Raw genomic sequence first — 288,358 nt, 5'->3', positions numbered from 1 at the left:
GGCAGGTTGGAAAAGCGGTGTTGAGCCCGCCAACAGCAATGGAAGCTGTTCCTGTCATATAATGCGGCACTTAGTGCCAAGGAACTTTAATAGACGGGTTTCACGCCATATCAAAGAACAAAGAACAAAGAAAAGTACTGCACAGGAACAGGCCCTTCGACCTGCCAAGCCTGTGCCTACCATGCTGCCCGTCTAAACTGAAATCTTCTGCACTTCCTGGGTCCGTATCCCTCTATTCCCATCCTATTCCTGTATTTGTCAAGATGCCCCTTAAATGTCACTATCGTCCCTACTTACACCACCTCCTCCGGCAGCGAGTTCCAGGCACCCACTACCCTCTGTGTAAAAAACTTGCCTCGTACATCGCCTCTAAACCTTGCCCCTCGCACCTTGAACCTATGCCCCCTAGTAATTGACCCCGCTACCCTGGGAAAAAGCATCTGACTATCCACTCTGTCTATGCCCCTCATAATTTTGTAGACCTCTATCAGGTCGCCCCTCAACCTCCGTTCGCACCAGAGAACAAACCGAGTTTATTCAACCGCTCCTCATAGCTAATGCCCTCCATACCAGGCAACATCCTGGTAAATCTCTTCTGCACCCTCTAAAGCCTCCACATCCTTCTGGTAGTGTGGCGACCAGAATTGAACACTATACGCCAAGTGTTCTATACAGTTGCCACATGACATGCCAATTCTTATACTCAATGCCCCAGCCAATGAAGGCAAACATGCCGTATGCCTTCTTGACTACCTTATCCACCTGTGTTGCCCCTTTCAGTGACCTGTGGACCTGTACACCTAGATCTCTCTGACTGTCAATACTCTTGAGGGTTCTACCATTCACTGTATATTCCCTACCTGCATTAGACCTTCCAAAATGCATTACCTCACATTTTTCCGGATTAAACTCCATCTGCCATCTCTCCGCCCAAGTCTCCAAACAATCTAAATCCTGCTGTATCCCCTGACAGTCCTCATCGCTATCTGCAATTCCACCAACCTTTGTGTCATCTGCAAACTTACTAATCAGACCACCCAGAAGAAACCCGCGCAGGCACGAGGAGAAAGTGTAAACTCCACAGTCACCCGAGGCTGGAATTGAACCTGGGTCCCTGGAACTGTGAGGCAGCAGTGCAAACCACTATGCTACTATGCCGCCCCACATCACTCATTCCAGTCATTGTCCATGTGTGCTCTCTGCACATTTGAGCTGCGGATGCCCCCCCCACCCACCCCCCCCCCCACCCCCCGCACACCACCACCACCACCACCCCACCCCCACCACCCCCAATCCCATTTACATCAGTCTCTGGTGACACTGAGCCTCAAGGGTACCGCTCACAAAGGATGTTGTAAGATCAGGAGTGCTGAAACTTTCTCACTGTGTCGCCATGCTGTGACCCCAGTCATTGGGAGCAAGCGAGCTGCCATCAGGCAGGCCGAAGTCAGACATTCACAGAATCTCTGTGAGGATCTGTGCGCTGTCCCTACTGCAAGTCATCATCATCTTGCAATACAGGGACTGTGGAAAACCACGGTGTAACCATGGCAGGAACCTTATCACAGAGAGTGTGTGCTGCCACTGTGTCACCATGACAGGAACCTTATCACAGAGAGTGTGAGCTGCCACTGTGTCACCATGACAGGAACCTTATCACAGAGAGTGTGTGCTGCCACTGTGTCACCATGACAGGAACCTTATCACAGAGAGTGTGAGCTGCCACTGTGTCACCATGACAGGAACCTTATCACAGAGAGTGTGTGCTGCCACTGTGCCACCATGACAGGAACCTTATCACAGAGAGTGTGAGCTGCCACTGTGTCACCATGACAGGAGCCTTATCACAGAGAGTGTGAGCTGCCACTGTGTCACCATGACAGGAGCCTTATCCTTATCACAGAGAGTGTGTGCTGCCACTGTGTCACCATGACAGGAGCCTTATCACAGAGAGTGTGCGCTGCCACTGTGTCACCATGACAGGAGCCTTATCCTTATCACAGAGAGTGTGTGCTGCCACTGTGTCACCATGACAGGAGCCTTATCACAGAGAGTGTGCGCTGCCACTGTGTCACCATGACAGGAGCCTTATCCTTATCACAGAGAGTGTGTGCTGCCACTGTGTCACCATGACAGGAGCCTTATCACAGAGAGTGTGAGCTGCCACTGTGTCACCATGACAGGAGCCTTATCACAGAGAGTGTGAGCTGCCACTGTGTCACCATGACAGGAGCCTTATCACAGAGAGTGTGAGCTGCCACTGTGTCACCATGACAGGAGCCTTATCCTTATCACAGAGAGTGTGCGCTGCCACTGTGTCACCATGACAGGAGCCTTATCACAGAGAGTGTGAGCTGCCACTGTGTCACCATGACAGGAGCCTTATCACAGAGAGTGTGAGCTGCCACTGTGTCACCATGACAGGAGCCTTATCCTTATCACAGAGAGTGTGAGCTGCCACTGTGTCACCATGACAGGATCCTTATCACAGAGAGTGTGTGCTGCTGCTGTGTCACCATGACAGGAACCTTATCACAGAGAGTGTGTGCTGCCACTGTGTCACCATGACAGGAGCCTTATCACAGAGAGTGTGAGCTGCCACTGTGTCACCATGACAGGATCCTTATCACAGAGAGTGTGTGCTGCCACTGTGTCACCATGACAGGATCCTTATCACAGAGAGTGTGTGCTGCCACTGTGTCACCATGACAGGAGCCTTATCACAGAGAGTGTGAGCTGCCACTGTGTCACCATGACAGGAACCTTATCACAGAGAGTGTGAGCTGCCACTGTGTCACTATGACAGGAGCCTTATCACAGAGAGTGTGCGCTGCCACTGTGTCACCATGACAGGAGCCTTATCCTTATCACAGAGAGTGTGAGCTGCCACTGTGTCACCATGACAGGAACCTTATTCTTATCACAGAGAGTGTGCGCTGCCACTGTGTCACCATGACAGGAACCTTATCACAGAGAGTGTGAGCTGCCACTGTGTCACCATGACAGGAACCTTATCCTTATCACAGAGAGTGTGAGCTGCCACTGTGCCACCATGACAGGAACCTTATCACAGAGAGTGTGAGCTGCCACTGTGTCACCATGACAGGAGCCTTATCACAGAGAGTGTGAGCTGCCACTGTGTCACCATGACAGGAACCTTATCACAGAGAGTGTGTGCTGCCACTGTGTCACCATGACAGGAGCCTTATCACAGAGAGTGTGCGCTGCCACTGTGTCACCATGACAGGAGCCTTATCACAGAGAGTGTGAGCTGCCACTGTGTCACCATGACAGGAGCCTTATCCTTATCACAGAGAGTGTGAGCTGCCACTGTGTCACCATGACAGGAGCCTTATCACAGAGAGTGTGAGCTGCCACTGTGTCACCATGACAGGAGCCTTATCACAGAGAGTGTGAGCTGCCACTGTGTCACCATGACAGGAGCCTTATCCTTATCACAGAGAGTGTGCGCTGCCACTGTGTCACCATGACAGGAGCCTTATCACAGAGAGTGTGAGCTGCCACTGTGTCACCATGACAGGAGCCTTATCACAGAGAGTGTGAGCTGCCACTGTGCCACCATGACAGGAGCCTTATCACAGAGAGTGTGCGCTGCCACTGTGTCACCATGACAGGAGCCTTATCACAGAGAGTGTGAGCTGCCACTGTGTCACCATGACAGGAGCCTTATCCTTATCACAGAGAGTGTGAGCTGCCACTGTGTCACCATGACAGGAGCCTTATCCTTATCACAGAGAGTGTGTGCTGCCACTGTGTCACCATGACAGGAGCCTTATCACAGAGAGTGTGAGCTGCCACTGTGTCACCATGACAGGAGCCTTATCACAGAGAGTGTGAGCTGCCACTGTGTCACCATGACAGGATCCTTATCACAGAGAGTGTGAGCTGCCACTGTGTCACCATGACAGGAGCCTTATCACAGAGAGTGTGAGCTGCCACTGTGTCACCATGACAGGAGCCTTATCACAGAGAGTGTGAGCTGCCACTGTGTCACCATGACAGGAGCCTTATCACAGAGAGTGTGTGCTGCCACTGTGTCACCATGACAGGAGCCTTATCACAGAGAGTGTGAGCTGCCACTGTGTCACCATGACAGGAACCTTATCACAGAGAGTGTGAGCTGCCACTGTGTCACTATGACAGGAGCCTTATCACAGAGAGTGTGCGCTGCCACTGTGTCACCATGACAGGAACCTTATCACAGAGAGTGTGAGCTGCCACTGTGTCACCATGACAGGAACCTTATCCTTATCACAGAGAGTGTGTGCTGCCACTGTGTCACCATGACAGGAGCCTTATCCTTATCACAGAGAGTGTGCGCTGCCACTGTGTCACCATGACAGGAACCTTATCACAGAGAGTGTGAGCTGCCACTGTGTCACCATGACAGGAACCTTATCCTTATCACAGAGAGTGTGCGCTGCCACTGTGTCACCATGACAGGAACCTTATCACAGAGAGTGTGAGCTGCCACTGTGTCACCATGACAGGAGCCTTATCACAGAGAGTGTGAGCTGCCACTGTGTCACCATGACAGGAGCCTTATCCTTATCACAGAGAGTGTGTGCTGCCACTGTGTCACCATGACAGGAACCTTATCCTTATCACAGAGAGTGTGAGCTGCCACTGTGTCACCATGACAGGAGCCTTATCACAGAGAGTGTGTGCTGCTGCTGTGTCACCATGACAGGAACCTTATCACAGAGAGTGTGTGCTGCCACTGTGTCACCATGACAGGAGCCTTATCACAGAGAGTGTGAGCTGCCACTGTGTCACCATGACAGGAGCCTTATCACAGAGAGTGTGCGCTGCCACTGTGTCACCATGACAGGAACCTTATCCTTATCACAGAGAGTGTGAGCTGCCACTGTGTCACCATGACAGGAGCCTTATCACAGAGAGTGTGAGCTGCCACTGTGTCACCATGACAGGATCCTTATCACAGAGAGTGTGTGCTGCCACTGTGTCACCATGACAGGAACCTTATCACAGAGAGTGTGAGCTGCCACTGTGTCACTATGACAGGAGCCTTATCACAGAGAGTGTGCGCTGCCACTGTGTCACCATGACAGGAACCTTATCACAGAGAGTGTGAGCTGCCACTGTGTCACCATGACAGGAACCTTATCACAGAGAGTGTGAGCTGCCACTGTGTCACCATGACAGGAGCCTTATCCTTATCACAGAGAGTGTGAGCTGCCACTGTGTCACCATGACAGGAACCTTATCCTTATCACAGAGAGTGTGCGCTGCCACTGTGTCACCATGACAGGAACCTTATCCTTATCACAGAGAGTGTGCGCTGCCACTGTGTCACCATGACAGGAGCCTTATCCTTATCACAGAGAGTGTGAGCTGCCACTGTGTCACCATGACAGGAACCTTATCCTTATCACAGAGAGTGTGAGCTGCCACTGTGTCACCATGACAGGAACCTTATCACAGAGAGTGTGCGCTGCCACTGTGTCACCATGACAGGAACCTTATCACAGAGAGTGTGAGCTGCCACTGTGTCACCATGACAGGAGCCTTATCACAGAGAGTGTGTGCTGCTGCTGTGTCACCATGACAGGAACCTTATCACAGAGAGTGTGTGCTGCCACTGTGTCACCATGACAGGAGCCTTATCACAGAGAGTGTGAGCTGCCACTGTGTCACCATGACAGGAGCCTTATCACAGAGAGTGTGCGCTGCCACTGTGTCACCATGACAGGAACCTTATCCTTATCACAGAGAGTGTGAGCTGCCACTGTGTCACCATGACAGGAGCCTTATCACAGAGAGTGTGTGCTGCCACTGTGTCACCATGACAGGATCCTTATCACAGAGAGTGTGAGCTGCCACTGTGTCACCATGACAGGATCCTTATCACAGAGAGTGTGTGCTGCCACTGTGTCACCATGACAGGAACCTTATCACAGAGAGTGTGTGCTGCCACTGTGTCACCATGACAGGAACCTTATCACAGAGAGTGTGTGCTGCCACTGTGTCACCATGACAGGAGCCTTATCACAGAGAGTGTGAGCTGCCACTGTGTCACCATGACAGGAACCTTATCACAGAGAGTGTGAGCTGCCACTGTGTCACCATGACAGGAACCTTATCACAGAGAGTGTGTGCTGCCACTGTGTCACCATGACAGGAGCCTTATCCTTATCACAGAGAGTGTGTGCTGCCACTGTGTCACCATGACAGGAGCCTTATCACAGAGAGTGTGAGCTGCCACTGTGTCACCATGACAGGAACCTTATCACAGAGAGTGTGAGCTGCCACTGTGTCACCATGACAGGAACCTTATCACAGAGAGTGTGTGCTGCCACTGTGTCACCATGACAGGAACCTTATCACAGAGAGTGTGTGCTGCCATCAGTCAGGAGGGAGAGCAATGCTCTCAGAAGCCATGTGAAGATAATGGGATATCCTCACCGGATCTCCTCATCACCCTCCATGAATCTAATGACAATGACTGCAGCCTGAGCTTCTCTGCCTCATCTGGACATTTACATTGCCTCATGGCTGATACCCGCCCCCTCGCCGATGTCTTCGGCCTCATCCCCTCAACGTCGTTCCCTTCAACGTCCTCCTCATCGGAGGAAATGTGTCACTCCTCTATCTTCTCCTCAGGCAGTTCCTTCCTTCCTCCTTGAAGCACCAGGTTGTGTAGGACACAGCAAGCGACCACAATGCATGTCACCCTCCATGGTGACCCTCCACCAGAGTGTCCCAGGCACTGGAACCTCATCTTCAGCATCCCAATAGTCTGCTCCACCAAAGTGCGAGTTTCAGCATGAGCCTCATTGTTACCTTGTCTCAGCTGCACTCTGTGATCTTCGCATGGGCTTCATCAGCCATCTTCTCAGTGGGTAACCCTTGTCCCCAAGGAGCCAACCCTGTAGCCTCCCTGGACCCTGAAAATGTCAGGGATCTGAGAATAACTCTGATTGCAGGCTCCCTGGGAATTGAGCACATATCTGGAGGATGCCTTTGGTGTGGCCTCAGACCAGCTGAACATTCAGAAAGTGGAATGCCTTGCGACTCACATGGTTCACTGTTTAATGGCCCGGAGATCTGAGAGCCACCTGAGTGCAGTCAATGAAACCTGCACCCGTGGAAAGCCAGAGATTTGCTCGTGGAATATCTCTAACGTCTTTATGTTTCACCGATGCACAGTCCAGGTCTCACTGCAGAACAGGAGTGTGTGGAGGAACTGTTCTGTACACTAGAGCCTGTTGACTTGCAGAAGTCATTGTTGTCAAACACTTGCTGCTGTAGTCTGTAGAAGGCTGACCTGGGACAATGGATCTGGTGTTGGATCTCCTTGTCAGAGTTGGCCTTTTGAGAGAGGTGGATGCCAATGTATGGGAAGTGCTCAATGTATTCCAGAGCTTACAGCAGTGTTGGGCTACCTAGGCTAGTGAGTGGGCCGCATGAGTTGCCCTCTTTCATCTCAGTGCGGCGCAAGGTTGAAATTATGTTTGTTCACTAATTATGACCCCATGAATAAGATTAAATACATTTAATACATGCTGAATATTTCATATCGAGTTATAGCAAATTCTTGATTATTTATATATTATAGAACTTCCATCAAATTCAAATGGTAAAAGAAAATTAAGTATTTACAGTTTGGACACAGAGGGAGCACACGGCTCTCACAGTCAATGTTGTGTGTAATCAGCATGACCCTCACTTCACTTGCCCTTGCTTTACATACGTATCACTTCAATCATTCTGGTAGGAAAAAAACTACAGGGAAGGAAATCAGCGGAATGTGGAAACCCTGCACATGGGCAACGGTCAACAAAGTGTCTCGTGGGCCGCACTCAGAACCCAGACGAGCCGCAAGTGGCCCCCGGGCCGGAGGTTGTCCACCACTGGTTGTCAGTATTCCAGAGTAAACAGTTCATAGCGGTGGACTAACTTAGAGATTGTGGAAGGTGGTCAGGATAGAGAAATTATAAATTTGAGTTCAAAACGGTATGAACTAGCCAATATAATGAACAGATCCGTATCTGTACATTAATTATCTTAGAGAGCACCATGGAGGTCATAATCCTAAATAAATATGGACACATATATCAGTAGCGGAGTTAGTGTTAGCCAATTTATCTAAAAGGGAGCCTTTTGTATAGAACAGAAGCTTCTGTGTTGGGGATGGTTATATCTTTAGTCAAAACCTCCACTGCTGCAGCTGCTGGGTTCAGATGGGGGGTAGAAGCACGACAGGTTTGTGTTATCAATCGCGACTGGTTCATCAATTTAAGCAACAATTTAGTCAAATGAAACAGGCACATGAACAAAAATCAATATAAATTAGCACACAACAAATAATGCATAACTCCTTCACTGGACTATATTGGCAACATTTAACCATTAAATTAGATTTCCACTTCCTACATAGTGAAACAAAGCCATACAGTCTCTGATATTGAGCATGCTTTCTCTTAGTGAGGTCAACCTGAAGATTGCATGGGTAAAGACTGAAGTTAACTCCCCTACTGAAGTAACAATACTTTGAAGTTTTTTTTGGAATACAGGATCACCAAGGATAAGATGTACTCCTTGTTTTGCCTGTGCTCCAGGCTTTACTGGAGTACCTAAACCAAGGCAAGGTCACTTAATTAATATATACCCCAATACCAGTATGTGTACACTTTGGCCACTGGATAGGAGGAGGGAACCAAGCATTTTTGCTTTGACACGTCACATGGACACCAGCAACCTGAAGCCTTTCCCTTTGGCCGATCAAGTTTATGGGGAATCCAAGCCAGGATCCAGGCTTGAACCCCTAGGAGGGTGCCACTTCTATTCCAAAACTGACCTGGACATTAGGTTCTGAGTAGAATGGAGACAAGAGCTTTGGAAATTCCATCAAGGGAGACCCTTCCTCGGGCCTCACCGCCTCCATTTTGACGGGTCATGTATGAGAAGGCAGGAGCCATATTATAAGCAGAGACTGTTTTCTGGCCATGTCATTAGGCCAGATTTGTTTTTTTAGCATCAACTCATCAAGTTAAGAACTAAAAGTTGATCCATTCTCCTAACATGTATTCTTCTGCATTTGTACACTTGGCAATTCAGAAAACAAATCACCCCAAAAAAATGTTTTGGACTTGTTAAAGATCAGTCATATGAAGCAGTTCTGGCACAATTTCAGAAGAGTGGATACAAAGAGAACTTGTTCTCTGAACAAAGAGACACATTCTCTTAGCGTCACTGCAGAACCGGTAGAAATGAAAGATAAAGAGATCCCAACATTAGTGCCATGTACGTCCTTTCATGAAGCCACTGGGAGATCATTGCATTCTCAGGCTGTGCCTGCAGATACTTCTGTAGTGCTATTTGACAACTTTGAACTGCAGCTAACAGTAGTGTTACTTGACTGCTCTTATGCTTCTCAACACATGTCATTATTAGAAGCCATCTATTCACAAAGTCCACAAATTCTCTGAAGGCACAACAGGCCATCTTTGAATTACATCTCTAACTATTCTCATGATATGGATTTATATATGGATGTATTTGGTTTCTGAACCCAAAGTAGCTATAGAGACATGTTCCTGCTGATCTGTCTATGCTCTTCATTACTGTGGTTGCTTGTATTTCTGCTCAATCTCACACTGCAGTTGATTTTATCCATCCTTTTCTCTACTATGGCTATTGAGCCAAGTCCTTTCCCAACATGGTCCACGTATTGAGGCATCTGTGCCCCTGAACTCTGACCCACTTTCCCTACCCCCCATAGAACAAGAAGCCAGATGATTTTCACATGTGACTCTGCAGGCCTGCAACAGAGGAGGAGCTAGATGCTGCGACTCACTAGTAACGTTTAGATAGGACCAGAATCTGAACATGCTGACTGTGGCTATGGACACACCACCAACTTGGCGTCCATTTTAAAGCAACGTTGAAAATCTCCCTTATTATCCAGATCTTCATGTCCCGCGTACATTTGTGAACGACATTAATCTTTCTCTCCTTAGTTCGAACCTAAGCTGCTTCAACTAATGCCCACATTTTAGAATTTCTAAACACACATGAGGAATCTTAGGAAATCCTAAAAACCCCAAATTGCATTCAAACCAGTATTGATATGACAGAACAGTGCGGTGTAGAGGGAGGCCATTTGGTCCATGAAGTCTGCACCAGCTCTTTTGCACAGTGCTCCTGAACAGATTGAAAGCAGAAATAGACAGTACTCTTCGCAAAGCACAGGCAGGTTTCTGGGGTGGCAGATCATTGGGCAAGCAGATCTTTATGCTCAGGAATATCATGGGACAGAGTTGAGTATCAGAAGCCAATTGTTATCAGCTTCTTTGATTCCAAGAAGGCTTCCATTAGCATCCATCAGCAGTCATTCTGGTGCATGGCTAGGTAGTATGGCATTCTGGGCTTGTATATTAACATGTGACTCCAGCTGCTGCGTCAAGACCAGCATGCACACCACAGACTCCTTCAACATCTTCAAAGGAGTAAGGACAGGCTGCAGACTTTATCATCCCATGGCAACACCACCTATTGATGGCCTGGATTTTGCAGCTCACAAGAATCAGCACCAGTCTTTCAGCAGCTCCTTATGGCCTGGACACCCACCCCTCCCCAGATTCTGCCTGACTTGCTGAGCTTTATCAATATTTTCTGTTTTTATTGCCTTTATAAGATCCTGGCATCAATTTGAGAGACAGCATCATCAACGAAGCATCACCATTATAGGACTGCTCAGAATTTCCTGCAGGGCATCATGACAGAGATTACTAAGACTGGCGGGACATATTTTTCCTACCAGACTATCCAGAGCATTAGTAGAATGGACAACATTAGATGTACAATTATGGCAGGGCCAGCCAAAGGAAAACTGGCAAAATACATTTAAGAACAACCTTCAGAGGCAGCACAGTGGCGCAGTGGTTAGCACTGCTGCCTCATGACGGCGAGGACCCGGATTTGATCCTGGCCCCGGATCACTGTCGGTGTGGAGTTTTCACATTCTACCCGTGTCTGTGTGGGTCCCACCCCCACAACCCAAAAAGATGTGCCGGGTGGGTGAATTAGCCACGCGAAATTTCTCCTTAATTGGAAAATAAAAGAATTGAGTACTCTAAATTTATTTATAAAATTTAAAAAAAGAAAGAAGAACCTTCAAGAGCGCTTAACCATGTGGACAGAAGCGAAATAAATTGCAATGGACTGGGGCAGATGGCTGAGTCTTTCTGCTACTGTCTGGCATAGGACTGGAGGAAAGGTCTCTAATCATTCTTCCTCCTGAACTATATCACCTCATGCTTTCTGGCATTGAATTTAAAATACCATGGGTTGGATTCTCCGTCGGCCAACGCTGGAAGTAGGAAATGCGATTGGGCGGAGTCTGGCGTGTGAGACAGAAATCATGGCCGGAGCGATGGGCAGATTCTCTCTTATTGGAGATGGTTATTGCCTGGCACTTGTGTGGCACAAATGTAGCTTGTCGCTTGTCAGCCCAAAACTCAAAATTGTCCAGGTCTTGCTGCATTTGGACATGAACTGCTTCATTATCTGAGGAATCATGAATGGCGCTGAACATTGGGCACATCACCAACAATCTGAACATATCAGGAATCTGTCCTGATCCACCCACATCGATGCTACCACCATGAAAGCACAACAGCGCCTATACTTCCTCAGGAAACTAAGGAAATTCGGCATGCCCACACTGACTCTTACCAACTTTTACAGGTGCACCATAGAAAGCATCCTATCTGGCTGCATCACAGCCTGGTATGGCAATTGCTCGGCCCAAGACCGTAAGAAACTACAGAGAGTCGTGAAAACAGCCCTGTCCATCACCACCTCCCATCCATTGACTCTGGGAAAGCGGGCAGTATTATCAAAGACCCCTCACACGCAGCTTACTCACTCTTCCAACTTCTTCCATTAGGGAGGAGATACAAAAGTCTGAGAACATGCACAAACAGATTCAAAAACAGATTCTTCCTGCTGTTACCAGACTCCTGAATGACCCTCTTAAGAACTGATCTGATCTCTTCAGACATCTTCTCTACTGAGTAGTACTGCACTCCGTATGCATGTGTCTATGTATTTACATTGTGTATTTATGTATGTCCTATGTTTTTCTTTCATGTATGGAATGGTCTGTCTGGACTGTATGCAGAACAATACATTCCAGGACAATAAAAAAAAACATTGTGCAATCATCTGCCAACATCCCCCCCCTTCTGACCTCATGGAAGGAAAGTCAATAATGAAGCAGCTGAAGATGTTTGGGCCCAGGCCACTATCCTGAGAAACTCCTGCAGTGATGTCTTGGAGTTCAGATGATTAACCTCCAAGCACCACAATCATCCTTATTTGTGGTAGGTATAACTCCAGATTGCCGGGTAGATGCAGCAGGGTAGCATGGTGGTTAGCATAAATGCTTCACAGCTCCAGGGTCCCAGGTTCGATTCCCTGCTGGGTCACTGTCTGTGTGGAGTCTGCACGTCCTCCCCCTGTGTGCGTGGGTTTCCTCCGGGTGCTCCGGTTTCCTCCCACAGTCCAAAGATGTGCAGGTTAGGTGGATTGGCCATGCTAAATTGCCCGTAGTGTCCTAATAAAAGTAAGGTTAAAGGGGGGGGGGGGGTTGTCGGGTTACGGGTATAGGGTAGATACGTGGGTTTGAGTAGGGTGATCATGGCTCGGCACAACATTGAGGGCCGAAGGGCCTGTTCTGTGCTGTACTGTTCTATGTCTATGTCTAGATGCCAGTGTCGTTGGAACAGCTTGGCTAGGGGTGCGGCAAGTTCTGGAGCACAAATCGTCAGTACTATTGCTGGAATATTGTCAGGGCCCATAGCTTTTGCAGTATCCAGTGCCTTCAGCCATTTCTTGATATCATGTGGAGTGAATCAAATTGGCAGAAGACCGACATCTGTGATGCTGGGGACCTCCAGAAGAGGCTGAGGTGGATCATCCATTCGGCACCTTTAGCTGAAGATTGTTGCGAATGCTTCAGCCTTATCTTTGTCTATCACTTGTTGCTTATGCTTTGTGGCACACAAGTAGGCCTGTGTTGTAGCCTCACCAAGTTGACACCTCTTTAGGTATGGCTGATGTTGCTCCTGGCATGCCCCCTGCACCCTTCACCGATCTTGTGTTGATCCATGGCTTGGTACTAATGGTAGAGAGGGGGATATGCCGGGCCATGAGGTTACAGATTATGGTTGTAAGATTATAAGATCTTGCACAATGACTCCATGAGATGGAGCCTCCAAAGAGTCAGATTTGTAAGCGTAGATTTCAATTCATGGATGGATTTGGCTCTATGGACAGCTGGGCGGAGAATGTCTCTGGCAGTATCCACCCTGCCCTTCTGCCTGTCAGTACAGCCCTGACCCTTGTTACCTATTGCAGCAAGGGTCCTTCTCTCTGCCAGCTGCATGTCACCCAGACCATGGGCAGCTGAGGGCTACAGAGGAATGGTTCAGTCATAATAAGCTGGAAGCAACCAAATTACAGACATTTAGCATGTTCCAATAAAAGACAGAAAGTTCCAGTGGCAATACTGAAATTTATCTTTGACAATCCAATCTGTCTGGTACATTGAAATGAGCTGATGCGCCCACGCTGGCTTACAGCCCAAAGCACTGAGTCATCCATTTCAATATCTCATGCTCTTCTCCTCATTGGGCATCTATTCATTCTCTCCACTACCTTACAACACCACACTAGCTGTGATTAATGCCATGTGGGCTGGAAGGCAAGTATGACCAAATGAGTGTATTCATCTTGCATTGATAATTAACGGTTCAGAAAAACTATATGGTAGGGTCAGTGCATTGGTGCATATTAATTTAGTTTGCTCCCTGAAGGAATTCGGGAGCATGGGCAAAAATGTGTTGATGCACTAAATTATTATACATAACATTCACTGAGTATTAGCTTTAGCACAAAGAGAAATTCCCCCGCTAGTCACTAAACTGGGTTTTCATCAAGACTAAGGGAGAGGTTTGCTGTAATTAAATATCAGCAATAAGGGTTTGTAAAATTAGGTCCCACTGACTCCGTAGATTCTGAAACAAGTCTCCATAATCGAAACAATATTTTTCCACGAAATTTGGATATAAGGGAATGGTCCACTACCTGAAAACATGAGACAAGAAAGAGACCTCAGTTCATGACAACTGACTCAGAAACAACTTTGATCTGAACCAGATTTTTTTAAATCAGGTATTTAAACAATAAACAGGTTGAATAAAACTATCCATATTCAGAACAGTTACTTTCAGTCTGATAACAGGTTTTAAACAGGATTTATGTATATTTTTTAAATAAATGGAAAGCAAGTGGTTGGATTGAACCAGCCATTTGAATTTTATTACACTGCGGGGCATTAAATAATTTTTCATGTGAACATTCGATAGGTTTTTAATTGATGTCACAGTTATAATAATTATTTTCTATTATTTCAATGATATTTATCATAAAGGGGATTGCTGCTAGCAAAGCAGTAAACATAAAGTATATGCTTTTTGGTAATCTGTCACTATAGCCATAGCTAAAATATGTATGTTGTGGAAAGGGTTTACTTTCACCTTCCTGGATAGAATGAAAATATATGTGACTCTACTTGCAGCTTATAAGTCTATATGTAGTCCTACCCACCATGTCAGCTTGATATAAGTCAGGCTCAATCTTTTCAGTGAGATTATTTTAAAGTTGTTGTAAAATCATGCTTTATATCAAAAAATGATATTTTAATTAGCTGGCCTGAAGTCCCAAATTGTAAGTTTTAAAAAGACGAAAGCCACATTGGGATCGCAGTCAAAGCTGCATGTACATTTACACTATGTTTACCTTCTGCATTCCAATACCAATGAAACAGATTGTCTGCAAAACCATACCAAGAACAATTGGGTTGGAGGAGTACGAGTGGAGGCCATCTCCTATCCCATTAGCAAAGCATCAAGTCAACCATCTAGGTACTCAATCTGCTGGAGGCAAATAATTAGACAATCACTTGGATTCTGGGACCCTAGATAAGAGAGGAATAATCAGCCATAATCTGATCAAGTTATAACTGAAATACAAAAACCACAACCACATTTTGGTCACTGAGGGAGAGCGTCATGTGATAGGCCAACCTTTGTAGTGTTTAATCAACTGTTTCTTTTCTGCAGAAGAGGACAATCAAACAAGACACTGAAGGAGCAAATCCCTGAGTGGGTTCTCTCCCTCTCTCCCTCCATCCAACATTCAAGTTTCAAACCCTATCTGCTGCTTTTTGACTCCCCATGTGCCACTAACAGATTTTTAAAGAAAAACTCAACCACTTCCCCAGCTTCTATCTTTAGAAGAACTGATAAACTGTCTGTCTACATCTTTGAACTGCCTCAAAGCGTATCCCAGAACCACCACCGAACTAAAGCCTAAACAAGTCACCAACCTTCAAGAATCATATTACCCCTTAAATTTCTTCAAACTTTAAGTTGCTTAATCTATACTCGCACGCTGCAATTTATTTATTCGTGTTAAATTTGAGTGTGTTTGTGTGAAAATTGGAGCATTGTTATATTTCTTAGAATGTGTTAAGCAGAATAGAAACTATCCTCTTTTCCTTTATAAAACATCAATAATATCTGTTTGATCTTGTCTTTTATGGTCACAGGTAAGCGCTCACGGAATTAACAAAATAACCATTTTGTAAACACTTGTTACGGTAAAACGAGGAGTGGCAAAAGAGGGGAGCCATTGAACACCTCGTCATCTGGTCATAACAAAGTGCATAATCTTCTGGCAGATTCCTCTGAGGGCTCTGAGTTTGGAAAGGGGAAGATAATGAGAAAGTAGGAGGAGATCCCTACCTGGAGCAGAGATGAAGAGGGTGCAAAGCTGGTGTAGGCAGGCAAAGGTCAGGCTGCCCTTGATCATCCTCAGCCTTCTGAGTAACTTTGTTTCAGAAAATCCTATTGAGGGTGGGGAGGGTGGGGGGGGGGGGGGGGGGGGGGGTGGGGGGGGGGGATGGTGGGGGGAAAGGTTTAGTTTGCAGGGCATGGTGAGGCCATTATTTCTTTCTGTAACACCTAATGGAAGTTCCTAGCCCCATAAATCAAAGCTTTCTAATTACCTGATGGAATTTTAGCCCTGTTTCTATGTAATCGGTAAGCCACAGTGTCTTCCTGCTCAGCTCCAAATGAAAATTCCACTTAATGCCTTTTGGTGTAATAGAGCCCCAAACTGTATAAACATTTGAGACTCCACTGTTAAACAGAACAGGGGCAGGATTCTCCAACCCCCTGCCGGGTCGGAGAATCGCCGGGGGCCGGCGTGAATCCCGCCCCCGCTGTCTCCCGAAGTCTCCAGCACCGGAGACTTGGCAGGGGCGGGAATCACGCCACGCCGGTCAGTGGGCCCCCCACCTCCCTTACCAGTAGGACTGGCAGCGCGGGCGGGCTCCGGGGTCCTGGGGGGGGCGCGGGGTGATCTGGCCTTGGTGGGTGCCCCCACAGTGGCCTGATCCGTGATCGGGGCCCACCAATCCGCAGGCGGGCCTGTGACGTGGGGGCACTCTTTTTCTTCTGCGTCGGCCATAGCCTCCGTGATGGCTGACGCGGAAGTGACCCCCAACCCTGCACATGCGTGGGGATGACGTCAGCAGCCGCTGACGCTCCCGCGCATGCTCGGACCTCCGCCGGCCAGCAACGTCCCTTCGGCCCTGGCTGGCGTGGCGCCAAAGGCCTTCCACGCCAGCCGGCGGGACGGGAACCACTCCGGCGCGGGCCTAGCCCCTCAAGGTGAGGGATTAGCCCCTAAAGGCCGCACCTTTGGGGCGGCCCGACGCCGGAGTGGTTCATGCCATTCCATCCCGCCGGGACCCCCTGCCCCACCAGGTAGGGGAGAATCCAGCCCCAGGTTCGAATTGGAAATGTTTGGGAGACAAAATGGCAGGAGAGGCAGGGGCCGAGTGGAATTGTTGCTGGACTAGTAATCCAGAGACCAAGAAAATGGGGCGCGATTCTCCCAAAACGGGAGAAATCGTAAAGCTGGCGTCAAACCCGGGCGGGTTTGACGCCAGCGCGCCCCTTCCCGACCGGGAACCGATTCTGGTCCCCGGTCGGGGCTAGCAGCCCGACGCCGTAGGCTCTGGCATGGCGGGCTTAACGAATATCGTTAAGCCCGCTTGCCGGAGTTAGCGCCGGCTGACGCGTCATATGACGTCAGCCGCGCATGCGCGGATTGGAAGACTCCAACCCGCGCATGCGCGGATGACGTCATCGCGTATTTGCGCGAAACCCGCGCATGCGCGGGCCGGGTTGCCCCTCAGCCGCCCCGCGAATGGATACTGCGGGGCGGCGGAAGGAGAAAGAGTGCGCAGGCATCGGTGGGCACTGATCGCGGGCCCATGGCACCCTTGGCACGGCCGTGGTACTGCCGTGCCAATCGGTGCCATGGTTATGAAAAGCGAGTTTGTGACGCCGTTTTTACGAACGGCCAGACCTCGTAAAAACGGCGTAAAGGGCTGGGACTTCGGCCCATCGAACAGCTGTGAATCGCTGCCGGCCGTAAAAAAAACGGCGGCAGCGATTCGTGTCGGGAGTTGGGCGGGGGGGGGGGGGGGGGGGGGAGAATAGCGGGAGGGCGGGAAAATGTCGGGAAGGCCCTCCCGCTATTCTCTGACCCGTCGTGGGGGTCGGAGAATTTCGCCCAGGATCTTTGGTCTGGGTTCAAATCCCACCACTGCAGGTGGTGGAATATAAATTCAATAAAAATCTGGAATTAAAAGTCTAATGATGATCATGAAACCATTGTCTCATTGTGGGCTCCAGACCCACAGCAATGTGGTTGACTCTGAAATATCCTAGCAGGCCACTCAGTTGTATTCAACCGCTACTAAAACACAAAAAAGGGATGAAACCGGACGGACCACCCGGCATCGACCCGGGCACTGGAAACAACAACAGCAAGCACAGCCCTGTCAACTCTGCAAAGTCCTCCTTACTAATATCTGGGGGCTTGTGCCAAAGTTGGAAGAGTTTTCTCACAGATGAGTCAAGCAACGGCCTGACCATACCTTACACACAATGTCCCAGACACCACTAGCACCATTCCTGGGTCTGTCTTGTCTCACCAGAAGGAAAGACCCAGCAAACGTGGCAGCAGAATGGTATGCAGTCGGAAGGGTGTTGCCCTGGGAATCGTCAACATTGACTCTGGATCCTATGGCTTCAGGTTAAACATGGGCAACCCCCTGCTGATTGCCACGTACCAGCCACCATCAGCTGATGAATCAATACTTCTCCATGTTGAACACCACTTGGAGGAAGCACTGAGGGTGGAAAGGATGCAGAATACGCTCTGGGTGCAGGGACATCAATGTCCATCACCAAAAGCTGCTCGGCAGTACCACCACAGACCGAGCTGGCTGGGTCCTAAAGGACATAACTGCTAGACTGGGACTGCAGCAGGTACTGAGGGAATCAACAAGATGGAAAACATACTTAGCCTCATCCTCACTAACCCGCCTGCTGCGGTTGCATCTGTCAATGACAGTATCGGTACAAGTGACCACCACAAAGTCCTTGTGGAGACAAAGTTCCATCTTCAAATTGAGGATACCCTCTTACGTGTTGTGTAGCACTACCACCGTGCTAAATAGGATAGATTTCAATAGATCTAGCAACTCAAGACTGGACATCCATGAGGCACTCTGGACAATCAGCAACAGCAGAATTGTATTTAACCACAATCTACAACCTCATGGCCCGGCATATCTCCCATTCTACCATTACCACCAAGCCAGGGGATCAACCCTGGTTCAATGAAGAGTGGAGGAGAACATGCCAGGAGCAACTTCAAATGAGGTGTCAACCTGGTGAAGCTGCAGCACAGGACTCTGTGTGTGCCAAACAGCATAAACAGCAAGTAATAGACAGAGCTAAGAGATCCCACAACACATCAGATCTAAGCTCTGCAGCCCTGCCACATCCAGCTGTGAATGATGGTGGACAATTAAACAACTCACTGGAGGAGGAGGCTCCTAAATATCCTCATCCTCAATAAAGGAGGAGCCTGCACATATGTACAAAAGACAAGCTGAGGCAGTCACAATAATCTTCAGCCAGGCGTGCCGAGTGGATGATCCATCTTGGTCTCCTCCAGGAGGTCCCCAGCATTACACATGTCTGTCTTCAGCCAATACGATTCACTCCACATGATGTCAAGAAACAGCTGAAGACACTGGATACTGAAAAGGCTATGGGCCCTGGCAATATCCCGGCAACAGTACTGAAGACTTGTGCTCCAGAGCGTACCTCACCCTTAGCCAAGCTGTTCCAGTACAGCTACGACACTGGTATCTACCCGGCAATGTGGAACATTGCCAAGGTGTGTCCTGCACACAAGAAACAGGATAAATCAACCCAGCCAATTACCGCCCTATCAGTCTACACTCCATCATCAGCAAAGTGATGGAAGGAGCATTTGACCAAGTGTGGCATCAAGGAGCCCGAAAAAAACTGCAGTCATTAGGAACCAGGAGGGAAACTCTCCGCTGATTGGAGTCACACCTGCACAAAGGAAGATGGCTGTGGGCATTGGAGGTCAATCATCGCAGCTCCAGGGCATCACAGCAGAAGTTCCTTCAGATAGTGTCCTAGGCCCAACCAGCTGCTTCATCAATGACCTCCCTTCCATCATGAGGTCAGAAGTGGAGATGTTTGCAATGACTGACCAATGTTCAGCACCATTTGCGACTCCTCAGATAATAAAGCAGTCCATGTTCAAATGCAGAAAGACCTGGACAATATCCAGGCTTGGGCTGACAAGTGGCAAGTTATGTTCATGCCGTAGAAGTGCCAGGAAAAGACCATCTCCTAAAAGTGAGGATCTAACCATTACCCCTTGCCATTAAATGGCATTACCATTGCTGAATCCCCCACAATCAACATCCTGGGAGTTGCCATTGATCAGAAACGGAACTGGACTTGCCATATTAATACTGTGGCTACCAGGGCAGGTCAAAGGCTAGGAATCTTGTGGTAGGTAACTCACCTCCTGACCGCCCCCCCCCCCCCCCCCCCCCCCCCCCCCAAAGCCTGCCAACCATCTACAAGGCAAAAGTCAGGAGTATAATGGAATACTCTTCACTTGCCTGGATGAACGAGGCTCCAACAACATTCAAGAAGCTCAACGCTATCCAGGACAAAGCAGCCCGTTTGATTACTCCCCCTTGGCAAACATTCAAACCCGCCACCACCAACAAAGAGTGGCAGCCATGTGTACCATCTACAAGATGCACTGCAGGAACTCACCAAGGTTCCTTAGATAGCACCTTCCAAACCACGACCACTACCATCTAGGACAAAAGCAGCAGATACCTGGGAGACCCACCATCTGGAGGTTCTGCTCAAAGTCACTCACCACCCTGACTTAGAAATATATTGCCTGTCACTGTCACTGGGGCAACATCCTGGAACTCCCTCACTAACAGCATAGTGGATGTACCTACACCTGATGGACTTCAAGAAGGCAGCTCACCACCACCTTCTGAAGGGATGGTCAATAAATGTTGGCCTAACCAGCGACGCCCAGATCTCGTAAATGTATTTTTAAAAACATTTTAAAATCCGAGCAATTAAGTGGCTCACTTGTTTTTAACTGTTCATCCACCAGGTTTCCGTCAGTGCCCCCAACAGCAGACTCACAGCCCATCACCATATCAAACACCAAAGAATGTATACAAGAGCAGAATTCTGCGGCTGCTGAAAATCTGAAACTAAACCAGGAAGTGCTGGAAAACACAGCAGGTCGGGCAGCATTGGAACAGAAGCAAACATTTCGAATCCAAAGTGGAGTCATATTAGACTTGAAACATTGACTCTCTTTCTCACTCCATAGAGGGTGCCAGTCCTGCTGAGATTTTCCAGTACTTCTTGTTATTATTTCTGATATAAATATGGTTTAGTTATGGCAAAAACCTCTGACTTGCTGGCTGAAACTTCTAAAATAATTCCTTTAATCCATAAAATATGGGACGAAACGCTGCCCTAACAGCATTAACTTTTGTAAAGAGTGCTACTGTAATAACATCCATTCTATTTGTGGAAGCTACTTGTTCCTATTAAGTGAGCACAATCTAAATTCTTTCAATGCCACTGAGGATACACGGTTACTTGTTCACACACCTTCACTTATTGTTCGTTATTTGTTCATTGAGCAGCTGCTTATCATCTGAAGAAAAAATGTGTCTTTGTTTGAAATTTTGTTTAGCTTCACCCTCCTAAAACATTCATTTAAATGGTATATTGTCTTATGAGCAAATAGAAATTTATAACAGTACTCATCTGTCTTTGGCACCATTGATATTCATTCTTGTTTACAAAGTAATTTAGCTGTGAAATTAATTTATCGGAGAGTTTGGAGGTTTTTAACTCAATTTACATAGTGTCATCGCAAGAACCTCCCATGAGACAGGACTGCAAGGCATCAGTCAGGCAGCTCAGTAGATGCAGGTGGATGTACAGATAATGCTTATGAGGCTGAGATGCACTGAAGGTGCCTGTAAGCTTTTTATTAATGATTTATGTGTAATTCTTTCCTCCTGTGAAGGTGGTGAAGAAGCTCCATTCATCTTTATATTTATTCCTCACGCTTTCCCTGAGTCTTTCTTTATTCCCTTTTCATTTACTCTTTTTATAATAGTGTGGCATTGGAATATTGTTAATGGCAAAATTAAATAATGCTCTCTCATGGATGAAATAGATATTCCTGATCAGTTAGGTTTGGTGTAATGAGATAAAATGTCCTCCAGCAAACACGGCCACAAGAGATTTTACTGTGCTCCACTTTTTGGCTATTTTTGGTACTGAGCAAGTGCCACATCAGGACTCCTTTATAAAAGGTTGATGAAAACTGGACAGCTGAGAAGATCAACTATTTGGCTATTAGAGTTCGCTTCACTATTTTCATCCAGTTTACAATGGTTTTCAATCAGCTGATCGCTTGCATATGTGTGGTTGTCAACCAGTTGAGCAATTGAGGTGGCAACTAGACGTGTGTGCTAATGAAGAGGTAAACACCCAAAGTGTCGATAATGTGTCCTTTTTTTGCTGACACTGACTGTCCTGGGCATATTTTCAGCATTTCTTTAGAAGTTGAACCATTCCTTGCATGCATTTGACTTAGTTTTCCACAAGTTAAATAAAACCAGGTGCTGCAAAGTGCTCTTTCTCAGATGGAAGCTGAGGTCAAATGGTCCTGCGGTGGGGCAGAGCGGGGAGAGGTTGGGTGAGGGGGCGGAGCTGGGGGGGGGGGGCACTCTTCACTCTGTCAGTCACAAATAAATCTATGTACAATACCAGTCTACCCTCACAAAAAGGTCAAATTGCAAGCAGAAGAGCAATGAAAATAAATATTAAACTTCTTGAAAAGCATTATTGCAAGATATCCTGCGATCATCATTAAATCAGTAAATCCTGTCCTCGTTCCCCAACAAATGAGTGAAAATAGAATATATGTTTATACATGTAAAAATAACAGTGCTGATTTTAATTGGGAGCTAGAATTGAGTAGGTGGGGCTGTTGCTGAACCATACCCTTGACCTGGCACCTAAGCACCTTGGCATCTGATTGTAGCCTTAATCCCACATTCCTGCCGACCCCTGATAATCTTTCACCCCTTTGTTAATCAAGAATATACCTAGCTCTGCCTTCAAAATATTCAAAGATTGTGCTTCCACTGGCTTCTCCGGAGATAGGTTCCATAGACTCCCGACCCCCTGAACAAAAAACTTCCTGTCATCACCGTCTTAAATGAGCAACCCATTATTTTTAAACAGTGACTTCTAGCTCTAGATTCTCCCACAAGAGGAAACACCCTCTCCACATCCACCTTGTCAATACCCATCAGGATCTTAAAGGTTTCAATCAAGTCACTTCTTACTTTTCTAAACTCCGGAAGATACAAAGCAAGCCTGCCAAACCATAAGGCAACCCATTAATTCCTGGTACGAGTCTACTAAACCTTTTCTGAACTGCTTTGAATGCTTTGAAGGGCAACACGGTAGCACAATCAGGGAGAAAAAGCAAACTCGACACAGTCACACGAGGCTGGAATTGAGCCCAGGACCCTGGCGCTGTGAGACAGCAGTGCTAATCACTGTGCCACCGTGCTGCCAATACTCATTGGAATTTAGAAGGATGCGGGGGGGGCGGGATCTTATAGAAACCTATACAATTATGAAGGGAATAGATAGGATAGAAGCAGGGAGGTTGTTTCCACTGGTGGTGAAACTAGAACTAGGGGCATAGCCTCAAACTAAGGGGAAGCAGGTTTCGGACTGAGTTGAGGAGGAACTTCTTCACCCAAAGGGTCGCCACCTCGACCATACAGCAATTTTCTGCTGGAGTGGACAACCCCCCGGATGGGAAGCCTGCTTGTACCCGAATAGAAACCCTTAAGTGGCCAATTCTTGGCCAATTAAATGGTGTTTCCATCCATCCTCAATTTTTAGGCAGGCAGGTGGGTTAAATTTGCATGGCGAAGGCCAAAATCAACAGAATTAGATCTCTGGAAGCAACTTGGGGGGGTGGGGGGGAGACACCTTTTGATGAGGGGCCCCCTCCCGTTAAGGTCTCATGGCCGCCAGATCTCTCTCCCAACTCTACCCTCTCCCCTGAGACGGCAATTGTACTCTTTGTGCTACCAGGCCTTCCCTACCCTTCCTGCTTTGGAAGCCCTTGAACTTACCTGCGTCTCCAGGGCCAAGACTTAATCTCAGGCATCCTTCCTCATTTCTCTTTATGTCCACTCCAGCAATATTGCTGCAGGGAGTGGAGAGCTGCCGGCCAACTCTAACACAATGCCACTCTCCAAATGAGGGTGGAATGCACTTAATACTCACTTGAGCGTGAAATGGCTGCAGGGCACACGGTCTTTGCAGGGACCCCGCCACCTGAAACATTAAGGTCTGGAACTTACCTTTTTAGACATTTTCCAGCCCCATATTTTTATTCTACTGTCAGTAACTGGTGGATTCAATGATCCAGCCTCCATTGATCTCTGCGTAAAGAATTCAAAAGATTAATGACCCTCTGAGAGAAGAAATTCCCTCTCACCTTCATCTTAAATGGGAGACCCCTTATTTTTAAACTTTGCTCCCAAGTTTTAGATTCTCTCACAAAGATTTATCTTTTTAAATTTACAGTACCCAATTATTTTTTTTCTCAATTAAGAGGCAATTTAGCGTGGCCAATCCACCTAACCTGCACATCTTTGGGTTGTGGGGACAAAACCCACACAGACACGGGGAGAATGTGCAAACTCCACATGGACAATGGCCCAGAGCCGGGATTCGAATCTGGGTCCTCAGCGCCAAAGTCCCAGTGCTAACCACTGCGCCACCGCGCTGCCCCCTCTCACAAAGATAAACATCCTTGAAGTATCTATTCTGGCAAGCCCTGCCAAAATCTGATGCTTTGTTACAATCCCCAAAGATAACCTTTAGAAAGATATTCAAATTTCGAGTGATCAACTGGAAGGATCACATGATAATATTTCAAGTTTTAAGACTTTTACAGTAACAAACGAAGAGCAACATTGACTAAACACTATTCAGTAGGCAACGTATACTCAAAACTGAAGAATAGCTTACTCATTTCACTTGTAAAACATCCAAAAAATTCCCCTCCATAATTATACGTTATTTTGTCTCTCAAGTAAACATTCATTCTCTAGGACCCAGTCCAAAGTTAGGCTGGACTCCAAATGGATGGCTTCCTTTTTCCTTTTCCAACCAGACAATTTCTAATCTTCAAACTGACTTTCATGGTCAGGATTATCCTGAAGATTCCTCCCTCTAGACAAAGCTAGGTGAATCTTCCAACAACGAATGTTCACCACAACCAATTCCTAGGATAGAGGGATTGTCCTATGAGGAAAGATGAAATAGATTGGAACTTTACTGTCTGGAGTTTAGAAAAATGAGAGGTAATGTCATTCAAACATACATAATTATTGCAGGACTCAACAGGATAGATGCAGGAAAGATGTTTCCCCTGACTGGGTGCTCTAGAACCAGGGACACAGTCTCAGAATAAGAGGCAGCCTATTTAAGACTGAGGTGAATAGGAATTTCTTAATTTAGGGGTGGTGAATATTTGGAATTCTTTGCCCCAGAGTGCTGTGGAGGCTAAGTTGTTGAGTATGTTCAAGATGAGATTGATGATATTAAAAATGTCAAGGGATATGGGGATAGTGCAGGAAAATGGTATTGAAGTAGAACATCAGCCATAATCTCATTGAATGGTGGAGCAGGCTCAAAAGTCTGAATGCCTATTCTTGTGTTCTTATGGGCGCGATTCTCCCAAAACAAGAGAAATCGTAAAGCTGGCGTAAAACCCGGGCGGGTTTTACGGCAGCGAGCCCCTTCCCGACCGGGGACCGATTCTGGTCCCCGGTCGGGGCTAGCAGCCCGACGCCGTAGGCTCCGGCAAGACGGGCTTAACGAAAATCGTTAAGCCCGCTTGCCGGAGTTAGCGCCGGCTGACGCGTCATATGACGTCAGCCGCGCATGCGCAGTTTGGAAGACTCCAACCCGCGCATGCGCGGGTGACGTCATCGCGTTTTTGCGCGAAACCCGCGCATGCGCGGGCCGGGTTGCCCCTCAGCCGCCCCGCGAATGGATACTGCGGGGCGGCGGAAGGACAAGTAGTGCGCGGGCAGCGGGCCCGCTGCCCGCGATCGGTGGACACCGATCGCGGGCCCATGGCACCCTTGGCCGGCCGTGCCAATCGGTCCCATGGTTATTAATAGCGAGTTAGTCACGCCGTTTTTACGAACGGCAAGACCAGGTGTGTTTGCCGTTCGTAAAAACGGCGTAAAGGGCTGGGACTTCGGCCCATCTAACAGCTGAGAATCGCTGCCGGCCGTTAAAAAAACGGCGGCAGCGATTCGGGTCGGGACTTCGGCGGGGGGGGGGGAGAATAGCGGGAGGGCGGCAAAAATGTCGGGAAGGCCCTCCCGCTATTCTCCCACCTGTCATGGGGGGCCGAGAATTTCGCCCTATGTTTTTATTTAAATCCTTGTGAGCTAAACCCCCTCAATCCAAGTGCAAGCACTCACAATTTATACGGTGAAGAAAGTGATACCCGTCTCTAATGTCTTTACTCTTTCGGATTCTTACAGACTGGCCTGCCCATAGATTCAGCAATATTTTAAGAAAAACACTGTAACTCAATACTGCAATGACTTGTTATGGTCTGCAAGCCCATCTCTAAGGCAGTGTGAATTATATGGGCTTTGTATCCAGGTAGAAATGTTGATTAACCATCCTCTGAACCCCCAAGTCTATTCTACTTTGGAATTAAATAGATAGTTTAAAGTATACCTGTTTACAAAACCTGTCATTCCTACCACCTCCCTGTGAGACTAACTAACAGTCTATCCACCACCAATACAACTGCTTTGGTCATTGTGCCTCAGTGTGCAAATCTTGCACCTCCTTCCCAGGAAACAGCCTGGACGCCTCTCTTACAACCCAGTCACGCAAGCTTGTTATTGAGCAGAATTCAGAACAGGTCACATGATTAACTTCATTACTCCTTTTTACCTTGAATTAAAACATAGCAATATTTCAAACTTTATTATTGTAACAGTATCTATAAGGTCTCTGTTCATTCTACTAAACCCCAATAAGAACACGCTCAACCTGCTCAAGCCTTCTAATAGTGTCACAGATAGAACAGCAGTTTATTCTTTTCCTTAAAAGAATTTCAGTAGCAAACACTTGGAATAAATAAAGAATCATAGAATTTACAGTGCAGACGGAGGCCATTCATCCCTTCAAGTCTGCACCATCCCTTGGAAAGAGCACCCTACTTAAGCCCACGCCTCCACCCTATCTCCGTAACCCAATAACCCCATCTAACCTTTTTGGACACTAAGGGCAATTTAGCATGGCCAATCCACGTAACCTGCACATCTTTGGACTGTGGGAGGAAACCAGAACACCCGGAGGAAACCCACGCAGACACAGGGAGAAAATGCAAACTCCACACAGTCACCTGAGGCCAGAATTGAACCCGAGTCCCTGGAGCTGTGAGACAGCAGTGCTAACCACTGTGCCACTATGCTGCCCCAAAAGATTTTGTCACCTTTCAAAACACAATATGGAAAAATTTGCAAAACCTTCAATGCGTTATTGTTTATTTGTAATGCTTTTAGGTGAAATTACGAAACAAAATGAGCAGAACCATCAGATATTTCCCAGTTCACATTACAAGTTTGATTCCCGGCTTAGGTCTGTGCGGAGTCTGCACATTCTCCCTATGTCAGTGTGGGGTCCCTCTGGGAGCTTCAGTTTACTCTCACAGTCCATAGATGTGCAGATTGGGTGGATTGGCCATGATAAATTTCCCCCTTAGTGTCGGAAAAGGATAGGTGGGGTTACTGGGTTATGGAGATAGGGTGGAGGTGTGGACTTAAGTAGGGTGCCCTTTCCAAGGGCCGGTGCAGACCCGATGGGCCGAATGGCCTCCTTCTGCCCTATGATTCGATGATTCTATGAGGCCTGGACCCCTATCTCTCAGACGGATGTAAACAATCCCACAGCACTATTTGAAGTGTGGGGCGCTAATATTCTGGCCAACATTTATCCCTCAACTAATATGAGTAAAACACATTATCTGGTTCTTATCCCTTTGCCCTTGGGATCCTTTATCCACAAATTGGCTGCTGGGTTCTCTGCATTACAATGGTGAGTATAATGCCAAATAACTTATTCAGCTTTAAAACACTATTGGGACATTTGGAGATCATGTAAGGTACTATAATACATATTCCTTCTTTTTTCACTCCTGGACCAAACCGTGCTCGGATACTATAAGTCTTTTTTTATATATAGAATTGCAAGTGGATTCCTCCAATAGTGGAAGCATTAAGAGAAGGGTTCTAGAGCATCACCATTTCAAATGTTACCACCTCCCATTCCCAGAATCAGTCCCTTGAGATCAGCATCTCTTATTAGTTGATTAATGATATGTTATTCCTGCAGTGAAAGCTATTGTAAACAAGTTGAGTAGCTTAATAAGTGATCCCTCAGAATTATCTTTTAATTACTAAATTCAATCATTCATGTTTACAGCGTGTCCGCCATCACATGCACTGACTGAGAAGTACTGCACCAAAGTCAGTAAAAGTATGACCCACTGTGCCACAATGTTTCCCCAACAGCACTTCTGATGAGGTGGTCTCGCTTCACCATGGCCCATGGTGTATCAATACTTATATTGTTGTACCAAGGTATGCCCTAATAACTGGCCTTTTCTTACTTACTCTTCCATGTGACACGGTGTCACCATCCCTAATTGCCTTTGAAGTGAGGGGTTTGCTCAGTGATTTGAGAGGGGCAATTCAGAGTCAGCCACGTTGCTGTGGGTCTGGAGTCACGTGTGGGCCAGACCCAGGTAAGGATGGCAGATTTCCTTTCCCTAAAGGACATTAGCGAACCAGATGTTTTTTTACCTCAATCAGTGACAGTTTCACGGTCACCATTACTGAGACAAGCTTTTCAAGTCCAAGTTTTTTTAAAAATCAGTTGAATTTAAATTCCACCAGCTGCCATGGTGGGATTTGAACCCCAGACCATTAGCCTGGCCACTCATGCACCAAAGGCAGTAAAAGCATAACCCACTGTGCCACAGTGTTTCCCCAACAGCACTTCTGATGAGTTGGTCACCACATCACCATCTCAGTTATTCAATAAAACCTGGAACACAAAATGTGAAAAAAATCAGAAGTAGTTTATTTCCATTTATGTTAAAAATGAAAGTTAGTAGAATGAAAGTGGAGGAGTCTTCAGGAGTACCCTAAGATTCCATTCCTCCCTCTCTTCTGTTCTTTATTTACATGCTTGCCCCATGGACTACATCGGCCATACGCACGTGGTCAAATTCTATAACCAGGTATAGTGGCGTGGGGGTTATTTTATGAGTCTAATAATCCATACAACATTGAATTCAAATCCTCATCATGGCAGCTTGAGAATCTGAATAATTGTTTATTTAAAATGACTGAGACAGTCCCCATCATTTATACTGAGCGTGTTGGTGTCAATGCGATTTACCCACTGCAAGTGTTGTCTGTTTTTAACCACTGTTACCTTCAATGCACTGCAAACATGCAATATATGAGGGGGGAGAAAATTAATGCAAGGATGTTAAAATTGTTGTCGGGGTTGAGAACCAAATTTAAATTCCGGGGGGGGAAAACAAAAGCTGTATTTGCTCAAACTATCAAAACAAGTTCAGAAAAGAGAGGGTTAAAAAAAAAATCACTGGCATTTCTAATGAGCTCCATGAAAGAGCAGCTCTTTGCCTGTTTGAAATTCACAAAGTCTCCACCAGCCTGTATACAGCATCCATGCTTGATAGCCAAGGAATATGTTCCCAGATGCTCCTCTGTTTATTGTTGACTCCGTGTAATTTGTTTGCCCTAATTTGTCTCCGTGTATCAAGGGAGTTCCCTTTTTAATTTTGCCTTCACTGTGTACCGCTCTTTGTGGAGCAGCGGGTTGTTAAGCTGTGAGAACCACAAGCGAAAGAAGAAGGGAGGAAAAAAAGGTGATGCAGATTGTTTTAAGCCTCTGCTGCCCCATGGGCCCAAAGGCCTTGCTTGAAGCCTGCACCTGCTCCTCCTCCTGAGACCTGGGGCTCCTGATCTTTATGCCATGCCCTTCAGCTGCCCGATTCTGATTATCCTAAATCAAACAGCGTTTTCTACATTCACGCCTCCAGCACTTGGCATGAAATTAATAAGTCTCGCTGATACATTTCAGTGGAAGTGTGGCTCTTTCACACAGCAGTGGTAGATTAAAAATGTTGGCATCAGTAACACTCGCTGCATCCAGGCACTCACTGTGACAAAGATGAGAGACATTTTAGTTTAGCACAATAATACTATTAACTCTTAAATATCTAGATATCAGGTCAGCTCAAAATTAAATCAGGAGGTCAAAAGCAACATTATGATTGCTATCCGTGTATATAATAGACTGGTATCATAATCCACTTCTATTCATTAGTTGCAACTCTTATTGCTCTCCTCTCTCCCCTTATCTATTATTTCATTTTCCCCACTTTAGATCTACATTACCGCGCCCCCCCTCCCCTCCCCCCACTTTAGAGAGGTAACCTGATCCTTAAACTCTTAATGGGCGACTAGGAAAATCCACAAAAACAGTAAATTGAACAGTCCTGGCTTTAGGTGGGCTATTCAGAAATGTTTAAGAAGTAAAACAATCAAGGGGAAATTTTAACTTGCACCGCCCAGCAGAACCAGATAGAAGAGAAGTTAAAATCAACAGTCCAGTTGCTGCTCGATTTTACCCTGTGGCTATTTCAGCCCCATTGTTTTCTGAGGCGCCTGACAAGGAGGGCTCGATATCAATCTGCGGGAGCATGTGGGTTTGAGTGTTGGTAGGGGTGATTGTAACCGACCAACTTGACAAGATGTCAGAAAGCCAGCTCCAACGCGGCCGTCTGCTTTTGTCTTGAGCACATTAGGCTGCACGTATGGCAACCCATTGAGAGAAACAGGTTGTCAATTTCCATATGTTAATCGCTCAATTGGAGCAACATTGGCACACTGTTGTCAATTTAATGGCAGGTCCATTGCTTTTCTGAAATCCACCAGTGAAATCAAAGCAATTGAAGAGGTTAAATTAAGAAATAGCCCAGTAAATACTCCGAATTAACGGTCATTTTCATACCTGCTCATTGTGGTAAACACCACTGGTAACACACTACGCGTATTACGGTACTGCCATTGTACTACAGGTAACACAGTAAATCCCAGCCTGCTGGCTCCTGCTTCCATTCTGGTTCCAGCTGCAGGAGGCTCAACATCCTGTGCAATAAAGCCTCAACAGTTTCACCATTTTCGTCTCGTGGTCATTGATGGTACATCAATTTATTGCACAAGATTTTTAAAGATGAAAGCCTTAACCAAGCTTGATCGCCCGGAGCTGAACCCTCACGCAGCTGATGCCACAGCCACCTTCGAGCACTGGCTAGCCTGCTTTGAAAGATACCTCGGAGCATCCACAGAAGCCCTCTCAGACCCACAGAAGCTCCAGATCCTCTACTCAAGGGTGAGCCCACAGGTTTTCCCCCTCAGTCGGGACGCGTCCACCTACACGGAAGCGATGGCGTTTCTAAAACGACTGTACATCAGGGGTGGAATTCGCTAACCCCCCGCAGGGTCGGGGAAATGCCCGGGGCCTTCGTAAATCCCGCCGCGCCGTGGCCGGAATTCTCCGCCACCAGGGAATCGGCGGGGGCGGGAATCGCGCCCTGCCGGTCAGCGGGCCCCCCACGGCGATTCTCCGGCCTGCGATGGGCTGAAGTCCCGCCACTGTCAGGCCTGTCCCGCTGACGTGGTTTAAACCACCTCTGTGCCGGCGGGAGCAGGCAGCGGGAGCAGGCCCCGGGGTCCTGGGAGGGGGGGGGGGGGCGCAGGGCGATCGGCCCACGGTGGCCTGGCCCACGATCGGGGCCCACCGATCGGTGGGCGGGCCTGTGCCGTGGTGGCACTCTTTTTTTTATGCCGCCGCCACGGCCTCCACCATGGCGGAGGCGGAAGAGACCCCCTCCACTGCGCATGCGCCGGTGGTGACGTCAGCAGCCGCTGATGCTCCTGCTCATGCGCGGACTCACACCGACCAGCGAAGGCCTGTCAGCCAGCCCCGACGCCGATCGGCGTGGCGCCAAATGCCGTTGGCGCCAGTCGGCGGAGCTGGAACCACTCCGGCACGGGCCTAGCCCCTGAAGGTGTGGAGAATTCCGCACCTTTGGGGAGGCCCGACGCCGGAGTGGTTGGCGCCACTCTGCTATGCCAGGACCCCCCACCCCGCCGGGTAGGGGAGAATTTCGCCCCAGGACTGTGAATCAAGCGTTCGCCAGCCACCTCCTGGCCACGAGACGGCAACTCCCGGGGGAGGCTCAGGACGATTTCTTGCGTGCTTTGCGGACACTGGGTAGGAACTGTAATTGCCAGGCAGTGTCGGCAGTCCAGTACACAGAACTGCTAATCACAGGCTCCTATGTTACGGGAATTCACCTGAGGAAGGAGCAGTGCTCCGAATGCTAGTCAAACAATCTCTGTGTCTACCTATCAAGCCTCTCCAAAATTCTGTAAGTTTCAGCTCGCATTCTTCTAAACTCCAGAGAATGTAAGCCCAATTTATTTAGTCTCTCACTTTAGGACAACCCCCCTCATCTCATTCACAAAACATATTTTGTGAATCTTCGATGTACCACCTCCAATGCAAGTATATCGGGGGATATTCTCTGAGCCATGACGCCCCGACGCTGGCGCACGATTCTCCGTGGTATGGAAAATCGGAGCCAGTTGTGCCGGCGCGTTTGGCGCAGCGCCGGCCAGATAGGCGGATACGACAGAGTTCCGCCTGCGCCGTTCACCCCTGGTCGCTGCCAGCGGGATCTCTGTGCGAACAGTCGGGGGGCGGCCTGTGTGGGGGGGCGGAGGGGGCTCTGTCCGGGGTGGGGGGGGGCCTCCGATGGGGTCTGGCCCGCAATCGGGGCCCACCGATCGGCGGGCCGGCCTCTCTCCCCCGGACCTACTTTCCTGCGCATCCGGCCCCTGAACACTGGGCCAGCGTGCAGAAGAAGTCCCCCGCGCATGCGCAGGTTGGCGCAGCGCCCATTTAGCGGCGTGAACCGCTCCAGCGCCAGCGTTCACGACAGCACAAACACTTGGGCTTCAATTGGGAGAATCGCCCCCATCCTTTCTCAAAAACTACACACACTGTTCCAGATATGGGCCAGGATTCTCCCCTACCCGACGGGGGTGGGGGTCCCGGCGGGACGGAGTGGGTCAACCACTCCGGCGTCAGGCCTCCTAGAACCCGCCCAGCAATCAGGGCACCCACCCCTTTATTGGAAGAAATCTATATCGATGATCAAGATACGGTCCAATTAATTGGGGCCAAGTTCAAGGCCCGCCCAAAAGCGCGCGAAGCCCCCTTTGGGTATAAGAAGAAGCCCCCAAGAGAGAATCGCTCTCTTGGCCTTGGCTCCCAGCGAGGAGAGACCTGCCTAGCAGCTGCACCAGAACAAGTAAGTCCAAAGTCAACGCACGCTACGAGACGGACGCTCTTATCTGCTATTCCATACCAACTCAACCCCAACAGCCTCAGAACCAGACAACGGCCATTGTTCCTCTGACTGAGTGGGCACCCGAAGCTAAGTATAGGCTTTAGTAGTAGTGATAGTTTAGTTGGTAGAGTTTGTGCATGAGTATATTTGACTGTGTGTGTAAATAAATGAGCATTCATTTTGAACTTACTAACCGGTGTATCGAGTCTTTGATCAGTATTCGGTTTTGAACCTTGTGGCGGTATCGAAAGATACCTGGTGACTCTTGAGCAAACGTACTTAGACACCTTGGTGTCCCTCGTGGATTTGTTTGCGCACTAAGCTCTGCAGACTGTGAGGAATAACGATACGATCTGGCTTGAGGAGGTTCCCCTCGACGACTGTCAGGTCGTCCTTGACATTAAAGAACTTAGGGCATTGCCCTTACTGCCAACCATTTGCAAGGTGATGCATTACATGCTGCAGAAGAGGGTCCTTGGCAGTCTCTTCTAGAATGTTGATCACTCTTTCATCTGAGGCTGGGAGGTTGCTGGCACACAGCTGCACCTGTGCCTCAATTTGGTGAATGTAGTCTACCTGTTCACAGGGTGAGGTGATGGAGCGACAGGGCATCTGCAATTATTAGCTCCTTGGCTGGTGTGTATACCAACTCAAAATCGTACCTGCGGAATCGAAGGAGAATGCGCTGAAGCCTGGGCATCATGTCATTCAAGTCCTTATGAATGATATGGACCTAGGGTCTGTGGTCAGTCTCCACTGTGAAGGTTGGTAGACCGCAGACGTAGTCGTGGAACTTTACAATGCCGGTTAGGAGGCCCAGGCACTCTTTTTCTATCTGAGCATACCTCTGTTCAGTAGGAGTCATGGCCCTTGACGGATAAGCCACCGGAGCCCAGGACGAGGAGTCATCCTTCTGGAGGAGCACTGCACTGATGCCGTCCTGTGGTGAGCTTCGCCTTTAACTCGAGCCACTCTGCTTGATGTGTGGGTAGCCACTGGAAGGCCGTTGACTTCTTCACCAGATGCCTGAGAGCCATGGTGTGTGATGCGAGGTTGGGAATTAACTTTCCCAAGTAGTTTACAATACCGAGGAAGCGTAGTACCGCCTTTTTGTCTTCCGGTGTCTTCATGGCGTTAATGGCCTTGACCCTGCTGGGATATCTGGTCGCCCAAGAACTTGATGGTTGACATGCTAAAGGAGCACTTGGCCTTGTTCAACTTGAGGCCGTTTGCATGGATACGTCGAAAGACTTGTTTGAGACGAGATATGTTTTCCTTGGGGATCGTGGACCATATGATTACATCATCTACGTAGACATGCCACCCTCAATGCCCTCCATCATCTGCTCCATGACCCTGTGGAAGATTTCAGAGGCTGGAACAATACCGAACTGCATACGGTTATAATAGTACCTTCCGAAAAGTGTATTAAACGTGCAGAGCTTCCTGCTGGACTCGTCCAGTTGACTCTGCCAGAAACCACACAATGCATCTAACTTTGTGAAGAATTTGGCGTGTGCCATCTCACTGGTTAGTTCCTCCCGCTTTGGGATCAGGTAGTGTTCCCGCATTATGTTCCGGTTAAGATCTTTGGTATCTATGAATATGTGCAGTTCTCCAGAGGGCTTCTTCACACAGACCATCGAGCTGACCCAGTCAGTCGGTTCCGTCACTTTGGAGATTATGCCCTGGCCTTGGAGTTCCTGCAGCTGTGCCTTTAAACGTTCCTTCAGAGGAGCCGGCACCCGGCATGGTGCATGGATTACAGGTTTGGCATCAGGCCTGAGTAAGATCTTGTAGCAGTATGGCAGAGTGCCCATTCCATCAAACACATTCGGGTTTTGCGCCAGGATGTCATCAATGTCAGCCTGAAGATCCACATTGGCAAAGGACATGGCATGTACTCGCTGCACGAGATTGAGTAGCCTGCATGCATGGGCACCAAGCAGGGATGCCTTGTCAGGCTTGACGATTTCGAATCGCAGTGTGGCATTGATGGTCTTGTTGGAGACATGCAGGTGACAAGATCCTAATGCAGTTATGGCATTGCCATTATAATCAAGGAGCTGGCAGGCCAGAGGAAGAATTTTGGGTTGCTTTTTAGTGCGGTCAAAATCTGCTTGCGATATGAGATTGGCAGAAGCACCAGTGTCCAGCTTGAACTGGATGTTGCATTGGTTAACGTGTATGACAGCATGCCATTCGTCCGCAGAATCCACATTGAGGATAGATAGGCATCTTGCTGAATTTGAGGAGGCATACTCACATGTAGTTATGATGCCCTCACGATAGGGGTGAACTCCAGGCAGTCATCCTCTGGATCCGTATTGCTACCAGGATCAGAATCCAGTAAACCTTGTTGTACACATCGAACGTGTTTGCGTTGGAATTGGGATCGCTGGCCTTTGACCGGTGGTGCAGACCTGCACAAGGCTGCATAATGTCCAGGCTTCCCCCAATTTAAACATCGCCTGCCTCTTGCAGGGCATTGCCGCTTTAAGTGGACGGTGCCGCAGTTCGGGCATGTCATGACGTTGACGTTGTTATGTTCAGTGTGTCGTCGCACATGTGCAGTGCGGTCAACCGACGTTTGCACCTGCGCAGTTTGGTCTTCGGCCGCTTCGTTCTCCCGTTCGTGGTGCACATGCGTGGGACCCCCGGAAAAGCGTGCAAAATGGCCGCCTTCATCGATACTGAGGCGCCTCATCCAGGCGATGGCCTGTACACTCTCTACCTTGTGGGAGGCAAGTTGTTCATGTTCATCCGATTTAAGACGGGAGTACCAACTTCTAGCCTGTTCATGCACTTTACACATCTGATTGCGACTGGCAGGGTCATGTTTTTAATTTTAAGGAGCTGCTCCCGCAAAGCATCGGAGTGGGCCCCAAACACGATCTGATCCCTGATGATGGAATCAGCGGTGTCACCATAGTTGCAGGACTGCGCTAATATACGGAAATGAGTTATAAAGGGCTGGAAAGGTTCTTCCTTACCCTGAAGGCGTTGCTGGAAGACATAGCGCTCAAAGCTCTCGTTCGTTTCGACTTCACAGTGACTGTCAAATTTAGCTAAAACCGTCTTGAATTTGGTCTCGTTCTCGCCGTCAGCAAAAGTGAGCGAATTGAAAATTTGGATGGATTGGTCCCCCGCAGTTGATAGGAGCTGCGCGATTTTTCTGACATCGGACGCATCCTCGAGGCTCGAGGCCTCAATGTAGCGACTGAATTTCTGCTTGAAGACCCGCCAGTTGGCGCCGAGATTGCCAGATATCCGTAGCAATGGAGGAGCCTGGATCCTCTCCATTCCACTGGAAGGCACCTACTGGTCGTCACCGAATCACTCAAGGTAAATCACTTAGATAAAGTAGACTACTGTACCATGTTGTGTTATTCACCCTGGGGTAACACGGACTGTTGTACTGGAAAGTAGACACCAAACTTAGACGTTGGTTCAATACGATTTATTGAACTTCTGTAACAGTGCACACAGCTTGCTGTGGGTTGACACTCTACTACTCTAAATGTGATAATTGTAACTAACTAGACCAGACTAGCTCTGAGCCATGTGTAGAAGGTGCTAACTGATATATACACCCTGACTGTCACTACAGTTGTCACCAGTGGACAGAGGCGGAGTGCTGATGCCTCGTGTGTTTTATAGTGGGAAACCTACTTCTAGTGTCCTGTCTGGTGATTGGTTGTGTTCTGTCCTGTGTGTTGATTGGCTGTACTGGGTGTCTCTCGCTGCCTGTCTGTATCTCATTATGTGCATGAGTGCATATCATGACAACTATATTCTGCAGATAGTGGCATGTATCTGCTGCTTCCTCGCAGAAGACCTGCTGAGGACTGACCTAGTGGCTATGCACTGCCAGTAGCTGTCAAAGTCACCACCCCCATCTTTGCTTCAGGATCCTTCCAGGGCTCTGTCAAGCCATATGTTGGTTCTCCCAATCAGCCGCCTGAAGAGACATGAAACAGCTGACGCATGGATTGCTTGCCAGGGCTGGGAATTATGGCAATTTTGCCACTGATGATACCAGTCAGAATGACCAGGCCTTGCCTTTGTCACTCCAAATGGCTTCTCGCAGGCTTCATCGAGTGCATAGATGGAATAAACTGGGCACTCCCAGACCGATTTGAATAAACTCTTCAATATCTACCGGTCAGGATCATCATCTCAAATTACACAACAGCGAGGCTTGGACCTTCAGGAGGAACAAGGATAGGAGGCCAGAGCCTATTCAGATGATTCATAGTAGGAGGAGGAAGAAAAAAAGAGAAGAGTATTGAGGGAATGTACCCCCAGATGCTCATGTTGCCACCCTTACCAATGCAAAGTTCACCCATGCTACAGAAGTGAACCCATGTCACCACTCTTCCCCACTATGGCAATGGCACATCGCTGTTCTGCATCTTACTGATCATTTTTTCAACATCAATCCATTGGTCCGCATCATTTCATGTCTTCAAATTCTTCACCTAACAAGTTAGAAATGCATTTAAGAATGGCATTAGAGAAATGTGGCAAATAATTAGAAGAATTGAAAGTGGTTTGAGTAGAGTCAATAGTTCCATGACACGTTTTGCCATCATTCCTCTAATAGGCGAGCCATACATCACTGTTATCACACTGCTGGAAAATACTTTGCTGTAGATCATTGCAGCTCTCCATGTAAGGCCATGTCAAAGGAAGCTGCCATCCTATTAAATGTGGCAGGTATATGGTGGCATCCAGAATCTGCACAGTGGTGTTGAAGGCAGGAATGGATTAATTTGCTTTGAAGGTCTATAGTCTTCAGGGGCACAATAGCACAGTGGTTAGCCAGTGCTACCTCCTTCTTGAGTCTGCTAGCTTTCTCCCTTTGGGTTTTGGACATGTCGGAGGGTCTGGTAAAGAAAGGTGAGATGGTGAGAGTGATTTGAGTGTGCTGGACTGGTGTTTTAATATGGCGCTGGGACTTTCAAACTCGTCAGCTGAGGGCGGGTGGAGGAAACAGCTGCCAGCCCCCCAGGATATTCAGAGGGGAACTTTCACCTGTGCATAATCAATGACGTTCCAAGTGCTGAATCAGGTGCAAGATCCCATTATTCCGGCCAGCAGAACAGGCACTGTCACAGACACCCGCCACTGCACTTAGTATCAAAATGGGAGAATTCCACCCAAATTCTTCACACATGCAGCACAAGTCTATGGCCATTGCAGGTGATGATTCCTGAGTAGAGCTCAGTCCTTCTGAGGATTCAAAGATGTAAAGGGTTCAGGACTCATAGGGACCATTCACCAGCTCAGGCTGGTAGGGCAAATAGCTGGGTCTTCATTTGGTGACTCACACTTCCCAGGTGGACATGAGTAGAAAGTGGAGACAGGGGATAGCAGTGTAGAGTCAGGCAATATTAAATTCACTGACTGGCCTTCAAAGTAGGCCACCATGATTGCAGAGTCATTGGAGGACCATTTGGATAGAGTCATATAACTATATAAGAACATAAGAACATAAGAACATAAGAACTAGGAGCAGGAGTAGGCCATCTGGCCCCTCGAGCCTGCTCCGCCATTCAATTAGATCATGGCTGATCTTTTGTGGACTCAGCTCCACTTTCCGGCCCGAACACCATAACCCTTAATCCCTTTATTCTTCAAAAAACTATCTATCTTTACCTTAAAAACATGTAATGAAGGAGCCTCAACTGCTTCACTGGGCAAGGAATTCCATAGATTCACAACCCTTTGGGTGAAGAAGTTCCTCCTAAACTCAGTCCTAAATCTACTCCTCTCTCTCCTCCTCCTCCCCCCCCCCCCCCCAAATGCCGGTCTGTCTCTCTCCTCCTCCCCCCCCCAAAATGCCGGTCTGTCTCTCTCCTCCTCCCCCCCCCCAAAAACGCCGGGTCTGTCTCTCTCCTCCTCATCCCCCCCCCCCCCCAAATGCTGGTATGTCTCTCTCCTCCCCCCCCCCCAAACGCCGGGTCAGTCTCTCTCCTCCTCCCCCCCCCCAAACGCCGGGTCAGTCTCTCTCCTCCCCCCCCCCCCCAAACGCCGTGTCCGTCTCTCTCCTCCCCCCCCCCAAACGCCGGGTCAGTCTCTCTCCTCCTCCCCCCCCCCCCAAACGCCGGGTCAGTCTCTCTCCTCCTCCCCCCCCCCAAACGCCGGGTCAGTCTCTCTCCTCCCCCCCTCCCAAACGCCGGGTCAGTCTCTCTCCTCCCCCCCCCAAACGCCGGGTCAGTCTCTCTCCTCCTCCCCCCCAAAAACGCCGGGTCTGTCTCTCTCCTCCTCCCCCCCCCCCCCCCCCAAACGCCGGATCTCACCACTTCCGCAGCTGGTGAAACTGACGCGTATCGCGTCAGTCCGCTGCTGGCCCCTCCGGGAACGGAGAATAGCCGCCTAAAAGAAGGCCCCCACGCCGGAGTCATCCACACCAATTATGCTCGCCGGAAATCGGCGTTACGACGGTCTGCGGAGAATTTCGCCCAGTGACCCAAGCAGGAATCAAACCCGGTCCCTGGTGGGGAGATCCACAGAAGAGCAGTGGGGGGGGGGGGGGGGGGGGGGGGGGGGTTGTTCAAAGAGGAAATGGGGAGGGTACAGGCCCAACATGTTCCCTTTAGGATAATAGGAAGGAGTAACAAGCCCAGAGAACCATGGATGACCAGGGTACAATGAGAAGGAAGAGAGAGGCTTTTAATAAGTTCAAAGGGAGCAAATCAACAGAGGCATGAGTGGAGTACAGTAAGTGCAGGATGGAGCTTAAGAAAGCAATTAGGAGAGCAAAGAGGGATGAGAAATCTCTAGCTGGTAAAAGTAGGGAAAATTCCAAGATATTCCATAAGTATATCAATGGGAAGAGGATAACTAGGGAAAAAGTAAAGACCACTTGCGACCAAGGAGGGAATCTGTGGGTGGAGCCAGAAGACATTGGTCGGGTGTTAAATGAATATTTTACATCTGTCTTCACCCAAGAGAATGAGGAGGCAGATATGGAACTTGGGGAGAGAGACTGTGAGGAGGTTATTGAGCAAATTGTCATTGGGAGGGACACGATATTGGAGGTGCTGACAGGCTTAAAAGTGGAGAAATATCCAGGTCCGGACGAAGTCTGTCCCAGGTTGTTGTGGGAGGCGAGGGAAGAGATTGCAGGAGCGTTGATTCAAATTTTTTATTCTTCTCTGGCCACGGGTGGTGGGGTGGGGGGGGGGGGGGGGGGAGTGCCAGAGGACTGGAGAACCACAAATGTTGTCCCACTATTTAAGAAAGGCTATAGGGGGCAGCACGGTGGCGCAGTGGTTAGAACTGCTGCCTCACGGCGGCGAGGTCCAAAGTTCGGTCGCGGCTCTGGGTCACTGTCCGTGTGGAGTTTGCACATTCTCCCCGTGTTTGCGTGGGTTTCACCCCCACAACACAAAGATGTGCAGGGTAGGTGGATTGGCCACGCTAAATTTCCCCTTAATTGGAAAAAAATTATTGGACACTCTAAAAAAAATGTTTTTAAATGATTTTAAAAAAAAGAAAGGCTGTAGGGATAAGTCAGGGAACTACTAACCAGCGAGTCTCACATCAGTGGTGGGGGAACTAATGGGGAAAATTCTGAAGGAGAGAATCTATCTCCACTTGGAGAGGCAAGGTTTGATCAGGAATAGTCAACATGGCTTTGTCAGAGGGAGCTTATGCCTGACAAATTTGCTTGAATATTTGGAGGTGGTGACCAGGTGTGTTAATGGGGGTAGTGCAGTTGATGTAGTTTACATGGATTTCAGCAAATAATTTTACAAGTTCCCAAATGGGAGACTTATAAAGAAGACAAATGCACAATGGATACAGAGGAACTTGATGAAGTGGATTCAAAACTGGCTGAGCTGTAGGAAACAGAGGGTAATGACAGACAGCTGCTTTTGTGACTGGAAGCCAGTGGCCAGTGGGGTACCGCAGGGGTCTGTGCTGGGTCCCTGACTATTCATCATTTATATGAATTACTTAGTTGACTATGTGGGTGGGTGGGATCAGTAAGTTTGCGGATGACACAAAGATATGCCAGGTGGTTAACCTTGAGGCTGAGAGTCTTGGATTACAGGAAGATATAGACGGGATGATCAAATGGGCAGAAAAGTGGCAGATGGAATTTAATCCTGAAAAGTGTAAGGTGTGACACTTTGGAAGGGACAACTTGACAAGGAAATATTTAATGAATGGACCAGACTGGGAAGTCCGGAAGAATAAAGAGACGTTGGCGTTTTTGTAAATAGATCTCTGAAGGCAGAGGGCAGGTTAAAAGGGTGGTGAAAAAGGCATGCCGGGCACTTTCCTTTATCAATCAAGGCATAGATTACAAAAGCAAGGAAGTCATGTTGGAGTTATATGGAACGTTGGTGAGACCACAGCTGGAGTACTACGTGCAGTTCTGGTCACCACTTTATGGGAAGGATGCGATTGCACTGCACAGGATGTTGCCTGGGATGGAACATTTAAGTTATGAAGAGAGGTTGGATGGGCTTGGGTTGTTGTTGCTGGAGCAGAGAAGACTGAGGGGTGACCTGATCAAGGTGTATAAAATTATGAGGGGCCGAGGCAGATTGGATAGGAAACAACTGTTCGCCTTAGTTCAAAGTTCAAAGGACACAAGTTCAAAGTTAGGGGCGGTAGTTTCAGGGGGGATTTGAGGAAAAACCTTTTTACCCAAAGGGTGGTGATGGTCTGGATCGCACTGCCTGGGAGGGTAGTAGAGGCAGGTTGCCTCACATCCTTTAAAAAGTACCTGGAGAGACTTCCGGTGGCGGCCATGGAGGAGTAGGTCGCACATTTGATAGCTCCTGCCTATGACGAACGTTTGGACCTTTTTCTCCCGTTTTTGTCCGGATGTTATGGGATAAATCGGTGAAGAGTGAGACAGTGAGGAGAAACCCCCTCCAGTGTATGGAGAATTGGACCAGAAGTGGCCGTGTAAGAAGACAAAGTTCTACAAGAATGACGCGAGCAGAGCTGGCAATGCGGAAAAGCATGGCGGAGAAGTAGGGCCGCGGGGAGATGGTACAGTGATTGACGGAGCAGCTGGTGAAGGTTTTTGAAGATTGCTTCTCCAAGCTGTCATGTGAGAGTACCTTTAGAAATGGGTGTTTAAGAAATGTATCTTTAAGAAATGGAGCTGCTCATGTTACTGGAGTGATGTCAGAGTGTGGGTGGAGCTGAGCTCTACTTCTCCTTTTTAGTTTCAGTTTGAGAAAAAGCTTGGGTGTGTCTGAAGTTTAAACAAAGAGCTGTACTGCTGTTCTCTGCCATCCAAAGACTATCTATGGATCATTTCATGAACCCACAATTGTAAAAGGTCTCATTATTGAATGTAAACCTAATGTGCTCCTGTTTGAAGACTTGTTAGTCTTTTGGATGTTAAAAGGACAGCTTACAGGGTTACTTAGTGTTGTATTCTTTGGGGGGTGTATTTGATTTACTGGTTGCTAAGATGTTCACTGTTTGTTTTAGAAAGGTTAACTTGAGTTCATAGAATAAACATTGTTTTGCTTTAAAAAAAAGATCCTTTCCATTTCTGAAGTACCACACTTGTAGAGTGAGCCATGTGCTTCCCAGACCACAATCTATTAAAGGTTGTGGGTCAGGTGAACTCCATGATACACTTTGGGATTCTCTAAACCCTGACCCATAACAAAGCTTAAGAAGGACACGCTGGACCCGATCAAGGCTTCGATTGATCAGGTTGTGCAGAATCAAGAAATCCACGGACGTGCGATCCAGGAGGTGGAGAAAAGGGTATCTGAGCACGAGGAATACCTAACCGTGCTGGAGACCAAGGTGGAGATGATGAATGGCTGCCATAAAAGAATGCAGGAGAAGCTGGAGGACTTGGAGAACAGGTCCAGGAGGCAGAACCTGAGAATCGTCGGCCTCCCTGAGGGCAATGAGGGATCGGATGTGAGGGTCTATGTGACGAACATGCTGGGAAAGTTGATGGGGGCTGAGGCTTTCCCTTGGCCCCTGGAAGTGGATAGAGTGCACAGAGCCCTCAAGTAGAAGCCCTGAGTGAACGAGCCGCCGAGGGCGGTACGTATGCACCACGTTCTGGAACACGTTCTGCGTTCTGCAGTGGGCCAAGAAAGAACGGAGCAGCAGGTGGGAGAATTGCGAGCTGCACATTTATCAACATCTGGGCCCGGATTTAGCCAAGAGACGAGCTGGGTTTAATCGGGCAAAATCGGCCCTCTTTAAGAAGGGGGTGAAATTTGGGATGTTGCACCCAGCGCGTCTGTGGGTCACATATGAGGACCGGGAATTTTACTTCGAAACACCAGACAATGCAGTGACTTTCATCAGGGAAAAAGGACTGGATATGAACTAAAGATACTGAATCCTTGGGGAGAGTATTGCAATAGCGATTTGTTGACAATCACTTTTGTGCTGGTTTGAATAAATAGTGCAATAAGGGGCTGTTTCGATGGCTAAAGTTAACTTTGTCTTACTGGGAGCTGGGTGGAGGCGGGGGGGGGGGGGGGGGGGGATTTGTGGTTGTTTTTTCTGTGGCTGTTTTTTCACTGTTTTCTCTGATGTTTCTTTACTGGGGAATGTGATGCTTTGAATCCCAGACTAAGATCCCAGACTTAGAGTCACATAACTTGATCATGGGAGAAGATTTTAACACAGAAATTGGACCAGTCCAAGTGGGAGGAGAGGTGAGAGAACAATGGGGAGACAGCCTGTTTGGTGCCATGGGTGGGAGCTATTAGGTCAGCTGACTCACAGAAGCACAGTGTGGGGGGGGGGGCGAGCAGGTGATAAGCTTGAGTTTGATATGGGGGTTGGGTTTCTGGTGCTGTTACCAGGGGGGAGGGAGGGGGGAAGGAGTTGCTATGCTAACAGGGGAGGAACTATTACCAGGAGACAAATGGGAGGTCGGGGACGGAGAATATATGCTCCGAATTGAGACGATGTGGAATTTATGAGGCGGGTGATAGGTAAGACTTAGAGACACAGTCATTGATCCGGAATTAGACCGGTCAAAATCCAGGACAGGGAGGGTGCCAGCCACGGCAAAGGAATTCAAGGGGTTTATGGAACAGATGGGGGGAGTAGACTCATGGAGGTATGCACAGCCAAGGGCGAAGGAGTTTTCTTTTTTCTCACATGTCCACAAGGTATATTCTCGGATTCACTTTTGTTCTGAATAGGGCTCGAATACCGAATATCGAATAGGGGGTGGTGGATACTGAGCTACTGAGTACTCGGCAATCACAGTGTCGGATCATGCCCCACATTGGGTGGATCTACGGGTTAGTTTGGAGAGAGGACAACGCCCGTTATGGAGGCTGGATGTGGAGTTGTTAGCAGACAAAATGGTCTGTGGGCGGATGAACAAGTCCATCCAGAACTACCTGGAGACAAATGAACCGGGGAGGTCTCTGCAGCAACAGTCTGGGAAGCTTTGAAGGCAGTGGTCAGAGAGGAATTAATCTTGATACGGGCCCACAGAGAAAAGGTGGAACGGGCTGAGAGGGATAGGTTAGTTGAGGAGATACTCCAGGCGGGCAGGAGATATTCGGAGGCCCCGAACGCGGGGCTACTGAGGGAGTGCCTGAGGTTACATGTGGAGTTTTGGCTGTTGACGACAGGGAAGGCGGTGGAACAGCTGAGAAAAGCAAGGGGGGCGATCTATGAGTTTGGGGAAAAGGCAAGCAGAATGTTAGCGCACCAGCTCAGAAAAAGGGAGGCTGCCAGGAAGATAGGGAGAGTAAAGAGTAGGGATCACGGTCCTGGACCCAGTAGGGATGAATGAGGTGTTTAAGGACTTTTCCAGCAAATTACATGAGTCGGAATCCCCGGCTGGGGTGGAGGGGACGAGGCAGTTTTTGGATCAGTTGAGGTTTCCGAGGGTGCAGGAGGACCTGGTGGAGGGGCTGGAAGTCCCAATTGAAATTGAGGAAATAATCAAGGGGCTGGAGAGCATTCAGTCGAGCAAGGCCCGGGGGCCGGAAGGCTACCCGGTGGAATTCTATAAGACGTTTTCGGAGATATTGAGCCCACTGCTGGTGAGGACATTTAATGAAACAAGAGAGAAGGGAGTCCTCCCCCAACAATGTCGCAGGCCTCGATTTCATTGATCCTGAAACGGGAGAAGGATCCGAGGCAATGCTGGTCATACAGGCCAATTTCTCTACTGAATGTGGACGCCAAGCTGCTGGGAATCCAGGTGGCTCGGGAATGGAAGGCACTAAACAAGTTAAAACTATCCCGGCTCGTAGAACAAATGAAAGAGGACTTTAAGAGATGGGACATGCTCCCGCTATCATTGGCGGGGAGGGTACAGACCGTGAAAATGACCATGTTTATTTTGCTGTTATTATTATAAAAATTTCAAATACCCTAATAAAAATATTTTTAAAAATAAAATAAAAAGTACCTGGATGAGCACTTGGCACTTCTTAACATTTGAGGCTATGGGCCAGGTGCTGGCAAATGAGGTTAGGATTGACAGGTCAGGTGCTCTTCTTGTGGCAGTGCAGACTCGATGGGCTGAAGGGTCTTTTCTGCACTGTATTTTTCTGCGATTCTGCGATATATTAGCTGCCCTCGAATCTGCAGAATCTGTTCTAAAGTCCATAGAATCTTGGAAGATCACAACCAATGTATCCATTCTTTCTCGGGCCACTTCCTTCAGTACTCTGGGGTGTAGATTATCAGGCTCTGGGGATTTGTCCTGGATGGCGTCGAGCTTCTGCAGTGTTGTTGGAGTTGCACTCATCCAAGCCAGTGGAGAGCATTTCATCACATTCCTGACTTGTGTCTTGTAGATTGTGGACAGGCTTTGGAGAGTCAGGAGGTGAGTCACTCACCACAGGATTCCTAACCTCTGACCTGATATGCAGACAAGCAGATAATGATATACAGACAGGCACAGACAGGCAGCTAATGAACACAGAGAACAGGACATGACCAATGAGCAGGCAGGACACACAGGGGTGGTATCTCACTATAAAAGGCACGAGGCACTCACACTCCACCTCTTTCCTTGATGAACATCTACAGAGTGAGTCAGGGTGTATGGACAGTATCACACCTCCAGCACGTGGCTAAGAGCTAGTCTGGTTCAGTCAGATAGAGTAACCACACTTTGGTTAGCAGAGAGTCGAACTCATAGAGAACTGTGCTAACTGTGCTACTGGTTCAATAAATCAGATTGAACTAACTTCAAGGTCTGGAGCATATTTTGGTTAAAGCTGCATCCAGTTGCAGCCTGTGTTATCCCAGAGTACATAACACATCATGACCCACACTTGTATAATCGCTGGTCCAGTTGAGTTTCCAGTCAATAGTAACCCCCATTTGCACATTGCAATGGAGGGCAAGTTTCTGGCCTCCCCACGGTGTGTTATTCAGTGGTGGGAGGCAGCCTGCTGTGGGCCGGCAGTGGGATCCTCTGGTCGGCGGGAATTGTCAGAAGATCGTGCCCATAGTGTCAGTTACAACACGCAACATAATTTGCTCGTTAAGGCTGGAAGGTTAAACTGCACTGTATTTTTGAAATAAATGTTAGGGTCAGTTACATGTCAGAATATAGATTACAATCCGGCTTTTGTTTGATTGACAATAGGAATTTGTCGACATTGTGGAGCAGTGTATTCTTGGAGACAGCAACCTGAAGCTGTACACTTTTAGATTGCTGTTCCTCAGTTGAGTGGAGGAACTAATATATTGGAACCTGTAAGTTATTTGAATCATGCAGAACATTGTTCAAAGTGTTTAAACATGTCTATATGTTACATGTACCTAGCTAGGAGCTTCACTTTACTTGTATTAGGAGTCTGCAAAAATCACTCAATCCCAGACCTTAACCAGATCTGAAGAGAAATCAGTGAGAAATCCCTCTAGTGGCTGGACTGATGTCTGACAGGAAACCAATCATTAAAACCCCAGGACAACACTGGAGGAGTTTCCTGAAACAACCTCGTCAGCCCAATCATCCACAGCTGCTTTATCTGTGCCTTTCCCTCCGTCGAAAGGTTATAAATGGGCTGCTCTCTGATATTCTTCCAGTATTTAATCCTACACAAGATTCCTTTTACAACAGAATAACCATTCACAAAACAGCGAACTATTGCAGATGCTAGAAATTTTAAATAAAAACAGAAGATGCTGGAAATACTCAACAGCAGAGAACAGTGTAATTTTCCAACCCACTCTGAACTATCATCTTTGGTCTCCCACACTTTAATTTCCAATGATGCTCACCATAAACTCAATGAACAGCCCCTCATTTTTCCATTCGGCATTTCCCAGCTTCTCACACTGAGTTCAATAATTTCATATCTGTGGTGAACATATTGTATTAACCATTCACCATGAATGTCACTGTATCACGCTGTTGCCCATGTGGGCTCCACCTATGGACCATTGTACGATATTACATGGAATGTATCAGGTTGGTGCCCTTGTGGGCTCCTCCCCTGGCTCCTCCCCTTGAGGGGAGGTATAAAGAGCAGTAGCCCTGTAGGCAGCTCTCAGTAGCAGAGCAGTCGCAGGCAGGCGCTGGTCTAGTCGATTAAAGCCACAGTTTACATCTACTCTGTTTCGCGTGAATTCATGGCCGCATCAATTTAATCGACTGCAACACCACAATGGAATCGGCCCTCAAACCTGACTGACTGGAACTCAACCTACAAGCCGCGAAGGCGAAAGGGATTTTTTTAGCACTGGCTCCGCTGTTTCGAGGCCTACCTCGCCGCCTCCTCCTCGCCTCCATCTCCGACGATCAGAAGCTGAGCCTCCTCCACATCCCGGGTGAGCCATCGAATCGCTGTACAACTCGAAGAAGCCTCCACTTACGCAGACGCCCTCACGATACTGAACCACCTATACGTAAGGCCAGTGAACGAGGTGTACGCGCGGCATCTCCTCAGTACTCGCCGCCAACGCTCTGGGGAATCGCTGGAGGAGTACCCACGCTACCTCAAAGTCCTTGCGCGAAGTTGCAACTACCAGGCCGTTACGGCCACTCAACATATGGACTTCGCAGTCCGGGACGCCTACGTGGCTGGAGTCAGGTTCAACTCTGTGAGACAGCGCCTATTCGAGAAAGGTGCCCTTGACCTGGAAGAGACGGTAAAGCTAGCCTCCTCCCTAGAAACAGCGTTCCAAAGCCTCAACGCGTTGCCGTCCGATCACGTGACCCTCGTTGACCCCCGACCATACAGTACCCCAGGCCTGTGCCGCATGGCTGCCTGCCCAACACGGGGGGCTACCCTGCCATTTCTGCGGCCAGCATCAGCATCCCAGGCAGCCCTGCCCGGCTCGGAACGCGAATTGCAGCGACTGCGGTAAAAAGGGACATTTCGCTAAAGTTTGCCTGGCCAGGTCCAAATCCTCAAAATCACAGGCCCGACTCTCAGACTCACAGGCCCGCAGACCCCGCAATGTGCCTGCCGGCTCCGCCCTCCCCCCTCCGCCCCACCCCGGACACGTTATCGGCCTCGTGTTGTCTGTGGGGGCAGTCATGTTCAAGCCCACACAACATGTGCGACTCATGGGGGACGCCATCTTGGACCCATCTTCCTCGCCGCCCGACACGTGCAAACCGATGGAGGCCGCCATCTTAGCCGCCACCTGCAGCTCCGCCTGACACGTGCGACTGCGGGGGCAGCCATCTTGGGACCACCCCAGCACCTTCGACCACACCGGCTACCCGCAACTCAGCGTGGTCACCCTTGACCAGTCGCGAACCAAACACCTCCGGAGCTCCATGATGACTGTCTGGGTCAATGGACACAAAACACCTTGCCTGTTCGACTCCGGGAGCACGGAGAGCATCATTCATCCAGACATGGTAAGGCACTGCTCACTCCAAATCTTCCCGGCGCACCAAACCATCTCCCTCGCTTCTGGGTCGCACTCAGTGCAGATCCGGGGGTGCACTACCGCAACCCTAGCAATACAGGGCGCCGATTTTAAGTTATATGTACTCCCCGACTTCTGCGCTCCTCTCCTGTTGGGACTGGACTTCCCGTGTAACCTCAGGAGCCTAACTCTGAAGTTCGGCGGCCCCTACCCCCACTCACCGTATGTAGCCTCGCGACCCTGAAGGTCAACCCTCCCCCGCTCTTCGCAAATCTCACCGCCAGTCGCCACCAGAAGCAGGCGGTACAGCATCCAGGACAGGACTTTCATCCGGTCCAAGGTCCAGGGGCTCTTGCAGGAGGGGATCGTCGAGGCCAGCAATAGCCCCTGGAGAGCTCAGGTGGTGGTCGTCAGGACCGGGGAAAAGACCCGGATGGTTGTAGACTACAGCCAGACCATAAACCGGTACACGCACCTCGATGCGTACCCCCTTCCCCGGATTGTAGACATGGGAAACCAGATCGCACACTACCGGGTGTTCTCCACAGTGGATCTGAAGTCTGCATACCACCAGCTCCCAATCCGCCCGGAGGACCACCACTGCACGGCCTTTGAGGCAGACGGCCGCCTCTTCCATTTCCTCCGGGCCCCCTTTGGTGTCACAAACGGGGTCCCTGTCTTCCAAAGAACAATGGATCGAATGGTGGACCAGTACGGGCTGCGGGCCACATTTTCGTACTTGGACAATGTCACCATCTGTGGCCACGACCAGCAGGACCACGATGCCAACCTCCACCGATTTCTCCAAACCGCCCAGAAACTCATTCTCACCTACAATAAGGAGAAATGCGTTTTCCGCACTACCAGACTAGCCATCCTCGGCTATGTCGTGGAAAACGGAGTCCTGGGCCCTGACCCGGACCACATGCCCTCTTACCCTCATTGCCCCAGGGCCCTCAAGAGGTGCCTGGGATTCTTCTCCTATTACGCCCAGTGGGTTCCCCAGTATGCGGACAAAGCCCGCCCACTATTTAAGACCACACTCTTCCCACTGTCAGCAGAAGCCCGCCAGGCCTTCAACTGCATCAAGGAGGACATCGCCAAAGCCGCCATGCGGGCGGTGGATGAATCTGTCCGCTTTCAGGTGGAGAGCGACGCCTCAGAGGTCGCTTTCGCTGCCACTCTGAATCAGGCAGGGAGACCAGTAGCTTTCTTCTCCTGAACCCTCTCCGCTTCGGAACTTCGACACTCCTCAGTCGAAAAAGAAGCTCAAGCCATTGTGGAAGCCATATGGCACTGGAGGCACTACCTCGCAGGTAGGAGGTTCACCCTCATCACCAACCAGAGATCGGTTGCCTTCATGTTCGACAACTCGCAAAGGGGCAAAATAAAAAACGAAAAAATCTTGAGGTGGTGGATCGAACTCTCCACCTATAACTACGATATCATATATCGACCTAGGAAGCTCAACGAGCCCCCAGATGCCCTGTCCTGCGGCACATGCGCCAGCGCGCAAGACAACCGCCTAAAGGCTATCCACAATGACCTCTGCCACCCGGGGGTCACCCGGCTCGCCCACTACGTGCCGAAAATCTGCCTTTCTCCACCGAGGAGGTAAAAGCCATCACCAAGGATTGCCCGATCTGCGCGGAGTGCAAACCGCACTTCTATAGACCAGACAGGGCCCACCTGGTAAAGGCATCCCGGCCCTTTGAACGCCTAATCATCGATTTCAAAGGGCCCCTCCCCTCGACCAATCGAAATGTGTACTTGCTCAACGTAATAGACAAATTCTCCCACTTCCCCTTTGCCATCCCGTGCCCCGATATGACCTCCCACACAGTTATCAGAGCCCTGCACAGTGTTTTCACCCTGTTCAGTTTCCCCAGCTACGTACACAGCGACAGGGGTTCGTCCTTCATGAGCGACGAGCTCCGTCAGTACCTGCTCGACAAGGGCATCGCTTCGAGCAGGACTACCAGCTATAACCCCAGGGGGAACGGGAAGGTGGAGAGGGAGAACGCGACAGTCTGGAAGACCGTCCTACCGACCCTCCGGTCCAGGAATCTCCCGACCTCCCACTGGCAGGAGGTCCTCCCTGACGCGCTCCAGGCAATTAGGTCCCTCCTGTGCACTGCCACCAACCAGACCCCTCACGAACGACTATTTGTTTTCCCTAGGGGCACTACCACGGGGGCTTTGCTCCCATCTTGGTTGAGGACACCGGGCCCAGTTCTCCTCTGGAAGCACGTCCGGACACACAAAACAGACCCACTAGTAGAGAGAGTACTACTGCTACACTCAAATCCACACTACGCCTTTATTGAACACCCCGACGACCGTCAGGACACCGTTTCCCTCCGGAACCTGGCGCCTGCAGGATCTACCACTACCACCACCACCGCCGAGGTACCACTCACACTACACCCCACCCAACCCCCCACGCCCTGCGCCCCCATGCCTATAGGTTTCCTGCGCTCCTCTTCGCCCATCGCACCGGTCAGGAACGGAGCTCGGACCGAAACACCCCTACAGTCCACCCTCATATCCACACCGACCGTCACCACCCAGCCACCCGAAGAGGCTGCAACCCCGGTGCTTCGCCAATCCCAAAGGACGACTCGGCTACCGGACCGGCTCAACCTGTAGACCCGTCACCCCTGCCGGACTTGATTTGTTTTACAGGGGGTGAATGTCGTGAATGTACTTCATGTAATTCACACTGTATAGTATTGTGTCCCTGTGGGCTCTGTCTGTGAGCCGTTGCGCAGCTCTGCCCACAGGGGGAGATGAGGAGCTTGTACAGGGCTACACCCTCGGCTCCGCCCATGGCTCCACCCATGGCCTCTCCCACTACCGGAAGTATAAAGTGCTGCAGTCTTGTGAGCCTGCCCTCAGTTCTTCTGGTTGCAGGCAGGCTCAGTTGTAAGTCTATTAAAACCACAGTTTACTTCCTATCGTAGTATCGTGCCTCACTATCGTGCCTTGAGTGAATGGATGGTCATGTCAACATGGCAATAAAGCCTTGATTACATCCAACTCTCGTCTTTGCGTAATTGATAGTGCACCAATTTATTACACTGAGTTTCAGAGATGGACCTCCGCATCAAGCCAGATCGCCTGCAGTTGCATCCTCAAGTAGACAACGGCAAAAAGGATTTTGAACATTGGCTAGCCTGTTTCGAAGCTTACATCGGGTCTGCGCCAGACACAATTCCAGAAGCACAGAAGCTCCAGATCCTTTACACGTGGCTGAGCTCCAATGTCTTTCCACTTATCCAGGGTGCGCCGACCTATGCAGAGGCTTCTGAAGGAAAACTACGCTCATCGGACTAACAATCTACGCCAGACAACTCCTCTCCATGCGGCGCCAACTTCCTGGTGAGTCACTGGAAGATTTCTGGCGCGCCCTTCTCACCCTAGTTAGAGACTGTGACTGCCAGGCTGTTTCGGCCATGGAACATTCGAATTTGCTGATGCGAGACGCATTTGTTACGGGCATAGGGTCTGACTACGTCCGCTAGTGCCTCATAGAAGGGGCCATGCTCGACCTCGCGGCAACCAAAAAACTAGCGCTCTCACTTACGGTCACATCATGCATCATTCAGGCCTATGCCCCCGACTGCGCGGCCCACCCCTCCTGTGCAGCCCGACGGCTGCCCCGTTGTGGACCCCATCAGTGACCGCCCTCAGCCAACCCCACACCTGTGCCGCGCCAGGGGTCCCAAATGCTACTTTTGTGGGCAGACAGAACACCCCCGACAGCGCTGCCCGGTGCGGAGTGCCCTCTGCAAAGCCTGTGGCATCTTGCTCGACTCGCAACATGTGCGGCCCGTGGGCTTCGCCATCTTGTTCCTCCCAGGACCAACGGGCGCCGCCATCTTGCCTACCACAGGACACGTGCAGCCCCAGGGCACCGCCATCGTGCCTCCCCCATGACACGTGCGACTCGTGGGCGCCGCCAACCTGCCCGACTCAGGACCCCTGCCCGTCAGGCACCTCATCAGGCCGTTCATCGCCTGCAACCACCGACGACCAGCCGCGTCTCGCCTCAGTCACAATTGACCAGCCTCACCCACACAACCTCGTGACCGCTTCAACTGAAGTGAAGGTCAATGAACATGAGGTCTCCTGCCTGCTGGACTCCGGGAGCACTGAGGGCTTCATTCACCCTGGTACGGGAAGGCACTGCTCCCTCGCAGTACACCATGCCAACCAGAGAATCTCCCTGGCCTCCGGATCCCACTCCGTGGCGATCAGGGGGGACTGCATCGCCACTCTCACTGTCCAGGGTGTGGAGTTCAGTGGCTTTCGCCTCTACGTCCTCTCCAACCTCTGCGCTGGCTTGCGACTCGGCCTGAACTTCCAGTGCAAACTCCAGAGCCTCACCCTGAAATTCGGCGGGCCCCTACCACAGCTTACCGTGTGCAGCCTCGCAACCCTTAAGGTCGACCCACCTTCCCTTTTTGCAAACCTAACCCCGGATTGCAAACCCGTCGCCACCAGGAGCAGACGGTACAGCGCCCAGGGCAGGACCTTCATCAGGTCTGAGGTCCAGCGGCTGCTACGGGAAGGTATCATCGAGGCCAGCAACAGCCCCTGGAGAGCCCAAGTCGTAGTGGTAAAAACTGGGGAGAAAAACAGGATGGTCGTTGACTACAGTCAGACCATCAACCGGTACACACAGCTCGATGCGTACCCACTCCCACGCATATCTGATATGGTCAATCAGATTGCACAGTACCGGGTCTTCTCGACAGTGGACCTGAAATCTGCCTACCACCAGCTCCCCATCCGTAAGGCGGACCGTCCATGCACTGCGTTCGAAGCAGAAAGCCGCCTTTACCACTTCCTTAGGGTTCCCTTCAGCGTCACCAACGGGGTCTCGGTCTTCCAAAGGGAGATTGACCGAATGGTTGACCGGTATGGACTGTGGGCCATCTTCCCGCACCTGGACAATGTCACCATCTGCGGCCACGATCAGCAGGACCATGACGCCAACCGTGCCAAATTTCTCCACACCGCCACTCTCCTCAACCTCACGTATAACAAGGAGAAGTGCGTGTTCAGCACTAATCGCTTAGCCATCCTCGGCTATGTGTTCCAGAACGGAGTTCTGGGGCCTAACCCCGATCGCATGCGCCTCCTCATGGAACTCCCCCTCCCCACTGTCTCAAGGCCCTCAAACGATGCCTGGGATTCTTTTCGTATTACGCCCAGTGGGTCCCAAACTATGCGGACAAGGCCTGCCCACTCATCCAATCCACCGTTTTCCCACTGACGGTTGAGGCTCACCAGGCCTTCAACCGTATCAAGGCCGACAACGCTAAGGCCACAATGCACGCGGTCGACGAGACGTTACCATTCCAAATGGAGAGCGATGCATCAGACGTCGCTCTGGCCGCCACCCTCAACCAGGCAGGCAGGCCCGTGACATTCTTTTCCCGCACCCTCCATGCCTCTGAAATTCAGCACTCCACCGTCGGAAAAGAGGCCCAAGCCATCGTAGAAGCTGTGCGACATTGGAGGCATTACCTGGCCGACAGGAGATTCACTCTCCTCACTGACCAATGGTCAGTTGCCTTCATGTTTAATAACACACAGCGGGGCAAGATCAAAAATGATAACATCTTGATATGGAGGATCGAGCTCTCCACCTACAACTACGAGATTTTGTATTGCCCCGGTAAGCTCAACGAGCCCCCCCCCCCCCCGATGCCCTATCCCGAGGTACATGTGCCAGCGCAAAAGTGGACCGACTCCGGACCCTGCACGACAACCTCTGTCACCCAGGAGTCACCCATTTTTACAATTTCATCAAGGCCCGCAATCTGCCCTACTCCACCGAGGAAGTCAGGGCTATCACCAGAGACTGCCAGGTCTGCACGGAGTGTAAACCGCACTTCTACCGGCCAGACCGTGCGCGCCTGGTGAAGGCCTCCCGCCTCTTTGAACGCCTCAGCGTGGACTTCAAAGGGCCCCTCCCCTCCACCAACTGCAACACGTACTTTCTCAGTGTGGTCGACGAATATTCCCGATTCTCTTTTGCCGCCCCATGCCCCGACATGACGTCTGTCACCATCATCAAAATCCTCAACACCATCTTCGCTCTGTTTGGTTCCCCCGCCTACGTCCACAGCGACCGGGGATCCTCATTCATGAGCAATGAGCTGCGCCAGCCCCAGGGGAAACGGGCAGGTAGAGCGGGAGAATGAGACGATCTGGTGGGCCGTCCAGCTGGCCCTACGATCTAGAAATCTCCTGGCCTCCCGCTGGCAGGAGGTCCTCCCCGACGCACTCCACTCCATTCGGTCGCTCCTGTGCACCTTGACTAATGAAACCCCCATGAACGTCTCTTTGCCTTCCCCAGGAAGTCCACCTTTGGGGTTTCGCTCCCAACATGGCTGGCAGCTCCAGGGCCCGTTCTCCTCCGTAAACACGTTCGACTCCACAAGGCAGACCCGTTGGTTGAGAGGGTACAGCTACTTCACACCAACCTGCAGTACGCTTACGTAGCGTACCCCGACGGCCGCCAAGACACAGTCTCACTCAGGGACCTGGCGCCAGCTGGTTCCCCACAGCACCCCCCGACCCGGCGCCACCCTCCCTTTCCCCGGCGCACCCCACCGCAGCCCCCACTCCAGGACACTCCGTCCTCCCCTTGCCCACACCCGGGGATGAAGAGGATTTCGACAAGCTCCCAGAGTCACCGAAGACCAAACCGCTGCCGGAGTCGCCACCAGCACCACAGCGCGCTCTATGACAGATTAAGGCACCGGACCGCCTGAATTGGTAATATTATCTGTACTTTTAAAACACAATTTCCTGTATATAGTTCTCCAGCACCCCCGCCGGACTCATTTTGTCAAGGGGTTAAATGTGGTAGTCACCACTGATGTATATATTGCATATAGAGGATGTTGATATAGGTGCTGTACAGTAAGGTTCCTGTACTGCTCCCCGTACAGCAGCCATTTCATCAGCAGCTGTAGGAGGCCACACATCTCAGTGTGATAAAGCCTCGATTACATCCTACTCTCGTCTTTGCGTACTTGATAGTACATCACAAGACACATTCATATTGGCACACTCGGTGATCCTCGACATGTTTGAGGGCTGGCTGCTTGGCGACAAGGGTTACTCGCTGGCTGATGATGCCTATCCAGAGGCCACTGACCGACGCGGAGACCCGACATAATGATGCCCATACAGCAACCAGTACAAGGCAAGGAGGGTCGCCCGCATCGTGATGGTCTGCTGCGTCCTCCACAATATAGCCCAGGAGGAGAATGAGGAGGAAGAGCAGGCCTCATCTGGCGAGGAGGATGCGGGGGGAGGGGGGACAATGAGCAGGACATGGGGCCCGGGCAGGCAGCACAATTCCATCGCCAGGGCCAGTGCGCACGGGACGCCCTCATCGCCTAACGTTTCACCGACTGGGGGGTTGCTGGCCAGAGGCACGGACACCACCATCACAGACCCACACTCCCTCACCTCCCACACCACCAAACCGCCCTAAGGCACACCCCCTCCATGATACATACCTGTGGCGCAACCAGCTGGGGCCACTGGATTGGCATTGACAGCGAGTCTAGATCATGGGATGGAGAATGATGACAGCGCGCTCTGCGATGAGTTCCAAGCTCCACATCTTTAGACAATGTCTGGCTCATGCCCATAGTAGCACCTTCCACCTGGGCCATTCCTGCATGTGAGGTGGCCATTCCATCACACGGTCCAATCAAATTCCTGGGGTGCGGGTGCTGGGGTCTGTCGGGACAGTGCGGGGAGGGAGGGAGGGTGGGGAGCACTGGTCCCCCGCCCCCCCACTCCCCCTGGCCAGCACTGACTGGTCCACCCACCCCCCAACCCATCAGACAGAGCACCGAGGTGGGTTTCAAATGTGTTAACAGGTGTTTATTGTGGAGAAATATACACTGTCTGTGCCCTCGCCCCTATAATGCAACTGTGTCCTGCACCCATGCCAACTTAACTGGTGCCTAACTTTCTTTCCTTACAAGCCCAACACTACACCTAGGTGGTTCCCCAGACTATACAGCAGCATTGGAGGTGGCCTGATGTGACTCCTGCCCTGCGATAAGGATCCCTGTTGGCGCTCGTCTCCTGGGGTGACACTGCCTGGATGGGCCTGGCCGCTGCTTGGGTGTCCCGCGTAGCCTGGTGCCGCCCTATGCTGCCCGCTGACCACAAGATGCACCAGATATTGGAGGAGGGGTGCCGGACGTGCTGCGCTGTTCCGGCACCACCTCTGCAAGTGTCAACGGCACGGGCCCCAGCACCTCCTCCTCCCTCGAGGTGCCCGATGGGCCCTGGGCCATTCCATTGGGTGGGGGCTGTGAGGTCCCCTGAGGCCCCCACACCATCTGGTGTTGTCAGTCCTGGAGGCCCGCTCTGGTCTTGACCAGGGTCTGCACATTCGGGGGCCATGGAGCACAGGGAATGGACCATCTCCATCTGGAACTGTGCCACCACCCTGAGGGTCTGTGCCACATCAGCCAGTGACTGGGCCACGTCCTTCTGGGTGCCTGGGTGTAGGCGACATCCCTCTGGGACTGGGCCACCCCGTACAGTGCTTGGCCACGCCGGCCAGCGCCTGGACAATGCCCCCGACGTTCTCAGCCATGCCCTGCTGTGACTGGGCCACGCTGAGTAGCGTCGCTGCAATGTCTCGGTGACTGCCTGTGAGAGGGCAGCCCTGTCCTGGGCCTCGGTCCCTGCCTGCACAGAATTCCCCAGTCCTTGCACACTCTGACCCATATCCAACACCGTCACCCCCATTACCTCTACCGCAGATGCCACCCATGCGGTGTTGGCCTGGGTGGCACGCATGACCGGCACGGCCTCCTGCTGCTGCTCCTATATCCACTTGCTGTACCAGATGTGATGTGTGGTGCGAACTAGATAGTGTCCCACTATGAAGTGGGTGAGGGGCGTGGGTCGAGGGTGGTGAAGGGAGTGAAAGGTGGGGGGGTGAGGGGGATGAGGGGGGTGCCCATTCATATGTCATGGGGATCCGCAACTAAGCAGGGTCTCACTTGCTCTCCTGAAGTCGGTGATCTCCCTTTCCTCCGAGCCGCCGACCATTTCCAATGCCTTCTGCTCGGGCACAGTGAGGGGCTGCAGGTTTGGTGGGCCCCCTCCGGTCTTCTCCCGCTCCCGGCGGTTGTGCACAGCTTTCTCCTTGCCGGAGTGAAGGGGAAACACAAACAGCGAAATGACGCAAGCAGCCCAGGGGTTGGGTAGATGATGGCATCAGTGGCCAGGGCACCCAGCCATTGCAGCTGGCATGGGTGCTGGCATGTGGGGCAGGGTGGGGGTTTGGCCATCCCCCGGGGTGTGGTCCGGGTTACGTGTGTGTGTGGAGGAGGGGGTTTGATGCCAGGGCCACAGTGCTGCCTACTCACCCTGGCCGGCTTGAAGAGGTTGTGTAGTTTCTTCCAGCATTATTGGCCAGTCTGGACGGCTTTGCCCATGGCGCTGGACGCATCTGCCACCTGCGACCAGGCACTGCGAATGGCGGCGCCTGGTGGCCTTCCTCCTGGCCGGGGTGTAGGTCATCCTTTTCTCCTCCATAGTGTCCAGGAGGGAGTTCAGCTCAGCGTCCCTGAACCGTGACGCTACTCTCCTTCCAGTCACCTTGATGACTAGGGTGGTGTGTGTGGATGAATAGATTGTTTAAGTGCGGCTGTGGCGTGTGAGCCTCATGTGCGCCAATCACTGGTAAATCCGGGGCCATTTCGCATGGAACAGGTTGCATTCCACGTGACGGTGGTGCTAGCCCATTTAGAGTTGCAGCTGTTGCACCGTTTTCCCTGTCATAAAACACCACTGTTTCCACACTGGCGTCAGCAGTTAGTCTCAAAATCGGAGAATCCAGCCCATTATTTATTTGTTCCTATCTTATCTCTATTTTATCATAGAATTTACAGTGCAGAAGGAGGCCATTCGGCCTATCGAGTCTGCACCGGCTCTTGGAAAGAGCACCCTACCCAAGGTCAACACCTCCACCCTATCCCCACAACCCAGTAACCCCATCCAACACTAAGGGCAATTTTGGACACTAAGGGCAATTTGGCATGGCCAATCCACCTGACCTGCACTTCTTTGGACTGTGGGAGGAAACCGGAGAACCCGGAGGAAACCCACGCACACACGGGGAGGATGTGCAGACTCCGCACTGACAGTGACCCAAGCCGGAATCGAACCAGGGTCCCTGGAGCTGTGAAGCCATTGTGCTATCCACAATGCTACCGTGCTGCCCCCTTTTTTTTTTACAGCCTTACATCACCATCGCTTTGTCATTTAATCTATCCCGCCTTCCACCTTATCAAAGACCTTTCCTATTATTCTTCCCCACTCTCCTTTTCTGACCTTTATACCTGCTTAAAGCCTGTCATATCCCCAGTTCTGATGAAAGGTCATCGACTTGAAACTTTAATTCTGTTTCTCTTTCCACAGATGCTGAGGATTCCCAACATTTTCTGCTTTCATCAATGAAATATCCATGCCAGCCTTCGACAGGGCCTGGCCAACATCCAGACATGGGGTGACAAAAAACAGGTAACATTCAAGTCACAAAAGCCCCAGGTAATAATCATTTCCAACAGAAAAAAATAACTGGCTCTCCCTGGCCTTCATCATCATTGTGTCCATCCACCAGCAACATCTTGGGAGTGGCCATGAAGGTTGGAGTAACCAGGAGAGCATCAGGACAGTTCAGTCGAGGGATCAACGGCATAATTGAGGGAGACAGCAACAGATGAGCTCAACCAAAGACAGAGTAGTGGATCTTAAAGAGGTGGAGGCAGCCAATTTATCTTGTTGGTAGAGAGGGTGTGGGGTTGTGAGTTCAGTTCAGGTTCCAAGGGGACAAAACTGTTGTAACTGGCATGGTCCAGCTTCAGACAGGGAGAGGGACGGAATTGATGGCGAGGGAATGTGCTGGGAACGTAAGATAAAGGCTTTGGTCCTTCCAATATTTAGTTGAAGGAAAGTTTGGCTCACCCAGTACTGGGAGTCAAACAAGTGGTGGAGGGTTGCAGAGAAGTGGTGGTGTGGTATCACTGAGGGTTGTCACAGTACATGTGGAATTAGACACTGTGGCCAGGATCTGCCAAGACGACCTGAATCTCGAACATTAGTCAGAGAACAGGCAGGGAACCCCCATCAGTTCTGTGCGGGGAGTGGGGGGCAGGGGTCCATTGGAATGAAATACCCAGCCTTCCCCATGATTGAGGTTCCCAACAGCAGAGGTCCCACCTGCTGAGAGCTCCCAACCAGGATTATTATGGGATCCCAGACAAAAGGTGAGTAAAGGCGGGATTGGGGATCACGGGGTGGGGGCCATGGCAGAGGGTTGCGATGGTACATGGCTCAGAGTGACTGATAGAAAAGGTCTTTCTTTTGGGAGGCCTGTCAAAGACAAGGTGTGCAGGGCCATTTTCCGAGGGTATGGGAAACCCATGTGACCCCCATTTGAGCCACCATCAAATTGCAGTGGGCTCATGGATAATCGGTGTCAATTGGCTCACTCGTGAGCTTAAATGACATCTCGCCAAGAGTGGCCAGGAATCCTGCGTCAGCCCCGTCCTTCCTCCGATTTAATCAGGGAATGTTTCCCACTGCTGGCAGACTGATGCAGGGCCTTTCCCATGATTAAGTGGGCCTGGCCACAATGTTTCTCACCACAACGGGCTGCATTAAATCTCACCCTGTATCTTTGGATGATGTCAGCCAGGGGCAGCTTGTTGAAGAGAAATTGGAGATAGAATCATAGAATTTACAGTGCAGGAGGCCTTTCAGCCCTGGCCCTTGGAAAGAGCACCCCACTTAAGCCCACGCCTCTACCCTATCCCCGTAACCCAGTAACCCCGCCTAACCTTTTTTTGGACACTCACGGTAATTTAGCGTAGCCAATCCACCTAACCTGCACGTTTTTGGACTGTGGATGAACCCAGAGCACCCGAAGAAACCCACGCACACACGGAGAGAGAGTGCAGACTCCGCACAGACAGTGACCCAAAACCAGGAATCGAACCTGGGACCCTGGAGCAGTGAAGCACAGTGATAACCACTGTGCTACTGTGCCACCAAATAAAGGTCACTGGTAGATTACAGAACAATGTAACAAAGTCTGGAAGAGGATCCATTGCAGGTGATGGTCCGGCTATGGTTAAATAAGGATAGAACTAGGTGAGGGCAGTCCTACTCAGCCGAGCAGCATAAGAGAATTGATGGAGGAGGATTGTGTTATCAACAGCGCTAACGTTAAAAGTACACCTATTTTGAAATTCATTTTATGGAAAAATAAAGCAAAATGTTCTTGAAACATGGCACAGGTTCTCCTTTAAGCCATCATAGCCAATTAGTCTCCACCATTTAAAATGGGTGCTCACTCAAGAGCTGTTAAGTAACGTCTAATTGCATTAAAGTGCATCAAAACTCAAGGTACAAAATGGATGCAGAATCACTCTAGGGTATGACAACTTGGTGATCTTGGTCATTTGTACACACTGCATAGTTGCATTTGATTGATTGATTGATTGATTGATTGATTGATTGATTGATTGATTGTCTCATGTACCAAAGTGCAGTGAAATGTATGTTTCTGCGGCCAAGGGAGCATACATAGGAAGTACAAAAAGAATAATCGTCAAAAGTACATTGACAAATAGTGATTGGTTACCGTGAGGAACAAGGGCCAAACAAAGCAAATACATGAGCAAGAGTAGCATAGGGTGTCATGAATAGTGTTCTTACAGGGAACAGATCAGTCTGAGGGGGAGTGGTTGAGGAGTTTAGTAGCTGTGGGGAAGAAGCTGTTCCTACGTCTGGCTGTCGGGTCTTGAGACTTCTGTATCTTCTACCTGATGGAAGGGTCTGGAAGCAGCAAAGCCCGGGTGTGAGGGGTCTCTGACAATGCATTTCCAGTAATAACCATCCCGTTATAAATAAGTGAACATGTTTAAAACTATTTCACATCATCAGTCTACCACAAATTAATTTTTTATTTGCAATGCAGTGCTGTTGAGTATTTGCTTTTTAACGCTCAGTGCTACAGAGAAGGTGCGGATATGGGCTGAGATTTAAAAATACGTTAATTTGAGGTGCCCAGAGCATGAACAAATTAAGAAGAGGCTGTGGTCTTTCCATGCTGGAGGAATGTAAAGCAACTAAGACATTAATGCACTGCCGGTCCTAACAGTTCTTCATAGGTAGCAGTGAATGAGGCTGGAGACCTCTCCCCCTTAATCTTAGGGTAACAAATGAATAAAAGTGAAACACAGAACAAATTTTGCCGAAAAAAGTGCCCAATAAGGAACAGTTTTACAACATCATGTTTAAATAGCTCCTTTGCCACATTAAAACATCCCAATGCACTTCAAAGGAGAACTTTAAAATAAAATGACATTCAACCGCATAAAGACACATTAGGTCATATGACCAAAAACTTGGTCAAAGAGGTAGGTTTTTACGGTGTCTTAAAGAAGGAAAGTGAGGTGGAGAGATGTAAGGAGGGAAACCTTAGAATCCCGACAACTGAAAGTACAGATGGAGCAGTTAAAATTGGGGTGCTCAATCGGCCCGATTTAGAGAAACACCGATATCTTGGAGGGTTGTGTGACAGGAGGAGGTTACAGAGATGAGAATTTTAAAATCAAGACGTGGTTTGACCCAAAGGCAATATAGGTCAGTGAGCACAGAGGTGATAGGCCGGGGAATAAGGCTAAGTAGAATGTGGGAAACCAGGCAGGAGCACATTAGAAAAGTCTAGAGGTAATGAAAGTATGAAAGAGCATTTCAACAGCAGTTGAGGTTAAACAAAGTTGAAACTGCACAATGTTGTGGAGGTGGATATAGGCCGCCTTAGTGATGGTGCAAATAAGAGGTCAAACACACAACCCGAGGTCAAATGTGACACCACGGTTGTGAACAGATTAGCTTAATCTCATATTGTTTACAGGGAGAGGAATGGAAGGGGATCAAAAATTATGGATTCAGTTTTTAATCAGAAGAAATTTCCATTTCTGCATTATGGATGTTGGATAAGCAGTCCAATCGTTTAACAGCAGTGGAGCACTCAAGAGTTGGTGAGGTAGACCTGGGAGTCATAATATACACCAGTATATCATGGTGCAGACACACACACTGATGGACACACACAGGGACCAATCAACATGTACAAACACCGCAGCCAATCACCAGTTAGAATACACACACTATAAAGGCAGAGGGCACCATGCTTCCCACTCATTCTGGGTGCTGCCTCTCAGTGTAACAAGAACTCATCCAGCCCAGCACAGACTCACACCACGTGCTGAATCAACTGGTTCGGACAAGGCTTAGGTGTCTAGTTTAAGTTAGCATCATTTAGACCCACAGTCATCGTGTGTCAGTTAGTTAGAAGTAGTTAATAAAATTGAGTTGAACCTTCATCAGTGTTGGAAGTGTCTGTTCATCTCTCAAGTCTACACGAGCCAACACTTCATGGTACCAGAAGTTGAGGGATGCTAGCACTTCTGAGACCTACCTTTCAGTGATCTGCCTTCCACCAGTCTCGCGCCATCCTACAGAATGGACTCCGTTTGCCAGCCGCCGCCTCTCCGCATTGCCGGGTATCTGGGCTCGAACTGGAAACTTTTCAAACAGCGCTTCCAGCTGGACCTCGAAGCCAGGGACCTGGAAGCTGCCTCAGACACACGTGAGATTGCTCTCTTCCTCGTCACAGCCGGGGACCACGCTCTACACATTTTCAACTCGCTCACCTTCGATGAGGGGGAAGACAAATCGAAGTTCAAGACCGTAATTCTAAAGTTCGACAGCCACTGCGTGGTCGAGGTCAACGAGAGCATTGAGAGATACATGTTTCAGCAGCGAATTCAGGGTAAGGACGAGCCTTTCCAGTCCTTTATTACCCACCTCTGCGTCCTTGCACAGTCCTGCAACTACGGGTCCATCTCTGATTCCATGCTCTGTGACCAGATTGTTTTGGTGTTCAATCTGAGCCCCTGCGCCAGCAGCTACTAAAAGTAAAGCAGCTCACACTTTCCACAGCCATTGAGACCTGTGTACTTCATGAACATGCCTCCATGCGCTACTCCTACATCCAGGCCGCTGAAACGGCGCGGCAAGCCCCTTACGAGGTGTGGTGAATCATAATAGCATAATTCACACTGTTATCACACATGTTGTACCATGCCTCTGTAAGCTCGGCACACGAGCAGTTGCGCGGCTCTGCCCCTAGGGGGAGGTGTACTGGGAATGTACGGAAGTTTGTACTGGGCTCCACCCTTGGCTCCGCCCATGACTCCTCCCCCCACTGGTTGTATAAAGCTTGGCAGTCGGAGCCTGCCTGCCAGTTCATCTAGAGTTCGTCTCGTCACAGGCAGGCTCTGTTGTAAGACGATTAAAACCACTGTTCACTTCTAACCACGTGTCGCGTGAATTGATGGTCTCATCACGAGGCAGAACGGGTCCAAATTATTAAATCTTTTCAGGCTCCGGATCTGAACTATGGCGGCCATTTCGCGTCCTTTTCGCAGATTCCCGCGCTTACACGCAGCGAGCGTGCTGACATCACGGACCGCTTTGCGCAGGTGCGCACCACGCTCGATCGCCCCACGCATGCGCGGTGGCACGACGAACATTACGACGCTCTGGCGTGCGGCAACTGCGGCTCCGCCCACTTAAAGCGGCAATGTCCCGTGAAGTCCCGACGCTGCCTGCAGTGTGGCAAACGAGGCCACTACGTTACAATGTGCAGATCTTCCCTGCCTGCTGTTTTTAGGAGGTCCACCCAAAAACACAGAGGCGTCAGGGCTATCCAGCCTGCCATCAATTAACCTACTCCAGACCTTGCTTCCGACTGTGCCTGCGATGACCCACAGGTCCCGTTCCAAATCGGCGTCGTTACCACGAACAGGATGTCCCCCAACCGTGGCACTGAACCCGTCCACGTCCACAGAGCCGACCAGGATGATGAGTGGTGTGCCACCCTTACGGTCAATCGGTCCCCTGTCAGGTTCCGCCTGGATACTGGCGCTACTGCCAATCTCATTGCGTCGTCTGATTTTCGCAAGCCCTGCGTACAGCCTGCTGTCCTGCCATCCGCGTGTAAATTGCTGGACTACAATGGCAATGCCATCGCTGCAGCAGGTCCTGCCGCCTTGAGGTGACACGTCGTGCTCACAGCCATTCTCCCGTTTGAGATTGTTGCTGCCTCAAAAGCCTCCTTGCTTGGTGCGCAGGCGTGCAAGCTGCTCCACTTAGTGCAGAGAGTACACTCTCTCTCTTCAAGCGATGTGTCTGCATCCTCTGACAGAGACTTCAGGGTGCAACTCGACTCCATCATTCAGCAATACCATGATGTTTTCGAAGGCATGGGTACGCTCCCGTACATGTACAAAATCTTACTCAATCCCAACACCACACCTGTCATTCATGCACCTCGCAGTCCCAGCCACCCCGCAGGAACACATTGCCCGCCTTAAGCGCGTTTTCAGGCGCATCCACAAACACGGCCTCCGCCTCAATAGAGCCAAATGTTCCTTCGGACAGTCGAGTATCAAGTTTCTGGGGGATCACATCTCCCGCCAGGGGGTGCGCCCAGACGAGGACAAGATTGCAGCAATCACATCCATGAAGACGCCTGAGGACAAGAAAACGGTCCTCCGGTTCCTCGGTATGGTGAATTTCCTCAGGAAGTTCATCCCGAATCTCACCTCACACACCGTGGCCCTCAGAGACCTGATCCGCAAAACCACAGATTTCTGATGGCTCCCTGCTCATGAGCGTAAATGGCAGGAGCTGAAGGCCAAGCTTTCCACGGCCCGATGTTGGCCTTTTTCGACCCGACCAAAGAGACTAAAATCTCTACCGATGCCAGTCAGTCGGGGATTGGTGCCGTGCTCCTGCAACGAGACGAGGCCTCGTCATGGGCCCCCGTTGCGTATGCGTCACGGGCGATGACCCCCACAGAGCAGCGCTATGCACAAATTGAGAAAGAGTGTCTCGGCCTTCTCACTGGAGTCGTGAAGTTCCACGACTACGTCTATGACTTCCGCAGTTCACGGTTGAAACCGACCACCACCCGCTTGTAAATATTATCAAAAAGGACTTAAATGACATGACGCCTCACCTCCAGTGTATCCTACTCAAGCTGCGCAGGTACGACTTTCAACTGATCTATACCCCTGGCAAGGACCTTGCCATTGCCGATGCCCTCTCAAGGTCGATCACAACTCCGTGTGATCACGACAGCTTCATTTGCCAACTAGATGCTCAAGTTCAGCTTGCAGCCTCCCATTTGCCAGCTTCGGATGCACGACTGATGCAAATTCGCCGTGAGACAGCGGCTGATCCACTTCTGCAGCGGGTAATGCGTCTAATGTCAGAAGGGTGGCTCAAGGACCAATGCCTGCAATTTTACAACGTCCGTGATGACCTGGCGGTTGTCGACAGGGTGCTCCTGAAATTGGATCGCATCATCATTCCACAAAGCATGCGCCAGCTAGTGTTGGAGCAACTCCATGAAGGCCATTTAGGAATCGAGAAATGCCACCGCAAGGCCAGAGAAGCCGTCTACTGGCCAGGCATCAATGATGATATCACCAATGTGGTGCTCAACTGCTCTACCTGCCAACGTTTTCAGCCCGCCCAACCACGGGAGACCCTGATGTCCCATGAGCTCGTCACATCGCCTTGGACCAAAGTGGGCAGCGACTTGTTCCATGCATTAGGCAGGGACGACGTCATCATCATCGACTACTTCTCCAGTTACCCGGAGGTCATCAGGCTGCACGATCTCACATCCTCGGCTGTGATCAGGGTGTGTAAGGAGACATTTGCCCGGCAAGGCAATCCGCTGACGGTCATGTCAGACAATGGCCCGTTTCGCGAGCCAGGAATTGGCCGGCTTCGCCTGACACTATAACTTCAAGCACGTTACGTCCAGTCCCCTATACCCCCAATCCAATGGGAAGGCGGAAAAGGGGGTCCCCATCGTTAAGCGGCTCCTCAGCAAGGCCGCCGACGCCGGCTCAGATTTCCACCTTGCTCTGCTAGCCTATCGCTCCGCCCCGCTCTCCACCAGCTTGTCGCCTGCTCAGCTACTAATGAACCGCACCCTCAGAACGACGGTGCCATCGATTCTCACTCCCAACCTCGATTATGGCCCCGTGCTCCACCTTATGTGCATGTTTCAACTGCAGCAGAAAACGTCCTAGGACTCACGGGCTGCTGACCTTCCCGACATTCATCCACGCGACAAGGTTCGCATCCACCTCCCAGATGGCGGCTGGCCTGCACCTGCTGTCATCCTAAGGCAGGTGGCCCCCCGCTCCTTCCTGGTCTGCTTACCGGATGGATCTATTCAGCACCGCAACAGGCATGCTCTTCGCCTGGTTCCAGGGTCGTCACGGGAGCCTCCGACCAGCTCTTCCATTGATCCCGCCGTGGACTGTGTGGCACTTCCGGTCACTCTGCCTGCCCCTGATGGTGCTGCAGCCCTCCCGGCTCCTGATGCGCCAGCCATTGCCCAACTTTCATCAGTGTTGGAAGTGTCTGTTAATCTCTCAAGTCTACACTAGCCAACACTTCACTGGGTACCATCATGTGCATGTGAAAACTATTACAGAGCTTTCATATGAACTCAAAGTTAAGGATTTGGTAGGCAAGAGTGATCATAATATAATAAAATTTCATATTCAGTTTAGGTGAGAAACCTAGGTCTGAAACTAATGTCTGAAACTTAAATAAAGGCAATTGCAAAGGTCTGAGGACAAAGTTGGCTATGGTGGAGTGGGAAAATAAGTTTAAAATTATGGTAGCAGTAAAAAGCCCCCGGCGTTTAAGGAGAAATGTCAACCCTCCCCCCAAAAAAATATATATTTCATTGATAAAGAAAGACTCTACTAGAAGAATGGTTAACCAAGGAAGTTAAGAAATGCATCAAATTAAAAGATGAGGCATACGATGCTGTGAGAAATAGTGGCAGGGCAGAAGATTGAAAAAATTTTAGTAACCACAAAAGGAAGACTTAAAAATATATAGAGAGAAATTAGAATATGAGAGTGAACTAGCAAGAAATATAAAAACAGATACGAAGAGCTTCTACAAGTATATTGTTATGTATAATAATCACTTATCATCACAAGTAAGCTTCAATGAAGTTACTGTGAAAAGCCCCTAGTCGCCACATTCCGGCGCCTGTTCAGAGACCCCCATCAAAGAACCCATCAGAGACCCCCAATAGAGACCCCCAACAGAGACCCCCATCAGAGACCCCTGACTGAAAGCTAAAGAGCAGTCCAGGCAGTAGAGTGAAAAATCACTGCATTCTCACTTACCCTACTCCAACATCTGCTGCCTCAGCCAAATGTGTTTAAAGCAGCAACTATTACAAGAGTCATGGGCTTCCTTGAAAGCCAAGTTGACTTCAAAGGGCTTCAAATCTCCAGATAGCCTTTGAAATGCAAATCTTCCATTCAATTTCAACTGCCGTACATTACATTAGTCAGTGATTGACAGATTTATTACTCCAGAGACAGGTGCTTGGTGGATTGTTGATCTATCTTTCCCTTCACACTTGAATGCATCTCAAGTACGCTTTGATGTTAACAATGTTTATAAACACTTTTGCTATGACTGACAGTTCCTCACCACATTAAAAGCAGTTAAGTGCTTTCTGCTGTTGGTGGTGTAGCCATGCTGGCCACGCAAAATGGACACTGAGCCAAAGTAAAATGGAAGACAGAAGGAAAAGCCTGTTTAGTGAGTGCAGACAGTCTGCTCTCAACTAATTAGCATTTTGCAAGCAGCAAACCAGTTTCTGGCCAGGTGCAAGATCTCCAAGCCAAAGGTGTTAATGGCAAAGCGCTTAGCATTCTGATGAGGCAGCCCAGATCCAGGCACGAACAATGGCAACATTTCCATCTCAATGTAACACTTAATTGGTTGCGCAGACAGGATGGCACCAAAGTAACGAATATCGAAACCACCCCCCAACACCGAGGAAGGCCCTCGCATTGGAGGATTTCGAAGGTAACCGTTTGGAAACGCTCCAATCGGTACCGAAAGGTAGAGCCCGCCCAGAAGGGGGCAAGGACATTAGAGAGGGGTATAAAGGCAAATTCCCCACATAGCCTGTCTGTTAAACCCGTGCTCCGGCTCTGACTGACATCTTGCATCCTGACTCCAGCCGTTGAGCACCAGCCGCCGAAACCGTAAGTTCAACGCTCGCTACGCGATCCAAGCCCACTAGACCCCCAGTACCAGAACGCTTGCTGAAGGCTGCAGCACAAGACCAGGACGAAGGCCTCGTTCTCTGACCTTGCCTGTTCCTGTTAGATAAGTATTCTGATCACTTAAGTTTGGTTATAGCTTAGTCTCTTAGTGTGTGCATGAGTATTTATTATAACTGTATAATAAATATTGATCGTTTGAACCTTACTAATCGGTGTATCGTCTTTATTACTTTGAACTTGACCTTGGAATACTTGTGACGGTGTCTATACGGCACCTGGCGACTCCAGAGCTGAATAAATACATAGAACAGAGCCTAGTAGTGTTAAGCACACGTCGAATACGGAGGCGTGTTAATACACTCCAATAAACGCGTTTTACAACCACAGTAAAATGTGCAACAGTGGTGTCTATAAATGAAAATGAAATAATGGGGGTCTCCTCAAATGGGGACCAGATGGAATGGGACTTGTGGGGGTCTCCCAGGGGATCAGAGGCCTCCAGGTCTACTGAGCAGTCATATCAGTATATTTATAATGATAAACATGAAATAGACCAATGGGTAATTGATGATATTGATGACACCATTACTCTTAAACATCAAGATGGGATAAAAGTGATCAAATGTGTCCAGATCTTGCTGTCAAAGTAATGGTGAGGTTAATGGGATCACTGTATTAATGTGCTGATGGTACAGCAAATTCAGGTGAAAGGCAGATATGCGATTTAACTCAGATATACAAAGGGTGTACAGGGTATGTCTCTCAACAACAATGGCATATCACTGATTTTCTCACCATTGAAAAGAATAGAATGTTATGAATTTGCTATATTTGCAAAGTAGATTCAAACTAAAATTGCCACAGGAAGTTAAGTCTTGTCTTTTGACACTGTTAAAGATTACCAACCAACCGCTGGCACTGAAAATGAACTATTGCAAATGTGGAGTTTCATCCCTTTAAGTATTAAAGTTGGACATTTTAAAAATTTTCAGATTTTCTTTACTTTTCCATTGTCCTTTTTTCTTTCTCTATCTCCTACTCCCGTCCCCCAGCCGCATGTTTCTTAGCGGTGCGCCGTTCACTGGCAGCGGGATTCTCTCTTCCTCCCGCTGGTCAATTGGATTTCCCGTTGAAACCACCCCACAGCAGAAACCAACAGGCGGGGGGGGGGGGGGGGGGGGGGGGGGGGGGGGTGGGGGGGGGGGGGGGGGGGGGGTGCTGCCAACAGCTGGCGAACTCCAGCCGCTATGTCTCTTTCTGCAGGTGATTTAACACTGAGTTCACTTACTTTAACTTCCTTCTGAGTCCTTATGTTATTAATTTCACAATCCTTCAATCAAATTGGTCCAGGGGATACATTGGTGGTTATGCTTTTCATTCAGACCGCTTGCTGGATGTTTCGGATCCACTGGAGAATATGGGAAGGATTATGGGCCTGTTGGGGAGGTTTGGAGGGTTCTCGGAGTACAAACTGGACATAGGAAAAGCGAGATATTCCCGGTGAATGAGCTGGCACAGCGGGCTAATTTAGGGGGGATGCCATTTATGGTAGCGAGGGATAGGTTTAGGTATTTGGGGATTCAGGTCTTGAGGGAATGGACGGGCCGCCACTAGTGGAACTTAACGAAGCTGGTGGAGGAGGCTAGGGAGGATCTTAGGAGGTGGGATACACGCCACTTAATGTTGGCATGGAGGGTTCAAGTGGTGAAAATTAATATTCAGCCGAGGTTCTTGTTTATCTTTCAAGCTCTCCCGATCTTTATACCAAAGGCTTTTTTTCAGAAAGTGGACACAATCATTTCTGACTTTGTATGGGCGGGGAAGGTGCCGAGGGTGGGGAGGACCCTGCTACAGACGTAGAGGCAGCAGGAGTGTTGGCGTTGCCAAACTTGCTTCACTATTATTGGGCGGTGAATTTGGACAAGGTGCGGCAGTACTAGAAAGGAGAAGCGGTAGAGTGGGTTAGGATGGAGAAGGAATCTTGTGAGGGGTCTAGTTTGAGGGCTATGGAGACGGCAGCTTTGCCAATGTCTCCGTGTAGGTATTCAGAGAGCCAGTGGTGCAGTCCATGGTGAAGATATGGATTCAATTGAGGAGGCATTTTAGGGTGGAAGGGATGTCGCTGCTAACATTATTATCATAGAATTTACAGTGCAGAAGGAGGTCATTCGTCCCGAGTCTGCACCGGCTCTTGGAAAGAGCACCCTACCCAAGGTTAACACCTCCACGCTATCCCCATAACCCAGTAACACCACCCAATACTAAGGGCAATTTTGGACACTAAGGACAATTTATCATGGCCAATCCACCTAACCTGCACATCTTTGGATTATGGGAGGAAACCGGAGCATCCGGAAACCCACGCACACACGGGGAGGATGTGCAGACTCCGCACAGTGACCCAAGCCAGAATCAAACCTGGGACCCTGGAGCTGTGAAGCGATTGTGCTAACCACTATGTTACCGCGCTGCCCACGGATTTGATTATTGTGCAAAATTAAAGCACATGGCATTGGGGGAAGTTATTGAGGTGGATAGAAAACTGGTTAGCAGAGAGGAAACAAAGGGTAAGAATTAATGGGTCCTTTTCAAATTGGCAGGCAGTAACTAGTGGGACCCAGCTATTCACAATATATATTAATATATTGGATGAGGGAACAAAATGTAACATCTCAAAGTTAGCAGATGATACCAAGTTGGGTGGGAGGGTGAACTGTGATGAGGATGCAGGGATCCTACAGCATGATCTGGACAGGATGGGCGAGTGAACAAATCAATGGCAGATGCAGTATAATTTGGTTAAGTGTACACTTTGGAAGTAAAAACAGGAAGGCAGATTACTACCTGAATGGTTGTAAATTGGGAGAGGGGAGTGTGCAGCGGGACCTGGGTATCCTTGTGCACCAGTCGCTGAAGGTAAGTCTGTAGGTGCAGCAGGCGGTAAAGAAGGCTAATGGTATGTTGGCCTTCATTGCGAGAGGTTTTGAGTATAGGGATGTGTTGCTGCAATTATACAGGGACTTGGGGAGGTCACACCTAGAATATTGTGTGCAGTTTTGGTCTCCTTTTCTGAGGAAGGATATTCTTTCTCTCGAGGGAGTGCTGCGAAGGTTTACCAGACTGATTCCAGGGATGGCGGGACTGTCACATGAGGAGAGATTGACTAGGTTGGGATTGTTCTCGCTGGACTTCAGAAGAATGAGGGGGGATCTGACAGAGTCTTACGAAATTCTAACAGGACTAGACAGGGTAGATGCAGGGAAGATGTTACCAATGATGATGTGTCCAGAACCAGGGTCACAGTCTGAGGATTCAGGGTTTACCATTTCAGACAAAGATGAGGAGCCATTTCTTATCCTAAAGAGTGGTGGACCTGTGGAATTCATTACCACAGTTAGTAGTTGATGCTAAAACATTGAATATATTCAAGAAGCGGTTGGATATAGCACTTGGAGAGAATGGGATCAAAGGCTATGGGGAGAAAGCAGGATTATTATATTGTGTTGGATGATCACTATGATCGTGATGAATGGCGGAGCATGCTCGAAGGGCCAAAAGGCCTCCTCCTGCTCCTATCTTCTATGTATCTATGTAATCATGGGCTTGAGGCGGGGGTGATGGATAGTGTATACAGGAGGTGGAGGGATGTGGGGCTGGGCAAGGTGAGGGATCTATCAATGGAGGAAGGGTTTGCCAGTCTGGCAGAGCTCAGGGAGTGGGTAGAGCTGCCGAGCGAGAGTGAGTTCAGGTATCTGCAAGTTAGGGACTTTGCGTGAAATGTCTTGAGGGGGTTCCCTAGGTTGCCAGGAAACACCATGCTGGAGTGACTGCTGCTTCCGGATGTGGAAGGGGAGGGAAGAATTGGGATATATATAAGTGGCTGGGGGAGCAGGGAGGGGAGCGGGTGGTGAAGATCGAGGAGAAATGGAAAGCAGAGTTGGGAGGGGCGATCAATTGGGGAATATGGAGTGAGGCACTGCAAAGAGTCAATGGGACCTCCTCTTGTGCAAGGATGAGTCTGATACAGTTTAAGGTGGTGCACAGGGTGCATATGACTTGGACAAGAATGAGTGGGTTCTTTCAGGGGGTAGCAGATGAGTGTGAGAGGTGTGGGCGGGGGTCAGCGCTCACATGCACATGTTTTGGGGTTGCGCAAAATTGGGAAGATTCTGGGCGGGAGGGTTCGCGGTCTTAGCCAGGATAGTGGAGGACGAGGACCCATTGGTGGCGATATTTGGGGTTTCAGAGAAGTCGGAGCTATTGGAGAGGAGGAAGGCCGATGTCGTGGCCTTCGCCCCTCTGATTGCACAGTGGCGAATTTTGCTGGAGTGGTGGTCGGCATCGCCGCCGGGCGTAGCGGCTTGGTTGTATGACCTGTCCGACTTTCTGCGATTGGAGAAGATCAAGTATCCGTTAAGGGGCTCTGCAGGGGGGTTTGAGGAAAGGTGGGGGATGTTTGTGACCGTGTTTGAGGGGCTGTTCGTCGCCGGGGGTGGGAGGCGGTGCTGAGGGTGAAAAAGGGGAAAAATCTGTACAAACTGTATAGTTGATTGTTGGGAAGTATGTTTCCCGGGGTGTTTATTCGCTACAACCTGTTTTGATACATGTTTGTAATAAAATACATTTTTTTAAAAATGCATTCCACTAAGTTCCCAAATGCTGCTTTTCTGATGTTACCAGCTGACATGCTCTGCAACTTAGCAGACGGAAAGTTTTTTTAAAAATGGAACCCTGCCATTAGATGTCCTGGGCATTGTTGATTCAGACACTATTTTATGAAGCTTAATTAGCCAAATGATATCAAGCACCATCTGACTGGTACTGCAAATATCATGATGAATATTTTAAACAGCCCAGGTATTCAGATGCTATAGAAATTATTTCATTTTTCAAACACTGTTCAGATGTAAATATATTTGTAATAAGTTGCTGTAGTAACACTTCTCCTACCTTTTGAGAAGTCGACTATTTGAGGTATCATACTTGGCCCCATGAGCAACACTGTTGTGTTTGAGCTGCTGCTGTGTTTGAGGTACAGACGATAGAATGAACAATCCCCAACCAATAATTAATGAGACAATGGGCAAATTACTCTTTCTCCTTTCCCCCGTCAAGACACAATAGCCTAGATAATTGCTGTAAGTAATATTAGTGGATGGATATTTAATGTATTTGCCATTCTTTTGCCTGCTATTTCAGTAAAATCATTGCCTGTTTAAAATAAATGGGTAATGTCCACAATAAAAACAGAGGCAGGAATGTCTCCAAGCAACAGTGTACTTTGCTCCCAGGCCTTGGTGATACCACCGCAAAGTTCACAAGAGTGTTACGGGTTAATCTGGCTCCTCCATCACTAACTGTGTTGGTTCAATTAAAATGTTGTGCCACACGAACCACTGTATTTCTTTTCACTTTAGGGCACAGAACAGATTATAAAATCCATGTTATATAGACAGACAGCTTGTATTTGGGATGAGATGTTAAATTGAGGTCATGTCTGCCCTCTCAGATAGACATTCAAGATTTAATGGCACCTTTCGAAGATGAGTAGAGGAGATTCCTCCAGTGTCTCGACCAAAATGTGTTCCTCAGAAACATATTTTCAAAATACTGCGGATGCTGGAATCTGAAACAAGAACAGAGGATGCTGGAAAACCCAGCAGGTTTGGCAGAATCTGTCGGGATATAAAACAGAATTTATCTTTTGAGTCCATTTGACTCTTCACCAGAGCCAGTCATTTATCTCATTGCTGTTTATGGGCCGTGTCCAAATTGGCTACCACATTTCTCTACATTATGGGTGTGATCGAACGGCCACTCTGCGCCCGAAAAGCACCCCGCAGCAACGTGGTCAATAAAAGCCGGGAGACCACGCACCCGGCTCGCAACGTCTAGCGAGATCTAACGTGATGTAAATCCCGCCCATTGTGGTCGGGATCACTTTTTGACACCTCTGCTGATTAGAGCGAGTCGCAATCTAACATTAGTCTCCTGAGGTATCCGAGGCTTTGGTATCCATCCCTTGTCTCGGAGACCTCAGGCAAGCGCCGCTCAGCACTGGTCCCCATTTGTGGGATGGAAGGCACTTATGGAGGTCTCCCAAGGGATTGGAGACCCCAGGTGCATGCCCTGTGGGTCGGGTGCCACCTGGGTGACAGCCTGGCATTGCCAATGTGCCCAGGTGCCAGTGCCATCTGGAAGGGGCACTGATGGAGTTCCAGGTTGGCACTTCAAAGGTGCCAACCTGGCATTTTTTGTGTGCTGGCGATTGAACCATGGGTGCCCTGTGTGCATGTTGGGGATGATGCGGGGCATGGGGGGTGGTGAGAACCCTCCCATAGTGCGTTAGTAGATTGGGGAGGTTAGGTGTCGCATTTGGTGCTTAGGAGATCGGCACGCCATTTAAAAATGGCGTCTCAATCTCTCACTGCACTGAGGATTTACGGCGATCGGAGCTCCTCGGTGTAGAAAATGAGGCTATGCTGCCTTGGCCGTGCATTCCCTGCTGAGGCGCCTTATTTAATGCGACTGGCTTTGTATAGCCATGTGTTTCTCAGCGCTGCGAGCTCCGGCAGACACGCAGCTAAATGCACTCGCTATGGAACTTTGTTCCCATTTACTTGAATCGTGCTCTATCACGGAGTGACTACATTTTAAAAGTACTTCATTTGCTGTAAAAGGTCCTATAGGATACCTTGACGGGATGAAGGGAACTGCATGAATGCATCTTTTTTCTTCCATCCAGCTCAATTTGCCGTGAATATTTTCTCATCTATGGAAGAAAGAATGGGCCATTGTCATAACACCTACGAGGACCACGGTGAAACCATTGTCGATCTCCCTGTGGGACCCGTGGAGCTTCCCAGGTAGGGGGCAGAGGACACCCAGCTGGAGCTCCTTAAAGACTACACATGAAAGCCGGCCCAAGCAGGGCCAGCAGTTGTTGGTTGTCCCAACAGGGACTGGATTGGAAGAAAGTTACTGCTGTTGGAGTATTCCACATAGTTCAATAAATCCTTGTCCTGCTACTGCTGGCTTCCTCAAGTTGCTGAAGCCATTTACAGCAGAGCTATCAGTAGTCAGGAAATATTAATTGCTCCCAAATTTTTGACTAATTATGTGGAAAAACGGCAGTGTTTCCAAGGACTGCACCATAGAAATAATACAAAACAAGGAGGAGCAAACGGACTAAGAGTGTATGTTACAGAGAACATTGTTAAAAGTTACTTTCCAATTCACACAATGGCAGATTCTATGAATGCAACACAGTTTAATATATAAAATCCCAGAAAACTCCTACATAATCTTATTCAATGCATATATAATTGAACCTAGTAGATAAGTGTGTAGTTCATTTAAGTACGCCACTGCTCTCCCATGCACACTTTAAAAAAGTATCTAATTGAATTGGCATTTATACACCATGTTCAAATGAAAGTGATCCACTTTCAACTTTAACTACAGCATAAATCTTTGTGTGATACAGTACATGACAGTCATCCAAGTGCCCTGCAATGAAGGCCTTATTTATACTATGACAGATCTTGATTTCCAAACATATTATAGCATGTTTAGATGTATGTGGTTTTGGATTATTTAAAATTAATGATGGGAAGTAGCATGTTCTTGCGACATAGTTATAAAGAATTACAATGTTGAAACCAGATGCTGTGACATTAGGCACACATGGCTACATATTGTACAGCGACTATTATGGCTGAATGTGTTTTTCTATTAGCTCCACTTAAGTAGATACCTCAGTTAATTACTATACATTTGACAAAAGTTACTTTCTTGGAGATTTTCTGCGATGGCAACTGGTGATATTATCACATTGGTCCGAATAACAGTACCTGAACTGAGTGATTCCTAGTGATCTCCAGACTAATTGTGTACGGTGCAAAATATACAATAATGTATTTTACTTTAACTCAAATTTGTTTTCAGCATGTTCATTTGCCCTGCTCGTTATCTGTGTACTCTTCCATGTCCACATCTGAATCGAAGAGTGAATGGCCAGTGTAATCAGTATCTGGAGTCTGGGAATAGGAAACACTGTTCTCAGTTACTTCTTCATCAAAAGTTTCTGTGCGAGAGTACAAGCTGAAGTCTTGTAGTGGTGTGGGAGTCAAACTGTCTTCACTGGACTCATCTTCATTGTCGTATGAAGCATCATCACTCTCTTCAATCCATTCAGGCCAGAACCTCCTCTTAATCCTTTCACAATACATGGCAAGATTAATCAGCTCATCTGGGGGAAAAAAAGACAGAAAGTATGTGCACACAATTATGTCACATCTCTGAGCATTTTGGCCTTCAGAATAACATCTCAAAAGATACTCAGTATTAGGTTCTCTAGAATAATTTGATCTCCAAGTGTGGAAAGAGTACAATATGACTTGGGCTAAATCAATGGTTATATTTGCATGAAGTCAATCTATTTGAATCTTATCACCCAGATAGATTATGTTAATGTATACAGTGAATATCCCTGTTAGCTCCCAACATTTCTCCAGATTAGAAGTAATGATTGTTTTCAGAAATTCTCAAAATAACGAGCCCACACAATGTCAGAAATCTCTCATATTAATATATGCTAAAAATCATATATAGTCATTTGTTCTCAGAATTTGCTGATCAATTGAAAGACAAAAACAACCATTTTGCGTCAACAAATCTGGAAAATGACACCTTCCTTATCAGATCGCCTTCATTCTTGAGAATACATTTCACCTACTTTGGGAATAACCTTGGGAGAGTCCATTTTAGACTCTACCTCATTTCCAAGGAATGAAAACTGGGCAGGTTTTACAATGGGTACAATCCATTCCGTAAGATTAAAAATTAACCCCTCTATATGAGTAGATCATATCTTGGTTTGTTCCTTGAAAAACCATGGACCAGTTAAGTGGTGTCAACGGAATACCAGCAATATCTCAATGGATCCTGAGCACATAGCAAGGAAGCTGACCTCAAGCCTCTCCACTGCTGCTTTTATTGGGTCAATGGCCTTTGCCAAGTCTTCAGAGGTTTCCATTCTCAGCTTCTGAAATTGAGTGTTTAAAAAGTCCACTAATTATGCCGTACACCACTGGGCTGGGGCCACAGACTCCGGACCCAATGCCACCCCGCCTTCAACCGCGCTCTCCAGAGCCTCGCAGTCTGTCTCGTGCCACTTTATTGCCCCCAGTTAATCTTCGTTGGATGCATACCGAACCGCTCAGGCAGTTTGCCGACACCTTCGCTGATTGGAATCCGGATTTTGGGATTGCATTTGAAAGCCCGGACTTGACTCTTAGGTAAAAACAAAATTTCCCTGTGTAGGGGCCACCAAGTCCACGGGCGACTAGCCACAACCGGATATTTCTTTTTATTTCTGTTTCGTAAAATAAATAAGAGGGAACAAAAATCCTCAGATTGCGGACAGTATTTTCATTCATCACAGTTATATCCTTTCTGTGTGGGTCTCTCCTGCTGCATCCTTCTGCAGGGTTTAAAGAACCATCTCAAAAATGAACAAAACAACATTAATCATATGCTTTAAAAATTAAATAATTTATAAAACCCATCAAATAAAAATATCTGCACACCTTATGCTATAATGTGGTTCTTATTTGTTTGACACTGTTTGAATCAAATTTAATTATTTGTTATATAGTATGTACAATTTCATCACAGTCAGTCAGTTTGTAAGAGGGGACCCATAATTCCGAACACTCCTCGAAGCTCTGGAGCAACTACAAAGCTGTTTTGACAAGAAATAGCAGCCACAGCCATATTGAGAATTTCACAATACTGGCTGCTGTGACTTAACATTGCCACTGGAGGTCGCTGTGTTTTTTTTTTCAAAATACCAAAGGTTTAATTTTAAACATTAATAGTCCTGGCCCAGAATTTCTCTAAAGCTTAAGCTGCAGCAATGGCCCAAGTCAATGTAAAAGTTTGAAGCAAGTGATTTATGTCCACTTTCATGTTATGTCAGAATTTCCTTGATCTCTTGCACAACTCCATAGAATCTCTGTAGAAATCTTCTACAGACGAATTTCACAGTTCTGTTTCCTGTGCGAAAGCAAATTTCCTGAATTTACACTAGTGCTGAACTGTCTTTAAATTTACACCAATTACGTTAGGCCCAAAATCATATTTCAGCTGCTCCTGGTGATTTTTTTTTGGAATTTCTGTTTCCACCTCACTGAGACCCACCATGTGCTTCTGTGTCTTTCGATGCATCTCTATGTTGCCCGAATGATTTAATTCAAAATTTTTAAATTATACAAATTAATATTTTTAAACCACCTGTTCCCAATGTGCATAAACGGTGATTCGCAGGCTTCAATCTTTTAACGTCACGCATAAAGAGTGAGTGAAAGCAGCAAATTGAATATTAACTTGATAATTTCTTACCTCTGATCAGCCTTTCCGGCCTGGTTCCTGGCAGCGTCCACATCGCCTGAGCCAATTGCCCAAATACAGCAGCATCCACTGTTGAAGGCCTTGGGCCCATGATGTACTTCTTATCACCTAAAACGACCAGATCAATATAAATACATTTGTTTTTTTCCCCATTTCTTCTTCATTATTACCCCCATCACCCCAACCATGCCTTGCCCCCAAACCTTAAACGACTGTTTTGTTCGGAGGAATGAAAGGGACATCTTCACATTCTATTGCCAACAATGTTCTTCAGCCAGGGATTGCAAAGTGTGTAAAACCTGTGCAGATGGACAGAGTAGGCAGGAGTAAACTGTTTCTATTCATGAAAGGATCGAGAACGAGATAGCACAGGTTTTAAAATAATTGGCAAAAGAAGCAAAAGCGTTGTGAGGAAAAATCCATTTACACAGCGAATAGTTCAGGTTTGGAATGTGCTCCGTGAGCTTGTGGTGGAGGCAGGTTCAATCGAGGCCTCAATCAAAGAGTGAATAAGGTGATCCTTTGAAAAACAATCTGCAGGGTTTAGAATGCAGGTGAATGTCACTATGTAAAATGCTCATTCGGAGAGCCAGTTCAGATGCAATGGCCGCAATTCTCCAGCCACGTGGCTGCACATTTGTCTGATTAATAAGGCCTAAATTATCAAATGGTACTGTACATAAGCTTAGTGATGAGAAGTCTTAATTTGCATACTGTATTATTGGGATGATTTGTGAATTTTGGGGTATGGTGTTAAGAAAGTCTAAAACTTGGCTTCCCTTTTAAGTACCAAATGCTTTGATGCAGCTTTAAGAAAGAACGCGGGGATCCTTTGGGAGTGAACTGTAGTTATCGCCAAGACACAGTTGGGCCTTTGGGCTCCAGCAAGTCTGATCAACAGTAAAGAGAAGCCAAAGCTACTATGCAGATTGGCCAGGAAGGTAGCCTGAGAATTAAAATGTTCCTGGGCCTGTGCTCAAAGATACAAGATACGGGGTGCAATTCAACTCAATGGCAACAAAGTCCCATAGCGAGCTTGTTTAGCCATGGCAATACACTACTCATGTTAAATAAGGAGCCTCAGTGAAGAAAGTATGGCCAAGGCCACACATAGCCCCGTTTTCACCCCAGCCTGATTGCCAGCACACATAAAATGCAAGCTTGTCACCTTGGCAGTGCCAATATGGCACCCTGGCAATGCCCCTGCCAGTTGGGAATGCCACCTGGGCACCCTGGCACTGCCCAGGTATCACCCTGACCAAAGGGCATGCAGCTGGGATCCTCCGATCCCCTGGGAGACCCCAAGAGTGCCGTTCCCTCTGGTGCCCGTTTGTGAGGACCAGTGCTGGGCGACACTGCCGAGGTCCCTGAGGCAAAGGAAGATCCCACGCCTCAGGTACCTCTAGAAACTGCATATTACAGTGAGACTAGCTGACTCGCTCTAATATGCAGATGTGTCAAAAAGCGATCCTAACCACAATGAGCGGGATTTACATCGCAACGTCACATGAGATCACATTAGATCTCGTGAGCGTTGTGAGTCCGGTAGCACAGTTGTTAGCACTGTTGCTTCACAGCTCCAGGGTCCTGGGTTTGATTCCCGGCTTGGGTCACTGTCTGTGCGGAGTCTTCACGTTCTCCCCGTGTCTGCGTGGGTTTCCTCCAGGTGCTCCGGTTTCCTCCCACAGCCCATAAAGATGTGCAGGTTAGGTGGATTGGCCATGCTAAATTGCTCTTAATGTCCAAAATGGTTAGACTGGGTTACAAGGTTAGAACTGGCCTTGGGCTTAAAATGTTTTTGAGGATCTTCAGGTAGAGATACAAATTAAGGTTAAATTGTTGCGGGGTCTCTAGACGCGTTCTTCTCATTGGACAAGAGTTGTCAATATTGGGTTAAAAGTCATAAGTTGTGTCGAATCAGGTGCACATACATGGGTTAAATGTTGCAAAACTACCTAGGGTATAAAAACCAGGGTATAAAAACAGATCACTGAGATCTTTGTCACAGGACTCTTACAGGACATTTGTTAGGGGAACGAGTTGCTCAGAAGTTAACATTTGTGTAGGACATTGCCAGTCAATGGATATTTGTCACAGGCTGAGGAGTTGCCTTAAAAAAACAAGTATTAACCTTAGTTAGTGATTAAATTAACTCTCAAAACATTGAGGATTGCTGTAAGAATCCAATGGGCACAGTCGGACATTCTGCCGCGACCCTCAGGCAAGGCTGTCACCAGCTGCGTGACACCTTGGACACCTTCACTAATGGTGCCAACTTCATGCACCAGGCTCTCCACTGCGGTCGCCACCACAGCGATGTTGGCCTTGGTGCCACTCATTGCCACCGCCATGTCCTGCGCCCATCGCTTCTGGGACTCCTCCAATTGGCTATGGATGTGATGCTGACATCCCCCATCGAATGTCCCGACTGCTCCGTATCTTCTCCATCAGATCCGGGTAACTTTGTCCAGAGGCTCATCATCAGGCAGGGACCCAGCTGGGTCCAGGGATCCAGTAGACCTCCGCCTACTGTCTCACCTGGGGCGGTTCCTGCCTCCACCAGATGTACATCAGCAGCAGTGTGGTGCCCAGCAGACTGTGCGCCAGAAGCCTGACCGCTAACATTTCCCACCGAGGTGTGTGTGTGTATCTGCGCTGGTGGAGGGTGGGGATGATAGTTGTGCCGTGACTATAACAGTTGCATCCTCGGAGCTCTCCTCCGAGGTGTTCTCCTCGGAGTCAGGGGAGGGGGCCGCCCGGATGGGCCAGCGCCGTCGCCTGGAGGACCTGCCGGAGAATGGACATATGGCCAGGGGAGGGATGGATCAGTCAGTAAGGCAATCACGACTCACGTTTGATAGGTCCTCCAGGTGGAGGAGCCTGATAGTCCCTTACCTCTGCGGCGTCTGCCAACCTCCGCGTGGGTGACCCACCTGACCTTGACCACACCAGTCACCTCCAGCGCCCGCTCCTCGAAGGAGGTGAGGATTCTGAAGTCTGGCACCCACCACCAGTGTGGGCCCTATACCGATGATTATAGGAGTGCTTTTCCTGAGGGGACACAGATAGGGCATCGTTAGCCACACGTGTGGTTCACAGTTATGGGGGAGGGGGGGATGAAGGGAGGGTTGTGGTGGAGGGAGAATTGAAGGGGTGGGTGGAGGGAGTGCTGAATGGGGAGGGGGATAGAGGGAGGGTTTGGGGTTGCCTGGGGGTTGCTCCCTTGGGGGGGGGGGGAACATTGGTGTCTACTCACTAGCTGCCCGGTGTACGTCGTTGACCTTCTTCTTGCACTGCTCCTGGTCACACTGCCTGAGCTGACTGCTGTCACCACCTCATCCCAGGCAGCACGGGCTGCCTGTGGTTCACCCTCCGGGACACTCGGGGGAACAGGACATCCCTGCTGGCCTCCACCACGTCCAGGAGACTCCCCAGGTCAGCATCCCTGAATCTTGGGGCCGGTCTCCTCAGCGCCATTGTCGCTGGGGTTGGCTGAGCCAGTGCCGCCTAAGTGCTGCTCAGACATGTTAGCGGCGGGCTGGCGAGCGCGGTCACCGCGAATCAGCTGGCAAGCCGGCATTCGGGGCGGGAATTTCCTTACACCAAGGTTTAGTATAGAGATCTCTGCAGGTTACTGCAAATGCGGCAGAACGGTGAAGGAAGGGACAATCTTCGAGGAACAAAATGAACAGTTTCTTTTGAGTTTGCAGACCTTGAGTTGGTACCTGATCACTAGCCTTCTCTAGAGAATGAGACAAGGAAAGCAGAAGTTTAAATAATTTTGATGCGATAGCAATTTGGAAACTTAGACATTTGAGTCTCTCATTGGGCTAAACCTGACTAAGGTGTGTGAATCTACATGGCTAATAGGAGCTGTAGTGGTTGTAATGGGAGCAGTGATAGCTGATATTCTAAAGAGTTATAGAGTTAGAAGAATAGTAGAGCAGGCTTGGAGGCAGTCCATGATTTAATAATGGAACGTTTAAGGATGGGGAGTAGAGTGCCCTTAGAGGAAGCGATAAAGATCATTCAGCAATGAGTGGTCGAAAGAAAGATGAGAGCAGGCAAGGCTTCAAGGTTGATTATGTGCTCTTTATTGTGCAGAAAGGGATAAAATGCACAATAAATGGATGGAGACGAGGCATGAAAATCTAACAAAACAGATACAGAATTAAATAGTGCAATTATTAGTGGTGTTACAGCATCAAAACTTGATGATTTTACAAGCAGGGAATGTTATGCAATAGTTGCAGGGGGTAAAGCAATCGTTGAAACCGTGTCACGTGGAAAACACGACTCTGACAGGAGTTGGAGGATGAATGCGGGCCACTCTTGAAACCGACTGAGTGTTCTGAGAGGGAGACAGATCATAGTCCGTGTAGAGATTGAGTAATTGAAAAAGAAGCTGGGAGACAGCAGGCAGTAGTTTCAACAGTGACAGCTAGGTCCCAGGATTCTGTTGATGAGACAAGTCATTTGCCACAGATCAGCCATGATCTCATTTAATAGTAGAGCAGGCTCAAGGGGCTGAATGGCCTACTCCTGTTCCTATGTTCCATGTTCCTATGAAGATTAGAGTTCTGCTCCTTCAATGGCTTTGGCTCCAGTAGAAGTAATACGGACATAACATGAGGTCAATCTTCATGGAGGAATAGTTGGGTACAGGACTTTGAACAGTTTGACAGCAAATGCATTGCAGGCTTGTGTTCAGGAGCTAAGGACTATAAAGTCAGGGACTTATAAAGTACTGATATTACAGTCTGGGACAACCAGAATTAGAGGAAAAGGATTGTGGAAATAATTCTTGCAGCTTGTGATTCCGGATTTAAGATAGCAATTATATCACAGAACAACAAATGAAATATTAGATCCAGTTCTTAAAGGGCTCGAAAATGGATATTAATGAAAAGGTGAGGTCACGTGAGGAACACCTGGGAGCATTTTTCCAGCAGTTATAATGATTCTATGTTTTATTTCAAGGACAGCCTCTTCCCACACCACCAGTAGGGTTTGACCAGGTCCGATCTGGGCAGCATGAGCTACACCAACTCCATGGGTTAGAATTGAGAACCAAGTTGAGAGAGCTTGAGGTGTGGCAACGGACAATATGCAGGTTAAAGAAATGATCTCTATTGTGGAAGGACCAAGAAAAGTCCCAGTAAAGTTTGGATACCGTGCATTAGCTGCAGGAGAGCAGAACACATCATGAGGCGGGAAATCATGGGATACTTAACAATATGGGGAACCATATATAATAAATAATACATATGTTGGGGACTGCTAAAATAGCCGATAATTGCAGTTTGTTATTGAGAAGTATGCGACATGACCAGATGAAGGAAGGGAAACTTAGAAGGGAAATGAATTGAGGAGCTGAGATGTAGAACAAAGATGGCTATATGTTGGATCAGGTAGCTAGCCGAATGAATTTGACAAGAAATTTATGTTTTGAACAAATGTGAGCTAAGTTGCCTCCCTGACATAGCCGAGAGTCGATCTCCCATGCATGCATACTGGTAAAAAACCTGGCCTGACTTACTTACAGCTAAGTGTTGAGTGTCTTTAATTTGATACTCTGCAGCACACAGCAAGGGAGTATGGAGGGGTTATCAGGCAAGAATGATTGCATAAGGGGAGATTACCTCCGGGTCCTCCTCCACACCCTTCCCAGTCAGTGTACAGCGCTGAAGGCAAAGGCACTATTTAGCCAATGAAATTGTTGATTTAAATGGAAGCTTGAGAACCTGCTAATAATAGTAATAATAATCTTTATTCGTGTTACAAGTAGGCTTACATTAACACTGCAATGAGGTTATTGTGACCCCGAGTCGCCACCTGTTTGGGTACACGGAGGGAGAATTCAGAATGTCCAATCACCTAACAAGCATATCTTTCGGAACTTGTGAGAGAAAACCCATGCAGACACGGGAAGAACGTGCAGACTCCGCCGGGAATCGAACCCAGGTCCCTGGCGCTGTGAAGCAACAGTGCTAACCACTGTGCTACTGTGCCGCCCAATAGTAGTCATGGCAAACCAGACACAAGTGGGTGAAACACACAGTATGTGCAGTAACCACACAGTCCTCAATGTACTCACAAGATTAGAAGTGAGCTGCGTTTGGCTCGAAATGAGGTTCCAACGTCATTTGAATAGGTGACCAGAGATTTTGACCAAATTACGAGACAGTCAAAAACAAATTATGCTTGTTGGTACCAGCTGGTGCGCCATGCTCTAAACAGCTACAGGGGATGGCCAAAATCTCAAATTGTCATGGTAGTCAGATTAAATTAAATAGCTTTCATCATGATGATGGAGAAAAAAACCCCACAGAATTACATCCGAAATATTGAACTTTAAAAAAGACTGAGTTTTATATTTTAAAATTGACACAAGCCCCAATGATGGCTGAAAAAGTACAACCAGCTACTGACAGAAATTTATTCATTTTTTAAAAATAAATTTAGATTTACCCAATTATTTTTTTCAATTAAGGAGCAATTTAGCGTGACCAATCCACCTACCCTGCACATCTTTGGGTTGTGGGGGTGAAACCTACACAGACACGGGGAAACTCCAAGGGCTGGGATTCGAACCCGGATCCTCAGAGCCATAGACAGCAGTGCTGATCACTGTGCCACGTGCTGCCCAGACACTGACAGAAATGTCTGGAGGGTGTTTCGCCCAGCCAGAGAAAGGATTGCAGCTGGAAAGAATACTGAAATTTCTCTACAAAACCACAGAACACTGGAATCGAAGAACAAACTATTTGCCTACAGAAGTCACTCTACTGAAATCAAATCATAACATCTGCATGCTTCATCATCTACTCCTCGCATGTCAAGGACTGTTCCGTACACCGTTTTATTAATATTTACTTACAATCGGAATTAATTCTCACTTGTAATCTGTATGAATGTATATGCATGTGTTTTAACATTTTTCTCCTTTTCTTTTTAGTAGTTAATACATTTACTCTATCCTTAACTCAAGAAAGCCTGGCTAAATTGACAGTTAAGTGAAAAAGATGTGAGCACGTATAAAGGAAACACTTCAATCCTGAAAATGCAAGGGATCCTAGAAACTATTAATCACCAGTATTTATGAATGCTAGTAATGGAAAAGAAACACTGGCCAGTGATATATTAAAATTATATCAAACTATTATTGATTATAACCAAGACAACAATTGGATAGGTACCAGTGAACTGGTTGAGATTTCTAGCGTTCATTTTCTCTTTGCAATTTGAAAGGCTTCAGCTAAGATGCTTCATGGCATTTGGATAACCGAGTCCAAGAGATAATTGGAGAAAATTTGTTAGTTTTTGCTAGAAGTAAGCACGATTGTGAGAAATTGTAGGGTAAAGAAATAATTAACGGACCTTGTCATTTTTTTCCTCAAACCCATACCCGATTCCCAGGGAAAGCATTCATTTTTTGGAAAAGGTAGGAGTTATCCCTTAAGCTCGGTGTGGTAAGTAAAGCAAGGAACTTTTGCGACCAATTTCCAATTTGGTCCGGGAAAGCTGGACAATTCTTGGATTCAAAACAGAAAATGATGGAAAAACTCAGCAGGTCTGGCAGCATCTGTGGAGAGACTCAGAGTTAATGTTTCAAGTCCATATGACTCCTCTTCAGAGACAATTCTTGAAGATTGATGGTTGACCACAGAAGGTTAAATAAGGTGGTGTCTAAATGCACACCTGCTGTTAGAGAAGCGCCCATATTAGCAATAGCTAAAGCATTTTCTATCTACACTGGTTATTCTGAGGCATACTAGGAGCAAAAAGGGATCAGTAAAAGTTGGCATTCACGTTTGAGGGCCAGAGTTTCACTTGAACGGTGAACCTACTGTCAGAGGAGAATGGCAGAAATCCTGACAGCCTTTTCGCAACCAAAGTATTTGTTGCAGTTAGTGAACTTCTTAAATTATTGATCAAGTTATTATCTTTATTATTGAAGGAGGGTTTAAAAGTCAACCTCAAGGAGTATCAATACCGTCACATGGTCTGAGTCCAGACAGTCACAAAATGGTAGAAGTCATTCATCAGTTGCAATTGGCAACATCCAAGTCTGCACTAGGTTTGTTTTGGGAATTTGTGAGTTACCAGTGCAGCTTTCTTCCAGGTTTTGCAAGCATGGTCATACTCCTCTCAGGACCTCTTAAAAGCAAAGAAGACCAGGTATTGTCTTTAAGGAGAGCAGAGCGCTCTAATGCGGTGGAGAAGTTAAAAGTAGCTGTTATGCCGGCTTAGTAGCATCATATCCAAAGCAGCCATTTCATTTGAAAGCAGCTTTCTGTTCAGTGCCCTGCTGATGTTAAATGAGAGGATATTCAAAAACCCAGAAGGGTAACGGAACATCGGTTCTTAGTGGTGTGTTTTTTCAATTTGGTATACTGTCAGAAAAGATAGATGAATCAGGGAGGAATAGTCCAGTTGTTTTGTGATCAATTAAAAAAAGAAAATTGATTAACTTAAAAGAAAAACACATAACAAGAAGGACTATAATCCACTACAACCGAGCATTTAACTATACTGAAGGATATATATACACACATTATTACATTAAATTACCCCTTTGTTCCCAACGATCTACGATTCCTGAACTCTGAGATGCCTCTTGTCCCTAAACCACATCCAAACTCCAGGAGCTAAATCCAGCAGATAATGACCACGCACAGGTTATTTGGCCACATTTGGGAAAACCACCTTCAGTTTCAGTCATAATCTTCTTGGTTCGAGTTTTGGTATTTAACTGACTGCCCTTTTAGCAATAAAGTGTTTTCAGGGATGACTGTTTTCTGAAGCTTGGTGTGTCTGTGATGTAATCTGCCTCTACTGTGTCCCTTTCTCTAATTATTATGCTATGGATATATCATTCTTTCCCTTTGATGTTATGTTCCCTGTGGACCCAGCGTTTAGCATATAAGTGCCAATTCTCTTACCCCGCACTTTGAGTTACCTTTTTTATACCCCATTGTTTCCCCCTAATCACATAGGTAAACACTTGCTTTTCTCGTTGGTATTTAAGCGATTCACATATCGAAACACCCCTTCGGACAGCTGCCCTTATCAATTTCCCCCTTCTTTTTATCCCAGTTTCAATTTTAATCTTAATTTTCAGCCAATTCTTAGCACCTTTCCTCTTTTTTCAAATGAAATATCATAATTTTAAAGACAATTACATTTCTCTACCATTTCTTATCAGTTCTACGTTATCTGACATTACAAAGAATTTAAAACATATATTAACATAAAATATACCCCAAAATATTAACACAAGGTTCCCAATAGTATCTTTTCCACTCATGACAAGACATCAGCAATGATGTTTCCTCTCCCAGCCATGTGAATGATTTTCAAATTAAACAGTTGTAGTAACAAACTCCATCTAAACAACCTGGTGTTCTGATTTCAAAGTCTCTCCAGAAACTCTAGGGGATTATGGTCTGTATAAATGATTGTTTCTACTGAATTACTGGCAACATAAATCTCAAAATGTTGTAATTCCAATGAAGTGAAAGTGTATTTTTCAATTGTAGGATACTTGTTGATAAGGATTTAACTTCCTTGAGAAATATCCCACAGGCTTCTCAATTCCTGTAACTTCATAGCCCCCATACCAATGTCACGAGCATGCACAGCCAGTTTAAACTGTTTGGTGCAGCTTACACTGGCGCTGTTGTCAACACAGTTTTGAAATGTTGGATTGCAGTTTGACAGTCCTCCATCCAGTTACATTTTTTGTTCTTCTTTGACAAGATTCCTCATGGCAGACTGGTACAAAAGGTAAAGTCACATGGGATTAGGGGTGAGCTGGCAAGATGGATATAGAACTGGCTAGGTCATAGAAGACAGAGGGTTGACTTGATATAGGAAATAACACCAACACTTTCTCCCCTTCCAAGAAACTATAACTCTGTGCTCTCCTATCAGCCATTGCTTTCATTCCCTGCTGTGCTATTGTTAAATGCCTCCTTGGCACCTCCCATTCAGTCTTTCTCTGAAACTCAATTCGTAGTCCAAAAGTGTAGTCTTTGATTTCTTACTCAATAACTTTTCTTGGATTAATTTCAGTGGTCCTCTAACTTCATGTCCATAAACCAATTCAAATCTAAATCTTGCAGAATCTTTTAGCAAATAGCAAATTTGAAAATTTGCTAACAGCAAATAATAAAAATGAAATTGTCCCAGTGATGAGGGTAATCTTGACTGTACACTTACGATTGTTTTCAAAGTTTTTGCCACCTCTCAAATGCTCCCTGTGACTCTGGCTGATACACCAATGATTTATACTGTTTTATTTCCAAGCTATTCATGACTTCTTTAAATAATCCTGACATGAAATTTGATCTTTGATTCAATGACATCTCTTTCGGTAAGCCACATCTAGTTGGTTAATTCTTCTACCACTCTCTTAGATGTGATGTTTCTTAATGGTTTGGCTTCAAGAATTCTAGTGAATATATCCATAATAGTTAACCAAGATTGATTTTGTTATGATCCGAGTTGATGTTATAATTGGACGGGAAGACCCCAGAATGGAACCCTTGCTTAAAAGTCTGTAACTTTTTTAACAGGAAGAATAACATTTATTAAACATGGAAAAAATGGATAATAATACAATACTCCTTTACTCTCCCTGAGTTTAACAAATACACACAGCTTTAAAGATTAACATGAATTACACAGTACATCTTAAGCTATAATGGTCTCATTAACACAAAATGTTGCTTTTAAACACACAAGATGACTGAGATCAAATACACTCACTCTGCTCAAACTCAAGTTACTATCTGCGGATTTCTCCTCAGAAACCCTCAAATGATGATCATATGAGAGTCCCAGCAATAGTACTGAATACTTGTGTTCCAGAACTTGCTGCACCTCTAGCCAAGCTGTTCCAGTACAGCTACAACACTGGCATCTATCCGGCAATGTGGAAAACTGTCCAGGTGTGTCCTGTAGACAGGAAACAGGACAAATCCAACACAGGCAATTACCATCCCATCAGTCTACTCTCCATCATCAGCAATAGCCTGCTCACGGACGCTCAGTTTTATGTTCCGTCAGGGTCACTCAGATCCAGAACTTATTACAGCCTTGGTTCAAACATGGTCAAAAGAACTGAATATCAGAGGTGAGAGTGACTGCCCTTGACATCAAGGCAGCTTTTGACTGAGTATGGCATCAAGGAGCCCTAGCTAAACTGGAGTCGATGGGAATCAGGGAATGGGAAACTCTCCGCTGGTTGGAATCATACCTGGCACAAAAGAAGATGGTTGTGGTGGTTGGAGGTCAATAATCTCAGCTCCAGGATATCACTGCAGGAGTTCCTCAGGATAGTGTCCTAGCCCAACAATCTTCAGCTGCTTCATCAATGACCTGCCTTCCATCAAAAGGTCAGAAGTGGGGATGGTTGTGGATGATTGCACAATGTTCAACACAATTCGCGACTCCTCAAATAATGAAGCAGCCCATGCCCAAATGCAATAAGACCTGGACAATGTCCAGGCTTGGGCTGACAAGTGACAAGTTACATTTGCACCACACAAGTGCTAGACAATGACCATCTCATAAAATAGAAGATCTAACCATTGTCTCTTAACATTCAATGGCATTACCATCGCTGCATCCCTCACAATCAACATCATGCGGGTTACCATTGTTCCGAAACTGAACTGGGCTAGCCATATTAATATTGTGGCTACCAGGGCAGGATAAAGACTAGGAATGCTATGGCAAGTAATTCACCTCCTGACCCCCCAAAGCCTGTCCACCATTTACAAGGCCCAAGTCAGAAGTGTTATGGAATATTCCCCACTTACCTGGATGAGTGCAGCTCCAACAACACTCAAGGAGCGCGATACCATCCAAGACAAAACAAGTTGCTTGACTGCTCCTCCTTCCACAAACATTCAAACCCTCCACCACTGAAGAACACGGTAGCACTGTGGTTAGCAGTTGCTTCACAGCGTCAGGGACCCGGGTACAATTCCCGGCTTGAGTCACTGTCTGTGTGGAGTCTGCATGTTCTTGTGTCTGTGTGGGTTTCCTCCGGGTGCTCTGGTTTCCTCCCACAAGTCCCGAAATACGTGCTTGTTCAGTGAATTGGACATTCTCAATTCTCCCTCAGTGTACCCGAACAGGCGGCGGAATGTGGCGACACAGTAACTTCATTGCAGTGTGACATCTTGTGACACGAATAAAGATTATAATTATGAACAGTGGCAGCCATGTATACCATCTACAAGAAGCACTGCAGCAACTCACCAAGGTGCCTCAGAAAGCACCTTCCAAACCCACAACCACTACCATCTAGAAGGACAAGAGCATCAGATAACAGAATCTCACCACCTGGAGATTCCCCTCAAAGTCACTCACCACCGTGGCTTGGAAATATATCCCTGCTCCTTCACTGTCACTGGGCAAAACCCTGGAATTCCCTCCCTAAGAGCACAGTGGGTGTACCTACACCTCAAGAAGGTAACTCACCACTACCATCTGAAGGGCAGCTAAGGATGGGTAATAAATGCTGGCCTAACCACCGATGCTCATGAACCGTAAATTAATTAATTTTTTTTGAAGTTTCCAAACTCCACTGCGAAAGCTCACTTTAAAATCTCTCATAAAAATGCTTTCGGTTAGCGGTTTACATTCTGAAATCCAGACCAGGCTTTCCAAATGACACTTTTAAACAAAGCTTCTACTCCACTTTTAGCCATGAACCCAGTCCAGGAATTTGCACCAACCACTTTAAGATTTCTTCGTCTTGACTGCTGTGCAAACTTTTCACAATTAATTTAACTCTCGATTTTCAGACTAAATTAAAATAGCTTCAGATGTTTGATTTACCTTTGAAGGCTGCTGTCCCACTTTAAATCTGGTTACTGCAATTGTCTCTTCTTGCTTTACTCTTCCATGAATTCTTCTGAACAATATCTTGGTCTCTGTTCACTTAACTCCAGACTTCTTGGACACCTCTCTTCATTTCACTAGTTTTCTTAACTAGCTGCTCTTAGGAATGCTGTGCTTGTTTCCTTAACCATTACTCCATTGTATGGCTTTTCTTACAGAAAAGCTAAGAGAGATGTTCTTTCTCTAGCTTTCTAAACCAATTGTTTCTAGCAACAATCTACCTATCTTCAACTGTAATCAAATTAACTGAACTAAAACCTAAAAGATTCTCTACCTAACAAGGCCCCAGTTGTTCAGCAACACCCATACGCTTATGCCTTCTACTTTTTCTTCAAGTCACAGTCCTCTTTAAACACAATAGAAACATAGTTGGAGCTTAACCAACCCCCACACAAACACCTTTGTCCATCATGAATCTAACTACAGGTTTTACCCTTCCATGTACAGAAACATTACATTACACCCACTTAAAACTATACCTTGTTTCTAATGTTTACCAATACAAATATAAATCCCTTAAAACTACCTTTGCTTTCCTAACAATTTCACTTTGTGGTTTCAACAGTGGTCCAACACAGTTGACTAAAATATTGATAGGGACAGGAATGGTTGTTGAAGGTGCCGGGGTTTAGATATTTCAGTAAGCTCAGGGAAGGTGGTAAAAGAGGGGGAGGGGTGGCATTGTTAGTCAAGGACAGTATTACGGTGGCAGAAAGGACATTTGATGAAGACTCGTCTACTGAGGTAGTATGGGCTGAGATTAGAAACAGGAAAGGAGAGGTCACCCTTTTAGGGATTTTCTATAGGCCTCTGAAAAGTTCCAGAGATGTAGAGGAAAGGATTGCAAAGATGATTCTGGATAGGAGCAAAAGTAACAGGGTAGTTGTTATGGGGGACTTTAACTTTCCAAATATTGATTGGAAACGCTATAGTTCGAGTACTTTAGATGGATCCGTTTTTGTCCAATGTGCGCAGGAGGGTTTCCTGATGCAGTATGTAGATAGGCCAATGTGAGGCGAGGCCATATTGGATTTGGTACTGGGTAATGAACTAGGACAGGTGTTAGATTTGGAGGTAGGTGAGCACTTTGGTAATAGTGACCACAATTCAATTACGTTTACTTTAGTGATGGAAACGGATAGGTATATACCGCAGGGCAAGAGTTATATCTGGGGGAAAGGCAATTATGATGCGATGAGGTAAGACTTAGGATGCATCGGATGGGGAGGGATATTGCAGGGGATGGGCACAATGGAAATGTGGAGCTTGTTCAAGGAACAGCTACTGCGTGGCCTTGATACGTATGTACCTGTTGGGCAGAGAGGAAGTGGTCGAGTGAGGGAACCGTGGTTACTAAAGTAATTGAAACACTTGTCAAGAGGAAGAAGGAGGCTTATGATAAGACATGAAGGTTCAGTTAGGGCGCTCGAGAGTTACAAGTTAGCTAGGAAGGACCTAAAGAGAGAGCTAAGAAGAGCCAGGAGGGGACATGAGAAAGAAGAGCCAGGAGGGGACATGAGAAGTCTTTGGCAGGTAGGATCAAGGATAACCCTAAAGCTTTCTATAGATATGTCAGGAATAAAAGAATGACTAGGGTAAGAGTGGGTCCAGTCAAGGACAGTAGTGGGAAGTTGTGCGTGGAGTCCGAGGAGATAGGAGAGTGGCTAAATGAATATTTTTTGTCAGTATTCATGCAGGAAAAAGACAAATTTGTCGAGGAGAATACTGAGATACAGGCTACTGGACTAGAAGGGCTTGAGATTCATAAGGCGGATGTGTTAGCAATTCTGGAAAGAGTGAAAATAGATAAGTCCCCTGGGCCGGATGGGATTTATCCTAGGATTCTCTGGGAAGCTAGGGAGGAGATTGTTGAGCCATTGACTTTGATCTTTAAGTCATCTTTGTCTACAGGAATAGTGCCAGAGGACTGGAAGATAGAAAATGTTGTCCCGTTGTTCAAGAAGGGGAGTAGAGACAACCCCGGTAACTATAGACCAGTGAGCCTTACTTCTGTTGTGGGCAAAGTCTTGGAAAGGTTTACAAGAGATGGGATGTATAATCATCTGGAAAGGAATTATTTGATTAGAGATAGTCAACATGGTTTTGTGAAGGGTAGGTCGTGCCTCACAAACCTTATTGAGTTCTTTGAGAAGGTGACCAAACAGGTGGATGAGGGTAAAGCAGTTGATGTGGTGTATATGGATTTCAGTAAAGCGTTTGATAAGGTTCCCCACGGTAGGCTATTGCAGAAAATACGGAGGCATGGGATTCAGGGTGATTTAGCAGTTTGGATCAGAAATTGGCTAGCTGGAAGAAGACAAAGGGTGGTGGTTGATGGGAAATGTTCAGACTGGAGTCCAGTTACTAGTGGTGTACCGCAAGGATCTGTTTTGGGGCCACTGCTGTTTGTCATTTTTATAAATGACCTGGAGGAGAGCGTAGAAGGATGGATGAGTAAATTTGCAGATGACACTAACGTTCATGAATGGTTATTGCTGTTTGTTCACCACTAGCCACAAAGTCCACCCCCACTGCAGGAAATGTGTGATCCGGACTATCATAGAAACATGCAGACTCTCAGAGTTCACAGCTTTATATAACAAGGGAACAGAGCCACTCATAACCAGAATTCACAACCTCCGATTAATATAGAATGCAGATTTTAGAGTTAAAAGACACAAACCAAGAAACATAAACAAACAGCAGTTAGATTGCAGATTGCCAGGAATTATAAGTACAAATCATTGAACTTGAAGAGTGCAAGGGATGATTACACACAACAATGCTCCCAGAGAGGGTCACAGCTCGCCATTGGAAACCTGAGTTCAAATGGTACACTACTAAAAGTCTAAAAGAGGGTGAGGGGGCGATTTTGAGCTCTCTCTCTTTGTCCGTGAGAAACTCTGCGCAGGTGAAAAATCTCGAGAAAATCAAAAAACATGATTTACTCCAGTGTAATTGGACTTTGAAATTCCACCCCCCTCCCATCCAGTCTCCAGTGGAGCAGTGAGAATCTACGGGAACCTGATTTGAATACATTACCATGTAATTAGTGAGCACTGTCTCCAGAACTTCCCCGCCCCCCCCCCCCCCCTCACGGAATTGTTACCCGTCATGACAGCAACGTCATTTACAGCAGGTCTGGCCGGTTGTCAGGCAGTTGAGGGGATCTCTCTGGAGATGCACAGATAAGTATGGCCCCCAGGGTGTAGAGGACCATGCCTGAGCAGTGCCCTGGTGCTGCTCATGGCAGTGTCAACCTGTGCCAGGGGCATTGTCAAGGCAGGGTCCTAGTGGGAGCCCCATGGGGGGGTGGGGAGGAATCTGCCATGATTACTGTCTGCGGGGAGAGCCCCAAGACCTCCGAGATGTGCCCTGGGTTCCGTAGCTGCAGCGCTGTTTGGGGTGCCCTTTACAAGGATGTCCCGACCTGTTTGAAGCTGGTTAACTGCGTTAACTACGCCCACTCACTTTCTTTTCTAAGAGGCTCAAGATTCCATGAGAAATCCTGATGACTCCGTTGGTGGGATTCACTCCGTTTTTCTCGCCGGAACTGGCACTGTGCTATTTATTGATAAGATTCCGCCCAAAGATTAAAGACGAAGATCATGAAAGAACACAAAGGTGAATGGAGATGTTGTACACCAAGAAATAGTTACTGGTTACAAGCAAACACACATGCAAGAGCATTTCTTTTCATGCAGACTAATAAACACTGGAGGTGGAGGTTGTGTGCAAGTCAGAGCTGTTCCTGTGAAATATATGGCACTTCACAGCAAAAAAATGTTTCATCTCACCCAAAATCACTGAAAGTGATCGCATATCCTTTTCCATTAAGGTATATATTTCCTCCTTTGAGAAGCGGCCGATGCCTTGACCATACATTTCCCGTTTAACAATTCCTCTTGTTAGATGGCACAGTATCCATTTGAGGAAACCACTGAATGGGCCTGAGACAGACAATATTTTCCGGGTCTCATGGAGGTTGTCAATCCACTGACAGTATACTATGGCCCTGTAATATCAAAAGAACAACGGTGTAACATTCATAAATAGCATTTTAGATTTGCCTTTAATGCATGGATGCAAACAACATTTACACAGAAGCAAAGGTGAATACATCTCTTGTTCTATATTCACTTTAATTGGGAGTAGGAAATGACAAAACTGGAATATCGGTGGAGGTGGGATGGTCAGTCAGAAATATTTTTTGGCACATAGCAGTTTTATCAAGCGCTTACTCCAAATTGTGCTCGGTGAGTTTTAAAAGATATACATAGTCAAAGAGTCACAACAAAAGTTGCTATCATCTATGCACTCTCTTATAAAGAAATATTTAATTTTGAAAGCCATTACAGGGTTCTGATAACATTTATATCGTTGAAATTTTACAACAGGCAATCTTTGAGTAAAATTCCCAAGATAAATCTTGTACAATTGAAATGATAAAATGACAAAATCTCTCTCCAGCTTCATATTAACTCATTGAAGTCTTTTTAGCATCATCTCAGAATGGCAGAAGATAAGGAGCAAAAGAAACAATTGTTGCATGAAATTTCGCAGCTAACTGCCAAGTCTGCCCGAAGACCGTGTGTCCGTTCTGCTTTTAGTAAAGCTTTGAGATGGAGCAATAAAATGCTAGCGGTGATAGGAAAATAAATGCTGAGCTGCAACTAATATCAACGGTGACAAGATTAAAATTAACCAAGCCATTTTCAGTCCTGGTATTTAAAACATGTGACTGGCTTTAATTGATACAATTTCAAAAGGAATCAGTTGATTACATCAAATTGTTTGTTTCCATACTCACAGTACTTCTTGCTTATGTGATTATCAGTTGCTTTTCTAACAATCATTTGATTTTAAAGGTTGATGCAATACTTTTCGATATCACGAAAGGGTGCAATTTGAAAATATGCAATATATAACATTGCAAAATGCTGGAAAATCTCAGCAGGTCTGGTAGCATCCGTAGGGAGAGAAAAGAGCTAACGTTTCGAGTCCGATGACTCTTTGTCAAAGCATCCGCAGTAATTTACTTTTATTATGGAGGAATACCTTACCGGTCGAAGTTAATCAGTGTTGAAGAGTAACGTCTCGAGCTGTTTGTGAAAATAGTGAAAATGGAGGAAAAAGGTGTCTTTGGATTCCTCCATTCTTGTCGCAAAGCAAATATGGATTGAAACTTTGTCTTATGATATGAATATCACATGTCTTAATATATTCATAGGAACATAGGAACAAAAGGCCATTCAACCCAATGAGCCTTGGCTTGATTACCCCCATTAGAACCATTCCTCCCCACCCAGCTAAACTACGTTGATGTAAAGTTCTTGAATCCACTATTTTAACAAAGTCCATGTAAGATTTTAAACCACAGATAAAATTTAAGGAATGGGTGAAGAAACAGTTTGTAAAAAACATGGTTTACTCAGTGTTAACCTTTAACTAAAAGTAGGTAATAGAATTCAAAATGTTCACATTTTTTACACAGTTCTGATGAGAAAACTAAGGGCGTGATCTAACGGCCATGTCGCACCTGACTCAGGATGCAGCGAGGCCTGTAAATCGATGCTCATTACATAGAATTTTCAGTGCAGAAGAAGGCCATTCGGCCCATCGAGTCTGCACCGGCTCCTGGAAAGAGCACCCTACCCAAGGTTAACACCTCCACCCTATTCCCATAACCCAGTAACCCCACCCAACACTAAGGGCAATTTTGGACACTAAGGGCAATTTATCATGGCCAATCCACCTAACCTGCACATCTTTGGACTGTGGGAGGAAACCGGAGCACCCAGAGGAAACCCATGCACACACGGGGAGGATGTGCAGACTCTGCACAGACAGTGACCCAAGCCGGAATCGGACCTGGGACCCTGGAGCTGTGAAGCGATTGTGCTATCCACAATGCTACCGTGCTGCCCTCACAAGATCTTGTTAGATCTCACGTGGCGTTGCAAACTGGATCTCGCCCTCAGAGTTGCATATTTAAGTGTGCAGTTAAGACTCAACGTGCAGGACCTAACAGCCTCACCTCTGAGACCAAGAGCAGGCACCATTCAGTGCTGGTTTTCACAAACGTGGACCGGCCATACTGACACTTAGGGGGTAGAGGGAGGTGTTCTCAGGCGACTGGGGACCCCCGGTTGGTTGGGCTCTGTGCATGGTGGTACCCTGGCACTCCCAATGCCATCCAGGCACTGTGACACTGCCAGACTGGCAGAGGTACTGCCAGGGTGCTATGCTGGCAGTGTCAAGGTGCCCAGGTGGCACCTTGCCCGTGCCGGCTATCAGGCCGGGGGTGCCCTGGCCTTATGAGGTGGGGTGCGGAGGGCTCGAGGACCCTGTAGTTGGTAAGTTGGGGTGTTGGGGGAGTCAGGAGGCTCCTGTGGGTGGTCCAAAGATCGGGTTGCCATTTTTAAATGGCGCCTCAATCTCTTCCTGCACTGGCCAGGTGAGCTGGTCAGTGCAGGAAATGAGCCTAAGTGCGGCCTCGATGGTGCATTCCATGCCAAGGCCCAAAAATGAAGCAGAGTCCTGTTTAATAGTGGGGTCTTTCTCCCCGCTGCAGGACATGCCCAGAACGGGACACTGTTTCATTTCCATTAAATCATGCCCTAAATCATTTTCCTGAAGTGTCAATTGTGTTTCTGGAAGTGTTTCATATTCTCAAACTTTGAGCAGGTAGTGTCGAACGGTATCTTATTTTAAAATGACTACTTTGCATTTTTGTTGGCCAACCTGTTGTCAACCTTGTCATCTTAATCTAACAGTGATATAAAGGCAACAATAAAATGCCAGTCAATGATGACACTAATGGTGCTCCTGACTGTCAGTGATTGACTGATTTTAAGATGAAGCTGACAACCAGATGGAGCAGAAAAGATTTTGAAATGATCACTGATTGAGTTGTGCTGTCTCATATATTTTATGTGGTAACTAATGGATTGTTTTATGCTCTTGAGTTTATACCCTCTGAAAGTTCTGATATACTCATCTGTCAGCAAATTCACAACTTTAGTAGTAACACCACTGATGCAGTATCTTTCCATTACTTCAGCCAAAATTTTGTTTGTTTTTTTATAAAAAGTACAGTTCAGAGGAAATTTATTCCAAATTCAGAGCTAACACAAATTATTCATTTTGCTTATGATCCTATTCCAAAACTGTTTGACATTTTGGTGTCTAATGCCTCGTTCACAGCTTAATAGTCAGGTTGATGATGGTTTAGCAATTGATACATCAATCTCCGAAGCCACATCTCTGTAACAGTTCAGGTGCTTTGTAACATCTTCAGAGACACAAATGTATCTAATCATGAACCTCACAGAGCATGGCAGCCATATACAAATAGTTCACAGAGCCAGAAATAACATTAGTCCCATAGTCAAATGTATGAAGAAACAAATAGACAAGTTATTCCTTTTTCATAATGTGCCATCAGAGATTGCCAGCATGTTAAATGTCTAAGAACAATTTATAAACTAAAAATTAAATGCTAAATTCTCCACAGCACCAAGTTTCGTTCATAAGCCTCCTCTCACATTGGTTCAACAAAAAGGGCCAAACAGATTCTTCCTTCATTTGAATGTGGTAAAAGTGGATAAAAGCCATGGATTCCCAGGATTCCTGCTGGCCCCCTTGAAGATGGAGAATCACCCCGGACTTTCTAGGAAAATGTCCCGAGTGATTCCCGCCCGTTTTCCGGCGGGCGTGGGGACTTAATCCCCAGAGGGAGAATCCTGCCCCATGTGTAATGTTCCAAAATATATGCATAATGCACATAGCTAAATCTAAGGAGAAGAAGGAGCGCCAAAGGTTGATAGAAGAGGTTTTGGAGCTGGATGGGAGGTATGCGAGAGACCCGGATCCGGGGCTCCTGGAAAAGTGGAAGAAGTTACAGGCAAGGTTCAACCGACTGCCCATGGGGAAAATGGTGTCAGTTGAAAGGGCAATGGGGGCTGACTACGAAGGCAGGGCGTATGTTGGCAGGTCAGCTTCATAGGCAGGCTGCGGAGAGGGGGATATAGTTCGGGATAAGTCAGTTAAGTTGGCTCGGGAACAGATTAACAAGGTGTTTGAGGAGTTTTATCGGGATTTGTGTAAGTTGGAGCCACCAGAGGATGAGCGGTAGATGAGGAAGTTCCTGGGGGTTTACAGTACCCGAGGTTGGGTGAGGTGGAGAGGGCAGGGCTGGAAGAGCCGATGGCTGAGGAGGAGGTGAAGGTGGCAATGGGGAGGATGCAGGTGGGGAAGGTGGTGGGGCCAGATGAGTTTTCAGTCGAATTTTATAAAAGATTTAAGGAAAGGCTGGTGCTGTTGATGGTGGGGATGTTCGAGGATGCGATGGATAGGGGAGGTCTTGCTCAAAAAGATGGTGCAGGCCTCCATCTCGTTGCTGCTTAAGAAGGATAAGCACCTGGTGGAGTGTGGGTCATACAGGCCCATATCTCTGCTGAATATGGCACCAAGATGTTGACAAAGGTGTTGGTGCTAAGGTTTCGGGTAGGCCTACCGTGGGTGATTGGGGAGGATCAAACGGTGTTCATTAAGGGCAGATAGCTGTCATTGAATGCGTGGCAGCTGTTTAATGTGGTGCTTTCTCCAGCAGAGGGAAGGGAGACAGAGGTGGTGGTGGTTGGATGCGGAGAAGGCATTCGATCGGGTGGAGTGGAGTTATTTGATGGTTTATGAGAAATTTGGGATTGGGCCGAAGTTTATGGCATGGTTGCAGTTACTGTATAAGGACCGATGGCAAGTGTGCGCACAAATAATATGAATTCAGGGTATTTCGCATTGCACCAGGGAACGAGGCAGGGGTACAATATGTCCCCCATTCTCTTTGCATTGGCTATAGAGCCCTTGGCAATTGTGCCGAGGAGCTCGGGGTTGTGAAAGGAGATAGTGAGGGAGAGGGGGTGGAGCATATGGTGTCCTTCTATGCGGATGACTTGCTGTTACATATTTCGGAGCTGGAATCTCCGGCAGGGGACATAATGGGCTTGCTTCAGAGGTTTGGGACATTCTCTGGGTATAAGTTGAATTCGGAGAAAAGTGATATTTTGTGGTTTTCTCTCCAGGGGCGGAATCTGGAGGTGCCGGGGGGGGGGGGGGGGGGGGGGGGGGGTGAGGCGAGGGCTGCCATTCCATCTGGCAGCATCTCACTTTGGGTATCTAGGGGTGCAGGTATCCTGGGATTGGGAAGAGCTTCGGAAGTTCAATTTCAGTAGCTTGGTTGGGAGCGTAAAGGCTGATTTGTTCAGGTGGGACAATCTTCCTTTGTCGTTGGCGGGACGGGTACAGGCAGTAAAGAGGAATGTTTTACCGAGATTCTTGTTTTTATTTCAGTGCCTGCCGGTCTTTTTGTCAAAGGAAATTTTTAAGGGAAAGGATAGGCTGATCTCTTTGTTTATCTGGGTGGGGAAGGTGACCAAGATAGGGAAGGTGATATTGCAGAGCGGTTGGTAGATTGAGGTAGGGGGGTGAAAGGGGCAGGGACTTGGCCGCCTGAATTTGATTATTATTGGGCGGCGAATGCAGAGTAGGCGGTGGGGTCTTTGTGGGTGAGGATGGAGGCGGGTTCACGTAGGGGTCGGGGTTGCGGGTGCCGGCAATAGTGTCGCTCCCAATGGCCCCAGGAAAGTATTCAGTGAATCTGGTAATAGTGGCTACACTGAAGATTTGGTGGCAGTTTTGGCAGCATTTTAGGTTGGGAATGGGGTCAGGACAGGGGGAATGTCGATCAGGGGAATTTACTGGTTTGAGCCGGGGAGGATGGATTTGAGTTTCCGGGAATTGGAAGAGAAGGGGATTAGGAAAATGAAGGATCTGTTTTTCGGAGGGGGGTTTGCGAGCTTGGAGGAGCTGAGTGAAAAGTTTAGGTTAGTGCAGGCAAGATTTTCCGGTGCGTGCAGGTGTGGGACTTTGTGAAGAAGGTCTTCCCAATCTTCCCAATAGCGCCTGCCTCCTCGCTATTCGAGGTGGTGCTGTCAGCGGGGAAGTTGGAGAGGGGGGTTGTCTCTGCGATCGACGGGAAGGTTTTGGAGGATAAGGGGATTAGGGCGAAGTGGAAGAAGAGCTGGGGGTGGCATTGAAGGAGGGATTATGATGTGATGTGCTATGGAGGGTGAATGCCTCGGCTTTGTGTTCAAGGCTGCAGCTGATACAGTTGAAGTCGGTGCACAGGCACACCTGACAAAGTCTAGGGTGAGCTGGCTGTTCGAGGGGGTGAAGGATGTCTATGAGCAATGTGGGAGGGGCCCTGTGAACCATGTTCATATGTTTTGGGCCTGCCCAAAGTCGGAAAGGTTTCGGAGAACGGTTTTCAGCACCATTTCAGAGGTTCTGCATGTTATTGTGGAGCTCGGTCCCCTAGAAGCCATATTTGGGATGTTAGGCCGGACAGAGTTGCAGGCAGGGCGAGTGGGGGGGGGGGGGGGGGGGGGGGGGCGCATTAGCCTGCACCTCGCTGATTGCCCACAGGCGGGTCTTGTTGGGGTGGAGGTCAGCTGCTCCATCCTGTACCTCGGCGTCGCAGGGGGACCTGCTGGAGTTTTTTGGCCCTGGAGAATGTGAAATTTGCTCTAAGGACGGGCGGGCAGGGCGTGGTGGTGAATGATGATTTCTACAATATTTAGGATTTGTTCAATTTGCATTTTGGAGAGTTAGTTGCCGTTGACTGCTGAGGGCGGGGTAGGGGGGAGGGAGGGAGGGGGAGGTACGGGTGGGTAGGGGGGTTAATGTGTTGGATGGGTTTCGTGTTGATTGTAAACTGTAAATATTGTGACATTTTGGAATAAAAATACGTTTTTTAAAAACTTCTGTTACCCACCCCCAACCTGGTCAAGAACAAAAACACCCCTGCTACCTCCCTCAGCAACGGAATGTCCCTGGCCCCACCCCCATCCCACCCAGAAGCTGAAGCCTTGCCCTGCCCCCGCCCACTCAACACAACTCTTGAATCCCCAAAATTTTCACTCTGGGGTCGCCCAATGTCTGATGCATTAAAACGGGGCGTGGAGTGAGATGGGGAGAGTGTCAATAAATTGGGAGCAGGGAGTGGGAAGAGGAAAGCACTAGAATAACCTGGGGGAGGGAATAAAATGAGGATGTGCCAAAATAAACTGAGGTGGGAAGTGGGAAAAGAGAATGCTGAAGTTAAATTAGGGAGCACAAGGAAGAGGAGCATGCTCAAATCAAATATAGGTGGGGGAAGAGGATACTGAATGTACAGTGACTTCATTTGAACAGCTTTTTATGCTTATTGAAAAAATATATCCGGGACAAGCTGCTCAAGAAAACAACTGGCAAGTCAAAAGCAGTGATTAATTTAGCAAGAATGGGCCCTTTTCCATGGGCTGGCATAAGGCCCATAAGTACCTAGTGGGCCCCACATTTGTCAGGTTATTGTCACCATGGTGTGCAAAATGGGAAAAAGGTTGATTTTGTTGCGCGATTATTTTTCATCATGAGAAACACAAAAACCCCGAATGAAAGCAAGTCATGACTCTCTTAAAAAAAAAGTTAAATCAGAGCAAACATGTCAAACAATTTCAGTGTAATTATTCTTCACTGATCCACATTAGTTATGCTTTGAAGTAGTTCATCCTGAATTGACCCATATTCACAATGCTTTGGTGCTGTTCATCCAGAGTGACCCACATTAGCTGTATATTAATGTCACTCATTCCGTACTGACCCACATTCATGACACTTGGAGGTCAGATTGAAAGAACTGAACTTTTTCAGAAAGAGAGCAGGAATGATAAATGACCATTTAGCCCTTTTACTCATTCAGGTACATAATGAAGATCCAATGCACCACTTTAATTTCCGCAGCATGCATCTATCCCTGTAAGCGAGGAACTTGCCCAGTTTTTGAAAAGTCAAAACAATTGATGCTGAGGTCTAAATCCTGAAAAGGATTTGAATGCTGGATAATTCGAACCGCGCTTTTTACAAGGATCTCTAACCAAAATCCCGTGATGATACTGAAGATTCCACCAATCTCCATCTGCGCCTCAATCTGCCTTGAGGTCCTAACTAATTTAGTGGATTTTTTGAGGCCATTACCAGTGCAGTAGATAACGGGGAGACAATGGATGTGGTATATCTGGATTTCCAGAAAGCCTTTGACAAGTTGCCACACAAAAGGTTGCTGCATAAGATAAAGATGCATGGCATTAAGGGTAAAGTAGTAGCATGGATAGAGGATTGGTTAATTAATAGAAAGCAAAGAGTGGGGATTAATGGGTGTTTCTCTGGTTGGCAATCAGTAGCTAGTGGTGTCCCCGAGGGATCCGTGTTGGGCCCCACAATTGTTCACAATTTACATAGATGATTTGGAGTTGGGGACCAAGGGCAATGTGTCCAAGTTTGCGGATGACACTAAGATGAGTGGTAAAGCGAAAATTGCAGAGGATACTGGAAGTCTGCAGAGGGATTTGGATAGGTTAAGTGAATGGGCTAGGGTCTGGCAGATGGAATACAATGTTGACAAATGTGAGGTTATCCATTTTGGTAGGAATAACAGCAAATGGGATTATTATTTAAATGATAAAATATTAAAGCATGCTGCTGTGCAGAGAGACCTGGGTGTGCTCGTGCATGAGTCGCAAAAAGTTGGTTTACAGGTGCAACAGGTGATTAAGAAGGCAAATGGAATTTTGTCCTTCATTGCTAGAGGGATGGAGTTTAAGACTAGGGAGGTTATGCTGCAATTGTATAAGGTGTTAGGGAGGCCACACCTTGAGTATTGTGTTCAGTTTTGGTCTCCTTACTTGAGAAAGGACGTACTGGCACTGAAGGGTGTGCAGAGGAGATTCACGAGGTTAATCCCAGAGCTGAAGGGGTTGGATTACGAGGAGAGGTTGAGTAGACTGGGACTGTACTCGTTGGAATTCAGAAGGATGAGGGGGGATCTTATAGAAACATATAAAATTAAGAAGGGAATAGATAGGATAGATGCGGGCAGGTTGTTTCCACTGGCGGGTGAAAGCAGAACTAGGGGGCACAGCCTCAAAATAAGGGGAAGTAGATTTAGGACTGAGTTTAGAAGGAACTTCTTCACTCAGAGGGTTGTGAATCTATGGAATTCCTTGCCCAGTGAAGCAGTAGAGGCTCCTTCATTAAATGTTTTTAAGATAAAGTTAGATAGTTTTTTGATGAATAAAGGGATTAAGGGTTATGGTGTTCGGGCCGGAAAGTGGAGCTGAGTCCACAAAAGATCAGCCATGATCTTATTGAATGGTCGGGCAGGCTCGAGGGGCCAGATGGCCTATTCCTGCCCATAGTTCTTATGTTCTTATTCCCTTCAGATTCCAAATGGTCATCTTCTGTTTCCCTGGTGAAATAGCTATTATCATGACCTCAAATTTGCTGCTTGTAATCGCAAATGTATACACCTCACGATTGGCCCTTATCATCATACCCTTTCTTTAACGCAATTCACGGACTATCTTGTTGGAGAGTTGAGGAATCTCTCAGCTCTTCAGCACCATAAACCTTTTTAAAAAAATAATCTTTATTGTCACAAGTAGGCTTACATTAACACCGCAATGAAGTTACTGTGAAATTACTCCCCCACCTGCTTCCTTTACCCTTTCCTCACATTCGAAATAATCTTTCTTGATTAATTCAGCTCTTGAAGAATTTTGCCAAAAGTAAAGGGAGTTATAAACAGTGCCAATCAGCCCTCATTTCAGCTAGTTGTGTTCAGGGAAGAGGCTACAATCCTTCAGATTCAGAAAAGAACTTAGAACAGACATTTGGTGCAGGAGGAAGGACTTTACACCATCTCTCCTGCCATGCATTCATCTGGACTAACCTCCTATTTCTATGTGCACTAACATGCGGCATCAGAAATATCCAGAGATTACTACCTTTTGGATCCTGTTTTTTAACTACCTCCTAACTCACAACATAAATGAAAGGAAGAAACTTAGATTTCTGGAACATTGGGACCGTTTTTGGAGATGGTGGTGTAGCCATCTCAGATGGCCACCTGCAAAGGACCATGGGAATTATGGCCAACCCAGAACTCAGACAGATTCAGAGCTTGTGTGTGTATTTGCAACCTGGATAGCTAGTCGCGATCAAAACCCCCGTTCGTTTCATTCTAATGGCCCATTTCCCCAGAACAAAAGAACTGTACTCAGGTAACCGATACAGATACAGACTAATTGGCACCACTCCCTTTACTCAGGGAGCCCAAACAGCCAAGGTCAATGACCGCTAAGGACACGCCCAGCCATCAAGGCACCCGCCCCTTTATTGGCCAAAATCGAAGGCAGTGATAGAAGCCTGTTGAATTATTGGGTCCAAGTTAAGGAGCGCCCCAAAGAGCGCAAAATCCCAGAGGGATAAGAAGAGACACAGCCACGTGCTCGGTCTCTCTTGGATCTGGCCTATGCCAACCCAAGTGCAGCATAACGACCAGACAGACAAGTTCAAGACCAATGATCGATACCAGATGGATGAGCCCAGCAGAAACAGAGCCACTTCTTCCACCCAACCACGCAAGATCCAGACAAAGGCCTTGTCCATCTGCATAGAGCCAGTTGCCCTGAAGTTAAGTATAGGTTATTGTAGTTGTTAGGTGTAGTTTAACTTGTCGTGTTTTGTGTTGCATGTCGAAGTAATGCTTGTGTGTAAATAAACCATCTTTGAACTTGAACTGACTAACTGGCTGTGTGGTCCTTTGATCGATATCCGGTAAAGCCTTGTGATGGTATCATTTGATACCTGGTGACTCTAATGAGCATCATTATTAATTGGCAACATTATTGGTGACTCTGGTGGCGATTGGCAACAATGGGACCTGTATAAGGCGGATGAGTTGCACCTGAACTGAACCAAAATGGGGCCAATGTCCTTGCAGAGTGGTTTACGAGTGCTGCTTAAATTAACTTGGCAGGAGCTTGGGATCCTGAGAGAAGCAGGGATAGATGCAAAGCCAAAATTTAAAAAAACATCAAGTAAGTCAGGAAGGCATAGGATTTCTGGACCAGTTTAGTCACAAGGGAGATGGCAAGATTGGATGGTATTTATTTTAGTGCTGGAAGTCTGACGAATGAGGAAGATGAGTTGAGGGCACAAATTAAAGCATGGGGGTATGATGGTTTTGCTGTCACTGAGACATAGTTGGAAGAGGGTCATGTTTGGCAGCTCAATAGTCCAGGAGATAGGATCCCACTCCTGACATTGAGTGGGGCGGCACGGTAGCACAGTGGGTAGCACTATTGCTTCACAGCCCCAGGGACCGCGCTTTGATTCCCGGCTTGGGTCACTGTCTGTGCGGAGTTTGCATGTTCTCCCTGTGCCTGCGTCAGTTTCCTCCAGGTGCTCCGGTTTACTCCTACAAGTACCGAAAGATGTGCTTGTTAGGTGAATTGGACATTCTGAATTCTCTCTCAGTGCACCCGAATCGGCGCCGTAGTGTGGCGACTGGGGGATTTCCACAGTAACTTCATTGCAATGTTAATGTAAGCCTACTTGTGACACCAATAAAAATTATTATTATTGTTATCTTCATCGAGACAGGAAACGAGGTAAAAGAGGAGGGGGTGTGGCATTTTTGATCAAAGAATCAATTACAGCAGTAAAGAAGGACAACATCTCAGAAGGCTCTTCAAATGAAGCCAAATAGGGAGAACATAAAAGCCAAAAAGGAGCAATCACATTGCTGGGAGTATTCTATAGACCCCCTAACAGTCCTAGAGAAATAGAAGAGCAGATCCGGAGGCAAATTTCAGAGAAGTGTAAAAGTAATAAGCTGGTGATGGTGGAGGATTTCAAGTTCCCCAACATCAACTGGGTAGTGATAATGTGAAAGGTTTAGAGGGAGCGGAACTCTTAAATATGCATCCAGGAGATCTTTTTAAGCCAGTACGTAAAATGTCCTACAAAAGAGGAGGTGGTCATGGACTTAATTTTAGATAGCAAAGCGGGACAATTTGTTGAAGTATCAGCAGGGGAGCATTTTGCAGCTAGCGATCATAACTCCATTAGATTCACAATTGTTATGGAAAAGACAAGGGTGGGCCTGAGATCAAAGTTCTAAACTGGGGATGGCCGATTTTAATAAGATCAGATTTGATTTGTCCAGAGATGACTGGGAACAGATACTTTTAAGTATATCTGTGACAGAACAGTGGGACGCATTGAAGAAGGAAATAGGGAGAGTACAGGGCCAACATGTTCCAATCAAGAAACAGAGTGGGTCCAACAAATCCAGTGAACCCTGGATATCGAGGGATATACAGCTTTGGATAAGTAGAAAAAGGAGAGTTTATGACAGATATCGAGGGCTCAAAACAGCACGTCCGAGAGGTGTATAGAATGTGCAAGAGGGAACTTAAAAAAGGAAATTAGTTGAACAGAAAGGGGTCATGAAAGGATACTGTAAGGTAAAATAAAGGAAAATCCTAACTTATTTTACAAATACATTAAGGGGAAAAGGATAATTGGGAAAGACTAGGGTCCATTAAGGACCACAGTGGTAATTTGTGCGTGGAGCTGGAGGATATAGGTAGGGTTCTAAATGAATACTTCGAGTCAGTGTTCACTTGTGAGAGGGACGGAGTGGGTATGGCAATCAAGGACTATGATAAAGTTAAAGAAATTGACACAGACAGAAAGGAGGTTCTGAGTAGTCTGTCATGCTTAAAAGTAGATAAATTTGCAGGGGCAGATGAAATGTATCCCGGGCTGTTGAGTGAGGCACGGGACGAAATAGCAGAGGCGCTGACAAGTTTCAATTCCTCTCTGATCACAAGAAAGGTTCTGGAGGGTTGGACGATAGCCAATATGGCACCATTATTCAAGAAGGGAGGAAGGCATAAACCAAGAAATTATAGGCCAGGCAGTCTAAACTCAGTGGTGGGGAAACAATTATGAGGAACAGGATTAATCTGCATTTGGAGAGGCAAAGATTAATCGAGAACAGTCAGCATGGTTTTGGTAAGGCGAGGTCATGTCTGACCAACTTGATTGAATTTTTCGAAGAGGTGACCAGGTGTGTGGATGTGGGAAATGCATTTGATGTAGTCCACTTGGACTTCAGCAAGGCCCTTGATAAGGTCCCATATAGGGGACTGACAGCAAAGGTATCCAAGGAAATTTAGCAAATTGGATCCAGAATTGGCTGTGTGGCAGAAAGCAGACGGTGATTGTCAAGGGGTGTTTTTCTGACTTGAAGACCTGTGTCCAGTGTTGGGGCCCTTGCTGTGTGCGGTTATACAAAGAACAAAGAAAAGTACAGCACAGGAACAGGCCCTTCGGCCCTCCAAGCCCGTGACGACCATGCTGCCCGTCTAAACTAAAATCTTCTACACTTCCAGGGTCCGTATCCCTCTATCCCCATCCTATTCATGTATTTGTCAAGCTGCCCCTTAAATGTCACTATCGTCCCTGCTTCCACCACCCCCTCTGGCAGCGAGTTCCAGGCACCCACTATCCTCTGTGTAAAGAACTTGCCTCATACATCTCCTCTAAACCTTGCCCCTCGCACCTTAAACCTAAGCCCCCTAATAATTGACCCCTCTACCCTGGGGAAAAGCCTCTGACTATCCATTCTGTCTATGCCTCTCATAATTTTGTAGACCTCTATCAGGTCGCTCCTCAACCTCCGTCGTTCCAGTGAGAACAAACCAAGTTTATTCAACCACTCCCCATAGCTAATGCCCTCCATACCAGGCAACATCCTGGTAAATCTCTTCTGCACCCTCTCTAAAGCCTCCACATCCTTCTGGTGGTATGGCGACCAGAATTGAAACTTTACTCCAAGCGTGGCCTAACTAAGGTTCTATACAGCTGCAACATAACTTGCCAATTCTTATACTCAATGCCCCGGCCAATGAAGGCAAGCATGCCGCATGACTTCTTGACTACCTTCTCCACCTGTGTTGCCCCTTTCAGTGACGTGTAGACCTGTACACCTAGATCTCTCTGACTTTCAACACTTTTGAGGGTTCTACCATTCACTGTATATTCCCTACCTGCATTGGACCTTCCAAAATGCATTACCTCACATTTATCCGGATTAAACTCCATCTGCCATCTCTCCGCCCAAGTCTCCAAATGATCTAAATCCTGCTGTATCCTCTGACAGTCCTCATCACGATCCGCAATTCCACCTACCTTTGTGTCGTCTGCAAACTTACTAATGAGATCAGTTACATTTTCCTCCAAATCATTTATATATACTACGAACAGCAAAGGTCCCAGCACTGATCCCTGCCGAACACCACTAGTCACAGCCCTCCAATCAGAAAAGCACCCTTCCATTGCTACTCTCTGCCTTCTATGACCTAGCCAATTCTGTATCCACCTTGCCAGCTCACCCTTGATCCCGTGTGACTTCACCTTTTGTACCAGTCTACCATGAGGGACCTTGTCAAAGGCCTTACTGAAGTCCATATAGACAACATCCACTGTCCTACCTGCATTAATCATGTTTGTCAACTCTTTGAAAAACTCTATCAAGTTAGTGAGACACGACCTTCACAAAACCATGCTGCCTCTCACTAATATGTCCATTTGCTTCCAAATGGGAGTAGATCCTGTCTCAAAGAATTTGCTCCAGTAATTTCCCTACCACTGGCGTAAGGCTCACCGGCCTGTAGTTCCCTGGATTATCCTTGCTACCCTTCTTAAACAAAGGAACAACATTGGCTATCCTCTCGTCCTCTGGGACATCACCTGAAGACAGTAAGGATCCAAAGATTTCTGTCAAGGCCTCAGCAATTTCCTCTCTAGCCTCCTTCAATATTCTGGGGTAGATCCCATCCGGCCCTGGGGACCTATCTACCTTAATATTTTTCAAGACGCCCAATACCTCATCTTTTCTGATTTCAATGTGACCCAGGCTATCTACACACCCTTCTCTAGACTCAACATTCACCAATACCTTCTCTTTGGTGAATACTGATGCAAAGTATTCATTTAGTACCTCACCCATTTCCTCTGGCTCCACACATAGATTCCCTTGCCTATCCTTCAGTGGGCCAACCCTTTCCCTGGCTACCCTCTTGCTTTTTATGTACGTGTAAAAAGTCTTGGGATTTTCCTTAACCCTATTTGCATGACTTTTCATGACCTCTTCTAGCCCTCCTGACTCCTTGCTTAAGTTCCTTCCTACTTTCCTTATATTCCACACAGGCTCCATCAGTTCCCAGCCTTCTCGCCCTGACAAATGCCTTCTTTTTCTTTTTGACGAGGCCTCCAATATCTCTCGTTCATGGTTCCCGAAATTTGCCGTATTTATTCTTCTTCCGCGCAGGAACATGCCGGTCCTGAATTCCTTTCAACTGACATTTGAAAGCCTGCCACATGTCACATGTTGATTTACCCTCAAACATCCGCCCCCAATCTAGGTTCTTCAGTTCCCGCCTAATATTGTTATAATTAGCCTTCCCCCAATTTAGCACATTCACCCTGGGACCACTCTTATCCTTGTCTGCCAGCACTTTAAAACTTACTGAATTGTGGTCACTGTTCCCGAAATGTTCCCCTACTGAAATTTCTACCACCTGGCCGGGCTCATTCCCCAATACCAGGTCCAGTACAGCCCCTTCCCTAGTTGGACTGTCTAGATATTGTTTTAAGAAGCCCTCCTGGATGCTCCTTGCAAACTCTGCCCCGTCCAGGCCCCCAGCACTAAGTGAATCCCAGTCAATATGGAATACAATGTTGACAAACGTGAGGTTATCCATTTTGGGAGGAATAACAGCAAACGGGATTATTATTTAAACAATAAAATATTAAAGCATGCTGCTGTGCAGAGGGACCTGGGTGTGCTAGTGCATGAGTCACAGAAAGTTGGTTTACAGGTGCAACAGGTGATTAAGAAGGCAAATGGAATGTTGTCCTTCATTGCTAGAGGGATGGAGTTTAAGACTAGGGAGGTTATGTTGCAATTGTATAAGGTGTTAGTGGGGCCACACCTGGAGTATTGTGTTCAGTTTTGGTCTCCTTACTTGAGAAAGGACATACTGGCACTGGAGGGTGTGCAGAGGAGATTCACTAGGTTAATCCCAGAGCTGAAGGGGTTGGATTACGAGGAGAGGTTGAGTAGACTGGGACTGTACTCGTTGGAATTTAGAAGGATGAGGGGGGGATCTTATAGAAACATATAAAATTATGAAGGGAATAGATAGGATAGATGCGGGCAGGTTGTTTCCACTGGCGGGTGAAAGCAGAACTAGGGGGCATAGCCTCAAAATAAGGGGAAGTAGATTTAGGACTGAGTTTAGGAGGAACTTCTTCACCCAAAGGGTTGTGAATCTATAGAATTCCTTGACCAGTGAAGCAGTTGAGGCTCCTTCATTAAATGTTTTTAAGATAAAGATAGATCGTTTTTTGAAGGATAAAGGGATTAAGAGTTATGGTGTTCGGGCCGGAAAGTGGAGCTGAGTCCACAAAAGATCAGCCATGATCTCATTGAATGGTAGAGCAGGCTTGAGGGGCCAGATGGCCTACTCCTGCTCCTAGTTCTTATGTTCTTATGTTCTTATTAATATTGGGGAAGTTGAAGTCTCCCATTTCAACAACCCTGTTGTTATGTAAATGATTTAGACATAAATTAGGAGGTTTGATCAATAATTTTGTGGTCGATAGAAAAATTAGTGGGTTGGTTTTTAAAAAAATATTTTTATTATGTCATTTGTATAAACATTAAACCACAAACTAACACAAGAGTAAGAACAAAAAGACACCTCATAATAAATAAATAACTACCTGAACGCCCCAACCTCCCTGCCATTCCCCTCCTCCTGTCCTGCCTTCCCCATTTTAGTCCTTTATCACCCCCCTTCACAACCCCGCCCCTCACCACAGCTGATGCCTCAATACTCCTTGAAAAAGTTGATAAACAGCCTCCACCTCCGAGCAAACCCATCAACTGACCCTCTTAAGACAAACTTAATTTTCTCCAACCTTAAGAACTGCGCCAGGTCACTCATCCAAACTCCTAGTTTCAGTGGCTCTGAGTCCCTCCACTGCAACAAAATCCGTCTCCAGGCTTTCAGGGTGCAAAGGCCAAAACTTCGGCCTCTCTCGACCCTTGGACTCCCAGGTCTTCCGACACGCCAAATATCGGCTCTTCTGGACTCGGGGCCACCTTCACCTTCAGCACTTCAGACATTACGTCCACGACCCCTGCCAGAACCCCTTCAGTTTTGGACATGCTCACAACATGTGAACATGGTTTGTGGGCCTCCCTGCGCACCACCCACATCTGTCCTCCACCCCTCAAAGAACGTGCTCAATGAGGCCACCGTCATATGCGCCCTATGTACTACCTTAAACTGGATAAGCCTTACACACTAGTATGCATTCACCCTCCTCAGAGCCTCCACCCATAACCCAGCCTCCATTCCTACCCACCCCAAATTCCTCCTCCCACTTTCGCTTGACGTCTTCTATTGGGGCTCCCTCCCAGTCCATTAACTCCTTGTAAATCTCGAACGCCTTAAAGCTCACCCACCCGTCCTTCGATACCACCTTATACTGATCCCAGGGGGGGCAGATCGGGAAAGGATGGCACCTGCTTCCTCACATAGTCCTGTACCTGTCAGTATCGGAACCTGTCCTCATTGGGCAGCTCAGATTCCTCCACCAACTCCTCTGAACTCGAAAAGCTGGCCTTACAAACAGGTCCCCAACCGCTTGATCCGTGCCCGTCGTCACCCCAAAACCCCACATCCAACCCCCCCCACCCCAGGAGCAAATAATAAACCTATGAGTACTGCAAATTACTGAAGTGCCCACACTGAGGCACTTTTCAATCTCAAATACTGCTGCCACTGTCCCCACACCCACAGGGCCGCCACCACCACTGAACTTGTGAAGTACTTGGCTGGCGAGAACGGCAGAGGTGCCGTCAACAATGCCCCCAAACTCGCACCCCTGCAAGAGGCCGCCTCCATCTGCCCCCATATGGATCCCTCCCCCACTGCCCACATCCTGACCATAGCAATATTCGCTGCCGCATAATAGTTCCTTATATTTGGCAAGGCCAGCCTGTCACCCCCGCGCCCTCACTCTAACAGCACTTTCTTTACCCGCGGGGATTTACCCGCCCGCACAAACCCCAAGATTAAAGCAGTAACTTTCAGTTTACACTGTCTGCACCCGCCCCGCCAGCGATAAACGGCAGCTTGCCCATACTCCTCTCCTATCCCCTGGCTTCGATCGGGAAGACCTCACACTTCTGTCATTGTGAGTTACCCAGAGGCGATTAAACCCAGCTCTCCTCTTCGCCATTTTCGCGCCCAGATCCCGGTACACCCGGAGCTCATTACTTTCACAGGCGCACCTCCTCGTCTGCCTTGCCCACCGCAATATCGTCTCCTTGTCGAGGAAGGTCCCTTGCAGCTGCACCACCATCACCCTCAGCAGCTCGTTCGCCTGCGGCTTCCAGATCAATGCGCTATGTGTCTGGTCGACCTCCAGAGGCCGGTCGAAGGCCCCTTCCCCTCTCAACTTCTCAGCATCTTGGCTTTATATGAGCCAGCTTCCGTTCCCTCAATGCCCTCCAGCATCCCCACAATTCTTAAGTTTTATCTCCGGGAATGGTTCTCCAGATCCTCCACCTTCTCCTTTAGAGACTTCTGAGTCTCCTGCATCATTCTTATCTCAGCCGCCAATGAGGTAAGTTGCTCCTCGTGCTCCCTCACCAACTTCCGCACTTTCCAAATGACCTGGCCCTGGGACTCCAGCCTCTGCTCCACCCAATCGATCCCCACTTTTAATGGTTCCACCGCTTTGGCTCGGTCCTCTTGGGCTTCCGTCCTCTGCTGGTTGAACCTCTCATTTAAGAAGTCTACCAGCTGCTCGGTTGACCACTGGGTAGGCAGGGATGACCCTTTACTCTCCGCCACCTTCACCTGTGGTGCATGAAGCAGTTCTTGCTCCAACAGCTCCCTTCTTCCCGACCCACCTCTGATCCATGGATCCATCTACCAGCACCACCAGTGGAGTTTAACTTCCCTCGAAACACCTCTACACCTCTTTCCAGCAAGTCATCCACTAAGCAAATGGGGAAAAGTACAAAACAAAATGCCACAAGCGGGAGCTACCAAATGTGCGACCACTCACACCATGGCGCCACCGGAAGTCTGGTGTGTTGGTTAATGGTGAGGGGTATAGCCTTAGTTTACAGGAGGATATAGACGGGTTTGTCAGATGAGCTGATCAGTGGCAAATGGAATTCAATCCAGATAAGTGTGAGGTGATGCACTTGGGTAGAACAAACAAGGCAAGGGAATACATGATAAACCGTAGTATCCTGGAAAGCACCAAGGATCAGAGGTACCTGGTGTGCATGCACACTGGTCCCTGCAGGGCAGGAAGATACAATGGTTAAGAAGGCATTTGGTATACTTGCCTTTATTAGCCGAGGCACAGAGTTTAAGAGCAGGGAGGTTATACTGGAACTGTATAAAAGGTTGGTTAGGCCACAGCTAAAGTATTTGTGCAGTTCTGGAATCTACATTATAGGATGTGATAGCACTGGAAAGGATGCAGAGCAGATTTATCAGGATGATGCCTGAGCTGGAGAGTTTTAGCTAAGAAGAGAGACTGGATAGACTGGGGCTGTTTTTCTTGGAGCAGACAAGACTGAGGGGGGACATGATTGAGATGTATAAAATTATGAGGGGCATGGATAGAGTGGACAAGAAAAAACGTTTCAACTCGGTGGAGGGATCGATGACCAGGGGGCAGAGATTTAAGGTAAGAGGTTCAGAGGGGATGAGAGGGTAAAGCTTTTCACCCAAAGGGTGGTGGATATCTGGAACTCATTGCCTGAAAGGGTGGTGAAGGCAAAGACCCTCATAACATTTAAGAAGTATTTAGATGTACACTTGCGATGCCAAGGCGACCAGGTTCTGGGCCAAGTGCTGGAAAATGGGATTAGAATGTTGGCACAAAGGTGGTTGTTTTTGACCAGCGCAGACTCAATGGACTGAAAGGCCTTTTCTGTGCTGTAGACCTCTATGACTATATTGTAATTTTTTTTAAAGAATGTTTTTTTAAAGAGTGTTTCCCAAAGTACATTTCCATATGGATAATAAAGTGAAATTGAATTGAACTGAAATTAATTAAAGACTTCTTGCTCAAAACTGAGCCTATACACTATACTTCCTGCCAGACATAGCTGAAATTATGATAGATAATAGCTTCAGAGATGTGGTCACACCCAAGGTACAGGGAGGTAGATGTGTGACCGCCAGATGGGGTAGGCAGACAGTGCAGGGGTCCCCCATGGCTGTCCCCCTAACAAGTCTGCCATTTTGGATAGTGATGAGGGGGAAAAGTCCATCAAGTGACAGCAGCAGCAGTGGCCAGAGCGAAGGCACCACGGCTAGCCCTGCTGCACAGAACAGGTTACAAAGCATAGAAAAGCACTAGTGGTAGGGGATTCAGTAGTTAGTGGCACAGATAGGCGCTTCTGTGGCGGCAGAAAGGACTCCAGGATGGTAGTTTGCCTCTCTAGTGCCAGGGTCCTCAATGTCTCTGAGCGGGTACAAGGCATCCTAAAACCCTAAAACGGGAGGGAAATCAGATTGAGGTCATTGTCCACATTGGAACGAATGACATAGGTAGAAAGAATAGCGAGGACCTGCAGCGGCAATTTAGGGAGCTAGGTAGAAGATTAAAAAGCAGGACCTCTAGGGTAGTAATCTCAGGATTACTCCCCGTGCCATGTGCTAGCGAGGCTGACACAGGGATATAATGAACAGGTGGCTAAAGAACTGGTGCAGGAGGTCGATCTCAGTGGGACTGGAGGTCCCTGTGCTTCAATACACGGAGTACAACAGTTAAGACAGATGAATTTAAAACATTGATTCATGTGCGGAGCTTGGATGTGGTTGCTGTAAGAGACTTGGTTAAAAAAGGAACAGGACTGACATCTAAATATTCCATTATATAGGTATTTTAGGCGAGACACAACAAATTCCTCACCAACCAGACCCTAGCTCTAAGGATTAGGCTAGACAGGGAGGAAGGTAAAAGGTGGGAGGAGTTGCAATACTGGTTTGGGAACATATTACAGCTGTACATAGGGTGGACACCATGGAAATGTCAAGTAATGAGGCAATGTGGGTAGAGCTCAGAAACAGGAAGGGGACAGTCACTATGATGATGTACAACAGGCCTCCCAACAACCCACGGGAAGTTGAAGAACATATATGTAAGCAGATTCTTCATAGATGTAAACATAATAGAGTTGTTGTAGTGGAAGACTTTAATTTTCCTCATATTGACCTGAATTCCCTTAGGGCTAGGGGTCTGGATGGTGAGGAATCTGTTAAGTGTGTCCAAGAAGGTGCTTTGGAACAATATGTGGATAGTCCGACTGGAGATGGGGCTATATTGGACCCAGTACTAGGGAACGAGCCCGGCCAGGTCATCAACGTTGTAGTGGGAGAACATGTGCCGAACAGTGACCACAATTCCGTAAGTTTTAGGATAATCATGGAAAAGGACAAGTTTTGTCCTAGGATTAAGGTGCTAATTGGGGGAAGGGTAACTACAACCAGTGTAGGCAGGATTTGGAGGCTGTTGTTTGGGAGAGGCTGGTTGATGATAAATCCACATTTGGCATGTGGGAGTCTTTTAAGGAGCAGTTTATGGGAGTGCAAGACACGCATGTGTGGTGAAAAAGGAAGAACAGGAAAGGCAGGATTCAGGAACCATGGATGACCAGGGAAATTGAGAATCTTGTCAAAAAGAAAAAAGATGCATATGTGAGGTACAGGCAACTAAAAACAGACAAGGCACCTGAGGAACACAAGGAAAGTAGAAAAGAGCTCAAGCAGGGAGTTAGGAGGGCAAAAGGGGGTCACAAAATGTCCTTAGCAGACAGGATTAAGGAGAATCCCAAGGCATTTTATACGTATATTGGGAACAAGAGGGTAACTAGAGAAAGAGTTGGCCCACTCAAGGACAAAGGAGGGAACTGATGCATAGAACCAGAGGAAGTAGGTGAAAAATGAAATGAAATGAAAATCGCTTATTGTCACGAGTAGGCTTCAATGAAGTTACTGTGAAAAGCCCCTAGTCGCCACATTCCGGCGCCTGTCCGGGGAGGCTGGTACGGGAATCGAACCGTTCTGCTGGCCTGCTTGGTCTGCTTTAAAAGCCAGCGATTTAGCCTGGTGAGCTAAACCAGCCCCTAGGTGAGGACCTTGATGAGTATTTTGCATCAGTATTCACAAAGGAGAGGGACACGTTGATTGGTGGTGTCTCAGAGGGATGTGTAAACATTTTAGAACAGGTCGTTATTACGAGGGAGGAAGTGTTAGGTGCGTTAAAAAGCATTAAGGTAGATAAATGCACAAGGCCAGATGGCATCTATCCCAGATTACTGAGGGAGACAAGAGATGAAATCGCTGGGCCACTGACAGAAATCTTTGTGTCCTGGTTGGCCACAGATGAGATCCCAGAGGATTGGAGGATAGCCAATGTTGTACCGTTATTTAAGAAGGGTTGCAAGGATAATTCGGGTAATTATAGGCCAGTGAGCTTGACGTCAGTGATAGGGAAATTGTTGGAAACGATTCTCAGAGATAGGGGGGGCGATTCTCCAAGCCCCACGCCAGGCAGGAGAATCGGAGCAGCCGCGCCACGATGCCCCGATGCCGGCGCGCGATTCTCCACGTTGCGGAGAATCGGTGCTATTTGTGCCGGCGTATTTGGCGCGGCGCTAGCCGCGGGCCGCTGGAATCGGTGGGGCCGCCGATTCTCCAGCCCGGATGGGCCGAGCGGCCACTCCGACACGACAGAGTCACGCCGGCGCCGTTCACCCCTGGTCGCTGCCGGCGGGAACTCTGCAGGAACGCTCGGGGGGGGGGGGGGGGGGGCGGCCTGTGGGGGTTGGGGGGGGGGGGCCTCCGAAGGGGTCTCGCCTGCGATTGGGGCCCACCGATCGGCAGGCCGACCTCTCCCCCCCGGGCCTACTTTGGGTCGGGGCCGGCGCGCGTAAGAAGTTCCCCGCGCATGCGCAGGATGGCGTGGCCCAACTGCACATGCGCAGGATTGAACTGGCCCAACTGCACATGCGCGGGTTAGCGCGGCAAGGCTGGAGCGGCATGCCCGGGCCATGTTCACGCCATCGTGAAACGCGACGGCGTTCACGACGGCGCGAACACTTGGCCGCCATATCGGAAAATCGCCCCCAGGATCTATGCACATTTGGAAGTGAATGGTCTTATTAGTGACAGATAGCATGGTTTAGTGTGAGAGAGGTCATGTCTCACTAATTTGATTGAATTGTTTGAAGAGGTGACAAAAATGATTGATGAGGGAAGGGCTGTGGATGTTGTCTACATGAACTTTAGTAAAGCATTTGATAAGGTCCCTCATGGCACGCTGGTGCAAAGGTTTAGATCATATGGGGTCAGGGATGAACTAGCTGGATGGATCCAGAACTGATTTGGCCATAGAAGTCAGAGGGTAGCAGTGGAAGGGTGTTTTTCCGAATGGAGGTCTGTAACTGGTGGTGTTCCGCAGGGATCAGTATTGGGACCTCTGCTGTTTGTAATATATATAAATGACTTGGAAGAAACCGTAGCGGGTCTGATTAGCAAATTTGTGGATGATACTACGATTGCAGAAGTTGCGGATAGTGATGAAGATCATAGAACATACAGTGCAGAAGAACACCATTCGGCCCATCGAATCTGCACCGTTCCACTTAAGCCCTCACTTCCATCCTATCCACATTACCCAATAACCTCTCCTAACCTTTTTTGGGTCACTAAGGGCAATTTAGCATGGCCAATCCACCTAACCTGCACGTCTTTGGACTGTGGGATGAAACTGGAGCACCCGGAGGAAACCCACGCAGACACAGGGAGAACGTGCAGACTCCACACAGTGACCTAGCGGGGAATCGAACCTGGGACCCTGGTGTTGTGAAGCTACAGTGCTATCCACCTGTGCTACCGTGCTGCCCTTGTCAGAGAATACAACAGGATATAGACAGGCTGCAAAATTAACAGAAATGGCAGATGGAATTTAACCCGGAAAAATGCGAGGTGATGCATTTTGGTAGATCCAATTCAGGTGGGAGCTACAAAATAAATGGCAGAACCATCAGGAGCATTGACACACAGAGAGATCTGGGTGTGCAGGTCCACAGATCCTTAAAAGTGGAAGCACAGGTGGAAATGGTGGTAAAGAAAGCATATGGCATGCTTGTCGTCATTGAACGAGGTATCGAGTATAAAAGCTTGAAACCTATGTTACAATTATATAGAACGTTGGATAGGCCACATTGGAATACTGTGTCCAATGCTGGTCACCGCACTAGCAGAATGACATGGAGGCTTTGGAGAGAGGACAGAAAAGGTTTACCAGGATGTTGCCTGGTATGGAGGGTATTAGCTATGAGGAGAGATTGAATAAACTGGGATTGTTCTCCCTGGAGAGACGGAGACTGAGGGGCGATCTGATAGAAGTTTATAAAATTATTAGAGGCATAGATGGGACGAACATTTGGAGGCTTTTTCCCAGGGCGGAATTGACAATTACAAGGGGGCACAAGTTCAAGGTGAGGGGGGTAAAGGTTCAGTGAAGATGTGCGGGGGTAGTTTTTTATACAAAGGGTGGTGGTGGCCTGGAATGCACTGCCAATTGAGGTGGTTGAGGCAGAGACATTAGTGACCTTTAAGATCTAACTTATAGGCACATGAACAGATGGAGTATAGAAGGATACAGGCCGTTGGTCCAGGTAGGACACGTGATCGGCGTAGGTTTGGAGGGCCGAAGGGCTGTATTGTTCTTTGTTCTTTATATCCATTTCAATTTCCTGCCCCTTCCTTCCCCTAAACTGACCCTCCAATCCAGCTTTATCCATAGTTCCTATCCCGATCTCCACCTTCATCATAGTCAAACTCATATTGTCCATGAATTATTGACCTTCCTTATCATTATGTTCTTGCAGTCCCATCTTCCAACCCTCAACCTTTGGTCACAGCAGTTCTTCCCATATTGTAATTTGTGTGTGCTCAAATTTACAGTTTGTACTGATGGGGCTGAGAGCTAAAAGTAATGGCTTGAGACAGCTCCTCACTAGCAGCCTGGTCTCTTAAAATTGAGCCTAAAATAGACAGACAGCCATTTATTTTCACACATTGAGGTAAGCTTACATTTAGAGCAAAACCAACAAAGAAGAAGTTTGATAGACAACAAAGAAAAGTACAGCACAGGAACAGGCCCTTCGGCCCTTCAAGCCTGCGCCAACCACGCTGCCCGCCTAAACTAAAACCTTCTATACTTCCGGGGTCCGTATCCCTCAGTTCCCATCCTATTCATGTATTTGTCAAGATGCCCCTTAAACACCACTGCAGATATTTCATTACTTTGGCGAGAGAAGATTTAAGAAAGGCTTGCCAGGGAGATCAACAGGCTTCAGATGATTCTACAGATGTGTTGGCACAGCTATTGTCCAATGATTCATGTTGATGTAGGAGACAGCTTTGTCAGTCACAGTGAGTCACGGGGACAGTTAGTGCCAAGATTACCATTGTTGTGTCTTGGGGTTCCCAGAAGTACAAATTGATCACACTTTTAGACAGGAATGCTGGAGGTGACATCAAATGTATTTCACAGATCTCACCATGTGCTAATGGGTGATATGTGGTCAGCTTGGTGCACAGATTGTCGTGCAGTAGTAGAACGATCTGACAGCTGATATGTACAACTGATAGGGCAGCACGGTAGCACGGTGGTTAGCGTCAATGCTTCACAGCTCCAGGGTCCCAGGTTCAGTTCCTGGCTGGGTCACTGTCTGTGCGGAGTCTGCACATCCTCCCCGTGTGTGCGTGGGTTTCCTCCGGGTGCTCCGGTTTCCTCCCACAGTCCAAAGATGTGCGGGTTAGGTGGATTGGTCATGCTAAATTGCCCGTAGTGTCCTAAAAAGTAAGGTTAAGGGGGGGGGGGTTGTTGGGTTACGGGTATAGGGTGGATACGTGGGTTTGAGTAGGGTGATCATTGCTCGGCACAACATCGAGGGCCGAAGGGCCTGTTCTGTGCTGTACTGTTCTATATTCTATATACATGCACATGACAATATAGTTGCTAATTCTTCCCGAATAATGTAAAAATGTAAAATCCCTCTCTTTAAAAAATATAGTGTCTCTGTATATCGATATAACTGCACCAATGGTTAACTTCCTTACATATTGGGCCGTAACCTCCTCGGAGTGGCTTCAGTGGTGGGGCAGATTGCCACTCTGTACTGACTTCAATTCCAAAGCGCCTGCCTTGTCCAACCATCCTGACTCAGGCCAGGTGAGACTCAGGCAGCGGAGCAGGTGAGTTTAAAGGTCCCAGTGATAGGAAGAAGGTAAGTTTCTAAGCTAAGTGAATGGCATTGTGGGGTTCGGACATCAGGGGTTGGGGTTTTTGGATATCGGGGATGGAGGGAGTTGAAGTCAAGCGGGGCATGGGATGGTCGGGCACCAAATGGGCTTGCACCCAGTCGGATCTACATTACCTGTAGACACCATTCTTTCAATCTCTGTGGATGCCTAGCCAGTATACAGTTGATCTGGCTCTGAGCTTACATCTCTCCAATCCCATGTGATTATCCTAGGTCTGGCTAGCTGAACACCATCTTCCACTGAGATATCATCTCTGATGACAGAGTACAGCCGAATAGCCCCTTGTCAGGCCATCGCTGGATCACTTGCTGAGAGAGCATCTGTAACTCCCTCACCTTAGCTGGTCTCATCTCCTCAATTTGACTCTATTTCTGTGGTGTTACATTCACGAGATGATAGATCTTTATACCAAGATCTTTTATCTTTTGTTTCTCATGTGGTGACAACTGAGATAGGATATCGGCCAGCACCTTTTCTCTGCCTTGCTCGTATTTCAGTGAAATTATAACCCCGAATCCTCAACAGTAACCTCTGTAGCTCTGAAGCCGATGCTCCAGACAGAATTTTCTCGTAGATCTGCTCCAGCAATCAATGATCACTCTCCACTATGCATTTTCTTCCATAACGATATGTAAGGAATTTCTCACATCCATACAGGGGTGCCAAAAGCTCTTTTTCACTATTGGCATGTATGGTCTCAGCTGATGTTAGAATTTAGAATGCTATTAGTTTTTTTGTAGAAACTTCAACTTGTCAAGCAACATGTTCTTTCTGTTGTAATATGACAGATTTGCCTCCTTAAAAATTACTTCATTGAGTTTGTTCAAACTCTTCTCGTGTGACTCTGACCACTGGTACTCAACATCATCACTCACTAGCTCTCATGGGTTTGCTGTGTTCTGACGTGATGTACGAACGGGCTCCTATTGGAGCAAGCCAATGAAATCTCTCAACTCTTTCTTGCCTCTTGGTGCTTCCATCCCAGGGATAGCTGCAACTTTTTCAGGACTCAACTTGACTCCCATCAGGTCTGTACACCTTTCCAAAGAACTAACATCTCCTTCACTATGCATTTATCTGCGCAATGGAAGTCCCGTCTTAGAGGTCTGTCAGCCAATTTGTCCAAGCAGATGCTGCCGTGGCCAGTGGGGTTTAGGCCGGGGAGTGGGGGGTAGGGGGAGGTGCTGGAGTTCGCAGGTCCTGGAGAGGAGGGCATCCCAAATCTGAAGGGGCACCCTCCACCCACTTCAGCGCCCCTACCCTCAATTCCCACCCGAGATAGAGATTCATTCACTTTCCAGTTTCCCACCTGCCATAAAGTGAGTGTTTTAATGGGGGAAAGAGCAGGTTTCCCACCCAAGGCCTTGCCTGCCCCACTATGAAATTACATCTGGGTAAGGCTGGCAGGATCCAGGAGGGTGGGGGGGCGGGTGGCGAGTGTGTAATTCTGGCCCAGCTCCTGGTTGTCTCATTGGCTCCATGTAGGTAGATCATAGTTATCTATCATGGATCTGAATATCACCAGTTTTGTCAACAGCTCCTTTGCATTCTCTGAATGTCTTGTCTTGTCTACTTTCTACTGGCTCACTTTAAAACTAAAAGGTAGATGCAGAAGTTGGGGGCGTGATTCTCTGAGCCTCCGTGCTGAAATCGCGCAGTCAATGTTGGGGACCATTGACAGAGTCCCCCCCTGCGATTCATCGAAGAAAACTGGCCGAGTTCCCAACGGCGTGGTTCTAACCATGTTTTGCCTGTTGGGAACAGTCGGTGGCGGCTGCGGACTCTGCCCGCGGTCTCCCTGGTTGAGGTGGGTGGTATCCTTCACCGGGGGGGGGAGGCTCAGAAACAGCCAGGCCAGCGATCGGGGGCCACCGATCCACGGATGTGCGTGATCTCAGGGGGCCTATATTGGCGGAGCTGCTCCACGTTCTGAGTCGGCCATGTCACGCGGGGCGGCCGCTGCTGTGCCCATGCGCGGACTCCCGACCGGATGTGCAGGGCCTCGTATTGGCAGGCAAAGCTGCGTGGAGTACTCCTGGACCCTGCTAGCCCTCTTCATGGAAATCCAGAGTGTAACGCCAGTGTTTTGACGCTGGAGTGGGGACATAGCCCCATTATTGGAGAATCCCGCCCCAGATTTCTCATCAACCTTCACATTGAAGCATCCATTTCTAGCATCAAGCTCGCTGGAAACCTTTGGCACTACATTGCGCTGGCTCTCCTTTTGATTTCATCAACCAGTTCTTGACCTCCTCCCCTGATACAGGCTTTCTAAAAGGTTTAAAATGCTGTGAGGATTTTCTGAACATTGAACAAAATGTTTTTTTTCTCCCCTATATTTGTTCATTTAACTTTTAAGTATACAATTAAGCAAGGCACAAATAAATGATCAAAATTAGTCGTACCCAGTAAGGTCAGCTCCCCACTCCAGTTGAGCACGTGCAATTGTGCAGACAGCAATCCCAGGGCCATTTTCCACAAGATCCCAGAGTTAGCATACAGCCAATCTTAATTTTCTGGAAAAATAGAAAAGCTCCTCTTTGCAAACTAATTAAAATTGAGTTGCATTAGTGTTGCCCTCAATTATTGCATTCAGTCAGCTGAACACACAATGTGCAAAGCTCGATCATCTGCCTGGCATTATGGGCATGAATCATCTGATAATTCAGTGCTGATGGCCAATAGTGCAAAGTTAGGTCCAAACTGCAATAGCACTCTGGAGTGGACACTGATTTGATCTTTCCAGTTCTTACCCTCAACACAATAAATAGAAAAGCACTTGTTTTTTAAAGTACTAGAAAAGAAGTATTTTCTGTGTTCAAAAAGCTTTTCCCAACTTACCAATAGAAATGTTCTTCCATCATTTTTGTAATGGCTCTTGCGACAGCTCTTTCACCAGAATCCAGGTGTTTGTTTAGGTTAACACCCAGTTTATCTTGAAGGAATTCAATAATGAATTCAGTGCCTGCTACCTTCTGATGATTATATTCAATCCATGGCATCTTTCCTTGGGGGGAGAGTTTGCCGTCAAAATAATTCTAAAAGAAGAGCAGATAAGCATTTTAGGAACAACGTGAGTAACTGCTGCACACAAATGTCTTTTTATCGGTCTTTCTGATAAGAGGGAAACCTATTTTTACCCTTCTGGAAGACAGTTTCCTGATTTACCAGTGAAATAAGTTCACTATTGTCTACATAGGTTTAAACAGGTCCATAACGGTGTTTGAAAAAAATCAATATTAAACTGGCCTTCTGAGAGGGCAGCAGAATCGCTGGTAACATTTACACAGGACAGGGAAGAGTAGAAGTTTACTCTGCAGGAATAATGGTCTAAAATTGCATTGGCAGCAGCTTCTGTCTTATTGTCTGGAATCCACCTAGCTGATTTTCCATTTTACGCTATTGGTGCGTGCCAACAAAATGAAAGTGGAAATCAATCCTCTGTACCTTAATATCCCGTGCTTTATCTTGAATGCTTGATGTCAAAATGAGCTCCAAAAGTGCAACGTGTTCATATTTGCCAGCACCAACATCTTCACCATCATTAGTGTAACAACAAAACCTGACTCTTGATCAAACGTAATTCTACCCCAGTCAGTCCTGTCTATAGGTCAGCTGTAGTTAGTCAATCACACCTTTCAGTTTATTATGTGTTGCCACCAATAATACTGTGTACCATTTATTAATTGGCATGTGTGCTCTGCCTGAAGGCTCATTGTCTGCTGATGCTTCATCCTGAGCTATTTTCTTGACAATTGTTGTCAAGGGTGGTTTATTTTTTTCCTTCCACACTCAGGGGCAGGAGACAAGTCTACATCAGCTGTAATGGGAATTGAACCTGCAAATTAGGTGTGATTCTCTGGAAAGACTTCTAAGTCTTGTAGCGGAAATTTCCTCAAGCTTCCCGCCGTTTGACCCAGCGATGGCGGCAACGCTATTCAACATTAATTGGTCCACTTAATGAGGCCTCTTGGGCTTCTCACCGCAAAGGAAGGCTCGCCAGCCTATTTGCTGGCATCACGCTCGCCAGCCCCCTGCTAACAAGGTCGAGCAGCACTTAAGCAGCACTTCCTCATCCAACCCCACTCAGCTCATGACAATGGAGCCGAGGGGACCAGCCCTAAGATTCGGGGATGCTGACCTGGGGAGGCTGCTGGACATGGTGGAGGCTATCCCCTGACGGTCCCAGAGGGTTAGCCAGTGCTGCCTGGGACGAGGTGGCGTCGGCTGTTAGCACCGGGAGGGTGACCAGGAGGACTTGCCTCCAGTGTAGGAAGAAGGTCAATGACCTAAACCGGGCAGCACGAGTGAATAGACACCATAGCCGCCCTCCCCAACCCAAGACCCAAGACATCTCCCCCCAACCCCCCACCCCCACAGGAGTGTCTACATGTTGACCCCCCACTCCCCCTTCAACCCCCAGCTCTTCCTCCATCCCTCCCCTTTTAACTCCCCCAACACCACCTTCACCCCCCCCCCCCCCCCCCCCCACCACTGTGAACCACGTGTGTGGATAATGATGCCGTCTCTGTGTCTCCTCAGGAAGAGCTCTCCTACAGACGTCAGGAGAGGGCCCAGACTGACGGTGGTGTGCCGGACATAAGAATCCTCACCACCTTCGAGGAGCGGGCCCTGGAAGTGACTGGGGGGCTGAGGACAGATGTGGAGGCTGGCAGACGCCCCAGAGTGAGGAACCATCGTGCTCCAACCAGAGGACCTGCCAAACGTGAGCTTTACTGACTGACCCATCCCTCCCACTGACCACATGTTCATTCTACCACAGGTTGTCCAGCTGAAGGCACCTGCCCATCCCGGGCGGCGCCCTCTTCAGCCTCCCAGGAGACCACCCTGGAGGAGAGCTCCGAGCTCCAAGGATGCCACCGTTATAGTCGCGGCACAGCTGTCATCCCCACCCTCCACCAGCACAGATACACACACCTCGGTGGGAAATGTTAGTGGTCAGGTTTCTGGGGCATAATCTGGTAAGCACCACACTGCTGATGATGTACATCAGGTGGAGGCAGGAACCCCCAGGCGATACAGTAGTCAGAGGACTGCTTATTCCCAAGACCCAGCTGGGTCCCAGCCTGATGCTGAGCCTGTGAAACAGGGTTACCTGGAGCTGAGGGAGATCTGCAGGTCCATAGGTGCTTGGAGGAGTCTCAGAGGGTACGGGCGCAGGAGATGTCACCGGCCATGCATGGCACCGAGGCCAACAGAGGCCAACATTCCTCGGCCGCAGGAAAATACTTTTCACTGTACTTCGGTACATGTGACAATAAATCAAATCAAATCAAATACGGCTGGGTTGGCAACTGCAGTGGAGAACCTAGTCCACGATGTTGGCACCATTAGTGAAGGTGGCCTAGACGTCGCGCAGTTGATGACGACCATGTTGAGGGTCTCGACAGAATGTCCGCCTCACTGGGGATGTGACCCAGTACCAGGCTGATCTTGATGAGGTTCTGAGGAACATGTCTTACTCTCAGATGGGCATGTCCGAGGCACTGCGGAACTTGTCCTGGTCGCAGGTGGGCATTGCCGATGCACTGCAGAGCATGGCCCAGTCATTGAGGTGCATCGCTGAGGACATCGACACAAGGACCGGCAGAGCCAGATGATGCAGGGGCAGCCGGGGCTTGAACCAGCTGCCCCTCCATCCCAAGGTGAACCCCAGGGCCCTATGGGCACTGGTAGGTGGAGAGGGCACTGAGTGCCAACCTGGACCCATCCCATGGAGTGGCGATACTGGCCATAGGCTCCTGCAAGTTCCACCCCTCTGTTGGGGCCGCGTCTCGCAGCCAGCAGCCGGGACAGAGCATCACGACTGTACATGTGTCACCAATAAGTGAGCCGGGGCCCTTCGGCCTCAGCACCCCTAGGGGACACCGACCAGTAGCATTGAAGGCCACGGGACAGCAGCTGGCTACCTCCACCTCAGATGTGCATCCTGGTAGAGTTAGTAGGGCAAAGCACATTAAGGATCATTGAGGGCACCAGGGGAGGGGAGGAGGGGGTGGAGGAGTAGGTAAGGTGTGAGGGGGTTGGGGGTGGGGGAGGGGGCAGCACTATCGTGAGCACAACCTGTATGATGGTTCTGTAACTTTCTTCAGCAATGTGGGCTGACATCCAAACCCTTGGCCCATCTCTCCAGGCATCACCCATTCCCCATGGCACTCACCCAACCTCAGGCCGTGGACATGCCCCCACAGCCTGGGTGTTCGGACGTTGGTTGCTGCATGTATGGTGTTGTCTCCCGCAGTGTTCAAGTGGTGTCCAGGCATAATAGTCTGATTAGGATGCTAGGCAATGACTCACACATGCTACATGGCCCACCCACCCACGGGAATCCACTTGGGTTGTGTGAAATGCTCACTTCAAGATGATTTCTTGAGGTATGGTTTTGTCAATTGTACTAATGCAAATAAGGATGCAAAGACCATGTGCATTATGTGCAGGGACGTACTAGCAAATGAGAGAAGTTTCAGATTTTGAAAGAGAAGTTGTGGCTGAAAGATTCCTTTGAGGTTGATACCCCAGAGTCAGTTACGAACTTATAGCTGAGTCCAAATGAAAAGACTACGCTGCTGTACCTTGCATGTAACAGCACATTAAAAACACGCCAAAGGTCCATGTGGCTGTCAGCATTTTGGAGTTGCATCTCCCAGGAGTTTCCAGTGCCGAGGAAAACAAGCATTTTGGGCGGGATTCTCCGACCCCCCGCCAGGTCAGAGAATCGTCGGAAGGGGACGGCGTGAATCCCACCCCGCTGCTCTGACGCCGGCTGCCGATTTCTCCGGTGCTGGTTTTCGGGCGGGGGCGGGAATCGCACTGCGCCGGTCGAGGGCCGTTGACAGCAGATCCCCGGCAAATCTCTGGGTCACGATGGGCCGAGCAGCTGCGCATTCCTGGCCAGTCCCGCCGGCGTGAAATGGACATGGTCCATCCCGGCGGGACTGGCTTGGAGGGCGGTTAGCAGAGTCCTCAGGGGGGCGAGGGGGGGATTTGGGTGGCCTGGCCTGCGATTGGGGCCCACCGATCTGCAGGCAGGCCTGTGCCATGGGGGCCACTCTTTCCCTCCCCACCGGCTCTGTAAGGCTCCGCCATGGCTGACGTAGAGAAGCATGCACAGGAAACACGGCAACGGTTCTGCGCATGCGCCAGAACATGCTGGCAATCCTGCGCATGCGCCGGCCGGCGGAGGCCCTTCGGCGCCTGCTGGCGCGGCGCCAGCCCCTCCAGCGCCGGTCTAGCCCCCGGAAGTGCGGAGGATTGTGCAACTTCCAGGCGGCCAAACGCCAGAGTGGTTCACGGCGCTCTTGGCACCGGTGCGAGCCGCCCCGCCGATTGTGGGAGAATCCCACCCTTTGTTGCTATTGCCTTTCACGGTGACTTACATATGCGGAGTTGAATTTTACGTTCTCACAAAGATGAAAATGGCACAAAGGAACTGGCTGGAGTCTGCACCTGATATGTGCATTGTCCTCTCCTTCTGTGAATCTGATTGGAGTGAGAGCCAAGCAGGCTCCCCTTTCGCATGAAAGGTAAGTGAACATGGGGCGAAATTCTCCGCAGACCGACGTGACGTCCATTTCCGGCGGGCAAAAGCGGTGCGGATGACTCCGGCATCAGGGCCTTCTTTTAGGCCGTTAATCTCCGTTCCCGAAAGGGCCAGCAGCGGACTGACGCGATACGCGTCAGTATCACCCGCTACGGAAGTGGCGAGTCCCGGCGTTTGTGTGGTGGGGAGAGAGAGACCCGGCGTTTGGGGGGGGAGGGAGAGAGACCCGGCGTTTGGGGGGGGGGAGGGGGAGAGAGAGAGAGACCCGGTGTTTGGGGGGGGGGAGAGAGAGAGAGACCCGGCATTTGGGGGGGGAGGGAGAGAGAGAGAGACCCGGCGTTTGGGGGGGGGGGGGGGGGAGAGAGAGAGAGAGAGACCTGGCGTTTGGGGGGGGGGGGGGAGGGGGAGAGGGAGGAGAGAGAGAGAGAGAGAGAGAGACCCGGCGTTTGGGGGGGGGAGGGAGAGCGAGAGAGAGAGAGACCTGGCGTTTGGGGGGGGGGGGGGGGGGGGGGGGGGGGGGGGGGGGGAATGAGAGGGAGAGAGAGAGAGAGAGAGAGACCCGGGGATTTGGGGGGGGGGGGAGGGAGAGAGAGAGACGACCCGTGCAGTTTGGGGGGGGGAGGGAGAGAGGAGAGACCGGCGTCTTGGGGGGGGGGGTGGGAGGGAGGAGAGGAGAGAGAAGAGAGAACCCGGCGTTTGGGGGTGGGGGCGAAGGGATGAGAGAGACCCGGGCGGTTTTTGGGTGGGGGGGGGAGAGCGAGACCTGGCGTTTTGGGCGGGGGGGGGAGGGAGAGAGAGAGAGACCCTCGGCGTTTGGGGGGGGGAGGGGAGAGAGAGAGACCCGGCGTTTGGCGGGGGGAGGGTGGAGAGAGAGACCCGGCGTTTTGGGGGGGGGGGGGGGGGGAGGGAGAGAGAGAGAGACCCGGCACTTTGGGGGGGAGGGAGAGAGAGGAGACCCGGCGTTTGGGGTGGTGGGGGGGGGCGGGATGAGAGAGAAGAGAGAGAGAGAGAGCGAGCCCCGGCGTTTGGGGGGGGGGAGAGGGAGAGCGAGGCCCCGGCGTTTTGGGGGGGGAGGGAGAGAGAGAGACCCGGCGTTTGGGGGGGGGGGGGGAGGGAGAGAGAGAGAGACCCGGCATTTGGGGGGGGAGGGAGAGAGAGAGACCCGGCGTTTGGGGGGGGGGGGAGGGAGAGAGAGAGAGAGAGAGAGAGACCCGGCGTTTGGGGGGGGAGGGAGAGAGAGAGAGAGAGAGAGAGACCCGGCGTTTGGGGGGGGGGGGGGGGGGGAGGGAGAGAGAGAGAGAGAGAGACCCGGCGTTTGGGGGGGAGGTTGCGGCGTTGTGAGGAGAGGAGAGAGAGGGGGGGTTGCGGCGTTGAGTTGAGAGGAGAAAAGAGAGGGAGGGAGGGGGGGTTGCGGCGTTGAGTTGAGAGGAGAGGAGAGAGAGGGGGGTTGCGGCGTTGAGTTGAGAGGAGAGGAGAGGGGGGGTTGAGGCGTTTGAGTTAAGAGGAGAGGAGAGAGGGGGGTGGTACCTGCGTTGAGAGGAGGGGGGACCGGCGTTGAGAGAGAGGGGGGGTGGCGTTGGAGGGGGTAGGGGCATTGGAGGGGGGTAGGGGTGGTGAGGGGGGGTTGGGGTAGGGGGCAGCGGCGTGCAGAGGGGGGGGCGACGGATGCCCGGGGCCAACGCACCGTCGCCCCCCACCCTGCATGCCGCTGCCCCTACCCCAACCCCCCCCTCACCACCCCACCCCCCTCCAACGCCCCTACCCCCCTCACCACCCCTACCCCCTCCAACGCCCCTACCCCCCTCCAACACCCCTACCCCCCTCCAACACCCCTACCGCCCTCCAACACCCCTACCACCCTCCCCACCACCCCTACCACCCCCCCACCACCCTACCCCATCCCACCACCCCACCCCGCCTCCAACGCCCCTACCCCCCTCACCACCCCTACCCCCTCCAACGCCCCTACCCCCCTCCAACACCCCTACCCCCCTCCCAACACCCCTACCCCCCTCCCCACCACCCCATCTCCCCTCCCCACCACCCCTACCCCCCTCCCCACCACCCCTACCCCCCTCCCCACCACCCCATCCCTCCTCCAACACCCCCTCTCTCTCGACGCCGCAACCCCCCCAACGCCGCAACCCCCCCAAACGCCGCAACCCCCCCCCACCAAATGCCGCAACCCCCCCCCCAAACGCCGCAACCCCCCCAAACGCCGCAACCCCCCCCCCCCCAATCCACCCCTCTCCAATGCCGCTACCCCCGCACTCGCCCTCGGTCACTGAACGGCGTCAACCATCATCAATGGTTGACGCCGTTTTAAAGCTACTCTGTTTTTCGCCGACATGACCCGTGGCCACGTCGGCGGTAATTCGGCCCATCCGGCACGGAGAATGTCCGTTAAAAATCAATGACATCCCGCCGGCGCCAGCTGTTCTCAGAGGCTGCCGGCGGGATTTGCACAACGCCGGTTTTTGGCCGCTCGGAGAATTAAAAACCCGGCGGGAGCGGGAATAACGCCACCGCCGGCCGATTCTCCGACCCTGCGTTGGGTCGGAGAATTTTGCCCATGGTGTGTATCTTGAAGGTCGGCCGGCGTGGGTCCCTTAGGTCGGCCAGTTGGGTCGTGGGAAAATAAATTTGAATAAAGTGATCATCAATTACATTTGGGCTAGTTGCTGATTGATTTCTACTGGTTGTTGCTGCAGTTGTATATTTGTATCTTAGAACATAGAACAGTACAGCACAGAACAGGCCCTTCGGCCCTCGGTGTTGTGCCGAGCAATGATCACCCTACTCAAACCCACGTATCCACCCTATACCCGTAACCCAACAACCCCCCTTTAACCTTACTTTTTTTTAGGACACTACGGGCAATTTAGCATGGCCAATCCACCTAACCCGCACATCTTTGGACTGTGGGAGGAAACCGGAGCACCCGGAGGAAACCCACACACACACGGGGAGGACGTGCAGACTCCGCACAGACAGTGACCCAGCCGGGAATCGAACCTGGGACCCTAGAGCTGTGAAGCATTTATGCTAACCACCATGCTACCGTGCTGCCCCTTATTTGATTATTCCTGGAATTGGACAAAGGTGCTAAATGCTACAAGAAATGGTGTAGCACAAGTTTTCTCTTCACTTCAGGGATTCTGTCAATACCACTTTCTCCTTGACATAGTATTTCCCTTGGACTACAAGATGAAAAGGAAACTAAGCAGAGATGACACAGAAAAGGGGCAAGCTGCTGGAAGAGGCGGGAGTGCTCTGAGCAGGAAGCCATATCCGTCCAAGGTGTTCAGGGAGCGATTTCTCTATCTGAACATCAGCGAGGAATATTTGGGGGTGGGATTGTTCTATAGCACAACACACTAGGTGCTTAAAGCAGGGTTATGCAAACAACACTTTACTGCTATTTGTCAGATACTAGAATTTCACCAAGGACACGCTCACTTAAACTTTCCACCTGCTGCAGCCATAACTGCAATCTCAGAGAAGGACAAAGACCACATCATCAGTGGCTGTGAAGGTGATTATGGTGATTGACCTTTACACTTCGGGCTCCTTCTTGACTGGAGCTAGAGATATTTGCAACATCTCCCAGTGTGTCATCTAATGCTGCATAAGGGAGGTGACTTCATGCAGCTTCTGTATTCCAAGAGAGCACAATACGTACTTATCAGAAAGCAGCGAGCAGCTAGATCTAGATTCCCCCACGAAAGGAAATGTCCATTCACCACCTATCTTGTCAAGTCCTTGCGGAATCTTATATATTTCAATAAGGTCACTTCTCATTTTATTCATCTATAATGAGCATAGTCCCAACCTGCTCAACCTCCTCCTAAAATAATCCCTTCATCCCAGGAATCAGTCCTGTGGACCTTCTCTGAACTGCTTCCAATGAAAGTCTATTCAATGAAAGTAAGGAGACCAGTACTGTGCACACTAGATGTGGTCTCTCCAATGCTCTTTATGGTTGCAGCAAGACTTCCCTATTTTCATAATCCGTCCTCCTTATCATTAAGGCCAACATTCCATTTACCTTCCTAATTACTTGCATGCTAATATTTTGTAATTCGTACAAGGAGACTCAGTTCCCTCTGTCCTGTGGTATTCTCTCTCCATTTGAATAATATTCTATTTTTATATTCTTCCTGCCAAAGTGGACAACCTCACCTTTCTCATATTACAGCAGACAGCTGTTGTGCTGAAATTCTGTTTCGGCTGCTCTGGAGCAGTATTCAACAGATCAGGTGTCAAGATTTGTGGGTGGACTGTCGCAAACTGCACAATCTTGTCATTATAGAATATTAGAATCCCTAAGGTGCAGAAGGAGGCTGTTCGGCCTATCGATTCTGCACTGACCATTCAAAAGAGCACCCCACACAGGCCCACTCCCACCCTAACCCCATAACCCAGTAACCCCACCTAACCTTTGGTCACTAATGGGAACTTTATCATGGCCAATCCACCTTGTCATGATATGCAAACATGCAACCAATGAACACTCAGAATAGGACAGAACCAATGGGCAGTCAGGACACTCAGAGGTGGCATCACCACAAGGGAGCATGTCATAAACACTATAAAAGGGATGAGGCACTCACACCCTGCCTCTATCCACAGACAGACATCTAGAGAGTTAAGACCGGGTTGATCAGCAGCATCACACCCCAGCACGTGGCTTAGAGCAAGCTGGTACAGTTAGACTGAGTTACTACAGTTAGATTAGCAGAGAGTCAAACTCATTTGAGAACTATGTTAATAATTAAATAAACACTTTGAACTCATTTCAGAGTCTGGAGCATCCTTTAGTTAAGACTGCATCATGTAGCAGCCTGTGTTATCCGAAGTAGCATAACACAACACACCTAACCTGCACATCTTTAGACTGTGGGAGGAAACCGGAGCACCCGAAGGATACGTACACAGACACAGGCAGAGAACATGCAAACTCCACACAGACAGTCACCCAAGGCAGGAATTGAACCCGGGTCCCTGGAGCTGAGGCAGCAGTGCTAACCACTATGCCACCATGCCGCTCCATGAGGACATAGACTGTGAGGGCTAGTTCTGACTCGCTATGGAGTAAGTAGGAGGAGGAGCTGCAGTAGACGAGGAAGGGAGGAGACAACCAACCATTTCTGTTGTCATTCAATTACAAGACCAATGAATATAATCCTAATCCTCATTCACCAACAGTCCCACAATTTATTCTTGTTAATGATCATCACTGCATCCAATTGGTCACAATATAGAACTTAAAAACCAACAAGAAATAAACATTCCAAGCTAAATTTATTAATTTAAATACAAATGTCACATCATCACCCTTGTACATTCATTTGGTTCTCATTTCCATGCACCTTTGTTGCCCTAGTGCACCATCTTTAGTTGCTTATGGGATGTGGGCATCAATGGTAAGGCCAGCATTTACTGCTGTCCCTAATTGCCATTGAGAAGATGATAGTGAGATGCTTTCCTCAACCACTCCAGTCCATCTTACGTAGGTATACCCACAGTACTTTTACATAGGAAGTTTCAGGTTTTTCCAACCACTGACAGTGAAGGAAAGGCAATGTAGCTCTAAATCATGAGGGTAAGGATGCTTAAGGATGGGGTGCTGATCAAGTGGGCTGCTTTGCTGTGAAGGCATCAAAGTTCTTGAGTGTTGTTGAAGCCACACACATCAAAACAAGTGGAGAGTATTTATCACCGCTGACTTATGGATGGTGACCAGAAAATAGTTACTCCCTGCTAAATTCCCAGCATCTGGCCTGTTCTTGTGGCCACAGTATGTATATGGCAGGTCCAGTTCAGTTTCTGGTCAATGGTAATATCCAGGGTGTTGATAGTGGGGGTTTTAACGATGATAATGCCTTTGAATGTCAAGAGGAGATTGATATGTTCTTTCTTGTTGGAGGTGGTCATTATCGGGCCGTTTTGGGGAATGTTGTCCTTCCTGTTTATTTCCATTGTTCCATTTATTTATCCCTGTTTGTCAGGACACTGTGTTCCCAGGTTTTGTTTCTAGCCAGAATCCTCAGCACTGAGTGGATCTTAGGAACCAGGTTTTGAGGGAGTCGGATCGATTGGTTGGCTGACAACTGACAGGTTGGCCAGGGTTAGTGTTCTGCCTGACAATGGTCAGTGATTGGTTCTTGCGCAATGCTTTCAGAGAGATCTGCGTAGAAGCGTTTAGACCTTGGAAGTGAAAGGAACAGTTTCTCTCTCCTGCTTGCTGAATTGAAATAACTGCTTTATTGTTCTGAAAGCTGTGAGTGCCTGGCACATCCTTTGCTGTGAACTTGGAATGATGCTGAGTTGGCAGAGAAACTAGACAACCTAGCCAGACAGAAGCATCTCAAGCCGAGAAGAAATAAGTATCAAAACTAAAGGCAAACTTCAGAAAGATACAAACTGGAAATCATTCCAGTGCATCAAAGATCTTTATCCTTTTATTTTATTCATATTTATTTCCCTTTTCACCCTGTCCCCTCTGTGTTGTTTGTCTGTGTGTGTGTGTAGAGAGTAGTGGTAGTGAGGTTGGGAAATGGTTAGTAGTTACATTTTCTGTCCACTTAATTATAATACTGTACATAATAAAATGTTGCTTATGTTACAGTTAAAAACCTAGTGACTGCAGGTTATTGGGCTCAACCATGCAGCAAGGGAGAGAAATAGCAGAGACCAGTGAATGAATTGCCTCCATCTTAGTGACAAAGACGTCTATGAGCTACTCACACTTGTTGCTGAAGTGAGTGGGCAGGGGAGGGAGGTTAAAGAAGACATATGGACTGAGGGCAGCACAGTAGCAGAGTGGTTAGCACTGTTGCTTCACAGTGCCAGGGTCCCAGGTTCAATTCCCGGCTTGGGTCACTGTCTGAACGTTCTCCCCATGTGTGCGTGTTTCCTCCGGCTGCTCCGGTTTCCTCCCACAAGTCCCGAAAGACGTGCTGTTAGATAATTTGGACATTCTGAATTCTCCCTCTGTGTACCCGAACAGGTGCCAGAATGTGGCGATGAGGGGCTTTTCACAGTAACTTAATTGCAGTCTTTCTCCTAGGTTCCAAGGATGTGCAGGTTAATTGGATTGGCCATGCTAAATTGCCCTTAGTGTCCAAAACCATTGGATGGGGATACGGGGTTCCAGGGATAGGGTGGGGGTGTGGGCTTAGGTTGGGTGCTCTTTCCAAGGGCCAGTACGGACTCGATGGGCCGAATGGACTCCTTCTGCACTGTAAATTCTATGATTACGAGTGACCATAATATGATAGAATTCTTTATTAAGGTGGATAGTGAGGTAGTTGATTCTGAGACCAGGGTTCTGAACCTCAATAAAGGTAACTATGATGGTATGAGGCATGAGCTGGCTATGATGGACTGGGAAACATTACTGAATGGAAGGACAGCGGGCAGGCATTCAAGGAACGAATAGGTGAACTCCAAAAGTTGTTTATTCCTATTTGGCGCAAGAGCAGAAAGTGGACAAACCATGGCTTAGAAGGGAAATTAGAGATAGTATTAGATTCAAAGAAGAGGCATACAAATTAGCAAGAAAAAGCAATAGACCGGAGGATTGGGAATAATTTTAAATTCAGCAAAGGCAGACCAAGTGATTGATTAAGTAGAGGAAAATACAATTTGAAAGTAAGCTGGCTGGGAACATAAAAACTGACTGTAAAAGTTTCTATAGGTATGTAAAGAGAAAAAGATTGATAAAAATGAATGTAGGCCCCTTAGTCAGAAACAGGGGTCTTCATAATAGGGAACAAAGAAATGGCTGAGGAATTAAATTCGTACTTTGTTTCTGTCTTCAGAAAGGAATACATGAATAATGTATGAGACGTTCTGAGAAACACAAGTTTCAGTGAGGAGCTGAAGGAAATTAGTATTAGTAAAGAAATGGTTCTGGGAAAATGAATGGGATTAAAGACGGTCAAATCTCCAGGGCCAGATAATCTTAATTGCAGAGTTTTAAGGAAGCAGCACGAGAAGTAGTAGATCCATTGGTGGTCATTTTCCAAAATTATTTGGACTCTGGAATGGTTCCTACAGATTGGAGGATAGCTAATATAACCCCGCGACTGTAAAAGGGAAGTGGAGAAAAACAGGGAACTATAGACCGTGAGCCTAAAGTCGGTAGTAGAGAAGTTGCTCGAGACCGTTATCATGGATTTCAGAGCACAGCATTTGAAAAGCAGTGGTATAATCAGCCAAAGTCAACATAGATTTACGAAAGGGAAATCATGCTTGGCAAATCTACTAGAATTCTTTGAAGATGTACCTAGTAGAGTTGACCAGGACGAACTGGTGGATGTGGTTTATTTAGACTTTCAGAGGGCTTTCGACATGGTCTCACATTGCAGATTACTATTAAAAAGGTTGCACATACAGACAGTGTGAACACTTCTCGGTTTAGTTTGAGCACGGCTGGTTCTGTAGCATCACCAGTCCGGGAGAGATTTGGCTGGCATTTATTCTGTGAGAGGTCTGTCTGTTACCCTTACTCCCTCGCCACCAAGGAGATCTCAGCTTGGCTGTTCCGCACTGAAGTGAATTCAGGAATTATTTTGAACACAAGTTTTGGAGGGGATGGGCTCCAGAGGAAAAGGAAAGGAATAAGAGATTTTTGATTATATGAATAAGAAAGTTAGAGCGCATGGGATTGAGGGTATTGTCTTAAGATGGATAGAAAACTGGTAAGTAAACAGGAAGCAAAAAGTTGTAATAAATGGGCCTTTTTCCAATTGGCAGGCAGTCACTAGTGTGATACCACAGGGATCTGTGCTAGAACCCCAACTGTTCACATTATATATTAATGGTTTGGATGAGGGAACTAATTGTATTATCTCCAAATTTGCAGATGATAAAAGATTGGGTGGGAGGATGAGCTGTGAGGAGGATGCAGAGATGTTTCAGTGGGATTTGGACAGCCTAAGTGAGTGGGCATATGCATGGCAGATGAAGTATAACGTGGATAAATGTGAGGTTATCTGCTTCAGTAGCAAAAATAAGGAATTAGATACAGCTCTTGAGACTAAAGGAATCAAGGGATATGGGGGGAAGGCGGGATCAGGTTGTTGAATTTGATGATCAGCCATGATTATAATGAATGGCGAGCAGACTCGAAGGGCCGAATGGCCTCCTCCTGCTTCTATTTTCTATGTATGTTTCTACGAATGGTTTTTGACCAAAAGCCTATTTTCATTCGTGCAACATTAAGACGCAAACGTTATTGACATTATTTTATAATGCGTCACCTGGGTAAACAGCTAACTCATGTCACTTCTCACGCTCTTTTTTGAGGTTTTATATTTCCCTCATTCCTTCTCCTCATTGATTGAGTTCAATGGACATCTTGGACGCAATCTAATCAAATTGGAACAGGGTCCCATGACGAGCGTGTTTAGCCGGGTGTTTCCCAGCACTTGCAGTGTCGACAAACACTATACTATCTATCGGGACTCTGCTTCAAATCGGGGCCTCATTGGGGACCGGCCTGCCGAGGCCGCACCTTAGACCCGTTTCCGACGCTGTGGATCTCCGCACGCCGGAACTCCTCAGAGCAGGAAGAGATCAGGATATCAACCCCCCTGACCCCCCCCCCCCCCCCTCCCCCCCACTGACATGACCCCCAAACCCCACCAAAACCCCAACTCACCTATTTTTATTTTTTTTAAATAGATTTAGAGTACCCAATTCATTTTTCTAAGTAGGGGCAATTTAGCGTGGCCAATCCACCTAGCTTTGGGTTGTGGGGGTGAAACCCACGCAAACACGGGGAGAATGTGCAAACTCCACACGGTCAGTGACCAAGAGCCGGAATCGAACCTGGGACCTCAGCCAACTCGCCTATAAGGAGGTCCTCAGACCCTTCTGCACACATAGGGCACCCCGGGCTCGATCCCCACAGCGGTAAAAATGGCAGCCTGGTACCTTGGCACTGCCAGCCCTCCAGTGCCCCTGCTAAATGGCAGTGCCACATGGGCACATTAGCAGTGCCAGCCTGGCACGCTGCCCAGACTCACCTGGGGGCCTTCAATCCCCTGGGAGAGCCCCACAAATGCTGTTCTGTCTGCTCCCCGTTTGTGGGGATCATCACTGAACGGCGCTCGCCCGAGGTCTCCGAGGTGAGGAGGTTAGATCCCAGGGGAGTGCTAGCTGTCTCACTCCAATATGCAGATTTGCCAGATAGTGATCCTACCCACAATGGGTGGGATTCAGCTCACGATTTCTCGCAAGATCGCATTCGATCTTGTGAAGCTTAGTGAACCAGGTAGATCCCAGAAGAGGGCCACACTGCGCCGCCTTTCAGGCTCACCACAGCCGGTAGATCGTGCCCAATGTTTCATCAATCAATCAGTGCAGAAACCTCTTCACTGGCTGGAACATCTTGTTCATTTGAGATTACCAGCGGTCAGACTGGCTCCTCATTTCCGCTTGACTTTCAACCCACACATTCCAAGGTTTCTTGTTTTCTGTCAGCACTGTTGGAGACCAGGTTCTGAGAACCATGTACACACAAGGCAGAAAACACACATTTATTTCAAAGGAATGTACTAATATACTCATCCAAAACTGATTCCGATGTAACTATAATCCCCTTCGCAGTCTACATTTTTGAGTTCTGTATTGGCCATTATCAGCTCTTGATGCCCACCTTCCATTCATTGTTAGGGAAATCTGCTCCGAATGTTGCTGGAGCTCACCTTCTTAATAATGAAGCCCCGCCACTGTGTTGGCCAGAGCAATGAGCCAGACTGGTGTTCCTGCCATTGCTATTCTCATGGGACCTGGCCACTTCCCACCCATCCTCTCTTTGCTAAGTCCTCTTCTCCCTGCTCCACGGAGTCAGGATACATACCCTGTCCCCCAATTCTGAGACCATGAGCCAGACGAGTTGCACTCCTGGCCAAGCGAATATCCCAGCGGTAAAGGGGTTCCAGCTGGCCACGAAGCTTCTTTGTACATGTATTCTTGCTCAGCTGATAACGACATTGGGGGACTTCTTGAAACCTTCTCGCAGACCCCAATGTGTCTGCAAAGCCTAGGTTGAGAACTCCTGGTGTAAATAGTTCCATGAATTAGGTTGCACACTTAGTCAGATATAATGTTTGTCATTTACAGCAGTGCTCACAGTTTATGTTTCAGTGCATTTTAATGGGCTTCACTGCAGCTTGAGAAAATGACACTGAATAATTTTTAAGTCAGCACATATGGTAGATTTATGCTAACGTGAACTGTACCTAGAAGTGGGAGGCGTGGTGCTGGGAACTAAATGTCATTGCCTAAGAAAACAGTTGAAATGTTTTCTGAACCTGACAAGGAGCACTTGTAAACTGGGTAACTTATTGTGCTGCTCCCCAATTCCAAGCAAAATGTAAATAACGAGAAGGGATGACTTGAAAGTTAGGTGGGGGAATGTGAGTCATGTAGAGGGAACTCTAGGGCTTCGAGAGTCGGGGGACAAATAGTTTGGGCAAGGGCTCAAAAGTTAGTAAAATAAAACACATTTAAGTAATGTAACCTATTGCACTGCATTTGACACCTGGAGAAGTCGGGGAGGAGTATTTTCATGCTTTTCGTTACAAACCCCTTGGGGGCCAAGGACTGTGCTCTATACGATTCCCCCCTCTTACACCTCCGAGGGTGAACTCTCCAGTCATTGGGGGAGGGGTTTCCCCTTAACAAGGGGGAATCTCTCAATGTATAAACCCTGGGTGCAGGTCAGGGAGAGTGGCTCTTTGGGGAGAGGAGTTGAAGCTTTGTGATTTTGTGTGCACCATTATAAACCTTTGTTCATTCATATCTGACTGTGCATTCCTGTCTCTTCTGTAAGATTCTGCATTTTTAATTTCCTTTTTGGCTCAGGGATTTTTTTCCCCCCTTTTCTGTCTCTTTCACTAGATTACAAAGGTGTGGCAGTGGTGTGGGGCAGAAGGAAATGCCTCATCATAGTTCTCGTGCATATATGGTGGTCGTAATGGATCTTCTCCCACTCATCGTTTTCACGTGTTCCTAAATATTCAGCAGCAGCACCAACCGTTCTTCCTTGGTTTTGAACAGCATATAGCTGAATAGGATCATGTTAGATTAGGATCTATATTGGATTGAATTATAATAACCACATAATCCTGCAAAGTCAACCTGGGGCTGAAAAATGGTTTTCAATTCACTGTTGGATATTAGCAATAATCACCGAGTAGAGCCTTAACGATCCAACCATGCATTCCCTGAGTGTGTTTGTCAGCACTGAGCAATACCAACAGCAGGTCTAATCAGAAAATGGCTCCAGCTGTAAAACAAAACATTAACGTTCAAAGAGGCAGATGTTAATTTGATCATAAAAGAGGTCATCTGCAGGAGATCCTTAGCCCTGAAGTTCCTTGGACATTTTGCCTCTGTGAGCAGAGGATTTCTGCTGCACTTGCGGCAAAGTTACAGCGGTACTTGGGCAGAGAGTCTGAAGCAGTTCATTTATGGAAAAGATTTAAATCCATAAAATAGTAGAGTAGCTCTTGAACAGTGGCACAGTGGGTAGCACTGCTGCATCACAACACCAGGAGCCTGGGTTCGATTACGGCCATGGGTCACTGACTGTGTGGAGTTTGCACTTTCTCCTAGTATCTGCATGAGTTTCCTCCATGTTCCGGTTTCCTCCCATGATCCAAAGGTGCGCCGGTTAGGTGGATGTGCTCATGGAGTACGCCGCGCCGAATATCAACCACCTCAAGCCATTGCCTGAGGCCTGCCCCACGATGCTCTGTTCCCAACTGGCCGAATTCCTGACAGCGTGGTTCTAACATGGTCCCACCATCCATGATTCTCGCATGGTGGCTGCGGACTCAGTCCGGGGCTGCCACAGTCGGGGGAGGGCCGATCGGGGGCAGTGTGGGCTTGATTCGGGGGCACGTGAGCAGCTGATGCAGGGCACTATTTTGCCGGTCCAGGTCCATGGGCTGAGTCTGCCATAGATCACGGCGCGGCCGCTGGAGACCGCAGCCCTGCGCATGCTGGTTTAGGGGCTGGTTTAGCTCACCAGGCTAAATCGCTGGCTTTTAAAGCAGACCAAGCAGGCCAGCAGCACGGTTCGATTCCCGTACCAGCCTCCCCGGACAGGCGCCGGAATGTGGCGACTAGGGGCTTTTCACAGTAACTTCATTGAAGCCTACTCGTGACAATAAGCGATTTTCATTTTCATGCGCGGCCTCTGACCCAGAAGTGCGGGGACCGTATCGGCAGCTGGAGCTGCGAGCACCACGACAGCTGCCTACTAGCCACCTGCAAGTCAGTGAATCTGTGGCCTTTTGACGCCAGTTTTCCTGGCGTAAACACCACAGTTTTCCCAACGGCGTGGGGACATAGTCCTAAAAACGGAGAATCCAGCCCTTGGTCTCTGATTTGAGGAGTAGCGAGAAGTGTGAAGTGTCTTCTCTTTTGTTTTCACAGTATGTGCTATGTCTGGGCCCTGTTATTAGATAATGAGCAACATGCAATTTAATCTGAAATAAAACACCAACAGCAGTCCTTCAACAAGCTGAAGAAAGTTGTTATTATTGTCTTTGTTCATCTGTTAGCCGATTGACACCTGGATCAGGGCTTTATTGTGCAGATGTTCATCAATTGATTCACTTAGCGCTCAAATGGTTTTGAAGACTGTTAAAGAAGTGTGCAGTGAGTCGTATAACCTCGCCTGGGGTGATAACTATGGTGTCAATTCGATGTAGACATTATTGTTCCTGATTCACAAGGCACAGATTATGAATTAGTTTAAACTTCATTACTCAAATAAACACACTCTCTCACACTCCTGTGCAGCCGCCTACCCTTAAAGGAGGCCAAACATCAAGATTAAGGAGTAGGTTGGCGAGAAACAGAAGGGTTGCAGCAACAGCACTCATCTACCCAACCCCCACCAGCAGATTGAGGAAGCGCAAACTGGCACCATCACAGCCATACTGTATACTCCTGAGCTAAAGCATCCAAACTGCCTTTGCCCGGGTGTGTGGTGAGTTTGTGTGTGGAAGTGAGTCTGTGTGTCTGAGTGAGTCTGTGTGTGTCTGAATGAGTTTGTGTGTGTCTGAGTGAGTCTGTGTGTGTCTGAGTGAGTCTGTGTCTCTGAGTGAGTCTGTGTGTCTAAGTGAGTCTGTATGTCTGAGTGAGTCTGTGTGTCTGTGTGTGTCTGAGTGAGTCTGTGTGTGTCTGAGTGAGTCTGTGTGTGTCTGAGTGAGTCTGTGTGTCTGAGTGAGTCTGTGTGTCTGAGTGAGTCTGTGTGTCTGAGTGAGTCTGTGTGTGTCTGAGTGAGTCTGTGTGTCTGAGTGAGTCTGTGTGTCTGAGTGAGTCTGTGTGTGTCTGAGTGAGTCTGTGTGTGTCTGAGTGAGTCTGTGTGTGTCTGAGTGAGTCTGTGTCTCTGAGTGAGTCTGTGTGTCTGAGTGAGTCTGTGTCTCTGAGTGAGTCTGTGTGTCTGAGTGAGTCTGTGTGTGTCTGAGTGAGTCTGTGTGTCTGAGTGAGTCTGTGTGTCTGAGTGAGTCTGTGTGTCTGAGTGAGTCTGTGTGTGTCTGAGTGAGTCTGTGTGTCTGAGTGAGTCTGTGTCTGAGTGAGTCTGTGTGTATGTCTGACTGTGTCTGTGTGCGTCTGAGTGAGTCTGTGTGCGTCTGAGTGAGTCTGTGTGTGTCTGAGTGAGTCTGTGTCTCTGAGTGAGTCTGTGTCTGGGTGAGTCTGTGTGTGTCTGAGTGAGTCTGTGTGTGTCTGAGTGAGTCTGTGTGTCTGAGTTAGTCTGTGTGTGTCTGAGTGAGTCTGTGTGTCTGAGTGAGTCTGTGTGTCTGAGTGAGTCTGTGTGTCTGAGTGAGTCTGTGTGTGTCTGAGTGAGTCTGTGTGTGTCTGAGTGAGTCTGTGTGTCTGAGTGAGTCTGTGTCTGAGTGAGTCTGTGTCTGAGTGAGTCTGTGTGTCTGAGTGAGTCTGTGTGTCTGAGTGAGTCTGTATGTCTGAGTGAGTCTGTGTCTGAGTGAGTCTGTGTGTCTGGGTGAGTCTGTGTGTCTGAGTGAGTCTGTGTCTCTGAGTGAGTCTGTGTGTCTGAGTGAGTCTGTGTCTGAGTGAGTCTGTGTGTCTGGGTGAGTCTGTGTGTCTGAGTGAGTCTGTGTCTCTGAGTGAGTCTGTGTGTCTGAGTGAGTCTGTGTGTCTGAGTGAGTCTGTGTCTCTGAGTGAGTCTGTGTGTCTGAGTGAGTCTGTGTCTGAGTGAGTCTGTGTGTCTGGGTGAGTCTGTGTGTCTGAGTGAGTCTGTGTCTCTGAGTGAGTCTGTGTGTCTGAGTGAGTCTGTGTCTGAGTGAGTCTGTGTGTCTGGGTGAGTCTGTGTGTCTGAGTGAGTCTGTATGTCTGAGTGAGTCTGTGTGTCTGAGTGAGTCTGTGTCTGAGTGAGTCTGTGTGTCTGAGTGAGTCTGTGTGTCTGAGTGAGTCTGTGTCTGAGTGAGTCTGTGTGTCTGGGTGAGTCTGTGTGTCTGAGTGAGTCTGTGTGTCTGAGTGAGTCTGTGTGTCTGAGTGAGTCTGTGTGTCTGAGTGAGTCTGTGTCTGAGTGAGTCTGTGGGCGCGATTCTCCCAATACGGGAGAAATCGTAAGGCTGGCGTCAAACCCGGGCGGGTTTGACGCCAGCGCGCCCCTTCCCGACCGGGAACCGATTCTGGTCCCCGGTCGGGGCTAGCAGCCCGACGCCGCAAGCTCCGGCATCACGGGCTTAATGAATTTCGTTAAGCCCGCTTGCCGGAGTTAGCGCCGGCTGACGCGTCATATGACGTCAGCCGCGCATGCGCGGATTGGAAGACTCCAACCCGCGCATGCGCGGATGGCGTCATCGCGTATTTGCGCGAAACCCGCGCATGCGCGGGCCGGGATGCCCCTCAGCCGCCCCGCGAATGGATACTGCGAGGCGGCGGAAGGACCGATCGCGGGCCCATGGACCCTTGGCACGGCTGTGGTACTGCCGTGCCAATCGGTGCCATGGTTATAAAAAGCGAGTTGTTCCCGCCGTTTTTACGAACGGCCAGACCAGGTCTGTTTGCCGTTCGTAAAAACAGCGTAAAGGGCTGGGACTTCGGCCCATCGAACAGCTGTGAATCGCTGCCGGCTGTAAAAAAACGGCGGCAGCGATTCGTGTCGGGAGTTGGGCGGGGGGGGGGGGGGGGGGGGGGGGGGGGGGGGGGGAGAATAGCGGGAGGGCGGGAAAAATGTCGGGAAGGCCCTCCCGCTATTCTCCGACCCGTCGTGGGGGTCGGAGAATTTCGCCCTGTGTGTCTGAGTGAGTCTGTGTGTCTGAGTGAGTCTGTGTGTGTCTGAGTGAGTCTGTGTGTGTCTGAGTGAGTCTGTGTGTCTGAGTGAGTCTGTGTGTGTCTGAGTGAGTCTGTGTGTCTGAGTGAGTCTGTGTGTCTGAGTGAGTCTGTGTCTGAGTGAGTCTGTGTGTGTCTGATTGAGTCTGTGTGTCTGAGTGAATCTGTGTGTGTCTGAGTGAGTCTGTGTGTGTCTGAGTGAGTCTGTGTCTGAGTGAGTCTGTGTGTCTGAGTGAGTCTATGTCTGAGTGAGTCTGTGTCTGAGTGAGTCGGTCTGAGTGAGTCTGTGGGCACGATTTAATGGCCGTGTTGCACGTAAGCGAGAGAGCAACAAGACCATTAGATCGTGGGAGAGGCCAGAATCGAGAAACGGGCCAGGCGCCGATCAGTTTGCGATCTAGCCGGCCCGCTCCCGTTGGCCAAATCAGGTCCGGATCTGCTGGAGCATGGCAAGAAACCACTTAAAGCCAACCTCTATACAATTAACGGGAGCGACCCCCTATCTAACCGCCTCCCGTGATCTAACCACCTCCCAACGAGAGATAATGGGGCCACTGATTAGTACGTCTGTTTAAAAACATGAAGCTGGCGGAATGGCTGCTGAGGTGACCCAAGGAGTTGTGTAGCCATCCCAGGCAACGAGCTTGGGGTACTGGGGTAGCTGACGCGGTGGTCATGGGGGGTGAGGGGTGGGAGTGGGATGAGTCCCCAGGAGGCCAGCCTCAGTCAGGGTGGGTCACCATTGGTGTGGAGTGGTCACCCATGGGTGCAGGGTGTTTCAGTGCCCGTGGGTCCGCCATGCCACACCCTGGATCGGATGTCCCCATTATGGGGGCAATCCCAGCCCCTGCCTGTTTGCCCCACTGACCACCATAACTATGCTATTGCCAATAGGGAATGGGCAATCATAGTTAAGTGAGCACTTCACACCTCCCAAGTGGATCCCCGTGTGTAAGCGTGTCAAGTAGCATGCGGGAGTTATTGCCGAGCATCCCAATCAGACCATCATGCCTGGACACTGTGCATGCACACTGCGGGAGGCAACACAACGGATTCAGCGGCCAAACACCCAGGGGCTGGGTCCCAGCACCGGGGACATTTCCACCACCAGATGTTGGGTGTGTGTGCCGGGGAGTGGACCAGCGCCTGATACAGGTACTGTTACGTGCAGGTGTCTGCGTTATAGGGTACGGGGTCCTGTGACTAGGGCCCCCCGCTCTGGCCAGGGGCAGGGCGGGTCTGATGGCAGGGATGGGGGAGGGGGGGGGAATGCAATGGGGAAATGGAGGGTCCCGGGGTGGAAGACACTGCTGGTTGTCAGTCTCTCGCCCTCTCCAATTCCTTACAGATTTAACATAGGATGGATGATATCTTGGACCCTGCGGAGGCTGCTCGCACGGTACTGCTGGCAGGCCAGGCGGCCAAGACGCCCCGAGAAGGTAGCGGCCCATGTGCAGCGCCCATCCCATATTCTGAGGACTCAGCCGCCCATCCGGTTTGGACCTAGTGCCATGTCCTCACAGATTTGGCACCAAGTGAAGGAGTAGGATACCTGCTCCCGGTGACCATTAAGGTCACCAGAGCCCTGAACTTTTACATCTCCGGATCATTCCAGGGCTCGAGCGGGGACTTGTGTGGCATCCTTGAAGTCATGAATCGCTGTTTGCCGGAGCAGTGAACTATATGAACTTTAACATGGACCAGGCCCAACAAGATGCCCAGGCAGCAGGAATCTCCACCATCGCCTTGATTACCCCAGGTCTCGGTGCTAATAGATGGCACGCATTCGCAGTGAGTTTGCACGACAGCTTTATCCTGGATATCCCCTGCCTTTTCAAGAACCACCCCAGGATGGCTGGTTGGCTCTTGGAGGATAAGGGGTACCGGCTGGGGACCTGGCTACTGATGCCAGTACGGAGGCCGGTGAAACATGCGGCGACCTGGCACAACAAGGCCCATGTGGCCACCCTGGCTATCATTGAGCGGTGCATCGGACTGCTGAAAAAGTGCTTCCAATGCATTACCCGCTGTGGTGGTGCCCTGCAGTATGCCACCCGGAGGGTCACCCGCTTTGTGGTGGTCTGCTGTGTCCTCCACAACATGGCACAGCAATGGGGCAACGTACTGGAGATAGAGAAGGAGGAATTTGTGTCTACCTCCAAGGATGAGGACGAGTAGGTGCCGGACCATGAGAGGCTGGAGGACGAGTCCAGGTAGGACCCGCAGGACTAGCCGGAGAACAGGCAGCAGCGGCTTTGATCAGGAAGCCTGGAGGGTCTCTAAAGCCTTCATCCTCGTCCGCCATCACACACTCTCCCCCATTCCCTCTCCCCCATCCCTCAGCATTCCCCTCCCTCCTCCTTCCCTCCTCCTCCTCCCCCCCCCCACCTCCACCCAGTTCCAACCTACCTAGGGTCGATGTCACATCACTCCAGGGTGATGAGACTGTGTCAGCACTGTCAGCGGGTCACTTTCAAGGCTGGGAAGGGGTGATGATAATCCACTGAGAGCTGAGCGCTGGTGCTCCTCAATTTACGCCACAGTCTGACCCCTGCCTGTCTGCTGAGTGCTCGCTCACACCCATCACCTGTACGTGGTGTGCCTGGGACAGGAAAAAGAGTCATCCTGGACCACCATGCCCAGAGAGCTGGGGAAGGGGATTGGTACTCGCCCCGCAAAGCAGAGGAAATTGCCAGAGGCATCATATTTCTGGAATGGAACTTGTTTTTGTGCAGTACATATGTGTCCCCAACTAGTGTCATGTTTCTGCTTTACCAGCAAATCTGCACAGGCAACAATGGGATTTATATTACGCCTTTAGGGCTTTTTGTTCTCATTTCACTATAATAACTCTATTTGGAAATGTAGCAGAAACACCATTTATGTCCATAAAAGGATTTCAGCTGCACCTCTGACAAAGTTGCAGCAACAGAGGTCAGAGGCTCTGCAGAACGTTCTGGTTAATATCCCAAGGTGACTCACAGAGATGGAATAGGTGTCAAATGGTAGACAAATCCGGGAAGATGATCAAGCCCAGGTCATGAAGTCAGGCTTTCAAATTCATGGAATCCCTATAGTGCAGATGGAGGCCATTTGGCTCTTCGCGTCTGCACCGACCACTCGAAAGAGCACCCGTCTTAGGCCCACTACCCCGCCCCATCCCCACAACCTCACCTAACGTGCACACCTTGGTACACTAAGGGACAATGTAGCCAATCCACCTCATCTGCCCATTTTTGGACTGTGGGAGGAAACTGGAGCACCCAGAGGAAACCCATGCAAACACGTCGAGAATGTGCAAACTCCACACAGACACAGAGGATCGGAATTGAACCCGATCCCTGGCACTGTGAGGCAGCAGTGCTAACCACTGTGCCATCGTGCCGCCCATGCTCAAGAAGAGATGCAAAGCTTTGAGAGAGCGTCCCAGAGCAGATATTAGAAATCTAAACGCTGTGCTTATTAATTGTGGAACAGATGGATGTTTGGAATAGAATGCAGGGACTGAGGAAGCTGCAAAAATAGGGCAATGTGAATATATGCAAATGTATTCACTAAAAATGCTGCTAAAAGCACCCTGGCTGCTCAAAGTACCATTTACTGCTTGGTGTGAAGGAAAAGAATATTATCTAATCCAATAATTTCAACACTACTTTTTGTAATTAAAACTGGGCCTGAACAGTATAAAAAAGGCAAAAAGACTGTGCAGAAATAATCACAGGAAATGTCACAAAAATAGCAGGCTAGATTGACTTACTGGTGGCGACTATTTGTCATAGAGTAAAATATACAGAACTGATGAAAAAATGGATAATGACACCTTCCACTTTCCTGAAAGATGTTTTGGCTGGTAATATCTGCTACCAGCTGCCCAATCCATGCCATCAAATGATGGGCAGCCCTAATCATTGGCATTATCTTGGTCTGCCCCCCACTTCTCCAGCATCTTCTTCCTCAGTGAGAAGCTCCCCTCTACCTCTCCGCTGTCTCTCATTTGTCATGTTGCTTGGTCAACACCCAGTTTTGGACAAAGAGAAATGTCCTCCACTGGGAAGACCTCAGCCATTGTTTGTGGTCCTGGCCATAAACTCCATTTCCTACCCAGCTATTTCATCACCCTCCTTGGTCACTATCTGAACTTTCACCAAACTGTTCACAAACTCGATAACCTATTTGTTCCTGAGTTGAAAGATTCCAACGCCATGTCCTCTCCATCACCAAGACTATCGGTTTCCATCTCCATAGTATTGCCTGTCTCCAGTCCTGCCTCGGACTATAGTGTTTGCTGCTGATGTCCACAATAATGTCTTTGTTATCTCAACTATTTGAATGCTCTCCTGTATGAGCACCCACCTTCCACGCTCCCTAAGCTTCAAATCATCCAAAGCTTTACTGCATGTGTCCTATCGCGCACTAAGTCCCATTCACCCCATCACCTCTGTGCCTCAAATTTAAAATGCCCATCCTCGTGTTCAAGTCCTTACCCCTTACATTTGTGCTTCTGACCCTAGTGCTTCACCTAGCTGTTACCTAGCTGCATCGTGTACAAATGAGCCTTTCAGAAATGAGATGCCTCCTGCACACTTACAGCTGAGTCCGAAGACAGACTTGTAAGCTGCACCAGTTTATTTTTGCTTGTAGGCACAGTACAGGGTCGGATATATTCTGGTCTCTTTAAAAGCTGAGGGGGAATTGGAAGACTGATCCAAATGTACTGACACCACCATCAGCCATGCTCATTCCAGTCATGGCCATGTTACTGGGAACTGTCATTTATCAGTGTGTTAGCTGACCTAATCAGTGATCTCTCTGTCTAATGGGCCCAGATTTTCACCACAATGGGCAACCTCTCCGTTGTGACGAAAATGGCAGAAGTGGCTGAAATTCATAAGTCCTGTCCTCGCACACAGCAATTTCAATTTTCACAAGGGCGGGAATGGGAGCATTTCAATCATGGCCATTCAAATCATAAGCTAATTCCAGTGAAGTGGGATTTTGGTAGCCTTGACGTGTGAAACCTGAAACAGGCAGATTATAATTGACAAGATCAGGTCTGAACTTTGTTGATCAGTTTGGATGGTCTAGGTACCCTTATGGAGAAGGAAAGTACCCCTTTAGATCTGGTCCCGGGACATCTTTGGCAGAGGTCAGGCGCCCTTTGACAGAGGTCAGGTGCTCTTTGTGGAGATCAGGTGCTCTTTGAGGAAGGTAAGCTTCCCTCTGGAAATGTTAGAAGTAGGCATGATTATGTATAAAAACTGTATAAACTGTCAAGTTCATTGACATTGTCAACACAGCTGTCCAAGTCAATTGTCAAAAGGACCTATCAAAGAGAACTGTCAAATGTGTCAAGAGGAACTGTCAAGAGGACCGTTCAAAGGGAGATGTCAAAAGTATGGAAGGGAACTGTGAAATACATATGTCAAAAGGAGTTGTCAAGCAGTCAAGTCTTTAAAAAGTTCTGCCCTTTAAATGTTTGAAAAAATGTCAGAAGTGCAAAAAAAAAAATCATTACTGGCAATTTCACTCTGTTGACATAAGCCTGAGGGTTTCCTTTACTGGATTACAGCTGCATGACTGAATTGACAACCATCCATTATCACAGTAGGGTACCTGCTATTTCACAGTTTGATTGACAGCTACAAGTGGTTGTAGGAACTTTGATGTGGTTATATGAAATCCAATGCTTGTTATAAGGATTGCGCACTTAAATAAAAAAGTTTTCTGTTATAAAACAGTGGACAGAATATAAATGCAGTAAATGCATTGTTTAATGAAAGAGTGATTTTCAATACAGTGGGGTCTGCGATAGAAATAAGGGGCAGGATTCTCTGCCGGCAGGATTCTCCATTTTGCCGGCGCCCGAGGGTTTCCCGACGGCGTGGGCCTGCCCCACAATGGAAAACCTCATTGACCGGTCGGCGTAATGGAGAATCCCGCCGGCGGGTTGAGGCAGAAATGTGGAGTGGCAGGGCGGAAAATCCAGCCCAAGGTTTGTTATTTTATGGAACTTTATTTTATTTCATCTCTGCATGGATCCTGAAATCAGCCCATTGTGGATTTGGTGACTTGGCATGGTAGGTGTAAGGACAAAGGATAGTGGGAGAGATGAGTTGGCATGGAAGCTATAAAGGGCTGTTGGGGTGAGCAGAGGGGTGTGAGGTTGCATGGACGTCATTAGGGTCCATTGGAGGTGAGTACAAGGCATGAGATGGCATGGAGGGTACGAGGGGCTATGGGGGTTGGTGGGCGTATTAAATGGCATGGATTTGCATGGATAAGGCATAGGGAGCTTTTGAAGGGGGTTGAGGTGTGTAGGCTGGAGAAATTTTTCACACTTGATTCCTTTCTTTTATATTTTGGACACAGTGCCAGAGTCCTGATGCAGGCCTTTCCGACAACCCGCATCCAACCATGGAAGTCTCCTCCATTTTCCGGGTTGTCCACCCCGACAAATCATCTTAACATCTCATTTAGCTCACCCCTTAATCTTGTACACTCAAACAAAACAAATACAAACCTGATCTTTGCATCCTGTCCAGTAATCTAACCCTTTAGCCCAATATGATTTTGGTGAATCAGCACTGCATTGCCTCCAATAAACAAGATGTGGAGATGCCGGCGTTGGACTGGGGTGAGCACAGTAAGAAGTCTTACAACACCAGGTTAAAGTCCAACAGGTTTGTTTCAAACACGAGCTTTCGGAGCACGGCTCCTTCTTCAGGTGAATGGAAAGGCTTGTTCCAGAAATGTTTATATAGACACAGTCAGAGATGCCCCGGAATGCGAGCACCTGCAGGCAATCAAATCATCAAAGATGCAGAGAGAGTTACCTCTCTCTCTGCATCTTTGATGATTTGATTGCCTGCAGGTGCTCGCATTCCGGGGCATCTCTGACTGTGTCTATATAAACATTTCTGGAACAAGCCTTTCCATTCACCTGAAGAAGGAGCCGTGCTCCGAAAGCTCGTGTTTGAAACAAACCTGTTGGACTTTAACCTGGTGTTGTAAGACTTCTTACTGTCCAATAAACAAAATTGCCTTCCTGAGGTGCAGTGCCAGAACCCTTTGCCAATGATTCAGATGTCTATGTGTTAATGTTAGAAAGCACCAGTTTTTTTAAAACTACAGTCTCACAAGGCCTAGATCCCCAGGCTCAGCAGCCAAACCACCTCTGAACAGCTCATTCCTCTTCTTCCACTTCCAAATGTTTGTCTCAGTAAACTTTCCTTAAGTTCACTCTCTAAAACCAATGGAGTGAATACCTCTGAGCTTGTGTTTGAGTTTTAGAGAGTGATGGTGAGTAATAACAAGCACTTTCATAACCTGACATATTATACTGCGATACAGCTCCAAAAGGGATCAGGAAGATGGGTTACAAAATATCATGCTGGAGTAAGCAATCAACTAGTGTTGGCATTCTCATCTCTCAGTCAGAAGGTCGGGATTCACATTCCATTCACAAGCTGAGAACAATATTTGGGCTGACATTACTGTGCAGGAGTGAAGTATAATGCTCCAGGGCCAGGTTTTGGCTATAAGATGCTATCATATGTGTGTGCAATAATAATGTGTCAAGTAAAACCCATTTAATGGAACTGTACGTGACTTCATGACACTTTGTCTTTTTTAAATTACTTTCAAAACACAGTACAGGCAAACTACGAGAGACGGCTAGAGAGAAACAGAGAATTGGCAAAGTAAGATCACAAGCTGTGTGTTGTTCAACGAAAGTTGGACATGAGCCACTCGCAAAATGAAGAGTGTGGGGAGCATAGCAGGAGCAGAATCAGGCATACTTAAAAATGAGATGTTAACCTGCTGAAGCCACAACACATGACTACAAACAGCAAAAGAAGCTTGTGATTGACAGAGCTAAGCGATCCCACTACCAACTGATCAGATCTACGCTCTGCAGTCCTGCCACATCCAGTCATGAATGGGGGTGGACAATTAAGCAACTAACAGGAGGAGGAGGCTCCACAAATATCTGCATCATCAATGATTGAGGAGCCCAGCACATCTGTGCAAACGATAAGGCTGAAGCATTTGCAACGACCTTCAGCCAAAAGTGCCAAGTGAATGATCCATCTCGGTCTCCTCCGGCCGTCCCCAGCATCACAGATGTCAGTCTTCAGCTAATTCGATTCACTTCATGTGATATCAAGAAACAACTAAAGGCACTGGATACTGCAAACGCTGTGGGCCTCAACAATATTCCAACAATGTTACTGAAGACGTGTACTCCAGAACTAGCTCTGCCCTTAGCCAAGCTGTTCCAGTACAGCTGTAACACTGGCATCAATCCAGAAATGTGAAAATATTGCCCAGGTATGTCCTGTACAAAACAAAGCAGGACAAATCCAGCCTGACCAATTGCTGCCTCATCAATTTGCTCTCAGTTATCAGCAAAGTGATGAAAGGGGTCGCCAACAGTGCTATCAAGTGGCATTTACTCAGCAATAACTTGCTCATGGACGTTCAGCTTGGGTTCCGCCAGGATCATTCTGCTCCTGACCTCATTAAATGGACAAAATCATTTCAGCTCCAGGACATCACTGCAGGTGTTCCTCAGGCTAGTGTCTTAGGCCCAACCATCTTCAGCTGTTTCATCAATGACCTTCCTTTCAAAATCAGAGGCGGGGATGTTCGCTGATCTTTGCACAATGTTCAGCATCCTCAGTAACTGAAGCGATTTATGGCCATATGCAGCAAGACCTAGACAATATGAAGGCTTTGGCTGATAAGTGGGAAGTAACATACACGCCATACAAGTGCCAGGCAATGTCTATCTCCAACAAGAGATAATCCAAACATCTCCGCATGATATTCAAAGGCATTGCCATCACTAAATCTCCCACTATAAACATCCTGGAGGTTACCATTGACAAGAAGCTGAACTGGACCTGCCATATAAATAGAAAAGCAAATTACTGCAGATGCTGGAATCTGAAAAAACAGAAAATGCTTGAAAGTATCAGCGGGTCTACCAGCATCTGTGGAGAGAGAAGGGAGCTCACGTTTTGAATCTGGATGACTCTTCATCAATGCTCTGAAAAAGAGTCATCCAGACTTGAAACATTAGCTCTGTTCTCCGAGCCATATAAATGCTGTGGCTACCCAAACAGGTCAGAGGCCGGGAATTCTGCAGAGAATAACTCACCTCTTGACTCCCCAGAAAGCTTGTCCACCAATTACAAAGCACAAGTCAGGAGTGAGATGGAATATTCTTCACTTGCCTAGATGAGTGTAGCTCCTTCAACATCCGAAAGGTACACCGCATGGAGTACTGTGGTTCAGGAAGGTGGCTCACCAGCACCTTCTCAATGGCAATTAGGGATGGGCAATGAAAGTGCTGGGCTAGCCAGAAATACTTCTGTCCCATGAAATAATATTTAAGAAAACAAGTGATTGGGCAGGGCTAGCTGTGAGGCATGTTCAGCCATAAAGAGATGCGAGTTATCTTGGCTAAAGGTTGGGATAATCAGTGCTTCATACTTGGATAGAATGCCAAATATCTCCAAAGTTAAAACTGAGGTCCAGAGGGTCCAGAGGCGGTTCACAAGAATGATCCCTGGAATGAAGAGCTTATCGTATGAGGAACGGTTGAGGACTCTGGGTCTGTACTCATTGGAGTTTAGAAGGATGAGGGTGGATCATATTGAAACTTACAGGAAACTGCGAGGCCTGGATAGAGTGGACGTGGAGAGGATATTTCCACTTGTAGGAAAAACTAGAACCAGAGGATACAATCTCAGACTACAGAGACAATCCTTTAAAACAGAAATGAGGAGGAATTTCATCAGCCAGAGGGTGGTGAATCTGTGGAACTCTTTGCCGCAGAAGGCTGTGGAGGCCAAATTACTGAATGTCTTTAAGACAGAGATAGATAGGTTCTTGATCAATAAGGGGATCAGGGGTTATGGGGAGAAGGCAGGAGAATGGGGATGAGAAAAATATCAGCCATGATTGAATGGCGGACAGACTCGATGGGCCGATTGACCTAATTCTGCTCCTATGTCTTATGGTCTTATGGTATCCCTCTGTCACAGCTATATAGCCAGTATCAGCCCAATAGCAAAATAAATGATGTCATAGGTCACAGGTCAAACCCTGAACAACAGGAATATTGTGCATGAGGTTTCTTTAATAGGACATGATGGATGCAAACCAATGATTAATGTCGCGAAATTCAGTGATTTTTAATTATAGGAAAGGAAATAAAAATGTGGTCCGATTTAACAGAAAAGATAGGAGACTTCAGGAAGAAGTCAGTGACTTTGAGAGAAACTCAAAAGAAGAGCCAGAGGTTCAGGCGAGAGCATGCATCCCTTGATTCTGTGATTTTTACCCAATGCATAACAAGATAATATTAGTCTCAATCAGACCTTGTAAAACACAACTCAGATACTGTAACACATCAAGTGTTGCTAATGCTGAATAAAGTTAAATCACTGCCACCAATGTAATCTCATTAGATATCAGAGTTTATCAAACCCTGCACAGAGAGAGCTGCATTGTCAGAAAAGCCATTTTTCCAATGTTCCAGCATCACTTTAAGGTAATCATAAAATATCCCATATCGTCATTTCAGAAAAGACTGCTTAGTTCTCCCTGGGGTCTGAGTTCATGTTTTCCCTTAACAAACAGCAGAAAACAGATGACCTGGGCAGCACGGTGACGCAGTGAGTTAGCACTGCGGCCTCACGGCACCAAGGTCCCAGGTTCGATCCCAGCTCTGGGTCACTGTCTGTGTGGAGTTTGCGTGGGTTTCGCCCCCACAACCCAAAGATGTGCTGGGTAGGTGGACTGGCCACGCTAAATTGCCCCTTAATTGGAAAAAATTAATTGGGTGCTCTAAATTTGCTCTAAATGAACATACTGCCTAGGTTCCTCTTCCTGTTCAGATCCCTCCCCAAGGTCTTCTTCACCAAAGTAGAGAAATCAATCATGGTGTTTGTGTGGGGTGGTGGGGAACCCTAGGATCTGCAAGAGAATCTTACAGAGAAGGAGGATTTAAGAAGGGCCTGGCACTTCTGAACCTCCTATTATACCACTGGGCAGCTAACACAGAAAGAGTACGGGGATGGGTCAAAGAGCCGGGACAGTAAACAAATCCTGTATGGGGACAGCCCTCTAAACACTGGCCACGGCCCTCCCATTCCCCCCAGCCAAGTACTCAAGAAGTCCAGTGGTGGTAACCACACTGAGAATGTGGAATCCACTGAGGCACCACTTTGGGCTGGTCACAACGTCCAACATGGTCCCATCATGTTACCCCAATGACAATAGACACCTCCTTTAAAAGGTGGAGACAGGACGAATGAGCACTGATGGAAGTGGATCTATACGAAGATGACAGAGTAGCGACCCTGGCGGGACTGACGGACAAGCTCCAGCTCCCGAAAGGGAACGAGCTACAGCATATGCAAATAAGGAACTTCCTCCACAAGGAGACAGCAATGTCCCCCAGCTACCAGGACACTCCCTACTGGACAGATTTCTAACTGCGGGAGGACTAGGGGAAGATAGCTGTGCTGACATGTATGGATGACTACAGTGAAAACAAGCCCTGCCTTTGCAACCGATCTTCATAAGACAAATCGCTCATTCCAGGTAATTTAGTAAACCTGAACCACCTTAAAAGCATTTACATCCTTCCTTAAATACGGAGACCAAATCTGCACACAGCATTTGAGATGTAGTCTCACCAATACTTTGTATAACTGAAGCATAACATCCTTATTTTTATGTTCAATTTTCTCATAATAAAGGATATCATTCCAATAGCCTTCCTTATTGCAAGCTGCACCAGCGTACTAACGTTTTGTGCCTTTGCACCTCAGAATTCTGTAGCTGTTCTCTATTTAAGTAATACTCTGCTTTTTTATTCTTCCTGCCAAAGTGAACAACTTCTCATTTTCCCACATTACATTTCATCTGCCAGATGTTTGCCCACTCCCCCAACCTATTCCATTTTCTGCACGGTACTTTCATATATCTTGAGATTGTGAAATGAACCATATAAGAAGAAGCCAAATATCTTTTATTTGCACTGTAAAAATTCCACGATTCTGTGAAATGCAGACGTTTCTTTTCACAGATAGAAGAAATAATATAACGAAGGACTTCAGCATGGAAGCAGCAGAGATTGGTTATAAACCTTGATCCGGCTGTGACCCTTTACTTGCACATCTCTAACATAGTCCTAAGCCTCCTTTATCAAAATTTGTGAGGGTTCAATCTCTTGCAACATTAGTGGTCTGAATCTCCTGTGTGGGATCTTGTACAGCTGTCTTCTCCAGCAAGAGAATAACAGAAGTAAGAACTTTCCAATGGTTACTTGCACTGATACACGAATGTTCATTATGCAAGTCATGGGATGTGTAACAAAATATATGTGCAATATCCAGAATGTATCCCAGGATGTGAATGAAGATGGGGCCACCCTGCGGATTCATGGGCATTTGTGCTATGGTTTTTAAGTGTAATAAGACAATGTGCAGGGAAGATCATTGTAAATACAACATTTTATTCGGCTTCAGTTGTAATGGAAGGCTATGATAGCCCTCCAACATGGTTGACCTGATCAGGTAGTTACTAAAAATACCATGGAATTATATGAAGAAGGGCAGGCATTTCTCGGTCATGCTCGAGCCAGCATTTAGCCTCACTGACAAACATGGATTATATGGCAATTCTTCATTTGCTATTTGTACATTTTAGGCTGTGTGGAAAATATTGAGCAGGGATCTGAGCAATGAGCATCATGGGCTCTGGGTTATCAAAGCATATTCCATGAAATGCTCCACTTACCAAACCATAGCAGTCTGGAGAATAGAGATAGTGAATATGAGCGAAGTACATCTGTGGAAAGAATTTAATAAAGGAGCAAAAAGCTTCCCGACAACCCCAAGTGTCATACATAATTTCTCTGTCACGTCCCTCCCAATGCCAATTGAGTCTGGAAGGCTCAAGAGAATATCCCAAGTACACTTATGTTCTGGTTTTCTCTCCCTCCTGTTGGAGCGGAACATTAATTTTATGAGATGCAGCAGCTCCAACGATACAGTCAGGATCAGTATCTCAACATGTAAAGAGATGCAAGTGAAAACCCACGTCCTAATATGCTACAGCATCACAAGTCCGTATAGCAACATGCTGCTTTATCACACACCACCGCCTCCATACCATTCATCCCTTATGCTGCAGATAAAAATCTCTTTAGTGAAACAAAGGACAATTTTGATGATCATCTAAAGAAGCAGAAATTGTCAGACAAGGAAATGTTCTTGAATGCAAAACAACCAGGAAGTTCTCTATTTCCAAAAGGCAACGGAGGCTCCCTGCGCTATTCACTTCACATTTTCCAGATTTTACAAGCCATCAAATGAAAGAAAAACCTCACCTAATGCATTGCTTTTTCTTCTCCACATTTCTACTTATTATAATGCAGTGCATAAGGGTAACCTTGACAACAGAGCTGTCCCTGACTGGCTACATAATTCCTTCCACTTGGTATTGCTGTCACTCTGCCCCAAATCAAAGGACCGATTTAACAAAATTGCATTGCTGGCAGTCAAATCTCTGCATCAGAAAAGCAAAATGGAGTAAGAGACAAGGAGAGCATAAAACAATCAAGAATAATATTGTGGCCTCAATTAGGAAGGCTCAAGCATAATCTGGTTTAATTCCTGATGGCTTTCTACCATATTTTGCATGTCAGATTTATAAAACAAGTTGATGTGATCCATCTATAATGTCTGAAATAACGCATAATTCTGATGCGTATTTAATGTGAAAACAATTGAATTACATTTTATCTTGAGGGAAATATTGAAGATTTTCTTTGTAATGTTATGTGTATTTTTGTTGGAATTTTTTGTCAAGCACTCCTGTCTATAAAAATCTTTCTGATGAACATTGGTAAAAAGTTGACCCTTTAACTGATTCCTCCATTCCTGAAAATGTTCCTGAAATTGCTAATGCAACGAACACTTAAAGCTTTTTGCTCTTTTATTCTAAGGATAAAAGTCACCTCTGCCCAACCTGTGAGTGCACCTAACCTTATTATTCTTTTGAATTGCAGTTCCAAATTTTTTACAAAGGTCTTTGGCACTCATCTGAATAATATGACTGCCCAATTAGAGCTGAGAAGTACTCTTAAGATGCCCAGTGTCTCCACACCATTGTTCCAATAACGTGGTCCCTGCACAACACTGCTGGGACTGGGACTGGGCCTGAGGCAGGTGCTGTTCTACTTTTCCACACAGCTATGTGAGAAACAGCTGCATGCAACCCAAAACGCAAGCTGAGCACAGTAAAATCATCTTACGACACTGCTGTCTTGTAACGTCTGAGATACTGGCAGGTCAGACATCTGCAGCCAGTCCAGGATTGTTTGCAATTCACCAAATGCCAGCAGCATTTCTAAATAGGGAGCCTGGGGAAACAGGAGGTGAAGCTGGCATGGGGAGAATGGTGAGGGGCACAGGGAGTGACCAAGCATCAGGCATGTTTTATCGATATATATATATATAGGGATATATATTCAGTGTCCATAGCAATTGTAAATGATAGAACTGGAGCTCTCACCATGAAGAGACTCCCTAATTTTCTTTCTTCTCAGGCCATTTCTGAATCTTACGCACAGCGTCTACTCAAGTACCCAGTATCATTTATGATAGCAAATCGCATTTTGACATGCAAGGAACATTTGGCTCATGAGAAACCTTTAGGCTTATCTGCCTGATATAGAGAACAGGCACCAAAGCCCACCATCTGTCTACTGGTTCCAAATGTTCAGAGGCTGTATCAGATTAAATGGGCATGCTCCTCTGTTCAAGAGACTTGCAACATGTGGGAACCATTCCCTGATGGATCTCCCTAACATATCGCACAGTAGCATAGCAGTTAGTACCGTTGCTTCACACTGCCAGGGACCCGGGTTCGATCCCTGGCTTGGGTCACTGTCTGCGTGGAGTCTGCACGTTCTCCCTGTGTCTGCGTGGGTTTCCTCCGGGTGCTCCGGTTTCCTCCCACAAGTCCCGAAAGACGTGCTTGTTAGGTGAATTGGACATTCTGAATTCTCCCTCTGTGCACCCGAACAGGCACCGGAATGCGGCCACAAGGGAATTTTCACAGTAACGTCATTGCAGTGTTAATGTAAGCCTACTTGTGACACTAAGAAAGATTATTATTATTATTACATACATAGCATTCTCTCAAATGGGATTGGGACACTTAAATTGTCTATCGAGTATGTGTGGTGGCTTCAATGGGAATTCCCACTGGCAAACGGTGGGAAGAGAGAATCCCGCTGCCAGTGAACGCCGCACTGCCAAGAAACACGTGGCTGGGGGAAATCAGAGAATCCTGTCCTTTGTTTAAACAACATGCTGTGCTAACAAGGAGGAATCAGTCTTCTAACATTGTACAACTGGCTTTATACCTCACCTGACAAATACCATGGGCGGGATTCTCCGACCCCCCGTTGGGTTGGAGAATCGCCCGGGGCCATCGTCAATCCCGCCCCCGCCATGTCCCGAATTCTCCATCCCCCGAGATTCGGTGGGGGTGGGAATCGCGCCGCGCCAGTCGGCGGGCCCCCCGCGGCGATTCTCCGGCCCGCGATGGGCCGAAGTCAGGCCGCTAACAGGCCTCTCCAGCTGGCGTGGATTAACCACCTACCTGACCGGAGGGATTGGCGGCGCGGGTGGGTCCTGGGGTCCTGGGGGGGTGCGTGGGGCGATCTGACCCCGGGGGGTGCCCCCACGGTGGCCTGGCCCGCGATAGGGGCCCACCGATCGGCGGGTGGGCCTGTGCTGTGGGGGCACTTTTTCTTCCGCCTTCACCATGGTCTTCACCATGGCGGAGGTGGAAGAGACCCCCTCCCCTACGCATGCGCCGGGATGACGTCAGCAGCCGCTGACACTCCGGCGCATACGCGGACTTACGCCGGCTGGCTAAGTCTTTTCGGCCCCGGCTGGCATGGCGCCAAAGGCCGTTCACGCCAGCCGGTGGACCTTTGGGGCGGCCCAATGCCGGAGTGGTTCACGCCACTCCAACACGACGGGACCCCCCGCCCGCCGGGTAGGGGAGAATCCCGGCCCATGTGTCAGTAATCTGGATGCCTGAATTTCCAGTATTCAGCACTGACCTGTGACTCAGAACCCAACAGTAATGTGAACATGACTCCTGAACAGTGTGAAAAGGATGAGTAAAACAACAAAAGGATGAGTAGAAGGTAGACAAAGGGTATCATGTATACACCACATCCAGTAGCTTATATTTAATGTTTAATGGTGGTGTGTGGGGGGGGGGGGGGGGGGGGGGGGGGTGAAGAGGGGAAGGGCGAGGAGAAAGGGTCAATTTATGTGCTGTCTAGTAAGATTGCATTTTTATGTGTGCACCAGGATAAATTAAAATAACAGGGGCCAACAGAACCTACTTAAGAGTCTCAGGAGAAAATGAGAAGATGCATTTTCCTCCATTCGCTATCTGGAAAACATGAGAGTGTACAGCACAATGAATCTAAGCAGCAGATCTATCCTCATGTGGATGGTGGGAGGTTGCAATCTGCCATGTGGGAGGTTGGATGGCCTGCTAAACACCAGGGAGATGGTGCAGTAGTTTGCAAGGACAGGAGGTCAAGGGGGTTTTTCTGGAAGTGAATCTGATGCTGGCAGTTTTGAAAAGGACAGTTTTTGAGGAGAGGGAACCATTTACAATTGCAGATAACATTGTAAACACAGCCATTACGTACAGGGTCATGGGGCTGTGGGGGCAGGCAGAAATCCCATCCTGATCATCGTGGGGCAAGAATTGAAGGGCTTAGATCCCGTACGATAAATTTGCATTTCAACTGGCCCAAAAAGGAGAAGTTGCTGAATATGTATGAGGAATATTTTCAGGGAGAATGGCAAATATCAACTCATTTTATCAGAAACCTTGAGTACGTTGCCAGCATTGGAAAGGGCTGGATTAGATGGGAAAAAGTAGCAACCTGTGCATAAAGCATACCTATAATGCAATACACCTTCCTGGGTTCTCACAGAGCAAATGCAAATGTAAAATAGTAGTGTGTGTTAGGAGAAATAACTAAGTATATTTGACAAATGGGTTTGAGGAGATTTTTGAAAGATGAAGGGAAGTAGCAAGGCAGAATTTAAGAAGGGATCTGAGCAATCAAGAACAAGATAGATGAGATAGCTGAAAGATTTGCAGGAATTCACATATGTCAATTCTGTAGAGCTAAGATGGGTCAAGAACATAAAGGCTTTATGATCAAGGATTAGGGTTTCAAATTCTGTGTATTTTAGGCGAGACTATTGTCACGATTATGTGCCATATGCATGTGTGCTTTCAATCTTTAATTTCTCAGCTAATCAAACACATATTGAACTGCTTTCAAAGGGACTTTTAAAAGGGTCTTTTAAAAATCAAGCAAAGACACTGAGTTAAGATGGCCGCTGCAAGTCACCTGACATCTAGTATTAAAGTTGACCGGTTTTCTGGCATTTTCCACTGTGGGATACAATTAAGGCAAGTCCAGACATCTCCCTCTGGAAATTCACACATGCTTATGTGAAGAACTACATCAAAAGATTTACCGAAGCTACCTCTGAAGCAGAGACGGAAAGTCTACCGGGACAATAACTAGATGGAAAGTGTTCCTCCTATCTCACCAAGATGGATAATGGATCATTCAGAAGTTAATTTCTGGGATATTAGACAATCTAATCTCCTCAGCCATAAAAAGGTAGCCGCAGTCTGTGCAAACATGAGTTAAGCAAATAACTTCTGAAATTATTATAGGGAGAGAGAGGTCATGTGAGAAGAATATCCATTTTTGAAATCTCTTTTCTTACGGTAAGCTGCGAGGCAGAAGTTTGGAAGAAAGCTTCCAATAGGGCAGTAACGATCTACATGATGGGCCGAATGGCCTCCTTCTGCACTGTATGTTCTATGTACTATCCTTTCTTTGATAAGGAACCCAAAACTGCACATAATGCTCCAAGGGTGGTCTCACCAAGGCCCTGTACAGCAGCACTAAGACGTCCATACTCCTGGATTCAAGTCCTCTTGCAATGTAGACCAACATATCCTGAACTGCTTGCTTTATCTGCATGTTTGCTTTCAGTGACTGGTGTACTAGGTCACCCAAATCTCTTTGTATGCCAACATTTCTCAATCTGTCACAATTTAAATAATACTCAGCCAGTCTGTTTCTCCATCTAAGGTGGATAACTACTGACGCGATTCTCCCAAAAGGGAACAAAGTACCAGAGTGAGTGCATTTAGCCGCGTGTTTACGGCGCTCGCAAGGCTAAATCAATGCGACTCGCATTGTATAAGGAGCCTGAATGGGGGACACATAGCCAAGGCTATGTCTGCAACACTCAGTCGAGGACAATTCTTTGCACTGGAAGATCAGCAAGTTTCGGGCAGACCAAAGAGCGTCTTTCACCGAGTTGATGACCTTCCAGCAGCAGTTGATATTTGGCTCGGTGTGTGTCCCTGGGAACAGTCCGTAGAGCACAGAGTCCTGTGTTACTGAGCTGCTCGGGATGAACCTTGACAGATACCACTGCATCTCACTCCAGACCTGCTTTGCAAAGGCACATTTCACAAGGAGGTGTGTGACTGTCTCATTTCCCCCACAGCCACTCCGAGGGCAGCGTGCACTGATGCTGAGCCTTCGGGTGTGCATGAAGGATCTGACAGGGAGGGCCCTTCTCACCACCAGCCAAGCTAGGTCTTGGTGCTTGTTTGAAAGTTCTGGTGATGAGGCATTCTGCCAGATGGCTCTGACAGTCTGCTCAGGGAACCATCCAATGTCCTCCACAGTCTCCTTTTCTCTGAGGGCCTCGAGGACATTACGTGCTGACCACTGCTTCATTGCCTTGTGGTCAAAGGTGTTTTCCTTCAAAAAAATTTCCACATAGCCCCGTTTTGTACAGTGGAGAGCTCCACTTGCTGGAACTCCTTACTGTATCGAGACCGAGACACCACTTTTAAATGATATCCCAATCTCCGAGGCCCTTGAAATGATCTCCGACCCCGCCCCACCCCAACCCGAACGCACCATGGGAGGGTCCTCGGACCTCCCCACCGCCCCCCACCTAACACCACGCCAGGCACTCCCGGCCGATAATGCGCACGCAGAAAATGCCAGCTAGGCAGCTTGGCAATGCCAACCTGGCACAGTGCCAGGCTGGCACCCATGTGGTACTGCCAGGGTACCAAATTGGCATCAGATGTGCCAGACCCTGCCCTAGGGACATGCAGCTGAGGCCTCCAATCCCCAGGGAGATCCCCATGAGTGCCGTTCCATCTGGTCCCTGTTTGCGGAGACCAGTTTTTTATTTTCAAAAAATATACTTTATTCATAAAATTTATCATAAACTTTACAGAACATTTCAGATTATCTTGGCTGTATTTCCATCTGAGTGACATTCATTTGTCTTTCTTCAATTCAGTTGGGATAACGTTACACACGTATCCTACTATAAGTTACAGTTCTTTCTTAAATATTTACATTGTCATGTTTCTTTTATACATTGGGAGTATTGAAGACCCGGACCGAGGGGTTTTACACTGTTACCCACCCACTGTACATTTGCTGGTGAGACCTTACATAGTGGTCTTTCCCCATTGCGCCTTGGTGGCAGCTGCCCCAAGCTTGAGTGCGTCCCTCAGCACATAGTCCTGGACCTTGGAATGTGCCAGTCTGCAACACTTGGTCGAGGACAATTCTTTGCAATGGAAGATCAGCAAGTTTTCGGCAGACCAAAGAGCGTCTTTCACCGAGTTGATGACCTTCCAGCAGCAGTTGATATTTGGCTCGGTGTGTGTCCCTGGGAACAGTCCGTAGAGCACAGAGTCCTGTGTTACTGAGCTGCTCGGGATGAACCTTGACAGACACCACTGCATCTCACTCCAGACCTGCTTTGCAAAGGCACATTTCACAAGGAGGTGTGTGACTGTCTCATTTCCCCCACAGCCACTCCGAGGGCAGCGTGCATTGATGCTGAGCCTTCGGGTGTGCATGAAGGATCTGACAGGGAGGGCCCTTCTCACCACCAGCCAAGCTAGGTCTTGGTGCTTGTTTGAAAGTTCTGGTGATGAGGCATTCTGCCAGATGGCTCTGACAGTCTGCTCAGGGAACCATCCAACGTCCTCCACAGTCTCCTTTTCTCTGAGGGCCTCGAGGACATTACGTGCTGACCACTGCTTCATTGCCTTGTGGTCAAAGGTGTTTTCCTTCAAAAAAATTTCCACGAGGGACAGGTGGTACGGCACGGTCCAACTACTTGGAGCGTTCCGCGGCAATGAGGCCAGGCCCATCCTTCGTAACACCGGGGACAGGTAGAACCTCAGTATGTAGTGACACTTGGTGTTTGCATACCCGGGGTCTACGCACAGCTTGATGCAGTTGCACACAAAGGTGGCCATCAGGATGAGGGCGGCGATGGGTACGTTCCTCCCTCCTTTATCTAGAGGCTTGTACATTATGTCTCTTCGGACCCGGTCCATCTTGGATCTCCAAATGAATTTGAAGATGGCCCGGGTGACTGCTGCGGCGTAGGTCCGAGTGATGGGCCAGACCTGCGCCACGTACAGTAACACCAAGAGTACCTCACACCTGATGACCAGTGTTTTGCCCGCAATGGAGAGGGAGCGTTGCTCCCACCAGCCCAGTTTCTGTTTTGCTTTAGCAATGCGTTCCTCCCAGTTTTTGGTGCACGTCCCAGCCGCTCCGAACCATATCCCCAGCACTTTCAGGTAATCTGACCTGACCGTGAAGGGGACAAAGGATCGGTCGGCCCAGTTCCCAAAGAACATGGCCTCGCTCTTGCCGCGGTTTACCTTGGCTCCTGAGGCCAGTTCAAACTGGTCGCAGGTGTCCAAGAGCCTGGCGCGGGATCCGAGCAGAAGACGGCGACGTCGTCCATATACAGGGAGGCCTTGACTTGCGTGCCTCCGCTGCCTGGGATCGTCACTCCTCTCATACCCGGATCCTTCCTGATGGACTCGGCAAAAGGTTCTATGCAGCATACAAACAGGGCCGAGGAGAGAGGGCAGCCCTGCCTGACTCCAGATTTGATCTGGAACTTTTCTGATTCCCACCCATTGATTGAGGCTGCGCTATAGATGTTTGTGTAGAGCAGTTTGATCCAATTGCGAATTCCCGCCCCAAACCCCATTTTGGAGAGCACATCCATCATGTAGGTGTGCGATATTCTGTCAAAAGCCTTCTCCTGATCAAGGCTGATGAGGCAGGTGTCCACCCTCCTGTCCTGCACGTAGGCGATCGTATCCCTGAGCAGCGCGAGGCTGTCAGAGATCTTCCTGCCGGGTACAGCACAGGTTTGGTTGGGGTGGATCACCGACTCCAGAGCAGACTTGACCCGATTGGCGATGACTTTGGCTAAGATTTTGTAATCCACATTTAACAGTGAAATGGGTCGCCAATTTCGAATTTCTTCCCTTTCCCCCTTCTGCTTGTAGATGAGGGTGATGATGCCTTTCCTCATGGATTCTGACATGCTGCCTTCCAAAAGCATACTCTCGTACACTTCCAGCAGGTCTGGGCCCATCCAGTCCCACAGAGCCAAATACAACTCAGCCGGTAAGCCGTCGCTTCCGGGAGTTTTACTCATCTCAAAGGACTTGACGGCCTTTGTCAGCTCATCCAGAGTTAATGGTTTGTCCAGGTTTGCCCCCTCGTTGTCGTCCAAGACCTCCGTGATAGACGACAGGAAGGTCTGGGTAACAGTACTGTCTGTTGGCTTCAGATCATACAGTCTGGCATAGAAGGATTGACTGATCCTCAGTATGTCAGACTGCGATGTCTTTACAGAGCCATCTTCTTCCTTCAGGCTGCTGATCACAGAGGTCTCTCTGTGTACCTTCTGGAATAAGAAGCATGAGCACTTTTCATCCTGCTCCACGGAGCAGACTCTGGACCGGAAGATAACCTTGGAGGCCTCCGAGGTGTAGAGCGAGGCTTGCTGGCCCTTCACCTCTTGGAGATCCTCCTTGACATCAACCCCCATCGACTGCAGCTGGAGGAAATTTTGCATGCTTTTCTGGAGCCTGGACATGACCCCTCGTCTCTCTCTCTCACCTTTTGAACGCCCTTGAGGATGAAGATAGGTGGAGGGGCAGGTAGTATTGAGGAGGTGGGGAGGCTGCAGAAAGATTTAGACAGTTTAGGAGAATGGTCCAAGAAGTGGCTGATGAAATTCAACGTGGGCAAGTGCGAGGTCTTGCACTTTGGAAAAAAGAATAGAGGCATGGACTATTTTCTAAACGGTGACAAAATTCATAATGCTAAAGTGCAAAGGGACTTGGGAGTCCTAGTCCAGGATTCTCTAAAGGTAAACTTGCAGGTTGAGTCCGTAATTAAGAAAGCAAATGTAATGTTGTCATTTATCTCAAGAGGCTTGGAATATAAAAGCAGGGATGTACTTCTGAGGCTTTATAAAGCACTAGTTAGGCCCCATTTAGAATACTGTGAGCAATTTTGGGCCCCACACCTCAGGAAGGACATACTGGCACTGGAGCGGGTCCAGCGGAGATTCACACGGATGATCCCAGGAATGGTAGGCCTAACATACGATGAACGTCTGAGGATCGTGGGATTATATTCATTGGAGTTTAGGAGGTTGAGGGGAGATCTAATAGAAACTTACAAGATAATGAATGGCTGGGATAGGATGGACGTAGGGAAGTTGTTTCCATTAGCAGGGGAGACTAGGACGCGGGGGCACAGCCTTAGAATAAAAGGGAGTCACTTTAGAACAGAGATGAGGAGAAATTTCTTCAGCCAGAGAGTGGTAGGTCTGTGGAATTCATTGCCACAGAGGGCAGTGGAGGCCGGGACATTGAGTGTCTTTAAGACAGAAATTGATAAATTCTTGATTTCTCGAGGAATTAAGGGCTATGGGGAGAGAGCGGGTAAATGGAGTTGAAATCAACCATGATTGAATGGTGGAGTGGACTCGATGGGCCGAATGGCCTTACTTCCGCTCCTATTTCTTATGGTCTTATGGTCTTATGTTCCCCTTGATTGCTTCCCACCAGAGATGTGGAGACTCAAAGAGGGGTTTCACGGTTCTCCAACCTTTGTAATCCCTTTTGAGTTCCTGGAGGTTCTCTGGGGTCAACAGTTTTACATTTAGCTTCCATGTCCCCCTGCCCACCCCCTGGTTTTCCTGCAGGTGGCAGTCAGCCAGTAGGAGGCCGTGGTCAGAGAAGAACACCGGCTTAACGTGCTGAAAGGCTCTCGCCCGAGGTCTCTGAGACGAAGGAGATGAATCCCAAAGCCTCAGGTACCTCAGAAATCTGCACATTAGAGTGAGGCTAACCGCTGGATCTCGTGAGGTGTGGAAAGCCAGGTAGATCCCTTCTCACGTGGTTATAACACTAGCAAGGCAGGAATGGTTGGCAATAGGATTTTGAGAAAAATAAATAGAACCCTAGACATCAATGGGGAAGGTGTTGGAGAAATTGAGTCCCGGGTAATAAATCATGGCTAAGGCTTTCAGCCCCCGTGGAGCTGTGAGGAAAACAGAGGCAGGCAATGATGCTGACATAGAGTAAATGTTTCTGGTGATATAATAATCACTTATTGTCACAAGTAGGCCTCAATGAAGTTACGGTGAAAAGCCCCTTTTTGCCACATTCCGGCGCCTGTTCAGGGAGGCTGAAACGGGAATTGAACCCGCGCTGCTAGTCTTGTTCTGCATTACAAGCCAGCTGTCTTAGCCCACTGAGCTAAGCCAGGGTCTCCGATATGTTTTGCTACATAACATACCACGGGCGGAATTCTCCGCAAGGCCCGACGCCGTCATGAAACCTGGAGAGGGTCACGACGGCGTCGGAAGCCTCTCCCGGCCCCCTATTCGCCCCTACCCGGGGGGATAGGCGGGCCGTACCGGGAAACTTGGCGGCCGGGCCTTGTTCCTGGCTTCAAGGCCCTGTGCGCCAAGAATGACGCCGCGGCAGAGCCTAATGACGTCAGCTGCGCATGCGTGGGTTGGACAGCTCAAATCCACGCATGCGCGGTTGCCGTCTTTCCCCTCAGCCGCCCCGCAAGACGTGGTGGCTTGATCTTGCGGGGCGGCGGAGGGGAAAGAGTGCGTCCCCTTGAGGCGCCGGCCCGACGATCGGTGGGCACCGATCGCGGGCCAGTCCCCTCCCGAGCACGGTCGTGGTGCTCGATCCCCGATCTACCCCCCCTAGGCCCCACACTTACCTGGCGCACCATGTTCACGACGGCAACGACCAGGTGTGGTTGCCGCCATCGTGAACAGGTCGGGAACGGCAAGCCGCTCGGCCCATCCGGGTCGGAGAATCGCGGTGTGTCGGAAAACCGGACACGCCATTTTGGGGGGGGGGGGGGGTGGGAGAATAGCGGGAGGTGCGGGAGCGGACCTCCCGCTATTCTCCCACCCATTGTGGTTGCGGAGAATCGCGGCCCACATATTTCCCCTCTGCAATCTAGATATGTGGGGTTTCCTCCAGAGGTCCCCAGCATCACAGATGTCAGTCTTCAGCCAATACGATTCACTCCACGTGATATCAAAAAACGTGAAACTGAAGGCGCTTGATACTGCAAAGGCTATGAACCCTGACAAAATTCCGGCAATAGTACTGAAGACTTGGGCACCAGAGCATGTTGTGCCCCTAGCTAAGCTGTTCCAGTACAACTACAATACTGGCATCTACTCGGCAATGTGGAAAATTGCCCAGGTATGTCCTCTATACAAAAAGCAGGACAAATCCAACCCGACCAATTACCACCCTAAGAACATAAGAACTAGGAGCAGCCATCTCGCCTTCAAGCCTGCCCCGCTATTCAGTAAGATCCTGGCTGATGTTTTTGTGGACTCAGCTCCACTTACCCGCCAGCTCACCATAATCTTTTATTCCTTTACTGTTCAAAAATGTATCTATCTTTGCCTTAAAAACATTCAAAGAGGAAGCCTCAACTGCTTCACTAGACATAGAATTCCACAGATTCACAATTCTTTGGGTGAAGATTTTCCTCCTCAATTCAGTCCTAAATCTGCTTCCCCTTATTTTGAGGCTATGCCCCTAATTCTAGTTTCACCCGCCAGTGGAAATAATCTTACTGCTTCTATCCTATCTATTTCCTTCATAATTTTATATGTTTCTATAAGATCCTCCCACATTCTTCTAAATTCCAATAAGTATAGTCCCAGTCTATTTAGTCTCCCCTCATAAGCTAATCCACTTAGCTTCAGAATAAATCTAGTGAATCTCCTCTGCACACCCTCCAGCGCCAGTACGTTCTTTCTCAAGTAAGGAGACCAAAACTGTACACAATACTTCAGGTGTGGCCTCACCAGCACCCTATACAGCTGCAACATAACCCCTGATTTTAAACTCCATCCCTCTAGCAATGATGGACAAAATTCCATTTGACTTCCAGTATCCTCTGCACACTTGGCTCTACCACTCATCTTAGTGTCAACTGCAAGCTTTGACACATTACACTTGGTCCCCAACTCCAGAACATCTTTGTAAATTGTAAACAATTGCGGACCCAACACTGGTCCCTGAGGCACACCACTAGCCACTGATCGCCAACCAGAAAAACAGCCATTTATTCCCACGCTTTGCTTTCAGTCAATTAGCCAATCCTCTATCCATGCTAACACCATGCACCTTTATCTTATGTAGCAGCCTTTTGTGCGGCACCTTGTCGAATGCCTTCTGGAAATCCAGATATACCACATCCATCAGTTTCCCGTTGTCCACACCGCACGTATTGTCCTCAAAGAATTCCACTAAATTAGTCAAACATGACCTGCCTTTCATGAATCTATGCTACGTCTGCCCACTGGGACAATTTCTATCCAGGTGACTCACTATTTCTTCCTTGATAATAGATTCAAGCGTTTTTCACACTACAGGTTAAGCTAACCGGCCTACAGTTACCGCCTTTTCTCTACCCCCTCTTTTAAACATTGGCGTCATATTTGCAGTTTTTCAATCTGCCCAAACCGCCCCAGAGTCCAGTGAATTTTGGTAAATTACCACAAGCGCATTTCCTATTTCCCTTGCCACCTCTTTTAGAAACCTGAGATGCATTCCATCAGGGCCAGAAGACTTGTCTACCTTTAGCCCCATTAGCTTTCCCAACACTACCTCCATAGTGATAATGATCATTTCTAGGTCTTCACCAGCCATAGTCTCCTTGCCAACAATTATTGGCATATTATTTGTGTCTTGCACTGTGAAGACCGACACAAAACACCTGTTCAATGCCTCAGCCATTTCCTCATTTCCCTTTATTAAATCCCCCTTCTCATCCTCTAAAGAACCAATGTTTACCTTAGCTACACTTTTTCATTTTATATATTTGTAGAAACTTTTGCCCTGTGTTTTTATATTCTGAGCTAGTTTACTCATTATTTATCTTACTTTTCTTTATAGTTTTTTTTTCATGGCCTTCTGTTGACCTTTAAATATTTCTCAATCCTCTAGTTTCCCATTAATCTTTGCCACTTTGTATGCATTTTCTTGCAATTTGATACCCTCCTTTATTTCCTTAGATATCCATGGCTGATTATCCCTTTTCTTACAGTCCTTCCTTTTCATTGATATATACTTTTTCTGAGCATTGTGAAAAATCGCTTTGAAAGTCCTCCACTGTTCCTCAATTGTCCCATCACAAAGTCATTGCTCACAATCTACCCTATCCAACTCCTCCCTCATCCCATTGTAGTCTCCTTTGTTTAAGCACAAGACACTGGTATTGGATTTTACCTTCTCGCCCTTTATCTGTATTTTAAATTCAACCGTACTGTGATCGCTCCTTCCGAGAGAATCTCTAACTATGAAATCATTAATTATTCCTGTCTCATTACACAGGACCAGATCTAGGGTAGCTTGCTCTCTTGTAGGTTCCATTGCATACTGTTCGAGGAAACTATCGCGGATACATTCTATGAACTCCTCCTCAAGGCTGCCCTGATCGACCTGTTTGGCCAATCAACATGTAGACTAAAATCTCCCATGATAATTGTACCATTTTTACAAACATTAGCTATTTCTTTGTTTATTGGCTGCCCCACTGTGATGTTATTTGGTGACCTATAGACTACGCCTATCAGTGACCCTTTCTCTTTACTATTTTTAATTTCCACCCAAATGGATTCAACCTTTTTCCCCATAGAACTTATATCATCTCTCACTACCACCCTGATGGCATCCTTAAATATCATTGCCCTATCAGTCTATTCTCAATCATCAGTAACGCGATGGAAGGGATCATCAACAGTGCTATCAAGCGGCACTTACTTAGCAGTAACCAGCTCAGTGACGCTCAGTTTTGATTCTGCCTGGGTCACTCAGCTCTTGACTACATTATAGCCTTGGTTCAAACATGGATAAAAGAGATGAACTTCAGAGTTTGAGGTGAGAGTGACTGCCCTTGACATCAGGCAGCATTTGATCGTGTATGGTATCACGGAGCCCTAGCAAAGCTGGAGTCAGTAGGAATCAGGGGGAATTCTTCACTGGTGGAGGCATACCTAACACTAAGGAAGATGTGGTGGTTGGAGGTCAGTCATCTCATTCCTGGGATATCATTGCAAGAGTCCCTCAGGGTAGTGTCCTAGGTCCAACCATCTTCAGCTGCTTCATCAATGAGCTTCCTTCCTACAAAAGGTCAAATTTAGGAATATTCGCTGATGGCTGCATAATGTTCAGCGTCATTTACAACTCCTCAGCCAGTGAAGCAATCCACGTACAAATGCAGCAAGACTGAACAATATCCAGCCTTGTGCTGACAAGTGGCAAGTAACATTTGCGCCACACAAGTGCCAAGAAATGACCATCTTAACCAGAATCAAACAATCGCCCCTTGACATTTAATGTCATTGCCAACACTGAATTCCCCACAATCAACATTCTGAGGGTTACCACTGACCCCGAACTGAACTGGACTAGCCATATAAATACTGAGCAGGTCAGAGGTAAGAATCCTGCTGCGAGTAACTCACCTCCCAAAGCCTGTCCGCCATTTACAGGCACAAGTCATGAGTGCGATGGGACACAATCCACTTGTCTGGATAAGTGCAGCTTTAACAGCACTCAAGACGTGCGACACCATCCAGGACAAAGCAGCCTGCTTGATTGGCACCCCTTCGGCAAGCATTCACTCCCCCCATTACCAACACATAGTAGCAGCAGTCTGTACCATCTACAAGATGCACTGCAGGAATTTACCAAGATTCCTTAAGCAGCACCTTCTGAACCCACGACCACTACCATCTAGAAGGACAAGAGCAGCAGATATCTGGGAACCCCACCACCTGGAGGTTCCCTTCTCAGTCACTCAGCACCCTGACTTGGAAATATATCACCGTTCCCTCACTGTCACTGGGTCAAAATCCTGCAACTCCCTCCCCAATAGCACAGTGGGGGTACCTACACCACATCGACTGCAGCAGTTCAAGAAGACAGCTCACCACCACCTTCTCAAGCACAGTTATGGAGGGGCAACACATACTGGGCGAGCCATGTAGTCTATATCCCGTAAAAAATGATTTTTAAAAAATCAAGACAGTGTCTCCTCCTCAAATTCATTCCTTGCCTCACCTCTGTCTTTCCATCTCAGGTTTTTAAAATCTAGTTTCCTGTGCCCTAAACTAATCTTCTGTTTCACTCTTTTCAACCTTAGCAGTATCATGCACAGTGGCCCTTCACTTTGACTTCTCAATGAAAAGGTTAATGAAGCCATTGGAGAGGGTAGGATACCTCAGGTCTCTGGTTTCTATAAGGCTGCTACAAAGGTGGTGTTTTATGGCAGTCAACAAATATATATGTACTTTTCAACAATGAAGGGTAATTTGACCGACATTGAGTAGCACTCTAAATATCCACTTAACTATAAGTATGAAGGAATTGTCTTGGCACGCTGCTCCTAAAAATGGTACCCACACTGTGTAGTGTAACTGGGGCATGAAGTATAAGTCACAAAATACCTGGTACACATCTACGTGCTAGCGTCCATTACTTAAATAAATATTATAAACATCTATTTATATATTCATACCACTATGACTCGGAGCTCACTCTCCTTTAATTTAAAAAAAATGCAGAATCAATCCAGTCAAAAAAGTAAGACTTTCTTTTTAACTGTACAAAAATACGTGGCATTTTTTAAAATAATTGTTCTTGGACATTTCTCACTTCTACTGCTACTTAACATGGTTAAATGCTTTGCTAATATAAAAGCTGTGCCATTAATGCCAACAACAGACTAACGCCAGGTGCTAGGCAACAGAAATCCTAGGTTCAACTCAAAGGACATTGAACACCTCTCCATCCATTATGAAAATGTGATCTGGGAGATTATCAAGAGAAAAATTGTTTTTGTGCTGAGCTTGTAAAGCTCAGGTAAGCAACATACATATTGTGACCAGTAATAACACAGTATCAGAAAGGTTAACAACCTGGTATGGCAAGTCCGCCATTCGAAGATACGTTTCCATCTTCAGGCAAAACGGAGACAGACTAGGTACCTCACACTCGGGTCTTGAGAACTGATGCAGAATAATTGCATCTTTTGAATCAAGTTTTTGCTCCTTTCTGAAAGAGAAAAAAATACTTACTGAAAGAACACTGCTGTTCACACTTTAATACATCCGCTGATAAATTATGAATCATTAGTGGCCATGACAAAACTTACTCACTGATGGATGGAGAGGGAAGATCAGTGGTACAAAAGGCTTGAAATACAGCCTGGTTACTGCCCTTCCTCACTATCCATTACGTGTTTTGAGGGCGCACCTGGCAACATTATTTCAGGGCAGATGGAGGATAATCTAGATAGTGTGAGAAACTAAGAAAAGTTGTCCAGGCAATAAGCACTTTAAAATGCATTATTTCCAATGGACCAATCTGCTTCTGATAAGGACAGACTTTTTCTTCTGCTTGGGTTACACTGATGGTAATGGGAACATACATCAAAGGACTCCCAATACCTTATGTAATTTGCATATGCACACTTGTGAAGAGGTGGGTGGAGGGAACAGTCCCTCCCTTTCAATTATGTCACAGAAGGCCTGGAATAAACTAAAAAGGAAGGTGTACCCACCATACTTGCAGCATTCCATGTCTTGGCTTCCAGTGGTAGAGGAAGTACCAAAGTTTGAGTGAAGGCCCGACGATCTTTCAAAAAAACCTACTGTAGAGAACTTCTTATTTTCTGGAAGAGCCAACCTGCTCAACTATAATGGCCCAATAGGAAAGACGTTTAACGAATGACAAATCTAAAATTTCTATACCAATCAGCATTTTGATTCTTTGAAAAATTTCATTGCACAGATGAACATTTATTATACAGCCTATGCAAATATTTTCAAATGGTGAATGCTCTAATAGAGATTGTTTGAGGCCATTGTGTCTGATTTCTATATTCTTCTAGCTATTGGATGTTTAGAAAAAAAACTGTTTGCTTTGTACAAGGCAAAAGATTTGGAAGAGGCTTGTAATTTATAACAGTCAAAAATTGGAGCACTGTGTTTTTATAGGGCTTTATGTAAATTTTGTTGGTAGCTAAATTCTGTGGTTATTATCATCCAATGCATTCCCTACTCCTAAAATTGTTCTTCTGTTTTCTAGCTTTGTGCTGCCGCATGCAATGCCAAGGAGTACACTTTGGAAAGTACTTGATTGGCTGTGAAGTGCTTTCGATGCCCTGAAATTGTGACTGACGCTATATAAATGCAAATTATTTTTGTCAATGGTAACAATTATTATCCACACATCAAACATTGTAAATAAAATGCATTAACAATGTTGATCATTATCTGACCTGCATTGTTTTCTGATCTTGCTCCAAACTCCATTCCTTAACTATCAACTCCATCCCTCCCCCGGCAACAGTCTGAGATAAAGCCTGTCTGTTTACAGGTTTGATCCCATGACCAGCTTCTGACCTCATATTCGTACTACCACTAATATCACCTATTTCCACCTGACTTCAGCTCATTTGCTGCTGAAACCTCCATTCATGCCTTCAGTACCTCTAATCTCGACCATCAAATACAGTCTTAGCTGGTCTCCCATATTCTACCTTCCATAAACTTGAGGAGATCATCTAAAACCCTGCTATTTGTGTCTTAAATTGCAACAGGTCACGTTATTACCCCTGTTACCCCTTTGCTCAGTGACCTACATTGGCTCCCGGTCAAGCAACATCTTGACTTCAAATTCTCCAGGTCCTTGATTCCCCTCCCTACAGTGCAGAAAGAGGCCATTCAGCCCATTGAGTTCGCACTGAGCCTCTGAAAGAGCACCCTACCTAATCTCATTTCCACACCCCTTCCCTGTAACTCCGTAACGCCACCTAACATTTGGACACTAAGGGGCAATTTAGCATGGTCAATCCACCTGACTTGCACATCTTTGGATGTGGGAGGAAACCGGAGCACCCAGAGGAAACCCACGCAAACATTTAAAAAATTTTTTTTTTAATTTAGAGTAACCAATTAATTTTTCCAATTAAGGGGCAATTTAGCGTGTTCAATCCACCTAGCTTGCATATCTTTTGGGTTGTGGGGGCGAAACCTACGCAAACACGGGGAGAATGTGACCCAGAGCCGGGATCGAACCTGGGACCTCGGCGCCATGAGGCCGCAGTGCTAACCCACTGCGCCACCGTGCTGCCCATACCCACGCAAACATGAGGAGAATGTGCAAACTCCACACAGTCACCCAAGGTTGGAATTAAACTTGGGTCCCTGGCAGTAGTGCTAACCACTGTTTCACCATGCTTCCCTTTAGCATGATTAAATATTGTTGATTTTATAGCAATAAATTAAAAACATGTATAAAGTTAATGAAATAGTATGCATATGACTCCTGATAGAAGTTACATAATTGTAAAATAATTGATAAAAAGTCTTTCCAAAATACCTGACCTCTTAAGGTTCAATTCTGATTCATAAGACTTGAATCAAACAGCAATAATAATAATAATCGCTTATTGTCACAAGTAGGCTTCAATAAAGTTACTGTGAAAAGCCCCGAGTCGCCACATTCCGGCGCCTGTTCGGGGATGACTGTCACTAATGACTGTCTTTCATGTTCCATTTGCCTTTAAGAAAAAAAATCTACTTTTATTTTTTGCTGTTGATTTAAATTATCACTGCTTCTATTTTGACCATAGTTTGCAACTTTCAAAACTAAGTTTTTTTTTAAGCTGAATTTGGGACACCTAAAATGTAGAGTACTTCCCCAATGCTACTGAATGTATTTTGCTACTTCAGGCTGCTACCCAGAACCTACAGCACTAGGAAAGTAAAGCATGTTAAATGACAAACAATAATCTTTTTTGTAAATGTCAATTGTTTTGTGAAATACTTGTGTCACTTTGTCTAGGTAGTACAGGCCACATCTGATGCCTTTGGTGATGACAGTCCTACAGTTAGTTTGCCGATAATGTGTTTATGAAGCATAAGGTACCAAAAAATCCCAACTCCCCCAATGTACAGAAACGTGTAAAGGCATTGGCAGCTTCCTTCTGTAAAGATTAGGGACCCCTGGTTTTTTGGCTAAGATCAAGGGTAGGATCAAGCTTGAGATTGGGTGTAATGCCTGTTCTTGTCAGTTTGGATCTTGAATATCGCTCTTGTAGGGACCATGAAATGGATTCAATTTGAGTTGGTTTTTGGAGCAAGGAAGGAGATGAATTAAGGGCTTTCCTGTCCGCTCTGCTTTGTAACTATGAGCAAGGACTAAAATTATTTTTTTTAAAGGGTTAGAGGCCATATATCACTTTATCTCACCGAAATAAGTGAATCTTTACTGTTTTTATTTCTTCTTGATGCAAATGTAATAATGTCCGCAACAATACATTTTGATTAGATCACAGACGCTTTAAATTATTTATTGTGATTTGGGGGTACGTGTTGTTTCCTAGAAATCAAGTCTTATTTACAACTAGTGTTTAAGAAAAGGCAGGTTAACTTAAGGACAGTTTATTATTCGGTCTGTGGTGTTTGTCAAACTAGCCGAGTTGTAGCAGGTTAAATAAGTAATACAAACTTTATTTAAGGTCTCCCTTTTTAATAACCTTTAAGGTTTAATAATGCAACTGCATCAGATGTGAACAGACGATCCTGAATATCACACCGTATTATGTAAACTGTTAATCTGTGAGTTGATGAGAATTCTCCAGATCAGCAAAGTAGATGAATGAACATATAACTGACCTTGCGTGCATATGATATACATAGAGAGCAGTGACAAATCACAGGCATACACCCAATGCACGCACATATATTAGATTATGCCTGTAGTTAAATTATTGGGTTATGAAATCTTGAAAAAAGATTAAATCTGCTAGTGAGGTAAATCGGTTCTTAAACCGTGAGATTTAAAGCTGGATCAAATCAATGGAGCCCGTTAATACAGTAAAATGCATTAGGAAATGTCCAATTACACAAGGGATTTTTAAAACATTCTGTGCTGATGATTCAAAAACACAACTAAATCGTAGTAACACATTCAATTGTGGCATTTAAGGAATGCCTATATTAATAAAATTAGGCGGGTTCCCGAGCCTGACCTGATTTATATCAATTTATATTGTGGCCTAGTTTCAATCTGAACCCATTCTTAACTAACAAAATATACGTTCCCGTGGATTGGTTTTATTCCCTACATTTTGCAATGAATTTTCGGTTTAAAGGATTTGCGATTCGCTCTGCACAAACCCGTTCTCCTGACTCACGGGCAATGCCAACTGTCCATGCCAGTTCGCTGCCCTGGTGCCCAGTCTGTGCTGCAAGCAGCAAAAAGAATAGACGGTGAGCTTGTTACCTGATTGCTAGCAATTCATGGAAGAGATATGCAGCAGCTGCCAGCAGGGCTCCCCCGGTGAGGCACAGCGTTTTCTTCCACCATGATTCTGCTCCCAGCCCTGACATGATGTTACAGTAATCCTGTAAAGGAAAGGTGATTATGTATCCATAAAAGGAGTACTGCTCGTCAGAACCGCACAGTCCCAGGGAAAAGCTTTGATTCCTGCTCAGATCAACCACGCATGATCTGGACGATGCAAAACCAACACCCCAGTACATGCTTCGATGTTCCGCTGGATCGTCCCCGAGTGACTGCCCTTCTTAAATGTGAAACTATTGCAGATGATCGGGGAATTGTAATGATGTCATGCCGGTATATGTTGCCGGAGAGGCAAGCCTGCGATGCCGCTTATATATCTGTGCAAAACACGCAACATATTGTTCCTGCTCCGGCTGCCTGGGCTTTGTCTTTCCTGGGTTTTTTTTTCCAGCTCTTCATGTGATGTCATTGCATGTCACATTAATTCTCTGAAGACATAAATTGCATTAACACCTAAATCATATCCTCATATTAAGCTGAAAATTCCAACCCTCTCAACAGTGCACCCTGCACATATGATATAATAGCTTCTGAATGCCATGTTTATTGACCTTTGTCCAGCTTTCAGGGAATCTGGGCACCGCTGGCCTGGCCAGCAAGTATTGCCCATCCCGAATGGCCCCTTGACAAGATGGTGGTGAGCGCCGTCTTGAACTATTGCAGCCAGTCTGGCGTAAATACAGTGACAGCGCTGTGACCTATGGAGTTCCAGGATTTTTAACCAGCGATGGTGAGTGAGCCGCGATATATTTTCACGCCAGATGGCGTGTGTCTTGAGGGGAAACTTGCAGGTAGTGGTGTTCCCAACCATCTGCTACCATAAGAAACGAGAACAGGAGTAGACCATTCGGCCCCTCGAGCCTTGTGGTAAACCACTGTTACACCTGTATTAGGTGATGTATGGTAGGACCTGTACTACAGGTACGACGGTAATCCCTGCCTGCTGGCTCCGCAGAATATAAATATGTGTGTCCTCCGTGCATCAGCGATTTCGCCAGCTGCTGTGGGAGGCCACACATTTTAGAGCAATAAAGCCTAATCTCTGCACTGCCCTCCTACTCGGCCTGAACTTCCAGTGTAACCTCCAGAGCCTAACCCTGAAATTCGGCGGGCCCCTACCACCCCTTACTCTGTGCGGCCTCGCAGCCCTAAAGGTCGATCAACCTTCCCTCTTCGGGAAGGCATCATCGAGGCCAGCAACAGCCCCTGGAGAGCCCAAGTGGTCGTAGTTAAAACTGGGGAGAAACACAGAATGGTCGTGGACTACAGCCAGACCATCAATTGGTACACGCAGCTCGACGCGTACCCCCTTCCACGCATATCTGATATGGTCAATCAGAATGCACATGACCGGGTCTTCTCAACGGCAGACCTAAAAACCGCCTACCACCGGCTCCCCATCCGTAAAGCGGGCCGTCCATACACTGTCTTCGAGGCAGACGGTCGCCTCTATCACTTCCTCAGGGTTCCCTTCGGCGTCACCAACGGGGTTTCGGTCTTCTAAAGGGAGATGGACCGAATGGTCGACCGGTACGGTTTGCGGGCCACCTTCCCGTACCTAGACAACGTCACCATCTGCGGCCATGATCAGCAGGACCACGATGCCAACATTGCCACGTTTCTCCACACCGCCACTCTCCTAAACCTCACCTACAACAAGGAGAAATGCGTGTTCAGTACGAACCGCTCAGCCATCCTCGGCTACGTGGTCCAGAACCGAGTTCTGGGGCCCGATCCCAACCACATGCGCCCGGTCATGGAGCTCCCCCTCCCCCACTGCCCCAAGGCCCTCAAACGGTGCCTGGGGTTCTTTTCATACTACGCCCAGTGGGTCCCAAACTATGCGGACAAGGCCCACCCACTCATTCAATCCATCCACTTTCCCCTGACGGCCGCGGCTCAACAGGCCTTCGCCCGTATCAGAGCCGATATAGCCAAGGCCGGGATGCACGCAGTAAACGAGACGCTGCCCTTTCAAATGGAATGCGACGCATCAGATGTCGCCCTTGCCGCCACCCTCAATCAGGCAGGCAGACCTGTGGCATTCTTTTCCCGCACCCTTCATGCCTCAGAAATTCGGCACTCATCCGTCGAAAAAGAGGCCCAAGCTATCGCTGAAGCTGTGCGGCATTGGAGGCATTACCTGGCCGGCAGGAGATTCACTTTCCTCACTGACCAATGGTCAGTAGCCTTCATGTTCAATAACACACAGTGGGGCAAGATCAAGAATGATAAGATCTTGAGGTGGAGGATCGAGCTCTCCACCTACAATTACGAGATTTTGTATCGCCCCAGCAATCTCATCGCGCCCCCAGACGCCCTATCCCGAGGTACATATGCCAGCGCACAAGTAGACCGACTCCGGGCCCTGCCTTTGTCACCCGGGATTCACACGGTTGTACCATTTCATAAAGGCTCGCAATCTGCCCTACTTGTCGAGGAAGTACGGACAATCACCAAGGACTGCCAGGTCTGTGCGGAGTGCAAACCGCACTTCTACCAGCCGGACCGTGCGCGCCTGGTGAATGCCTCCCGCCCCTTTGAACGCCTCAGCGTGGACTTCAAAGGGCCCCTCCCCGCCACCGACTGTAACACGTATATTCTCAGTGTGGTCGATGAGTACTCCCGATTCCCCTTCGCCATCCCATGCCCCGACATGACGTCTGCCACCGTCATCAATGCCCTCAACACAATCTTTGCTCTGTTCGGTTTCCCCGCCTACATCCACAGTGACAGGGGATCCCCATTCATGAGTGATGAGCTGCGTCAGTTCCTGCTCAACAGGGGCATCGCCTCCAGCAGAACGACAAGCTATAACCCCCGGGGAAAAGAGAGGGAGAACGGGACGGTATGGAGGGCTGTCCAACTGTCCCTACAGTCCAGGAACCTCCCGGCCTCCCGCTGGCAGGAGGTCCTCCCCGATGCACTACAATCCATTCGGTCACTACTCTGCACCGCCACTAACACACCCCATGAACGTCTCTTTGCCTTCCCCAGGAAATCCACATCCAGGGTGTCGCTCCCGACTTGGCTCGCAGCTCCAGGACCCGTCCTTCTCCGTCGGCACGTCCGACTCCACAAGGTGGACCCGTTGGTGGAGAGGGTGCAGTTGCTCCATGCGAACCCCCAGTATGCCTACGTGCCATACTCCAACAGCCGCCAGGAGACTGTCTCCCTCAGGGACCTGGCACCATCAGGTTCCCCACACACACACCCCTCCGGCCCGGCCCCACCCTCCCCTCCCCCGGTGCTCCCAGCAGAAACCCCCCCAGGACCATCCGATCTCCCCATGCCCACGCCCAAGGATAAAGAGGATTTTGGCACGCTCCCAGAGTCACCGAAGACCAGACCAGCATCGGCATCGCCGCCACCACTGCGTCGCTCCCAGCGGCACATCAAAGCCCCGGACCGGTTAAATCTCTAACTGGTCCACTGGACTTCAAAAGACATTTTTTTTCTCACAAAAAAGGCGGAGTATGAATATGTGTGTCCGCCATGCAGCAGCCATTTCAGCAGCTGCTGTGGGAGGCCACGCATCTTAGAGCAATAAAGCCTCAGTTGTATCCAACTCTCGTCTTTGTGCAATTGATCGTGCATCAAGCCTGCTCCACCATTCAATAAGATTATGGCTGATCCGACATTCCTGCCCGTTCCCCATGACACTTGATTCCCTGACTGATCAAGAATCGATCTGTTTCAGCCTTAATTATACACAAGGACTCTGCCCCCACAGCTCTCTGTGACAAATTCCAAAGACTCACAACCCTCTGAGAAGAAAACATTCCTCCTCAAATCAGTTTTAAATGATGAGGAAATGCCAGTTTGGACTGGGGTCTGCACAGTAAGAAGTCTGACAACACCAGGTTAAAGTCCAACAGGTTTGTTTCAAATCACTAGCTTTCGGAGCACTGCTCCTTCCTCAGGTGAATGAAGAGGTAGGTTCCAGAAACATATATATAGACAAAGTCAAAGATGCAAGACGATACTTTGAATGCGAGCATTTGCAGGTAATTAAGTCTTTGCAGATTCAGAGAGAGCGGTGGTGCGACCATCAATTCACGCGAAACAAGGAGTTGAAGTAAACCATGGCTTTAATCGATTAGAACAGTGCCTGCCTGTGACTGCTCTGCTACTGAGAGCCGCCTATAGGGCTACTGCTCTTTATACTTCCCGTCAAGGGGAGGAGCCGGGGCGGAGCCAACAAAGGCACCAACATGATACATTACAGGTAATACCTTACAATAGTCCATAGATGGAGCCCTCATGGGCAATAGCGTGGTACAGTTACATAAATGGTGAATAGTTAATGCAATACATTCACCACATTCACCCCCTGTTAAAAAAATGAAGTCCGGCGGGGGTGAAGGGCTCACAAGTTCAGCCTGTCCGCCGCCCGGATCATGCGCTGTGATCGCCGAAGCTCTGGTATAGCAGCTGGCCCGGCTGTCGAACTCATCCGTGCGGGCATGGGCAGTGAAGTTGACGGTGCGGGTACGGACTCCGGGAGCGTGTCTTCTGGAGCTTCGTTCCTGTGGGTCGGTAAAGGGGGAATGGGGGGCGGGAGGGGGTGCGGGTGCCATGTATGGGCGGGGGCGTTAGTCAGCGTAGGGTGGGCGGGGTAAGTTGGGGTGGCGGTGGAACCTGCGGGCGCTAGGTCCCAGAGGGAAACCGTATCCTGTCGGCCATCGGGGTGTTCTATGTATGCGTACTGGGGTTGGTGTGTAGGAGCTGGACCCTCTCGACCAGGGGGTCGGACTTATGGCTCCTGATGTGTTTGCGGAGTAGGACGGGCCCCGGTGTCCTCAGCCAGGATGGAAGCGAGACCCCGGAGGTGGATTTCCTGGGGAAAACAAACAGGCTGTCATGAGGGGTCTCGTTTGTGGCCGTGCAAAGGAGGGACCTAATAGAGTGGAGTGCGTCGGGGAGGACCTCCTGCCAGTGGGAGACTGGGAGATTCCTACACCGTAGGGCCAGGAGGACGGCCTTCCAGACTGTTGCATTCTCCCTCTCCACCTGCCCGTTTCCCCGGGGGTTATAACTGGTAGTCCTGCTCGAGGCGATGCTGTTACCAAGCAGGTACTGACGCAGTTTGTCGCTCATGAATGACGGGCTCTGGTCACTGTGAACGTACGTGGGGAAACCAAACAGGATGAAGACACTATGTAGGGCTTTAATGACAGTGGTGGCGGTCATGTTGGGGCAGGGGATTGCAAAGGGGAAGCGGGAGAACTTGTCAATGACGTTGAGGAAATATGTGTTGCAGTTGGTGGAGGGGAGGGGCCCTTTGAAATCGATACTGAGGCACTCAAAGGGCTGGGATGCCTTTACCAGGTGGGCTTTATCCGGTTGATAGAAGTGCGGCTTGCACTCCGCGCAGATCGGGCAGTCCCTGGTCATGGCTCTGACCTCCTCGGTGGAGTAGGGCAGGTTGCGGGCCTTGATGTAGTGGAGAACCTGAGTGATCCCCAGGTGGCAGAGGTCATCGTGGATAGCCCGGAGTCGGTCATCTTGCACGCTGGCGCATTTGCCGTGGGACAGGGCATCTGGGAGCTTGTTGAGCTTCCCTGGACGATATACTATATCGTAATTATAGGTGGAGAGTTCGATCCTCCACCTCAAGATCTTATCATTCTTGATTTTGCCCTGCTGCGCATTATCAAACATGAAGGCTACCGATTGTTGGCCGGTGACGAGGGTAAACCTCCTACCAGCGAGGTAGTGCCTCCAATGCCGCATGGCTTCCACGATGGCTTGGGCTTCTTTTTCGACCGAGGAGTGTCGAATTTCAGAGGCGGTGAGGGTACGTGAAAAAAGTGCTACTGGCCTGCCTGCCTGATTGAGGGTAGCGGCGAGGGCAACCTCTGACGCATCGCTCCCCACCTGGAAGGGGAAGGACTCATCCACCGCGCGCATCGCGGCTTTGGCGATGTCCGCCTTGATGCAGCTGAAGGCCTGGCGGGCCTCAGCCGCCAGTGGGAAGATGGTGGTCTTGATTAGTGGGCGGGCTTTGTCCGCATAGTTGGGGACCCACTGGGTGTAATAGGAAAGGTTGAGGGTGTTAGGCCTTTTCTCATTAGAACGGAGAAGGATGAGGGGCGACTTGATAGAGGTTTATAAGATGATCAGGGGAATAGATAGAGTAGACAGTCAGAGACTTTTTCCCTGGGTGGAACGAACCATTACAATGGGACATAAATTTAAGGTGAATGTTGGAAGATATAGGGGGGATGTCAGAGGGAGGTTCTTTACCCAGAGAGTAAGGGGGCATGAAATGCACTGCCTGTGGAAGTACTTGAGTCGAAAACATTAGGGACCTTCAAGCGGCTATTGGATAGGTACATGGATTACGGTAGAATGATGGAGTGTAGATTAATTTGTTCTTAAGAGCAGCACAGTAGCATTGTGGATAGCACAATCGCTTCACAGCTCCAGGGTCCCAGGTTCAATTCCGGCTTGAGTCACTGTCTGTGCGGAGTCTGCCCATCCTCCCCATGTGTGCGTGGGTTTCCTCCAGGTTCTCCAGTTTCCTCTCACAGTCCAAAGGCATGCAGGTTAGGTGGATTGGCCGTGATAAATTGCCCTTCGTGTCCAAAATTGCCCTTAGTGTTGGGTGGGGTTACTGGGTTATGGGGATAGGGTGGAGGTGTTGACCTTGGGTAGGGTGCTCTTTCCAAGAGCCGGTGCAGACTCGATGGGCTGAATGGCCTCCTTCTGCACTTTAAATTCTATGATAATCTACGATTAATCTCGGACAAAGGTTCGGCACAACATAGTGGGCCGAAGGGCCTGTTCTGTGCTGTATTTTTCTCTGTTCTATGTTCTAACCCGAGGCACCTTTTCAGGGCCTTTGGGCAGTGGGGAAGGGGGAGTTGCAGGAGGGGGCGCATACTGTCGGAAAAGGGTCCTAGAACCCAGTTTTCCACGACGTAGCCAAGGATGGCTAGTCTGGTTGTGCAGAAAATGCAATTCTCCTTGTTGTGAGTGAGGTTAAGGGTTTGGGCGGTTTGGAAAAATCTCTGGAGGTTGGCACCATGGTCCTGTTCATCACGGCCGCAGGTGGTGACGTTGTCCAAGTGCGGAAATCTGGTCCGCAGCCCGTACTGGTCCACCATTTGGTCCATTGTTCTTTGAAAGACCGAGACCCTGTTTGTGACACCGAAGGGGACTCGGAGGAATCGGAAGAGGCAGCTGTCTGCCTCAAAGGCCGTGCAGCGGCGGTTCCCCGGGCGGTCTGGGAGCTGTTGGTACGCAGACCAACCGTGGGGAACACCCGGTAGTGTGCGATCTGGTTTATCATGTCTGCTATCCGGGGAAGGGGGTACACATCGAGGTGTCTGTACCGGTTTATGGTCTGGCTGTAATCTACAACCATCCGGTTCTTTTCCCCGGTCCTGACGACCACCACCTGAGCTCTCCAGGGGCTATTGCTGGCCTTGATGACTCCCTCCCACAAGAGTCGCTGGACCTTGGACCTGGTAAAAGTCCTGTCCTGGATGCTGTACCACCTGCTTCTGCTGGCGACTGGCTTACAGTCGGCGGTGAGATTTGCGAAGAGCAGGGGAGGGTCGACTTTTACTATCGCGAGGCTACATACGGTGAGTGGGGGTAGAGGTCCGCCAAATTTCAGAGCTAGGCTCTTGAGGTTACACTGTAAATCTAGTCCCAACAGGAGAGGAGCGCAGAGGTCGGGGAGTACGTATAACTTAAAATCGACGTACTCGGCGCCCTGTATTGCTAGGGATGCGGTAGTGCACCCCCGGATCTTCACCGAGTGCGACCCAGAAGAGAGGGAGATGGTTTGGTGTGCCGGGAAGATTGGGAGCGAGTAGCGTCTTACCATGTCTGGATGAATAAAGCTCCCCGTGCTCCCGGAATCGAACAGACAAGGTGTTTCGTGTCCATTTACCCAGACGGTCATCATGGAGCTCCGGAGATGTTTGGGTCGTGACTGGTCCAGGGTGACCGCACAGAAATAGCAGGTTAGCCCCCGCCGTGTTCGGCCCGCAGCCACGCGGCACAGGCCTGGGGTACTCTTTGGTCGGGGGTCCACGAGGGGGACGCGTGATCAGACGGGAATGGGTTGAGGCTTTGGAACGCTACTTCTAGGGAGGAGGCTAGCTTTCCCGTCTCTTCCAGGTCCAGGGCGCCCTTCGAGTAGGCGCTGTCTCACGTAGTTGGACCTGACTCCAGCCACGTAGGCGTCCCAGACTGCGAGGTCCATATGTTGAGTGGCCGTAATGGCCTGGTAGGCAACTTCGCGCAAGGACTTTGAGGTCGCGTAGGTACTCCTCCAGCGATTCCCCGAGGCGTTGGCGGCGAGTAGTGAGGAGGTGCCGTGTGTACACCTCGTTCACTGGCCTTACGTATAGGCGCTTCAGTATCGTGACGGCGTCTGCGTAGGTGGAAGGTTCCACAAGTTGTACAGAGATTCGATGGCTCACCCGGGCGTGGAGGAGGCTCAGCTTCTGATCGTCGGAGATGGAGGCGAGGAGGAGGCCGCGAGGTAGGCCTTGAAACAGCGGAGCCAGTGCAAAAAAATCCCTTTCGCCTCCGTGGCTTGCGGGTCAAGTTCCGGTCGGTCAGGTTTGAGGCCCGATTCCATTGTGGTGTTGTAGTCGATCAAATTGATGCGACCATCAATTCCCGCGAGACAGAAAGTAGATGTAAACTGTGGCTTTAATCGACTAGAACAGTGCCTGCCTGCGACTGCTCTGCTACTGAGAGTCGCCTACAGGGCTCCTGCTCTTTCACCTCCCCTCAAGGGGAGGAGCCAGGGGCGGAGACCACAAAGGCACCAACATGATACATTACAGGTAATACCTTACAATGGTCCATAGGTGGAGCCCTCATTGCCAACAGCGTGGTACAGTTACATACATGGTGAATGGTTAATGCAATACGTTCACCACAAGGGGTAATCCCAGGTTAAAGAGGTGTGAGTTGTCTCAAACCAGGACAGTTCGTAGGATTTTGCAAGCCCAGGCCTGATGGTGGGGGGTGAATGTAATGCAACATGAATCCAAGGTCCCAGTTGAGGCTGTATTCATGTGTGCGGAACTTGGCTATAAGTTTCTGCTCGGCGATTCTGCATTGTCGGGCGTCCTGAAGTCTGCCTTGGAAAATGCTTACCTGAAGTTCAAAGGCTGAATGCCCTTGGCTGCAAGTGTTCCCCGACTGGAAGGGAACATTCCTGCCTGGTGATTGTCGCGCGATGTCCGTTCATCCGTTGTTGCAGCATCTGCATGATCTCGCCAATGTACCACGCTTCGGGACATCCTTTCCTGCAGCCGAGTTGCACGACTATGTACCGCGTACCTGGTGGGTGATGTTCTCACGTGTAATGGTGGTACCCATGTCGATGATCTGGCACGTCTTGCAGAGATTGCCATGGCAGGGTTGTGCCCTGTCGTGGCTGCTGTTCTGATGGCTGGGTAATTTGCTGCAAACAATGGTTTGTTTGAGGTTGCGCGGTTGTTTGTAGGCAAGTAGTGGGGGTGTGGAGATAACCTTGGCAAGATGTTCGTATTCATCGATGACGTGTTGAAGGCTGCGAAGAAGATTTTGTAGTTTCTCCGCTCCAGGAAGTACTGGACGACGAAGGGTACTCTGTCGGTTGTGTCCCGTGTTTGTCTTCTGAGGAGGTCGGAGCGGTTCTTTGCTCTGGCGCGTTGGAACTGCCGATCGATGAGTCGGGCGCCATATCCCGTTCGTACGAGGGCATCTTTCAGCGTCTGTAGATGTCTGTTACGCTCCTCCTCGTCTGAGCAGATCCTGTGTATACGGAGGGCTTGTCCATAGGGGATGGCTGCTTTAATGTTTTTCGGGTGGAAGCTGGAGAAGTGGAGCATCGTGCGGTTATACATGGGCTTGCGGTCAAGCAAAGTGCTGAGGTGACTGTCCTTGATGGAGATGAGTGTGTCCAAGAACGCAACCAATTTTGGAGAGTAGTCCATGGTGAGTCTGCTGGTGGGATGGAACTTATTGATGTCATCATGTAGTTGTTTCAGTGATTCTTCGCCGTGGGTCCAATGGAAAAAAATGTAATTGATGTATCTGGTGTATAACGTCGGTTGAAGGTCCTGTGCGGTGAGGAGGTCTTGTTCAAACTTTTGCATGAAGATGTTGGCATACTGAAGTGCGAATTTGGTCGCCATGGCTGTTCCTTGTGTCTGGACGAAGAACATGTTGTCGAAGGTGAAGACGTTTGTGATCCAGAATGAAGCGGATGAGTTGCAGAATTGCATCTGGAGATTGGCAGTTGTCGGTGTTGAGTACTGAGGCTGTTGCAGCAATGCCGTCGTCATGGGAGATGCTGGTGTAGAGTGCCAAGACGCCCATTGTGATGAGGAATGTTCCTGGTTGAACTGGTCCACGTGTGCTGAGTTTCTGTAAGAAGTCCGTCGTATCGCGACAGAAGCTGGGCGTACTTGCACGATAGATTTCAAGATGCCCTCGATGTAGCCAGAAAGGGTTTCACACAGGATCCCATTGCCTGATACGATAGGACAGCCTGGTGTGTTGGCCTTGTGTATTTTCGGGAGGCAGTAGAGATCTCCAACGTGGTGTAATGCGGTTTTAAATTGGCACCTCTTTATTCTGAGACTATGCCCTCTGGTCCGAGACTCTCGTCTAAGGGGAAACATCCTCTCAGCATTTACCCTGTCAAACTGCTTAAGAATCCTATATATTGTCTGGGTGAGGGGGGCCTGTGTGTTGGTTATCTCTATGTGTGTGTGGGGGTCTCTAGCAGGGGCCACCTCGCTAGCAAACGTAAGCTGGCTGGTGAATGGGAGTGAGGTGGGAGAGGGGCCGCAGTCATTGCTACCTGTATGGACAGGTTTTGATGAGCCTTGGAGATGTGAATGGGGGGGGGCGGGGGGTGGAGATGGCGATGATACTTGGAGAGGTGGTTTTGAGTGGAAGTGGCTGCGGGTTTCTGGGAAGAGGGGGGAGGGGTAAGTGGCTGATGGTGACTAGGGGTGGGGATTGTGTCCTACCTGTTGGGTGGGGCCAGGAGTAGCAGTTACGACTGATAAGAGGGGTGAGAAACCCCCGGTCCGGGTGATAATGTGAAAAGTGCGAGGGCTTGGGGAACTGGTGAAGCGAGCGAGAGTCTTCTCACATTTGAAGAGCTTGAGAGCTGACGTGGTGCTGTTGCAGGAGACCCACCTGAAGGTGAAGGACCAGGTGAGGCTTGGGAAGGGCTGGGTGAGTCAGGTGTTCCACTCAGACTTTGATAGTGGAGCTCAGAGGATAGCGATACTGGTGGGTAAGGTCCCAGATGGAGAAGGAGGTGGCTGGCCAGATGGGGCAGATACGTGATAGTAGCTGGTGCTTTGGAGGGGAGATTGGTGGTGCTGGTTAGTGTTTATGCCCAGAATTGAGATGAACATAGGATTTATGAAGATGTTGGCTGCCATACCGAATTTGGATACACACCAGTTAATGCTGCGGGGGGACTTGGATACAGTGCTGAATCCGAAGATTGGTAGGTCCAACCCTGTTCGCTGACCCTCTCAGGGGGGAACAAAGGTGTTGGCTGCGTTTATGAGGGAATTGCAAGGGACGGATCCGAGGAAGTTTTTGCACCTGTCGGATAGGGAGTATTCGTTCTTTTCACCAGTGCACAATGTGTATTCTCGGATTAACTTTTTGTCATGGGGAAGGCGCTGTTGGCCGAGGTGGGAAAGGCAAAGTATTTGCCAATTGTTATCTCGAACCATGCTCCACATTGGGTGGATGTCGTCCTGGAGAATCGGATGCCACAGAGGCCTCCGTGGAGGTTGGGCGTGACGATGTTGGCGGACTCAAGTTTTTGCATCAAATTGGGAAAGGTGATTGAGGACCACGTAGGGTATAATTGGAATGGGGACGTGTCACCGTAAGTGGTGTGGGAAGTGTTAAAAGCAGTAATGAGGGGCAAGGTTATCTCATTTAAGGCTCAGGTGGACAGAGAGGCACGAGAGGAGAAGCAGCGGTTGGTAGAGGGAATTTTGGAGGTGGAACGTATGCGGAGGATCGGATCCCGTATCATCTGGCGAGGAGGGAGTTACAGGCGAGGTTTGACCTTCTATCCACGGGAAAGGCGGTTTGACAGTTGAGGCGTGATACAGGATACGTGATGAGTTAGCCTGTGACCTTCTTAACTACATAATTGATTAAGCTACAAACATTTCATACTTACAACGACTAGTAGTTCTCGGAGCTCGATACTCAATCAAGAGCAGAACTCCACGAGTCGCGATAGCAGTCTAAACACCCAGTAATGTCCTAAACAGCTCTCCAAGCAAAACTCTACTTTCGCAGCTTTTTCTTAAATATTTATATCCTTTTCTTACTGAGGGAGTTTGACTCCCAGTTATTTCGAGACAAAGAACAGTCTCTCTTTTGGTCGGCAAGACCTTGGTTTCTAAGGAGATCTAACAAGGCATCAGTTCCTAAAGATATGAGGTTGATACCTCTGGTAGCTATCTCCAGAAAAACACCAGCTTCCCTTCTTGGCAGAGTCTCTTGCCAAGCAGTAGCCCCCAATAGTGGCAAAGCCACTGGACAAGTGATATCCTCCCTTAGTTGGCAGAGCGTATTTCCAGACAAGGCCACAAGAATTAATGAGTTCACTGCATCTGGACTCTTACAAAGATGTCTGTAATACATATTAAAAACATTATTGCGATAAGTAATGGTTGACAAGAGATAAATGATTTCATCCGCCATCAGTTTTTAATATAGGGTTAAATACATAATTAATATGAAATCAGCTCTGATCAGCTTTTAATATAGAGTGAATATATGATTTAATATAAAATCAGTTTAATTTGTCCCTGTTTGCTGATGACCTGTTGCTGCATATCTCCAACCCGGGCTCTTCAATGGAGGATATAATGATACTGCTTAGGAGATTTGGGACTTTTACAGGCTTCATAGTTAAATTTGGGAAAAGTGTGTGTTTTGGTGTGTCTTCTCCAGGGGCGGAGGTCAGGGCAGGCTGTTGTCATTTCGGGTGACAACAACTCACTTTGGATATGTGCAAAGGTAGGTGGCTCCGGACTGGGCTCGGCTCCGTAAACTGAACTTCACGAGTGTGGTGGGCAGGGTAAAGGTGGATTTACTAGGCCTTCCCCTATCGTTGGCAGGCTAGGTGCAGGTGGTTAAGATGAATATCTTGCAACAGTTTTTATTTTTATTTCAGTGCCTAACGGTCTTATTGCCTAAAGCATTTTTTATGTGGGTGGAGAGGTTGGTCTTATTGTTTGTGTGGGCAGGGAAGGTGGCAAGGATTAGGAGGATGGTACTTCAGCGAGAGCGAGAGTTGGGGCGTGGCCCTTCCAAACCAGTTGTACCATTATTGGGCGGCAAACGCTGAGAAGGTGTGGAGTTGGAGTAGGAAGACGGAGGCTTTGTTTGTGAGGATGGAGGCAGGCTCTTGTAAGGGGTCGGGGTTGCGGATGCTGGCAATGGCGTCACTCCCGTTTGCCTCAGAGAAGGGCTTGGGGAGTCCAGTGGTGGTGGCCACGTTGAAAATATGGAGGCAATTTTGGCTGCACTTTAGGTTGGGGACGGGGTGGAAGTTGAAGCCAATCCGAGGGAACAATGGGTTTGAGCCAGCGAGGATAGATGCTAGGTGTTGGGGGAGTGAGGGGTGATGGAAATAAAGGACTTATTTTTAGAACGGCGGTATCCAAGTTTTGCGGAGTTGAGTGAGCAGTTCTGGATCCCGTGAGTGGAGGTTTTCAGGTATATTCAGGTGCGGGATTTCATGAAAAAGGTTTTTCCGTCTTTTCCGTCCTCCTGGTTGCTGGGAGGGGGGACTCGTCCCAGTGATCTATGGGAGAATCTTGGTGGATAGGGTGTCTCTGGAGAGCGTTAAGGCCAAGTGGGAGGAGCTGGGGATGGCCCTGGAGGAGGGGTTGTGGTGTGAGGTGCTGCGGAGGTTGAATGCCTCAAACTTGTGTGCGAGGCTGGGGTTGATGCAGCTAAAGGTAGTACATAGAGTTCACCTGATGAAGTCGAAGATGAGCCTGTTGTATGAGTGGGTGAAGGATATTTGTGAGCCGTGTGGGAGGGGCCCAGCCAATCAAGTACATATGTTTTGGTCCTGCCCGAAGTTAGAGAAATTTGGAGGTCGTTCCTTAGTATCATGTCAGCAATCTTGCACGTGGATTTAGAGCCCAGTCCCTTGGGATTGGACTTGCCGGAGTTGCAGACGGGAGCGGGAACAGATGTTTTAGCCTTCACCTCTTTGATTGCTCGCACGCGGGTCCTGTTGGGGTGCAGGTCAGTCTCTCTGCCTTGCGCCTTGGTGTGGCTTGGGGGGGTTTAATGAAGTTCTTGTATTTGGAAAAGGTGAAATTTGCTTTGGGAGGGGATGAGTGAGGGGTTCCATAAGAGTTGGGGCTTGTTTATGCAAGATTTCAAGGAGCTGGTTACTGTCAACTACTAAGGGGGGGGGGGGGGGGGGGGGGGGAGGAGAGGGCACGAGGGGAGAAAGTGGGTGAGGGTGTTGAGGGTGGTGTTTGGGATTTTGTGTTGGTTTTACTTTCTAATGTTAGGTGTTTTGACTGTTAAAATGAAAAAAATAATTAAAATACATTTTTTTTAAAAGAATCATATATGTTTCAATGAGATAATTTCTCATTCTTCTGAATTCCAATCAGTAGAATCCAAACCTGTTTAACCTTTGCTCATAAAACAATCCCTCCTTACCGGGGATCATCCCAGTGAAACGTCTCTGAACTGTCTCCAATGAAATATTTCCTTAAAGGGACCAATCTGCTCACATTACTCCAGTTGTGGTCTCACCATACTTTTGTACAGTTGCAGCAAGATTTCCCTATTCTTGTACTCCAACCACCTTGAAATAAGGACCAACATTCCTTTAGCCTTCCTGATTACCTGCTGCACCTATGTGCTAGCTTTGTGTTTCGTGCACAAGTACCCCCAAGTCCCTGGGTGTTGCAGTTATCTTGCGGCACGGTAGCATAGTGGTTAGCACAATTGTTTCACAGCTCCAGGGTCCCAGGTTCGATTCCCAGCTGGGTCACTGTCTGTGTGGAGTCTGCACGTTCTGCCTGGGTTTCCTCTGGGTGCTCCGGTTTCCTTCCACAGATGTGCGGGTTAGGTGGATTGGCCATGCAAAATTGCCCTTAGTGTCCAAAAAGGGTAAGTGGGGATTGCTGGGTTACGGGGATAGGGTAGACACGTGGGCTTGAGTAGGGTGATTTTTGTAAGGGCCGGTGCAGACTTGATGGGCCGAATGGCCTCCTTCTGCACTGTAAATTCTATGGTGATCTGCAATGTTCCTTCATTTAAATAATACGTGTTCTTTTGTTCTCGTTTTCAAAATGAACTTCACATTTTCCCACATTACACTCCACTTGCCAACTTTTTGCCCACTTACTTAATCTATCAATATCTCTTTACAAACTTGCCTTTCCAACTATTTTTGTGTTGTCTGTAAATTTGGCTAGTGCATTCGCTCTCTTCTTCCAAGTCATTGTAAATAGTTGTGGTACCAGCACTGATCCCTGTGGAACCCCACTGGTTATAGGTCACTAAAAAAGAACTCCTTACTCCCACTGATTCCTGCCCATTAGCCAATTCTCTATTCATGCCAATATACTACCTACAACACCATGGGCTCTTATCTTATGACTTAACCCTTGTTCTAGGTGATAGTGGTCATGGGTTTGGAAGGTGCTATTGAAGGAGCCTTGGAGAGTTGCACGCACTGCTGATACTGCGGCAGTTGATGGAGGGAGTGAATGTTGAAGCTGATGGATGGGTTTCCAATCAAGTGGGCTGCTTTGTCCTGGATTGTAGAGCTTTTTGAGTGTTGGAACTGCACTCATCCAGGCAAGAAGAGAGCATTCCATCACATCTTGATTAATAGGGGGATCAGGGGTTATGGGGAGAAGACAGGAGAATGGGGATGAGAAACCTATCAGCCATGACTGAATGGCAGAGCTGACTCGATGTGCCCAATGTCCTAATTCTGCTCCTATATCTTATGGTCTTACACCCCGACATGTGCTTTGTAGATGATATAACAGCTTTGCGGAACTCAGGACATGAGTTACTCGCAACAAAATACCCAGCCTTTGACTTGCTCTTGTAGTCACAATATTTATATGGTTCATCCAGTTAAGTTTCTGATCAATAACCCTTTGGAAATGGTAGGGGATTCAGTGATGGTAGTGACATTGAATACCAAGGGATGATGTTTATACTCTTATCATCATTGTCTGGCACCTGTGTGGTGTAAATGTTACTTACCACTTATAAACCCACGCTTGAGTATGATAAGGCCTTCTTGCACAAATGTACAGACTGCTACATTATGTAAGAAGTTGTGAATGGGCATGTTCAATCATCAGAGAACAGCCCACTTCTGAACTTATGAGTCAGGGAAGACCATTGATGAAGGTGACTGGGCCTAGGACACTGCCCAGTAGCAATGTCATGAGGATGAACTGATTGGTCTTCAAACACCACAGCCACTTTTCTTTATGATGGGTATGATTCCTAACAGTGGAGCCTTTCCCCGATTTCCATTAATTTAAATTTTACTTGGGTTCCTTGATGCCATGATTGGTCAAATTCTGTCTTGATGTCAAGGGCAGTTACTCTCACTTTACCTCTAGAATTCAGCTCATCTATCCATGTTTGAACTAGGATCTATTGAATCTGAAACCAAGTGGTTGCGGCAGAACTTGCTTATGCACTGGTCTGAAGCTTCTCACAATCTACAAATCCAGCATTTTTCATAAAGTAGATATTAATGACAATTGACAGATTATAAGGACCAATGGTTACTTCTCTTAGGTGTTTAAATTTATGTTTTCTTATACTGCTAGTCAGATGATCATAGAATCAGAGGGAGATCATTTGGCCCACCGTGCCTGTGCAAGCCCAGTGAAGGAGCTATCCAATTAGTCCCAATCTCCCCAGTCTTGCAATATATTTTATTAACGATAAACACTTTCTCTTCTATATTGATAATTGTCCTCACTTTGTCATATCATTGTGAGTTAACATTTTTGTAAAATATGTCCTTCCTAGTTGTTATCTGGATACCAATGTTACATAGATATAGAATTTACAGTGCAGAAGGAGGCCATTCGGCCCATCGAGTCTGCACCGGCTCTTGGAAAGAGCACCCTACCCAAGATCAACACCTCCACCCTATCCCTATAACCCAGTAACCCCACCCAACACTAAGGGCAATTTTGGACACTAAGGGCAATTTATCATGGCCAATCCACCTAACCTGCACATCTTTGGACTGTGGGAGGAAACCGGAGTACCCGGAGGAAACCCACGCACACACGGGGAGGATGTGCAGACTCCGCACAGACAGTGACCCAAGCCAGAATCGAACCTGGGACCCTAGAGCTGTGAAGCGATTGTGCTATCCACAATGCTACCGTACTGCCCCGATACCCTAGGACACCAAGAGCTATGACAATAATAGGCTTATGCTGGAAAGGCTAATGGGCAGGTTTGAGAGAATAACAGTTCTGTCTGGAAAAACACAGTGACTACCAAAACACAATCTCACCGATTAAGCAAAAGCCTCTTAATTAAAGTTATGAGTTTACAAAACCTACAAACTCTAGTTCCAGCAATTTCTAATGCTGGAATCTGAACAACGTTCAGAGATTCTCTGCTGATGGCCAAGAATCACAAAAGGCTGATGGCTTATGCCATGTGAGGTGATGACTTTGATTTGATTTGTCATATGTACCAAAGTACAGTGAAAAGTATTTTTCTGTGGCCAAGGGAATGTACACAGTATGTACATAGTAGACAAAAAAAGAATAATCAGCAGAGTACATTGACAAATGGTACATCGACAAACATTGATTGGTTACAGTGCGGAGCAAGGGGCCAAACAAAGCAAATACATGAGCAAGAGCAGCATAGGACGTCGTGAATAGTGTTCTTGCAAGGAACAGATCAATCCGAGGGGGGTGGTTGAGGACTCCAGTAGCTGTGGGGAAGATGCTGTTCTTATGTCTGGATGTGCGGGTCTTCAGACTTCTGTACCTTCTGCCTGATGGAAGGGTCTGGAAGGCAGCAAATCCTGGGTGGCTCTTCAGACCACTGCCTGATCCACACCAAGCTGAGTCTAAAGATCCAGCCAAGACATCCCAAATCAAGTTGCCAACCATGGCCAAAACTAGATGTCAAACTCTTCAAGAGTCCTACCAATGCCTTATACAATCCTATTATTGCTGTACAATAATACAGCATTCTGTAGTTTGATCTTCCTCCCTACATGACATGGAAGTTGAACGGAAGCAGCGCCATGATCAAACCTTCAAGACCTCAGTAGACGTCTTGAGATGCTGCAAGTGCAAGCACCAAGATTGGCTTGACGAGAATGATGAAAACATCTTCTCAAATAGAAACAACTGGCATATACAAGTCTTCTAGCAACCCCACTGTCAACAACCAAGGATCAGATCTATAAAAATGTTAAAACAAAAACTCCAGCATGCTTTAAGAGAAATGCAGAATGACTGTTGGAATGCAAAAGCTGGTGAACTGCAACATCTTGTTGAGAGACATAATCAGGGTTTTTACAATGTGCTAAAGAGTACATGGCCACCCACCAAAGCTTTTGCTGCTGTGTTAACAACTGATGGAACTGAACTAATCACTGATAAGGCAGGTGTAATGGAAAGGTGGTGTGAGCACTTTGTCCATTTCCACAACATAGAATCCCATATCTTAGCAGATCCTCTGCATCAAGAAAGCCTGTCTCTTGCTCCTTCCGCTAAAGAGGTGAAAAGGGCAGTCACATCAACCAAACAAGGTTAAAGCTCCTGGCCCAGGCAACATTCCAGCAGAGATTTGGAGGTGTATTAGTACAGAGCCTGTACAAACTTACAGCCATCTTCAAGCGTATCGGGAAGCAGGAAAACGTTCCACAGGACCTCAAGGATGTTGACATATCCAAAAATTAACATCCTATTGAGGATTCTTTCAGTCACAGAAATGATCCTTACAAGGATACTATTAAACAGACTAGATAGCCTTGTCAAGGATGTCTTACCCAAATCACTGTACAATTTTAAGACCAACCATGAGATGGCCAATAGGGTATTTGCAGCACGACAACTACAAGAAAAGTGTAAAGAACAACATCAGCATCTATATATGCTGTTCATAGTGTTATGATTCTGTGAAGGATCATTAATGTTTAAAGAATAAATCAAACACCCATAATTAACTTCCAGAACTACGTTTTGAAACAAAAATCTAATTTTATTTTATATCAGAAAGAATTAAATAAGTACTTTAACTTAACATTATCATTTATAATTACTCTGTGAACACAATTTTACTTTTTGCTTTCCAACAAGAATTCCCTTATACATTACAATAATCATGAAGGTTCATTCACTTTTCCTGGGACCAACTCAAAAGTTATGCCACAGCACTCCAGAATTTAATTTCATTCTTAGCATTCCAGGCTGTAGGAAATCTGTTGGCTAGATAGGTAGCATATGGTTCAGACTAACATCAACATTGTGGGTTCAATTCCAGTTCCAGCTGAGATAGACTTGGGACCTGCCTTGCCCCTAAGATTAGACGGTAATGGAAAATCACTACTGTCAAAAACTGTGAATAAAATAGTTCAGGATGAAGCATTCAGACAATGAGCCAATGACCCACCTTTTGGCAGATTACGCATACTATTCCTTGAAATACAAATTATGAATGAATGAAATGAAAATCGCTTATTGTCACGATTAGGCTTCAATGAAGTTACTGTGAAAAGCCCCTAGTCGCCACATTCCGGCACCTGTTCGGGGAGGCTGGTACGGGAATCGAACCGTGTTGCTGGCCTGCCTTAAAAGCCAGCAATTTAGCCCAGTGTGCTAAACAGCCCCGCCATGGGAACCTTCCATTGCTTTTGGCTAAGCAATCCTCAAATCTTCTTTAAAGATCTGTTGACTGGACACTTCAGCCTCTTGTGTTGGCTTTAGACATACATAGACTGATTTTTGCCAGACTGCTTGCAAAGCTTCTATATAACCATTCCAAGCTAATTATTTAGGCTGACTTTTTTTTGCCAAAAAACTCTAAGGCCATTACAGATTTCTTCCACTGCAAACAAGGCAGTCTTATTTCCTCCTCTAAACTGAGCTTGAGCTCCCACCCACGTTCTGTACAGTGAACGATAAAATTAGTATTTTTCTCAGTTCAGATGCAGGCCTAACTAACAGTCCTTTGGCTGTCCCCACTCAGTGCGTTATAGCCTATACAAGACCAATTTTCCAATGCCACTGTCTGTTCCCAAACTGAACTGCTTACTTCTGTCAGCAAACATATATTGACACATTAATCAAAAAAACCTTCTACCCCCAGATCACATCTCCATGAAAATGTAGCAAGTTGTTGGATGCTCTCAAACAGAAATGCAAACGAATCATTTTACCTTCCATATCACTCTTTGATTCTGTAATCCATATGAATAAGTTATATTGCAAATTGAGTTTTACAACCCTTTCTCCAGACTCCCTGGCTCCATTACAAGGAAGGCCAGAGTGGTGAAGTTACGGATGTTCCCCCAAACAACAACCACAACATCATAGATTTATCATAGAATTTACAGTGCAGAAGGAGACCATTCGGCCCATCGAGTGTGCACTGGCTCTTGGAAAGAACACCCTACCCAAGGTCAACACCTCCACCCTATCCCCATAACCCAGTAACCCCACCCAGCACTAAAGGGCAATTTTGGACACTAAGGGCAATTTATCATGGCCAATCCACCTAACCTGCACATCTTTGGACTGTGGGAGGAAACCGGAGCACCAGGAGGAAACCCAAGCACACACTGGGAGGATGTGCAGACTCCGCACAGACAGTGACCCAAGCCGGAATCGAACCCGATTCTGAGCTGTGAAGCAATTGTGCTATCCACAATGCTACCGTGCTGCCCCAAAACTGCCAATTCTGTGGAAATTCATGCCAATCACACATTGGATACTTCAATCATGAGAAGTCCCACAGAAAATTATGAAGTCACTTACAGCTTGGACCTCGTCAACTAATAAGGCGCCTACCACCAAATGAACAAAATTAAATTGAGTTGGATAATAGGAATACTGCAACACTAGGAGACATGAACAAATTTAGTGTTCAGTTAACAAAAATGCTACAATATCATTAAAGCCAAAAATGCCAGGAACTTGAATAACAATAGCTTTCTTTGTATAAATAAATGTATTTGAGCTTGAACTGTTTAGCACCATCATAGTTTTCCATCAGCCAGACAAGCATGAAATATCCTGACTGAGTCCAACTAGGGAAGGGGCCGTACTGGACTTGGTATTGGGGAATGAGTCCGGCCAGGTGGCCGACGTTTCAGTAGGGGGGCAGTTCAGGAAAAGTGACCACAATTCAGTAAGGTTTGGGTACTGATGGATAAAGAGATGTGTAGTCCTCAGGTGAATGTGCTAAATTGGGGGAAGGCTAATTACAACAATATTAGGCAGGAACTGAAGAATGTAGATTGGGGACAGATGTTTGAGGGCAAATCAACATCTGGCATGTGGGAGGCTTTCAAATGTCAGTTGATAGGAATTCAGGACCGGCACATTCCTGTAAGGGTGAAGGATAAGTATGGCAAGTTTCAGGAACCTTGGATAACGAGAGATATTGTGAGTCTAGTCAAAAATAAAGGAAGCATTTGTCAAGGCTGGGAGCACAAGCTAGTGTGGAATACAAGTAGAAAGAAACTTAAGTAAGAAGTCAGGAGGGCTAAACGTAATTGGCCAGCAGGATTAAGGAAAACCCCAAGGCCTTTTATACATATATAAAGAGCAAGAGGGTAACCAGGGAGAGGGTTGGCCCACTCAAGGACAGGGGGAGGGAATCTATGTGTGGAGCCAGAGGAAATAGGCGATGTATTGACTGAGTACTTTCCATCAGTATTTACCCAAGAGAAGGACTTGGTGGATGAGTTTGGGGGAGGGTGTAGGTAGCTGGGTTATGTTGAGATCAAAAAGGAGGAAGTATTGGGCATCTTGAAAAACATTAAGGTAGACAAGTCCCCAGGGCCTGATGAGATATACCCCAGAATATTGAGAGAGGCAAGGGAGGAAATTGCTGGGGCCTTGAGAGAAATCTTTGTGTCCTCACTGGCGACAGGGGAGGTCCCAAAGGACTGTATATTAGCCAATGTTGTTTTTGTTTAAGAAGGGTAGCAAGGTGAGCCTTACATCAGTGGTAAGGAATTTATTGGAGAGGATTCTTTGAGACAGGATTTACTCCCACTTGGAATTAAGTGGGCATATTAGCGAGAGGCAACATGGTTTTGTGAAGGGGAGGTCGTGTCTCATTAACTTGATTAAGTTTTTCGAGGAAGTGACAAAAATGATTAATGAGGGTAGGGCAGTGGATGTTGTCTACATGGACCAGTAAGGCCTTTGACAAGGTCATTCTTGGCAGACTGGTATAGAAGGTCAAATCACACGGGATCAGAAATGAGCTGGCAAGATGGATACAGAACTGGCTCAGTCATAGAAGACAGAGTGTAGTAGTGGAAGGTTGCATTTCTGAATGGAGGGCTGTGACTGGTGGCGTGCCTCAGGGATCAGTGCTGGGACTTTTGCTATTTGTAATGTGTATAAATGATTTGGAGGAAAATATAACTGGTTTGATTAGTAAGTTTGTGGACGACACAAAGGTTGGTGGAATTGCGGATGGTGATGAGGACCATCAGAGGATACAGCAGCAGGATATAGATTGGTTGGAGACTTGGGCGGAGAGATGGCAGATGGAGTTTAATCCGGACAAATATGAGGTAATGCATTTTGGAAGGTCTAATACAGATGGGAAACATACAGTAAATGGCAGAACCCTGCAGAGTATTGATAGGCAGTGGGATCTGGGTGTACAGGTACACAGGTCACTGAAAGGGGCAACGCAGGTGGAGAAGGTAATCAAGAAGGCATACGGCATGATTGCCTTCATCAGTCAGGGCATTGAGTTTGAAAATTGGCAAGTCATGTTGCAGCTTAATAGAACCTTAGTTAGGCCACACTTGGAGTATAGCGTTCAATTCTGGTCGCCACACTACCAGAAGGATGTGGAGGCTTTGGAGAGGTTTCAAAAAAGATTTAACAGGATGTTGGTTGGTCTGGAGGGTGTTAGATATGAGGAGAGGTTGGAGAAACTTTGCTTGCTTTCACTGGAACAACGAACGTTGAGGGGCTGATAGAGGTCTACAAGATTGTGAGAGGCATGGATATAGTGGAAAGTCAGAAGCTTTTTCCCAGGGTGTAAGTCAATTACTAGGGGGCATAGGTTTAAGGTGCGAGGGGCAAGGTTTAAAGGAGATGTACAAGGCAAGTTTTTTGCACAGATAGTGGTGGGTGCCTGGAACTCGCTGCTGGGGGAGGTAGTGGAAGCAGATACGATAGTGACTTTTAAGGGGTGTCTTAACAAATACATGAATAGGGTGGGATTTGAGGGATATGGTCCCCGGAAGGGTAGGGGGTTTATTTCAGACGGGCAGCATGGTTGGTGAAAGCTTGGAGGGACATGGGGCCTGTTCCTGTGCTGTACATTTCTTTGTTCTTTGAATCCTTAATCTAAAGAGTTGCATCTGACTGATTGCATCAATATGTGCTTTTCAGAAATAAGAATTACCCGAATCATATACACGCCAAAAAGTTGGACAAACCATTGTATCAAATGATCCCGGCTACTTCTATCAGGTCAGTCACATTGCTACAGAACTTCTTCAAAGTGTTGTGGATGTGACACACTTGTAGGTCCCTGGCACCAAACTACTGGATCATTATTGCACAGCTTAATTCTAGTGATGCAGTGAGTGAAGGATGTTGTATGACGCATTGTACAAAGTCACAGTCAATTGGTTTTTGATTTGTTGAGAATGATCGAATGTTGCTTGAACAGAAGCAGAGAGCACACAATAGCCTAATCTCTAATTACACCTGCTTCAAAAAACAATGTTCACTCCAGAACTGCAGCAAATTAAAGATTATTGGCAATACAGAAATGAATGATAAAATCCAATTTTGTACAGATTGCACAATGCTCCTCAAAGATGTGCTACAGGAAGTTTGAAAGGTGGGCAAGGCTTTCCATGCTGTCAATGTAAAATTGAACAGTGACTACAAGTATAGAATCATGCGTGTCTTCCCATGGCATTCTCATGATTTGTTCATCCTGTGGCACTCAATCATATCAGCCTTATATGAAAAGTTGTAATGATTCCGGGATGACTTTTCAGATGTCAACAGAGCTCAAATGTGCAGTGTGGTCCTTGCAACCAGACAAAGACTGAGGTCAATAGATTTCTTTTTTTAGGTTTGGATAACCAGGGATATGGTGCAAAGCAGAGCAAATGGAGTTGGAAGTACAGATCAACCATGATCTAATCTAGCAACGATTCAGGCTCAAAGGGTTAAATGGACGACTCCTGGTTCCTATGCAAGCAGACATGATATCTGTGTAGGGAATCAAAATAAAATACTGCAGATGTGGGAGACCGGAGATAAAAACAGTAAATGCTGTCAACACAAGGAGAGAAACAGAGCCAACATTTCAGGTCAATGACCTTTCATCGGAACTGTAATAGTTGAATTCTGCTAGAGTGTCGCAGGCAACAGCCACTTCATGTGGGGCATAAGGAAGACTGTACTAGCATAGCACTTGGTGCTTTATAGTTAATCCATTTACAGGCAATGCTGTGATATTTTAACACATCAAAATGATACAGAACTAAATGAGCATATCGGTGCAATTACAAAGTTCAGCAGTTAACAAAGCATTTTCCTTATGAAATGGTATGCTGAACTTACAGTGAGAAGCAAAAATGAAATTTGGCAGAAGGACAAATTAGACTCAAACAAAAATGCTTCTATAGTCTTGAAGAAAATAATTCACGGGAGAACAGAGACAAGTATTGTGCATGATTAGAAGCAAGAAAGACTGTAACCATTGCAACTAAAAGGTCAATGGAGAAGAAGATTGTGGACAGCTGTAGTCACAATGGTAAAAGGTTTTTTGGCTATATCAGAAGTCAGATCGCCATTAAAGATGCATAGGACTATTGAAGGATTCATCAGGACCAATTTAAATGGACTCTCGGGGTATATAGTAAAATGTCTGAAATGATTACTTTGCATCAGACATCACTACTGTAGATGAAATTCAATTACAAAGAATGAGTCACACTGTCAACTTGAAAATTGCAAATGTTAAAATAGCTGAGATAAAATGATCAGTTAGATGGAACTAGGAGCTTCAAAACATAGGGCTGCCAGTCCAGATGACACCCACCCACATTTGTGTCTGTATCTTTAGCAACTTTGTTAGAGTTAGAGGTCAGGGCTTGTTCCCATGGACTGGAAGGGTGATATGTCATGCAGATATATTCAGAAATAATGAACACAACTCCTGGAAAGAAAGACTTTGTTACTAATTCCACAGGTTTTTTTTTAAAGAAGTCACTGGGTTAAATGGCAAATGTGGCCCAGTAAACATTGTTCACTTTATAGAACAAAATTCTGCAATGGTGCCATTGCCAGCTTCAAACTGGGCGCACAAAAATCAATTCAAAATTTCCAAAAATTAAAAGAAACCTTACAATCATCATTATGATGGGAGAAAAACAATGCTGACTGAGGAGGAGGAGGAATAAGAGTGAACAGGTAAGCGAGAGATTTTAAGTAAATTGTTTGATAAAATGCACGGTTTGTTGTCTGCTTACAATTTTGTTTTCCAGATTCAAATGTTTGCCCACCCTTGATGAGGCAGCTATCCATCAAGCATAATCGGTCTGATCAATCCGTTTATATTAATACGGCAGCATTTTTGTAGGAGTGCTGGATTAAATAGCTCGCTTTCCTACAACGTGACTGTGGAGCGAGCACTGGATTCGGACTGATTGATGCCATTGTCGCACCTGTCACCTGTTTCTGAAGTGAAATCCGATTGCTCTTCAATTTTATTTTTTACCGCGTGCAGTGCGTAATTTACATCAACATTACTACTCCAACTCCAGGAACCAAATAGAGGATTATACACCATTCCATTGATAGTCTCAACTGTGAACCCACCTGAAAAGCATAAAAGGAAAAACAAAGAAAGCATTTAAAGAAAAAAACATCTGATTTATTGATTTGTTCCTTCAAAAGAAAAAGCTCTGCTATGTCTTCACTTTAACAAAATATAAAAAATGTTGAACTACTATTTATTTCTTCCAACAATGAACATAAGATGTAATTGATATTTTCCATAAAATATCAATGTATTATTCATATTGTCAAACAGTTGAGGGAGATCGTGCATGAAGAATAGAACAGCAAAGACGGGCTCCCCCATTTTAGTCAGGGGTGATTTTATCTAAAGAATTTTCTTTTACATCTCATTAATGCAAAAATGGCCTGCCAGATTTTACTGGTTATCATTATTTTTCAGCAGTTTTTCAGTTGATTTGTCACAAGTTCCAAGTGTTTGTCCAACATCCTTAAAGCTCAGCAAAATTAATCTCCTACCCAAGAATTCAGATAATCAGCACAAATAGTGGAGGAGAACAAGCTTTTTTAAAATTCATTCATAGGATGCGGGCATTGCTGGCTAAATCATAACTTATTTCCCATCCGCAGTGACTGGTTTAGCACAGGGCTAAATCGCTGGCTTTGAAAGTAGACCAAGGCAGGCCAGCAGCACGATTAAATTCCCGTACCAGCCTCCCCGGAGAGGAGCCGGAATGTGACGAATAGGGGCTTTTCGCAGTAACTTCATTTGAAGCCTACTTGTGACAATAAGCGATTTTCATTTCATTTCATTTCCATAATTTCCATTGAGAAAGTGGTGGCAAGCTGCTTTCTGTTAGGGAAGGAGTCCCAGGATTTTCGCCCAGCGACAGTAAAGGAACGGCGATATATTTTCAAGTTAGGATGATGGGTGGCTTGGAGTGAAATTCCAGGTACTGATGTTCCCATGTATCTGCAACCCTTCTCCTTCTAGATAGTAGCAGTCTTGGGTTTGGAATGTGCTGCCTTAGGAGCATGGGTGAGTTCCTGCAGTGCGTCTTGTAGAAGGTGCTTGCTGCTGTCATTGTTTAGTGGCGGGGTCAAGTGTTTTAGAAAGGGGTACCAACCAAGCAGGTTGCCTCGTTCCTGATGGTGTCTTGAGTGTTGTTGGAGCTGCACTCATCCAGGCAAATGTAGGGCATTCTGTCACACACATGACCTGTGCCTTGTAGATGGAATGGAAATCGCTTATTGTCACAAGTAGGCTTCAATGAAGTTACTGTGAAAAGCCCCTAGTCGCCACATTCCGGCGCCAGTTCGGGGAGGCTGGTACGGGAAGTGAACCGTGCTGCTGGCATGTCTTGGTCTGCTTTAAAAGTCAGCGATTTAGCCCAGTGTGCTAAACCAGGCTTTGGGGAGTCCGGAGGCGAGTTACCTGCTGCAGGATCCCTAGCCTCTGACCTGTTCTTGTAGCCACAGTATTTAAATGGCTAGTCCGGTTCAGTTTCTGGTCAACGGTAATCCTTAGGATGTTGTTAGTGGGGGATTCAGTGATGGTAATGCCATTGAATGTCAAGGGACAATGGTTAGATTATCTATTGTTGAAGATGATCCAGCAGAGGGCAGCAGAGCAGAGCTTCTGATTGGCTGTTCCGGGGAGATTTGCATACGTGCAGTGCGGTCAGCGTAAGTTGAAGGTGTACCTGCGCAAGTGACCCGAGGAGTTCGAGTGAAGGCAAGCATCCAGCAGAGGGCAGCAGAGCAGAGTTTCTGATTGGATGTTCCGGGGAGATTTGCATACGTGCAGTGCGGTCAGCGTAAGTTGAAGGTGGTTTGTGAAGGGGCTGTTCTTGAGTGACAGCTTTACCCGAAACACTACTTACGTAGTGTCTCCCACCCATCCTCCTCCTCTAACCAAAAAAAAAAGTTCTGTCCGTCAGATTGCTAAACTAACAAGTTTTGTTTTCTATTTTTTTTTTCGTTTTCAGTAGTTGGGAAGTTAGTTCAGTGGGAATGGAGGTTAGGGCTGTTGAATGTTCCTCCTGCAGAATGTGGGAGGAAAGGGTCACCTCGAGTGTCCCTGCTGGCTACATCTGCGGGAAGTGCACCCAGCTCCAGCTCCTCGAGAACCGCGTTAGGGACCTGGAGCTGGAGGAACTTCGGATCATTCAGGAGGCGGAGGGGGTTAGAGAGAGGAGTTATAGGGAGGTAGTCACACCTCAGGTAAAAGAAGAAGGTAGATGGGTTACCGTCAGGGGAACGAGAGGGAACCGGCAGGCAGTGCAGGTATACAACAAGTATACAATTTTGGATACTGTTGGGGGGGGGGGGGGCTTACCAGGGGTAAGCAATGGGGCACAGGTCTGTGGCACAGAGTCTGTCCCTGTTGCTCAGAGGGAAGGGAGAAGAGGAACAGAGCACTTGTCATTGGGGACTCCACAGTTAGAGGAACAGACAGGAAGTTCTGTGGGAACGAAAGAGACTCACGGTTGGTGTGTTGCCTCCCAGGTGCCAGGGTTTGTGATGTCGCTGATCTTGTTTTTGGGATCCTTAAGGGGGAGCAGCCCCAAGTCGTGGTCCACATAGGTACCAACGACATAGGTAGGAAGAGAGATGGGGATTTGAGACAGAAATTCAGGGAGCTAGGGTGGAAGCTGAGAGCTAGAACAAACAGAGTTGTTATCACTGGGTTGTTACCCGTGCCACGTGCTAGCGAAGTGAGAAATAAGGAGAGAGAGGAGTTGAACACGTGGCTACAGGGATGGTGCAGGAGGGAGGGTTTTGGTTTCCTGGATAATTGGGGCTCATTCTGGGGTAGGTGGGACCTCTACAAACAGGATGGTCTTCACCTGAACCAGAGGGGTACCAATATCCTGGGGGGGGAGATTTGCTAGTGCTCTTCGGGGGGGGGTTTAAACTAATTCAGCAGGGGGATGGGAACCTAAATTGTAGTCCCAGTGTACAGGATGTTGAGAGTAGTGAGGTCAGGGATAGGGTTAAAAGTTCGAAAGAGGGCACTGGCAAGCAAGATACTGGTTTGAAGTGTGTCTACTTCAACGCCAGGAGCATCCGGAATAAGGTGGGTGAGCTTGTAGCATGGGTTGGTACCTGGGATCTCGATGTTGTGGCGATTTTGGAGACATGGGTAGAGCAGGGACAGGAATGGTTGTTGCAGGTTCCAGGTTTTAGATGTTTCTGTAAGAACAGAGAAGATGGTAAAAGGTGGGGGGGGGGGGGGGGGGGGGGGGGTGGCATTGTTAATCAAGGAAAGTATTACGGCGGCAGAAAGGACGTTTGAGGACTCGTCTACTGAGGTAGTATGGGCCGAGGTTAGGAACAGAAGAGGAGAGGTCACCCTGTTGGGAGTTGTCTATAGACCTCCGAATAGTTCCAGAGATGTAGAGGAAAGGATTGCAAAGATGATTCTCGACAGGAGCGAGTGTAACAGGGTAGTTGTTATGGGGGACTTTAACTTTCCAAATATTGACTGGAAATACTATAGTTTGAGTACTATAGATGGGTCAGTTTTTGTGCAGTGTGTGCAGGAGGGTTTTCTGACACAGTATGTAGAGAGGCCAACAAGGGGCGATGCCACATTGGATTTGGTACTGGGTAATGAACCCGGCCAGGTGTTAGATTTAGACGTAGGTGAGCACTTTGGTGATAGTGATCATAATTCGGTTATGTTTACTTTAGCGATGGGCAGGGATAGGTATATATCGCAAGGCAAGAATTATAGCTGGGGGAAAGGCAATTATTATGCTATTCGGCAAGATTTAGGATGTATAGGATGGGGAAGGATGGGTACAATCGAAATGTGGAGCTTTTTCAAGGAACAGCTACTGCGTGTCCTTGATAAGTATGTACCGGTCAGGCAGGGAGGAAGTTGTCGAGCAAGGGAACTGTGGTTTACTAAGGAAGTTGAAGCACTTGTCAGGAGGAAGAAGAAGGCTTATGTTACGATGAGACATGAAGGCTCAGTTAGGGCACTTGAGAGTTACAAGTTAGCCAGGAAGGACCTAAAGAGAGAGTTAAGAAGAGCGAGGAGAGGACACAAAAAGTCGTTGGTGGATAGGATCAAGGAAAACCCTAAGGCTTTCTATAGGTATATCAGGAACAAAAGAATGACTAGAGTAAGATTAGGGCCAATCAAGGATAGTAGTGGAAAGTTGTGTGTGGAATCAGAGGAGATAGGGGAAGCGTTAAATGGATATTTTTCGTCAGTGTTTACACTGGAGAAAGACAATGTTGTCGAGGAGAATACTCAGGTACAGTCGACCAGGCTAGATGGGATTGAGGTTCACAAGGAGGAGGTGTTAGCAATTTTGGAAAGTGTAAAAATAGATAAGTCCCCTGGCCCAGATGGGATTTATCCTAGGATTCTCTGGGAAGCCAGGGAGGAGATTGCAGAGCCTTTGTCCTTGATCTTTATGTTGTCTTTGTCGACAGGAAAAGTGCCGGAAGACTGGAGGATAGCAAATGTTGTCCCCTTGTTCAAGAAGGGGAGTAGAGACAACCCTGGTAATTATAGACCTGTGAGCCTTACTTCGGTTGTGGGTAAAATGTTGGAAAAGGTTATAAGAGATAGGGTTTATAATCATCTTGAAAAGAACAAGGTGATTAGCGATACTCAACACAGTTTTGTGAAGGGTAGGTCATGCCTCACAAACCTTATTGAGTTTTTTGAGAAGGTGACCAAACAGGTGGATGAGGGTAAAGCGGTTGATGTGGTGTATATGGATTTCAGTAAGGCATTTGATAAGGTTCCCCACGGTAGGCTATTACAGAAAATACGGAAGTATGGGATTGAAGGTGATTTAGCGGTTTGGATCAGTAATTGGCTAGCTGAAAGAAGACAGAGGGTGGTGGTTGATGGCAAATGTTCATCCTGGTGTTCAGTTACTAGTGGTGTACCGCAAGGATCTGTTTTGGGGCCACTGCTGTTTGTCATTTTTATAAATGACCTGGAAGAGGATGTAGAAGGATAGGTTAGTAAATTTGCAGATGACACGAAGGTCGGTGGAGTTGTGGATAGTGCTGAAGGATGTTATAGGTTACAGAGGGACATAGATAAGCTGCAGAGCTGGGCTGAGAGGTGGCAGATGGAGTTTAATGTGGAAAAGTGTGAGTTGGTTCACTTTGGAAGGAGTAACAGGAATGCAGAGTACTGGGCTAATGGCAAGATCCTTGGTAGTGTAGATGAACAGAGAGATCTCGGCATCCAGGTACATAAATCCCTGAAAGCTGCCACCCAGGTTAATAGGGCTGTTAAGAAGGCATATGGTGTGCTAGCCTTTATCAGTAGGGGGATTGAGTTTCGGAGCCACGAGGTCATGCTGCAGCTGTACAAAACTCTGGTGCGGCCGCACCTGGAGTACTGCGTGCAGTTCTGGTCACCACATTATAGGAAGGATGTGGAAGCTTTGGAAAGGGTTCAGAGGAGATTTACTAGGATGTTGCCTGGTATGGAGGGAAGGTCTTACGAGGAAAGGCTCAGGGACTAGAGGTTGTTTTCGTTAGCGAGGAGAAGGCTGAGAGGTGACTTAATAGAGATATATAAGATAGTCAGAGGGTTAGATAGGGTGGACAGTGAGAGTCTTTTTCCTCGGATGGTGATGACCAACAAGAGGGGACATAGCTTTAAATTGAGGGGTGATAGATATAGGACAGATGTCAGAGGCAGTTTCTTTACTCAGAGAGTAGTAGGGGTGTGGAACGCCCTGCCTGCAACAGTAGTAGACTCGCCAACTGTAAGGGCATTTCAGTGGTCACTGGATAGACATATGGATGAAAATGGAATAGTGTAGGTCAGATAGGCTTCAGATGGTTTCACGGGTCGGCGCAACATCGAGGGCCGAAAGGCCCGTACTGCGCTGTAATGTTCTATGTTCTATGGTTATTGCTGGCACTTCAGTGGCATGAATGTTACTTGCCACTTGTCAGCCCAAGCCTGGTATTGTCCAGGTCCTGCTGCATTTGGATATGGACTGTTTCAGAATCTGAAGCGTCGTGAATGGTGTTGAATATTGTGCAGTCATCGGCGAACATGCCCACTTCTGACCTTATGGTGGAAGGAAAGTCATTGATGAAACAGCTGAAGATGGTTGGACACTACCCTAAGGATCTTATTTGTTCATCAGAGGCTCAGACAAGCATATCACATGTGCCTTTCTGCAGTTATGTAAATAAATTATTGCAATTCTGGCCACGGTGCAACCAGGCAAGGGCTGGATGGAGATGTGGCAGAACAGGAAGGGAGGGTGGGAGAGCAGAAGGAGGGAAAGATCAGATGAGGTATATCATTCATTACCCAGAGCTTGGCTTAAAAATATCAGTGCCAGGATATCAGGTTTTTTCATCTGCCTGAACTAAGGAAGTGCAAAGTAAAAAGGTTTTTTTGGAAAGAGAAAGAAAAGAAATTAAGGTTTATTTTGTTATTAATATTTTCACATTTGCGGTAAATAGCGGTATAGTTTTCTTGCTCTTAGGTCGCAATAAGATTAATTGTCATAGCATAGATCCTGCAGTCCATGCTCTGCACAAGTTTATTTTTATCATTCAAGGGCTGCACAGTGGCGCAGTGGTTAGCACTGCTGCCTAAGGCGCTGAGGACCCGGATTCAATCCTGGCCCGGGTCACCACCTGTGTGGAGTTTGCACATTTTCCCCGTGTCTGCATGGGTTTCATACCCACAACCCAAAGATGTGCGTTAAATTGCCCCTTAATTGGAAATAAAAATAATTGGGTACTCTAAATTTATATTAAAAAATTCTTATTTACCATTCACATAGATCACTTACAATCTTTCACCTTTATTCAAAATAAAACTGCTTTCATTTCCAAAAATATTTAACTAATCCATTCAAGCTGTCCTGGGTAACTAGTTCAGTGATAATAAATGAAGAATTTGACTTACCTAACTGTTAAAACAACATTCACAAATTAAAGCATATTTAGCTCTGAATAAATTCAAGGGTAAAATACATATTGTCCTGTTTCCTATGTACAAAATGTATCTTTGAAAAACTAAGAGATAAAAATCCATATTACTCACTGGACACTAGAAGTCTCTCCAACTCGTCCGGACTGATGAACCTTTCCCATTCATGTGTCCCATTTGGTACAATTCTTAATATCTTCTCAGCTGTAACAATTGCCAGCACGTAGGACAGGAACGTTTTGTTAATTGTTGTTAGGAACAGTGATCCTCCAGGCTGCTTAAGAAGGAATAACTGATTTCAGTTATTTGCAGTTGCAAGCTGCCCACCACACTAACATAAATCAGCTTAATAATATTTTTTTCTGGTCTGCTGAACATCTGACATGTAGAAACCCAGTGACTTCCAGTTCAAACTACCCAGAAATCACCTTTCTGTTTTTCCAAGATTGGGTACATACTTTTGCAGGAACACATCCCACGTATCGGCCGAGAGAGTTCGAGGGCAGGTTGTTTCGATGGTGTCAAGTGTGCACAGCAGAATCAGTTAGAACCACATAACTTACCCGAGAGGATCAAGGCAAACATTCAAGGAGAACATTAACCTGCAATGTTAACTGGAGCTATGTGGCCAAATATTGACAGGCAAGTTCCATTTGAGGACCAGGTTGTTCAGCAACATTGTCTGTGATGCCTCTGTCTCATGTACAAATCCCCAGATGGAAGGTCATAAGAACATTAAGTCTGTTATACAGGGCTAAGTTGCCTACAAACCCCTCCACCCCGTTAGGTAATCAGTCTGTGCAGATACGAACCATTGTTAGGCACCTGAGGCTTACAAGAAGCAGGGCTCACCATAAGATGCACAAATGGACTACCATTATCCTCATTCAACTATATGCTACAGCAATAATGCAGATCTCTGTTTTAAATACGACATACATAAGCATATATAGTACCCTTCAAATATGTATACCCTTTTGTATATATAGTATTATATGATACATAATGATATTTTCTGTCAGGTTTTTCCATGTGATCAATGTCATAATATACACCTGTATATCATAGTGCAGACACACACTGATGGACATACACAGGGACCAATAAACATGTATAAACACCGCAGCCAACCACCAGTTAGAATAAAGACACTATAAAGGCAGAGGGCACCACGGTTCCCGCTCATTCTGGGTGCTGCCTCTCAGTGTAACAAGAACTCATCCAGCCCAGCACAGACTTACAACACGTGCTGAGAGAATCAACTGGTTCGGACAAGGCTTAGGTCTCTAGTTTAAGTTAGCATCATTTAGACCCACAGTCATCATGTGTTAGTTAGTTAAAAGTAGTTAATAAAATTGAGTTGAGCCTTCATCAGTGTTGGAAGTGTCTGTTCATCTCTCAAGTCTACACTAGCCAACACTTTAATCATACGTAATGAGGAAATCAGCTGCTGCCTAGAGAACCAAATGGATAGTTTTGGGGAAAATTATGTGAAAGGTTCCATTTTAAAGCTGAGGTCAAAACCATTCATACAAAGAACAAAGAAAGTACAGCACAGGAACAGGCCCTTCGGATCGCTAACCCTGCGCCGACCACGCTGCCCGTCCAAACTAAAATCTTGTCCACTGGTGTCTGTATCCCTCTATTTCCATCCTATTTGTCAAGATGCCCGTTAAACGTAACTATCGTCCCTGCTTCCACCACCTCCTCCGGCAGCCAGTTCCAGGCACCCACTACCCTCTGTGTAAAAAACGTGCCTCGTACATCTCTTCTAAACCTTGCCCCTCGTAACTTAAACCTATGCTCCCTAGTAATTGACCCCTCTACCCTGGGAAAAAGTCTCTGACTATCCACCCTGTCTATGCCTCTCATAATTTTGTAGACCTCTATCAGGTCGCACCTCAACCTCCGTTGTTCCAGTGAGAACAAACCAAATTTATTCAACCTCTCCTCATAGCTAATGCCCTCCATACCAGGCAACATCCTGGTAAATCTTTTCTGTACCCTCTCTAAAGCCTCCGCATCCTTCTGGTAGTGTGGCGACCAGAATTGAACACTATACTCCAAGTGTGGCCTAACTAAGGTACAGCTGCAACATGACCTGCCAATTTTTATACTCAATGCCCCGGCCAATGAAGGCAAGCATGCCGTATGCTTTCTTGACTACCTTCTCCACCTGTGTTGCCCCTTTCAGTGACCTGTGGACCTGTACACCTAGATCTCGCTGACTGTCAATACTGTTGAGGGTTCTACCATTCACTGTATATTCCCTACCTGTATTAGACCTTCCAAAATACATTACCTCACATTAGTCCAGATTAAACTCCATCTGCCATCTCTCCTCACACGTCTCCAAACGATCTAAATCCTGCTGTATTCTCTGACAGTCCTCATCGCTATCTGCAATTCCACCAATCTTTGTGTCGTCCACAAACGTACTAGTCGGATCAGTTACATTTTCCTCCAAATCATTTATATATACTACGAACAGCAAAGATCCCAGCACAATCCCTGCGGAACACCACTAGTAACAGCCGTCCAATTAGAAAAGCACCCTTCCATTGCAACTTTCTGCCTTCTATGACAGCCAGTTCTGTATCCACCTTGCCAGCTCACCTCTGATCCCGTGTGACTTCACCTTTTTGTACCAGTCTGCCATGAGGGACCATGTCAAAGGCCTTACTGAAGTCCATTTAGACAACATCCACTGCCTTACCTGCATCAATCATTTTTGTGACCTCCTCAAAAAACTCTACCAAGTTAGTGAGACACGATCTCCCCTTCACAAAACCGTGCTGCCTCTTGCCAATACATCCACTTGCTTCCAAATGGGAGCGGATCCTGTCTCAAAGAATTATCTCTAATAATTTCCCTACCACTGATGCAAGGCTCACCAGCCTGTAATTCCCTTGATTATCCTTGCTACCCTTCTTAAACAAAGGAACAACATTGGCTAGTCTCCAGTCCCCCAGGACATCACCTGAAGACAGTGAGGATCCAAAGATTTCTGTCAAGGCCTCAGCAATTTCCTCTCTTGCCTTCTTCAGTATTCTGGGGTAGATCCCATCAGGCCCTGGGGACTTATCTACCTTAATATTTTTCAAGACGCCCAACACCTCGTCTTTTTGGATCTCAATGTGACCCAGGCTATCTACACACCATTCTCCAGACTCAACATCCACCAATTCCTTTTCTTTGGTGAATACTGATGCAAAGTATTCATTTAGTACCTCGCCCATTTCCTCTGGCTCCACACATAGATTCCCTCCCCTGTCCTTCAGTGGACCAAACCTTTCCCTGACTACTCTCTTGCTTTTTATGTATGTGTAAAAAGCCTTGGGATTTTCCTTAACCCTATTGGCCAATGACTTTTCGTGACCCCTTTTAGCCCTCCTGACTCCTTGCTTAAGTTCCTTCCTACTTTCCTTATATTCCACACAGGCTTTGTTCCCAGACGTGTAGCCCTGACAAATACCCCTTTCTCTTTTCGACGAGACCTACAATATCTCTCGTTATCCAAGGTTCCTGAAATTTGCCGTATTTATTCTTCTTCCTCACAGGAACATGCCGGTCCTGAATTCCTTTCAACTGACATTTGAAAGCCTCCCACATGTCAGCTGTTGATTTACCCGCAACATTTTCCCCCAATCTAGGTTCCTCAGTTCCCGCCTAATGTTATAATTAGCCGTCCCCCAATTTAGCACATTCACCCTAGGACCACTCTTATCCTTGTCTATCAGCACTTTAAAACTTACTGAATTGTGATCACAGTTCCAAAAATGCCCCCCTACTGAAACTTCTCCCACCTGGCTGGGCTCATTCCCCAATACCAGGTCCAGTACAGCCCTTCCCTCGTTGGACTATCTACATATTGTTTTAAGAAGCCCTCCTGGATGCTTCTTACAAACTCTGCCCCGTCCAAGCCCCTAGCACTAAGTGAGTCCCAGTCAATATTGGGGGAATTAGTCTCCCATCACAACAACCCTGTTGCTTTTACTCCTTTCCAAAATCTGCCTACCTATCTGCTCCTCTATCTCCCGCAGGCTGTTGGGAGGCCTGTAGTAAACCCCCAACATTGTGACTGCACCCTTCTTATCCCTGATCTCTACCCATATAGCCTCGCTGCCCTCTGAGGTGTCCTCCTGCAGTACAGCTGTGATATTCTCCCTCACCGGTTGCGCAACTCCGCCACCCCTTTTACATCCCCCTCTATCCCGCCTGAAACATCTAAATCCTGGAACGTTTAGCTGCCAATCCTATCCTTCCCTCAACCAGGTCTCTGTAATGGCAACAACATCATAGTTCCAAGTACTCATCCAAGCTTTAACTTCACCTACCTTACCTGTCATATCCTTTTGGAAAGAAGAAGTGGATATTACTTTCTAATTCGTAGTACCGAAAATGCTATTACAGCTTTTCATCCCAGGACAGATGCAAGAATGTCAAATTTCAAATCGAACAACAATTTATACTGCACAAGAAAAGGGTGCAGATAGTAGTAGGGAACTACTATTTCCCACTCGTTAATTCAAAAATGGCACAATGCCTGGACATATTCCTTTTGCCTGTCCCTACTTTCTATTTCTTTAATGTATAGCTTCTTCAAACATAAGGAGCTGGATTCTCCGCCGTTGGGATGTTCCATTTTGCCGACAGCCCGGGGGTTTCCCAACGACGTGGGGCTGCCCCACAATAGGAATCCCCATTGGCCGGCCAGGGTAACGGAGCATTCCGCCGCCGGGGTAAAATAGAAATGCGGCACGGCGAGGCGGGGAATCCAGCCCCAGATTTTGTAACCGGATCGAAAATTTCACCTCTAATCCAATTAAAATCAGCCTACTCAGTGTTTTTTTTAAATAAATTTAGAGTACCCAATTCATTTTTTCCAATTAAGGGGCAGTTTAACGTGGCCAATCCACCTACACTGCACATTTTTGGGTTGTGGGGGCGAAACCCACGCAGACACGGGGAGAACGTGCAAACTCCACACGGACAGTGACCCAGAGCCGGGATCGAACCTGGGACCTCAGCGCCGTGAGGCGGTTGTGCTAACCACTAGGCCACCGTGCTACCCTGCATCTGGCAATCTTAAAGGGTGCTGCATAAATGCAAGGCATTCTTTCTTTTTTTTCTCAGTGATAGATCTTGCAGAACTGGGAGGTGCCAAAGAACAAGATGTATTGTTGTGAAGGAACGTTTTAACCCCTTGAATGCTGTGACTTTAAAGAACAGGCATTTTTACTGTTTAATCAAAAGAAACACTTATTTCTCATAACACGAAAAGTAACCACAATAAACATTCACGCCTTACACATACTAGATATACACACAAGAAAATATGATTTTTAAAGATGCTTAAATTACTTAAAGGGTACACAAAACAGTCACTTCCTTAAACTGTCCTCAAGATGGTGGTTGAAACATTGCAGGCCTAAAAGATTCTCTCTTGGTTCTCTGACGACAACGGGGGTTGTATGTTTGAGGCTTTTCAGTCAAAATTGTGGTCCAGTCTCAGTGATAAAGAAATATAATCTTGCAGGTAAAACAAATTAGCCCCACTCCACTGTCAGGTTAATTTCAGGGCAGAATCCAATCTTGTGTTGAGTGTACAATGACTTTTTTTTTGACTGACTCAATGTGCTGCCCTTGTGAATTAATAGAGTATTGGCTATCACTAGCCAGTTTTAGCCCTCTAACATCAATATTGACATATTCCATTGTCCTCACAAGGGGTTGATGGCAGTTGTAATTATCACAATGTAAGGTACTATCTAAATCCTGATCTAGTTAGTATCTCTTGTTTAATTCCTGTCCTGCTGGCTGGTTTAAAAATCACTGACTTTTCTTTTTGAGCTGAACCCCCCCTCCCCGCCAGCTACAAGCTACCATGTGGACTGATCCGGCAGATCCCCTCTAATTCAGTATGCTGTATGGCATAGCCCATGATGTCTTGTTGATGGATCTGGCAAGCAGCCAAAAGGAGAAGCAAGCCCCATTTTGTCAGTTCTGTGAAAGATCCAAGCCTCAAGTTAGCTTTAAGGCACTCTCTCTGCAACGCGATTTAAGAGGCTCCCAGCCAGACCTGTAGAAGGTCTATGTAGTAGAAGACTATGTAAAAGACTGCAGGCAGTAACCAGACCTGTAAAGGGAACTACTGGTTTGAAAAGCTGCATTCAGGTTCTCCCTCCAGGTCAGTAACAGTTTAATTCTTTGCCTGAACGGCTGGGAAAAGCCTAGTCTGAGAACTCTCTTCATGATATAGCCAGAATCTCTACACAGAGATAAGGCAAGCAGTTAAATGGCAGAGTGGATGTAAAATCTGCTGAAAACTCTCAGGTAGAAAACTCCAGTAATATCTCAGGGAGACTGAGTGTCCATCTGGTGGTCGCATGATAGAACTGCACAGACCTGAAAGGCGATTTCCCCAGAGGAAGACCTACAGTCTGGGAGTTCTAATGGATGCTGGTCCTTACAAGATCTGAAGTCACCGATAGTTTGCAACACCTCACATTCTGAAGAGATCACAGCCCACAAGAACCTCAACCTCAGCAGCGAAGATCCTCAAATCTCTCATATCCTTTTAATCCCTGTTATTTTTAATCCTTTCCCTACCCTCTTCCGTATGTTTGTCTTGCGTGTGTCTGGATGGAGGGTGGGATGGGGTTTTGAGAATAGGTAGACCATTGGTCCATTATTTCCATTGTATGTTCATCTCCTACTCTTGTTATAAATAATAATCACGAGTAAGCTACAATGAAGTTACTGTGAAAAGCCCCAAGTTGCCACATTCCAGCGCCTGTTCGGGGAGGCTGGTACGGGAATTGAACCGTGCTGCTGGCCTGCCTTGGTCTGCTTTAAAAGCCAGCGATTTAGCCCAGTGTGCTAAACCAGCCCCAAAGTATAAACCGTTAATAAACAGTTTGTTAATGTTTCACTTATAAATATGTTGCCTGCAACTCATTGGAGAAATCAAAGGTTAAAGATCTCAGGAAAATACACAAATTACTGGTTAATCCACTTATGTTGGGACACCAGAGTCTGTGGGCTGGAACTGGCCGCACAACTGCCCAGGGTGTTGTAACAACACAATGTGGAATTAACGATATCCCATCAACATCCCATCCATGAATAGGCTAACATCGTTATTTGAAATCCCATTTTCTTGGAACCAGCAGGTTTAACAGCCCTTGGAGAAGGAGGTCATCAACATCTGGGAAGGAAGGCCATTTAGATTTTAACAACTTTCCAAAGATAAGGCTTAATATGAAGTTTTTCTCTGTCTGGACAGAAACCAGAAATTGTCGCCTGACTATCTAGAGCCCATTCTTTGAAGGTACAGTATCCATTTTCCATGCAGACTTTTAAAAGTAAAGTGGCATTCTTTAAAAAAAATCTAGATGTGCATTCGACATGACCACGACACTCGTCTATCTCATATCACATGTCACAGTGCATTGGGAGTACAGTGCATACTTGGTATAGTGGCAGGACATTGATCAAACAGACTATACTGTCCAGTATGGTAGTGAACTGTAGGTTATTTCAATGCACACAACACAATCCTAACTTGCACTTTGCAGATACTGGAGATTCTTTCAGCGGTCAGCGAATGACTCCCAAAAGCACATTCACCATCTCAAAGACAGAAATCAGGAATCTGTTGGAATATGGAGTGCAGCTCCAACAACACTCAAGAAGCCTGACTTAATCCAGGGAAAAATAGTTGATCAGTAACCCTTCCACCACCTTAAATAATTACTCCCGCCACCACTATTGTTACGTGGCTACAGTATGCATTGTCTACCAGATGCGTTTTCTGACCGCACCAAGCCTTCTTTGACAGCACCTCCCAAACTGACATGCTCTACCACATCAAGGACATGAGCAACAGATGAATGGGAACACCACCACCCCCAAGTTTTCCTCCAAGTCACACACCATCCTAACCTAGAAATATATTGCCAATCCTTAGTAATTGCTGGATCAAATTCCTGCACCTCCCTACCTAAGTTGATAGCCCTGAGATAAGGAAAATAGATCACCGTGACTATCTTATTTCACAATGTGGTGACAAAAATAAGTCAATTACACATCCTGCACTTTCAGCGGAAGCTAAACAGCACAGTGAGCTGAACCTTATTGTGTTACATTAAAACAAAAACCAGCCTAGCAATGAACAACTCTCACCATTGCATTATTTTTAGCTACACTGCAAATCTATAAGACATTTATAAGTAAAAAGAAAGAAAAAGTCTTAACCATTAAAGACAAATCAAAATTTGAGCCAAACCTTTTTACTTGTACTCAACTAGGGTGTCTTACACCACACAGATGACAGTGGCTCAAGAAGGCAGCTCACCACCACCTTCTCAAGAGCAATAAAGGATGGGCAATAAATGATGTCCTTGTCGTGAAACCCACATCCTGGGAATGAACAGATAAATTTGGATTTTTAAAAAAATCTTACCTTTAACATTTGGGCAGCGTATCTGATAAACGTTTCCACATCAGCAACATGCTCCACGACTTCAGAGGCTACAACAGCATCAAACATTCCAGTTGCTTCCACTGCCATTTCCTCCAGAGAGCAGGCAGTATACTGAACTTGCTCCTGCACGGCTGGATCAAATGACTTGTGCATCTCTGCCGTTCTGATGTTATCTTTCAAAGGATCAATTCCTGTAACCATTGCTCCAAGCCTACCGAGAGGCTAAAAATAAAAGTATCAAATGTCTGAATAGTTTGAGAAAATCACCATTTTATATCTGAAATAAAATCGCGATTATATATTTTTAGCTAAACAATATTTTTCTTATAAGTATTAGAATTTAGAACAGTACAACACAGAACAGGCCCTTCGGCCCTCGATGTTGTGCCGAGCAATGATCACCCTACTTAAACCCACGTAACCCAACAATCCCCCTATTAACCTTACACTACGGGCAATTTAGCATGGCCAATCCACCTAACCCGCACATCTTTGGACTGTGGGAGGAAACCGGAGCACCCGGAGGAAACCCACGCACACACGGGGAGAACGTGCAGACTCCGCACAGACAGTGACCCAGCCGGGAATCGAACCTGGGACCCTGGCGCTGTGAAGCATCGATGCTAACCACCATGCTACCGTGAGGCCCAAACCACCATGCTACCGTGAGGCCCAATATTAATAGGTTGAACCCAATTAATGCATTCAAAAGTGCCACAGAAAATCCAAACTCATGACTAGGAAAGAGGCACAACCAGTTTAGACTGAAATTCCTCATAAATATGATCATAAACGCGTGGAACAGACTGTCTAAGGAGGCTGATCATTTTTACTGGAGAACTGGATCGATATTTGAGGCAGACCAATTGGTGGTTTAAAAAAAATCTAGTCCACAGCTGTCCAATTGACAGCCAGCCAAAGGCTTTTGTGCGACCCGCAAGATTTTGTATAGTGAGAGTTCAGGACAGGGAAGCAGCAAAAAAAAAGGGGAACAGGTGGGTCGACGAGTGGGAGGACAGCAAGCGGGTCACAGAGGGAGCTGGCGAGTGGGAAGGTCGGGGGGGGGGGGGGGGGGGGGGGAGAAGTGACGAGTGGGAGGGACGGCAAGGGGGAGAAGCAGCAAGCAACTCGGGGAGGTAAACAGTGAGCAGGAAGGTCAGAGACGGAAGCAGTGAGCAAAAGTGTTGGCAAACCAAAAGGGCATGCTGGAGGCAGCAAGCAGGAGGTAACTAGAAAGAGTTTTTATGTGATTAAGAGTTTTTAAGTTATTAAGAGTAAGTTCTTTGCTGAGTGACAAAACACTTTCTCATCTGCTTTGACATGCCACTATCCAGATAATGTAGATGTATCTGCTCTCGTAAATGAGGACATTCGTCCACAGTGTTCACATTAAAGGTAAGTATTAGTCAATTATTTTGCTTTTCTGTTTTTGGAAAAGGGATCATGTTTCATTTGGATGTGAAAATGTTTTTTTTATATGAATTTAGAGTACCCAATCATTTCTGTTCCAATTAAGAGGCAATTTAGCATGGCCAATCTGCCTAGCCTGCACATCTTTGGGTTGTGGAGGTGAAACCTACGCAGACACAGGGAGAATGTGCAAACTCCACATGGACAGTGACCCGGGGCCGTAATCGGACCCGGGGCCGGAATCGAACCCGGATCCTTGGCGGCGTGAGGCAGCAGTGCTAACCACTGCGGGGCCATGCCGCCAGAATGTAAAAATGTTTCACTTTAGTAATGCGGGCCATGGTTCATGCCCGAGGTAAAATGTGGCCCCTCTTGTGGAAACACTTTGGACAGCCCGATCTAAACTGCAGTGCCTTTTCCGATCACACACTCTCCCAGGCCCCTACCTATGGGTTTTTGTTTACTGTGGTACCTTAATGACGCAGGTGTTTGTAAGATATTCTCTATGCTGTACATAAACAGTGAATAGGTTTATCACTATCACAAGTCTTTATCGTACCTCACTTAGTAGCCCTCCTCCACAGCCAACATCTAAAATTCGGAAACCATGGAGAGGGCATCCTAGTTGCTGTTTTTCACTATATGTCAACAATGCATCTCTAGGAAAGATCAGAGAAAGAGAAAAATGATTACCCATACAGAACATTTCTCTGTAGAGTGTCATTAAAGTGCCATGATAAGAGAAAGAAAGCGATGCCTTCATTTTACTGTGTTTAATTCTGAAAGCATCTTCTTCCCTTGGCAAAATGTGTCCTGATATACAGGTTATAAAATTAGAGGACATGCCAGTAATACTGACTAGTTTTAGACATAAATAAATTGTGGTTCAATGAAAAGTTGGTGCACTAGCTGTCACTTTGAATTTAAAATCATCAGTCAGATTTTGTTTAAAAATCTGCCATAATAAAATAGGAGCAATAAGTTGCTCAGATAAATGCTTTTGGAACATTATAGAATCATCGGTCAGATCTTTTTTAAAATTCTGCATAATAAAATAGGAGCAATAAGTTGCTCCAATGGATGCTTTTGGAACATTATAGAAGAGTTAATAAAACTGGAACAATATTGATAAAAATATGATGCCTGGTATGCATGTCCTGTAGCTTAAAAATCTAAAGTTTATTCGTTGGTTAATGTCATCTTCTTCACAGAAGATTGACTGCTATGGATCTCCACCTCCATGTGTCCCGTATGACCATTATAAATGCCGCATAACTCAAGTGCATTCTGTGATCCATTTTCCCCTCTGTTCCCTGCTCCATTTTCCATTGATCTTCCCCTCCAATAACAGTCACTGTCTCCCACCTGCTCTAATTATGTGATCGAAATATTGTATCTGTTTGTCTTTGATGTTATGTACTAATTTCCTCTTTTCTCCAGCCATTTCCAGCCCCTTGCTCATGAGTTTTTCTGGCTGTTTCAGATATTTGGAACATCTCAAATACATTCAGTTTATAAAGCCTCTTGTTTGCTGTCCACGTCGCCAAGCCATATAACATAGATGACAAAACGTAGAGCCTCAGCCTTTCTTTTCCAAAGATTCAGGTTTGGTTTCTTTGATGTTAACACATCTTTCATTCTCACAAAGCTGCTCTTGGCTATCTCAGCTGTCCTTCAGATCTATCTATCACATCTCCCCTCATCTGTGATAATCTGCCCAAGGATTGGAAATCTTTTCACTTCTTCCAGGGCTTGTCCATTTACTTCAATTTTCAATTCTGGGGTTAGGTCTCTGCTTATCAGCGTTATCTTGGTCTTCTTCACATTCATTCCTCATCCATATTCTTCACTCTTTGCTTTCACTTTATTTACAGAACTGAATAAAAACAACATGCTGGGAGGAGGTTCATCTGAGGGTAGGGAAAAAGAGATTAACCTTTTGAAAAATGAAATGAAAATCGCTTATTGTCACGAGTAGGCTTCAATGAAGTTACTGTGAAAAGCCCCTAGTCGCCACATTCCGGCGCCTGTTCGGGGAGGCTGGTATGGGAATCGAACCGTGCTGCTGGCCTGCGGTCTGCTTTAAAAGCCAGCGATTTAGCCCAGTGTGCTAAACCAGCCCATCTTCCCCTTTTGGATGTAGACCTGCATTAACACCAATAAAGACACAATTGCTCAGGTCCTGGGCATGCTTAGGGTTTATGCAACACTCGCATATAAGGCATAAACCATAAATTATGTAGAAACCAGCAAACTGAAATCAGATACAGCCTCACACTACACATTGAAAACTGTTACAGAGATATTGGGCAGACTTTTCCCAGCACGGAGGGCAGCCTGGAAAATTGGACAGAATAGTACTGGACCGGCTCCCCGGTGTGTGGTTTCCGCATTCTCTGCACTTTTTCCGGACATAGACACGGCTCTGTGATGACAACACCCTTCCCAAGAGTGGCAGGAAGACAAACTAATTAAGGATCGTTTCATGATGATTATTGTAGCAGTACAGCAGATTTTGCCAGTGTTGTGTGGATCCTCCATTGTGTCCACACCCCAGCAAGTGAGAGAAGGCAGCTTCACAGCAGGAAGTCGAGGCCATGTCACAGCTGAAAGAAATCTAGATATAATCTATCTAGATATCTACGGCAGAAAATGACAGGGCTGTGATCTTCCCAGGCCACATGTGAATTCCCAGAGACAGGTGTGTCCAATTATCATAAGTGTAATGAGGTGTCAGCCTGTCCGCTAATTATTGCTGCGGCTCCAGGTTTTCCCTACCATTCCAACTGCTTGGGCCTGAGCAGTGCTTCCACTGGTCACACAGTGAGGGTTGCTGTACCCCAACCCCCCCCCCCCCCCCCCCCCCACACACCCCCCCCTACCCCCCACCCACCCATATAACCCCCACCACACCCCCATCCAGAAGAGGTTACTACCCTGACTACTCATTCTCTTCTTTCCATTATTAAAAAAATTACACAAAGCATATTTGTAATCACGTAACTAAACATTTTCCAACAACAAATATGATGATATAAATGAAGCAGATTATTACCTTGCATGGCAGTAATGCGCACTCATTGACAAATCTGTACCTCTCTTCGCCAATATCAAATAATAAGACATTTGCAGGACAGTGTTTCTGGTTTCCTAAATGTCACAAATTCTAAAATCAACCAATATGTTTTCACCGTATGTGGCGAACTGAATTGTTACTGTACCGGATAAAAGGAACACGGAGATCATTCAAAGCATGTAGAGCTGCAAATTCGCCATTTCCATCCCACCATTTTTGTGACAACGCCTGAAACTTCTTCACTTCACCAGGTTCTACGGTTGTCTTTGATGTGCTGTACATCCTGAGGAGAAAATCATAGTTAATAATGCATCTCACAACTTCTTCAAAGATGGACAGCATATGTTTTTTAATCAGGTGACATTTAAAGTTAGATATTGTTAATAGATTTTTTGTAAAAGGAGCTTTTCGAGTCAGCATTACGTCTAATTACTAGCCACTGCCTTTAAATTTAGTCCAGTAGATCATTAATTTAGAGCGTGTGGTATTTCACAAGGAGAATGACATTATTATCATTCAGCCCATCAAGTCTGCACCGGCCCTTGGAAAGAGCACCCTACTTAAGCCCTCCAACCTATAACCCAGTAACCCAACCCAATTTTTCTTTTGACACTATTTATCACGGCCAATCCACCTAACCTGCGTATCTTTGGACTGTGGGAGGAAACCAGAGCTCCCGGAGGAAACCCATGCAGACACAGGGAGAATGTGCAGACAGTGACCCAAGCCAGAATCGAACCTGGGACCCTGGAGCTGTGAAGCAACAGTGATAACCACTATGCTACCATGCTGCCCTTGAAGGTAATTATTGTATACATACATATAATTGTAGCCAGGAATTGCTGTTCATTTAATAAACTTAAATGTATTTCCTTTTGAAACAGAAAAGGTGCTTGCCTGATCACCCATGACTGGGTGAAGAGAACATTTATTTTGCTCCAGCAGGTAGCAGGGGCTGTAAAAGAGTCAGGTCGTTGGTTCCTCAGCTAGAAGCTGGAGCAGGTAGATATGGGCCTAATGACAGTTTCCCATCCTGAATATGAGATTTTTAAAAGTGTCTGTTTTTCTTGGTGGGAGATGGCATTTTCATTTCAAGTCAGAAAATTGTGAGCTCATGTCCACTGCAGCATATGGTATCGGCTGATGCTCCAGTGCAGTTCTGAGGCAGTGCTGCACTGCAGCTGCTGCCCCTCGGAAGAAATCCTAAACTGAGGCTCCTTCACCTGTTCAGGTGAATGGAAAAGATCCCATTTTATCGTTCCAAAGAAGGACTGCATATTCTCCAGCTACCTTTCCCAAAAGAGCAGTGACTACACTTCAAAGATAATTAATTAAATCCAAAGTCTCCTGATGCTGCGAAAGATGCCAAACCGAGCTGGAGGAAGGACACAATTTAAGACAATTGGCAAAAGAATCAAAGATGATACGTGAGAGAAAAAAAATTTCCGGACGAGGGGTTATGACCTGGCCGAGAGTATGGAGCAGGCAGGTTCAACTGTGCTTTTCAAAAGAGAATTGGATCAGCATTTGAAGGTAAAATACAGAGGGTGTGTGGGTAGGAATAGTCAAATCGCTTTTACAGAGAGCCAGCAAGGGCTTGATGGGCTGAATAACTTTCTTCTGTCATTCTGATTATAGGAGCTTTTGGCTATCTGTTTGAATATCACCTAAAGCGTCTCCACGTCAAATTTGGTTTCAAAATACTTTTGTGAAAAGCACCAGTATGTTTTATCTTCTGAAAGGAAATATGTGAATGCAAGCTGTTAGACAAAAACAAATTTTATTTTAAGTTTCTTTGAAATTATTTAACTATTATAATTATCTTTGTAAGAAGTCTGATAACACAAGGTTAAAGTCCAACAGGTTTGTTTCAAACACGAGCTTTCGGAGCGCAGCTCCTTCCTCAGGTGAATGGAGAGGTATTTCACCTGAGGAAGGAGCAGTGCTCCGAAAGCTCGTGTTTGAAACAAACCTGTTGGACTTTAACCTGGTGTTGTGAGACTTCTTACTGTGCTCACCCCAGTCCAACGCCGACATCTCCACGTCATAATTATCTTTGTGACAAGGTTCTTTACCCTAAAATGCTCCCTGTACTCTCTCTTGGAGGTCTTGCCATTCCTTCAAAACTTGCTACTCTGACATTGCTCCTATTTCCCCACTATTAGCTGTTCGGTTATTTTTTGCCTTTGCACTTGGAATAGCATCTCGAGGGCACGATATAAATATGCAAGCAGTTGCTCAAACCTTTATTGTGGGAGGCCATGACTAATTATCTCACTGAAATTCACTCTCGAAAATTGCCACCGTTCTAAAAAATGCCTTGCGAAATTGCAGTGCATCGCAACGCAGCGGGCAACGAAATAGTTCTCACCGGCTGGCATGCCTGCAGCTGTGACGTGCCTGTACGCTGCGGCTGCGGCTGCTGCTTGTTCCGGGGGCCGCGGCACCGCCTACAGTGCACGGCTGCAGACTCGTGGCTGTTGGCGTTCGGAATCCGGGCCGTGCCAGCATTGCGTTCCAGTCACAGAACCCAGCCCGGAGAGCGCATCCCAGCACCCCAAACTGGCGCCCCGACTGAGAACTCCTCCCCGGAGTGCACAGCAACCGCATTGTCAAGGCTGCTGCTACTGCTCGCTGTTGATCACTCTCGATGCAGCAGTTAATGCAGTCCGGCGGAAATGCGTGCACCTGACAACTCCATCCAGTTTCATTCACAGAAGCCCTTGTACAATTTGCGGAGCACATTATCAGACTGAGAGCTAAGGACACTTTAAACTCTTGCCATTAATTACTTCAGATGCACTTGGCTATTAAGTGGGAAATCAATATCCCATAAGTGGGAATTTTGATTCTCGGAGATATTTTATCTGAGACTATGACTGTTCCGTCTTGTGGTTCCCAGATGTTCAATATAATCATGCACTTAAAAATAAAATATTGATGCTTTCTTCAAATCTATCGTTTCATTGTTAAGTTGGATACACAGACTGTACAGTGGTAATATGGCAAACTAGATTCTTCTCTACCAGACACGATGAGCCGAATGGCCTCCTGAACTCTTAACAATTCTGCGATTCTGTATACATATGAACATCTAGCTCCTAAATCATGATCTCATACCCCTCTTTGGAAAAATAATGCCTCTAAATATCAATTAGCTAATTGTTAACTTTTTTACATTATGTCCAAAATAAGAAAAATTAATAGCTTGATGAAGCTATATTAGGCTCGAAACGTTAACTCTTTCTCTCCCCAGATACGCTGCCAGACCTATTGAGTTTTTCCAGTGCTTTGTGTTGTGGAGTGTTGGTTATATCTCAGTATAGGTTTTAATTAAGCTTTTGTGGTCTGAAGTAGGTCAACTGTAAATCTTTATTAATTACTAGAAGTATTTGTCGTGTTAAGCACACTGAGATAACACGGGCTGCAACTGGATGCAGCTATAACTGAAATATACTCCAGACCTTAAAGTTAGTTCAATTTGATTTATTGAACCTGTCACACAGTTCTCTGTGAGTTAAACTCTTTGCTAACCTAAGTGTGATCTCTGTCTGACTGAACCAGACTAGCTCTTAGCCACGTGCTGTATGCGTTACGTGATAGAGGCGGAGTGTGAGTGCCTCGTGCCTTTTATAGTGGGAACCCACCCCCAAGTGTTCTGCCTGCTAATTGGTTATGTCCTGATCTCTGTGTTCATTAGCTGCCTGTCTTTATCTCACTGTGTGCATGTCTGCATATCATGACAGTACTTACAAACATACAGAAAAGAGTAAAAGTTCGGAGCTGTCTCCATTCTTCGATCCGCTCCTGGTTCTGTCCAACAACACACCGAGCCTGGGTGTGGGTCATGTACTGCCTGAATTAGTGAGGCAAGGTTCTCTCGTGTCTGCGTGGGTTTCCTCTGGGTGCTCCGGTTTCCTCCCACAATCCTAAGATGTGCAGGTTAGCCATGTTAAATTGCCCTTAGTGTCCAAAAAGTTAGGTGGGATTGCTGGGTTACGGGAATAGGGCGGAGGTGTGGGCTGATGTAGGGTGCTCTTTCAGGGGCCTCCTTCTGCACTGTAAATTCTATGATTCTATGAAATTACTGTGTATACTCGGTCCCGCATTAACCTTATATGTGTCATACTCTTATACTATACTTTGGCTTGAATATTTTGGATGGCAGTATTTCCCTTCCCACCATCTAAAACATCGGTGGGTGATACTGCCTGCCCCACAGCCATTTCATGCTCGAATGGGTGTCACTTGGCTGTAGCCAGTTTCTCAGCTTCCTGCTGTGCTCGCACTGCTTGCCTTTTAGCATTTTGTATTACCTCTTTTAAACACTCCAGTATTTCTCGCAGTTTGTTATTGGTCTCCAGTAAATCATTCTCTGCTTGGGATACCGATAATCTGAATACACCGTTCATTAATTTGCTGTCTGAACTCAACAATGTTGCTTACTATTTGAAGCACATGCTGTTGAGGCTTCAACCTGAGGTACAGCTTCTCCTTCTTGGACACCTCCTCTGTTAATATTTGTAGTTTCTCTTCCATTTTCTTCTTTTTTTTTAAATATTCTTTTATTCTCCTTCTATTTCATATTTTCTCCTAGATTTACACCCACCATTAAACAATAATCAGTAACGAATGTTTTTTTAAAAATTTAGCGTATCCAATTCATTGTTGCCAATTAAGGGGCAATTTAGTATGGCCAATCTACCTAGCCTGCACATCTTTGGGTTGTGGGGGCGAAACCCACGCAAGCACGGGGAGAATATGCAAACTCCACATGGACAGTGACCCAGAGCCGGGATCGAACCTGGGACCTCGGCGCCGTGAGGCAACAGGGCTAACCCATTGCGCCACCGTGCTGCCCTATCAGTAATGAATGTAATGTCAATCCCCATATCAATAACGATCTCATCCTCCCACCAAACCCCAGACATTAGCCCGCATGTTAACATAAACAAATGGCAAAAAGGAATCAGGAATCACCCACAGTTACCATAAACACATACAGCACCCCACCCCCTCCTAATGTTCAATGTGATCCAATTCTCGAAAGTGCATAATGAATAATGGCCATGAATTGTAGAACCCCTCAGTTCAAATTTGACTTTTTCAAGCGTCAAGAATGCCAGCAGGTCCCCTCGCCACGCCAGGCCACAGGAGGAGAGGTTGATCTCCACCCTAACAGGATCCGTCTTCGGGCGATCAACGAGGCGAAGGCTACAACATCTGCCTCCGCGCCCGATTTTTCAACCCCGGCTGGTCCTACACCCCAAATATGGCCACCTGAGGGCCCCGGTCCAGTTTTACGTGCACCACTTTAGAGATTACCCTAAAAACCTCCTTCCAGTAATCCTCCAGCTGTAACAGGATCAAAGCGTATGAACATGGTTTGCGGGGCCTCCCCTGCAATGTTCACACATATCTTATACCACCTCAAAGAGCCTGCTCATCCTCGCTTGTCACATTATGTCCTGCTCAATCTTCACTCTTACCATGTCAGCAACTTAATTCTATAGTTTGACTCTTCACCTTGGAGTGTTGTAACTTTCTGGAAATCTTTTTTGCTTCCTAACTTTCTCCTTCCTTTTCTGTCAAATTTTCAGGAGGGACCCGAGTGTCCTTGTCCATAAGTCACTGAAGGCTAACAAGTAGGTGCTTCAAGCAATTAGGAAGCCAAATGATATGCTAGCCTTTATCACAAGAGGATTTAAGTACAGGAGTAGCGAAGTCTTGGTTTCAAGTGTATAAAACCTTGGTTAGACTGCACCGAGAGTACAGTGTGCCTTACCTTAGGGTATTATTGCTAGAGTGCAACAAAGGTTTATTAGACTTGCTCCTGGGATGGCAGAACTGTCTTATGAAGACAGATTGGGGAAACTGGGCCTATATTGGATTGGATTTTATTTATTGTCACAAGTACCGAGGTACAGTGAAAAGTACTTTTCTGCGAGCAGCTCAACAGATCATTAAGTACATGAAAAAATAATAAAAGAAAATACACAATACAGTAGTCCCCCGTTATAACGCGCCCCGCAATACCGCGGTTCGCGATATACGGCGGGGGGGTTTATGGACCCCAACTTACTTGACTCATTTTAAACTCTTTTTGAAACAGCACCTTTTTGAGCCGCGATGATTAGACCGATTAGCAGCGATGATTACCCGCGATGATTAGACCGATTAGCAGCGATTATTACCCGCGATGATTAGACCGATTAGCAGCGATGATCACTGTACTGTAGAACGTGAAGTTAAAACTCACCACTATTCTTAGAATTCCCCCTATACAAAAAAAAAGGTTGATATTCTAAATGGTGAACAGGGATTCTCACTCCCTGACTCCAGTGCAGGCTTCTGTGGGTGCTATTCAGGTCAAACTATCTTTTCAAGTTATCCCCCGGTATAACCCATACCTTCACCGAAGAATTTTACCTACTTACCCCTTAATAGCATTGATGTCCTGGGTCCTGCGTTATTAAGGAAGTGAAGTAAGCTAATAACCACTTTTTCAGGTTAAGTTATTTTTATTATTATATTTTTTTCTTTTAAAAGCTGCAAACACTTTCTTTACAGAAAGGAAAAAAGATCTTGCTTCTGGCTGCTGCTGGTTGCTTCAGGCCCACCTTGGCAATCGATCTTCTTAAAATCTGGTCTTCTTGAGTTGTATTCGCTGGTGAACTCGGTTGCTGTGTCCTGTTCTTCCCATGCACCGAGCTGTGAGAGCTGGCTCTGCTAGCTATCTCTAAGCTGACTCTGACTCCTGTTTAAATTCTAGTCTTCCTTAGATGTATAACTGTTTAACTCGGCTGCTTGCCTTGTCTTTCCCATGACCGAGCTTTCTCTCTCTCTCTTGAGTTCTCCTCCCCTTCTCTCCTGTTGCTGGTTGCCTCTGCCCTGTCCTCTGTGCTTGTTGCTGCTGCTCCCTGGGTTTATATTCTCTTTCTGAGAGTTATTAAGTTTTAACGACTTTATTGTAAATGGGCTTGTTTCACTTTGATAGTTTAAACGTATCTTTGATGTAAACATCTTACTACAACTAATTATTCATTTTGGGCATATCGTCTCCTCTCAGATCTGATTAAACAATGCTTTGGTTTCAATAGGTGTTACTTTTAATTCTGTGATTTCAAATCGTTTAATTTTCCAATTGTCCCCAGCTCATAACTTTGCCTTTGATTTTGACTTACATGATGTTTCTCGTAGACAGGTCGTCTCCAATTTTCTTTTAATTGTCTTGATGTTCATAGAATTTTACACTTTAAAATTGACACCAAATTCGACTGGGCATCTTCCATCCTTTCCAGCTGTTTACTAAGAGAGTTTATTTCAATTAAGGTGTGAAACTTTGCTTTTAGCTGTATGCTAAAATTTAACTTGGTTATGACTTGAAAGACTTGCCTGTTTTAAACATTCGTCACTTAATGCAATTGAAACTCTCATCCATGCTTTTTCAGATGCTTCCTGAGATAGTTACATTCCATGAAGGTGTGAGCCATTGTTTTAGCTTACCACATGAGACCGGTGTGTTTGATTAGCCTGCTTGTGAGCAAGAATCTGCATTTTACAACCCTGCTCTTTGAAGCTGCTATGAAACTTTTGTGGGATCTTTCCCTGTACCCTCTCAAACCAGATATTGCCAGACTTCCATGTTTCAAATGACACATTTTTCTGTATTATCAAGAACAAACGATTAGCCGCGATGAGTAGCCGCGACCGATTAGCCCAGTTACACAGCCATAAAAGGGATACCTTTTCCAGTGCAGGTATCTTCGAGTTCAGTTGCTGTCGTTCAAAATGTTTAAGCGCAAGTCTTACTCAGTGAGTCAAAAGATACATTTGATAGACCGGCTTCGAAACGGGGAAACGAAGGCAAAATTATCCAGAGAGACTGGTGTACCAGAGTCAACCCTCCGTGGGTGGGTGAAAGATGAGCCCAATTTAAGAGCATATGTTGGGACAGTTTCTCAGAGTGAAGGGCTTAGCAGGAAAAAGGCAAGGAACGCTAGTGACAGTAACTTAGAGAAGGCTGTGTTCACCTGGTTTGTCCAGGAACAGTCTGGTGGCACCCCCCTATCTGGACCTATCATCAGGACTCAGGCTGAGAAGTTCCATCACCAGCTCCACCCAGAGGACAGCAATTTCGTAGCCAGCAAGGGTTGGCTCCATCGGTTCCAGAAAAGACATGGGATAGGTGCAGTTACCATCAGTGGTGAACAGAGATCCGCCGACTCAGGAGCCGCAGCAGCCTTTCCCGACATCCTTAAGAACTACATGGTGCAAGAGGAGCTGACCCCAGAGCAACTCTACAATGCAGATGAGTCAGGGCTTTACTGGAAGATACTGCCTGACAAGACCCTAGCTGTCAAGAATGATGCCCACAAGACTCTGGGGTACAAGCAAGCCAAGAACAGGCTCACCATCCTGTTTGCCAGCAATGCCACGGGAACACACAAGCTGAAGCCATTGATTGTGGGCAAATTCAAGTCTCCTAGATGCTTTCACCACATCAACATGGAGAACCTACCCATTACCTACCGGAACTCTGGCAAAGCCTGGATGACAGCTTCCTTATTTGAGGAGTGGTTCTTCAAGTTCTTCGTACCCAGTGTCAGGGACCACCTTAGAGCCCGCAACTTACCGCAGAAGGCCACACTCCTACTGGACAACTGCTCAGCCCACCCTCAGGGAGATGTTCTCAAGACCAGGGATGGGCAGATCCAAGTGCTCTATCTCCCAAAGAACACCACCAGCAAGATCCAGCCATGTGATGCTGGCATCATTCAGACCTTCAAGTCTGTGTACAAAAAGGAACTGATCCTGGAAATGATAGACTCTCCTCTCACTGTCCCAGATTACCTGAAAGCCATCACCATCAAAGATGCCTGTTATCTGGCAGGGAAGGCCTGGGGAGCTGTGACAGAGAAGACCATCGCCAACTGCTGGAACAAGGCCCTAGGAGCAGCACTCCCACGACCCCAACATTACCCGGATGAAGAGGATTTCGTAGGCTTTACTGAAGCAGAGATCAGGGCAGCTGAAGAGAGGCTAGAGGACCAACTGGATGAGAACCTAACACTCCAGGATTGGGTGGACAGGTGGGCAGCAGCAGAGGATGACATGGCACTCGCAGAAACATTCACAGAGGAGGAGATCATCGACCAGGTCACCCAAGAGGAGGCAGAAGAAGAAGAAGAACCCCAGCCCACAGTGGCAAAGAGCCACTCGGATGCCATCACGCACCTGAAGTGGCTCATAGCATACACAGAGCAGCAAGACTTCGACCCGATATACATCCTGCACCTGAAGAACCTCCAGAGACAAGCACAAGTCAAGATGAGGAAGTGGATGTGCCAGAGGAAACTCAGACTTTTTTAAATGATTTTAAAAATATGCGTGTAAGTACAATTTTAAGTATATTATTGTATGTATACTGTATATTATTGTATATATTTTAATACATTTAAAACTTGATTTAAGACTTGAACGAACTTTGCTGTTTCTTATTTAAAACGCCCTTCCATTCAGCAATGTTCAGCATAGTCAGCGATGTTTCCTCTCGTTCATTCATTTCGATATCCGCCATCTTGGATATCCGCGGCTCGGTTACAACGCGGGTGGCTGTCTTGGACCCGAACACCCGCGTTATAACGGGGGACTACTGTATAACTACAGAACACCAGCATTGCGTAGTGTTAATCACTATTCACTAGAGGTTCGAAGAATGTGATCTTGTTGAAATGTACAAAATAGTGAAAGGGATAGACAGGGTAGATGTAGGTAAGATGCTTCCCCAGTTGGAGAGTCTAGAACCAGGGGGCACAATTTCAAAATAATGGGGAAACCACTTAGGACCAAGATGAGGAGAAATCGTTTTACTCAGAGAGTTGTAAACCTTTGGAATTCTCTACCCAAACAGCTGTGGAAGCTCAGTCATTGCGTATGCTTAAAGCAGAGATTGATAGATGTCTAAATACTAATGACATGAAGGGATATGGAGTTAGTGTGGACGAAAAGGAATTGAAGTGGATGATCAGGGGCTGGTTTAGCTCACTGGGCTAAATCATTGGCTTTTAAAGCAGACCAACAGCACGGTTCGATTCCTGTACCAGCCTCCCCGGACAGGCGCCGGAATGTGGCGACTAGGGGCTTTTCACAGTAACTTCATTGAAGCCTACTCGTGACAACAAGCGATTTTCATTTTCATTCATTCAACCATGATTGTATTGAAGTGCTGAACCGGCTCAATGGGCTGAATGGTGCTCCTGTGTTCCCACATGGTCTAATGTTACTGTGTTCCCATTATCAAGCTTCAGATTTATGCTTGTGGGCTTTTCCCCCACCTTTCCTTTTTGTTTGAGAAGTCACATCCAAATAATCCATGTATTTGTATGGTTCCTATGTTCATTGTGCCTTCAAACTCATCATCAACCTCCAGGGTTTTTGGTTTATTTTCCATCTAGTTTTTCTTTTGTTTATTATCACGTGTACCGAGGTACCGTGAAAAGTATTTTTCTGCGAGCACCTCCACAGATCATTTAGTACATGAAAATAAAAGAAAATAAAAAGAAAATACAGAATAGGGCAACACAAGGTACACAATGTAAATACATAGACACCGGCTTTGGGTGAAGCATACAGGAGTGTAATATTAAACAGGTTAGTCCATAACAGGGTCATTTAGGAGTCTGGTAACAGCAGGGAAGAAGCAGTTTTTGAATGTTTGTGCGTGTTCTTAGACTTTTGTATCTCCTGCCCCATGGAAGTTGGAAGTGTGTAAGCCTGGTGGGAGGGTCTTTGATTATATTGTCCACTTTCTCCAGGCCGCGGGAGGTGTAGATGGAGTCAATGGATGGGAGGCAGGTTCGTTTGATAGACTGGGCTGTGTTCATGACTCTCTGTAGTTTCTTGCGGTCCTGGGCCGAGCAGTTGCCGTACCAGGCTGTGATGCAGCCAGATAGGATGCTTTTCTATGGTGCATCTGTAAAAGTTGGTAAGTCAGTGCGGACATGCCGAATTTCCTTAGTTTCCTGAGGACGTATAGGTGCTGTTGCTCTTTCTTGCTGGTAGCATCGATGTGGGTGGACGAGGACAGATTTGTGGTGATGTGCATCCCATGGAATTTGAAGCTGTCAACCATCTCCACCTTGTTGATGCAGACAGGGTTGTGTACAATACTTTGCTTCCTGAAGTCAATGACCAGCTCCTTAGTTTTGCTGGCATTGAGGGATAGATTGATTTTGATGCAGCCTAGTGTTCTGCTTCTGATAACTCCTTTTTTCTTTGTTCTCACACTTTTTCTCAGTGATTGGGCTTTCCACAAGCTCTGCAGTTTGCTCCATGTGAAAAAAATATCTTCTGTGAACTCGTGGTTCTCCACAGCTCTTGCACATCTTTTCTGTCTGTTTATTGCTTTTTTGCCAGTTCACAGTACTGTACTAATTCTCCTGCATTCCTTTTGACTTAATTGAAGACTAGCGATTTGCGTAATCAACATTTTCGTCGGTCTACTCATGGCTTCACGTACTCTCACACTATCAACTACCTGTGATAGTGAGCTTGTCCTGCCGAATCAGAGGTTTTTATACATTCACAGTATAGAGCCCCAAATGAGCTTATCCACCAATCTTTCATCCATTCCTTTGAATTTACATTTGTTAGCTACATTTCACAATCTCATGAGGAATTTGTCAACAGGTTCCTCTGGTTCCTGCACCAAGCACTGAATTTCATATCGGTGGAGCTGATGTTTGACTTTGGTTGGAGATATGTGCTGAGTTTTTCAACATAGTTTTTTTTTTATAACTCGTCCTCACTTGCCTCCCTGCTATTAAACACATCTAAACCACTCTCTCCCACCCACAAAAGAATATAACTGATCCTTTTCCTCTTCACTATTGTCTTTAGAAAGTTATGTCAGTCTGCAAACTTCTCAAATATTTCTACAATATCAGCCTCTGAATTCATTATGGACTGGAGCCGAGTTCATGACTGTACCAGCAACCATTTCATTTTTGCACAATTTACTCATTTTTCCCCTCTCTCTGTGGCACTAATTCAGATGGATTTCCTCCCCCCACAATCTAATTCAACATCAAATCAGTTTAAAATGTTTGCATTTCACTCAAACACCTGGTGCCAGGTTGAAATTGTCACATTACTGTCCAGATAGAGGAGCTGCCATTGAATATAATTCACAGATCTCACCATGTGCTGCGGGCAAATATCAGTTCAATTCACAGACTTATGGGCAGTGGTGAGTGACGTAGCTGGGTATTTATGTATTCACAGGCATATCAAGCTCCTAAATCATATTGGAATACAATACTGTACAAGTGGCAAATGATTTTATTCCATAAATACCCTTCTGTAAACTCTCCCCCTCCCTTCACCTTGCCCACCTGTTTTTCTATTCATCTCTTCCTCAAATGTTCTCCTCACCTGCCTCACATAGAACTCACCATGTCTTCTTCCCAGTTCCTTTCCCTCAGACTGGACTTTTGCTCATAATGTAGGCCAGACATTTTCAAACTAAGGATCGCGACCTGCGGGTGGGTCGAGAGCGGGTGTCGGGAGGGTTACGGCCTTCCCAACCATGGGAAGCAGTGCCCAATGGCCACAACAGGCTTTTTAAAATACCAGCTGCGACCAGCTTTTAAAAATGCAGGCCACAACTGACTTTCAAGAATGCTGGCCCTCAGCCGGATGTAGCAGTGCACAGGCCGAGCCCAGTGGGGTAGACCACCTCCTCCAGATGTCAGCGCACTGTCCTAGGAGCAGGTTTTAAAAATTGATGGGAGTCTTCCCACCAGAAGCAGCGGCAGAGAGCAGGTTACACACCCCTATGCTGACATATGTATTCCAGGCATAAAATCAGTAGAGAGCGTCCACCATTTTGTAGCTGTCAACCAGGAAACAACAGGTCTGGAAAATTTAAAATGGATTGTTTTGTAATAAGGAAGAGAGGGCCAGAGAAACAAACCAGCCATGATCTCAGAACTAAATCTACTGGAGAGAGCTACTCAAGAGAGTTCATGGCAGGACTAAGCAGTGTTAAGCTCAGGAGAGTCCACAGCAGGACAAAGCAGTGTTGGTGTGAGCTGCACAGGAGAGTCCACAGCAGGAAAAAGCAGTGCTGGTGTGAGCTCCCAGGCCTCTGGTGAACAACCCATTAAGAAGCTGAAATCAGGGACAAAGCAGTATAAAAATGATTTCTTGATGTAGTGCTTTATTGATTGTGTCAATGCAATTCAGGATGCAAAGCCCATGTGTGTTATTTGCAGGGAAGTACTGGCAAATGAAAGTTTCAAAGCCTCAAAACTTCAAACGCATTTGAAGACTAAGCATGACAAGTTCAAGGACTAACCGCTTGATATTTTTCAAAGGATGCAGCAAGAACTTAAATCAGCTGAAATCCTTAGCAAAAATGTAACATTGAATGACAAATCAAGTGAGATTGTGAGGATCAAGCTGCTCATCTGTCACATTAAAGGTAAGAAATAATGGTGGGTTGCAAAGTTCGGCCAACATGGGTCGCAAAGGTCGGTCGGCGTGGGTCCTGAAGGTTAACCAGTTGGTAAAAGTGGGTCCTGGGAAAAAAAAGTTTGAAAAACACTGACCAAGGCTCAGGCTCCAATAAAACACTGAGGGTCTGCTCCATTGTTTAAAATGCCAAATAGGGCAGATATTAGAAGTGAAAATGTTATTTGGTTTTCCTGGCCAACATTCCTTACCCATCAAAAAGATGTTTATTCATCTCATTGTTTCTGAGAGAATTCCTGGCATAATGCATAACACATTATGCAGTTCAAAATTAAATGTACATAGAACATAGAGTGCATAAGGAGGTCATTTGGCCCATCGAGTCTGCACCAACCCACCCACTTAAGCCCTCACTTCCACCCTATCCCCATAACCCAATCTAAGGTTTTTGGTCACGAAGGGCAATTTAGCATGGCCAATCCACCTAACCTGCACGTCTTTGGGCTGTGGAAGGAAACTGGAGCACCTGGAGGAAACCCACGCAGACACGGGGAGAACGTGCAGACTCCACACAGACAGTGACCCAGCGGGGAATCAAACCTGGGACCCTGCCGCTGTGAAGCCACAGTGCTATCCACTTGTGCTACCCAAATATAATGAGTGATTTTATGGGTCTCAACACAAGGCATAGAATAAATAGAACTATATATTTACTTTCTAAACAGGAACTACTTCGGCAATGAGAAATAATTCTTTTGTACTGAAGATGCTTTTATTTATTCTCAATTATGTTCACGACCTCAGATGGTATTGGAGTTTCATTTCAGTGTGGACCAGAAATTGAGAAAAGCAATACATAATAATCATTGCAGCGATGTGACCCAGAAGGCAAACCTCTTCATGCTACTTTGCTAGCTTACTGTTCTGACGTATTTATACCAACACAAAGAAAATTTGTTGTGCTTAGCAGGATTTGCCTTTTTTCTTTCACGGGGTGTGGACATCTGTACCAAAGCCAGCATTTATTGTCCATCTCTATTTGTCCTTGAACCAAGTGGCCTGCCACACCATCTGAGAGCAGTTAAAAGTCAATCACATTGCTGGAGATCTGGAGTCACATGTAGTCCTGACCAGGGAAGGATGCCAGTTTACCTCCCCTAAATGACATTTTGTGAACCAGATTTTTCTTTTTCAAACTACAATTGAAGACATTTATAATGGTCATCATTACTCAGACTAGCTTTTTGATTGCAGATTTTTTAATGAATTGAATTGAAACTGCCATGGTGGGGGTTGAATGCATATTCCCAGAACATTAGCCTGGACCTCTAGATTATTAGTCGAGTGACATTACCACTATACCACCACCTTCCCGGCTACCTTTAGAATTAACTGCCCCTTAGGAGTGATGGATATTTACTCAATCTACTCTTGGTACAGGAATGTTGGCCTACTTTTAAGATTTCTTTGAGATCCAACCTAGATTGTTTGGACTGGAGGGGAAAAGCCCAGAGCCCTCTTAATCTGAAATTGCTTTTCAGGAGAAAGTTGCAAAGAATTAAAAAGGACGTGATTTAAAACAACTTTTGTAAGAACCACAACACCTTTTAGAAAGCAAAGCCCTGCATTACTATCTTGGCTTCTTTAACAAAGTAACTAAATTGGAGAATGATGGCAGCCTCACATATATTGTATGTCCTGGTTTTAATAAAACTTTTGATGAATGACTGCCATAAAAATAATTGTACACATTTCATTATATGGAATGCATGGTCAGGTATATTGGATAGGGAATTAGTTGCATTTTCAGGCAGGAAATGTTCGATAGGAGTGATCAGCTTGGGGCAAGGTTACAACTGAAGACCTGAAAGTCATATGTTAGAATGCTGTTCATCATCATTATCAGAAAAAATTTGGATGTGACCATTTAATGAAACAATTCAGAAGTCTTGAGATGACACAAAAGTTACATGATATTTTGGAATTCAAATGAAATAGGCGTGAACAAATTAGATAGGTTTGGGAAGTGGGTTCATCTTTGATATCCTTCATTGTGAAAAAGAAAGATCGGCATATACATTTGGGACAGACATACGCATACAAAATAAGGATGCCTTATACAGAACTGACAGGGACCTGGAGTTATAATAAATGATAGTTTCCAAAATAGGACTACCAACAAGGCAAGTAGGTTTTTGGCTGTATTGCCAAATTGAAGATATGGAGGCTGTACAAAGCCATTTTTAAATGTTGGTCTCCCATACATGGCAGGAGATATTGAGAATTGTGGCCAAAAATGATACCCAAAACTTAAATTTCTACTTTTTTCTCCATTTGCTTTTTGCTAAGCAGTTAGAATGACTGGTGGAAGGAGTTGATATGATATGGTGTACCACGTTTGAATAATGATTTTTACAGATCAGATTCCACCCCCCCCCCCCTCCCAGTCCTTAGGCTGTGTTTCTAAGCTATGACCATCATGGCACCCCAACACATTAAAAGTTAAGGATGGGAAAATGTTTAAACTGCACCCACTTGATTCCAAGCTGTGGAAAAACATGGAAAAGCAGGAAAGCAACAGCAAAATTTGATAATTGAGTGATGCAAGATGAATTTCCACAACTGAAAGGTTTGCAGACAAATTGAGACTATAATTTCCCCTGCAACTGTAGATATGCAAAGCAAATGTAACATTAACATAGTTGGTTTGTGGTCAATTTGTACATTTAAAAAATTGGCTTGAAAATTCAAATTGAGGATTATAGAAATATTCATATTTTCTATTTCACAAGGAAATTAGTGTTCTTTACACCCAACAGGAGTGGTATAGCAAGCAAGGTATCGAAAGATAGCATCATCATTCACACGTCTCACTCTACCATCACATCCTGACCCTGATTCAAGGAGTCATCGAGTAGAGCACGCCTGGAGCAGCACGAGGCATACCTAAAAATGAAGTGCCAACTTGGTAAAGGCACTACACAGAACTAGGCATTATACTGTTGAACAGAGCAATAAATAAGAAATAATTGGAGCTTCTAAAAATAGAAATGTAATAATTGTGGGGTCTTGAATCTTCATATATAGATTGGACCAATCAAATTGGCAAGAATGGTTTAGAATAAGAGTTTTTAGAATGGATTTGTGACAGTTTCTTAGATCAATACATTTTGGAAGCCACAAAGGATGAAGCTATCTTAATCTAGTATTGTGCAATAAAGCAAGGTTAATTAGTAATGTCATAGTAAAAGATTTTCTGGGAAATAGTGATCGTAATATTATTGAATTCCAGGTTAAATTTGAAAGTGACACATAAGAATCACAAACAAGAATTTGCCAGCTGAATATGCATGAGGGGAAAACGGGCCACGGTTAATTGGGTAAATAGACCCAATTTACCTTTACCACTCTTCATTTACAGCCTATGAATGAAGAGTGGGAAACAATTAAAGAAACAATTTAAAATGTCCAACAAACATATATTCTATGGAAAAACAAAATCTCAGCAAGACCAATCAATGGCTCACTCAGGAAGTTAGGGATAGTATTCAATTAAAAAGAGGTTTACAATATTGCATTGGGAGCGTTTTAGACATCACCAAAGGACAACCAAAAAGTCGATAAGGAAAGGAGAGTAAACAAGCCAGAAATAGGAAAAGATTGTATGAGCTTGTAAGTAAATAAAAAGAGTAGCTAAAGTTAACGTTGGTTCAGTAGAATCAGATACAGGAGAAATTATCAAGAGGAATGAGGTAATGGCAGAGGCACTGAACAAATATTTTGCGTCTGTCTTCACAGTTGAAGACATGAGTTTAATTCCAGGAATAGACAGAAACCTAGGGTCTAACAAGTGAGCAAATTAAATAATTTAATACCAGAATAAAAGTATTTGAGAAAACTTGAGGGACTAAAATGTGACAAATCCCTGGGGCCTAATGGCCTACATCCTAGGGCTCTAAAGGAGATAGTTACAGCGGTAATTGATGCTCTGGCTGTGACTTTCCAGAATTAATTGGATTCAAGAACAGTCCCATCAGATTGTAAAAGATTTAGTGGGAAACAGTGATCACCTGGAATCATTGAATTCCAGGTTAAGACCATAAGACATAGGAGTGGAAGTAAGGCCATTCGGCCCATCGAGTCCACTCCGCCATTCAATCATGGCTGATGAGCATTTCAACTCCACCTACCAGCATTCTCCCCGTAGCCCTTAATTCCTTGCGACATCAAGAATTTATCTATCTCTGCCTTGAAGCCATTTAGCGTCCCGGCCTCCACTGCACTCCGCGGCAATGAATTCCACAGGCCCACCACTCTCTGGCTGAAGAAATGTCTCCGCATTTCTGTTCTGAATTTACCCCCTCTAATTTTAAGGCTGTGCCCACGGGTCCTCGTCTCCTCGCCTAACGGAAACAGTTTCTTTGCGTCCACCCTTTCTAAGCCATGTATTATCTTGTAAGTTTCTATTAGATCTCCCCTTAACCTTCTAAACTCCAATGAATACAATCCCAGGATCCTCAGCCGTTCATATGTTAGACCCGCCATTCCAGGGATCATCCGTGTGAATCTCCGCTGGACACGCTCCAGTGCCAGTATGTCCTTCCTGAGATGTGGGGCCCAAAACTGGACACAGTACTCCAAATGGGGCCCAACCAGAGCCTTATAAAGGCTCAGTAGCACATCGCTGCTTTTATATTCCAACCCTCGAGATAAATGACAACATTGCATTCGCTTTCTTAATCACAGATTCAATCTGCATGTTTACCTTTAGGGAATCCTCGACTAGCACTCCCAGATCCCTTTGTACTTTGGCATTATGAATTTTCTCACCGTTTAGAAAGTAGTCTATACTTGGATTCTTTTTTCCAAAGTGCAAGACCTCACATTTTCTCACGTTGAATTGCATCAGCCATTTCCTGCACCACTCTCCCAAACTGTCTAGATCCTTCTGCAGCCTCCCCACTTCCTCAGCCTAATTTAAATTTGAGTTTAAATCAGTTAAATTTGAAAGTGACATACAATCTGAAGAGGGCAGAGAGAAAACTGGGAATTACAGGCCAGCTTGGTTGGAAAAATGCCGGAATCTATTCAAGAATTAAAAATGCACTTAGAAAAACATACATTGTATGATTAGAACAAATCAAGATGGTTTTATTAAAGGGAAATACGGTTTAACAAATTTGTAGAGGTTTTTTGAGGATGTAACTAGTAGGCTAGATAAAGGCAAACCAGTAGATACAGTATACTTGGATTTCCAAAAGGATTTTGACAGGTTAATAGGCAAGAGAAGTCTGCATAGAGTTGGAGGTAATATGTAGAGCAAAGGTTAACGGATAGAAAACAGAAAGTGGGCATACTGGGGACTTAGTGCGCATGTAGCAATAGTGGAACACCACAAGTGTCAGGCTGGGGCCTCAGCTATTTACAATTTATCTTAATTACTTGGATGAAGAGACAGAATGTATCCAAGTTTGCTGGCAATACGAAGCTAGGTGGAAAGGCAAGCTGTGGAGAGGACACAGAAGTTTCACAAGTGTAGTTTTCTTTGATGGTATGACAGTTAAAAGGGAATTATCTTTCACCCTTACATCTGGAATTGAAATTATTGCATTGTATTTCAATGAGTAAATTCCAGAAATGTATTCTTTTTCATTCACTTTTATCACTTATATATTATTTAACTGCAATAATACTATAATGCAACAAATATAACATCCTCTCTGTGATTTTATCCTAACAATTTTAATAGTCCACACCTTGTTTGTATTGCTGGACTCCACTTGATGTTCCTCTGAACGCATATTTAAAACTTAAATGATACTGTGGGCACAGCCTGTGTACTGCCTAAACATTTAAATCATATACAGGTAGCGAAGTGCCAAGGAAGCTTAACGGATCCTCCTTTTTGAATAAAAATGACGCTATACTGAAATTGTGATCCATACATCACAAACCACTGGCATAAGACTTGTGTCTTCCATGTGGTTTCACATTGAATCTTTCAGAATGGTATTAGAAGTTTAATTTTACTGCTAAATGAAAATTGTGTTTAAGTAAACTAAAGTGTACTAATCGGATCAAATAAATTTGCATGTCAAACCGGAAGTGAAGTACAGGATTTCTTTTCCTGATGTACACCTATGATTTTGAAACATTTCCTCAGTAAATCTTCCTCATGTAGTTACTCCCTCAACTTACTTATAAAATTATTTAAGCAAGCTCCATATTAATTTGTACCAGAGGAAATAAGAAATTTAATATGCAGATTTTAAACAAACATGCACAAATGACTACAGATAGTATATAAGTAGAGGTAATAACTCAAAGAGTCAAGATTATTTTTAAGATTTGTTCTTGTGTTTTATGTAAACCAGACCTTTTAAGTAAACATTACTGCTTTATAATCAAATGTTCTTGATTCACTGCTCTCCAGGTGTTGATCCTGTCTACTGTTCATACGATACCTTATTTGCTCATAAATATTGGCAGTAAACAATGGGAAATGTTTAACAAAACCAATTTGAAAAGTTTATTGACAGCAAACTACAGTTAGTGTAAGTTTTATGTTATAATGTTACAACTGAAAGCAAACTGTTTTTACAGTGTGAATAATCTCAGAAGAATGCAATACAAATAAAACCTTTTAAGTACTGAACTATACACAGCACTTGGAAAAAATGTACACCTATATACATATAAACACCTACACAGTTGTCACGTATGCCTCTATAATGAGACAAGCCTCCAAAACTCATGGAATTTCTGATCTGGCAAGGATGCCACATATTTTTTCCCCCTTAATGCTTACGATTATTGGGTGTCCTCGACCTGTAGAAGAAAGGGAAAAAACGGAAATTAATAACATGCAAGACTGCACTTTAATCACTAGCTAAATTGATTGAAAATATAGTTTTTCAAATTAAGAGATTAATCATATAGATAAAACGCTGAAGAGACCAATATGTTGATACCATTTTAACATTACTGGCCTTAATAACTTTACAAAAACTAAAGAGAAATTGTATAAAATGTGTACTACCTTGATCGTGATTTAGACTTGTGTTTGCGGCTTGCCTTCTTACCAGACCTTTGAGATTTTTCCACTGATCTTGAGCGACTGCGTTTTGATTTCTTTGCCTTCTTCTCTCTGCTGTTATCTGGAGAACGTGAGCTGCTCCTTGCGCTAGATTCGGTGTCTGAATGCTTTTTACCATCTTTTGTAGACCCTTTCTTGCTGGACTTGCTATCCTGCCTGGAATATTGCTGTGGCAGTTTACTGGAGCTACTGCGTGAGTAAGTCCGTTCCGATTCCCTTTTTCGCTTCAGCTTACTCTCATCCTGACTGCTAGACTTATTGCTGTCTTTATCCTCTTTCTGCTTATCCTTTCTCGGTTTGTCTTTCTTTTTGTCCTGATCCTTTTCTTTGTCCCTTTTCTTTTCTTCTCTCTTTTTAACTCGCTCTGCACTTCCACTCCTAATTTTTTTCCTGTCCCTGTCTTTACTATTTCCCCTTTGTCTTATTCTACCTCTGCTAGGGCTCCTACGCCTTTCAGGACTCCTACGTCTTTCCTTGCTCCTACTGCGACTGATATGCTTGGCATCACTCTTGCTCCTACTTCTTTGCCTATCTCCACTTCTCCTGTTACGGGACCCACTGCGATGTCTCCGCCTCTCCATTTCCCAACTTCCATTTCTACTGTTTCTCCTAAGTCTATCACGGCTTCTACTTCTCTCCCTTCGGTTCCTGCGGGAATAACTCTGGCTTCTGCTACTACGTCTAGTTTTACGGGAAGGGGATCTGCTACGGCTCCATTTTTTCTTTCTCTTAGGAGAAAAGGAATAGGAAGAGCTACTACTGCTTTCTGTGGTGCTGCTGGAAGTTGAGCTCCTGGATCTACTGCTGCTGCTAGTGGTGCCACTGGTGCTGCTACTCCCACTACTACTGCTGGAGGAACTTCTGTTTCTTGATGCTTGTTCCTTTGAACTTTTCTCACTAGAGCTTTTACTCATTTCTGAGTTGGGTTCAGTTTCACTCTGAGTTCTTTTCTTTTCAGTAACAGTTTCACACTCCTTTTCTTTCCCTTCCTGTTTTACTGCACTGCCACCATGTTCTTTACTCTGTTCCTTAATATCCACTTCCCTGAAAAATTTGCCCTCTTGATGTTTTACATCTGGAAAACAAAAATAAAAATGAACTGAAAGTGATCTCGAGAAGTTATGAATTTTTATGGTAGCTTTATGTCTTAGTAATTTAAAAACAGAATGATGAATGAACATGGAAAACTACAGGTGGAAACAAATATTGCGTGCATTTAGGATTTATCCAATGCCGCCCCCCAATAAAAACCCTTTTCAGGTTTTCAGCCCCACAAAATTCAAAAAGGACAAACCAGCAAATTGTAAGTGCAATTGAGGCAAAATTGCTTGAGCAAGTTTGGACATCCCTGGGTTAAGGGAAAATTACAAAGATTTGCATAAACTGAGTACATTTGAGTGTAAGTTAACCAGTACAGCATCTTCTCAAATCATTCTGCTGCAAAACCTTTCCTTTAAAATTTTTTTTTTTATTTTTTAAAAAGAGTACCCAATTTAGTGGAAATTTAGCGTGGCCAATCCACCTAGCCTGCACATCTTTGGGTTGTGGGGGCGAAACCCACGCAAACGCGGGGAGAATGTGCAAACTCCACGTGCAGAATGACCTAGAGCCGGGATTGAACCTGGGACCTCGGCGCCACGAGGCAGCAGGGCTAACCCACTGCGCCACCCTGCAAAACCTTTCCTATTTGCCATACTCACATCACTCACATGGTAAGATGTTTGAGTAATGCATCGATCCAATTATTCAATTTAGTGTCTTGAGGTGATGAAATTTACATCAACATTTTGCCTGCAGGGACACAGGCTACTAACTGATATTTCTGACTTAACCAGAAAACAATGATTGAAATAAAGGCATATAATATTGGAAGCATACCTATTCATTTTTTTCTTTCAAAATATATGGTGCATCCAACATCTTTGCTCCTATTGTGTTATTTAATTAATCTACCATGGTATTGCTCATGGCCATTATACCTAGTAAAATTACGTATTGACAATGGTGCTTCCAACATCTTTGTTCCTCTTGTATGTACTTTAATTATTCTATCATCGTGCTGATCATGGCCATTATATTTAAAACGCATGCATCTCCATCTAATCACAATTGGTTGCCAGAGGATTTGTTGTTTTGTAAGGATTGGAACATATAATATCAGTATTTAAAAGTTGAAATACAGAATGAGTTGTTAATTTGGACACAGAGTATACTTTGTCAGTTTGCAGCAGGAATATAACAATTTAAATACATTTGATTGATTTAAGCAGAAAGTAAAACTACATAAAAGACTTGTTACATTATTGTGAATTAACTGGAGCTAGTTCTCACTATTGAAGTAAAAAATGCTCACTACAGGAAAAAGTTAGTTGACGGGGTGTACTTTATGTTGAAAGAAAACAGAAAATCTTCATTTGCGAAGAATTGGGGGAAAAAAAGGTTAGGTTGGAATGGCAACAATGAGTGGATTGGATCCGAAATCTAGGTCTAACCCAAATTCCTTTTTGCTTGTTTGCTGAGTTAACACATTTATCTGGTTATCCCATCTCAAACACGTGCAGTTGCCAGGGCTGTGCTTGAACCTGCTAGGCAACTACGCACTGTTGACAGCTGCTAGGGCTGGTTTGACTCATCGCTGGGGTGCAAGCTTAGTTTTGGAGAAAAATATTATTGTTTTGGAAAAAACTGATTCATGTTCCCTCATAACTTTAAAACCCAAGGCAGGTGTTCTTGGCAATATTGTGTCTAATCCAGCGATACGCTAATTTACTGAGCTTGTGGCAAATATTTTACTATGTTGACGAAAATGTGATAGACATGTCTAAAATAGTAAACATTTAAGAAAAACCATGCCATGTAGTATTTAACTAAAAAGAGGCTTTCAATTGGGAAGGTATTGAAAGAATCAATCCTTTACATTTGCAGAGTAAACTAATCTTGTATTCATCAGCTTAATGCTGGGAACCCAAAAAGGAGCTACAATAACCAAAGAGGGGTTGAAGGTTAAATTGCTGATATAAAATGGTTAGGTCTACAGTGTAAGTCTCGAGGCACAATCAGCCCTAATATGAGAGTGGTTCCAATGTTTTGGGTGAGTAACCCACAAGGACCTGTGTGTGTAGTGTTCTGGCATAACAATGAAAAATGAGTCAGACAGGATGAAAGGCTGCTTGGAACCTGGTTGTGTATTTTAGCAACAATGCCAAAACCAACAGAACTGAACCACAAATCAGAAAATAAAGCAAAATGGCAGTCAGTCAGGCTAGGATAGCTCAACAGCGCCAGCTTGTGGCTAACAACCTGCAAAGCTTTACAATACAGAAGTACAAGAGAGACATATTTTAATATTGTGAAATGCTGACAGATGGTATCGGAGGGATTAAGCTGTTCTTGTACCCAAATCACAAAATTAAATGCATGTATAACAAGCAATTCAGCCAAATGATACTTTAGCCTTTATTGCAAGCAATTGGAGCAAAAGATAAGAAAGTCTGCTGTAAAAATGAGAGTCTTTGGTGAGACACGAGTAACTAGCACTATTTTGGTCTCTACATAAGGAAATATATACTTGCCTTAAAACGCTGTGCAACAAAGGTTCACTAAATTCATTGTTGATGAGGGGGATGTCCTATGAGGACAGATTAAATAGTTCTCTCGATTTTAAAAGAATAAAAGATGATTTAATTGAAATGTATAAAATTAGCTTGAGGCTGTTTCCCTCAACTGACACTCTATATAGTCTCAGAATAAGGGATCAGCCAGTGAGGAGTGAGATGGTTCTGAATTTTTAGGAATGTTCTATCCTATAGGGCTGGGGATGCTCAGTCACTAAGCAAATTAAAGATATGGAATTAAGATGGGAAAGTGGAACTGACGTGGAAGATCACCCATAATCTTGAATGATAGAGCAGATTCAAGGTACTATTGATCTACCCTTGCTTTTATTTCTGCATTACATAGCTACTTTAATATTGACAAGTGTACACAAAAATGCTTATGAAAAGGGAAGTTCAAATGTTGAATGGGTGAGTGACACAATATTTTTATTTAGTTAGTTGATCTCCCAAGACAGTGTACATAAAGAATTAAGCTGGAACAAGGGGGCAGGGAGATGGCATGCAAGCATAATTCTGCCCTCTTTTTAAAATCAAATATGCTGTCTTTGTCCTCATCTAATATTTTAGGGATTTCTTTAGTTAAATTTTAAAACATACGTTGAGAAGCTGGGAATTGGTGCTGGTTGCCGAATGGAAGTATCTGTGTAGTAGTCTGAGAAGATGAGAGATAAAACTGAGAAAATATATCATCACTGGCAAGGTGATATGACTACATAACTGCAGGGATGATAAGTTTACAAAGGCAGTTTCAAGTTGACAAAAAAGGTATCAAAATGTCACACAAGGAAGCAAGGTTTTGGAGACACATGTCTGCAAATGGAAATTGTTAAGAATGTGGGTGACTATAAATATTTTTTTTAAAAAAATTTTGGAGTACCCATTGCCTTCACTGTTCCAAAGTTCATGGAGTTGCGAAGAACACCTACACCAGTAAAAATTCTGAATAATGTGCCCGTAGGTCAATCTGGTAAAAATCCTCAGGAGGGGAAACAAAATAGCTAGTGACAGGATGTAGGTAAATATTATTGGAGGGCACCCCATTGACAAGTTGCATACCAAAAACATAACCTCCCCTGAAACAGCAGTCATACCTTCCATTTGTTTCTCCTGCTGTTGTTGAAGTACCAGCTGCAATTCCCTTTCCTTGCGTCTAAAGGCATCCTGTTTTTGTCTGATTCTACGGTGTAGTTCTTCATCATCAGTGTCAGAGGATTCGGAGGCTCTCTCACTTCTCTCATCTTCACTGTCAGAGCCATACCCGCCCAGACCACCTGCACATAAAAACCCCAGTTTCTTTCACACTGGAAAGAACACACTTTCAAGCAGATTTTCAATTTTGTTTATTATGTATGCTCGCTTTCACTTGTCCAAATTCTATGCTGAATTACTGAAACTATTTACATATTTGAATAACAAATTTTAAAATGCCAATTTTAAAATCATTTCTGCAGTATTATTCAAATAAGGTTCAATATAAGCTTTTAGTACTAAGCCATTAACAACAAATTAAATCTGTCTTATCAAAGATTAAATTGAAGACAATTTCACACAATATTTCTCAAAATCAACCCAATATGACTTGGAGGGAAAGCTAAAGTACAGTGATGAGCACTGCACGTTCTGACATTGAGAAACTTTTGTATTTTTATTGACTTAATTGATATTTAAAATATGTTAATGTAGGACACTGCTAATAGCTTGATTCACCAACAGCTGGTTCTGAGCCTTGCAGACCAGGAAGGCCACAGTCTCAATCCTTAGTCTGTATACAATTTGCTGACCTAAATTGCAGCAGTGGACCCTGGAAAATATTTTAGTTAAGTGGGAAGGAAAAAAAAACATGCTTAAGATTTTTGCTCTTCATCATGACCCATAACTCTTCTGAAAAAATACGCGAGTTCAAGGTCAGTCTTATGGATCCATTCTATATTGCTGAAAGGAGACATTTTGCCAAACCCTTTTATCTTGCACTCATCAAAACAAATGCAAGAATGCCAAATTTCAAACAATCACAACAATTTATATTACAGGAGAAAAGGGTGCTGATTGGTTGGTAACTCGACTCGGATTGGCTGAGACATTGCCATGAAGAAAGGACTTCAAAAAAAGTACAAAACGTGAACATTTTGTTTGCAGAGAACAGGTCCCTGCATATGAATGTATGTCACCTGTAGCAACCATTTATGTGCCACATAATTAGTTTGGAGTATCTTAAATTGGTAGTTGGTGCAGCTATTAGTGCACTCCAGATTATTCAGCCCAAAATCCCAAACAAAATTTCTACTGTTGTATGTGATTCAGTGTCTGGGCAACACTTGCTGAACAATTCTGAATGTGTTAATAACTGCAGTAACAACCAATTTAAGTTAATCAGTCAAGCTCCTAACATGGCTCATTTACACACAGGAACTACAAACAAAAGGAATATGTTCAAACATTGCACTTTTTTGAATTTCCTGGGAGCTTGAAGAGTCTATAGTTCCTCGCTACTTTCTCCATGGCCATGTCTCAGCCAGTCAATTTGCCAACCAATCAGCTCCTATTTCTCCAGCAGTATAATCTGTTGTGATCACTTGAAATTTAACACTCTTGTATTTGTTTTGATGTGTGCAAGATGAAAACATTTAGCAACATGTCTCCCTTTTCAGTAATATTAAAGTTCTGAAATACTGAGTGATTGTTTGGACCCATTTTAACAGTAAATTAGGAAACTACAGAAGATGCTGCCAGTCCCTATAGAATTGCACCCAAATACTAATCACCAGCCGGTGGGTATAACTGAAAAAATAAACCACCATTAGCACCAACCACAAGGCAATATTTAGAAATAAAATCATGGGAGTTCTACTTCAATTTCCCATTTGAAATGTTAATTTTTTTCTTCATAGCTTGGATAATCCTTTGTGAAGTTGAGGATTGTTTAAGTTCACCATATACGTGGTGGTTTTTTGGGCCAAAACAATTTCAGTAAAAAAATGGGTTTGTTAAGCAAATTATCTTAAAACATGAAATTGCCATTTAAGACAGTGTACTTAAATGTAGATGAATAGGTTCAGAACTGTTATTGCAGTATTTATTAATTTTCTTATATGAAGTCCGGCCTGTGTTTTACTGGTGCAAGAGGGGCTGGTTTAGCACAGGGCTAAATCGCTGGCTTTGAAAGCAGACCAAGGCAGGCCAGCAGCACAGTTCAATTCCCGTACCAGCCTCCCCAAACAGGTGCCAAAATGTGGCGACTAGGTGCTTTTCACAGTAACTTCATTTGAAGCCTACTTGTGACAATAAGCAATTTTCATTTAATTTCATTTCTATAATTTGATGTGAGCAATAGCTGGGAATCCTAGAGGGGGCAAGTAAATACAAATAACTATGCAGTAAAACATAAGACATTACACTTTGCAATACTGAAAAGTTATTGCATTGGAATCTGTCTTGCCATCATTCTTGGTATTTGCTAAGAAATTGTAAACAATAATCGCTGTAACAAAGTATATATTTTAAAAAATAAAATAGTATTTTTAATATGTGTCAAATTGTTTGCAGGCAAGATGAACCAGAACAAAAAAAAATTAACAATGGAGACAACACATAGCGACTGCTCATTATCGCTGGCAATGAAGCACATGAGGTTTATTGCAGGAACAAATTCTAGACTCATTTTTGGGGACTTAAACACTTCAGTTCTTTCGTAAAGGTTTTTCTGTTTTAACAAATACTTAAAACTATAATCACAAACCAGAAACTGAGTAGTTTCAATTACTTTGTTCCATGAAAACAATGTGTGGCAATGGTACCACTGCATTTATGATTAAAGTGGCACTGCTACTGAAATAAAGAATAAATAAATGTACCAATTAAGGTAAAGATAATTAGTTCCTAACTGCAATAGGTTTATTTGCTTGAATCTGATAACAAATGAGTTTATAATCATTGGGTTCCCACTGATATTATTTACTTCCACCAGTTTCCAGTTGGAAACAGAAAATTGACTTAACATTAAAATAGGCATTAATATATCACTATAACAACTACTTTTGAGAACTGACAGGTTGCACTGTGCAGAGAGGTAAAATTTCAGGCTAGGAAAGAATGAAGCTCTGCAATGTCAGCAAAACAGCTTGGCACTAGTACTATACAAGCAACGCTTTCCATTAGTTTATGTAGTAATCTATAACTGGATGAAAAAACAAAGTGTGAGCTGGAAGTGCATAATTATCACTTGTAGATGGTTGAAAAGTACATGTTAACTGTTAAAATGTACATGGTGATGATTAAAAAGTACATAGGTGCAGCACATGTACAAGCTTAAATTTTGGACAAATCCCCTTTCTCCCATTACCCCTTTTTCTTAAAGGATGCTACTTACCAAGTCCAGTTAGAGAAGCCAGTGCACTGGACTGTGCCAGCTGCTTTGCAGGAGCTTTGTATCACATCAACAACAGGAACAACATGTTAACACTTTTTCAAAGTCATGAGTTGCTATGGCATTGCAAAACTGTACTACTACAGCTGCTTTGCAAGGGAGAGAAGAAACATTATAAACAAAAAGATCCATTCAAGAGCACAGTGCTTCACATAACAGGCATATTTTGTTTACAACTTTATATCACCTAAAGCAAAATCATTTTGCATCTTTTCTTACAATACAACATCAAAGAAGAAACAAAGGATTTGGGTTTTGTATATATTTTATATGGTGAGCCGAAGCAGTCAGCTTTAAAAATAAATCTTGATAATTTTTCCTACATTTCTAATAATAAAACCTGAAAATAGTGAAATGCTGATATATTAAAAAAGAATCGGTGATACATCTCAGAATGCATTCAACAGGAAATATTAATACTGGCTTGGCAGCAAATAAAAAATCTGAAAAGGTAGGCAAATTATATAATTGATTTCAGAATTCATGTTAAACCAACATTATCCCAATTTTTAATTCTTAATTTCAGGTATTAAGTATACCTAGCCAAATAAAGTACACTGCATTTATAATCTAAGGAACACACAGAGTCCAGAGTCTGCTGCAGATATGAGGCTACAAATTGAATTGCTGCTCTAGAGATAGATCACAATAAATGCATACACTATTACCGACCACTGCTACAAGTTGCAATGACCGAAACCAAACAATTATTGATGGATATTAAAGCTTCACTCCTAAATCTGTTATATTCATAATATAGGGAAATATGCAACCCTCATTTCCAGATTACAACTATGAAAAAAATAGAATAAAAATAAATTGCATCAATTCCTGAGCTACCTGGGTTACATATTAGAATAAAACTCTGGAGTAGCAATTTACTAAAGGACCTTTAAAACACACCCTGCTTATTTTTATAATAGTTACCCCAATAACTGTCATAAATATCAAAGATTCCAGATCTTCTTTCTGTGGATATAATTTCTCAAATGCAACTTTATTCTGAAATCCTGTTGGAGGTCATTCCCATTTTGGACAAAAAAATGTCAATTCGCTTCAGCTATTATGAAATTATTTGATTTTTTTTTTAGTGAATTGAAATATTGTGGGAGAAAATAATTAAAGCTTTAACTGAAATAAAATTCATTTTATACAGTAAAATCCCATTCAACCAAACGCTACAGTTCACAGAGCAATCAATTAGTGCTAAACTAGGAACAAGTGTGTTGCAGCTCCCACATGCATCAGGAACTGGAATTGGACTGCCAAACATTTCATACAATACCCTTAGTCAGCAGACTGCAGAGATTTCACTCTATCAGCCCATTTGAACCTACTGTCCATCAGTTCTCAGCTGAACCGCTTTAATTACTGAGACCAACTACAGGGCAAACCTGGATCAGCCATGGAGGTCACCGTCAAAATATAATTGAAGAGCTACGATTTAAAACATCACCATCACCCCCACCTCCCCCCCCAATGAATTCCCCGTGTCATGTCAGACATAAATACTTGTATTTCAGCTATATTTTGAATTGAGTACTTTTATCAAATGATAAAATTATTTTAACACTATCCATTCATCCCTAAGAGAACAAGATGAGTACATGAAGGAGAAAGGTATACAGGGATACATGGGAAATAAGGTGGGAGGAGGCTTGTGTGAATTATAAACACTGGCCAAACACTGTTAGCATAAATTACCCCTTTTTCTGGTGTTTCTCTGCTGTAAATACTATGTTATTTCTACAGAAAGACAGGGATAGTTGAGCAAAAAAAGGCAGTGCACCCTGTTGCAAACTTCCTCTGCACTTTATCAGCAAGATTAAGCTGATTCATCAACTGATGTGCAGACTCACTTGCCCTCGCTTTACTGAATAACCCACCTGAAAGAATCTGGAGGTCTCTTAATTACAACTGCTACTGGATGAAAATGGGTTTTGTGTCTGTGATAGTCTGTCATAGCTACTACATAGCAAAACTTTTCTCTTGGCTGATTTACTTCCATATCCTACAAATATTTGATTTATTGAGGTTTTACTGTACTACCCATTCAAAATTATTTCTCTCTCAAGGAGTGCAAAACCTTTCCCTGTAGTGCGCAAGGAGGGAAATATTAAATTCAAGAGTAGCTTACTTATCCATTTCTCCTTAGGAATAAATGCAATTTTCTTTATGAATGTAAAGACATTTTAAATTTACTGTCAAGCATTTTAATATATCAGAAATTCCAAAATATGTTGTGTCTGAAGGAACTAAAAACGTAGGCCATTTTTACGCTTCTTCAATTTTAATTCTACCAATTATTTATTAATTTTTTGTACCTTTAGTAGCTTTACGGTGAACTTCTCTGGCAACATAATAGATCTCTTCATTTGTTACTTCTAAAAGAACTTCTGTAAGCAGCATCTTCATCATTATCATCTGTAATCAAGAACAGAAAACATTTTATTTGCTTCAACTGGGAAGGGAGACTATAATGGAATTTACGTGCATAAAGTCAAAACCCACTTTTATAACTTTGACCAGTCACTGCAATATAGTATTTTCTTTTACAAGTCATTTTTACAATTGCACCTGGAATCCATTATTAACTTCCACCTCTGTTCATTTGGGTAGAGTCGGGCCCACAGTTTTTTTTTGGGGGGAGAAGAGGAGGTCCGGAGTGGGAGGGGTGTTTCATGTGGTTTGGGGGGCTTTCAAAAATTTAAATTAGAAAAGGTTTTATTTCTTCTAACTCTTTCAGAGTTACTATTGGTATAAAACTACAAGAACCAACCAAGTTAGCAATTTAAATTGCTTTGTCAGATGGTTCCCAGCTCAGTGCAATGGTCCAGAGGACATTAGCACTTCTGGACAATTGCCTCATAAAGCCTTGCCTAGGAACTTGAGGGATTTCCCAGTGTATCTATGACTGTTTCAGTGCAGAGAAATAGAACATTCTGGGACCCACCGTCAGCATCAGGCAATCCCATTTTAAATATGACAGTCATTTGTAGAATAGGATGTCCTCTATAATCATCCCAACAATTTTCATCATCCCCAACAGATATTATTACCAAATGACTATTTATATTATCAGCCTTAGAAACTAAAAGATGATTTTTCTTCATGTTGAAAAGGGATGTATTAATAGTTTTAATTATGCAAGATAATTAATTTGAGAGAAAATGATTGTGGCAAGGGTTGGAAGACGATGTAAAATATATTCAGGTAATCCTCAATAAATATGCTATAAATCAAACCAGAACAGATGCATTACTTGACTTAGTTATGGATAATGATGCAGAGCAATCACGTGATCTAAAATCAAGAAAACATGTTGAAGGCAGTGCCCAAAACATAAAAGGTATAGTTTAAAAAGAATGTCAGGATATTTGACCAACAAAGCAAATTAAGAGGAAGGAAATTCGATCAAAACAGATACGCTAAGTAGATATCACCACAGGAGATTGAAGAGGTACAAATTGTGTATGCTTACTTAAGGGAAAAAAGTATGCAAGATAGGAGTTCCACGTGAGAAACATTAGTTAAACCAGTTAAGATTTAGGTTCATAGCTTTGTATATGCCACTCAAGAAACACCATTAAAAGTCACAGATTGTATACAGCATGGATTCACACAAGTGTTGCCAGGGATGTAAAAATTAGTGAGACTATTTTACAGAAGCAGGGGAGGTTAAGAAATTTAATAGACTTTGAAGGCATAGACATAATGGACCAAATGACCCATTTGTGCTGTAAATGCCTACAGGTGAACAGGACCAATAAAAATGCAGGAAATCTACAAAAAGAGCTTTAAAATGCACAACTGGATGCGCAAAACATTAAAAGAGCAGCACAAGTAGACAAAGCCACAATAAGTGAATTTAAATCTTTGCATTTATACCTTGAGACATTGAACCGGTAATGTTAATTTTGAATAAGACCACAGAATGTCAACAGCTGTAGTATTGAGGACAGTTTTGGGCATCCCATTACGGAAAATATATAAAAACAGAAAAGGTGCAGCAGAGCTTCACTAGCATGCCACTAGGGATAAGAAATAAATTATGAAGAGAGATTTGAGACATCCAAGGCTGGCTCACACTGGACATCAAAAGGTAAGTATCACCTACTCGAGGACTTGATCAGAGAATGCAGATCAAAAGAAATGCAATAGCAGTGACAGAAAAAGCATGAGTGAAGTTGCAGAAAGTCTAACACTTACAATCGATGCAGACATTTGCATGTGAAATATCAGCAGCATTTGAAGAATTTACCAATAGCTTTACAGCTATTGCTTAGTAATGCATCAATTCCTTAATTGTGCAGAAATTATTTTATGTAAAAAGGAAAAATAAATGTAAAACCGCATGTGCATAGGCCTCAAATTCTATTTAGAGTTCTTTGTACTTGAAATGTTCCTTAATATTTGCAGGATTTTGTAAATTCATAATTTTTCCAATTAATTGTTTTCTAATTGTAAACTTTAATTTCAAACCCAAAGCGCAACAAGGTCAACAGATTGACATGCCATCTGATATTCCTTTTCCTCTTCAGTCATTTCTGGTTCACTCTGTTCTTCCTGAGCAACTGGCGAGGGACTTCTGCTTGGTTTCTCATTAATTTTTGTTTCAGTGGTTTCATACTCCTCATCTTCATCATCACTGTCCTAAAATACAGCAAACCGGAACAATAGCAATTGTCAAATTTCAAAATGGAGGTTTGCAAATATCCAATTAACTAAGTTGTTCAATTTTTTTGAAATGCACAATCCCTTTCAAAAGTATATTCTGTAAATATGTACTCACCAAACCAGACAGCCAAACATGAAAACCAACAGGTTCAAAACAAACTTGTGCTTTGCGTTTAGTGTTATATTATCTGAACAAACACAAGTACACACATCTCAACTTCCCCAAGTGTTAATGACCAAGTTACATAAACAGCTGAACACTTAAAATTTATTCTTATGTTCTACAATGATATCTGGCTCAAGTTCTTCTTTTGGAAAGGATAAAAATGATGAGCTGCAAAAATAGCACATCATCCATTCCTTTTGCCCATGCAGATTTTACACACAGAGACTGCAATTCGTGAGGAGATCTGTTAGTAGTTGTTAATGTGAGACAGATTTTTCTGAAAACCTGTGAACATTCTCAAATAGAAAATATGGCTAAAAGCACATCAGTTATTGCACCTTGAGATATGCCATTGTGCATGCACTTACAAATTTGCTTTTGTGAGGCAATCGTGGTCCATCAGTTTCTTCAGGAACTTCTTCTGGATCTTTTTTATTTTTTGATGACTGAGCTCGCTCTTTTTCTAACCTTTCTTTCTCAAGTTTTTTCTGCTTTTCCCTTTCCATCTTCTCCAGTCCCTCACGAATCCAGGCTGGCAACGTTCTGCGTTTCACAGCATCTGCAAAGTCAGATGTTATATATACTGAGAAGAATATTTAACAGCTTATACAATCCTGATCCAAAGATTAACAGACGATCTCAGGTACTCTTAATAACTTGCAAATTAATTAGAATATTCTTATTTTCCATAGATCATAAATGAAAACAATTGACTAAATAACCGTATACAAATTACCATGAAATTTACATCTTCAGTGTTAATGTTGTTAGTAACATCTTTATTAAAATAACAACAGAATACAACAGGATGCATTTTCAGCATTCAGCAACAGCACTGAAAGGTCAGTCATACTGAGCTTATTTTACTCACAATATCATGAACAGTAAATTCATGACCAGTGACATTGCTGCAAGGGAAATTGCATAATACGCAGCTTAATTATTTCCCCAGTTATTGAGGACAACTGAAGGAACACTACAGTAATAAACACTACTTTGTTTCGTCGCCACAAACGAAGAATAGAAATGGCTGAAATTTGGGAAGTGCATTACTAACTTGGGGGCTATTAAACTGTTTGTGGATGAAACAACATAATTGCTACATTTATGGGCCCACGTTAAGTTAGTTTAGGAGGTAGTGTCAATTCACTTGTGGGTGCAAATTCACAGCATAAAGCTACATAAAATGCAGTATGAATGCTAGTCTCACTCAGAGAAGTCAGAAGTATAGCATGTTTGCGATGTGTAAAAGCCACAGTAGTCGATGCTCTGATGGGTTATGAATGCTTTGGGGAGGGGAGCACGGTGGCGCAATGGTGTCTCACGACACCGAGGTCCCAGCTTCGATCTCGGCTCCAGGTCACTGTCCATGTGGAGTTTGCACATTCTCCCCGTGTTTGCGTGGGTTTCACCCCACAACCCAAAGATATGCAGGTTAGGTGGATTGGCCACACTAATTTGCCCCTTAATTGTAAAACATGAATTAGGTACTCTAAATTTTTTACAATGAATGCTTTGGGAAGTTCATTATATTTAACAGGTGCAATACCTGACTTGTAGTATATATTTATAGCTGTTTGTAGTATTGCTGAAAAAAAAGTTATGTCGTTGAAGCTTTTCATCTCTCGTACCTCTCGCTCTCTGGCTGTGGAGGTCAGCCGAGTCAGCAAAAACTGCAGCTGAAGGGGGAACTAGGAAGCTTCTCTGCCAAACTACAGAACAGACTATTTGTCTGAAGTGAACTCTACTGGAATCTCAAGTTCGCACCAGCCGGAATATAATTCCTCACGGATTAAGGACAGTTCCGCATACCTTTCTAAAAAAATACTTCCTTACTTTGAACTCAATTTTCCCTTTTAAACTGTATGAATGTATATGCAAGTGTTTTAACATTTTCTTGCCTTTAATAATTAATAAGCTCACTGGGCGGGATTCTCCGACCCCCCGCCGGGTGGGAGAATCCGCGGGGGGTGTGAATCCCGCCCCGCTGCCGGATTCTCTGGCACCTGTTTTCGGGCAGGGACCACGGTGCGCCGGTCGTGGGACGATGGCTGTGGCCCACCCGGCAATTCTCTGGGCCCCGATGGGCTGAGTGGCCGTTGGTTTCTGGCCAGTCTCGCCGGCGTGGATTGGACATGGTCCTACACGGCGGGACTTGGTTGGTAGGTCAGCTGGTGCAGTCCTCGGGGGGCACGGAGGGCTCTGGCCCCAGGGAGGGCCCCCATGGTGGCCTGGCCCACGATCGGAGCCCACCAATTGCTGGCGAGCCTGTGCCATGGGGTCACTCCTTCCTTCCACGCCGGCCCCTGTAGGGCTCCGCCATAGCCGGCGTGGAGAAGACACCCCCTGCGCATGCGGCAGAATACGCCGGTCGGTATGCACATGTGTTAAACCACGCCGGCGGTTCTGCGCATGCGCTAACTCGCACAGTCCCTTCGGCGCCGGATGGCGTGGTGCCAACCCCTCCGGCGCCGGCCTAGACCCCAGAAGTGCGGAGAATTCCTCAACTTCCGGTTGGCCCGACGCCGGAGTGGTTCACGCCGTTCTTGGCACCGGCATTGGGCCAATTCGCCGATTGCGGTGAACCCCGCCCGCTATCTTTAATTCAAGAAATCCTGGTTAAATAGACTCCGTTCAAAACATAATTGGGAAAAGGAATCCTTTTTAAGTTTAAATCTTGTTGCGACCAGCAGAGGGGGTTGAATAAAGACAGGGAGCAAGTTCATCCCCTTCAACCAGGTTTGTAACAATTTGGGGGCGGACACAGTTGGACGGTGACAAATTGAGGGGTCTCGTCCGGATCAAAAACTTTTTGGAGCACCTCACCTGGGGTGGGTTGTAACATTTGATACGATCTGGCAGTAATTGAGACATATGGCCAGCATATCTGACATCACACTGGCACTCAAATTCACACATATTACTCATTTGGGTGGTAGAGAATGCTTTTTGACTTAATGGCAACACGAGTTGGTGAAAAACAGCACTTGTGTTGTCACTTTTAGACCTGAAAAGTATCCAGTCTACCCTAGATTACTCTGGAGGATAAAGCATCTCAAAATTTGAGCCACAGGTGAAGCTAGCCACTTCACGCTGCTAGAATGTTGCGGCATAGGGGCTGGTTTAGCTCACTGAGCTAAATCACTGGCTTTTAAAGCAGACCAAGCAGACCAGCAGCACGGTTCGATTCCCGTACCAGCCCCCCCGGGCAGGCGCCGGAATGTGGCGACTAGGGGCTTTTCACAGTAACTTCATTGAAGCCTACTCGTGACAATAAGCGATTTTCATTTCATTTCATTCATAGAACATCACTCAGAACAAGGTCTAACGTTAGATTTGATTCCACGATTGGGTAGCATTTGCTGAACAAGCCCAAGTGTTTAAAGAATTACATTACTAATAACCAAGTTGGAATCGCAATATAACTTATTCTTGCTACAAGCTACATATATTAATATGCAGGGACTCTGCAGGCAAAAGGAATATGTCCAGAATTGTACTATTTTGGGCAAACAAAAGCATGGTGGGCAATAGCATCCTGATGCATTTGCCATGGCAACATCTCAACCAATCAAAGCTGACTTGTCAACGAATCAGCATCCCTTTCTCATACAGTACGAATTGTTGCTCCTCTAGAAGCGATGGAATCCCTACAGTGCAGGAGGCCATTCAGCACATCGAATCTGCACCGACTCTCAGAGCATCATACCAAGGCCCACTCCACTGCCCTATCTCTGTAACCCCACCTAACCTGCACATCCCTGGACACCAAGGGACAATTTTATCATGACCAGTCCACCTAATCTGCACATCTTTGGGATGTGGGAGGAAACGCATCAGAATTGGCCATTTTTCTGTCTGCCCTGATGAGTGCAAGGTGAAAAGCTTTGACAGCATCCTTCTTTCAGCAACATTCATGTAGTATTCATATAAACATTTTTAAGTGAGCTATTAGATGGGAGATATATACATGTAGGGAGATCATAAGAGAGAGGAAGTGCTCAGCTGTGAAACAAGTTGGGCTTTTCCCTTTGAAGAAGAAAATAATGAGTAAACTTGATCAGTGCCTTTCAAGCTGGAAAGGGGTTTGATAGGCTGAATGTAGAGAAACAATTTATACTTGTTGAGTCAAGCAAGGGCTGGGTGTTGGAGCACTTAATTAAAGGCTAGCCACCAAGAGATCAAATAAATGAAACGAGGTGAAATGCCTTTACACAGAGATTATTCTTTATAGAGAATCACAAGAAGGTGGAATGCACTGCGACGTGATCCCTACCAAGCATACCAAAAACTATGGGCTGGATACTCTGCAGCACGACACCGAAACCACGCCTGGTGCTGGGGCGGAGAATCCAGTTTGACGCTCAAATTGGGCCCAAATGCCAGTTCGGCGATTCTCCGGGTACCGAAAATCGACGACACCGGGGAGTATGCCGCACCACCGGGGGCCATTGCCAGACGCCCGCTCAGCAATCCTCTGCTCCCGACCGGCCGATTTCCCAATGGCATCAAACGCACCTGCTATTGCCGGTCAGGATGCTCGCGTGGTGCCTGTGGACTCCGTCTGCGGGCCGCCCCGGTCGGGGGGGGAGGATCGGAGACCGGGGGGGGGGGGGATTTATCGTGCGAGGTTTGAGGGTCAGGGGGTCTCTTTCTTTGGTCTGGCTCCGCGGTCAGAGTCCGACATGGAGCACACCTGCAGCAAAAACTGAGAGATTCACTCCGTGATCAGGGATTCACCCTGCTAGCCCCCTGCAGGGCTATGAATTCGTTCCACTTTTTTGCAGGAATTTCAGGAGTAAAGCTCCACCGTTTTGACGCCGGCTTGCGGGACGTAGTTTCAATAATGGAGAATCCAGCCCTATTTGTTTGACACTTGATGCAAACGAATAGGGAATAGAGACATACGGGAGTAGCAAAAATCAGTTTGCGGTGAAAAGGCCGGTGTAGTACATAAATACAAAGAACAGTTTGCTCAAACAGTCTTCTGTGTGTTATAGAACAGGTTGGACATAGTCATGGATATTTTCATCACAAGACCTGCTTCCAATGCTGACCGGTCTAACAGTCTGCCAACTCTAATATTTTTATAATTAATTAACAAACATGTTCAAAGAAAATGGAAATCATTCATTCCCCTTTCCCAGGCTGCCTGCAGCAGTAGGCAGAAAATTAATCTAAATTTGTGGAGACCCGAGGACATCCTGGAGGGTAGGGTGTTTTTTTCTTGTGTGCACTTTTTAAGCAAATTGTGTTGCACTTGCAACTGATTGGTTCAAACCTTCCAATTATGAGGAAGTTAAGAACATACATTAACGACCATGAAGTTCCAAAGGTGGGCAGACAGAATACAGCTATCAATAACAAGAAGTGAAGCCAATGGTATTTTTGATCCGTATGCTGGTGTCTCACTATGTCGATCAACTTAATACTGAAATTTATAACATTAAACACATAAAAAGATTAAAAATACCAAGCAGCAAGCATTTTGAGATTGCAATATCTCTAGCAAATGTTTTCTGTTGAAAGCTGTGGCTGAGTTCAGGAAGGTATTCAGAGATAGTACTCTTACTGTTAAATGATCGAAAAGGCGCTGGACTACAATCCCCCAAAATCCATCAACAATAATATTGCAAAATCAGAGACCAAGAAATTATAGCACAGATATCCCATAATCTCGATATCTTCAATCATGCAAATACCTGCAACAAGGTTACAATACAGCCAAGAGGTTTAATAGAAACCGGCTATATAATTAATTTCAATAGTAACAAGAATGAATTGTTCAATTACCCCCCTACTGAAATAAAGACAAATGCTTCACACAAAGGTACAAACTGGCAGAAAATACAACTCACCAAGTGCAGGAGGGTCTTGTTTTACTGATATGGGTGAGCGTGGGCGATCTCTGTAAGAGGTCCTATCTCTACGATTAGGTGGCGGCCCAGGTTGCCAATAAGGTGGATGAAATCCCCCAGGAGGGCCAAAAGCTGCTCCATGCTGTAGGTGTAAAATATTGCGTACTTATCGCATGAGCTAATTCATACATCTTAATCTCCCATTGAATGTACCAACTTTTTTTACACAGCTAACCCAACCCAAGTGTGCTGAGCTGAGAAGGTCTCTGCAGAAGTATTTGATATTTTGGTGTCCAAACCTCAATCCTGACCTGAATACCCAAATGGACCCACCACCACCAATGTTTCAGCTGGTCTTAACAATTGGAAAGGTTCATGCATTGGAATTCTGATTCGCTGTCAATTCCTGCCTCTGAAAAATATCATCTGGAAAGTTGGCTGCAAGGCTGGGACCTAGTATACTTGCTGCCGGACTAATGCCAGTAGACACCTGTTGAAGTTATGGCAGATATTCACGAAAAAGTAACAAAAATCAACCAATGATTAAAATGTATTTTTAAGATATACTGTGAATTAAATAAACTTTTGCTTTCAAAATCATACTGCACATGGATGACTTCTAAGACGATCCATTAAAGCCTAATGTGAATTCTAGAAACGGAACCTAAAGCGAAAAATAAATTTGCAGTATATATCATGGATGAAAGAGCCTCAGAATAAAGAGCTGCTAAACAAGTGTTCAATGACAAGATGCTGAACAAAATGAGGTTCCTTGTGTATTGTATGCTGATGACAACTCAGTTCTACCTCAACATCACCTCGCGAACCTCCAATCCGCTCTTGTCACATCACTTGATATCCAATGCGAGATGAGCAGAAATCTATTCCAAATATTGGGAAGACTGAAACCATTGTTCTGGGATCCTATCACAAACGTTTTTCGCTGGCCACCACTCCTTTCCTTGGCCCGAGGGAAAACATGCCTGACAATGACTTGGCGGTGTATTTAGTCCTGAAGTGAGCTTCTCTTGACCATATATTATCCTTCATCAAGACCCCCTACTTCTACCTCACCATCTCCGTCTCTCTCTCCTCCTTTAAGACACTCCTTAAAACCTATCCATTTGGCCATGTTTGGTTCATCTGTCCTAATAGCTTGTTACATGGCTCAATGTCAGATATTGTTTAATAATACCAATGTGAAGCACCTTGAGGGGGTATTGGGTAAAAAGTGTGCCACATATAGAATCATACAGCAAAGAACACACAGCCAATTGAATTTGTGTCCGCTCTTTTTGTTTTTAAAATTTAGAGTACTCAATTCATTTTTTCCAATTAAGGGGCAATTTAGCGTGGCCAATCCACCTACCCTGCACATCTTTTGGGTTGTGGGGACGCAGACATGGGGGAGAACGTGCAAACTCAACATGGACAGTGAACCAGGGCCGGGATCGAACCTGGAACCTTGGCACTGTGAAGCAGCAGTCCTAACCACTGCGCCAACGTGCTTTCCCTGTGCCAGCTCTTTGACGGACTGTTGAATTAGTCCCATTCCCCCATTGAACTATTCCCCTTTGACTCATTATTATATCTGTCTACACCATCCTGTCAGATAGTGCATTCCAGGTAATATGGGTAAAATAAAAAATCATGTTTATTTTCCCTCTGGCTCTTTCATCGATAAACTTAAATCTGTGCCCTCGGGTTGCAAATAAATGTTTGCGCTCCTTCCGATGAGAAAGTCAGCTGTTTTACACGTATGTTTTGAACTCTAGGCAAAAGCCTCTTCATGCTTTGCCCATTTACTTTATAATATTTACCATCAACTGAAATCATCAAAATTGACTACCACTTGATTGGTATGGTTTGGAATCTACAAACAGAATATGTATTGGTCTTTAAAGGGCCAATATGTAATTAACTCATAGAACCAAGTTCCTGTACCCTAATTAATATTCAAATCAAATAACTCAACTTAAAAACTTGCAGACACCAAGGCTCCCACCTTAATTCTTGTTCTTGGACACATTTACTGTAAATGTTATTAGAATAATATACTACCTAGTCACCTTCCTTTTTGCATAAACAATGGAAAGGAATACCCCAAAGTATGTAGTGAGATGGAAATGAAATAAACCATGCAGTGTTTTGGAGCAATGTGCCTAACTGTGATGCTAATTATCCTCATTACAAAAATAAACTTCCTGTGATTTTTAATGCCCCTCCAAAATAATGCAGCATTATTGCAGCTGCAACAGAAGTGGTTATAAAATAGACACCAAAAATGAAACTACATTAAACAAATTTACCTGATAATCAAACTGGCTGACCGGCACTGATCCCATTCCAAAGTTTTCTGGTGCTCCTCCAAAATTGTTGTTATTGACTTGATTGAACATACGTCTAGAGTCTGGTGCAAACTCACCACTGTCCTGGCTACTGTCCTCTGATGGAGGGACTATGTCCATTGGGGCTGGGGTTGGTATCCACTGCTGCTGTTCTGGTGGTGGAGGGGGTGGTCTATGGTGTTGCATTCCCCAGTCTGGTAAGTATAGAAATTGAAATTCAGCACAATTTTCAAGATCTTCACAAGATGGACTGAAAAAAGTTGACAAACGTGGCTATATGTTTTAATCACTGAATTTCTCTCTGGATACGGATTTTGAAGTATTAATATTTAATGTTCCCCAGTATTCTCCTCTATCACGCCTTTTCCAGATTTAGTTCTGAAAACCTGAAAACAAAATTTTGCTTTAAAAAAAAAATTGGGGGAATTTCTCTCTCTGCTGCGTATTTTTACCAACCACAGAATGCTGAACTTACAGCTGGCAAAATGTGCCTCCACTTGGGTTTCTGGCCATGACCTGGGAACCATGTGACTTTTAAACCTTGGCCTTAGGGAATATAGAGAGGCCCTGTGATTGTCAAAGATAAAATTGGAGGGTTTGTGGTGATCCAGTCTCTTGGCTGGGAACATGAATCCAGGCAGCGACAGGTGAAAACATTTAAAAACCTATCACAACTGGGAACTACATAGGGTGGCTGGGCAAAGGCAAAAGGCGGATTTTTGAAAAAATGTAAACACAACTCCAGAGGTCAATATTTATAGAACTCAGGAAGAACTAAAGATAGCTTGATTAGAATATGCCAGATGTAAATAAAATACATTTTAGGATGACAACCAGTCATGGTGAAACAGTGTTGGGAAAAAGTTATTGTAACCCTATAAGTATAGGAAGGGAATTCAAGCAAATCTTATAAGGTATCGTTCAGCAAGCAGGAAGACTGGTTCCGTGAATTAGGGTGGGAGAGGGAATGTACTAGCAGCTTAACTTAGGGCAATTCAATTGACTCCCAAGTAAATAAAATTTGTATGCAAAGTGATGAATACAAACCTGGTTCCCAAATTCTGTTGAAATTAGGATCGCCTGGAAAATTTCCATGATTATCTTGACTATTTTCAATATTATGTACTGCCTGTCCATTGGTTATTATGACAGGCGGCTGTGCTGTTACAGATTCCTCGGAGGCTTCTCTTTGTGCAATCCATGCCTGCGCTAATGCTGCCCAGTCAATCTGACCTGAAAAAAAGAGTTTTCAATCCAAATACAATTCAATACATCTGACACATGTGTAACCCTACAATGGTAAACAGAACTTGTTATTTTTCACATGTTATAATAGAATTCATGGTTGCTCTAACATTGTGGTTAAGTGGCCCTCGACAAGAAGGGGGTGAAGTTTGGGGTTTGTACCCCGCTCAATTGTGGGTCACGCACCAGAAGCATGAGTTTTATTTTGACTCGCCGGAGACGACGAGACTTAATGAGAGACTATTATGGACTGGGAGGAGTATGAGGACATCGAACTTTGAAGTGGTGTTTTGTGAGTGTGAGCATAAAGGGTGGGTGGATTGGTGAGGGTTACGACGAGGGAGGGGGGAGGACGGGTGTGCCTTTTGTGTTTTCTTGTATGTTTGTGGTTTGGAAGGGGGGGGGGGGGGGGAAAGAGAGAATACAGGTAGTCAGAGACTCCGGACAGGGGTCACCATGCTTGCTGGTTGGGCGAGTTAACAGAAGTGAAGTGGGAGGTTGTCAGAAGGGAGTGTATTGATTCTTTGTTTGATAATGGGGGAGGGGGAGAGTGAGAGATGGAGAATGCTGACATGGGTGTGGTTGGTGTGGTGGAGTTGGTTAAGGAGGGATGGTGGCAGACATTTTAGGGTGGGCCCAGAAAAGAGCGAGACGAGGGCTGGCTAAAGGGGCAATGCTCATCGGCAGGGAGCCATCTGACTCGGTGGTTGGAACGTGTAGGGGTTGAATGGGCCAGTTAAACATTGAATGGGCCGGTTAAACGGTCGGCCCTTTTCACACACTTGAGGAGTTTGAAGGCGGACATTGTGTTCCTTCAGGAGATGCACTTCAAGGTGGGAGATCAGACGAGGCTGAGGAAGGGATGGGTTGTATAGGAAGACAAGGGGAGTGGCGATGCTGGTCAACAAGAAAGTGGCCTTCTAGGTTGGCAGTAGTGTAGCCGAACCCCTGGGGGGGGGGGGGGGGGGGGGGGGGGGGGGCAGATATGTGATGGTTAGTGGGAAGCTGGAGGAAACACCTGTTTATGCCCCAAATTGGGATGTGGATTTCATGAGGCAGGTATGAAGGAAGATCCCAGATCTGGACACACACTGGCTGATAATGGGGGGGGGGCGATTTTAACATGTTCCTGGATCCGAGGCTGAACCGGTCGTGTCCGAGGTCATTGAATGTTTCAGAGGTGGCGGGGGAGTTCAGGGGGTTCATGAACCCATGGAGGTTTGGGAGGCTGAGGGTGAAGGAGTTCACCTATTTTTCGCATGTGTGTCGGGCATACTCCCGGATTTACTTTATTTGCATGAATAAGGCGCTCTTGATGGGGGTAGCTGATTCAGAGTTTTTGGTGATCATGGTCTCAGACCATGCGCCACAAAGGATGGATTTGCTGGTGGTATGTGGAGAGGCCCAACTGCAGCAATGGAGGTTAGATGTGGGTTTGTTGGCGGATGAGGGGGGTGTGCGAGAGAGTGAAGGCGGCTACCTAACAGCATTGCGGCTGTACCTAAAGCACATGGACTGCAGCGGTTCAGGAAGGCAGCTCACCACCACCTTTTCATGGGCAATTAGGGATAGGTCACCACCACCTTTTCATGGGCAATTAGGGATAGGTCACCACCACCTTTTCATGGGCAATTAGGGATAGGTCACCACCACCTTTTCATGGGCAATTAGGGATAGGTCACCACCACCTTCTCATGGGCAATTAGGGATAGGTCACCACCACCTTCTCATGGGCAATTAGGGATAGGTCACCACCACCTTCTCATGGGCAATTAGGGATAGGTCACCACCACCTTCTCATGGGCAATTAGGGATAGGTCACCACCACCTTCTCATGGGCAATTAGGGATAGGTCACCACCACCTTCTCATGGGCAATTTTAGACAGGCAATAAACACTAACCTAGCCAGCAATGCCCACATGCGGGATTTGTAAAGGGAAGGCATCTGTCGGCAAATATTAGGCATTTGTTAAACGTTATAATGATGGCCCACGAAGAATGAATTGTGGAGATAGTGGTTTCTATGGATACTGCGAAGGTCTCTGCACAGGTAGAATGGGACTACTCGTGGGAGGTGCTGGGGCAGTTCGGACAGGGGTTTGTGGATTGTGTCCGTTTGTTGTACCAGGCGCAGGCAGCAAGTGTACGGGTGAGCTGGGTGAATTTGGGGTATTTTAGGTTTCATCGTGGGACGAGGCAGGGATGCCACTATCCCCGCTGCATTTTGCCTTGTCGATAAAACCATTGGCAATGGTGCTTCGAGCATCAAGGGGTTGACAGGGGATAGTGTGGGTGCAGGGGGGCATAGGATCTCGCTGTATGCAGACGATTTATTTATATATTGAATCCATTGGAAGGTACTGGGGGGGGGGATCAATACCATCAATCGCGCCCAAAGCACATGATGGTGACATTCGGGGGCCGTGACCTACTCTCTGCCTCCCTCAGGCAGGAAGGTTACATAGAATTTTTTTTTTAATCTTCTGTGACTCCGATAGCGCAAATTCACTGTCTTCAGCCGCAGCAGCTGGCTTTTATATTCAATTTTTATTTATTTTTTGTAAATTGTAACAATGTTGTTGCACGGCACGTTTAATCAAAGAGACCAAAGCCCATGTCATAGTCAGACTCTACAGATTCTTCCCGTTTCTTCTCTTCCTTTTTCTCTTCAGCAGCAACAGGGCAGCGGTGGAAACAACCGCTGCAGCAGCTGGGGCACTGTTACCAGCACCAACGTTGCAGATCAGACGATTGACGTCAATATTAGCCAATGCCTTGGCAAACAGGCTAGGCCAAAAGGCTCAATTGTCACACCAGCTGTTTTAATCAGGGCATTGAGTTCGTCTTCGGTGACCTCGTCGTCGCAAAGGATGCGCGCACTGTAGATACAGGCAAGTTCTGAGGTGGAGGCCATGGCACTGGATCTCTGCGGGTGGTCCGATGGTGCTAGTCGCTGGGGGGAAACTCAGCCTTAGCTTCGTCGAGAAGAACCGAGCACTTCCGAACCGGGCAGAGCGGGAAGCAGTCGGTTTTTAACTATGCTGGCTGCGAGCGGCCTTTTGACCATATAAAAAAAATGCGGCCGCACTGCGCATGCGTGCCCGCTCATCGGTGTGCATGCGCAAAACAAGCACAGTGCGGCCGCATTTTTTAAAAATATGGTAATAAGGCCGTTCGCAGCCGGCATAGTTAAAAGCCGGCTGCTGCGCACGATTTTGCGCAATCAGGAGCGTCACGACGGACGGTTCCGCAATCCTACCAACACACGCCCACGTCCCACCTGACTTTGAAGATCACTGGTCTAGTGACAAATTATTATATTGGCAGAACTTTAAGGCATACTTACTTAGAATTTATTTGTTCTTGGCAACGCCACAACATCAATTAACATCTGACATTAATGGTAACTTCAGCACTTAATTTATAAATCAATACTGAGCTAATTTAATTTATGGAAACTTACTTGGATCTTGTTGTTGCTGAAATGACTGCATCCACTGTTGTTGGCTTAAAGGCCATTGCTGCCAAGGTTGACCACCTTGATCCCACATCTTCAACTGCAAATGTTGAAAAGCTACAAAACAAAATAGTTCATAATATTTTACCTCAAGGCCTCAACAAATGAGCAACTGCACAAGTGTACCCTGCAATATAAATAGGTGCAGTGTTTTCAACTGATTAAATTGCTAAAGGGGACTTAATACACTGGCAAGGGGCACCTGTTAAAAACAAATGAAATACTGTTCAGCAGCAACACTTTATTTTAAATTAACACCTTTATAAAACAATAGTGCAGACAACTCACCGTGACCATCAATTTCAACAATAACTTGTGGCACCTTTATAGAATTTTTTAAAAAAAACACCTTTATTGAATTTTTTGTTTAAAACAGTGCAGAAGGAGGCCATTCAGCCCATCAAGTCTGCACCGAGAAAGAGTACCCTACCCAAGCTCACACCTCCACCCTATCCCTGTAACCCAGAACCCCACCCAACCTTATTGGACACCAAGGGCAATTTAGCATGGCCAATCCACCTAACCGGCACATCTTTGGACTGTGGGAGGAAACCGGAGCACCCGGTGGAAACCCACGCACACACGGGGAGAACGTGCAGACTCCGCACAGACAGTGACCCAAGCCGGGAATCGAACCTGGGACCCTGGAGCTATGAAGCAACTGTGCTACCGTGTTGCCCCACTGTCAGGACGTTGCTGAAATTTCCATTATTAGTTTAATGTGGAAAATAATCCAAAAGAAAACCTCCTACACACATACTGGTGAAAACAATGCACATCTAACCAAAAGGAGACATTTGAAGTGGTGATAAAAAGCTTGGTCAAAGAGAGTGTTTCAAGTCATCTTAAAGGAAGATAAGGAAGTGGACAAATGGAGGGCACAGAGAAGGAATTATATAAAAACGGAGTCTAAGGCACTGAGGACACAGCCTCCATGATGGGGTGAAAGGTGACAGAATGCAAAAAAGGCTGGGAAAAAAAGGACCAGATTTTAGGGAGTTGCAGCATTGGAAAAGGTTACAAAAATAGAGTGCGCAAGGTCATGCGGACACATTAAAAAAAGTGAAAATGTTACATTTATGTTTTTGGGGAATTGGAAGCCATTGTTGGTTAGTGATAAGAGGTGAGGGGCGACTGGTGTAGATTGGAGATGAGCTGCTACAGTTGAGTTTAGAGGCTGGAGGTGGAAATTAGGTCAAGTCAAGCTTGAAGTTGACAAAAGGCACCCATGAAGGTTTCAGCAATTTGGTGATGGTGGGTGAGTGGATGCAGGGGATTGGGTAAAATTGACCAGATGGAATTAGATAATCTTTGTATTGAACAGGGTATAGAGATGGGTCTGAAGTTGGCTCAGTGTTAAATTAGGCACTGAGGTTGCAAACAGAATAGTTCAGCAAGAGTATTTGCTGAGAACAATATTGGCGATAATGGCAGGGGTACACATTTGTGTCAGGGTTAAAAGGCAATGGCTTCAGTTGTCACAACAGTTAGCTACAGGTATTTGAGATTCATCTGAGACTGCATGTTGGACAAGCAGTGAAGAGGTCAAGAGAGGTGGTGGAGAGCGAGAGTTGGGTTTCAGCAGCACATACATGAGAGCTGTTTGTTGATGAGAAGGATGGTGTGGTCAAGTACGTCAAAGGATAAAGAGATCAAGGACAAGGAGTAGAAATGCATCTGGACCACAAATAATTCCGACTTCTGTTAGGCCCATATTAAAGTTACGGTAAAAATGGAAACTTAAATTATTTAAAAGGAAAATTTGCTAGATAAAATAAGAACAGAAAAAGCTGGAAATGCTCACAAGTCAGAAAGCATCTGTGGAGAGAGAAAGAAGAGGCATTTATAATAATAATCTTTATTAATGTCACAAGTAGGCTTACATTAACACTGCAATGAAGTTACTATGAAAAGCCCCTAGTCGCCACACTCCGGCGCCTCTTCGGGTACATTGACGGAGAATTCAGAATGCTCAATTCACCTAACAAGCACGTCTGTTGGGACTTGTGGGAGGAAACCGGAGCACCTGGAGGAAACCCACGCAGACACGGGGAGAACTTGCAAACTTAGGGAGCTGGTGCTCTGTTGGTTTTGCAATCCAACTCTTGGTCTGTAACATTGTAGGTTGGCAGATAAGGAACATATCAGCCATGATAGAATGGTGGAGCAGACCCGATGGGCTGAATGGCCTAATTCTGCTTCAATATTTAATGAACTTATGACGCCGCACAAACAGTGGCGCAAGCTGGGAATCAACCCCCGGCCCCTATGAAGCAACAGTGCTAACCACTCTGCTATCATGCCAGCCTTGAAGTATGTGACTCTTCATCAGTTCTGAGATAATCTCAGAGGCAAGAGAGGAAGAAAAACGAGCAACGTGGTTTACATTTATTGAACAAGGAAGCAACTAAATAAATGTGTGTTAGAAACAAAATCTATGAGCTTCTTACATTAACTACTAGAGTCAGTAGTGAGAAGGGGTTTAAGGAAGTGCCCGACTTGGAAAGAACTGGTTGCTCTCTTTTTCATTCAGAATGATCTGGACATAGTGACTTTAGCCAGACCCAGTAAAGGTTGACATAATTCAGCCAGATGTAATGATGGAAAACTAACCTAGTTGTCCACTAGATACCCTTAAGGCAATTGGGAATTTCTAAGTGTAGCTGCAAGCAACTCAGGGTGGGCAACTGATACAAGAAGGTGGTTGGAGATAGCCTCAATGAATGAGACCATGGGTAGAGATGTCATGGCAAAGTTAAAACACGGGCAAGAGTTTATATGGAAGGTTGACGGAGGATAGTGATTTCAAAGACGGTGAAAGGAGCAGAAATGGAGACTGAAATTATGAGGTCAAGGACTTTCTCCCTGCAGAAGCTGAGATATGATACCTCGGAGAAACTTGGGTTGATAGGAAGGGAAGGATGATAAAATTAGGATTTTAAAAGGACGCAAAAAGAATGGAAAATAATGAGGTGCATGAAGGGACAGTGACTGCAGAGGAAAAGAGAATGAGATGTACTGCAAACTGTGGCACACAAGATGGCCCCATTTTTCTTCCACCCCCCCCCCCCAAAATTTTTTTTTGATATATACTTGGCTGCAAGCCGAACTCCCTTTTCAGCCACAACATGCGAAACTCATTTTAGCAGCCTGCCTCAATTTGCAGTGTTAATGTAAGCCTACTTGCAACACAAATCAAGATTATTATTATTTTGGACCTCACAAATGCATTTTTTACTTACCGGTACCTTATAACCAAGTTCAAGGGATCAAGCAAGCGATAAAAGTGGTGTTGCAAAGATGCTCAAGAGTTTAATACAAATCCACTCTTTGCATTGGATACCAATGACATTTCAAAATGGCTGAAAGCCAAGCCTGCAATTCACTTTTATACTTGCTGTGTAAGTTGACCTGTTTTGGGGGCATTTTGGAGGCTTCAAAAGGTCAACTTATGCACCAACATCTTACAATGGTTTGGCAATATTGTGGGTAAGATTGGGTTTGGCATGGAGGTTACAATATGTGGTGAGGTGTAACTACTTGTAAGCCAAGTTTCAGCCAAAGACAAAAAAATCAGTGCAATCACCCACAATTAGATTGGGCTGAACAAGGCATTGTTCGTGAGCGACGGTACCTTGGGCAAAATGCAATGTTGGCTGGCAGAGTGCAAGGGCTTGACATAAGGTCATCTGGACTCGAAACGTTAGCTTTTTTCTCTCCTTACAAATGCTGCCAGACCTGCTGAGATTTTCCAGCATTTTCTCTTTTGGTAAGGGGACAGGATGGTCCCTACTTAAAAAGTCTAACAATTGTTTCTTCCATATTATCAAAAACGATTATGCCGTTTTTGTATATGATTTGAAAACTCAAAACGTTAGCAGTGTTCAAACTGATTAAATACTGGAATGCACTATGGGAATCTGATGTAAATACAAAAGAAGTTGTGATCTTAAGGAGTAACTGCTGAAGCCACTTCTGGAATACTAGACACCCAACCTGCATAATGGTCTTTGTACTGGAGGGGACTCAGGAAGGTGAGACAAGGGGCTGGATTCTCAGTTTTTGGGACAATTTCCCCCACAGTCGTGAAAACTGTGGTTTTTACGCCAGGAAAACTGGCATCAAAAGGCCACAGATTCACAGTCTTGCTGGGGGCTAGCAGGCAGCTGTCGTGGTGCTCGCAGCTCCAGCTGCTGATATGCCCCCCCCGGCCCCAGACGTCCGGGTGAGAGGCTGCGCATGCACACGGCAGTGGCCTCCAGCGGCCACGCCGTGCTCCATGACGGACTCAACCCACGAACCGGGACCGCCAAAATAGTGCCCCTCATCGGCCACTTGTCGGACCTGGACCGCCTGCACACATAGCCCCCAGTCCCGAATGAGGCCCCCCCTGACCTCCGATTGGCCCGTCCGCGACTGTGACGACTGCGGACTCAGTCCGCAGCCGGCTCGCGAGTTTCCCGAACGGCAGGACCACATTAGAAACACGCCTTCAGGAATTCAGCCAATCGGGGACGGAAAATAATGGGGTGGGCCTCAGGCGATGGATAATCGGCGCAGCGTACACCCCAAGTACGCCGTTTCGGGGGGGGGGGGGGGGGCAACTGATGCTGTAGATTTAGAAAGGCTTCTTTGATGTTTGAATTCAAATCTTGGGGCTACACACTTAAAATGATCAGGTCACAAGGAAGAATTAGGAATTATTTTTGACCAAAGTAGTGCAGCTTCCAGGCTAAAGCAGTGATGCTGTGCGAATCAACTCTTCAATATCTGGCTGAGAAGGGGATTGCAAATTTTAGGGGTAGGAATTGACCAAGATGAGACAAACCACTAATTTGTGTTTTTCAGAGAAATGGGACAATTATAGGCCACGATAACCAATAGAATCCTGGAATTTAAAATTTATATTAAAAACAGAATTCGATGTTCCTCTCCCAATGGTTGTCTACTAAAGTCATTAGACCAGGGTTAAAAATCAGAGAAGGGCGGCACGGCAGCGCAGTGGTTAGCACTGCTGCTTCACGGCGATGAGGACCCAGGTTCGATTCTGGCCCCGAGTCACTGTCGGTGTGGAGTTTTGCACATTCTCTCCATGTCTGCGTAGGTCTCACCCCACAACCCAAAGATGTGCAGGGTAGATGGATTGGCCACGCTTTACATTGACTGACTGAATAAATTAATTATTATATTGTTATAAATATTGAGATTTTAATGATAGTTTAGGAATTGTATTCAGGTAATTTCATTCAAGTAGTCATAAAAAAGTACAAATCAACACCATTCTTATGATTGAAACCTGTGTAATGGAGGTTACAAGGATTAGATATACAGTAGTTCTAATGGATTTTCCTCTCGGGAGCAGAGAGCAATTACACAATTCCCAATAATTTAAAATAAGTTGGCAAAAGTTCACATTATGAATTGTACACAGTCTTAACATGACCAAATTACTGATTTGAATGCCGGTGTTTATTTTCTTCAGAAATCGCAAGAAATATCCCATTATTTACTCCTCATGTACTCTTGCATGCAAGATCAAATGCAAAGCATTTGGAAACATGTTTTCTTTGAAGAAAACTCAAAACATCTTCATTAAGCTCACAACCTTTTCACAAAATTCTACTCCAGATACATATTTAGTCTCCCCTTTTTGAATAGAAGAGGGTTTAATTCCGTAACATTTCTAAAGCAACAGTTCCTCCATTTTTAAAACAACTGATTGGCTGTAAAGTACGAAGACATCTTCAGGACAGGAGAGGCAGTATATGCAAGTACTAGATTTCACTTACCTGTACAATCAAAGCAGGATTAATGTTCATGGAGATATTTGAGAGATTTTAATTTCATAAGAATATCAACAATAAAAATCATGAATGATCTTCTGCTTTAATTTCCTGCCTATACCTGTTGATTCCCTGGATTCAAATATCTTCCTACTCCAGCCTTAAATATACTCAACGGTAAGCATCCACACACTCTGAGTTAAAGAATTCCAAAGATTCACGACCTGCTGAATTAAAGATTTTCTCAGCTCTACAAAATGATCAGCCCTGTATCGAGGTTGTTCCCAGGTTACAGAATCCCCAGCCAGAGGAAACAACCTCTCGGCATCTGCCCTGACAAATCTCTTCACAATTCTGGAGGTGCCAATGAGATAATCTCTCATTTTCTAAGCTCCACGGAACAGAGGCCCAATTTACTTAGGCTGCCATCGTACAAACCAATCTAATGTACCTTCTCTGTATTACCTCCAAAGAAACCATATGCTTCATTAGATATGGAGACCAAACCTGCACACGGTACCCTCGGTATGATCTCACTAAAGCCATGTACAATTATTCTTGTAATCCAGACCCTTGCACTAAACACCAACAAGCCATTTCCCTTCCTAATTGCTTTCTGTACCTGCGTGCTAACTTTCTGCATTACTTATTCTACCTCACCACCACCTCTCTAGTGCTTATCTAACACCTGGTACTGAACGAGCAGAACTTTCCAAGACGGAAAGTATTGTTTTCTCAGTTCCTACACCAAATTCCATTTCCTCACTACCAACTTCATCCCTCTCACTGGCAACAATCAGAGACTAAACCAGTCTGTTCGCAACCTCCATGTCATATTTGGTTCGGAGACGAGCGACTGATCACATATTTGCGTTATTAACACCACCTATTCCTCCCTCTGTAATATCGCTCATATTTTCCCATCTCAGCTCATCTGCTGCTGGAATACTGATTCATGCCTCCATTATGTCTCGACATGTCTATTCTAATGTACCTGGTCCAGACCCACATTCTACCCTACGTCAACTTGTGGTCATCTAAAACTCAACTGCCACTGTTTTAACTCGCACTAAGTCCCATTCACCTACTTTCCCACTTTACCTACATTGAGCCTTGGTCAAAAAATATTATTTCAGGATTCTCATTCTCGATTTCAAATCCCTCACCGCTCCCTATCTCCACATCCCTCCGTGACACCTACAGTCATCAAATATGGGTCTGCTGAGTATCCATGATTTTAATCCCTCCATCACTGGTAACCCGACTTTAGTCACCTTGGACCTAAATTCTGGAATTTCCTCCCTATACCTCTCCACCTCTCTCTGCCTTTAAAACATTCTTCAAAAACATACATCTTTGACCAAGCTGTTTTGTCATTCGACCCAATATTGTTTTATGTAGCTCCATGTCATTTTTTAAATAATGCTCCTGTTAAACACCGTGGGACATTTTGTGTTAAAAGTACTATGTGTGCCACAGTCTCTGAATACCGACTTCAAAAAGTTTCATATCTTTTTTAAATTATTCTGCTTTTCTATTAGCACTGTGCCACAGGAGCAGCAATGCGGCAGTGGTTAGCACGGCTGCCTCACAGCGCCAGGGACCTGGTTTCGATTTGCACTTTCTCCCGTGTCTGTGTGGGTTTCCTCGCAGTCTGAAGATGTGCAGGTTAGGTGGATTGGCTATGTTAAATTGCCCCCCTTAAAGTGTCCAAAGATGTGTAGGTTAGGTTGCAGGGATAGGACAGGGAGTGAGCCAAGGTAGATTGCTCCTTCAGAGGGTCTGGGCAGACTCAATGGTCTCCTTCTGCACTCTAGGAATTCTATTCTTATAATCAAGTGAAGAACCTCACACTTCCCCACATTATACTCTATTTATCACTCGGTTCCCCACCAACTTAACCTGTGTTAGTCAATCGTTGTCAGTTTTTCCATTAACTGAAAACATTCACAACACTTTAGTTGAAAACAGACAATTCTACACTAGGCTAATAACAAATCTTCAGCACATCCAAAGATGTGCGGGTTAGGTGGATTGGCCATGCTAAATTGCCCGTAGTGTAAGGTTAATGGGGGGATTGTTGGGTTACGGGTATACGGGTTACGTGGGTTTAAGTAAGGTGATCATTGCTCGGCACAACATCGAGGGCCGAAGGGCCTGTTCTGTGCTGTACTGTTCTATGTTCTATGTTCTATGCAGCAGTTTTAAGAGCTCCTGTTGCATGGAATAAAGGCGGAAGTCACCAACAGAACAGCTGGGGAACAAAACAGACACCATCATGGCCCAAAATCTTTTAAATCACACAAGCTGCAAAATGCTCAGGCTTTGATCTTATCATCCCCGCATAAGCATGGATATAGCAATTAAGAAACAAAATACTGCAAATATAATACAAAAGGAGAAAAAGCTGAAAGCACACAGATTAATTAATGTCTGTTGAGATAGCTGAATATTTCAGGTCTGCGCCTTTGTTTGGAAATGGAAAATAAGAAACGGGCCTGTCATGATTAGAAAAAAGGGATGAGCGAAAAATATAAAAACAAACTAGAAATATCGATAGGATGGTTTAACAAATAATTTCTGTCACATAATAAAAACATTATAGAAACAATGTGGAGATGCCGGCGTTGGACTGGGGTGGGCACAGTTAGCACCAGGTTAAAGTCCAACAGGTTTGTTTCGCATCACTAGCTTTTGGAGCACAGCCCCTTCCTCAGGTGAATGCATAAAGAAATAAAGCATAATAAGAAACAAATGATAATGCGACCGGCTACAACGTGTGAGGCGCCCAAGGAAATTTCAAGAAAATCAGAGATGCAAAGCACAGAAAATCTAGGGGGTCAGATTTAAAATTCAAACAGGTTTGAAGTTTAGACTGCGTTGGAAAAGTGTAGTAGTCCCATCAACGTCAAAAAAAGTGACTTGAAGGACAGATTTCCTCCTTTCCCACTAGAACATGGTATTCTGAAAGCGCATCTCACTCCAGACAAAAACACCAATCCATTCCCCTACACCTGCAATAAATGCCAGACCATCCATATTACTATAAAAGGAAATGAAATACACAGCTGAAGTTGTGAACCACACACTCTTCCATTCGATCTGTTCTTAGCTTCTACTCAAAAGTTCCAAGTTTCAAGAATATCCCGTCATTTTCCTTGACATGCTGAAGCCTCTTTGTTTGAATAACAACTTCAATAATTTCAAAGCTTCAACATAAGCTCCCATTTAAAAAAAATAACAGCAAAGGTTGCTAGTAGTGGGGGATGAGTTACTAAGTTGTCCAGGAAGAGCATGCAGGAGCCTGATGTTTTTATGAATACAGGGTGACCCTGTGTCAAAACAAGGCACTAGCAAGTATTTTTCTGTTGATCTGTTTTCTATTGGGGCTGCTGGGTCTAGTTACCTTGTCAGCATCCGCTGTTTAAACTTCAAACCCGATCCCCAAGTTTTCTAGATTTTCCATCTCTTCCATTTTTTTTCCATTTTCCTCAGGTTTCTCTGTCTTAGTCACACATCTGTTGTTCTTTGATGTCATTACCTTCAAAGATATGTTTGCTACTTGACTGAGATGATTTGTAACATCACTGACCATTCTCATAACATGCTTAAAAATATTTTTTTCCTCTCCCCCTTTTCAGTCTTTTACTTTTCCATTTGTGAAGGAAACAAACCAAAACAGTAAGTGATACCAATTGGCCTACTTGTTCAACTTTCAGGACAAAAAGTTGAAAAAAAACTGCAGAATCCTGTAACTGCTAAAATACAAATACATTTCATTTAGGAGAACAAGTTAATTTGAGCTACATTAATTCGGTTAGTGAAACCCGATATAATAATGCTTTCCAGTAACAGAAATTTAAGTACCATCATCTCGCCAATATCTCTAATAGGAGGGTTTTAATAACTAAGGAACACTTGCATTTCAGTTACTCATAAATATCATAAAATCAAGAGACATGTTTCAGTGTCAAAGGGAATCCTTGCTGAGTTTACATCGCAACATCAACAAGTTTAGAATAGCTTGGGACAAATTTTATTTTAAAATTTCAGTTCCAGTTATTTTATTGCAAGAGGTTGCCTATTAGTGGACAAAAAATATTTCAGATTTCCTTCACTATGTTTTATCATGACTCAATAGGTCAGAAGTTCTTTGGGACTAAAGTGGATTCCTTCTTAGTCCAGAGAAGCCCTTCAAATAACAAAATATGAATCAGAAGACAATATGCATGTTCAAAAATATATACAAGGCGCAGCCTAATTAAAGACAAAGTGAAACGATGGAAACTACTTATGTACAAATATTAGGTAGAGACTGCTCACAAATTCTCACAATGTTAAGTTATGAACATCTTTAATGAAAGCCATATTTGTTTGAATTTGTGTTCAGCGTTATAGCTAAAATTCTGAATCTGTAACACACTTCCAAGAGTTGATGTTATTCCTCTTGTTTCACTTAGGCTATGGAGCACTGCCCTGCCATGTGGAAAGAGGTACTCTATTCCCCCCACCAAAAAAAACATCCAGACCTGTTGCCCTACCTTTTAAGCTGCTTCCGCAAGTTAACAAAATGAATTGAATAAAAAGGGCTGTTCAAGCACTTCACATCTTATATTCAGCTTAATTGTAGTTGCTGCAAGTGAACCAACCAATATAACTCACTGCAAAAGGAGTCGCAGCCACTTCCTTTTTACTGCAACCCCACTCAATTTACATCCAAATAGGTCCCAGGAAGAGTGTGGTCCTCTTGTTGTGGACCTTGCTTATGTTCAGGATAACAGCAAAACAAACTTTGTTTTTTATACACATGGGAGTGTATCATAGATTTAATGTCGTTAATGATGTATCAGATGGTATTAAGTTGGGGGGTGGGGGGAGTCACTTTTTTTCTGTTGAAACTGATTTGTAATATATTAGGTGACCCCAAGTGCACTGCGTTGTTCAATAGTAGATCTCAAAGGGTATTCAAGGGAAATAGCAGAGATATAGGTTACAACTGTTGATTCACTGGAAATTCTTGTAAATGCCAACCGAATAACTTTGAGACTGGTGTAGTTTAGGAAAAGGATCCCAGTGTTTTGTTTCTAGTTTAAAGCTGTGGCGTGTTAAGAGCCTCTTTTGTCCCATGTGGAATACCCCAGAACTAGACTGCAAAATGGATTTGTGGTAAACAGGGAACTAGGCAGATTAAGATGGCCTCAAAGTGACATGGAATTGGAACAATCACCTTTGTGTGGTGAACTCTTTTAAGTTGATGACAGAACTAGGCATAGTTGCCAAGTTTATTACTGAGTTCTAGAAGATCAAATTCATCTCGAGAATTATTTCCAGGCAGCCCTAAATAACACTGCAAGTCAACACCCTTACAGATAGGGTGATTTTAAACAGACTTGTATACGAGAGCTGTGCAGGTAAGCTGCTCCTAACAGCCTTTTCCTTCCTGGGCGTCTGCTCAATCTAGAATTACATAAGGAGCTGTACTTCTTAAAGGTTTAAGGGAATTTTCACAGACCATGCACAAGGAGTACGGTCATCTCTATGAACGGAGATAGATGGGGTGTCTCTCTCTACTGGCCAGATTCCTTGTAAAAGTAATTTATTTATCAGCAACTGTAGAAGTTGCTTCAGTAAGGATCACTGGGAAAAACTACACACATTTTCAAAAGAAAATGGATATGGGAGACACCCCAGGTGGTTTTCGACATATCGGGTACTTGAGTTGACCCCAAAAAAGGCCATGGGGCAAAAATCAATTTTGAGATAGAATTTAATAATTTTTAAATGTGGTTAAAAAAAATACATTTACAGTCAGCAGCTTACTTTCGTCATGGACGATTAGCAAATGGCGTACTTATATGAAAAACAGATCTCGCCAAAGACCGGATCCTTCTTTAAAAAAATAAATCTGTTTCAACAAATCTCAATTTCACCGACATTTATCAAAGTGATAATTTTCCAGTTAAACACGATGCACTCCTGGCGGTGACGTTTTGATAAACATTTATTTCAACATAAAATAACGGAATGGCATTTAATAAACTGTTCAATTCCCGATCTAATATGACAAAGTGGGATCACATTTCCCAAGATTGAACTCGACACCACGGATAAAGGGGGCGGGATTTATCTGGAAACGGGAATATTGGTGAAAAGGGGCTCTCCCCGAGGCGGGCAGGCGGGGCGATATTTATAAGCAGGAGCCTGATGCCTGCCTTTAATGAAGGCCCGAGGCCGTAGAGGCTGGGCCCAGCCGAGCTCCAGCACGAAAACCCCCGGGTTGCCGGGTCCGAACCGGCCACCACCTCCCCGCATCTCCAAGGTTTAAAAACATCGCAACCGAATGGAAAAGAGAGCCCCGATGCCCGTCGGCCCAGGTCACCTCCGGGTACCATACCAACCCCCTCCCCTCCGCCGGATTCCGACGCCATATTCATCAAGCCTGGAGGCTGGGGCCCTTCACCCGCGGGGACGGGCGGGGGACCGAGGAGCCGCAGCTCGAGCTCGGTACCTCGGCGGATCCCCCGCCTCCTCCTCCCTTGCCCGGGAGCAGGCTGCAATCCCCCGGCACAATCCGATTCCTTTCACTCACCTCCCACTCGCTCGCTTCCAGCCCAACAATATGGCGCCGTCACCCCTGACCCGGAAACAAAGGGCGGCGGCGGCAACAACAGCAGCACAAGCAGCACCCCTCCCCACCCGAGTGGCGATGGCGGCGAGAGGCGGATGGCACTGTCGCGGGCCACCTGCCCTCACGCAAAAGCCCTTCGCACGGTCAAAGCCTACAGCGCGAGCACCTTCTCCCCAAACCTGCTCGTCTCGCGATAGCGAGTCCCGCCAGCCCCGGTGGAACCCGGGGGGGGCGGACAAGAGACCAACGCAGGTCCCAAATACATTTATTTACCTAAGTGTAATTTCACACTTCAATTGGCGTCAAGGACGGGGTTTGATTTGGCTAACGGGCAAATTCTCCCCCTCAAAAAAATCCAAAGTAAACATTAAAATTAAAGAAAAATAGTGCGGATACTGCACATCCGAAACAAAACAAATGCTGGAAAAGCTCAGCGGGGCTGGCAGTGGAGGGAGAAACAAGTGTGTACGGTTTCCAGTCGCTATGACTTCTCCAGAGCCACTAAACAACGTCCAGCGCGCTAAACTTTACCTTCAGGTGCAATTCGCCCTGCTGCGCACACACACACACACACACACACACACCCTCCCCTTTAACTTTTAGCCGTGTCCAGATAGGGCTGCCATCTCTGGGTGAATCTATTTCTGGAGGTTTCATCGGTTGATGGTTACAAGCAACTGGCTTATAAGAGTGTCGTAACTGGTCTACTCGGGTATGGTATAAATGGTTGCTTTGTGACTTCCAGTGCACGGTGGTGGTGATTTTTTTCTCCCAATAAGTCTCAACTGCTGGCAGGATTCATTTTATTGTTTTGAGTTTAGGTGACGTTTGAAGACCCACATATAATAAATACGTACAGACTCACCAGATAGATGTAATCTAACAGGAGAAGCTCTCACTATTACTATTCGGACCTGATAATTTTCTGTTGGTTTAATTATGGTGGCATCTCTTAAGATGTGGGGTTGGGTTTTGCCAGTCCACTTGTCAAACAAGAACTTGTCCATTGGCCAAATGCAAAATATAATTTGTCTACCAAATACATGCTCCGAATCTCAAATAAGTCATGGTTGTACAGCACAGGTCCTTCGGCCCATCATGTTGGCGTAGGCAAATCATGTTGGTTTAGTGTCTGCTTTTGACTGAACCAACTATAGATTGCACTCGTGATGCATCCACAATTTTTGCCTTAAACCACTCATTGCATATGTTTCTTGTTTCCATAGGCATTGCTGTATATCTATGAACATTAAAATACATATTGGTTTCAAGCAAAAGAGCCTCACATATTTAAAACACGTTTTTATATATTCCATTAGGTATTGATTGTACCTGAAATCAGTACCACCATTGAACCTACTTCACCTTGAGTGCAAAGTAGACTCCACTGTTTGTTGGGGTAGCAAGCTTTATAATCTGAAGGATATTTCAAATAATAAAAATTATACAATGCACAATATACATTCAGTAATGTTTCCTTGAAGAAAAAAACGAAAGATTTTCTAAACTTCTCCAACTCAACATTGGAAAGACCAAATCCTAACTACAAATTTTGGCTCCACAGTGGTTAGCACTGCTGTCTCGCAGCACCAGAGACCCAGGTTCAATTCAAGCCTTGAAGTTTGTACTTTCTCCCAGTGTCTGCACAGGTTTCCTCCCACAGTCCAAAGTACAGGTTAGGTGGATTGGCTGTGCTAAATTGTCCCATTGTGTCCAAAGTTACCCAAGTTAAGTGGGATTACTTTCAAAGGGTCCCTTAAGACACGATGGGCTAAATGGCCTCCTGCACTGTAGGAATTCTATGGGTTGCTTACTTCCACCTCCACAACATTGGTTGGTTGCATCGGAACAAAAAGAACAATACAGCACAAGAACAGGCCCTTCGGCCCTCCAAACCTGTGCTGGTCATGATACCAACCTTGGCCAAAACCCTCAGCACTTCTTTGTGCCGTATCCCTCTATACCCATCCTATCCACGTATTTGTTCCAATGCCTTTTGAACGCCATTAATGTATCTGCTTCCACAACCTCCCCTGGCAACGCATTCCAGGCACTTACCACTCTCTGTGTAAAAAACCTGCCTCGTACATCTCTAAACTTTGCCCCACGAACCATAAACCAATGCCCCTTGGTGACTGACCCCCTCCATCCTGGGAAAGAGTGTCTGCCCATCCACTAAATCCATGCCCCTCATAATCTTGTAGACCTGTCCTGCTCCTTATGGCTGCCAAAAAAAAGCCTTACCTTATTTATACCTTATTCATACTCCAAGTGACAACCTTCAAACAAGTTACTACAGATGTCTCTAGCACAACTTGTCAGCAAAAAATTATTTATTACTCCCCTTTAATGAAGGAATGGTGTTCAAGGAAAATGCCTGTGAAGTTTGCTTCACATAGCAAAACTTTTTCTTAAATGTTCTCATCTTTCCCCTCTCTAAACAGTGGCACTCAACAACGTTTGTAAACAGGAAAATGCAATGATGGCATTGTAACTAAATATGTTATTTATAGATAGTTGAAATACAAAATATCATAAACATGAAAGCTGAATTAGAACAGCTCACACTGTTGCAGATGGAGATTTCAGAGCTAAGCCTATCTGCCATCAAATGTTTTCATACCCATAAAGCAGTCTAAAATCGCTTGCAAAACAGTGATTGAAAATTCTCCAATTTAACTTCGTAGATCTAGATCAACTAGGTTTAGTATATGGTTATGATACTTTCTATGGTCAACTAAATTGCTGAGATTAAATGAATAAT

The 288,358-nt window shown here is 46.3% G+C and overlaps 4 protein-coding genes across 8 annotated transcripts in view; all 4 read right to left on the bottom strand.

Moving 5' to 3' along the window:
- Positions 1 to 76,504: 76,504 nt before the first annotated feature.
- faxcb (failed axon connections homolog, metaxin like GST domain containing b) lies at positions 76,505 to 181,214 on the bottom strand. The gene is made up of 6 exons (XM_038799539.1): positions 180,741 to 181,214; positions 176,366 to 176,501; positions 125,822 to 126,018; positions 96,383 to 96,600; positions 79,659 to 79,775; positions 76,505 to 77,505 (listed from the first exon to the last, which is right to left on the bottom strand). The coding sequence occupies exons 1-6, from the start codon at positions 180,998 to 181,000 to the stop codon at positions 77,207 to 77,209; spliced, it is 1,227 nt and encodes a 408-aa protein (XP_038655467.1). The 5' UTR covers positions 181,001 to 181,214; the 3' UTR covers positions 76,505 to 77,206.
- Positions 181,215 to 205,163: 23,949 nt separating this feature from the next.
- Positions 205,164 to 229,612, bottom strand: coq3 (coenzyme Q3 methyltransferase). Of its 3 annotated transcripts, none has more exons than XM_038799536.1 (6): positions 229,131 to 229,612; positions 226,905 to 227,042; positions 224,243 to 224,342; positions 222,253 to 222,495; positions 213,900 to 214,062; positions 205,164 to 206,926 (listed from the first exon to the last, which is right to left on the bottom strand). In XM_038799536.1, exons 1-6 carry the CDS (start codon positions 229,502 to 229,504, stop codon positions 206,715 to 206,717), a joined length of 1,230 nt encoding a protein of 409 aa, XP_038655464.1. In that variant the 5' UTR covers positions 229,505 to 229,612; the 3' UTR covers positions 205,164 to 206,714. The 3 variants fall into 3 exon arrangements, with proteins under 3 accessions (XP_038655464.1, XP_038655465.1, XP_038655466.1); XM_038799537.1 differs by having other exon boundaries at positions 213,900 to 214,059; positions 229,131 to 229,605; XM_038799538.1 differs by lacking the exons at positions 226,905 to 227,042; positions 229,131 to 229,612 and adding an exon at positions 226,739 to 226,885.
- A 17,124-nt stretch (positions 229,613 to 246,736) lies between these two features.
- pnisr (PNN-interacting serine/arginine-rich protein) lies at positions 246,737 to 285,776 on the bottom strand. Of its 3 annotated transcripts, XM_038799532.1 has the most exons (12): positions 285,556 to 285,761; positions 273,130 to 273,240; positions 269,468 to 269,653; positions 268,382 to 268,614; positions 266,073 to 266,214; positions 260,583 to 260,773; positions 259,887 to 260,024; positions 257,696 to 257,795; positions 255,315 to 255,368; positions 252,040 to 252,219; positions 247,275 to 248,406; positions 246,737 to 247,063 (listed from the first exon to the last, which is right to left on the bottom strand). In XM_038799532.1, exons 2-12 carry the CDS (start codon positions 273,215 to 273,217, stop codon positions 247,033 to 247,035), a joined length of 2,475 nt encoding a protein of 824 aa, XP_038655460.1. In that variant the 5' UTR covers positions 273,218 to 273,240; positions 285,556 to 285,761; the 3' UTR covers positions 246,737 to 247,032. The 3 variants fall into 3 exon arrangements, 1 of the variants encoding a protein (XP_038655460.1); XR_005460946.1 differs by lacking the exons at positions 246,737 to 247,063; positions 247,275 to 248,406 and having other exon boundaries at positions 255,315 to 255,457; positions 285,556 to 285,775; XR_005460947.1 differs by lacking the exons at positions 246,737 to 247,063; positions 247,275 to 248,406; positions 252,040 to 252,219; ... (1 more) ...; positions 257,696 to 257,795; positions 259,887 to 260,024 and having other exon boundaries at positions 260,650 to 260,773; positions 268,498 to 268,614; positions 285,556 to 285,776.
- The window catches only part of usp45 (ubiquitin specific peptidase 45), a 370,776-nt gene continuing 351,952 nt past the window's right edge, over positions 269,535 to 288,358 (bottom strand). The window contains exons 19-20 of the mRNA XM_038799527.1: positions 273,130 to 273,240; positions 269,535 to 269,653 (exon numbers count right to left, since the gene is read on the bottom strand). Coding sequence (XP_038655455.1) covers positions 273,220 to 273,240 — 21 coding nt within the window. The 3' untranslated portion in view covers positions 269,535 to 269,653; positions 273,130 to 273,219. The remainder of the gene's footprint in view (positions 269,654 to 273,129; positions 273,241 to 288,358) is intronic.

The sequence above is a fragment of the Scyliorhinus canicula genome, chromosome 6, assembly GCF_902713615.1.
Source record: "Scyliorhinus canicula chromosome 6, sScyCan1.1, whole genome shotgun sequence".
Classification (NCBI taxonomy): Eukaryota; Metazoa; Chordata; class Chondrichthyes; order Carcharhiniformes; family Scyliorhinidae; genus Scyliorhinus; species Scyliorhinus canicula.
Note: the sequence above shows the minus strand (reverse complement) of the source record. Positions and strands in the feature narration are given on the sequence as shown.

Bases quoted from the DNA above. Each gene is read 5' to 3' on its own strand.
- faxcb (XM_038799539.1), bottom strand. From the start codon at position 181,000: ATGTACTGGGGTGTTGGTTTTGCATCGTCCAGATCATGCGTGGTTGAT. The intron at 176,502-180,740 runs GTAACAAGCTCA...TTTCTCTTTCAG, and splicing joins CATGAATTGCTAGCAATCAG to AAAGGAGCAAAAACTTGATT. The intron at 126,019-176,365 runs GTTGTTAACCTT...CTCTTCTTTTAG, and splicing joins TGGCGGACTTGCCATACCAG to AATTATTTTGACGGCAAACT.
- coq3 (XM_038799536.1), bottom strand. From the start codon at position 229,504: ATGTGCTCCGCAAATTGTACAAGGGCTTCTGTGAATGAAACTGGATGG. The intron at 222,496-224,242 runs GTACGATAAAGA...TTTTATTTTTAG, and splicing joins GAGGAGGGCTACTAAGTGAG to CCTCTCGGTAGGCTTGGAGC. The intron at 214,063-222,252 runs GTAAGATTTTTT...TTCCTTCTTAAG, and splicing joins ACGCTGCCCAAATGTTAAAG to CAGCCTGGAGGATCACTGTT.
- pnisr (XM_038799532.1), bottom strand. From the start codon at position 273,217: ATGTGGGATCAAGGTGGTCAACCTTGGCAGCAATGGCCTTTAAGCCAA. The intron at 269,654-273,129 runs GTAAGTTTCCAT...TCTTTTTTTCAG, and splicing joins TCAGCAACAACAAGATCCAA to GTCAGATTGACTGGGCAGCA. The intron at 260,774-266,072 runs GTGAGTTGTATT...CTGACTTTGCAG, and splicing joins ACAAGACCCTCCTGCACTTG to ATGCTGTGAAACGCAGAACG.